Below are 288,358 nucleotides of genomic sequence, written 5' to 3'. Positions count from 1 at the left end.
TTAATTTTTTTAAATAAATAATTAATTAATTGATGGATTCGACCGTTACTTGATGGAAATTTATTTTATGTAACAATAAAACACTGAAAACTTTGTTTTCAAAACTTCCACTGTTTCAAAACTTTAAAACTTTCAGTGTTTTATTGTTAAATATTTAATTATTAAAAAATTAATGTTAAATATTGTAAAAGAGGTTTACAAAAGTACTGTGAGTTTAAGCGTTTAATCATTCAATTATTAAAATAACTCAAGCTCGTCAATATATAGGTAAATTCGAAATGTCAGCATTTTTACACGAATTTTAAAAAAAAATCAATGTCCTACGACGCTTAGAACCCGAATTAGCATTTTTTATTTCTCGATTATACTATTTCAATAGCTGAATTCAAAATAAAAGTCGCAATATGGCTGAACGAAAATTGATGTTTTATCTAAGTTGGAGTACCTCGTTGCATTCTTCTTCTTCTTGATGTGCCTATCCGTTACGAATGTTGGCGATCATCATGGCAATCTTTATCTTATCTACAGCAGCGCGGAAACGCTGATGATGAAGCACAGATGTTGTATAGAACCAGATTCTGAGGTTCTTTAACCAGGATGTTCTTCTTCTTCCTGGACTTCGTTTTCCAAATATTTTTCCTTGTAGGATGGCTTGAAGGAGAGCATCTCTGGATTCATTTCGCATAATATGTCCGAAGAACTGTAACTTTCGAGATTTGATGGTGGTCAGTACCTCTCGGTTCTTATTCATTCTTCTGAGGACCTCCTCATTTGTGACTCGGTCAGTCCACGGGATCTTAAGCATTCTCCGATATAGCCACATCTCAAATGCTTCCAATTTTCTGCACATATCTTTGTTCAAGGTCCACAATTCAACACCATAAAAAAAGACAGAGAAGATGTAGCATCGCAGCATTCTTACTTTTATATCAAGAGAGAGGTTGCGACTCTTGGAGAAGGACCCCATCCAATTGAAGCTGGATCTAGCTTTTCCGATGCATGCTCTAATCTCCTGGTTGTTGGTCCATTCTTCATTTATTATGGTACCGAGGTAGTTGTAGTTCGTCACTCTTTCTACAGGGGATTGGTTGACGTAGAGTTGACCTTCTGTTATTCCTTTCTTGCTAATTATCATAAGCTATGTCTTCTTAACGTTTATATTGAGTCCATATTGTTGACTGTAATACGTGATTTTGTTCATAAGAACTTATCGGTCTCCTAAGTTGTCCGCAAATACTATGGTTGTCCGAAAATACCTCGTTGCATAGATTATAAAAATTGGTTAGTTAATTTGTAAATTGTCTATTTAACCTAGTAATTTGTTTAAACAATTTAAAATAAATATTTATTATGCAAAAATTTTAATTTTCTCTTATTATTGATTGTAAAAAAGGTTATGAAATAATAGGTAAATATTTATGTATTATAATTATTATAAATAATATCATTTAAAAATAAAGTTTATAAAAATTTTTTTTTTTTATTTGAAAATTAAATCCATAAGTTTTAACTTTTCTTGAATTATTATGCTGATTATCTTACAATTACTTTTCTTGACTAAAAAACATTACAAATATGGTTTAAACAAATTAATTATTATAAACTTTACACTTATATTAAAATAGTAAAATTAAGTATGTAAATTGTAATATGTTAATTACATATACAGATTAATTCCATAATTATTATTTTATAATTATACAAAGTTTATAACAAATTATTTGTGGAAAATAAAGTTGTTATGTTTTTGAGAAAAAGTAATTGTAAAAATAAAGCATAATTAAAAAAAATAACAAAAGTATCGATTTGATTTTCAAATAAATATATAAAAATAAATATTCATATAAAATTTATTTTTGTAAAATTTATTTGTAAAAAATAGTATTTATTACTATAATACTTAAATGTTTAAGTTGCTAATTAGTTCATAAACTGTTCTACTAATATTCAGATATAAGTAAAATTTTGCAAAATAAATATTTATTTTAAATTTGTTAAACAAATTACTCGGTTAAATAAATAATTCACAAAATAAGTATTTGTTTATGATTATATACGCCACGGAGTACTTCATTAAAAAAAAAGAATAATTTTCATTGATTAAACCGGATATATGGCGACTTTTATAAACTCTTTGTCTTTGGCGCATCATGGACGTCTCATTTTTAAAGAAATCGTTTTTAATTTTTTTGTCTACACTTAACTTTTATTGTTTCAATAAGTTTTTTTTTGCTAAAAATACTAACATACCTTTCTGTATTTTATTGCGTCTGAATTATATTAATTTTTTATAAGCTTAAAATTGCAGATCGTTTGTAAACCAATTTTATAATATTTAACCTAAACTTTTTAATCGTTTAATTAATTAATTTGATAAAATACGCCTTTTTCTTTAAAAAGGTGCTTTTAGAATTCATGTCGACACAATAGTTTATGTATAATAACGTAGATAGAAGCTTGTTATGATAAACAATTTCAATTTTACAATAACTATTAAGTAAAACTTTTTACAATAACAAAAATTTTTAAAGCTGAACATTTGTGATATTGTTCTTCACAATCAAACTTTTTGTTTATTTTTGAAAAAGTTATTAATAATTTTCAAAAAATCGACTTTTGAAGCTATTTTTGCAAGAGTTAAGCAACATATTAATAAAAATAACTGGACCGATTCCCATTTCGAAAGATTTTCTATGATTTTTTAATAAAATTGTCTCACTTTTCCTTATATTTTATCGATCTTCACGTTTAGAATTTAAAATCAAATAGTAATCTTACATTGTTTATAATTGTCTATAAATAAAAATTACGTTTACTCTTTTTTATATTTTGTTTAATACATATTGTTATTGCCAAGTTAGTCAAAAGCAGTTGTTAAATACCTGTATCAACAACTGTCATCTAAAAACCTTAGTTCTATGGTCTACAATGTAACTCCGTTCCTTTCAATTTGCCGGTTTGTATTTATCGCCGATAAGAAAATATTCACTAAATAAATTCTCGATTTTATTTTAAAAAACGTTAGCGAAATGAAAGAACACTTATAAGTGATGAAAATAGTCAGGTAATTTAATTTTAAGCATCGTCATTCTCTTCGTGGAACGTTAACGGTTTCTTAATCAGAGAGGCTTGATGGAGTCTTTTAACCTTAATTTTAAAGCAGAGAAGAGGTATTACAAAAGAGAAATAATGCCGTCTTACAAAAACAGTCAGCTTTGTATTTTAACACTAACGAAATAACGAGTCGGAACAAACAAAGTAATAGTTTCTTAGCTTTTAAGATTTAAAAGAAAGTTGTTGCTGTTTTCGTACTGTTTAGTTAATTTAAATTGTAAATTGCAGTTAAATTGCATCATATTTTATATATTTGTAAAGGAAGTAGATGTTAATACTAACCAGGTTTTAAGTATTTAATAAAACAAACAAAAAAAAATTAAGCAAAACAATTTAGCTATTGGCCTTAAAAGGTAAAATTGAAAGAAATAATTTTTTATTAATAATTAACACCAAAGCTGTGTTTATATTACTGAAATCTGAACTTAAGTTACTTAATCGTACATAAATTCTAAGTGCTTAACCCTATGGTGTCTCATATTTTATCTAACAAGTATACACTATAGCTTACACACAACATAGCACTTTTACACTACACGTGACACTAACTCAAATGATTTTCTTCGTTTGAGTCTTCTTTCTATTATTATCGAGTTGTTGAATGGCCTCGACGTTTATATGACTATGGATGGAGCCGTTGTTTGTGACTAATTTCCATCTTCTTGATAATTTTATCTACCTTTCATCTCAAGATCCTTCTGGGTGTCAACATTTATAATGTACCAAGGAGCATCAAAGATATTTCTTAACACTTTTGTCTGAAATCCCTGAATAATCTGGATATTATTTGAATTGTCACAGCCCCAGAGTTGGCAACCAATCGTCCATACTAGTCCCCCAGTATCTGTTTGTATAGTAGCTGTTTATTATGTATGGACAATGTTGAGTTTCTTTCCAACAGCCAATACATTTGTTTGCAACGGGTACCTAGTTTTAATATGTACTTTCCAGCCAAGTCTCCCATCAAGTGTGATACCTAAAAATTTCGCGAAATATTTTGGATTTTTTATTTGTTAAATTAACGGGAATTAATTTAGATTCATTTAGTTTGATTATTTATTTTTTACTCCAATTATGAGTAATATTAATAATATTGTATGGCATTTTTGCCAAAAAGATCCTTTCAGATAGGTTCTGGCGCCATTTGCATCTTTAACCATGTTTCAAGTAGCTAGTGTCGATGCACAGACTAGACCAGGGGGACTGACGGCTTAACGTGCCCTCCAAAGCACAGTAAATGGCTCATATAACTTTAAGAAATAAAAAGGTCGTTGTTGGTGCAAGTCAAGCTACTGTTGCTCTTATTTCAGTATATCTTAAAGCATTTCTCATATCAATATATTTTAGGACTTCTGCAATCAATATATATATATATATATATATATATATATATATATATATATATATATGTATATATATATATATATATAATTTCTTTTAAGTTATATACTTTATGCACTGTTGTTTAAGAGCATTTCCTTTATTTTATGTTTTTATTTTCAAAGCTTAAAGAACTTACTTTAAATTACTTAAACACAAGAACTTACAGGAAGAAGATATCTTAACATAGTAGTAAGTATATCGAAGCCTACCCAAAATTTAACCCCATCGTCTTGGTGCAAGCATTAATCACTTAACACTTACAATATTGGCCGATGGTACTACTTTCCTAACCTTTAGTGGTAATTAAGTAACAACATCAAAAAGACTGTAATTGCATCTAAAGAAAACTCACAAATGGTTTAACCTCTGGAAAATTAATGTTAACCCCTCAAAATCTACACATATCATATTCACTCTAAGAAGAGTTTCATGTCCACAAGTTTAACCCGATGGAAATTCTTTATCCTATAAGTATAATGTAACATATCTAGAAACCATCAAGACACGAAAGCTGCAATACTTGGGGCATGTTATGCGTAATGAGAGATACAACCTACTTCAATTAATTATACAAGGGAAAATCCAGGGCAAGAAAAGTGTAGGAAGAAGAAGAATCTCATGGTTGCGTAACTTGAGGGAATGGTACGGATGCACATCGATTGGACTATTCAGAGTAGCAGCATCTAAGATCAGAATAGCCATGATGATTACCAACCTCCGTCGCGGAGATGGCACGTGAAGAAGAAGAACATATCTAGACACATCTACATGGAAAAGCGCTTAACATGGTCCAAACATGTATGACCCCAAAGACTATAGTGGCCATGTGTAGTCCTTAACAGTCTCTGAAGAATGCAAAAAAATATCTGAACAATATTTAAATAGGCTGCACCTACAGTTAGTAGTGGAAGCTACACCTTCTATGGTGTGAGCGGTTGTGTTTTGTGCCATTTTTAGTTTTCGTGCTCGCGTATCTCTGTATGTGCGTATCCGACGGGTAATTAAACCCATATATATTTCGATGTTATATACACTGGACCTTACATCTCTCTGACGTTTTAAAGACAACAAATTTTAATTATTGTTTTTAATATGAATAAATTGTAAAACTTTGTTAAGCTAAATGATGATGTTAATAAAATAACCGGTCAAAGCTGTTTTGTTGCATCAAAATCTTACTATTTTTCGAAACTGCTTCGCCTACACGGTTTTCGGGTCAAAAGTATTTTAGTTTTACTGTGTATTAGATTGTCTAACGACCTATCATCATTATCATCTTTGTCTCGACAATCCTCTGTGGATCCTGGCCTGCTCTAAGATTAGTCGCCATTCTGTTTGCTTTCTGGCAACGTTTTGCCGTCTTCTGATCTCTGGTTTCTAAGTCGGTCTCAACTCCATCTAAGCACCTATTTCGCGGTAGGCCTCTGCTTCTTCCTATAGGTGTTCCTGTCGGTAGCTTTTTAGCAATCATGTTGTTAGTCATTCGTATTATATGTCCGACCCATCTAAGTCGCTATGTTTTAATGAACGTTAGGACATCTGGTTCATTAAAGAGTTTGTATAATTCGAAATTAAATCTTTTGCGCCACTGCCCTTGATCGTTTATAGCTCCAAATATTTTACGGAATATCTTACGCTTGAATATTCCCAGAAGTCTCTCATCCTTCTGCATAGAGTCAATATCTCCGCTCCGTATGTGAGGACCGGCCTCAGCAGTGTTTGGATATAATAATTTTAGTTTTTCTTTGGATATTTCTTGAGTGAAATTGTTTTTGAAGACCATAATATGAACTTTAATTTCTTTGCTTGTTTTATTGTTCCTCATTTGTTATAGGATCCTTAGTATCCAACACGTACTTAGTTTTGTCTTCGTTGATGACTAAACCGACCTGTTTCGGCGCTGATTTTAATTCTAGGAAATATTGCTTAACATTTCGCTTGCTACGCCCTATTATGTCAATGACATCAGCGTATGAAAAGATTTGTATCCATTTGTAAAGAGTCCATCTTTTATATCAAAAGATCGAGAATTTTCTCCCTGTATCTTTAAATTAGACATTTTATTCTTGGTAGTCGGATAAGTTTTTCTGTTTAAACAAACTCACCCATTGATTGGCATATGTAGTACTGTTCTCTTGACACTGTCGTATGCGGCCTTGAAGTCGACGATTAAGTGATGGGTGTTCTAACGTTTTCTCAAGGATCTGTCCTACTGAAAATCTGATCAATTGTTGATTTTGTCTAGCGACCTGTGTTTTACTATATCTAGAGTTAAGGTGATTTTACTCTCGTAAATAGAAAAAAGGAGAAGAATTGCTATTGTTTTAAAGCTATTTTTGTGGCATGATAGTACAATTTACTATTTTTACTGGGAATAAGCCAGAATGTTAGTTTAAAATATATTTATTTAGATGTTTTGATATTCTCCTCGGAAGTCATTCCCAAAATACAAATTGTCAAAAATAAAAACATATTTCAAACTAAAATTGTGGCTTGTTGCTTGTAAAAATAGTAAATAAATAATATTAAATTTAATTAAATAATATCTAATTATATTTTTATAAATTCTAGAAACAATCTTAGCTAATAGTGCAGTAATATTTTTTCTTTACACATATTTATAAAATGTAATTTTTCAATGTCGTTTATTGTAGACAGAAAGCCTCTATTCGTTTTTAATTCCTGGACGAAGTTGTAAATTAAATCTCAGAAATCAGTTTTATTGACTGCAGCTATTTTACAATAAAAAAATACTTATATAATATTTTACAGTGTGTCCCGAACGTAACGCATAAAATCCATATTTCCCTTCCTGATAGAGTTTGGAAAAAACGGACAGACACGTCGATATTTATTTTCAAATTGTAAATTTTTAGTTGCATATTTAATTTTTTCTGTGATATTTGTTTATGTTATAAGGACATCGTCTTTTTTTCAATAGGGCACCCTATATTTAATTAAAGAAATGTATCGTCATTTAAAATACAAGGTTTTAGCTATCCTTCTCTAATTACTTTATGCAATATTGGAGGGAATCTTTAAGGATTCCCTCCAATATTGGAGGGATGTTAATGGATGATCCTATTAAGGATTAATAGGATCATCCATTAGGAGGAAAATTGAAAAAGATCAAAGAAAAATGATTTCGAAAAGAACTTTTAAATTAAATAAGATGTGTAAAATGACTACTAATAATTAAGTGACATTCCGATAATTATTAGTAGTCATTTTACACATGTAAAATGACTACTTTGCCATCGAATTGGCCACATTAGTGGCCAATTCGATGTTCGAATATTAGTGACTTTCTGAATGATATTAGAAGTAACGGTAAAAATCTATTCAAATCAATAAATCATTCTATAATGCATTTTTTCAACTCTTTTCGATGTTGTCTGGACTATTTATATAGAATTTGCCTTTTAAATATCCCCACAACCAAAAGTCTAAGAGAGTTAAATCCAGGGAATGAGGTGATCATTCAATAAATCTTCTTCTACCTATTCAACGATCTGGAAATATTTTTTGAAGATAATTCCGCACATTATTCCTAGAATAACCCGAAACACCATCTTGTTAAAACCAGATGTTATTATTCGATATTTCCGGATCGCAGTTATTAAGAAACGTGACTGCTAAGACTTGGATAATGTCAAAACTTAAGTGATCTAAGTAAACATCTGCATTAAAATTGCCATCAAAAAAATATAGAGCCACTATCCAATTTCCAAACATGACCTTTTTGTTGTACTTGTTATTACCTTTTTAAAAACGATGTTGACTTTGCGGATATTGTATTTACTATTTAAATGGGAATAAGCCACAATTAAAGGTTAAACTAAGTTTATTGACGTTTCAATCTCCACTTCGGAAATCGTTCTCAAAATACAAACATCAGTAAATTAAACAAATTTTGTTTTTTTGTTACTTGATGAAAAATTCTTCTAATAATTTAATTTTATCTGACTCGTTTATAATTACAATTGAGACATACATTATACATTTTAAAGTAGATGGCTTTAAAATGATATTACCAATATATTTGAGTTGCGTTCCTGGAACGACTTTACTTGTAAGATAGTTCATTCGATTACATGAAATCAACTTTAACTTGAGAATATCCGTCAGAAAAAATCATAGCATGTAATTGGTCTTTAAAAAGACAAACACATGCCATGATGACAGTAAATATCTCCTGTTAGTGATTCCATAGTAAATTATGAGGGAAATACAAGAAAAACACTGCATAATACTATCCCGACATGGTAAGTATTTGGTTGTGCATTTAATTTATCTTAAATAAACACTAAATTTAGATTATTCATGTTTGTTATTTAAAAAACATAAATGATGTATCCTCCATATGTTACTGACTTACTAATACTGGTATTTTCCTTTTAATAACTTCCTCTTTTAATATAAGTAACCAGATCATACTACATTCTGCCGAGGAATTTGCGACACCATTGGTCTCATTTAGCATAATTAGAGCCGCTTCTTTGATTTTTCTCTTTTTACTATCCGTTTATTTTAGGACTATATTTTAATCATTCTATTGAACCCTATGTTCATTATCCCATGCGTGTTTACATATTTGAGATCTATCAAATTCTCTATTTTTAATATAAGATTTATGTTCACCTATTCTAACATTTAATGGCCTTGATGTTTCACCTAAATAAAACTGATCGCATTTACAAGGTATTTTATAAATGCAATTCTTTGTCCTTTCTTGTTCATTGTTAGGTTTGGTTTTAGACAAAATAGATCTCAATGTGTTAGTTGTTTTGAATGTTGTTAAAATGTAAAATTTATTTCCTATCCTTTTTCTGATAATCCTTTTATGTATGGTATTGTTATTGTCCTCGTATTATTCCTTATGTATGCTGTAGGATCTCGTTAGAAGTTGTTCTGTTCTATTCGGTTGATTGTTGAAAATTCCTTATTTATAAACGATAAGGTATAATCATTTTTTATTAAAATAGATGTTATATATATACAATAGCACTAAAGGCCTTAGAGGCCCATGGCTTAAAAAGTTTGTTCTTTCTTCATTTTCGCTTTTCTTTATGTACTGAGATCTTCTCTGGCTCGATATGTGATTTTTCTCCATTCCTTCTTGTTATTCATTTTTCTTTTCTGGCCTTGTAGTCCAATTTCTTCCATATCTTTTTCTACCTCCTGATTCCATCTATTTTTTGGCCTTCCTTTTCTCTTTTTTAAAGTTATAGTGTAGTTCATTACCCTTTTTGAAGTCCTCGTGTTCGGCATCCTTTCTAGGTGACCTCGCCATCTTAGTCTCTGTGCCTTTATGACTCCTATTATGTTAGGTTGATTATATAATTTCTTTAACTCATCATTTGATCTTCTTATCCATAAACCGTCCCTTATTATTCCTCCATATATCTTCCTCAGGATTTTCCTTTCCCATATCTCCAGTAAATTTTGTTCATTTTTTGTCATTGTCCATGTCTCACTGCAGTACGTTACTATTGGTTGTATAGTTGTTTTGTATAACTGTATTTTTGCCTTTCTTGATAAAAACTTGCTTTTCAACATTCCACTAAGAGCATGTACACTTCTATTGCCTGCCATTATTCTAGCTTGTATTTCTTCTTTAATGTTAGGTTTGCGTGATATTATTGTACCTAGGTATGTAAATCTTTCTACCATTTCGAATTCGTATGATAATCTTTCTTCTACTTCTACTTTAAACTTTTGTCCATCCCTGAACTGATCATCTGTCCACTGCATACATTTTGTTTTAGTTTCATTTATGTAAAGTCCCATTTTCTTTGCTGCTTTTACTATTCTCTGTACTATCTCCTGTAGCTCTTTTTTTCCTCTTGCCAGCAACACTATATCATCCGCAAATGCCAAAACTTAGATGTTATATAATAGATGTTAACAAATGCTTTTTCTCCATGAACGAATTTTCGCTATAACAAGTAATTTTGGCTCTATCGTATAGGAATTTAATGATTCCCTTTTTAATAATAATATTGTGATTTGATTTGAAATTTAAATATCTGTTTATATGTGTTTTACACTAACAGGAGATTTTTACTGTCATCATGGCATGTGTTTGTCTTTTTAAAGACGAATTACATGCTATGTTTTTTTTCTGACGGATATTCTCAAGTTAAAGTTGATTTCATGTAATCGAATGAACTATCTTACAATTAAAGTCGTCCCAGGAACGTAACTCAAAAATATTGGCAATATCATTTTAAAGTCGTCTATTTTAAAATGTACAATATATTTCTGAATTGTCAATATAAATGAGTCAGATAAAATTAAATTATTAGACGAATTTTTCACCAAGTAACAAAAAAATAAAATTTGTTTAATGTACTAATGTTTGTATTTTGAGAACGATTTCCGAAGTGGAAATTGAAACGTCAATTAACTTACTTTAAACTTTAATTGTGGCTTATTCCCATTTAAATAGTAGTTAATTTAAAATGCCACAAGAAAATAGCTTCAGAACAATGTCATATTGTATATATCAGCCACTGTTTTGAATGTTTTTACCATATGTTATATATACTTAACGCAATCTTCCTGTCGGATTCCCGTGTTAATATCTACTTTTGATGATAGTCCATCTAGATTTATTTTTTTCTTTTGTTGTTAGTGTGAATGTATAGAATTACCTTTATTATTCTAGTGGACTAGTTTTTTCTCTTGGCAATTTTAACACATTGTTTAATTCAACGGTGTCAAAGGCTTTAGTCAGATTTACAAAGCATATATAGGCACGTTATTCATAATTCAAAGCTTTCTCATTTTTCTAAATTGATTTGTTTTATCGTAAGTCTTGTAGTTCTTTATTGATTATTTATGTTTCATTCATTTTATTAGCAATTTACCGTGTTAGCATATTACGGTTTGTGTAGAGGAAGGTGATTGTATGGGAATTGGTAGGATTTTTACTATTTTCTTTTTTTGTGTATTGGTATGGTAATAACTGCACTGGTCTAATACATGATTGGTACTTAAAATTTTATAAAAAAGCAGCTCTATGTTTTCAACTATCTTTTCTGTACCGTATTTTAGGAGTTTATTTGGTATATCATCGAGTCCTGGAACTTTTCTGTTAATTCAAGTTTATTATGAGACCAAATTATTAGATTATCAAATATACTAGTCTGAGTAAAATATTTTCTAGTTTTAGTGGGATGGATAGCAGTGATAAATATTATAAATGCTCTAAGATTTGAGCTAATTAATTACTATAATATATCTCATAATATTGAAAATTAACAAGCTGTATTTTATTGAAATTGTATCATTTTAGCTCCATCTGTTTGATATACTTTTATTATTAGAGGAGACATTTTAACGCTCGTACGTGTTTTATAAAGAATTTACTTTTAACCGCACTGCAGATTTAAACTTTCAAAGACATTAATTTCAAAGCACATTTTACGAAACATCGCCTGTCCCCGCATAATACGTTTATTTCCAAAACGCTGGACTTTTATTATTTGTTAGGAGATCTTATTTTGTGTTAAATTAACTTTCATTTTATAATTTTTGTCCGAAAAGATGAAAACAGGTCATGTCATTAACATGACAATAGTCATGTTAAAGGAACAATTTTTGTTTAGGTCGCGCCACCAAATTTCAATAACAAAACTACATTATCTTATTACGCATGTTAAATATTAAAACAATTTTAAATTTTTGTACCAAACTTCAACACTGGTTTTTAATTGACTTAAAGGAATAATATAAAAAAAGTTACTGAAGCTTACTACAGAACGAAAACGAACATTTTGCTAAATCCTTATGACTCAATCATTGAATTTGCATGTCACCTATTACCATCTAGTTTATGTTTGATTAACTGTCTGTATAGACAAAAAGCATATAATGTGATTATCTAGACATGTATTACTTATAATTTTAGTATATAAAATGGATAATTAATACAAAACTGGTGATAACTACGTCCAGGTGTCACGTCATCAAAAATATATCAATATTTGCTAGTACTAAGTGTTAGTATATTTCTACTCGTCTAATTGTTAGTAAATAATATGCATATTAAGACATATGTTCACTGCTGTAAACAGGGTTGTAGTTTTACACACGTAATTACTAGACCGCAAACTACATTATTTTTGATTACCCACTTAAAAGTAAATATGCAATACATATTATTATTGATAATGATATATACTGGTACTATGTTTTATATACTATATAAGCTTCGGCTTCAAAACACACGTAATAATTCCATTCTTAAATAGGACCAAACTACAGTAGTCTTGCGATTGCCGATTCCGACAGGTCCTTAATGAATTGCGCTGTAAAAAAAGAACATTCAACAATTCAAAAGTTGCAATATAAAAACAAATTTAAAAAAACTTACAAAGAAGTAGGAGGAATAATCAAATCAGCTGGAATACTTACAGCAGAGTGCATTAAGGTGCACTAGTCATTGACTGAAATGTTTTGAATTAACCACCGATATACGAATGAATATGTTCTTCATTTCGTCTAAACCAGCAAGTTCTATCTAACGGGCTAAAAATAGCAAAATGAAATAAAAAGCACCATAACAAAATTGTCACCATTGTTAATAAATTGTAAAAGCTAGTATTATCAAAAACTCAATATCTGGTGTGGTATAATGAACGAGCGATTTATTGGTCCTTTCTTCTTTGATGAAAACATGAACTTAAAGACGAGTTGAATTTTTGTATTTTTTGTATCTTTGTATTTTTGTATATGCTTTCCATTACGCCAGGACTGTGAAGCAATGGCAAAATAAAAAATTTCCAAACTGTTGGATAGGTGATGATAATCTGTTGATAGAGTAGCTACCCATATATCCAGATCTCATAATTTAAGAGATCTCCTCTGAAGAGTTATCAAACAAACTTTTGCCAAACCCATGAAAAAGACTTAGACGAACTTCGTCCAAGAATGGATGCGCAGAAATTATTCCCCTACAACTTAGAAATATAATTCGAAATATTCGTAAGCGCTACGACAAATCTATCACAACTACACACACAAAAAAAGAAAATTCTCGGAGTAAGGTATTCTCATGTCCAAAGATCAAAGAGTGGCTTTACTTTTTTTGTCTTGGATGCCTTGGGAAGGGTGATGCCGCTTTACCTTTCTTTTTGTGAATTCTCCACAATTGCTTCTTCTCCAAATATGTGCCCATCCAATGAGTCAGTGACCTTCGTTTTTTGGCCTTGGTCACTGGCTCTTCCCACTGGGGTTTTGTATGTCATGGACGATTTGGCAAACGGAATTTGCTAACCTCGCCAGCCGGACCACCCGACGGGACGGGCCTCCAGGCTCATGGCTAACGGTTCACGATTTCAATCCTCTGGAATCATGTTTGCTCCATCTGAGGTACAACTGCGGTCACTGAATAGTTTACACCTTTATTTTTACATTGTAATACTGTAAAATCGCAGCTTAGTACGGATTTGCTAAATGTCAAAATGCTTGTCAAAAATTTCGCATGTATTGAAAAATCTAATATAATAAAAAGCTATTAAACGTGTCTAAAACGCCTAGAATTGATGCGCAAAAGATCAAAGCAGTTGCCAAACTCAAAGAAAGTTGGTCATTAAGGCAAGTTGCTGCAGATTTGAAAGTCAACCAACCATCTGTGCATATGAAAAATCACACAAATATGGGATTATTTTCATTCTGTAGCACGAATAAGTGGTTAAAGAGGGCAAAAGATCTCCACAGAGTAACAAGATAAGGTGTTGATGATGGTGAAGATTTTTGTTGCTTTTGCACAGCTTGAAAAGCTAGCGAAAAGACAGCGTTTGCAGGAAACATTCGCACTACACACAGAAATATTTAAGCAAGTGATTTGATAAATTAAATTGATTAAAGTGAATTGATAAACTCTCTAAATTGCGCATTTGTGCGTTTGTGTATCTCAAGAGGAGACGAGTTGCATTTTGTAATGAATTCTAAACCGTGAAGACAACTTTTGGTCTAACGTTGCATTTTCCGATGAAAAAGTGTTTAAATCATATAGCAATGGTCAAATAAGAGTTTATAGGCCGAGAAATCATAGGTTTGATGTATGATATAGTCGCCATTTAAGAAATAGTATAGGATTCTCAGTCAACGTATGGGGATGGATAAGTGTAGAAAGGCCCGCGAGTTTGTTCTCATTCAGAAGAAAAATGAACAGGATTATATTACAAACATATTAGACAGAGGTTCTCTACTTAATACAGAGGTTCCCTAATAACAAGTTCGTCTTCCAACATGATAATTGCCCGGTGCATACGAGTAGAATTGTTCGAGAACGGTTGGAAAAAACTCATGTTAATGTTATTTCGTGGCCTTGCCGGAGTCCAGACCGTAACCTTATTGAAAATGTGTGGTCAGGGTTAACAAGAAATTAAATGAAAGAAATTTTAAGCTACGGAATAGAATTGAACTATGGGAAGAAACTGAGCAGTTATGGGAGGAGTTTGTTAAATACAACATGAGGAGATTGATGCTATCTATGAACAGAAGATTGCAAAGTTGTATTGGCAATAATGAGGCTTCGTCCAAATGATAATTGTATTACTGTTTTTTGTTATTTAATTTAAAATATATTTAAAATAAAATGGGTATTTTAACCCCAACTTTTTTATTTTCGTTATTAAGATCGTAATCCATTTTATTCAAAAAAACTTTTTTTATAAATTTCATTTTGTTACAATTTGTAAAATAGATTTAATTTATTTTGATTTTTGAGTTTAATCAACTTATTCTGGGTCCGCCACTGCAAATTATCGTCACTTTAGCGTAAAATTTGCGTCTAAACGAGATAAAACTTCAAAAAATCGGCTACTACATATGTAAGGGTGTAAACTATGCAACGGTCGCAGCTGAAGTGAAAAAAATTGCTCTCCTCTTTTCAATAAATTAAAACTCACAAAAAGTTGAATAAATGGTGTGAAACAGTACTTAACCTAGGGTATGAGGCATTTATTTTTATGTTTATAGTGTCGTTACATGCCTCGTTTTTTATTTTTCTGGATTTTTTATGTTTTGCCAGGTTCATTGCAATGCCAATCGATTGTGTTCTTTTTCCTACTCTGTTACTACTATTTCATGTTTCTCTCTTCACTCTTCGGGTTGATACCCTAGTAGTAAACATATGGGTTCTCTCTGACTTGCCAGTCTACTTCCATTGTAGTTCTTCAAATTTCTTAGACTTTCATTCGAATGATTTCTTACTTTGTTGAAGATTCCGTAAGCTTTTTTATTCATTTTATCTAGGATCCTTACCTCTTTGCTTTCTCTGTATACGGATAGTGAATTGGTAGAGACAACTAGGATTTAAACTAAAATTATGATTACCTGACAGTGCACAGTTGGCACAGGATGTTCTTTTTTAATACATAGCATGATCTGTTTTAAACTTTTCTTAAACTTATTTTAAGTTATTATAAGTTTGTTATTAACAAATATATTTTAATGAAATTTTTAATAAATCGATTTGAAGCTACTTTAAATCCAGTGGCGTAGAAGATTTTATAATTAAAAATTTGTATTAAAAATTATTCATTTTCGACTAAGAAAAAGTCTCGTAGTATGTTAGTATCGTAGTATCGTTACCAAATTTAAATTGTATAGGTGTGTCCAATATAAATGGGTCACACTGTATGTTGCTGATGAACTGTTCGCATTAGTCGTGACATGACATGACAACTTTGCAACTTATTTTTTCTTTTAAAAACTCTTGTAACAACAATCGCTTTGCAAAATGGGGATCAATACAAACACTACAAGATAAAATAGTTTAATGGATAAAACCTCGAAAAAAATTATTAAACAAAAAAATTAATCAAGGACATTAGTGGTGCTATCAAAAATTACGTGGTTTGCTAGTAATTTTTAATAGATGTACTTAACTTTTACTGTAAAACTTAACGCTCAAAGTCATTGTATATTTTTTCATGTCTGTTGTAGTTGCTCTTCGTATACTCATACTAAGAAGATCGTTTTAGAGATGCTTAGGTAAGGTAATATTAAAACTTTATTGTTATTTCTTTAAAATGTGTGTTTAAACGAGCAACAATGAACGATTTTGTAGTCTTATTTACAAATCTCTTTACCAGCTCTAATTTTGCGACGCGACGGGAGAACACCAGATATTTCTAAGCCAAAAATATAGGTCTCTACTTTTAATCCCTCTTGTCATACGTCGACAGATTCATTTGATCTCGATTTTCGCCAATATGTTTAGCTAGACAGTCCTTAGAGCTTTAGTTTATTGCAAAATTTGTTTACATTAAATATAAGGAACTGGACCAATGCGTTAAGATTTAATTTGGAAAACCTTATGAGAACATGTAAGACAGATTTTGGAGCTAAAATTTAGATTCTTGAAAATGTGTTTAAGTACGAAACGTTTTTATACACCGCACATAATTTTGTTTATTTAAAGTTCTATTATATTAATATTATATTATTATTAGAAAAAAGTTTATTTTAATATATAGGTTGCAGTTATTATGTTTAAGAAATTTAATTTATTAACAATTTCACCTTCCCATATTTTATACGGTGCACGAAAGTTTAGCCAAACATTAACTTTATCAAAAGTTAAATGCAAACTATATTATTAGCTAGCAAGTTTATTTAAATCAAACTTTTAAATTCATTTTACACATATTTATTTACGTTAAATAAAATTCAAGTTTTAGGTAAAGAGATTTAAAAAAGGTGAATTACTGAATTTTAGTAGATAATCAATCAGCAAATTGGCATAAAAAGAATTAGTTTCTTCATTAAGGAACTACTATTTTCGCAAATTTCATATTGTCTTTGAGATACGCAAACAAAAAACGACGACTATTAGTGAACGAGATGGCATAAACACATGTATCCTAAGCCTAGAAGTTTTAGTTATTCAAATATTTTCAAAATAAATAATTTAGTAGAATTCCGAATCGGACGTCTATAATCGACGTTTATATACATCTTTTGATATAAGGTGAAATTATTCTTCTTGTTTTTCCTCTTTATAAGCAATTCCGCTTGTTCGTTGGTGGATTGATACCTCTATGGAAATTTGTCACTCCACATTTTGCATGGTGGTCCGATACTTCTTCTACCGTTTGGTGGTTTGTCTCTTTTAATTTTGACCATACATACGTCTTCTATTCTGCCAATGGGGTTTTCCATTTTTTTTTTGTTTTGTGTCTATTCGTTTAGATACTGTCCGTTAGATTTTCTTTCAATTTCTTTGCTTCTCTTTTATTATCTTAGCGTATTTTCGTAGCGCATATTTTAGTTTGTCTGTTTCCCATTGCGTAACCCTCTTCTGCTATTTTAACTTGTTTTATGATCTCATTAATTTAAGAGAATTGGACTGAGATTGTTTGGCTGTATTATCCCTGTCGGTATAGGTATTTTTTGGTTGCCGGTTTTCCGCTCTTATAAATGTACTGTTGTTGGTGTTCATTTCTGTGATGATTGCATGGATCTTGGGGTCTATATTTCCAGATCTTAATGGTTTAAAGACATGTTAGCAGTTTTGTTTAATTCAATTGCCTTTTCCACTTTCTTGTAGATAATGAATATCGCATTGACTGTTGACCTATTTTGTCGGAAGCTTTGTTGTTTTTTACATATTCCGGTTTTTTCCACTTTGAGCGATATAATTTTTCAGTTTTATAACAACGCTTAAGAGGATTAGTCTGTGATAGTTTTTAGGAGCTTATTACAATAACTTTTTCAAAGAAAATAAGCAGTTCCTCAGTCAACTATTCTCTATCGTATTTTGTTTGTTATTTTGTCTAAGTCCGGCAATTTGTTTCAGGTTGTATAGCGTTATTTTAACTATTCTAGTTGATATTTGCCATTGATTACTATCCTTTAACTAATCTTCCGCTTGATTGTTTGATTTTCAAAAAGTTTTTAAAATATCCTGTCCATTCATTTGTAAGTATTTTGGTAAAGTGTATAAATTCATTGACTGGTTTCTTTCGATTTCTAAGCATATTCCGTAGTTTTTTGTATCTTCCATAGAAATCATGTTACATGTCTGCTAAAAATTTCTCAGTAGCTTTTTTTTATAGATTAAATGTTTGCATTTACTTTATTTTTTAGTATATTGTAGTTTTCGTATGTTGTAATATGGCTTCTGTACTCCAGGTATAATTTTCTCTTGTTTGCTGTCAAGTTGTTGACTTCATACATAAATCACGGTGTATGATTTGGTTTTATTGTTTTCTTTTCTTTTTCCGGGTGCTTCTTCAGCAGCTTTTATGATATTTTTTTGTAGTTTCTTAAATAAGGTCTCCACGTCATTTTCGGGTGAAATCGGTCATTCTTCTATTTTCTACGATAGTCTCTGTTGGTAAAGTTATTTTGTTATTTTTCCGGAAAGAACTTAAACTTATAATTTATCTACAGTTTCATTTTTGCATGTCTTCCTATTTTCGCCATTACCATGTGGTAATTTGTTGTTGTGTTTATCGAGCTAAGTCTTCTCACTTCGATCACTGTGAAAGGGTGGATATTTCTGTGCATTATAACGTTGTGTATTGTTGATTTTTGTCCACGGACATTTTCGATGGTTTACTTATGCGGGAATCTCGCCTCAAAGTTGTATGAGTTATTCACCACTATCGTTGTTAACTTTTTCATTGAATCTATTTTTTATGCCGTTTAGAACTTTATTTTCTATCCTTGCATTAAAATCCCCCAGCTGTAGTATCTGGTTCAGAGTGTATTGCAGATCGTAATAGAATTCATCCGACGAATAGAATTCGTCCTTTTATGCGTTTTGTTAGTGTAGCGAGCGCACACAGCAATATAGATTTTTATAGTTTTATCAAAACTGAAATGTGGTTTATGGTATTTCATCATTGCTGTATGGTATGCTCTTATTGTGGTTTTCGAATTTTTTGTGCAATAAGGGGACGTCTGCAGTCGCTGCTCAGACATTATCTTCTCTTTCGCTGTATATAAGTATATAGTGGTCTATTTTTATGTTCCCCTTGTTCTTCTTGTTTGTTTTTGAAAGTGAACATTGGCTAGTGTATATGATGCTCTTTAGTTTCCATTATTATTTCAGTATTTTTTTTGACAAAGGAGGTTACATTTGTCATTGCAACTCGCAATGATTTCATTTTTATCTGTTCCCGTTGGACTGCGTTCTCGTCGTGTCGGCATTGTATTCATCTAGGCTTCATTGTAATTTCTATGAGCAGGTATTACATAAGACCATAGGACTCTTACCACAGGATCATCTGTAATTTCACCCTCTTTACTTGGACTTGGGGACCTGCAGTGGCGGCTGATGGGTTACTCAATCCACCCATTAAGTGCCCCAGGTGTAGTTAAAAAATTTTTTATCAAATTTTCAACATCTGATAATAAAAAAGTGGTGTCCTTTCAGCGTATAGTTAAAGTGATGCATAAACAAGTACCATAAAATGTGGTACACATCGACTTTTAACATAATATCATCATCTGCAAATAACATGTTTTTGCTTCATAACTACTATTTCATTTCATATTTTTGATATTTGGACCTAAGAGGTTTTTTATGACACCATTTCTTCTAATTGGTAAAGTTCAGGCCATCATAATAACCACCTGAGTTCGTTCTAGACTCAAAAATAAGTAAATTCTATGTTATGAAACCATTTTTCTATAGCTTATTACTGCTATTAGACCAAGTTTTTTATGAGTATGAAGTGTAGAAATATACCTCTCGTTCGTATGGATAATTTGTCGATCATCCAGCACCGTGTTGTTTAATTCCCCTAAAAAATTACCCTTAACTCGCGAATATTTTAAGGAAAATCATACAAAATCAGAAAAGATAGAATAAGAAATGGTCAAACAAAAAACCAACTGGAGCAAGAATCCATATTAAGTAAAATAACCATAAAATCCAGAAAGCCATTGGAATGGTTTGGGAACTTACAACAGATGGGAGACGAAGGATGATCAAAGAGAATATTAGAGATTAAAATAGTAAAGAAACGAAAGAGAAGGAGAAGAACACCAACAAAAACTAGGTTTAACAGCATTGTTGATAGTGCGCCTCCCTGTCTAACTTTCACATTATTGTAAAATCTTCTTCTTCTCATTGCGCCGTCTCCTTTCGAAGGTTGGCGATCCAAATGGCAATTGTAGTTTTGGAAACTGCTGCGCGAAAGATCTCTGCGGATGAGCGGTCGAACCATCTCCTCAGGTCTTTCAGCCACGAGTTCTGGCGTCTTCCTACTGATCTTTTGCCCTGTACTTTTCCTTCCAGTATAACTTGAAGTAATTCATATCTTTCGCCTCTCAGCATTATTGTAAAATGGGAGAGTCAATTCTCCATGTACTCTAAAGCTTGGTTATGGTCTATATAGATATTTTATAGTTATGTGTCGTATTCATAAGCTTTTTTTTTAATCCGTCTTAGTATGAATATATTGTCTGTCAAAATAGATACAAACAAAACCAAAAATACAACACCCTAGCAAGTAACAGAAGAGAAGAAGATATTTGTGGTACTGAAATTGAATATTTCACTGATTGTCATTCCTAAATGAATTATTTATAAATATATAGTTTGTATATGTGTCAATACAACATTGTTGCTTATGTACTAGAAAACGTTTCGTATTTAAGAATGAATATCTAACATAATATAATACAGAATACGCAAATACAGCAATTCCAATGTCATTTCTCACAAAATATTTATGCACTGTAGGTACTTATTTTATAGAATACTGAAACTATGATTGCAATATATATACTTCTAGACGATATAAACTAAATATGTTGTACTATTAATTTTATGAACTTTTCATATAAATCGTTTTAGGTATATTCTACCATATTATAATAATATGACATATCAATGTGATATCTCTGAATCCTGTTTCTAAACAACCATCCAATTTTCCGTTTAAGTTCTTTTTTATTTTTTAAATGTCTTTTGTTTCTAAATATTTAATATTGCTTAATTTGGCTTCTCTTTTACAAAAATTCAGTTCAATTTTACATTAAAAACACAAAATAAGTTTTTTGCTCTGATTTCATTTTATATCGTTTTATGAAGATGTGCTTTTCCTCAGGTGTATAAATATGAGTAGGTAGATATTTCAAATTTTTGTTGAAATTTAAAATGAAAAAAAAATCATTTTTCGTATCGTTCCTACTATTTTTAGTTATATATTTTTTATATGTGACTAATATATAATATAAATATAATACTTTTAGTTTTTGCAATAAAATATTTTCTCCTAAGGAAATCATGACGAGAGATTATTGGCCCTGATTCCCTATTGCACTCCAATTACAGAATCTCTCAAATTAATTATTATGTAAACAGAATAAACAAATTCAGAAGTGTCGATGTCATAGACTTAGAATTTAGCATGTATTTATTTTATTGAGATCATAAGTGAGGTGAATGAAAATAAGGAGATTTTACTTCTACACCGTCAGAAATTGTGGAACTAGCTGCAGCAACAATATTTGCCTTAATATTGGAAACATTAAAGTCCATTTAATTTACATCATGGTTAAACAATGGTTGCAAAGTATGCAAAACTTAACGGCCTCCAGACTGTGGCAGGCCTTAAATGGTCAAGAGATACAAAGAATTCCTACGATTGAAAAGAATGAACATAAACATCCTAGGTGCTGGTGAGGTGAGACCTGAGTTCGCTGTGAACAAATACAATAAAAATAGATGGATATTGTATGTACTATACGAGCCCCAACAACTGTATGTTGGAACAAGCAGATATTTTGAAAATAAAATGCCAATTTACCGAAATTCTTTTCTTTAATTTTTTTAAAATTGTAAATATGAAATTAACAACACTTTTTATGATGTATGGAATTATGTTTAAAGTTTAATTATATAGTTTATGTTGATTATTATTTATTTCATTGTTTGATAATCGAAAAATAATGACAACTTTGCAACAAGAGGTTTTTAACAAAGTATTAGTTGTACCAACCAGGCATTCACAGAATTCAGTGGTGAAACTATCAGATATTTCTTGCCATTTATCACATAGTTTTGGCAAAGGCATTGATTCATTTTGTGCCACAGTCTTTCTATTGGATTAAGATCCGAGCTACTAGAAGCATGTGGCAAATCTTTAATGCCATGTTCTCCTATCCATTTTTTGGCAGATTAAGTCGTATGGCATAAGGCTCCGTCCTGTTAAAAGATAAAATCTGCGGATGTTCAAGGATATCCTGATATTTGGCTGCTTTTACTATGCCTTCTATAAAATGAAAAGTTCCCAACTCTGTAACCGACACAGAAACTCACACCATGATGCCCTGTGGAAACCTTACAGTTCTTATGAGACAATCCTTATATGGAATGCTTCTGTTTTTTCCCGAATCACATGCTATAGATAATCTCCTACACGGACATCTAATTTGCTTTTGTCGCATAGATAGATAACTTCCGTTAACGATAACGTCCCAGTTATGTTTGATCTACGAAAATTTTGATTTAGCCCAAATGTAACGATTCCTTTTTTGAGTTTCTGTCAACAATGGTTTTTCTTTGTCCTACTCAAATAAATCAAAAAGTAGAAATTTTATATCGCAAAATAAACCTATCAAACATACCTTTTAAAAACATCTTATAGGAATATTGTTCTGAAGCTATTTTCTTGTGGCATTTTAAATTAATTACTATTTAAATGGGAATAAGCCACAATTGAAGGTTAAAATACGTTTATTGACGTTTCAATTTCTACTTCGGAAATCATTCTCAAAATAAAATTTTGTATTTTGAGAACGATTTCCGAAGTGAAAATTGAAACGTCAATAAACGTATTTTAACCTTTAATTGTGGGTTAGTCCCATTTAAATAGTAATTAGTCTTATAGGAACATTCATCCCAGTTTCTCTATTCTATCTAGCAGTTAATTATCGTAATGTATTTCGTCTTTTCTACTTACATATTCTAATTAAATGCCATACACTTTTTTGAGAAACAGATTTTAGACGACCTGAGCTTTTGTCGCGACCATCAATTGAAAGTTTCGCCATATTTCTTAATTATATTAAATACAGTATTGTTAATACAGTCAATTTACTGGAAATTTCACGCATCGTTTCCTCTTTATAATACTAATAAATAATAATTTCTCGTAATTTTGAATCAGTAGGCTTTTCACGTGCTATTATTGTATTTTACTCGTAATTAAACTGACAGTTATTAATTATTCATACTAAAATGACGCGTAGCAATTATTATTGTCTACCTACTCGTATGTTTGATTTTAAAGCATTTGCGTCAGGCTTATAAAACTTAAGAAACTTTATGAAAGGCCAAAAATCTTCCGATATTTAGTTGCTAGCAGTTTTCGATTATCAAACAAATAATTAAATGGTAATCAAAATAAAATATATAATTAAACTATAATTAAACCGTAAAAATAACTCCATACATAAAAATGTTAATTTCAAATTTAAAATTTAAAAAAATTTATATAAAAGAATTTTAGTAAATTGGCATTTTATTCGCGTAGAAATAATTGTAGATGAAAACTGTACAGCACTTGTAAACAAATTAGTAAAGAATGTTGTGCTACGTACAGATAAAATTGCCATGATGCAGATTAACACAAACCTAAAGATATAAATTTTATTTAGGTTTATACACCTGAATTAACCTCCTTCTAAGGGGAAATCTAAGGATACTAAAAATTCCATGGACTAGCAGAACTAGAAACGATGAAGTTCTTCGAAGAATGGGACATCAACGAACTCTATTAAATATTATTAAGAGGCGTAAACTAGAATATCTTGGACATATAATCAGAGGACCAAGATATGAGTTCCTTCGGTTAATTCTCAACGGTAAAATCGAAGGAAAGAAATGGATAGGACGGAAGAAACTCTCTTGGTTGAGGAATTTGCGGCAGTGGACAGGTTTGACAGCGGACCAATTGCTACACGTAGCGCAAGACCGAGATCAGTATAAAAATAATATAAGCATGGTAGTCGCCAGATCAGTATAAAAATATTATAAGCATGGTAGTCGCCGACGTTCCGTAGGGATATGGCACTCTAAGAAGAAGAAGGTGAAATGGACTCGGATGTACTTCTTTACTGTGAATCCAACACATATCAGCGATCTTTAGAGATGGTTTAACCTGGTACAGTGTACAAACACTTCATTCCGGCTGCCGAACAGAAGACGATATACCTGGAGAACATAACAATATTAAAAGGAAATAAAGAGATTACATATTGATATACAAATTATGAATGACCACAACCAACGTAGAAATACGATTTAATAAAAAAACTAAGAAACAAATAAAACCAAACTAAACACTACTTAAAAATAATGAAATAAGTGAAGAGGTAGCAAATACATTAAATAATAGCCTACAGAATACAGTACCTACATTAACATTGGATACGTTTGAAACACACAGGGAAATCTATGAGAAACAGTATACAAGAAACACAGAAAACCAAACTTTATCCTGACAGAAATCATGTGAAAAATAAGTGGATTACATAAGAAAATTTTATCAATCATGGTCAAAAGAAAACTATATAAAACAAAGATGAAACGAAATACAGAACACATAAAATAGTTACAAGACTAATAAGATAGGACAAAGAGAAATAAATAAACAAAAGGTATAATAAACTAGATTAACTAATCAAATAGCATGATCATTTAAACATATACTAATCGATTACTGATAGATTAAAAAGACATAGAACAAGAATGTATAATATACATACAGGATTTCTTTATGAACAACAGAATAAAACTACAGTTAAGAGAACAAAAAGATCTGTCACTCAATAAATTAACGTCCGAAATATCTTATGCAATAAAACTAGCCTCAAAAAGTGGCAGGCCCTGATAACATTTATTGAAAAATGTTAAAACTCTTGGCAAAGAAAGTCTAAATATATATCAAATAGTTAACAAATTATATGAAACAGTAAACCGCCCGCAAGACTGGTTGGAATCAAAATTTATTCCAATATCCAATATGAATGAGTCATGTCGTCAAAATTAACTTGAATGTTAAGAAGTCAAAGAATACATATAAAATGTGAACAAAAAAATTCGGGTTCCGCCAAGGGTTGGGAATCAGAGGGGTCCTATTTAGTCTTACAGTGCTATTAAAAAAATGCAGATATCAGACAAAAGATGTTTATATGTATTTCATAGACTAGGAAAAGTCATTTGACTGAGTAAAACACACCAACTTTATTGATCTGCTCACTAGACAAATGTTAGAGGAACAAAATATACATTTTTATTAAAAATATGAATTAAAAATCGACAAAAACCTGTCCAACTGCGTTCCCATAACAAGAAGAGTGCACCAGAGTTGTGTTCTGTCACCTCTTCTCTTTAACCTTTATTCCGAAGATATATTCCAAAGCGCACTGGAAAATATCCAAGAAGTCATCAAAATTAACGAAAGTCTGATCAACAACATAAAATATGCCGATGATACTGTCATTGTGGCTAACACTTTGAAAGAGCGTCAACGACTCCTAGAGGCAGTAGCATAAGAACGTGAATGCTTGGTCGTAAACTCAACATCAGTAAAACAAAAGCAATGGTAGTAAGCGGAAATCCAAATCTACAAGCTTACATTTAAATTAAAAACACCCTTAGAGAAGACGACAGTAAATTTAAATACCTTGGCTCATGAATAACTACAAATATAGACTTGAAAATATAGGTTGAAATCTGGACTTTAATTGAATATTCAATATGCATACCCTGAAACACCTTTTGGCTAATACAACTCTTTCACTGAATACTAGGTATCGATTCTTTAAAATATACATATATTCTATTTTCTTCTATAAAACAGAATGGACAATGGACCTAAGTACTACGAGTTGGAGACCTTCGAGATGTGGGTGCTAAGTAGTCTCCAGAAAATACCATGGAGAGACCATGTCACTAATGAGACAGTATTGTATAAGATGGGCCATAGCTGAAAACTTCTTAACATTATTAAAAAGCGCAAAACCTATTATCTAGGATATTTGTACTAGGAAAGACATTACGAGCTCTTGAGGTTGTTGATAAAGGAGAAAACTGAAGGAAGCAATGGTCCAGTTAGGAGAAGATATTCGTGGTTGAAAACCATCAAAGAGTGGGCGGGTCTTCATATTCAATCCTTAATAAGAAACAGAGTAGAGAAAGATTTGTCAGAATTATTGCCGATCTTCAGAAATGAAGAAAGCACTCCAAAAAGAAAAATCTGCAGCAACAACATATGCCTTAATACCAGAAACTTTAAGCGCAAAATAAAAACTAGGTTTCTACTAGATTGGTTACTGGTCATTCTAATTAATGATTAAATATATCTTGAGAATATACCATGAAGCTGATCTGGAAAAATATGGCAAAGTACGAAAGTTTTTAAAAAGTAAATTCAAAGTATTTAAAACAAAGACATATTGCACACTGACCTCGAAATAAACGTACATTTATTGACAAAGCATCTGATGATTTTTTTTAATAAAGTAAATACATGAACATCTTAATCTGATTTATTTATATATCTTGCACTTGAACGAGCTTTATGAAATAAATGTAGATGTGAAGGATTTACAAAAAAGGGTATAAATAACAATACCCAAGACTAGGAGTAAGATTTTACGATTTTTTTTATAAGTTATTTATAATTATTTAAAGTATATCGATCTCCGTCTCTGCTGTGTAAAAATCAATTAATTCTCTTTAAATAACCAAAAATCGAAATTTACAATACAACGTATAGGAAAAAGCAAATTTTCACATATCAATAGACAAATGGTCAAATATTTCAACCTATTATCGCGGATCATCACCACGTTGTAGATTGATGGAAAAGCCGATATAACTAAATTAAAGCATCATGAAGGCTGGAGATCTACTCGTAGATAAATGACTAATATTCTCTCGTTGTTCGGTTTGTAAATTTTCTTAGGGAATAATCATTATTGACATGTGGTATAATCTAACATTAAGACATAATAAACGTCGTAGATTTTTGCAATCTTTTTTATTTTAATTGATTATATAATAGTATTTTAACTAGTATTATATTTCACAAGACGGAAAGGGAAGTTAAATAGAAAGACAGATTGTTGTTATATCTCTAGTTTTTTTTTCTAGATATCAAATAAAATCACATATTTATTTTTTTCACTATATTTTGTTGCAATCATAGAAAAAATAAAAGATAAAAGTATTGTAAGATGTAAATTTTGATACTTTTTTTAAATTAATAAGTATGTAATTATAAAAATTATAAAGTAAATTTAGTATATATACAACTCTGAAGCGCTTGTTAAGAGTGATATACATATATGTTGATTTATCCATTATTAATTGTTGTATAGTTTTGTAACAATTTAAATATATAAATGTTATACTAGAAATGTAATACTATTGGGTAACTAAATAAATTAATCGATATAAGTGTATTTTATTTTCATTATTTCTTGAAATTAACATCTAGAAGAGATATATATTTTAAAGAAAGGAAAAATAACAGCAAAAAAAGTACAACGTACTTTTAAAACTTATTCTTTACAATGAAACCACAATGAAAACGGACGTTAATTTATAAGCCTCACATAAGACCATTCAAAAAATGCAAGCCATAGTATTGAACATCACACCCCTAAGAATAATATTCGGGTTCTACAAATTCATTAAGGCGAGGGAGATTAGTGGCTATAGTGGCTTCAAATCAGCAGAATGATTGTCATGTGAAAGCCCTTGGTACAAGGATTGCCGCATTATAATTTACCCCGAACTATGCAGGACAGCTTGTATGAAGTCATGGATGAATTCCACATCCCCGATAAACTGATAAGATTGGTTAAGGCTACAATGCGTAAAGTTGTTTGCAAAGTCGAAATACACGGCGAACAATCACAGGTATTTGAAACGCATGTTGGGCTGCAACAGGGAGATACGCTGGCGTGTCTCCTTTTTACCATAGCTCTGGAAAAGGTGGTCAGGGATGCCCAAATAGACAACAGAGGAAACATTTTTAATAAATCATTACAAATTTTGGCATATGCAGATGATGTAGACCTAGTTGCCCACACAACACGCAAGCTAGAAGAAATGTATACCACCTTGTCAAACGCCTCAAAAAATATGGGCCTGCAAGTAAATGAAAATAAAACTAGGATAATGGCATCAACACCAATTCACGGTTGATAATTCTACCTTTGAAGTGGTGGACAAATTCACATACTTAGGCCCCCTGATCACCAAGGACAACGTCATGACGAAAGAAATCAAGCGAAGAATAATCCTAGCAAACAAATGCTATTTTGGACTGAGTAGACGTATGAGAAGCAGAAACTTAAGCCAAAAAACAAAAATAACCATATACAAAACCATTATACAACCAGTGTTGACATATGGGTCGGAGACATAGACCATTTCCAAGGCAGATGAAAATCTCCTGCTTATATTTAAACGAAGGATCCTGAGACGAATATTCGGTGGCATCTGTGAAAATGGTGTTTGGAGAAGGAGGCACAACTACAGGAGGTAAACATATATTTGGTGGTAAAGACGTAGTATCCTTTATAAAAATAGGAAGACTAAGATGGGCAGGACATCTGGCAAGATCACAGCAGAACAACCCTCCTAGAAGAATCCTTATGTCGCAACCTGTGGAAAGTAGACGTAGGGGTAGGCCAAAACTCAGATGGAGTGATGGTGTAGATGAGGATGGTAGACAAATAGGCGCAGCAACCTGGCAACAGTTGGCAATGGATAGAACTGACTGGCATAATAGACTTGGGAAGATCGAGGCTCTTTTATAGGGCTGTAGCACAAATGATGATAATGATGATGCAGGACAGCTTGAGTTACTTAAGTCCTACTATCTCTAATGACTTATCATCGAACTGTATTGCTTTCTTGGACGCCGATTCCCGCTTCGGGCGAGGATCAGTTCGGCAGCTCGGCGTTCAAGGGTGTAGGTTCCTCTTGCCCGTTTTTTAAATTTGTTTTTATTTTTTTTTTGTGGTGTTACCCCTTTTGCTTATGTTTTATTAATTTTTTGGTGGCCGAAGTAATTATTCGTGTTTTTTGTGGTTTATTTAGGGCTGTCTAAAACATATAAAATCAAGCGCGTTGTCTTCATTCAATGATCTGTCGATGCATGTCTGATTTTATGCAATACTCTGTCGATGGCTTTGCTTACATCCAGAAAGGCTTCTCCTGTGTATTGCTTGTCGTTGAAGCTATTATGTACTTTGTAAATCTGAGTACTTGTAGTTCGCTGAAATATGGGACTCTGAATCCGAATTGGGCTTCTGCGATTAATCCAAGTCTATCTGTCTCTGATATAGTCTGGTTTGATGACTCGCTCTACTATCTCGGTAACTGCTGGAAGTAGGCTAATCGGCCTGTAATTTTACGAAAATGTGTGGTTTTTCCTGGCTTCGTTATCATGATTACATGGACTTTGTTCCATTGGTTTAAGAAATGCCTATATTTAGGTATTGCGTTTGTTATGTTTGTTAAATATACAATTGCTTGCGAATGAAGATACTTCAGAGCTCTGTTAGTGATTTTATCTGGACCAGGTGCTTTTCTTGGTGATTTTTGTATCATTTCACTTATGTCACTGGGTGATGTGGGGTTTATCATTTCTTCTTGTTCTTCTGTAAAACTGTAGACAATACTTGTTTGTGCAGTGAGGGAATTGGTTTTTTATCGTTTCTTAAAGTACTTTAACCTTCATACTTCTTGGATGTTTTGGCCCCTTCATCCATTTCGTTTACGTAATTGTCCGACTTTTGGCTTATATTTTCTAATAATGTCTGTTTGACTTGACAGTTCAGTCCGTTTACCCTATTTTTGTCTTCCTGATTCCTTGTTCTTCTCGCCCCATTTTTGGCTCTTTTTGTTTCTTATAATTTCTTTTATTTCTTGATTAATATCTCTAAGTCTTCTCCGGTATATTTCATCTTCTTCTTCGATAGTGCTATGATTGTAGGAACATTTATATTTCCTATGCTTACTAGTCATTTGAAGTTTGACCACTTTGTTTTCTTTCTTTTACTTGTTATTTTATTATCTTTCCCATGTACTTATTTTTAAGAGTAATGGACTGCAGTCTCCTAATCCTTTGTTTAAGGTTCGGATCTCTGTTTGTAGTCCTAGATTTTTAGCCACTACCATATCTAAATAGGCTGGTAAAGCATTTTCTGAAAAATAGATTGATTCGATGGGCCAAGTTGCCATGTTGTCTTTTAGGTATCCTATTATTATGGACGGTTCTTCTATGTTCAGGAACGCATCCAGGTCGTCGTCATTTAAAGGATCTGTTTGGGCCTTACATATCCTGATGTGATCTTTATTTCACCTTGTCTCATCTGAACTTTTATTTTTTTTGCTTTCCATAGTTTTTATGCTGGCGTCTGCTGTAATGTATGATTTATTGCTTTTCTTACTAGAAAAGCAGTTCCTCCTGAATTGGCTCTGTGATCATTCCTGTAGATATCGTATCCTGCAACGTGCTATACCATCCATTTCACGTCATCTGTTCATTAGTTCGTCAAGCAGATTTGCATGTGTGCTTATGCCACCTGAGTTCCAGGAACCTATGTTCAGGAATCTCCTAGTTTCGTACCTTAGTTTAGTGCTTTTTTAACATTTTTGATCGCCTCATTTACCATTTTTATAAACTAATCTTCCATCATCATGGCCAGTATCTTTTGTTGTACTTTTAAGATTATTATGGTCAAATATATTTCTGAATTTGGCGTGGGTTTGGTGAGGTGAGCGTACGATTGGCCACTATTTCTTTTAGGTTGTTGTGTTCTGTTTTTTACTGTTGTTTTTCTCGGTTTCCCCTAGGTAGGTACCCTTGGGCATCCCATTTTTGATGATAGTTATATCCTGATATACCCTGATAGTTATTGCAATCTTCCTTATTTCCTTTTTTATGGATAGATGTATTTCATCCTTCTCTCCAACTTTGTGGCACTGGTTCTCCGTGCAAGTGCCTATTGAAAACTTCTGTTAGTATCTCGAATAGTTTGTTGGTTCCATTTTTTATTAACTCTGCAAGTATCCCCTTGGACCCGGAGCACGTCCATTTTTCAACAATGATATAGTTTTTTTAGTTTCTTCGATGATAATTGTTGGTGGCTGTCCTTGAATCAGGACTTCATGTTGTTCTATGTTTTTGTATTCCGGTCTTTCTTCTACTAACAGTGTTTTATAGTGTTTTTCCGATTTTTCGGGCTCTATGGAGTGTATGGCTATTTTTTCTGTTTTGTTGGATCTGATGTTTTTTATAAACCTCCAGGATTCTCTTGATTTGCGGCCGCCAATGTACGCATCTAATTCCTGGCATTTTCTCTCCCAGCTTTGACTTTTTGACTCTACTATCGTAAAAATAAATTTATTTACCATTTTCTTATATTCTTATACTCTATACTCTACACTCTTTTGTGTTCTTGATCCTTTGTTCCCAGCCATCTGTGATATAATTTTTGCTTTTGTTCTTTCATTTCCTGTAGTTCATCATTCCACCAATTATTTGTCTTGCTGACTTTGTTTACTCTTATACCTAATGTTTCTTTGACCGCTTGATGTATTCCTTTTCCTATTATTCTATATAAATCTTCTGTTGTTTTATGTTTGAATTCCTGTGGTAGTTGTTGCTCCAATCTTTTTTTATATAATTCTCTAGTACTATCGTTGTCCAAATTTGTTAGATTGTACTGCAGTTGTTCAACTTCTACTGAGTGATTTTTATTTTGTTGGTGTTTACCATTTCTGCTTAGAGGTAGTATCATTTTGGCTTTTACTAGATGGTGATCACTTCCACATTCGGCTCCTTGGAACACTCTTACGTCATGCACTTTTATTTTAGATTTTTGTTTCATTATTAGGTAATCAATTACTGATCTTAAGTTTCTTGTAGGCTGAGTCCATGTATATGTATGTATTTCCTTATGTTTGAAATACCCATTCATGATCCTTAGGGAGTTGTGTCTACAAATTTCTATTAAGTTATTGCCATTGTCGTTTATAGTGTTTTCTCCATATGTTCCTATTGTTTTATCGTTTATCCTTCTACCAGTTCTTGCATTGAGGTCACCTAGTATAATAGTTTCGCTTATTTGACCTATTCGAGAGATAGTTTCATCTAGGACTTCATAGTACTTTGTTTTTTCTTCTAGGCGTGCATCATCATTCGGACCGTATGTGCCTATTATTGTTATTTTTGATCCTTTTAGGTTGATGTTGATCTTTATGATTCTTTCGTTTATTGCTTGCCAGTTCGATATATTTTTTTGTATTTCTTCAATATAAGTATTAATGCTCCTATTTTGGCATGTTCTTCCTTATTAACTCCCGTTTGTATATGTATATATCTATCAAGATTTTGGGTTTCTTGTCCTTTTTTCTTTGTTTCTGAGAGTACAGCGAAGTCTATTTTGTGTTTTTTTACTTCTTCGATAACATCTTCGATTTTATTTCTAATTCCTTGTGTATTCCATGTACCACAAATCAGTGTCCGTTTTCTTTGCCATTGTCGTCGTCCTTTAGTTCCATCCATATCTCGAGGCTTGGTTTCGGTATTTTTAGCATTACCATTTTTTCCCAGAATAAGTTGCTGGCCCATTGCTAAACCCCCTTACTAGAAGAACCAGAATTTTCTGTCGGGGTTTATTCCCTTAGCCGATAAATAACTCACCACGCTGGCAGACGGGTTTGGCGAGTGGGGGTGGGGGATATAGGGAAGGAATTTGGAGTTTAGGTAGGATAATACTGGGGTTTGGGCCTGGTTTCACCTAAGTAGGGAATGGAGGAAAAACCAGGAGCTCGCGTTGGCAGGGACGCTACCTCCCTGAAGTAAGTCTACCCTCTATCGGGAACATAAAGGGGTCCCTATCCGCTACCATACATATTTTACTTAAAATAAAAATACTTAAAGAAATTGTATATAAAACAGAGGAGAGAGTGTATTGGACAACTTCCGAGATGTATGAAACACCCACTTTTTAAAACTATTTTCTCACATGATGCTACAAGATTTAATATAATTTTTATTTTTATACCAATAAAGAAATTATCTGAAATTAGAGGAACATTCGACAACGTCTCCTACAAAGCAATCACAAAGGCGATTCTTTTAAAATAAATGGATGAAACAAGCTGCAGATGGATAAATTGCATGCCGAGGAGCAGTATGGTATACGCAACGTTACTATATGGGATATAGTATCAAGACAAGTAGCCAGAGGCTGGCCATGGGAGGACGTTTATCTCCCCTCTTATGGAATCTGGTCATGGATGGGCTTCTAGCTAGACCCAGAAACGACAGATATTGTGGCCTGGGCAACTCGGTTATGACCTGGTTATCTTAGCTCACAGCAAATTGAACGGTGTATTCAAAGCTTTACAGACTTTGACTGTATTGACAGAATCAACTTTCAATTTAGGACTTAACAAAGATCCCCAGAAGTCCAAACTCATGTAATTTACCAGAAGGAGAAATTTAGAGGGATTGGTTTTCTTGGGGTAATATTAGACTAAAATTTCTTGAGATTTTTGGAGATACCTAGTTACTTCATATTTACATTATTTGCAAAATACCATCATCAAAATAACATCACAGGTTTTGTTGATTGTTTTTCTATGTCATAGACATATAATACAAGATAGACTAACTGGTGCAATACAGTGACGTTTCCTCAGTGCGACAGAGAAAATTGACTCAAAGCAGTCCCTGCACCTTTGTCTAATGGGCCAGATTTATCAACCTTCTGACCTTCTCATTGATCACTTAGGATACAAGGTCGATAAATCCAACAAATTAAAAGGAGATGCAAGGACTGCTTTGTGTCAGTCTTCTCTGTCGCACTTGGGGAACGGACTGGTATTGTAAGGATCGGTATATCTTGTATTATATTGGTTTATATTTTTCTTGGATGAATTTTTGGTGTTTTAATTAAATGGCACATTTGATTGTGTAAACAGCCTTAATTAATTTGTTGTCTTGTTTCCTAACCATACAATCGAAGTTAACTATGTAGTTACAACAATATGTTTTGTTTTTGTGCAGTTTTAAAATCCTAACCTATAATGCCAGGCACATGCATAGACATATAATACAAGATAGATCGACTGCTACAATACAGTCGCGTTCCCCCCGTGCGACAGAGAAAACTGACGCAAAGCAGTCCCTGCATGTCTTTTTAATCAGCCGAGTTTATTGACCACATGATCTCATTATTGGTATCATTGGTATTGGTATTGGATATCTTGTTTTATATGTCCATGGGTACATCTAATATATGCAATTAATCATGCATTTTTTAGGAACTGAAGTCTTACACCGATATATTTGGTTTTCATTGCGATTATTGCAACTTGGTAGTGTGCAGAAATTGTTTTAATGTAAGTTGAATGAGAGCATGAATGATGCCAAGTAGAATCATTCCATATGATCATCGATCATATCATGGTGGAAAATTAAAGATTTTTATTAATTCAGATCTCACCCCACGCTAAAGAACTGCATTAAACACTATCAAGAATGAACTTAAAAAAAAAGAAAAGCGAACCAAACGTATTTATCAGGTACTTAAATGGCACTCCTAGAATATAGTCAAAAATTCACAGTCTTCACCTGGACTGTGGGTTTATTTTCATAATATAGGATGTCTAAGAAATAAGCTTGATAGTTTATTTATGAATTTATTACACTATTATCCGGCTACTGAAAATTTATAAAATTATGAATAGTTTCAAAATGATATGTGCTCTACAACAATTCCTTTAAGTTGAAGGACTGAAGGTTGTGTCTAGTATATGTAAAATGTGCATACCACAATTTGTTTCAGTAATATTTTAAATGCAACTCTTAATATTCTCGACTTGGTGCTGGTTGATGATGCTGATGTAACTATGTCCAGAGCAGATGAAGCTCTTTTGAGGGAGGGTATCACCACCCATCTCTGGAATTTGAGATAAAGATGATCAAAAGGTATCCCAATGATAGTGGTTTGATTAGTGATGATTTCTATAGGGACTTTAAGACGGCTGACTACTTGAAAATAACTTATTTTTGTCACAGTTCTGTTAGGATTATTTATTTTAAGGAAAACCACTGAATCAAATTGTAAATATTTTTATGATATAGTTTACTTAGCTATAGAATTATTTATCCACCTAAAAAAGTATTTCAAACGTGGATTTCCTTTACCGAATTATAAACGAAATGAAATATATATGAGAAAAAAGGGATGATCAGTAAAATAAATGCCTTGTATAATAAAATAGTTATGTGCCGCAGAATGCCAGACGAAATAAGAGTGATAAAGGACAGCCATTATTACATTTATAAAAGAAAAATCTTATCAGCCGGCAAAATAGTATATTACTTTATGAGGCGGAGAAGCATGACTTTTCTTGACGCGCCCGATATTACGCGCCGAAGGAAGTAAGGTATAAGTCGCTTCTTTGCCGAATAAAGTATACTATTTTTTCTTCAAACGTAGCAATTTTCAACCATAAATAGTACAATCCATACGCTATTTTTACTCGAAATTATCTGTGACAACTATCAAAGTCGTCTAGATGTTAGAAATTAAAATAATTAAGTCGTCGGTGGGATTTGCGTCTCCCTGGTTACAGTTGTTTGACAGTTGTTTGCAATTATTAAAGACAGCTTATTGTTGTTCGCAAGCCGCCAACATCGGGAATGATTGCTGAAAGTTGTTCTCAACCATCAGTATCATCAACAATTACCAATGCGTATCAAGAGTCGGAAACATTTTTGCACGGTTTCAATTTTGAAAATGCCTCATTAACTAATTGTACTTTTAATATTACTATATATAAAAATGATGTTTAATTGTTGTTAATGACATTTGTATTGTGCTTTGTGACATGTTTCATATTGTTGCCATGACAACATTTTTCCCTCCGCCGTAAAGAAATGGGAAAAAAACTGCAGGCGGAGACATCAAACTTTGACAGGATCAAGTTAGATAAGTAATGTCATCATTATTTGACGTTTCAAGAAAAAAATATTAATCATAAAAAAATCAATAAGTAATGAAAAAAAAATATTGTTTTAAATAGAAATTGCGATAAATATATTCGATTGTTCTTTGCAAATATGTGACAATAATTATGAATTATTTTTTATATTTCATTTTTGTTTTCTACTCACAGAACCTTATTCATTAAGCCTTATTAATAAATATGATGAAGATAGATTTAAATATTTTAAATAAAAGCAAATCTACTACATTGATATAATCTGTCCCTCTAATTAAGAGGACACTGGATGGCGTCTGATATTTTTTATAAAATATTCAGAAGCACTGTTATGTAGAAATATTTAGCAACTTTCTACTTTAAATAAAGTATAAAGTGATGTGTAAATATTATCTTCTTCTTATAGTGCACGCAACATTCTTCGCAAGGTCCATATTTCGAAGGCCTCCAAATTGTTAATTCTTCTTCTTTAGGTATCGTCTCCTCTAAGAAGGTTGGTAATCATCACAGCTATTTTCACTTTTGAGATTGCAGCTCTGAACAAGTCGACGGAACTGCAATTATACCACTTTCTCAGATTGTTGAGCCAGGAGATGCGTCTTCTTCCAATACTTCGTTTTCCCTGTATTTTTCTCTGCATTATGGTTTGTAGCAACACATATTTATCCCCTCTCATAACGTGGCCGAGATACTGTAACTTTCTTATCTTAATCGTATTCATGATTTCCATTTCCTTTTTCATCTTTCTGAGGACCTCAACATTTATTATTCGGTCTACCCAACTTATTTTTAATATTCTTCAGTAGGTCCACATCTCGAATGCTTCAAGTCGATCGCTAACCTCTTTCTTTAAGGTCCAGGCCTCCATCCCATACAGCAGCACCGAAAACACATATGAACGTAGTATTCTTATTTTGAATTGCAAACTTAGGTCTCTACTGCATAATACTTTTCTCATCTTATTAAATGTTGCTCTAGCTTGTCCAATTCTTATTTTTATTTCTTCTGTATGCTCGTTATTTTCATTAATAATTGTACCAAGATATCTGTATTTTTTTACTTTTTCTATTGGAACCCCTCTTATGTTTAAAATGTGTTGTTGTTGTGTTTTAGAAATTGTCATAAATTTTGTTTTATTAGCATTAAGCGTTGGTCCGCTTTCCTCACTAGCATTTACTACATTATCTAAAAGTGTCTGTAGATCTTGTATATTCTCTGCAATTAGTATAGTATTATCGGCATATCTGATATTGTTGACTGTTATTCCAATTGTTACATTTTCGAGTGATTTTTTAATGGAAGGTATTTTAACTTGTTAATGGAAGGTATTTTTAACGTCCATATCTCCATGTCGTATAACAATATGGACCATGCATAGAATTTAAACATCCTGTAGCGGAGATTAAAGGAAAGATAGCGGTTACATAGCAGCGGTTTAAATTTAAGAAAAGCTTGTTTGGTACGGCATTTTATTTCTTGTTGAGGATCCCATTGTTCATTTACTATCATTACCAGGTATTTTAATGTTTTCACTTACTCGATTGCATTATTTAAGTGCAGATTTACTCTTAAAAGTTCATTTTTTTCTTATTCTCATGCATTTAGTTTTTTCAGCTTTTATCTTTAAACCATATATTTCCCCACGGTTTTTATTTTATTAAGCTCAACTTCATATCATGTTCGTTGTCTGTGATTATCGTGGTGTCGTCGGCATAACGAATGGTATTTATCGGATATCCGTTGACTTTTATACCACTTTCAAAGCCTTCGAGTGCCTCTGTAAAAATTACTCCACGTTGAATAGCAGTTGAATAGAGGTTCAAATTTCACTGTGTTCATTGTTTTGTTCAGCCTCACTTTTATTCCAATAGAGATTCTGGATTAGTCTTAAATCTTTCTTGTCAATGTTAGCGTTGTGTAACATTTTTATCGTCGCATTGTGTTTTAAGGTGTCAAACGCTTTTCATTATCGAGAAATGTAATAAATGTATCCTTTCATTGGTCCATGTAATTTTGTATAAAAGTATTCAAGCAGAACAGAAGACGCAATCGAAAAAATCGCGTCACTAAAATGAAATTGTGTAGGACATGTCGCCAGATTATCAGACAACCGATGAACAAAACGTATAATTAAGTCGAGATTACGAGAAGACGCACTACGTAGCAGAGAATACCCACTAAACAGATGGACTGACGTACTAAAGACCGTTAGCAGTAACTGGATGCAAGCCGCACAAGACAGAAACACATGGAAACAGCTGCGGCAGACCTATGTCCAGCGGTGGATGCATATAGGTTGATAATGATGATGATGATTCAAGCAGAAAACCGTTTTACGTGTACCCAGTCCGCACTTAAACCCAAATTGTGTCTTGCCGCTTAGCTCTTCTAGGTTTCTGAACATTTTTGTTTGGAGGATGCGAAAAAATACTTTAAACAAATGGCTCATGAAAGTGATCAATCTGTGATCTTTGTATTTTACCACTTTTTGTTATTTAGGGATCAATATAAAGGTTAAATAAATCTAATGCATTGGAATGTGGCCGGTGATATATATGGCATTGAAATTGTTACCAGCATGTCGATAATGTCATGTTTTAACATTTTTATAGCTTCCGTTGTAATGCTCTCCGGCCCAGGAGCCTTGCATAGTTTTGTTACTTTTATAACGTACTACACCTCGCCACAAATAATGGGAGGCAAGATAATTTTTCATAAATAATATACGAGACGGAATATTTTCATTCCGTCAAACCAGTCATTTTATGACTGTTTCGTTATTTTTAGCTCTTCAAATGTCCGGCTGGATAGAACGAAATAAAAAATATATCCCCTTCTATATAGGTGGTTAATACAAAACCTTTTTGTGATTTACTTATGTAATTTATTCTAAATAGAAGCAAACCTGCTACATTGACACATTCTGTCCCCGTAATCATATTATACTTTATTTAAAGTAAATTATAGTAAGTAATTATTTACACATCATATTATACTTTATTTAAAGTAGAAAAATGCGAATTTTTTCTACATGACGGTGATTCCTTAGATATTTTATAAAACAAATATCAGGTGGAACTTAGTGTCCTCTGAATTAAAGAGACAAAAGATGTTAATGTAGAAGATTTGCTGCTATTTAAACTAGCTTAAAAGTATTCAGTGAAAGGCAAAAGGTTATTGAGGATAGGGGATTGGCACTTAAAATATTCTAGTTTTTCGATGTTAATATGACAGTGTTAAGTACTTACAACTTATTTTCGAGTTTTAAAATTTATGTTGGTACCTTGACGATATAATTATTAACCATAAAGGGTTCTTAAAATGGTCAGTCAGTACCTTAGGGTTCTCTATTAAAATAACTATAAGTATAAACTAATAACAAGAATAATATTCCTAGAACAAATTAACTTGACGATACATACGTTTAATTTAAGTTTTAATTTAATTCATATAAATTAAATAATTGTGCGTATACCAAGACTGATTGTTAAAAAGGCAATTATGTTTTAGATAACTCTATTACAATGGATATGCCTATTCAATGTACACCTCCTGAAGAAAACTGTAAGAGTTTTTAATACACTTTTATTACGTAATTTTATACAAATTGGGAGCAAAGTGCAATTTTTTGCGCCAAAGCTTAGCTTCTACTTTAACGAGTAAAACCATAAAGCGCTCTAGTCAGTGGCGCGTATGTTGGAATACAAATACAAAATAAATATATTATAACTATGACAAATAAGTTTGAATGTCTTTCAAAATAATACAATAACTTTTATAGTACTTCTATAGTAATACAATAATACTCTTCAAGAATAAGATGAATTTTTTAATCTACCACCAACATGAAGTATTCGATTTGAATCGAGAAATGGTTGCAACGAAATGAGTTTGCTTATTGGCTTACAGGCCCCTTTTTTGACAAATTGCGAATTTCTTCTGAGAAAGATTTATTCTGAACTATCCTTACTAGGTAAAACATAGCGTTCGAAACCTCCTGAGAAGTTAAAGCACCTGAAGGGAAGACTTGAATATTTTGCAAAAATTAATGAAATTTCAAAATGTAAGCAGTACATCTCTTTAACTTAATCAAACTAGAGAATTGCTTTATTAATATAAAGTCTAATGTAGCAGACAAAGTAATGACCTGGGCAGTCTTTCACTCCGGAATGTCATCTGAAAGAGAAAATTGTGTAGGATAATCATTTGATTTCAGCCAGGAAGGTTCATGCTACCATAAGTCAGAAGACATGAGTAATTGGGAATAATTCCACGAGAAGCAAGATCAGCCGGATTGTCCTTCGAAACTACGTGCTGCCAACGTTTCCTTTGCGTTTTGGTCTGAATCTCAGCGACACGATTTCCTACAAACGTCTTTAATAGTTTTAACTGTGTGCGTATCCATGCCAAAGTGATAGTAGAATCAGACCAATGAAATACTTTATCGAAATTGATTACTCTTTCAGACAAACGAGCAAGTAACAATGCGCCGCAGAATTAAAAACGAGGTATGCTAATCACTTTTAGGGGTGCAACCTTGGATTTTGAGCATAAGAGACAAACCAAAACATGTCCATCAAAATCAACACTCTTAAAATAGATTGCAGCACCATATGCCTTGTTTCTGGTATCATCAAAACCATGTAGCTCATAAGAGATCGAATCCTTTAATTTTACGTACTTAGGTATTTCGACATTATTTAATCTAAGTAATTCCTCCTTGAAATGCTGCCACTGCGTAAAAATTATTTAGGGAACAGGTTCACCCTAGCCTTGCTATTCTTGCCAAAGAATTTGCATTATAATCTTGGCCGTAATTTACAAGCGCTAAGCAGCCCAAGAGGATCATAGATCTGAGCAATACAAGAATTGCTCTCTTCGTTACCTTATTAGGATTAGGTAAATCACCTATCTTATATGTTAGTGTATCCGAATCACACATCCAATTTAGACCAATTACCTTTATCTTTTCTTTTTTTTTTAATCTTCATCTGTCAGAAGATCATTGACATAGAAATCTCGCTTGACTATCTTGGAAGCAGTAGGGTAAAAATCTTTATTCTCGGATGCTAACTAAAATAAGCAACGAAAACCGAAAAGCAACCTGAAACGACGCTGAATGCACTCCATATGTGACCGTATTTAGCTGATATGTGCTTAGAGTATCAGAAGGAGAAGAACGCCAGAAAATGTACTAAAGTGTTCAATGTTTAGGATCCACGAGCAACTGACGATACAGATTTAATTTGCTTTGTACCGTTTCACCTGAAGATACTTTGCAAAGTGTAGAAAGCGAAACTGGTCATTTTGGTAGTAAAATTAAATTGATTGTAAGTTTTATTTTATTTCTTTCACCTCACTTCAATAGCTTTGCCTCCGTGTTTGTTACCTTCTCATAAGTTTTAGTTCTACAGTTGCCTATTGTGGAATATTGTAATATACAAGCCTATTGTGACTTGACTTGACTTTACCAGGATTTTGTTTGTTTGTTGCTTGTGGCGAATACATGGTGACTCCCGGCTAATACGACCAAGCATAAAGAGATCCCCCATCACGATAAGTTGTCAAGACTCTCGTAAGGGTTCTATCAAATTTAGTTTGCAAGTCTCCGATGATTTTCATAGTCATAAAAGTTTCCTTATTATAATTATATCTGTTAGGTAATAATAGTCTACAGATTTTTGTAATATCAGCAGATACAACAAATGTATGTTGTCGAAAACGCAATAAAATTAAGAATAAATCGTCCTGAATGGTAGGACCCAAAATTTGAATGTCATTTATTGATAGACCAGAAGAAGATGGAAATGAACTGTCGAACACCACACAACGCTTTAAGGTAAGACTGACAGCCTTTATGATACCGTGATAGGGAAGATAATACCAAAAGCTCTGTTGAGTTTTTTTGTTGTCCACTAGTATTTTAAAAGTAAAAGGTAAATTTGACAAGCTAATGTAGGTTAAAGAAAGTGTGACAGTTCTTCTTCTATTTCCTAGTGTTGTAACTAAAGTTAACTAGTTTTTGAAGCAAAAAGACCAAGCTAGTATGTATAATATTGGCATATTTTTAACAATCACTATTTGAATTACCTTTAAATTTAAATGTGACAATCGAAATAATTGAAATACTTTTTTATATAAGAAAAATTTTAAAAATTTTTTTAAAAAGTCAAAATTACAAAACAAGCTTTAGGTGAGTATTTAGTAACAAAATATTAATCCAAATATGTAATAAATGTACAAATTTTTAAAAAACTTCTGTAATGGTATATTTAAAAATTTTTTCATTTAAATTTTTTTTATATTAGATCGAGAAATCGATAAATTGTTTATAGCAACAAATTCTGATATTATTAAATATCAGTTATTTAGTTAAATTAAATTATTTATTAAATTAAATTAAATTTAATTATTAAATTAAATTATTAGTTATTAAATTATTAGTTATTAAATTAAATTTATAATGAGGTTGGCAATTCTGATATATGACAGTTGAGCGCCGGATATAGGTATAATTGCCGGTAACTGATGTACTATTTAAACGGTGTAACAGTAAATTTTATTCTTACTTTGAGTTTATAATGTACCAAGACAACATGTAACGTCCACGTCGACATTGGTAAGTCTGTCCAATAAATGTCTGCAACACTTTAACAAATTCAAACTAATAGTCACTTATGGTTATAAGTTTAGTATATCTATTCGACAACGTGAAATTTGTATATGAATTAAGATTAAAATAAATTGATTTAATTAGTAATACTAGTCTGAATGATTCTTTAATGTTGTCTTAGAATTTTAAACCACGTGTTGACTTAAATCAAATTCTATATAATGATTCATATATTCAAAGTCAGGTGGACTACATATATTAGAAAACTTGTGGCAAGTAAGTTGAGGTACCATACCAGTCAAATACTGATATTTAATTTAGTTTTAGGAAAAAAGAAAGTTTTTTGGAAACATATCAAGAAGAGTATTGGGGATGTGAGGATGTCGTCGGATGCAAATTTGAAATCTTTCGTTGAAGATTGGGATAATTAAGGTGTATTAAGTGTATTATAATTTGTGTTGACTATATATGAAGTTATAAAATATATATTGTGGATTTTACATAATGCTGAAGTTAATTTTTCAAAATACATTTAAAAGTTTAAATGTATTCCTGTATGTCATAAAACTTTCAACTATCTGAATACTTTAGTTTTGGAATAGGACCATTTTAAAAATTATTACCTTTTTTCAAAAAAGTTTGATTCCGCAGTTATTGTTCAAAAACTGGTAAATTGATTTTATTGAAATGTTGATTTAAATAATGATTTTTGTCGCAATGTATGAAGAGCCTACGTATAATATAAGTATAATAAATAAAATCACAATATCAAGCTTTTTATTAACTATTTTTTGCGATTTTTAGTACTTTTTCGTTATTAATATTTTTTAAAAAGCTGCGTTTATGTACTTCTCACCCAAATGTGCTCATTTTAAAAGATTTATCGCCTAGTGTATTATAAATGAAATTTATAATTAATTTTAAATTATTTTAAATTATTTAAAACACTGAAATACGTTTTTATGTCTTTTACCTCAATAAAATTATTTTCTGTCGATTTCTGATCTGTGATATTACTATACAATTCACTTAGCATTTATGTAGTAGATATAAAGTAAACCAGTTGCAAAGACCCTAATATTTTTAAATTATAGATATTTTATTCGCATTTCATATTCCAACTGCATATGTATTTTGTGTCAAGACCTGAATATTTTTACTTATTTATCACTACTGAAATAAAGCGTAACGAAAAATATACAGAAGGGACTTATAACTTCGAAAAATGAATTTTAGATTCGCTTGTGGTTAACAGAATAAAAATGAACCTTCTCTCTTGGCTTCTGAATATCCTTTTTTTTTTAGATGAGAAGCTTCCTTTGAAATGAGTCTCATATTCATATAATTGAAAACATCAATCACTTTTAAACGTCACTAACTATTTTGGACATGTTTCTTACTTTATTTTTTAAATTTTTACAAGTACACGGTTGGAATATATTCTATTTATTTTTTTTTATTTTGAACAATACTTATACTAATTGTATACTTTTGATAGATAGAAATAGATACATACAAATGGATATAAATCCTGACGTGAATTATGTTCTGTGGTTATTTATTTCTAATAATACAGTGTAATCTCTAGTTGATTTTTGCCTCTAATGTTTTCAAATATATATTTGTATTGGGACTTTTGTTCAAAGAATCTATTGTTGATTCTTGGAATATTGAATGAACGTAGATTTACCATAAGATCTCCACTATCATTCAATTAGTCTTCATTGAACTTTTTTTTGGTCCCTGGAATAATATCCTGTTAAATATTCTTCTTCTTCTTCTTGTAGTACCTATCCGTTTCGGATGTTGGCGACCATCATGGCAATCTGTATTTTACACACTGCTGCTCTAAAACGATTATTGGTTGTTGTGTTGAACCACGTACGTAGATTTTTAGCCAAGAAATCCTTCGCCTTCCTGTTCCTTGTTTTTTTTTCTACTTTTCTGTGTAGAATTAATTGCAGCAACCCATATCTTTCGCTGTTTTCCATGATGTAGCAAAGGTATTCGATTTTGGCTGTTTTTATTGTAGTTAACAACTCTTTTTCTTTTTGCATTCTTAAAATAACGTCCTGGTGAGTCACGTGGTCGGTATAAAGTATCTTCAAGATTCGAAGATAAGGCCACATTTCGAAAGCCTCAATTTTTTTGCTTGTAGCGTCTATGAGAATCCTCGACTCAACTCCGTACAACAGTAAAGGAAAGATTTAACATCGTAGTAACCTGATTTTTATAAATACTGATAAATCATGACATTTGGATAGCTTGGTTCCAATTTTCATTGACGTTCGTACCAAAGTCGGTGCATGTTTTCACTCTTTCTATTATTTGATCATTCACACTGATTATACATTTTGTTTTCTTAATGTTTAGTGAAAGTCCATATCTCTGACTTATTTCTGCGATTCTGTTTATTAACTCTTGGAGGGCTTCAAAACTGTCAACGAATACCACAGTGTCATCCTCGTATCTGATGTAATTGAAACATTCTCCGTTAATTCGAATTCCAGGTTCAACATCCTCTACTGCTTCTTAAAAGAGTTCCTCAAAGTAAGTGTTGCACAGCAGCGATAGTATACATCGCTGTCGGAGCACACGCTTGATTTTAATATCATCAGATTCTCCTGCCTTGTACGGATAGAGAATGTTTAATTCCAGTAAAGATTGCTAATAATTCTTAGATTACAGGTGTTTCTTCCAAGATTTGTTAATATATCCATCAGCTTATCGTGCTTTACGCTATCGATCGCTTTATGGTTATCATTGAAGCATGCATAAATATCACATCGTTGAAATAGCACTTGTATGCTAAAAAGAGCGTCTCTCGTACCCACTGCGTTCCGAAAACCAAACTGTGTACGGCTGATTTTTGCTTTGCATAGTCTATATATCCTTTGATATACGATTTTTAAAAATAACTTTAAAATGTGGCTCATTAACCTGATGATCCGGAAATCGTCATTGTCAGGTTCAGGAGCTTGGCGATCTTTTAGTTGTGATATTGCTTTTTCCACTTCATCTGATGTGCTTGATAAGGAGTAATTACATATGTAGGGTGGAGATTGTTTGAACGTATTATCATCAAAGAGTTCTTGTATGTATTTGGCCCATATGCATATTTCTTGATTTTTTTCTGTGATGATGTTTCCCTATTTATCTTGCAGTTTGCTAGCTGTGTTGTATTTTTTAAGACCAGCTGCTTGTTTTACCTTTTTATGCATATTAAGTGTATTGTATTGTTCCAACATCTCAATCTCTTCACACTGTGTTTTCAACCAATTTTCTTTGGCCTTTCGTGTTATGGTTCTTATTTGTCTCTAAATATTTTTGTGCATTCTTTTGTGGTACTTTGATTTTCATTTGTCTCACGAGTGCAGAATATTCACATTCATCCAATTTTTTCTCTTTTCGTTTTTTTGTATTAAATGTTCTTTTCTAATATTGTTAAAGGTTTTACATATATTTTAGAGTGATTCTTTTGGATTATATGTTTACGTGAACTCTCACAGACGCTACCTGTAAAAAAATGAGGCTTTTGAAATGTGGCTTTATCGTCGAATCCTGAAAATATACTGTACCGATAACGTTACTTACAAGGACGTTCTATTAAGAATGCAAACAGGAAAATAGTTGAAATAGCCAATATCGATTACCTCGGTCATATCATGAGGAACAGCGAAATATATGGGTTGTTGCAATTAATTATTCAAGGGAAAGTAGAAGGAAAATGAGGACCAGAAAGGCAAATGATTTTCTGGCTGAAAAATCTACGTAGGTGGTTAACACAACAACCACAAATATTTTCAGCGCAGCAGTTTGCAAAACACAGATTGTCATGATGGTCGCCAACACCCAAAACAGAAAGGCACTACAAGTAGAAGAAGAATATGTCTGTCTGAATATAATAGACTCCAGGTGGATATTTACACAGAAAGAAATAAATAGAAAGATTTTCAAAAAGGCTCGGTTAGTTACAAGTGGTTATAAACAAGAACTTGATCTAGATGAAGATATTTACACTCCAGTGACCAGAATCATAACATCACTATTGGTATTAGCTCTTAAAAAAGATTCAGAAATTCGTCAAATGGATGTGAAATCTGCTTTTCTAAATGGAGAATTGAAGGATCCTATTTATGTTCAACCACCTTCAGGACTTTCACAAGTTTAGCAAGGTTATGTGTGTCAACTTAGGAAAGTTTTATATGGAGTAAGACAAAGCCCTAAGTATTGGTATGATCGGTTACATTTATTCTTACGTGATAACAATTTCAAAAGATCTACTTTGATCCCTGTTTATATATAAAATGTAATACTTACTTGCTAATTTGGGTAGATGATTTGATGATAATATCTGATAATGTCATTAATGTAAATAACATAAAAGAGCAATTATCATGAGAATTTGAAATTGAAGATTTAACTAATAATTCTAATAAAAATGTATTTCTGGGTATTGAAATTAAAAAGAAAGGTGGTTTCAAAGAAGAATTTAATTGGAGAAGTTTTAAACCAATTTAATACGAATTATTGTAAACCCTTGGATCTGCCTATTCAACCAAAATAAATTTAATTAAAAATGATAATTATCTTTTTAATGTGTCTTATAAACAACTTATTGGATCACTTATGTACAATATATTAGAAACAAGACCAAATTTATGTTTTACGTTAATGTATTTTAGTCAATTTCAAAACGGTTTGGTGTCAACCATTGAAATCACTTTAAAAATGTTTACAGAAAACTGAAAATTTTGTTGTAAGATATGTAAAATCTAATAATACTGTCATAAATATTAATGCTTTTGAAGACTCTGATTTTGCTTACAATATTAATGATCGGAAATGTGTAAGTGGATTTGTTTTGAATTTTAATAGTAATATTATTTTCTGGAAATCAACGAAACAGTCAGTTGTAGCAATTTCTAGTACTGAGGCAGAATATGTTGCTTTGTATAACTGTATAACTGAGTGTCTCTTTCTTAAGCAGTTACTAGAGGATATGATTTGAAAAATTGTTGATCCAATAGTGATATTAGAAGACAATCAGTCATACATAAAGATTGCATGTACTATAGAAACAAAACGATCTAAACACATAGATGTTCGTCATCATTTTATTAGAATTCATTGTGTTTATGAGAATAAAATTAAACTGGTATATGTACCCAGCGAACATCAGTGTGCTGATATGATGACAAAAGCATTATCTTGTGTTAAGTTTAAAAATGTTAAAGACTGTATTGATACTTATATGATACTATTGTTTAATAATTAGTTTTAAGTTATTTTGGCGGAATTGAGGGGAGGTGTTAAAATACCTCAATTCCCGCTTGATTTTAAAACTGACATATGTCATGTCAGGTTGTAACTATAGAATAAGTCAGTTATAACGTTATAAACGTTACATCTTTATTAATTTATATTTAAATAATTATTTTAGTTTAATTTCTTTGTTAATTTATTAATTCCTTTACATTCAGTTTCGTTTTTACTATTTTTTCTTCAAAAAGTAGTTGGCGCCCTCTCTTTCTCTTTCTTTCAGGTAGAATAAATATTTGCCTTCTCTCTCTCTGTCCGGTAGATTAAATATTCTACTCTATGTTGACAAAAAAGCTAATTCCATCATAGACATACGTCCTATGTCATCTGTGCTAACTTCCATTTAGTCTCCCACTTATCTTCTGTTAATCAGCTTTTCTGACATGGTGGGATATGTTTTTTGTATGTTTCTGAGATTTATAAATGAAGGTAAGAATTATAATAAGGTTTATTTTATCGTCTGCAGAATTCAAAATGTGGCTATATAGGCGTATTCTTAAAATTCCTTGGACTGCAAAAGTCTCAATCAAAAAAGTGTTAAGACGAATTGGACATGGCAGAAAGCTAATGAACACAATTAAAATAAGAAAAACCTCGTGTCTGGGCCACATACTTCTAAACGATAAATTATCTCTTTTACACGTCATCATGCAAGGACAAGTAGAGGAAAGAAAATGCTGGGGAAGAAAGAGAAATTTTGGCTGAGGAATATTAGAGATTGGACTAATTTCAATGTAGAACAGATATTTCACGTTGCAAAAGATAGGGAAGCGTTTAAAGAAGTGATCGTCAACCTTCGTTAGAAGACGACACAATAAGAAGAAGAATGGTAAGCTGTTCTAATATATATGCAGTCTTCTCATGATCTATATATTTTAATTGATTAATTTTCAAATTCCTGCTTCTGCTCTTTTTTCTCTATACAGGGTGGCCCCGAAGTCTGGAAACGACCAATTATCTCGTAAATTGCTATTCATAAGTTTACAAAATTTGAGGTACACCTATTTTGGGATATGGAGATTCCATATTTTATATTTGCAATGTTGTCAGATTTGCCGTTTCTCTTATATTATTAGTAACGTTGGTTTTTCAAATGCATCACTCTGTATATTCAGTCATTATTGGAATCTCATATTCAATACGAGTTTAATCATATGTAACACTTATGATTTTATGTAGTGTGGAAGGTCTTAAATATATAAAACAATGCAAAAAAGTAGATTTTAATACATTTTAATATAATATTTAAATGTAGAATGCTGTGATTTTAACATTTGTTCACCATTTACATTATTAATTAAAACTGACAATAGTTGTGTTTCGAAAAGTTCTGCAAGATAAATTGCTTCTCTAAAATGGCTCTTATCGAAAAAGAACGACTTACTATTCTAATGATGAGAGTGTACGGTGACAGAAAAAGATCTTATTGTGAAGTAGCCATCTTGTTCAATGATACTTTCCCAAACCGTACTCCTATTCATAAGGCGACTTTACAAAAAACTTTAAAGCGATTTGAGGAATCTGGAGAAGTAAAAGATAGATACCGATCAGGTAGACCGAAAAGAGTTATGAATGACAACAAAACTTTAGATATAATACAAAGTTTTATTGAAGATCCACAACATCCTCAGGCAGGATTGCACAATGATGTAGGTCGTTCTTCAGTCTTACGTGTATTACGTAAGAATAAATTTAAACCATACAAAATTAACTTATTGCAAGAATTAAGTGAAGATGACTTTGATCGTAGATTAGAGTTTACTGAGGTAATGATGGATAAAATTGAAAATGATGAAAATTTCGTTAACAGAATATATTTTTCCGATGAAGATTTTTTTCCTATGTGAACCTACCAACTATGTGGAAGTGTAAATCGACACAACTTAAGGTACTGAAGTGACGTAAATCCACACTGGATGCGTGAAAACCATACTAAAGGACCACAAAAATTAAATGTATGGTCAGGTATAGTAGGTACTCAGTTAATTGGGCCATTTTTAATCAAAGAACATTATTTAACGTCAGATAGCTACGAAATGTTACTTAGAAATGAAATTGTACGTACACTGAGAAACTTGTTTGGGGCCAATTTTAATTTCAGCAAGATAGAGATCCAGCTCATTTTTGGTGTAAATGTTCGGCATTATTTAGATGAGATATTTCCCGGACGATGGATTGGTAGACGAGGTAGAATTGAATGGCCTCCACGTTCACCTGATTTTAATCCTAAAGATTATTTTTGATTTTTATCTTGATTATTTTCAGAAATGGAGCACATTTTAAACACTTGATAAAGTAAGCATCATGTTAAAAAATGATGTAATTTGTAATCTATCAATTGTTACGTTTTAATGTAGTTGAAAATAGTTAGTATTAAAATATTTATTGAGACAATTAGGCGTTGCCATACTTCTGTTTTATGTATTTAAGACCTTCCAAACTACATAAAATCATAAGTGTTGCATATGGTTGAACTCATATTGAATAGGAGATTCTAATAATGACTGAATATATAGGCTGATGAATTTGAAAAACCAGTTACTAATAATATAAGAGAAACGGCAAATCTGGCAACATTGCAAATATAAAATATTGAATTTCCGTATCCCAAAATAGGTGTGCCTCAAATTTTGTACAATTATGTCTTAAATTGCGCTAATATCTATGCGCTCATCATTTAGTTCTTCCATAAGTTTCTGATCTCTAGTATTAAGTAACTTTAGGTAACTCTTAACCGTAACATAATATGCTCCTTCTTTTACTTTATTGTCCTTTTCATAGTGAAAGTCGCCGTTGTGTAGACCGTCCTTATCTGAGACAGGTTGTTTGAATATATTGTTTTTACGCCTATAAGTAAGTTACTGGCTTGGAATAATGGCGGACTGGTGCTGGGATTGTCAGCTTTGGCCTTCACATATGTCAATATTTAGCTAAATGTTCCTTGGTAAATTCTTTGGCCTTTATCTTTCTTGGAGCCATTTGTCCACCATTTAACACACTACATATTTTGTATCCATATGTGAATGGCTACACTTTTCTGTATGTTTGCAATTCTGAAGGACTATGCCAAGCCAACTAGGAGTAGATCACAATCGTAGAATTTTCTACGTACTGTCTTATCAGATTCGCAGCTAAACAATGGGATTACTACTTGTAATAATTAAACGGCAAATGAAAAATAAACATGTACTTTATTAAATTTTATAAACATATTTTAATTTTATAGTATGCAACAAAGAGTATAAATATGTTCTAGTTAAGTAATATTTCAGTTTAACATGTTGAAGAATTTTAATAGAGAACAATATTTGTGAAAATCAAGGAAAACAGTATAAAGTTATGTACTTAAACTAAAGAATTTTTTTTATTTAAAATAAAAATTTATACCTACTGATGTGCAACACGTTTTATTATTGTTTTGAATATTTTTCGTTACATTACTTTATGCATTTATCTCCATACTGTTAAAATATTGAATTTTATAATTAATTTTATTTTATATCGAGTATATTTGAAATAGTCAATTAATATCGTCATCATTCTCTTTATCTTATTATGGAGTCATCTGTTCTCACCATTTCTCCACGTTTTGATCTGTGATAATCAGATAGGTAAGTATACACAAAGCATATTTTGCATATTTTATGTAACGGGTAAAACGTATGCTTTTTATAAAAATACATATTTTTATAAAAAGTAAGTTCCGTTTTTGGACATAGTACATTTAAATGTTCTTGGTATTTTACAATAGAAAAAAATCCCTATTAGGAAAAACACCCATTATTCGTGTGCCAAATCTTCTTGGTATTTCACACTACAATAATAACAATATAATTTCTTTAACTTCTTGATAAGATGGGGAAACACAAATCTGTTGGAAATTTTTGAAGATATAGACTGATAATGTTCGGCATTTTAGAAAAGTTAGACAGGAGGCGAAAAGGAGCTGTATCCAGAGGGAAGAAAACAGAATTACTATACGAGTAAAGAAGGGCATCTAATAGAAGATAAGCAGGGAAAGCTAGATAGGTGGCAAGAGATTTGTTTTATAAAGAACCGGATAAAAATGATGAGGAGCAAGTGGAAATGGTAGGAGAAGTCAACGACACGGCGGAAATAATGAAGACTCCCACAGTGAAAGGAATAAGATAAATCGTATATAGCATGAAAAAGAATAAAAGTGCAGGCAATTAAGAATGCGGGAGAAGCACTTATAACGCGGATATATAGTCTGCTAACGAAAATCTGAGAGCGAGAGGAAATGCCGGAAGTATGGAGAGAAGCAATAGTATGTCACATTCATAAAAAGGGAGATAAAGCAGTGTGCGAAAACTACAGGAGTATCACTCTTCTGGATGTAACATATAAGGTACTCGTCAGAGCCATAAGAAGTAAACTGGAACGACACTTAAAGGAGCATATTGGTGAATACTAGGGAGGATTCAAAAAGAGCATATCCACCATAGGTAAATATTTGTGTTAAAAATTATTCAGAGTAGTAGGTACGTACGAGCAACAGTTAAAGCTAAACCTCCTCTTTATAGATTTTAAACAAGCTTACGACTTTGTGATAAGCAGGCGTCTGTACCATGTCCTAAGAGTACTTGGAATTCCGGAAAAGATGATTAGACTAGTAAAAATGACCTTAAGGAAAACCGATAATAGAGTGAGGATAGAATAAATCAGGAAAATTTAAAGTAAGAAGGGGACTAAAGCAGCAAGATTAGCTGTCCACAATACTTTTCAATTACTTGCTGGACACAATAATGAGAGAAAGAGTGGAATACAAACGATAGTTATGATTTATGACAACAGAAGCCAGGTCCTGACCTTTGCGAACGATGTGGTGGTCATGGCAAGAACTAAAGGAGAAGTGCTGATGATTTCCAAACTCTATAAAACGAAGGCTAAACAGTAAGGACTGATTATTAAAGTGCAAAAAACAAAGTATATGAAAATGGGGTAGACAATATATGAAGGCACACAAATTAAGACTACCACAAACAACGAGAATCAATAGTATTGCTTCAAAAATGTGACAGAGTTTGAGTTTCCAGGAGTAACCCTAACAAGTAAAGGAAAAGAAAGCTTAGAAATTGAGAAACGGACTATACAGAGATGAACAAAAATCAAGAAAATATGCTGAACATCTGAAGACAGGGTATTTTAAGAAGGATATTCAGGGGAGTAAAAGACTATGAAGACATTCGGAAGAGACGAACAAATAAAGAGATCGGAGACCTGTCCGAGAAACCAGAAATTAGCCAGATCATCAGGACAAAGAGACTTAGATGGTTAGGCCATCTTGCGAGAATTACAGATGGAAAATGGGCAAAGGACTCGCTGTCAAGCGAAGAAGAAAAGAGGACGACCACGAAAAAAGTGGTCGACCTACAAACTATATATATATATATATATATATATATATATATATATATATATATATATATATGAAAAAGGATAATGCGAGTGAATAATAAAAGTAAAATTAATGTATATATATATATATATATATATATATATATATATATATATATATACATTGTTTTATTTCGTGATATAAATTACAGATTCATTTATTTTTTATCAGATAAAATGCATAATGCATAATCCAATGTTTATGGAAATAGAGAAAACATCTTTCTTATCAGAACATAAAACACAGAATTTTCACAATTTATGAAACGTTTACAATCAGGAAATTTTAATTTTATCTGACTCAATTACATTGACAATTCAGACATATATAATATTTTAAAGTAGACGATTTAAAAATGATATTACCAATATTGCTGTTGCATTCCTGAGGCGACTTTATTGTAAGATAGTTAATTCGATTACATAAAATCAACTTGAGAATAACCATAAGGAAAATGTCTCCTCAAAATAAACTATGAAATTACTAACAGTAGAATTTTACTGTTATCATAGCATGTGGTCTTTTTAAAGACGAAATACATGCTTTATTTTTTTTTCTGATGGATATTCTTAAGTTAAAGTTAATTTCATGTAAGAGAATGAACTATCTTACAATAAAGTCGTCCCAGGAACGCAACTCGACAATATTGGCAATATTTTAAAGTCGTCTACTTTAAAATGTATAATATATTTCTGAGTTGTATATGATAATAAAAAAGTTATAACGCCTAAAAAAAATTTTTATTTTCCATTTTATGATAAAAAATAATGGGAATAAAGTTGTAGACAATTAATTTGTTAAAAATAATCTCTGGTAAAATTTTTTGTATAGTTGCTAGTTTACTAGATATACCTCAAAAATCCGTTGCACTCTTTTTTCAAGGTGGCGGCCGGGGAAAAAGGGTAGTGACCTCACAAATTTATACTTAAGCTTATACTAAACCCCTACGCAACAAAAAAATAAAATTGCGTACTCTAAAAAATGCAACTTAAATGTAACTTTTCAATAGACTAAAGGATAATCGAAGAGGTTAGGAAAAAGCAATAGAGAAATTGACACAGACATTGCAGATTAAAAAAAAATTAAAGACAAAAGTTTTGGGTATCACAGAATATTAGGCAAAGTACCGATAGGGTTTAATTATTTATACAATACCAGAGAATTTACCCCATTTGCTAGCTTAACAGAATAATATATATCAGTACCACCGATGATCTAAATAAAAAAAGAGAGATGAAAATAACGGATATGAAGATGAACAGAGAGGGAACAGTCAAAAACAGTTATACATAACCTCTAGTAAAACAAGCAGAGGACAATAAGGTAAAGATATTACAGGAACAGAAAGAAGCAAGCAGGAAGGAATTTGAAGCCAACTATAAAAGCAGCAGATTGTAGCTTATACTAAAAATAAAAATAACTGCAATAAAAAAGAAATGAATGCTTAAATAAAAGTAAACATAATGCAAAAATAGTTTGTATGAGAAAAAGATAAGTCGCTAAGTCGTAACACAGAAAAAAGGGAAAAGACACCAAAGACTGGGCTAATAAAGAATATACCAAATTAGCCAAGTAAAAAGAAGACACGCTAATAGAAATTAAACTACTACTGGCGTTCAGTTATTATTCCATCTCGTTAATTTGCTCCTGTAATTTTCTCTCATCGGAATTTTCGCTTGTGAGTTTCACTTTCTGGTTCTGTTTAATTCTAAGCAACAACTACGCAAATCGATACTGGCTACATACATTGTATATATTCGGATATTATTACGTGATCATCTATTGTCTCAGCAGGCTCGAAAGGACAAGTCTTCTACATCTTAATTACCAGATACATATAAAGTACACTTTGGTAATTTATCGTTTTCGATTTATACTCATATATATTTTCTGTAGTATAAGATTAGTAATAAAATACTTATCTAGAAGTTAAAACTGAAAAAATCATAATCTAAAAATAGAAAATAATTGTTCACAGGATGTTCTAATTCGATACAAATCAACTTTTTTAAAAATCATTGTATAAACAAAGAAACTGTATTTGTAGGCTATTAAAGACTATTTAAAGTCTTCTAGAAAGAAACTTTCGACAATATTTGGTTACAATTTTTTATTATATTTTATTTTTTTAAGTAAAGAATAGTAATATGATTTAGTTCACCCCGATCTTTTTAGTAATTTTAGCAATAACAAATAAAGAAATATTTATACTACAAGCTTAGTCTATTTCATTGGCAATGATCAGCTGATGATAGCTCTAAATGAAAATATTAAGTATTAAGTCAGACACCTCCATTATACCAAGAAGGCATCCACCTTTGTTCTTTATATAAATTTTGCCTAATACTACTACGACTAGGAATTCGATCGTTAACGACAAAAAAAGCTGGATCAGTCTCGGTAGAATTCCAAATATTTGCTTCTACTGATGAAGATGGCTTCAGCTGATTTCTTCTCCAGTTGCCTGCTGATTTTGGTGGCAAAAATCCCAGACTTGGTGAGGACTCCCTACTTATTTTTCCTGTATTATTTCCTGGCACTGGTGAACGAGTTGATGATCTACGAAAAACACGCTTTTTACTTTCCGGCGATAATCTAACAGTTTCAGTTTTTATTCTTTTGGGACGCATTAACGTTTTAGCTTTTTCTCGAGACAATGGTCGGCTAGACTCCTTGGCAGAGGTTGTTTTCGGAGAAGAAGGCACACTGGACGGCTTTGGTACAGATGATTGTGGTCTTTTTACTTTTGGTGAGGTAGTTTTACTTTTTTCTGGATTGTCTGCAGAACTAAAATCGGAAATAAGTTTGAGTTTATTAATATTTAAACAAATAAATGCATATATTTAAGCATCTTGCTAGTATTAGTAATTGTTCTACAATAAATAAAGTGAAAATGTTAGTAAAAATCGATATAAATCGATATCTGTTATATTCTCCCAAATTTTAACGCATGGCTACTTATTGAAATTCAAACATTGTACAGCAATTCTTTTATATAAAGCCCGACGATTATGTATATTTCGGAAATTGTACAGTATTAGGTTTATTCCTTAACCAAACTTTCGTCATTCAATCTGGTCCCATCCTACTATTCTGTTGCTGCCCGTTCCGATTCGGAAAGCAACAAACCAGTACCGTATGACTCTTTAAGGTCCACTCACTTAATAGTTTCGCCATGATAGCCGCAAGTCAGAACTTGGGAACCCAATAAAACCTGGATCCCACACCCATCAAGGAATGCGTGTCAACAAAAATGGATAACAAAAATTCCCTCTCCGGGTGGTAAAGACCAAGGACCCACGGTCGTTGACAACCCAAGACGTGCACATTCAGATTGGGACTGATCTAATATGAACTGCAAAACCTCCTGCATGAAAGTTATGTGGAACGAAAGCAAAGTGGTCCCACGTCAGCTCGCCTCGAATACTAAGACACTAAGAACGCAACCCGTTGACCAGTGCAACTTATATACTTGTCCCGCTTCTAGTAGCTCAGTAGCCCCTTACTGACTACCGACACCACAAACAACGCCCATGTTACTGTTCCTATGTACGGAACGTAAGAACTGGCTGCGATCCCGACACCTTAAGCGACGGCTCACCAAATCTCGTTCCATCCTGTTGCTCGACTTTTACGATTGGTAGGGACCAGCACTCTGGTAGGAGCTACTTCGATACGACCGCTGCTAGACATACGGACATATCATTGGTCTCCTCCGTTCACTCTGCAGGAAGCTACTGGAATTAGGCCGCACGTTACTAAATGTTGTGAAAGTAAGTTTAAATTACATTGTTTCTGATAATATTATAGGGTGTTAAAGTTTTAAACAGAATTCAGTTCATGACAATGTAAGACTCCCATACTGGAGTTGCTGGACTTGAGTCGTAGTCTCTATAAAGACCTTTAGGTAGCAGCTGATCAATTTTTTTTGCAGATAGCAGTATACAAACACCTGTACGGTGTTTGTATACTGCTATCTGGTCACAAATGACCAATTATCAGTTATTTTCTGACCTAACTTAATAAACAGTAAATACTTAAATCTAAGGGCTTACCCTATGACTTACTCTTATTTTATCTATCAACTAATGCACTACAACTAACATGCAATAACTTCACAGCACTATACTCTGCTTTTTACTCTAAACTGTTACACATTTACACTAACTCACATGCATAGACATTCACATGACTATGCAGCCTCTGCTCGTGACTTGCTGCTGTTTTCTTGATTATTTCGATCACAGTTTCCATACCCAGGTCCTGGTGGAGGTTGCTGTTACGGATATACCACGGAGCATCAACAATGTTTCTCAGTACTTTGTTTTGAAATCTCTGGATAATATGTAGATTACTAGCTTTGGTACAGCCCCAGAGTTGGCAGCCATATACCCATACTGGCCTCAGTACTTGCTTGTAGATGGATAATTTATTATGAATTGATAATGTTGAATTTTTTCCAATCAGCCAATACAATTTCTTATATCTAATATGAAGCTCCCTTCTTTTCTTTTTGACATGGACTTTCCAGCGCAGCTTCGCGTCTAGGGTGATGCCCAAGTATTTTGCTGATTTTGCATAAGGAATTTGGGTATCATTTATTCTAACTGGGAAATTTTCTATTTTTTATTTGTAAAGTTAATGTGTGCAGATTTAGTCTCATTTAATTTTATTCGCCATTTTCTGGTCCAGTTATGTATTTTATTTACTGATAGTTGCAACTTATCAGTCGCTTCTTCACTAGTGTCTCCTATCGCTAGTATGGCTGTATCATCCGCGAAGGTGACAATAGTATTTTGTTCTAACTCTGGAATGTCACACGTATACAATAGGTACAGGACCGGACCTAAGACACTTCCTTGTGGCACGCCAGCTTTGATCTCCCTTAAGTCGGTGTACACTTCTTCTTGTTTTACTCTGAAATATCTTTTCGCAATGTATGATTTCAAGATTTCTGGATACTGTTTAGGCATGGACATTCTTAGTTTATGGTTTAAACCGTCATGCCAGACTTTATCAAACGCCTGTGCTATATCCAAGAAGATTGTGGATCAGACTTTCTTTTCTTCTAATGTTTTTTCTATTATATTCGTTATTCTGTGAACTTGATCTATGGTGGAATGTTGATTTCTGAAACCAAATTGATGATTTGGTATAAGATTTTTTTATTTCTATGATTGGTTTTAATCTTTTTGACATCACCGGAAGGAGTGATATTGGTCGATAGGATGTCACTTCATTATGAGATTTACTTGGTTTGGCAATCATAATTACTTCGGCTACTTTCCAGAGTCTGGGAACATATCTCAATCTAAAAGCAGCATTTATGAGGTGTGTCAGCTTAACTATGGCTTTTCTTGGTAGATTTTTTAATAGTTCTCCTGTTATGAGATCATATCCTGGAGCTTTCTTAGGATTTATATTCTCTTTTATCTCTGTTGATACTTCTCTAAGTGATGTCAACGTTATTCTTTCTTCAGTTTGGAATGGTTCTTCCCATCTTTGTTCTTCGCCATCATTGTCGTCGGGTTTAAACGTGCTTTCTAAATGATCTGCAAATCGTTCTGCTTTCTGTTCATTACTTCTAGCCCAGTTGCCGTTTTCCAACTTGATAGGAGGAGAAAAGATAATTGGTCTTTGCATTCTTTTTGTTGCCTTCCATAACGAATAATCTGTGTTCTGGTCAGCTGTTAAATTATTTAAAAAAGAGTTAATTGTTGAATTTTTTATATTCTGTATCTCCCTTTTTAGTTTTGGTGTAGCATTATTTAGACTAGTTTTGTCTCGTGGAGCTCTGTATTGCTGCCATTTTTTTCTTAACTTCCTTTTTTCTACTATGAGTTCTATGATTTCTTTTGGATAGTTGTTCCCTTCTGTTCTAGAAGTTATTGTGGGAGTATTTTTTCAAGCTGTCTGTTGGATATTTTTTATAAAAACTTCTAATTCGTCATTAATTTGCCTCGTGTTTCTTAATGGCACAGCAAGATTAATTTTGTGTTCAGGGTTTATTTTGAAGCTCTCCCAGTCAGTTTTTTCATTAGTCAATATCGGATTCATTGGCTGATCAAAATGACATTTTAAGATGTGTGCCTCAACAAAGCAGTCAATGTAACCGGAAGTATGTGTCTTAATTCGACTATAGCCAACAATGTGTATAATCGAATATTTTAACCATTTTAAATACTTGTAACAGTAGCAAACATCAATATGTTGCGGTTAAAGTGTAATCTACCCTAAAGGTTTATGTTAGAAAATTGTAGAAGTATTATATAGAAGGGATGAAGTTAGAAATTTTTTTGAATTATAGGTAGGCAAACATAAACGCACATTTCGGATTAATCGAGGATGAACTAAAAAATTAATTAATAAGGCTAAATGTGTGGGTTCATTAAATTTAGAAGGCCAGAAATAGAAAAGATGCAGTTGAATGCTGATGAATGTATGAGTATGATGAATAAATTCTGAAAAAATTAAATTCATCTAAATTTCAAATATTTAATATAACTTATATTCAGTTGATATACCATTACACTAACATTCAATTCAATCCATATATTCACTCATATATCCACCCGCATTACATTGCATCTTTTCTTTTGTTCGATTTTAAAATTTAATGAATCTACACATAAGCTGTTGATTATGTCCAAAAAAGAGGGCTATAAAGAACTTCAACGTTAAATGGGTTTTATTGTTTCATATGGTCTATGTACTAGCAAATATGAAAAGACCGGTGTGTTTTTGAGAAAGGGGTGAATTAATCAATATACACTAGGGTGCATTTGGGTAAATTCTATGCACTTTTCGTACATATACATCTACAGAAAAAGTGTTAAAACTTAAATTTTCTATCAAAGTGTCACCTTTTAAAGTCCAAAACAATTTTATTTAGCAAAAATTAATTCAAAAAAAGAATAAAAATACGAGAAAACGAGATTTTTCTTCTTCGCTTCATAACATTTTTGCACGAGGGTATAGGCATAGATATTAATTTAAAGAAAAACAAACTTCTATCCTTCTTCTTAAAAATAAATTTTGATAGAAGTGAAATGAAAAAGACAGAAAAGATTTGATTTCACGTTCAAAGCGTCTATGTATCTATTGATACGTATTTCGACTTAATAAGTCTCATCAGAATAGTTATTCATAGCCGTTCTCAACGTGAAAAATAATCTTCTTTGTCTTATTAGAAGCAACAATAACATGGCTTCGTTATCGACGCAATAGCGACATCTGATAGAAAAATCGGTAAGATAGTTTCGAAACAAATTCAGATTTCTGCTTTAATCTGGAGCCTTCTAAAAATTGCAAGGCATGACCAGACGATGATAAAGATGTTAAAAGAGACATGGGGAATCTAAAATTTGCATTCCACGACATGTCTATTCATCTAGGCAGAAATCCTAACGAATTTGTTTCTCGTACTCATACAGAGTAGATCCGAATAAAATGAAAAAGACAGAAAAGATTTGATTTCACGTTCAAAGCGTCTATGTATCTATTGATACGTATTTCGACTTAATAAGTCTCATCAGAATAGTTATTCATAGCCGTTCTCAACGTGAAAAATAATCTTACATATAATTGTATAACATATCATATTGGATCATCTGAAAATTGTACTTATTGCCACTCAAACAAGTTGGAAACTCTTGAAAAATTACTATTTGAATGTCCCATTTACAGTTCAATGAAGCCAGCTAATATGACCCCTCCTAACAATTATACCGACCTTATTGCTTTTCTTAATGATATCACTATTATATAACGTCTTTAAAAGCAATTTTAATATATATTTGGAATATCCTAAAACTAAGATCTTTTGTTTTAAATGAATAAACTTCAGTTTCTTATTTATTTAGCTGATATTTACTAATTCTGCTCTCCATTTTAGTTAGTGATAACACTTATCTTTTTGTTATATTTGTTAATACTTATATACTAGACTAGTAGTTCTAATTTGTACTTTCTAAACCCATTGTTATAAATCTGTAGTTTTTAAAAACAATAAATGTATATCTATCTATCTACATATACATCTCCAGAAACAGTGTTCAAAATTAAATTTTCTATCGAAGTCAATTTTAGTCAGTTTCTATATTTTAAAGTCAAAAACAATTTTTTTTGACAAAAATATATTCAAAAAACGAATAACACGTGAAAACGAGATTTTTCTTGTACGCCCCATAACTTTTTGCACGACGGTATAGGTATAGATATTGCTTCACAGAAAAAACGTCTATCCTTCTTTAAGATAAATTTTTGTAGAAGTATTCAGAATATGATTTTTCAAAGTTCGCCACTCACGCCATTTTTGTACTATTTTCCCTATTTTTCGCAAACATTGTTCTATATTTTTTCTCTACGCAGTTTTAGGTACATAATGGTATATTTGGTAGAAATACAAATCAATTACTTTAACATGATCTATTCCAATTTTAATCAAGATACGGTTCTTCAAAGTTTTCTACTTTTAACGATTTTTGCTAATTTTTACGGCAATTTTTTTTGTACATTTAGGTATATCCAGTACTAAATAAAAAAGCTTATTTTCTGTACTTTAAAATAGTCTATTGTAAAATATGTTTGGACTAGCGGTAACCAAGATATAATAAAACAAAAAATAATACTAAATAGGGAAATTCAAACTGAAGAAATAAAAAGAAGAAGAAAGTTAGCTTGGGCAGCATTCGGTAAACTGAACTATATACTCAGAAATCAACAAATTCAATTACATCTTAGATCTAAAGTTTTTGATGCATGCATTATTCCGATATTAACTTATGCGGCACAAATATGGACAATCACAAAAAAGAATATAAACATACTTAGAGTCACTCAACACGCGATGGAAAGAGCAATGCTAGGTATATCACTTAAGGACAAGAAAACAAACACATGGATAAGACAGAAAACCAAAGTCACCGATGTGGTGCAAAAATCATTAAAGTTGAAATGGGAATACGCTGGACATGTAGCTAGGAGCGATCTAAACAAATGGCACAGATCAATTTTAACCTGCACACAAATATACCAACACAATTATACCAACACAAAAGACCCAGAGGCAGACCTCCTATGAGATGGACAGATGATCTGAAAAGGACTGCGGGGAAAAATTGGCTAGAAGTGGCGTACAATAAAAAACAATGGAAAGGAAGACTCGAAGAGGCTTATGTTCAGATGTGGATGTGAATGGCTAGACGAAGAAGAAGAAGAAGAAGAAGAAGGGTTTTATTAATTAATTTTTGAATTCATCCTAGATTAATCAGATACATGTATAAATGTTTGCCTACCTATAATTGAAAAAATGTTCTAACTTCATCCCTTCTATACAATACTTGTACAATTTTCAAACATAAACCTTCGCGGCAGATTACATTTTAACCTCAACATATTTATGTTTGCTAGTAACTACAATTGTTAATATATTCAATTATACACATTATTGGCTATAGTCGAATTAAGACACATACTTCCGGTTACATCGACCGCTTTGATCAGGCATCTATCCTAGAATGTCATTTTAATCAGTTGCTATCTAAAGGTCCTTATGGAGACTACTTTTCAGGGTCAGTAACCCCAGTTTGATGTTGCCATAAAGTCAATTCTGTTTAAAACATCCTACAATATTATCAGCAACAATGTAATTCAAAACTAATTTAATAACATTTACAGGGTTTTATCTGTATATTTAGTGGCTTCACCCATGTATGCCTAGTAAGTATTAAACCACATTTGCTTTAACTTTAGTCAAAACAATTAAACTGGTAATACTTACTTGTTCCAGGTAAAAGCACTTATGATGGAATAGTCATTCCGAAAACGTTCTGTGATGTAGCCCGAAATCATCATCATCCAGCCTCAAGAGTCCACTGCTGAACATAGGCCTCTTCCTCATGTTTCCAACCCCGTCTATCTTGCGCCGCTCTCATCCAGTTTTTATTGAGTCTTATTAAATCGTCAGTCCATCTTGTAGGTGGTCGACCGACGCTTCTCTTGTCTTCCCTTGGCCTCCATTCCAATAACCTCTTTGTCCATCGCCCATCTGTCATTCTGGCTATGTGTCCTGCCCATCTCCATTTTAGTCTGGCTATCTTCTCGATGATGTCAGTCACTCCGGTTCTTCTCCTGATGTCTTCGTTGGTTATTCTGTCTCGCAGAGTTATTCCTAACATGGACCGCTCCATTCTTCTCTGCGTGACTCTCAGTTTGGCAGCTGCTGCTTTTGTTATGGTAAGTGTTTCTGCTCCGTACGACAAGACTGGGAGGATGCACTGATCAAATACCTTTCTCTTTAGGCATGTGGGCAGCTCACTTTTAAAAGTTTCTCTCAGTTTTCCAAATGCTGCCCACCCAAGGCCGATTCTTCTCTTCAGTTCATGAGTCTGGTTATTCCTGCCAATCATAATTTCATGTCCCAGGTATTTATATCTATCTACGAGTTCTATTTCTTTTCCACCAATACTGATGTTCTGGTTGGGTACCAAATTGGTCATGATTTTTGTTTTCGAGATATTTATATTTAAACCTACACTTTCTGTAGCCACAACGAGTTCCTGTACTATCTCTCTTGCCATAGCTGAACTGCCATCACAACTTATAATAGCTGAAGATCTAGGTATGGCAAGAGAGATGGTAGCCCGAAAGGTTTCCTTTAAATAAATATACCTTTTATAAAGGATTTTTTAATAATAATTTTTATTATTTATTAAAGTGTAAAATAACTACTAATAGTAATATTAAAATCGACTCACCTAGGAGTTTCGTCAACGTTGTGATCACTGTTTATAGTTATGTCCGGAATCTCTAAAATTCTCCTTCTCTGTCCTGGTGGAGGCTTCTCTCTGATTAAATAATCTATTAATGCTCTTCTATATTCTGGTTGGCATTCGAAGCGGCCGTCAAATGCTTGGTCTGAATCAACGTCTTCATCGGGGTAATCAAAAATTTGTTCCGATTTTCTTCTTAAAAGTTGTCGTTTTTGCATGTCTGGGTGGTGGACAAATTTGTCATGTTTTTCCGTTAAGTAGTTAACCTAAAAATTACGTGTTTTGCAATTTTCAAACAATAAAACATAAATCATTTTATTAATGCCTCCGTAGCGCACTGGATAGAGCGTTAAACTTATAAATATAAAATCAGTGAATCGCGAGTTTGCAATAAAACATTTCGATTAAAAATATCCATCAGATATTTCTTTTATCCGAAAGGGGTTACCTTTTAACGATATAGACATCTGATATTTGTCAACCCCCTCCCTTTTAGTACCACAAAGCTTTAATTTCGAATGGGGTATATACCATGTGTGTAGTACTTGATTATACAGGTGTTTCGTTGGAGAGTTCAGATGCCCATGAGTTTTTTTTATATTAACTCTATTCTTGTGAAATTCTAACTGTGAAATATTAACTCAAATTTATTGAAAGTGTTACCTTTTAGAAACTAAACGTAACGCCATGTATTGCTGGTGTCAATTAATTTTCCCGTCGCGTCTAAAAATACATTAAACCAAAATTTGTAACAGTAATAGAAAACTTTATTTCAAATTAATAAACTCATAATACATAAATTTTAAATTAATAAATTCAGAATTCAAAACATTTTAGTCATCTTACAGTTAATTGCATTTAATCCTTCGGTTACAGTCTTTGCAGTACACAAAATACCTGGAGGAACGCGCGATGCCCTGGGATCTTCGGAATAAGACATAATACTCATACTTTTGGCAACAATGGACCGCCGGAGTGATGACGTAAATCTTATTGACATTTGTCAGTTTCACTTTCCAAACAAACTTTGTTTAGTGTGGATAATTTGTATTTTTCGTTATTTTTTCATTTTTTTTACCGAATCTTTCTGCTTTTTGCAATATCTAAGTATTCTAATAGTTACTACAACCATTTTACAAGGTTGTTTAAATAATAAAGCATGTTGTTTTATATAAATAGCAATAAAATGCATGTATCAATAAAGTTAGGTTAGAATGTCTTAGAAATAGAAATAGAAATAGAACACTGAATTATAATGGTATTATCGTAAAAACACTATACTTAAAAGAACAAGCAGCAGAGGAAGCAAAAAGGTTAACTTTATATAAATTAAAAAGTCTTGAGATTGGGCATTTCAACTTTTGTTTGGAAAGTAATTGACAGTTGTGACGTCACACTCCGGCCGTCCATTTGCGACGTTAATAAAAAAATAGTATTATGCTCTATTTCAAGTAAAAATGACTTACTTTGACTACGTCAAATGTATAGCTTCGCCACAGAAAATACTCCTAATAAAACAATGTATTTTCCCAAAAAAATCTAATGTTTTATTATTCTTCTATTCTAGGAATTAAAAATATTTTTTTTTACCTGATCGTCCCAGAATTTTTATTTCTTTTAAATTTGTGTAAATATTATCAGCTTTTCGAATATGAAAAAAGATTTTTTCTGCAGCCGTTCCAAAAACTAAACTTTCGCTATGGATTATTAAATCGAAAGTTCGATTTTACGTAAATCGTACCAAATGCAACTATTTTCGGGACCATTTTTTTCACTTTTGGAACGATTTTTTCACATTTGGAACGATTTTGAGTATGTACGTAGCGGCCTTAATAATAACTATTTGGGATAGTTCATCCCAAACCCTTCTTTCAGTGCGTCACAGTTGATCGAATTCTCTCTAACACATTAACCCTTTCAGTTCCACTTATATTAAAAAAAATGAACCCTCGTAGTATATTTGTCCCTCCAGAGGGACAACTTTTTCTATAATATTAATTAATGAACGGATTGTGTTTCTTGAACGCTGAAAACACATTGTACCTTGCAACCGACAACCTTTCTAAATCATTTAAAATACTCCGTACGCCTATGGGCGTGGTTCAAACGATTTCCGATTGACATAAGTCAGCCGTTTCAATTATATTTGCTGTGCTGTGAAACTTGTGCATAAATAATTACGTAAAAATCTGGTTTTTTGACAAATAACAACTGTAATACTGTCAAGTTGGTAAGTATAAGAGTTATTTTTGCTACACCTATCAACAGTTTTGCATTTAAAGATAGTGTGGTGTTTATAGAGGTGGTATTTTTGTTATGTCCCTGTGCAGGGACAAACTGACTTTATGGTTAAGTAAATAATGCATCAGTGCTATTCTTTTTATGAAGTTTTTAAAACCTGTATGTAATTTTTATGATTTGGACCTTTTGACTTAGGTACTCGTTACTATACCTACTAAATTTACATTCAAGATGCAGTAGAAATAAACAAACCAAGACACGTTAAATGCTACTTGGAGCACTCACAAATCATAATTTACAATGTATATACATTGTAAATCCCAAATCATGATTTCCAAAGTTTATACATTGTAAATTATGATTCGGGATTGCTCCTAGTAGCATTTAATGTGTCTTTGTGTGTTTATTTCTACTGCATTTTGAATGCAAATTTAAACAGTTATGGTATCCTTTTTATTTTAGGAAATGTCGAAAAACAGAAAGCCCCTTACTGAACAGGAACTTTTGTACTATTTAGAAAATGATGACGACTCAGACATTCCGTTGTTGCCTGACGAGGAGTATGACAATGAAGAAGAAGACACAACTGTCAAAGATAACATGTTTTCAGTCCCGGTTGCAGATGATGTAGAAAATAGAGAAGTAAACAAAACGTGCTCAGAAGTACCAAATCAAAATGAAACGGAACTAGAAGAAAATGTTGATGATCTAAAACAAGAAATAGAAGACTTTCACAAAACATATGACCTCACTGAAAAATCTAAAATTAAATGGATGAATAATGTTACATATGAAACAAGACATGTTAAGTGGTATAAACCTATTCCAGACCCTGTTTATGAAATACCTCCTCCTATTGTTTTTTTCATGAGATATATTCCAGAAGAAATAATGCAGCAGATGGTGAATATGACTAATTTGTATATAACTCAAAAGAATATACCACGAATGTGTCCAACCACATTGGAAGAAATAAAAAAAGTTTATTGGTGTCCATATCGCAATAGGCAATTTGCAGTTTCCGAGAGTTCGGACGTATTGGAGTCCCCTCTATGGAATTTCTCTAATAAAAGATTCCATTAGCCTACACCGGTTTTTCAAGCTGAGACAAGCATTACATTTAGTGGATATTTCTAGCCGTCCCGAAAATAACACAGATCGAATTTGGAAAGTCCGGGACCTATATGATTGTATTAGAAGAAGATGTCAGGAGCTTCCTCTAGAAACTAATCTCTGTGTTGACGAACAAATAGTTCCATTTAAAGGCCAACTGAACATCAAACAGTACGTCAAAAATAAGCCGAAAAAGTGGGGAATTAAAATTTATGTTTTGGCAGGACAAAGTGGTATAATGTATGACTTTTTAATATATCAAGGTAGCACTACTGAAATAAAGCCGGTCTACAAAGATTTTGGCTGTGCCGCTGGGGTTGTCATGCAATTAACAGAAAGAATAAGTGAAGAAAATCATGGTCTTTACTTCGACAATTATTTCGGAAATTACCATCTCTTCCAATTTTTGCTATCAAAATCAATTTTTGCAGTGGGTACAATACGAGTAAACCGCTTTTTAAATCCCCAACTTCCCACTGATAAAGAATTAAAGAAAAAAGGACGTGGCTCCTCTTCTATTGCACTTAGTAAAGACGGAATTGTAATAACCAAATGGTACGATAACACATCGGTTATCACAGCGTCCAATTTCATTGGAATCGGAAAAGAGGACTATTGTACTAGATGGGACAAAAAAACAAGTAGTTACCTCCAAGTCCGAAGACCAGAAGAAATAAAAATATATAACGAAAATATGGGAGGGGTGGATAAGGTTGACTTTTTGTTGAGAATTTATAGGTCATTCGTCAGATCTAGAAAATGGACTATAAGAATGATATTTCATGCAATTGATCAGGCTTTAGTGAATTCATGGCTGGAATACAAATGTCAAGCTCTTGCTTTAGGAATCAACAAAAATAAGATAATTGATCTTCTGGCATTTCGCGAAAGTGTATCGGAGCATCTAATACTGTTTAAAAATCCTCCTAAGAGAGGAAGGCCAAGTGACACGGATTCGCCAGTTCAAGCGAAAAAAAAGTGTGAAGCAAGACCATTTGTAGAAATGAGATATGACGGCTACAATCATATGCCCAATGTAGACGAAAAAAAAGATAATTCTAGATGCAAATTGGAGGGGTGCAAAAATAATACATATTTTGTTCCAAATGTGAAGTCCATCTGTGTCTGATGAAGGGAAGGAACTGTTTTTCAAAATTTCATTCAAAATAATGTTTGTTTTAATATTTTTATGTGAATAAATATTTCTAGCGTAAATAGAATTTTTTATTATTTTAATTCACCAAGACACAATGTCCCTTCAGAGGGACATTACAAAAAACCAATAAAAAGTGTAAAAATGGTACTTTTACGAATAACAACCTTAGAACTATGACAAATAAAGCAAGTAAAATAAATAATATAATTTTTTCCTCAAAAAATAACGGATGTATACTTCAAGGGTACTTATCATTATGTCCCTCTGGAGGGACAAATTCACTGAAAGGGTTAAGCTTGAAATGACAGAAAAAACGTGAGTCTGTGATTATTATACATAGAACTTAGAAAATTATATATCGTTCACGGGTATTTGCATATTAAAGCGGATTCTACTTACGAATATATAATTGGTTGGAGTTTAGAATACGCTAAATAAATATCCAATCAATGATGCGCATACATATAATTTGACGCAGATGGTCTCGATCGTGACAGTACTTTGACAATGTCAACTGATAAAATGATAATTGTCATTTCAGGTTAGTATTTTCAGACATTTTACAGTGAAAATTTAATTTTTGTATTTATTGTCATAAAAATATTTTAAATATGCCGAGATATACCGAGAATGAACAAAGACTAATATTAAAATTATTAAATTATTTCCAATTAGAAAAAGAGGCTGGGACAACTTTATTATCAGTTTCTGCTGTTCGTGAAGTAAGTTTTAAATTATTCTAAAAAATATTCATATTAGTAGTTTAAATACTATACATTTTAGCCATAGTGTTTGTAATAAATAATAATAAATACATAAATAAATCTTAGCTAATTAAGCACCTTCCTTGGAATGTATAGAATAGGAATTATGACAAACTGCCGTTCCAATATAATGCGCAATAAAAATTTTTATACAGGACGGGACCTCTAATATGTAAATTAAAAAAAAAATTGAATTCTTAAGTTTTTACTCCACATTTTCAAAACATAACCTTTTCACATCTAGCCGATTACGATCCTTCAACTGTCAGATTTAACTAAAATGTCATGCAATAATTCTCGACATTCTTAAAATCCTATATGACGTCAAAATTAGTGACGCACTGAAAGAAGGGTTTGGGACAGACTGTAACTTGTATTTTTATTATGACAACACTTGCCATATAAGATTCGAAAATGGTTTCGCTTTTAATTTAAAAGAATATATACCTAAATCAGTAAGTAGTGAAAGTGGGGCCGAATTGATTCCGCATGAGATTAATTTTTATTATTTGACTTCCAATAACGTTTCCCTTTAACTAAACATTCAATAATGACAGAATATAAATTCAATTTTATTAATTATTAATTATTTTATTAACTAATGTTTAAAAATTACTTGTGTCTGTGTGTGTGTTTAGATTAATGACCTTGGTATAGACCAATTTGCCAGCTCGAATTTTTATTAAATTTATAATTTCCATAGATACAATTTCCTAGTTTTAGCTAAGATGCACTATATTTACATAAATACTAATAATAACTAATACTAAATGCTAAAACTAAATACTAATACTAACTATTAATAATGTAAATATATTTTTTTTTAAGAGCTAAGACCTAAACCCGATTCAACACCTCGGAGGTTTAGGCCCTCTTTGTGTTTTGTATTTCATATACAATGTATTTTTTTGTATTTTTTTTAATTTTTTTTTATTTATATAATTATTTTATTCTTATTCTTTTTTTATTTTTTTAGTTCATTTTTATTTTTTTTTTGTTTTTGTTTATATCAATTTTCATATTTTTTAGATGATTATAAACAATTTTGTAGAAATTTATATTACGTGTACATAGAATGGCATTTAAATTGGTGGGGAGAGTAGCTCCTACTGTTTGTAGATGTGTATAATGTTTGGTTTAGAATCTGAAAGCTTGCACAATCTAAAATCACATGTTCTAATGTACCCAACTCTCCGCAAGTGCAGTTTTGAGAATTGACCAACCCTAGTTTATTTTTGTGTGATGGATAAACGAATGAATATGCGTAAAATGCTCTGTAACCCCAAGCTATCAGTCTCAATAAGATTGAGAACACTAAAGTGTTATGTGTGGTCTCTATTACTATATGGCTGTGAGACCTGGACATTAAAACAGTATGACGTCAACAAATTAAATTCATTTAAAATCTGGATGTACCGACGAATGCTAAGAATAAGCTGGACCAGCAGAACTAGGAATGAAGAAGTACTAAGAGCAATGAACACACGCCCTCATCTGGTCAATACTATCAAAATTAGAAAGATGTCATATCTAGGACAAATAATGCGCCATAGGGAAATTAAGCAGCTCCAGGTATTTATTAGAAGGCAAGATTGAAGGTAAAAGGGGCATAGAACGAAAGAAAAAATCTTGGCTACGAAACATCAGCGATTGGACCCACACAAGAGGAAATGAATTAATTCATCAAGCCCAGAACAGAGAGAAATATGCCATATTGATCGCCAACCTCAACAAAGAAGGTACTTAGGAGGAGAAGGATATAAACCATGTTTGTTCATTGCTCTGTTTAAGGTCTTAATGAAATGCCGATTTTTAATACCGTAAAAGAACGGTTTTCTATGAATTTTTGGTTGGATATCATGAAATCTTATACCTTTCAATGAGTTGTCATATTCCTGTTGCCACTATTCCATTTGTTTTTTCTTAAACCATTGTCGTAGTTGAGTGACTGGCATTAAGGGTTCTTCTATCATTTCCTCTGGTGTAGTAGCATCTTTTTATATTTACTATTTCATTTCCGTTAATTCCTTAATGGGCCTTAATCCAAACCAAAGAAATTTGTTTACCTTTATTCGTAAGTGACCGAACCGCTACTAAGATTCTTATAATCACTACTGATGAAGAGGTTGATAATTTAGTTTGTATTATTGTGTTAATATCCTTTTGCTATCTGTTAATATAAGAAACTTACTCTTGTGATAAGCATTAATATACCTCAATGCCTGAAGAATTGCGATGAACTCTTCAGTGAAAATAGACATTTGACTTGAAAGTTTGAAATTTTTGGATATATTTTGATTTGAATAGTAAAAAGCGCATCCAGTAGATTTGTCAAATTTGGATCCATCTGTATAAATACAGTCTGATTTGTTTTACTAATATTTTCTCGATAAAATTCTTTACCTAAAAGACACTCATGTAACCTAGCAATTTCGATTGGTTTACTTATTTTGTTTACTTCTTCAATACAAGGATCCGGTGATTGAGGTCTGGGCCTTTTGGTTAGATTTTTGTGAATAGTGTACTTAAGAGAGTTCATGGGGTTAGGCTGCGAAAAGCCTAGAGAATACGGAAACGCTTAACTTGGAAGGTATGTAAAAGGCTTTTTGGGATGCTAAATCTATGGGTAATTGGGAATTTAATGTTTTGTTTATACTAATAGTTGAATTTGTATAGGATCTATCAGGAATTAATTTAATTACGTCATTATATATTGAATTCTTTTGGGACGTGATATTTTTAATAGTTTTTTGCCTCAGGTATTTAGGACATATTTGATAATTTGTGGTTGAATGATCTTCCCTACACTAAAGACATTTATTTATTGATTTTTCCGTGCATTTGGAGGATAAATGTTGACCGTGACATTTGAAGCATCTAGATTTACTGCAACATTGTCCACCTACATATCCGTAACGATAGCAATTATAACATAAAACCACTTTTTGTACAAATATTTCTACCTCTATTAATATTTTAATAATAACGACATAGTTTTGTAAATTTTGTGGCCTAAAAATCACAAGAACACTTTAAGTTGGAACACAAAGCGTAGTGTTATTTTCAACAATTATTATTCTTTTTAGTTTTTTGACTTCAACTACTGTGAATTTACAATGATAATCGTATGCTTTAATTTTATCTTTTATATCTTCGACTGAAATATCTTTATCAATATCTCTCAAAATCCCCTGACGATGAATCATAAATTTGAGTATATAAGCCTCAAGTTTATGTTCAATAAAACTTTTTGATTTATTTTGGTCCATTATAAAATTAGTCTACTTAAAATTACGTAATACCTATTTAAGTCTGATCTTAAAATCTAGTTATTAGGTTTGTTTATACCCCTTTAGTCTGCGGTACTTTACCACTAACGTCGCACAGCTCACTCACGAGCGTGTTGTGTTGCACACAGTCTCTCCTTGTATTTTCTACTGAGGTTGGAAATTTCTTTCACTTTTAGGTATCTTCCTATCACTTAATTAGACACATGTTAGGGAGCATTTACTATCATTCGTAGAACTTTATTTTTAAATCTTTGAAGAATTTACAAGTTAGAATTACTGGCTGTGCCCTATAATTTTTTAACTTCATACGGGTTTAAAGTTTGTAGATAAGTATCACACGTGTCATCAGCGTATGTGGCAGGTGTGGTTAATCTGGTAGTTGGTAAGCCAGCAGTAAATAATAAATATTAAAAGAGGCAATAACGCTGCCTTGAGATACACCAGACTTAACTTCGAAAAGCTCAGACCGGGCTTCGTGCTCTTTAACTACAGACAGTTATTAGGTCGTAATCAAGGGCTTTTCTGAGATGTTCCGAGGAATCTTTTTATTTCGTTATCTTCCTCTGCTTGTACGTAGTCGTGAAGTTTAAAAACCTTTTTTAAATAGTTTACAAATGCATTTGCCTTTTCCCTATTAGTTCTAGCCCAGAGTCCAGAGTTGTATCTTATCGAATGTATTTGTTTCGGAAGTTGCTTGATTTTTCATGTTTTATGCCAAAGAAAATAATCTGTTGTTGTTAAAGATATTAGACTTTCCAATTATGTTTATATATTTTGGTTCTTAATCGTATGTAAAAGCGTTTTTAGTTTTGATATGGTTTTATTAAAGTTTCTATTATTTGTTGCAGTTCTGCATTTCTGTCATTTTTACGAAGTCTTCTTGTTTCTGTTTTTTTTTTCTAACTGAAAATGAGTTTTCATCTTTATATGTATTATTATTCATAGATGGAGTTACATACCAAGAAGCAGTTTGGATACTGAATGTAACGTTTTCTAGTGCCATTTCTATATCATATTGTGATTTGAGGGAAACATTTAGTGCGATTGTTTGGTCTAGTTTTTCTCACATACAAACAATGTTTGTATTTTGAGTATTTTGATTTCCGAAGTGGAAATTGCAAGGTCAATAAACGTACTTTAACCTTTAGTTGTGGCTTATTCCCAATTAAATAGTAATTACTTTAACATGCCACAAGAAAATAGCTTCAGAACAATATATATGAAAATGTCACCATGCAGATAAAGCTGGACGAAAGCACAAAAACTAATCCCATAAGACTACAACGAGGAGTAAGACAAGGAGACACCATCTCTCCCAAACTATTTACCCTTACTCTAGAAGACATTTTTAAGAAACTAGAATGGAACAACAAGGGTATTAACGTCGACGGATCATACTAAAACCACTTGAGATTCGCAGATGACATAGTTTTAATACGTTACAACAATTTAATGCACTTTCAGGAGCGGTAGGCTAAAAAATAAACTACAACAAAACAAAAATACAACAAAACAAAATTGGAAACACGGAGATAAGACGTAGAACGAAGATTAGGGATATTGTGGAAGAAATTACAAAAATGAAATGGCGCTGGGCAGGTCACGTAGCCCGATATAATGACAACAGGTGGACCCGGAGAATTCTAGAATGGAGACCAAGGACGACAACAAGAAGCATGGGAAGACCTCAAAACAGATGGGTAGATGACATAGAGCAGTGGCAGGCAAACAGTGGATTAGATAGGCGCAAGATAGAGAAAGATGGAAGCAATTGGGAGAGACATTCCGGGGTGGATGGAAAATGGTTAACAAGGAGAGATGATGGTCCGACTGGTCCGAAGACGGTTTGAAGATTTGTAATCCTTTTCGATAAATTTTAAACATTTTAAATAAATTATGCTATCATACACTAGAAGTCTTTACTTCTCCGTAAGTTTTTTAAACTATGGTATACAGCTAACTGTTGGGCTTTTTTCTTTTTATTGTGTGATTTTACCCTTATTATTAAGCGTTCTAATGATAAGCAAAAGAACGAAAAAAATATTTTTTACAATAAATTGTTAATATTTAAAAAAAGACGCTAAAATTTCTGCAAAAAACGTATAGGTTTTCTTCGTATATGCCTAATAACTAACTAATAACTAAAAAAAATCAGATACCTGGACTGTCACAGACCCAAGAGAAATCTTATTTACCCGAGCTAATTAAATTATTTTGAATATTAATTTAAATTATAAATAAGTATAATCAAGAAAAGTATGTCTTTACACATGTCGATATTGACAAGGACAATTTACTTAAATGTGAAATAAATAAGCAGAATGCACTTTTACGAGAACCCTTACTTGAGCATTTTTCGATTATAATCACAGTACGTAATTTTTAAGTAAAGCGTATATCTAAAACTAGCCGTCAAATAAATGCATACAATAAACTTACCTCACCTTCATTGATAAAGTTATCTTGAGGTTTTCTTACATGGGAACGTCCTACAGAAGATTCCCCAAAACGTTTAGAATTTTCAGGATCGAGATATTTTCCACTGGAATAGCGAGTATTACTTAACCCTAATGTTCCGTATTTTTCCATGGTATTTAAATGTATATCTCTTCGACTCATCCTTCTTTCTGTACTTCTATTTTTATTTAAATCCAAATATGCATTTTTCTGGGGACTCTGAACCTTAAAGTTCTTCTTTGGACTGTTTTCTTCAATTACAGATGGTTTGGATAAATTTGGATGGGAGGATGTACGGTTCAACGATACATTACTTTGATATCTACTAGAACAAACATTTGTTCTTGACTTTTTGTCATTTTCAAAGTCATGATAACTATACGATTCGCGTAAAAATGGAATTAATGGACTGCTTCTGCCTAAATTGGTTGGTTGGTCGGATGAATTTTCAAATAGACCTGCTGATTTGAAATTGTGGGCCGGCAGTACTGGGCCAGCCCTTGTGACATTTTCATATTGAATATACTGATGCCTAAAAAGTATTTACTATTATTTGATACGTCCAAAAATTATAACAATTTTGGCGATTAGTTACAATATTTTATAACGATGTATAGTTGTGTTAAGTATAATAGAGTAGGATTAGTTTATATGCCTAGAACTAGTGATGGGTTGTTTCCCAAATTTAGAATTAAGAGCATTTGTATTAGTAATCATATAAATAGCAATAATAGGCTTTAAAATATTTTATCTTTTTATTAATTCATTTAGGTATAATTCATAAGGGTACAAATATTCATAATTTGATGGTGTTTAAAAAGACTTCCCTTTAAACATTGCTGGGAGTAACATATTAGTGAGACCTGACCTACCTGTAAGTACAAGGATTGTGTTACATCTTTGTCAAAATTTATTGGACAATAACCCATGATGTAAAGGATTCCATTTTTACACCGATAGATACTATGCCAATTTTAGAAGAGTTGTTAAAACTAAATTTTGACTTCGTCTTCTTTTTCTTTTTCTTAATATTATTAATACTTCTATGGAAGGTTGTCACTCTATCTTTTGCGCAGCCGTCCGATACTTCTTCTGCCGATCTCTTGCTATTTTGACGATACGAGTCTTCCCCATTCTGCTTATGTGGTTATTCCATTCTTTTTTTCTATTTAGTGCCCATTCGTTTATACACTTTATGTTACATTTTCTTCTAACGTCTTAACTTCTCCTTCGATCTATCAGCATCTTTCCTGTACTCTCTCATCTCTGCCGTTTCTAGAACTCTTTGTGTTGTGGCTGTGTCGGGTCTTGTTTCTGAGGCATGTGTCATTATGGATCTTACACTGGCTTTATAAACTCTTGACTTCATCTCAGGGTTAATATGTCTCCTTCACCATATAGTGTTATTAAGGCAAACTGCCAGTCTATTTGCTTTTTGTATTTGACCTCTGATTTTTTTGTCCAGGTCTCCATAGCTTGACAGTGTAAGTCCAAGGTATTTTATTTTCATTACTTGTTTAATACTGATGCCATTAATTTTTATTTTACTGGTTAGTTCTTTGTTGATTACTATTGAGGGGCGTCAGGTAGGGCTGTGTCCTGTCTCCTACTTTGTTTAATTTGTATTCAGACGAAATAATCCAGGAAGCACTAGAAGAACTAACTATGGGAATAAAAGTAAATGGCCGACCAATCAATAATATACGGTTTGCCGACGACACTATTTTATTAGCGGAATGTCTTGAGTCTCTACAAAAAATGGTTGACAGAGTGGTAGAAGTCAGTGAAGAAAACGGACTGTCCCTAAACACAAAAAATACACAATTTATGGTAATTACAAAAACCCAAGAGCGCCAAGAAAACATAACAATACATTTAGAACAAATTAAAAAAGTTGAAAAATATAAATATCTGGGTACAATAATTAACGAAAATAATGAGTACACAGAAGAGATTAGGGCAAGAATAGGACAGGCAAGAAATTCTTTCAACAAACTGAAAAAAGTACTCTGCAGCAGGGATATTTCAATTTCTTTAAAGATAAGACTTCTGAGATGCTACGTGTTCTCCGTATTATTTTATGGGTTAGAGGCTTGGACTTTAAAGAAAGATATTTCGGACAGATTGGAAGCCTTCGAGTAATGGGTCTACAGAAGGATATTAAGAATAAGTTGGGTGGATAGAGTCACGAATGTCGAGGTGTTGAGAAGAATGGGAAAAGATAAAGAGGTTTTAAATACAATTAAAGTCAGAAAATTGCAATATCTGGGACATGTCATGAGGGACGAGCATTATAACTTGTTGCAATTAATAATGCAAGGAAGAATACAGGGTAGAAGAGTCGGGGAAGAAGACGCATCTCCTGGTTAAATAATTTGAGAGCTTGGTTTAACTGCACTTCTGCTGACCTCTTTAGAGCAGCGGCGTCGAAAGTGCGAATTGCCATGATGGTTGCCAACCTTCTTAGAGGAGATGGCACGTGAAGAAGAAGAAGATTGTTTTAATTTTCTGAGAAAAGATTGTCATATTAAATTCTTTTGTTCTTATGTTAAATCTGTGACCAGTATTTGCTGACTATCTTTATCTTGGGATATCAATATTGCATCGTCTGCTTAACAAAGTATTTTACTTCTTTGTTTCCCATTCTGTATCCTTCATTTTGATGATTTTATCCATGATTAAATTGAAGAGCATAGGGCTCAATGAGTTCCCCTGTCTTATTCCGCTACCTATTTCTATAGATTCTAAAAGTTATCCATCTATTCTAACTTTCATTTTTTTGTTTTGGTAGATGTTTTCAATAGTTTTTATAATATTTAGGAGAACTTTTCTATCATACAGAAGATAGATTACATCTTTGAGTCTTATGTCAAATGCTATCTTTAAGTCAATCAGACACAGAAATGTTGGCCTATTCTAGTGATTTCTCAATAATTTGCTTTATGACGAATTTTGTATCTGTACATGATCTTTCACCATGAAAACCCCGTTGTTCATCTGCTAAACTAATTGTTCACTTTACAGGCAGTATTCAAATTAACCGCAAATTGATACCTAATTTAATTAAACAGCCAACATTTGCTAAAGATAACACCATTGCATGGAGATTAGGTAATTTGATGTTATTGGCATGAAAAGATGAAAAAATCGTTACTACACTTAATTCGTGGCAACACATAAATACAGCCTATCAACAGAAGAAGACGTAGAGGTAACTTACAAGTTGTAAATAAGTCAAATGTAGTATCAATTATTACAATAAATTAATGGGAGGTCTAGACCGTGCAGACTCTTATTCAGCGTCATAATGTTTCCTGAGGAAGCCATTGAAATGGTGACAAAAGTTTTTGTCGGATGACTCGAAATGTCCAGTTCTAATGCTTAATGTTTGTATAAAATTTTAAAAAGGGACCAAAACAATGAAACATTTAAAGTTTGTTCGGGAATTGGTTAACTATCTAACACAAGCGACGGGCGGGAAACTAAGTACATTTGTGATTTTTATATATATTTGGGTATCACATGCAGCAGCTTAAACTTATTCGTAAACTAGTTCGTAAGGTTTTATTATGCAATTTGCAATTTAGTGAAATTTTGCAATAGATTGTATATTTTATTGTGTTTTATTTTGTGATATTGACGATTTATTTAATTTTAGTGAATTTTAATTCTATTCCATTATAAACTTGCAGCTATAACCCTGGACTACATATTGGTGTATTTTTTTTAACTTGTGTATATATGTTTAATTAATAATAATGATAGTAATTATGATCATTTAATTCAAATTAAGAAATAATAATAACGATATAATTATAGGTATAAAAGACTGGTATATATAGGTATAAAAAAGGTATAAAAGAGATAAAAAGAATACATTTAGACACTTTTTGACGATGATAGACCTTGTTCTCCACCATCAACGGATGATCGAATAAATGAAAAAGTACGGAAAAGCCACCGGTCCAGACAATATCATCAGATACAGTTAGACTGGCTAAAATCGACATTGGTAACATTACCAAAAAATCCAATGTGTCACACTGCGATGACTATCGAATATTAAGCATGATGTCTCATGTCCTTAAAACTTTTCTCAGAATCGTTCATACACGAATTTATAAGAAGTGTGAATTTCAGATTCAGATAAGTGATACTTAATTCGGATATCGAAATGAATTGGGAACATTAGAAGCTCTTTTTGCTTTAAATATGTTAACACAACGATAAAGAAACATGAATGCAGATGTATCTGTATGTTTTATTGATTATCGAAAAGCATTTTACTGCGTTTACCATTAAAAAATGATTCTGAGAACAACTGGAATTGACGAACAAGACTTGCGAATTATCTCAGAACTATATTGGTCCCAAATGGCAATAATTGAAATAAACAAACAATATCCGAAGATATACGAATATAAGGAGTGAGACAAGGTTGCGTGTTATCACCGCTATTATTTAATCTGTATTCGGAATCTATATTCAGAAAAGCATTAGACGAGGTTCAAGGTGAAATCAAGATTAACGGAACCAACATAAACAACATCAGGTATGCTGATGAAGTCTATGCTTCAAAGATACCAACAAACGTGCATTTGTATGCCAAGGAACAAATAATAGAACAGGTAACTTCCATAAAATATTTGGGAGCAAATATCAACAGCTAGTGTAACCTAAAAAAGAAATCCTAATAGAATCGAACAAGCGAGGAAAACATAAACATGAAAACATCTTTTACAAGATCAGCCCTTAGTCTAGAGCTCAGAATTCGAATGATCAGATGTTACGTTTTCTCTGTTTTGCTCTATGACTTTTGCTCTATGACTGTGATAGTTGGATTATGAACACTGAAACAGAAAAAAGAATAGATGCCTTTGAAATGTATATATACAGACGGATGCTGAGAATTCCATGGATACAAAAAGTTAGCAATGGTGAGGTACTTAAGCGCATGAGTAAACAAAAAGAATTACTTAGCATAATCAAAGAGAGGAAAATACAATACTTGGGTTATGTGTTGAGAGGTAAAAGATATCAATTACTCCAAAGCATATTAGAAGGTAAGGTTCAGAGCAAAAGATCAGTTGGAAGATGCCAGAACTCATGACTGAAAGACCTGAGGAGATGGTTTGACCGCTCATCCACAGAAATCTTTCGTGCAGCAGTTTCCAAAGCTACAATTTCTATTTGGATCGCCAACCTTCAAAAGAAGACAGCGCAATAAGAAGAAGTGATTATGATAATATACAACAATAATCTGCGTGTTAAATATAATAAAAAGGTCACTTTTTAATAAATGCTATACAGTTTAATACATAATTTTGTATTCGAATATTTTCATTGATCCAGTGGACTGTAATATTTTTAAATCTTTCGTGATTGATGATTCTTATGTTACTTTAAGGTTATGGCGACAATTAATATAAACTTGAAAAGCATGCAAACAAAAGTTTTGAATTTCGTGTTTTGCGAATGAAAACGCAGAGTATTGGATCTTGTACATTCTTTGAAACCATTTTCTAGCGTAGACGACCCCCGGACTGCTGTTTCTTCTGCAATCGTGTCTCTATTCTTCTTTACTTATAAAATATTTTAATATTTACTACGTATAATATTTACTTTTTTGTAAGGTGCAAGCTCTGAATAAAATTATAAAATTTATATTAACCTGGATGTTTTATACGTAAGTGTCCAGCTAAATTTTCTTTAAAACTGGCTGAAATGCTAAATAACTGTGAACAATAATTGCATTTGTCTTTATTACCTTGCTCTTTAAAGTGTTTCAAATTTCAATATACTTTTTAGTCATTATAAAATTTAATTATTGTTTATTTGTTTTAAATATAACATTAAAGGATATGCCTTATTTCTTGGCCGCCATTCCAGAATATTTCTAATCCATCTATCCATCCATCCATCCATCCATCCAATTGTTTTTGATGCTTTATAGAGCGTTTCAAGCATTTTTGTAGCTATATCAACTCTATTAGATATTATAAGGATGTCATCGGCAAATCTTAGGTGTTTTAGTTTCTCTTCATTTATATTAATTCCCATATTATCCTCTCGTACATTTTGCTTAAACATATAGTCCAGTACAGCTATAAAAAATTTTGGGGGGAAAGTATCGCCCGGTCTAATTCCACGTTCTAGTCGGAACTTTTTGGTGTCTGGAAAAATGCTGTAGCAGTTACGTAGATACTCATAATCAAGACAACATATCGGTAGTCGATGCGGCAGTTAGCCAATACTCGAAGCATTCTATGATGATCTAAAGTATTAAACGCCTTTTCATAGTATACGAATATAAGAAAGATAGGCTTGTATTCTATGTACTTTTCTATTAACGTTTTAATACCTTGTAGATAATCATTTGTTTCGTATCTGGATCCAAACCCAGCCTATTCGCAAGGTAGGTTACTATCTAGTTTGTTCTAATCTTTATGAATAGGTTATACGTATAAGAGAGCAAACTAATAGGTCTATAGTTCTTTAGGTCGGAAATGTCACATTTTTTGTGCATTGTGGTTTATGGTTATTATTGCAATATGCCATTGGGAAGGAGTAACGCCTCTTGTCAAATAAACAATGAACATCATAATTTACGAATAAATATGTTTTTCTAGTTTTCTCGGAACCGGAGGTAAAAATTGTGAATTGGTAATTTTTTCCACATGTCGCTGAGATTGCCAAGCGGACCAATCGCATTCACGTCACTGTGAATGACCTAGTGGTCAAACTCTGGCCAGAAAACGAAAAGGCTAACGTAGTAGTATAAGATTCCGTAGTAGTATAAAATATACTGGTGTATCGGATCCATCTGGCTTAGCTCTACTGCAAGAAATCAGGACTTGCCGTTCGGTGTTAGTCACTCCATAGTCCCTACCCGAAGATAGCGAGTAGGTAGGTACACTTAAAAACCGAAATATATAATTTTCTCCATATAACTATTATTGCTAAATTCGAATCCGTAGTTAGTTTTTCTGTATCTTAACATTTTTTGCACTAATCCAGGGATAGACGGACAGCACCCAATCGATTTTTTTTAACTTTTATATTTTGGTTTAATCTAGAATACAAGCTAAAATATACACAAGGAGTTCAATAAAATAGCTACATTAACAAAATTGAAGAGTTGATACAACGATTATTAGAGCGACCATTAGAGAAAATTTTGTTAATTATATAATAAATAATTATTTAATAATAGTTGAGTAAATTTATATTTACCTGTATTCCGGAACTAAATAAAAATCCCCTTCTAAATGCAGATTAGTACTTTTTTTAACAAGAGGAGGGCGCGAATGTATTTCATATTGCATAAATTTTTCTTGTTGTTCAGTTTTAACATCTAACCCGCTTTCCAGTTGTAAGTTGGTAAACTTTCTAATTAAACTTGGCCGTTCAGAATTCTCATATTTTCTGAATTGGTCAGTGGTTTCAGTCTTTGACTCCATTTCTCCTGTTCCTAATTTTAAAGTTGTTGGGGTTCTGCATAATTCGGCTCTTTTAGCCAACAGATATTCGATGAATTTATCCGCATGTTCGGTGATATGCGAGCAATCTCCTTCAATTTTTAAATTTGTGGGCCTTTTTAATAAAGGAGGGCGTTTTGAAGGTTTAAAATCAGCGAGTTCATTGCCGAATGGATGCGGTCTAGAAAAAAATCTAAATTAGTAAATATTTGTAAATACAATTTTCTCTATATATTACTTATACATAAGACGCTTAGAAAGAGTTTTAGTATATTAATAGAACAAAAATTTAGTGTTGTGTAATCAATAGAACAATAAACAATAAAGTAGCGGGTAAGATAGCTAAGCAGGCAAGGTGGCATTCGCTATACATATACGCAAATTGCTTTATCGGACGATGGTTCGGGCCCTGCTCAGGACAGAAAACAAAAAGGATAACGTATTAGTTTAAAATTATAATTGAATCGGATACTTAGACTGGAATACGCTATAGGCACGACTTAACATGTATCTACTGAGATGGTACTCCAAAACGCACTCGAAGGCGCAAGAGATGGCATAGAAATAAAATTAAAATTGATAAATAATTTAATGTGTGCCGTTATATGTGTACATGACAGTTAGGAGGGCTTGCAATGTTTCCTTATCAGAACATCAACTGAAGAAAATATATGGGATTTAAAAAATGAACAACGAACAAATAAATATATTGGTGGTAAATTAGAATCCCAATCAACCAGTGCACGTAATGTATACGAAAAACAAATAACTTAAGTTTCCAAGTTCAAGTATCGGTGCATCTCGATCAATAAGAATTATAATCTTGATTTAGAAATGATTTAGAAATTTAGAAAAATACGTAGCCTCCTAAGCGATGGATTGCTCGATATCCAAATAAGATATATATTTTTTTTAAATATATTTTTTACATTTTTACATTTTGGTATGGGGTTAAAGCATGGATGCTAGAAGTTAGCAGCCTAAATAGACCCGAGCCATTTGAAATGTGGGTATATCGACGAATATTGCGAATACCATGGGCTGCCTACACCACTAATTTGGAAGTTTTGCGTTGAATGGGTAGAAGAAAACGTGAGCTGATCAAAATCATTTTTAAGTGTAAAACTACATATCCTGACCATAAAATGAGACATAATTGATTCCGCTTCCTTGAACTCACAATAAAGGGCAAGATCAAAGGAAGACGCGGACCAGGATGCAGACAGTGCTCCTGGTTTAGGGAAGTTGTTAAGAAATACCGAAAACTGAGTAAAATTTGCCAAAATTATTGTTGCCGAACGTCATTGTTGAAGAACAAGAAGAAGAAGAAGAAAACGGTCAAGTCTGCTTTTAAACGAGTTGATAGAGGGGACAGAAACAATGTTACTTCGACGATTGCTTGAACCGTCAAAACTCTATTTGGTAGGGAGTTCTGTTTAAATATTAAAGAAAAGTTATGTGATTTAAGTTTAAACTGTGGCATTAATCCTGATTTATAGTAAATATTTTGTTTATATTTCCAAAACTAAACTTTAATATTCTAAATATGGTAATAATTCTGTATGTTAGCTGAGCAAGAAAATTTAAGTTAGCCAAGAAGGCTTTCTTTATAAGAGGGTCTTCTCAATCTTAAGGAGATTCTAGTGACTTTCCTTTAAACATTTAACGCTACTGTTTACGATAACTTGTACGTCGTCTTACGACAACACAAAATGTAATGGTTATCCGTTAAGAGAGTAAGGTATACGTGGTGTATTTTTACCAATTCGGAGGATAGCACATTTTTTGGCGTTGTAGGGTATCTAGCCACTAGAGACTAGCCACAAAATCTAAGTTTATTTTGATTGTTTGAGTGCTTTGAGTGTTGGATTAGTATCTATTTTTATGCATTATATTTTACTTAAAAAATATATAATAAGTAGCATCGGTGTAAGCCTTGAGATGAATCAAGAAGCCGTGTGGCATTCTACTTCCTACTGATTTTTCCTGTGCAAATATTCTACAACCCTACCTTTACAATGTTTATCTGTTAGGAAATCATCGAACCTACGATGTAAAGTACCGCGAAGGCAGAAATTTTCTAGCTTTTGTAAAAGTCTATGCTTAGAAGCACGGTCAAAGACTTTCATCAATTATCCTATATTTGTCTACTGCTGAACGTAGGCCTCGCGTAAAATTTTCAACCTATTTCTATCTTCAGCTTTATGCATCCAATTTGTGGTGATATGCTTTATATATCGCTATTCGGTGGTCGTCCTCTGGTTCGATATGCTTCGTATCTTTGTCGCCATTCCAGAATATTTCTGGTCCATCCATCGGTCAATCTGGCAGCTTATTGGTTAAAAACCTTTCTTTTTAAACAAACTGGAATATTAGACTGAAAAATATTGTTCAATCTGCCAAAAGCAGCCATGTGAGTCTATCCTTCTTTGTATTTCAGTTGTCTGATTACCTCGGTATAAGCGAATCTCATGGCCTAGATATTTGTAAGCTATTACTTGGTCGATGGCTTTCTATCTTAATTTTATCGCTGACTAGAAACTTGGTTAAAATTTTTGTCTTTGAAGTTTTAATTTTAAGGTCAATTTTTTTTAACGCTTCATAGAGGATTTCCACCCATTTTGTATCTTTATCAACTCTATCAGATATTAAAACGATATCATCGGCAAATATTAGGTGGTTCGGATCCTCTCCATTTATATTAATTCATATATTATTCTCTTGTTCCATTCGCTTGAACATACAGTGTGTCCGTAAAGTATGGAATAAATTCAATATTTCCTAAATGAAAAATCTAAAACACGTCGATTTTTTAATTTAATGTTCTACATCTTACAATAAAATTTCATTATACAAGGTGATACACATTACAGTGATAACGTCGTCGTCATCATTCATCATTTATCATAGTAATATTAAGTACTATTAAATCGTACATGCGCAAATTAAAGAAAAAACAACAAAACATTTTACATCATTATTTATTGTATATTTATTGTATAAAATCTGTGTAGAATCTTCTGTTGTCTATGTTATCCTCATACAGTCACGTCTTCATATTTAGGTCACCATTCCATCTATTTTGAGGATGGTCCACTCTTCGCTATCCTTTAGGTGATTTATCTGAAGCCTCACCACTATTCCTTCTTCAATGACCTATTTGTTCAGCTCTTTTTCTTTTTCTTTTTAATACCTAACTACTGTGTTTGTACTTTTTTTCTATTTAGGAGTTTCTTTGAAAAAGAAATAACTGCAAGATTAAGTGCAATTCTTTGTTTGGATATGGATTATAGAGATTAAGCAAACACATTAATAAGAAGAAGTTTTGAACAACTTCACTCAAAAACTGCTTTTTTGCTTTTCTATTGCTTAATTCATACTAACTGATAAAACACCATGGCAACACCACATTTCCTACTAACAAAACTCCTTCCTGCCCGTGATTTCTCAACGACAAAATTATGACAGATCCGTCACGAAGGTGTCTGGTAATTCTATCGTGGTCAGTTTGATAAACTTCATTGAGGCGTAATCAATTTTGAATAGATATAATTAATCCAGACAAATAATCAAGAATTGGATGCCAGTCAGATGAAATCAAAAAATTTGTTTCGAAAAAGGTCCCATTGAACACACAGAGATCCAGAAGCTCTATTTGGACCCAATTTTCGGAGTTACTATGGGTGAGAAATTTTACGCTTGAAAGATGCACTACCATAACAAAACTAGCAAAAATTCTCGAGGATTATGCCGTTAACCTGAAAAAAGGTAATGGCGAAAACTATAAAGAGTTGTGTGTAAAGTCAATATAGAATAAGCAATACAGCAATATTGGTACAAGAAAAATATTTTATGGAGTACGGCATAAACATCGACCCTTTCATAGATATATCTTTAAAATGTGCAAAATTGGCCAAAGATTCCAAGCGGAGGCGGTTTCAAAGTGTTTAAGAAAAAGAAAACTCAGTTCAAAAGCATTATCCACAGAAATACTATTAAAAATCATTTAAATCTACGAAGAGGAAAACCCCGATGGAGCACAAAAAAATTGTTTTAATCTTTGCTCATTTACTTGGAGAAGCAATGAGGCCATAAATTGCAAGATTCACTTTTTCCAGAAGGAATTTTATGTTATGGGGGAATTTACGGGTCGAATTGAATACAACAACATTTTCTCCAAAACAAATCAAGGCGATTCGAAAAGTTTGGCAAGCAGCAAATTGTTGATAAGAAATTCATCAAACGAAAGTTTATGCAGAGTTAGATTATTTTTGAAATTAATGCACAGAGGGGGACCAAAGATTTTATCCGACAGATTGTTTTTTACCGTTCACCCCAACTGGAAGGATGGATCTTGATTCAAAAACTGTGTACTGGGAATCAACACCGTATCTAAGTGGACAAAAATTTCAGCTAAAAAAATTGAAATAGACACAAAAAACATAAAATAACAAACCATCCCATCGATCTTCAGCTGTGTCAGCCTTGTTCTAGCAAGGTGTTTCTGAACAGGAGTTCAAAACCATATCTGCAGCTGGATTCCAGTCACCACCAGAAGTTGATCGAAAATCTCAGAACAACAAATAAAGATTGAACCTTTAATATTGTTAACAAATAAATAAAGATTATGTTTCATTTATATGTTGCATTAATTGTCTCGTGAAATAGTCTTGACGAATATCGTTCGAGAGAAAATTATTTACCGGCAAAATTTTCTTCTGGTTTTTTCAAGTTTGTTGCCTTTTGGCAATTTTAGCTTATGAAATTTTGACAAAATCACTTGACTGATGTCTCGTGATTTAACTGTCATAATTTAATTCGCGAAAATTGCCAGGCAACAAACTTTCATACCAGTCGAAAATATTGCCGGCAAAATTTTCTCTCTTACGATATTATACACGAAAATATTTTGTTAATATGTTTTAATAACCATTGTTCATAATCATTTTGTTAATACTATTTTTAGCAATATTTAATACCATATAATATAGTATAAAAATAAAATTAATATGTTCCATTCTTATACATTTATTTTAGTGTCATTTAAATATTCTTAAAAATCTTGCCGTGTAGAATCAACTATAAGTCGGTATTTATTATTACCCATAATTTGGCCAAAAAGTCAATTTTATGTTCTTTACGGTATTAATAATTTTGTCTTAGCCTCTAGAGAAAAGTTATTTTAGTTGTTCACTATGTATGCGACCCTTAACATACGTCGCATCGGGAGCACCTCATTTCAAATGCCTCTAGCCATTACATGGCATCTTCTGTAATCAGATACTACTACGTAGAGGAAAGCACTAATTCTCATGACGATTTATAGTAATGAATTTGTATTGCTAAACGGTAATTATCATAAAGCCTCAAAAGTCCACTGCTGAACATAGGCCTCTTCATAGTGTTTTCAACTCATCCAGTTTTAAATTTTATTTTATAAATCGTCAGCCCATCGTGTGAGTGATCGACCGACGCTTCTCTTGTCTTCCCTTGGTCTCCATTCCAATTATCTCTTTGTCCATAGCCCATTTGTCATTCTAGCTATGTGTCCCGCCCATCTCTATTTTAGTTTGGCTATCCTTTCGATGACGTCAGTCCCCTTGGTTCTTCTCTGGTTAAACAGTAAAGTAGTTACTTTATATTTTAATTAGATTATTTTTTTTAATATTTCGTATATGGCATATTTTATTTTATTTGTCTTATTCATTAAAAATAATTGTCACAATATAGTAACTTACCATTTGTGTTTAATAAGCTATTGATTATTCATGTTGACATGTTGACATTCCCTTGAAGTTTTGTGTGAGTACATTTAATTTACATAATGTATTTACTAAAAAGCCGTGGGGTCAACAAGTTTCTAGAAAACGGTTTACTTTCGGTTAAATAATATTTATGTTATAGTGATCTTTGGATAAAACTATAAACCACAACGGAAATATTATTTTTTACAAATTTAATCGTATTTTAAATTTTAAAATCGTTGCAAAAATAATATTTTACAAACCTACTTAAACTTTGACTTAAAAAAAAAGAGAAAATTATTTAATATACAAAGTCGAAAATTTATACTGTGAAACTTATGCATAAATAAGTTAATTTAATACCATTAGAGGCAAATAGTAAAATAAAGATCTCAAAATAAGAATAGGATAAATTGTAGATTCCGAAAAATATTGAAAAATATAAAACCGTCCGATCAATAGTCCAGAAAACAAAGCTTCTTCTTCTTCTTTAAGTGCCATCTCCGCGACGAAGGTTGGCAATCATCATGGCTATTCTGACCTTCGATGCAGCTGCTCTGAACAATTGCCTTGAGCTACAACCAAATCACTCTCTCAGGTTCTTCAATCAGGAAACGCGTTGTTCCAGAAATGAACATATTGTTTTTAAAATAAAGAATAAAAATGTAATTCTTTACACTTTTCTTAGTGTAGAATAAATAAAATAGTCATTTCATCAAGTTTGCTCGGGATACCCAACTCATTGGCGCCACAGCCTCTTAAATAGTTTTCACACCTAAATACAAGAGGGGTAATCTTCACTTTTACACATCAAGTAGTAGTAGATAGTATATGTATATCTGAGCGCAACCCCTAAATCGCATCCCCTAAAATCGCAACCCCAGGTCGTAAGTTCCAAACGGCTTAACGTAGGATGACGTACGAGGGCTCGTTGGAAAGGGGATGAAAAATGGGGTTGAACGCAGTATGTGCCGTGCGCATCGGAGCATGTCAAAAGGTCATTACGTCATATCTTTGTTTCTATTGGTCCAATCGGGGCGTACGAGGGCTCGTTGGAACGGGGAGAAGGCAGGGAGACAAAAAACAAAGATGGCAGCAGTGCCAAATGGGCGCTAGAACGTATCTTCGTTGCTATTGGCATGATTTTGACGTATGAGGTGTCAAATGAAAGCGTTGACACAGAAGCCATGTCAACGATCAGTATGAACATTATTCTTCTTCTTCTTCTTCTTGTCCATACAGTGCCTAATAGAACGTGACATCCGACGTAGAACGTGACATTCGACACAGAACGTAAAATGTCGCGTGAAATGACGTGACATTCGACGCAGGACGTGACATTCGACGCAGAACGTGAAATGTCACGTGACATTCGACGCAGGACGTGACATTCGACGCAGAACGTGAAATGTCACGTGACATTCGACGCAGGACGTGACATTCGACGCAGAACGTGAAATGTCACGTGACATTCGACGTAGAACGTGACATTCGACGTAGAACGTGACAGCTATGTGACATTCAACGCAGAACGTGACATTCGACGTAGAACGTGACATTTGACGCAGGACGTGACATTCGACGCAGAACGTGAAATGTCACGTGACATTCGACGCAGGACGTGACATTCGACGCAGAACGTGAAATGTCACGCGACATTCGACGTAGAACGTGACAGTTATGTGACATTCAACGCAGGACGTGACATTCGATGCAGAACGTGAAATGTCACGTGACATTCGACGTAGAACGTGACAGTTATGTGACATTCAACGCAGGACGTGACATTCGACGCAGAACGTGGCAGTTATGTGTTAGTCAAGATGTTGCTAGACATAAAATGTGACATTCTACATAGGATATAGTTAGTAGTAGTATGAATCCCATCGAGTACATACATAGAGTAATAGAATTTCAAAGAAAACTTGATCGGTTAAAGATCGACATTAAATCATATGAGGATTTTAAACATATTACAAGACAATTAGATAACCTGCATTTTGACAACAAAACGTGGAAACCCGAAGAGTTGAATCTACAGCAGCAGCAGCAAGACACCTGGGCCTGTAGAAAACTGCCACCAGCTACATATCCATTAAGACGTATTCAACCAATACCATGTTTGTCAGCAACAACAACACCACGGGTGTCAGCAGCAACAACAACAACACAACCAGCGAGTATATGAAAAGTGAAATAGATAATGTCTTTACAATGTCCTGTGTAATATTAGCATCTGTATTTATCTTAATTTTAAAAATTATTTTTGAAATTGTAAGAAGAAAATTTGAATCTTCATGTAATATAAGACTCAATCAATAAAGATGTTTTAAATAAAAAAAAGCGTTTAATTTCTAATATATTTATTTATACATATACAAAAATTACAATGGTATTATGTTATTGGCAAACCAGTGACGTAGACGATCCACATTTCTTTCGGTGCATGAAAATAATCCAGCGGCATGACATGGGTTTGCAGTAGGGCCAACGTTTCCAGTAGCACGAGGCGTACGATCAAACTTGCAAACATCAATAATAATGGGAAAAACTCCAAAAACGTGACGTTTCTTATCCAAATATTCTGCTTTTTGTTCTCCTCGAACGTAGATGTAATCTGCTGCATACAACAACTTGGTTTCTAGTATTTCATTGATTTTGGACAATTCTACTTGCCCATCAGAGTATCGAATTCCAAGCAGTTTTTTCTCCACGTATGAGGCAGTCTTCTTATCCCCATTACTTAGCGCATTAAATGGTTTCTGAGGCAAAAAGATGTAATGACTTCGTTTAAAACCTATTTCAATGGTAAGTTCTTTGGGAACAAACCATCCGTCCACATCGAATCCCTGAATGTCTACGAATGCTACTCTCATGATGACTGCTCGTTCACTACTGACAATTTATGCATCTAATTTAGACTTTTTACAATTTCGGTGAGAGGGAAGTACTCCATTACACAATCATGAATTATAATGCAATAAGCCTTGGTATTTTCGGGAAAACCATTATTCGCTTCAATATCGAGTTTTACGTCAACAGTGGATGCTTTCATGCTTTCTTCTTGTTTCGAACAATCGATGACAAACAATGCGTGATTCTTGAAAGCAGAGAAATCGAGTAGAGGTCGCTTTTGTTGGGAATGTATGTAGCTAGGATAAAATTCGGTATAGTTGAAATAGGCCTCATTGTAGTCAGTTTTGCTAAAATCCAACTGCATTCTCTCGTTTGGCCAATATTCACCATTTAAAGATAATCTGATACTATGAATATCGACATTGTCAAATAAGGTGGGATCAGCTGAATTCTTGTCACGTTTGTTGGTTTGAAAGAAAACAATGACATAACGGGGTCTTTCCACTGCATTGCTAGTTTTTACAGCCCAAACTTCACGTCTAGCGCCTTTGGTAAGTGCTGGTAATTCATGCAATTCCCACTTTCTAAACGGAATAACTATAGGTTGATCTTGTTGAATGGATTTCATAAGTTCCAATTTAATATCATCATTGGGAAATATGTGCTTGACTCTGAGCTCAATATTGGTAATGTTAATCTTAACAGGTGTAACTTGGCCTTGAGTTTTTTCTTTGACAATTATGCAATCGTTGTCGTTTCGAGCTCGAACTAGTCTTATTGTTTGACGACCACACGTAATCAAAGGATAATCATTGAAAATGTTGAACACATGCTTAAGAGGCATCTGTATGTTGAATGAATGATCAGCAGCGTGTAGAATTGGATCCCTAGGGTAATTCCAGCCTGCCATTGCCATATGACCGGAATCTTCTTGAGTATAACATGTCATAGCACGTACAGCGCTTACGATACCAGGATCCCGCACTGTTTCCATCTCCCTTGCGCTTTCGCTGTACGTACACGAATCGAAAAGAAAAGCACCAACATTATTTGCTAGTTTAACGTCACCAGTTCCGTTAATTGCGAGCGATCCTTTAATGCATAACAAGGTTTCGCTCATTGCAAAGAACGAGTCGACTTGATTGATGCTAAATTCCACAATGTCATTGCAATTGAATGATTTGATGAATGGTGCATATGTTCGGTATTCGGCCTTTCGAATCGACTCGTCAAACATCGGCTTACGATAAATATCAAATATTGGTGGCATTATGCTGTTTGAACGTGATCGTTTTCCATACATAGTTGTCATGTTTTCAGTTTAAAACCAAGTGATTGCAAAAATAATTTGTTTGCAAACGTAAGATGTGGCCGCTTAGATGAAGACGTAAGATGTTGCCGCTTAGACGGTTGCTCAACTAATGGTGTACTATGGGCAGTAGATTGCCTTATTAATAATCCCATTTCCCTCTTGATCTAAGTTCCAGCACCAATGTGCTCTGTTCTCCTCTAAAGTTTACAGGTCGTCCTTCTTGATCGACAGCCAACACTGTGATATTGGTAATTTCTCGTTGCGGTACAACAGGTAAATACAACAAATTGTGTGGAGTTTCGTCAATTACGTACCCAGGATTTGATTGTATGACAAATTCGTAGATCGTGTGAGCAGGTCTGTTACCATCGAAGGCTCCGGTACTAATGTTGCATTCAAAGCGTATGCTAGATACTTTAATAATCCTAACAGGTCGATCTGAAGAATGCGTCTGTCCTGGATTTAGTATTGCAGGAGAAAATCCCAATACTGTACCAAGACTGTCAGGTTGCTTAAACGAAATCTTATATTTGCTGAAAATTTGACACTGTAACGTGTTATGGTTAGGTTTTAGACTAAATATCGTTTCGGGTTTAAGCACATTATCAGCACCCAATTTCTGTTGTATGTATTCTTCAATATCGGCAATTTCATAACATCCATCGGGGATATCAAATTGTTGCAATTTGTTTTTGTCATTGTAGTAATAAAACTTGGTATTTTCAATGTTTGGTATACTGTTGTAGGAATGGAAAAATCGAAGAGCTATCTCATAATCTTTGTTCGGATCCAACACGATCGGTGTGGGAGGTTGAAATGAGAATATGTAATTGGTGCTGTCTACTCTCAACAACTGCGACATGATGACTGACTCACGTCAATGTATTAATAGGTTATTATATTAGAAAAAAAAAACAACAATATTTACTTTAATAGTTTTATTTGTTCCAAAGCAAGTTTACAAAAATAACATGAAGCTTGAGAATTAGGTGGGCCATCCCAGTGAGTCCTCCAATCCGGTCTGTTATAATGTACGAAGCAGGGAAGTAGTATCTGTAGGTTAAATTCTCCTCGATATTCTTCAGGCAATTTATGCCATATGTTTAACAATTCGTAAGGTCGTACAGTTCGTGTAATATAATCTAGCGGTATGTATTTTAGTTCTTCTTCACTGAATTCTGTAAAACATTTTTTGTAAAACATATGTTCCATAAGCAGTTCTGTACTTTTAGTAGGCTCCATTATATAAAAACTTTAAGCATAAATGTCCACAAATAATTTGATTGTATGTTTGATACTGATGGTTATTATAGGAAATGTTGGCACGTGCACCACACAGATACTTAACAAGTTCTTTGGTCGGCTTCAAATTACCAAATGAATCGAAATACTCTACGTTGTTGTTTATCTTTCTGTATGCTACCCAATGTGTTCCGTTATGTGTGGACACATCCAAGTTTACTATTGCACATTCTCGTTGTCGAGGACCGTCTCTAGGCAGAGCGTCATTCATGAAAACACCTCGAAAATGTGGTATTTTAAGGATCTTCGTATAATGTGCAATCTCCACATCATATAGCGGACGATTGGGTAGCTTTATTGGAAGTTTTTTCTTCAAATATAAGCCGAATCCACCGCTCGGTTTCTTACGTAGGTACAGACCCGAACCGATGTGTTCCATTGCCCTGTTATGGCGAATATCCTCCTCCAATTTCTTTTGAGCATTCTTAGCGTCGACTACTGTCTTCGCCACCCCAGCTGCACCCCCCGCTAAAGCCCCCAAAGCGGAAAGGCCCGCAAATAGAGGTATGAGGGGTAGAAAACCTCCGGATTTTAGTGGTAGCACTCGTGGAACATCAACTTCTTTACGACCGCCAAGTCTTTTGATTATGGATTTTGCTATTCGTACAGCAGTCAAAGCAGTATCTGTTAACGATGCTCCTCTTTTCATGGACTTTGCAATTTTTGAGACAACATCTCGATTGAAAGAGTAACGTCCCCGTCTTCCACGACGACGAGAGCATCCCATCCCCAACTTTCTTTTCGTTTTCATTCCGCCAGTTACAATTAAAGCAGCACTTTTTTCACCAATGCTAGCGTCTTTCGACTTGAAGCGCTCCCAAGCTCTATCTTCCAATTCTTTATCGGCCTTGTGGCGTTCTTCGAGAGATGAATGCTGCGAATAAGCGATATCGTGTCGTTTGCAAGCTGCGTCTAATGGATTAATTCCTGGATCTCCACGTGCAAGACGTTTTTTTAGTTTTGTTCCGGGTCCACAATACTGATAACCAGGAATATGTAGTTCAACTGGAAGTTTATTAATTAGAGAGTTCACGAGACCTCCTCCTTCAACAACCAACATTGGACTGATGCCATGCAAGTGGTGACATCTATAATATATATATATTACCGTACTTATGTACTACACTTGCCACATGATGAAGGTCGTTCAACAAGAGCAGACGCTACCAATTGATAATTTGGACATTGTCCAAAAAACAACCAACAGTAAACATGGTAAATTACTACCGAATTCATTCAGAGCGATTATTTGCGGTCCAAGTGGGTGCGGCAAAACGAATGTTATGCTATCTCTTCTATTCAATCCGAATGGCGTCAAGTTTAAAAATGTCTATGTTTATTCGAAATCCCTCTTTCAACCGAAATACCAACTACTGCAAGATGTAATGGCGCAAGTTAAAGGTGTAGGATATTACCCATTTAAAGACAACGAAGAAATTATTAGTCCCAGCGAAGCTAAACCTCACTCTGTGTTTTTATTTGACGATGTTGCATGCGATGGTCAGCAAAAGATTCGCGAGTATTATTCCATGTGCAGACATAAAGATATCGATGCCGCTTATTTATGCCAAACATATTCAAAAATACCGAAGCAGTTAATTAGAGACAACTGTAACATGATTGTACTATTCAAGCAAGATGAGATAAATTTAAAGCATGTATTTGATGAGCATGTATCACCCGACATGTCATTTGATGAATTTAAAAAAATTTGTTCTGAATGTTGGTGTGATAGGTATGGTACTCTGGTAATTATAAAAGATTTTGCTCTCAATAATGGCCGATATCGCAAAGGATTTGATAAATATATAAAATTGTAAGATAATTGTTTAGTTGTCAACACAATGTCAGATGATACGGTTGCCATTGCGCTTCGCAAGAAGAAAGTCGCCGAATTGGCTAGATCAATTCGCAAAAAATATTTGGCATTGAAATTAGGCCGAACAGAACAAGATGAGTCCCTAAATAAACTGTTTAAACCACTCTCGAAACCTCTCAAAGATATTGCACAATCATCAAAAACGTTACATCATACTATCACTAACAAGTTTGAACAAGTTAAAAAAGAAGAAGAAGTGAAAAAGGAAGAGGAGGAGGAGGAGGAGAATGGTGATGATGATGATGTATTTCTTGATGCGCCCGATCTAGCGGTACCTAATGAAAACATTATTCAAGAACCAATCGAGATTCCGATGGATGCCACAGACGAATATATCGATCAATATCCTTCAATAAGTCACAAGTACATAAAAGAATATTTAATAAAAGACGATAAAATTGATAAAAACTATGGACCATTTTACGATTCTATTAGTGGCTGGATAATGGGAAAACGTCGAATAAACTTTGACAAACGCAATGGAGACATAATAATAATTCGAGAACGTGATTTAGAAGAACGTAGGTTAGGTGGTACGCCAGGTCTATATCAACTTTTATTTTATGCCAACCCTGAACAGTATAATGATGAGGATTTACAAAAGTATAAAACACTGTTGAAAAACACAGAGATTCATCTGGATACCTTAGGACGTCTTAAAGGTTCTAGTGGAGAAAAATACCATTCTATTATTAAACCTCTATTCAAACCATCTGATGCAGCAATGAAAAAGCATGCAACTCGATCCAAAAAAGAACTCGAACACAGAACGAAAACAACAGCAACAAAAACACGATCATCTTCATCTACGGCCAAAGGAACGGGATTGGATGACTCTCGTTTAACATACAACACTGCTCCCATGGAGTATATTTATTGGGATGATCCAAATGAGTTAGTTGAACGTCCTTAAACTATTGGTGGCTTCGAAAGACGCCGGCAACACATCTCTCGACAACGAAATCGTAGCAATCATCAATGAACTAAAAGAAGCTAATATAATAGAGTAACTGGGAATGTCAGTATCATTTCCACTATGAGTGTCGACAAATTCGGTCATCACTCTCGTAACAGTAGTAGTAATGCCCAAAAGGTGGCACGAGTTACATTTCCACATACGTCTGACGGAAATATTAATGCCGAAAATGTGAAAATTTGCAATGTCAAGGATCCATCAGACAATGACGATGCTGCAACGAAAAAATACGTTGATAAACAAATCAATGAGTTGCGTAACCTGCACTATCCATTAATTCAAACACATGGTGTGATATTGCAGCAAAAAACTAATGACATACAAGATATAGCAATCGGACTAAACGATGTGAGAAAGGAGCTTCATAAAACTACAGTTCCACTTCTCGAGCAAAAAACTAATGACATACAGGATTTAGCAATCGGACTAAACGATGTGAGAAAGGAGCTTCATAAAACTACAGTTCCACTGCTCGAGCAAAAGTTACAAAAAATAATCAAAGATGATTTGAATACACTGAAAAAGGATATGGAGAACAATCTAAAATCTGCTGCAGAAACAGTTGCAAAGCATACGATGTACGATATAAAGATGGAACAGAGGATAAAACAAGTGGAACAATCATTAAAAAGCATAGTAGATAGCGTTCATTCATGGGATATAGACAAACGTCTTAAGGTAGTGGAAGGTGCGATGAAAAAATAATGTCTAAAGAAAAGAAAGAGGTGGTGAACGAATTGCATAAACCAGCACGAAAAAACTATCCTCGTCGTCGAACAATAATCAAAGGAATCGATGACTTGTGGCAAATGGATTTGGCTGAAATGCGTCCTTATGCACATCAAAATAAAAATTACAAACTAATACTAGTTGTAATTGATTGTTTTTCAAAATTTGTGTGGACACGTCCTCTAAAAACGAAGACTGGTGAGGAAATTACTCGGGCATTTTCGGATATTCTCGCTCATACTCGACGAGTCCCAAAAAACTTACAATCTGATCAGGGAACCGAATTTTACAACAGAAAATTTCAAAATTTAATGAAAAACCATGAAATTAATCATTACAGCACCTACACGATCACAAAAGCTGCTATTTGCGAAAGAGTTATTAGAACGTTGAAAGCAAAGTTGTACAAGTATTTCAGTTTACATGGATCGTACAAATGGTTAGATGCTCTACCCATAATCACCGAGGAATACAACAACACAAAACACAGTAAAACAGGATACAAACCGTCTCAGGTTAACAAATCCAACGAAAAAGCCATTTTAAACAAAAGTTATACTCATTTAAAGATTGCCGGTCCACGTAAGTTTAAAGTTGGCGACATTGTACGTGTATCAAAGGCAAAACATTTCTTCGAAAAGGCATACACGCCCAATTGGACTACTGAATTATTTAAAATTGTACAAGTTAAGATAACAAATCCTATAACGTATTTGCTCGAAGACATGCAAGGTGCGCCGATTAGTGGCGGTTTTTACGAAGAAGAATTGCAGAAAACATCAAGCCCTGACATATACCTGGTCGAAAAAGTACTCAGACGAAAAGGCAATAAGATGTATGTGAAATGGTTAGGAATGGATAGCAAACACAACAGCTGGATAAATAAATCGAATATAGTTTGAGGATCTATATTTCGATTCGCCGCGTAGACATACACTTTTCTAAAAAAGGCTTACAATTAACCACAAGGAGTGGGGAATGACAAAAGTATAAATTTAAGACAAACTACGATGTTCAGTTTACACCCATTTCGTCAACGGTATTCGAAACAAGAAGATGATGATGAGCTCTCAAGATAGTGGTTATGACAGTCAGCCTGTTAATTTCGATGATGATAGCAGTGAATTTAGTATAGAATTTGGCTACGATGAAGATGGTCAACCGCCTAGTCCTGGCGCCGAATTAGATCGAGTATTGGCAAAATTTGAAGCAGCAGCCACAAATGAAGTATATTGTTTATTGGAAACTACATATCCAATGAGCTCTCTCCATATAAAAATTGGTCTATCTCCAGCTCGAGATTTTTCACCATCCATCATTCTGTGTAAACATGGTAATTTTAACAGAATCAGTTTAAGCACATTCGAGTGGGAAGCCATAATTGAGTGGTTTAAAGAAAAAATGAGTGATTTTTTCCAAGCAGATCTACCGACTTATGCAGATGAGTATGATCCCATCGAATTTATGTGTGGTGATTTTTGCAAACTAAGACAATTGGTGATGGAAAATGTAAAGTTGCTGACAATCGAGAAATTTGGAGCCGCATTTTATTTGTGGGAAGATGACGTCAACCAAATTATAGAAGCAGACCAGAGCATGATGTCGCATAGAGTGGTGCTGTTAAAGAGTTTACAATTTCACGAATACTATATAAACATTTTAACTTTCATCAAGAACAATTTTGGTGCTATAGACTCTTTACATGGACCAGTTGAAGCCTTCGCAGCATATTGCAATATTTGTCCAAACACTTTGTTAAGTTTAGCTTTAAAGGAATTTGTATATTATTATAAAATTAAAGTTGTAAATGATTTAACTGAATAAATAATATTAATATAAATATGTTGTCTTTTATTTGTAATCTAACATAAATAAATAAAACCAAAAAATGTAAGATTACACAAATTTATTATTAAAACTTACATTATAAAATTAATACTATTTTTTATATTTACAAAAACTACAATTTACAAAAACTTTGCGATAAGTGATCTTTTCTTTTTTTTGTGATCTTATGAGTAGCCATATACTAAAAGAAGATAATTATTTATGCATAGTGCATCTACATTGAAAAAACCAAGTAGTATCAAACAAGACATGATAAAACGAATTGTGACACCAATTATCTGTTTTTCTGCAACAACAAATACATGTTATTCAACAAGATAATGTCCCCACGGAAGCGTATTAAATGATTTTGGTATTAAGTACCTCTTATCGTCATAAGGACTTAGAGCCGTTTTGGATTGCTCGATGCTGAATACTGAGTGTTGGTACGACCGAATACATCTTTGGCTCGCGGTTTGAATTTTAAATTCTTTAAGACATTTTTCATAGTCTTCGTACGTAATTTTATTTCGAACGACGTTATATTTCACTCCTTTTGCTTTTTTCGTTATTCCCAAATTTCCCAAGTCACATTCAATTCTCTCTTTGTTTAGTTGTTTTCTTTCTAGACGCTGTCTCTCTTTTTCCCTCTCCTCGTCAGTTATTTGCAGTTTAAATGTGTACATTTTTGATCGTAATCCAATAAAATGTGTAATTATTTTCCCATTTGCCTCATCCTTCATTAATCCGGGGATTTTTTTATTTAACCTTTCTATTTCGTATGGGTTGTTTTCGGCATAGTCTGAGGTATCGAATTTACTTGGATGCGCCTTTAAAACCTCTCTATATGCATCTGAACATTGCAATTCATAAATAAAGCTATCTGTATCCATGTACAGCAATGAACAGTTTTCCTCTCTCATCGTTGGAAGCATAAAGTTGTAGTGAAAATCATACATACATAATTTGGATATATCTAGAATTGCTGCGCCTATATACAGGGGTTTATTAAAACATACTTCTGATTTTTTAAGTTCGATAGCTACCAAATTTTCGCTAAAGATTGTACTACTATGAAACCGAATACTTGCAATCAAATTTTTGGCTCCGTACCTTCCATGCCACTTTTTACATAATTTTACAATACGATGACGTCTTTGATTCTGTAAAGTCTTGCCGAACACCGCATTGTTCATTAGCTTGTAAAGATTTCTCTCGAAGCTACTTGTTGCTTTAGCTCTAAGTTGAGTATTCAAGTTAATGTACGGTCGCAGCCACGCAGATTGATTAAATTTCAAAACTTTATGTATCTTTGTTAAAATTAACCCGTTGGCTAATGCCTGTTTAAGATTTTTATAATGCATAATATATTTGGTTTTGTGATATAAGGTTGGTATTAACTTTGGCAATTTTGAACCGGGCGGAATGCGGTGTTCGGCAGCAAATGGAAAATCTTTATGTTTGTCGTGTAATTCACGTGGATACTCCAAGTCAACTTGGAAAAAATAGCCCTCCTTTGCATCATCCCGTATTGACATAATATCTATATGGCCTTCGGGAAGATTACCAACACCAAATTTGGTTACGTCTTCGATCCACTTGAATCCTCCTATTGGTAAAGCTTCACTCATGGCCCAGCCATACAGATTGTTTACATCTAAATAGAGGATGTACTTAGAGGGCCGTGTGGGATCATACGACGAAATGTATTTGTTGTTGGCCTCCGAATATCTGTTGCTACAAACAGATATCCCACCTCTTATGGCTTTTTCCATAAACAAGATCATATCCACATCTTTTAGCAATTCTAATTTACATTGTGTGTATCTCAACATACAATCCCAAGTGTATCCTGGCATAGTATAATACCATGCTGGATCTAATTTATATGTGTCTCGACATTTTTGTCGAAACTGCTCAAACACATCAGCCAACAGCAGAATATCTGTTTTTAAATACAAATCGCTATATTCTCCCAAATTTTTACAATTAAATGTCTGCCAAACATTTTGCGCATGAGCATACTTCTCTTCACTAATGTATTCATTATTTAACTTACTATAAAAATGGTTAATTTTGGGTAAAGAAGTTTCATCCAATTTTTCCAAACTATCAATATAATCGTAACAAAATACTCCTTTACAAGTTAACAAATTAAATGTATCATTATCTAATTGACTAAATTCTCGTTTTAAAATCTTCTTTTCTGATATATCTAAAAGAGATGCCAATTCATCGAGTGAAGCTCCCATAAATCTAAGTGAATCAATAAATCGTAATTTAATTTGATGTTCGTCAGATTGTAATGTAAATGAAATATATTTTTCTTTATTAATGGGAAGTAAGCTCAAGTGCCCATGCTTGCAAAGATCTATAATCATAAAATGCGAGTCGTAGCCACTAAAATTATGAAATACGATTGGGACGACAAACAATTTTTTAAAGTTCAAATTACATGCTTGGTGCGCAAATCCCCGTACTTGTCCCGTAAAATGATCGTGATCTACAACAATTGTATCTGTAGCCAAAAAGCGTTTGCCACAAATATGGCAAACAGTTGCTCCATTTGTGTTTGGCTTTTCGACCATAGGTACAATTGTCTTTATTATGGAATTTACAAATTTGGAAATTTCGGTCATTTCTTTTGCGAACCACTCCATGCAATTTTCACCTCTATAGCTACTAAAATAAGATAAACTATCATCGTAAGCACATTTCAAATAATAACCTGCACTAAAAGGTACATGTTTCTGATATTTTGCTGTTTTACTCACTGTGACATTGGAATCTGTAAAATTATGTAATTGGCATTCAAAATCGCCATAAACTATAAACGGAGTTGTTTGTTTGTATGTAAAATTGCGAAAAGCCACATGATCATATTTAGGAACAGTCATTTTGCATTTATTCACATCTGAACACATTTCTTCGTGCTCTGCTAGTTTGCTTTCGCTGTGAAAATAGTTTAAACAACGATCGCAAATATATTTTTTACGTGTGTTTTTGTTCAATTGTGATCTTACTAATTTTCCTAAATCTTTAATCCAACAATAATGAAGGCGTATTTCAGTCTGATCATCATCATCTTCTGGAGGAGCATCGTAATCGTTTAATTTTGGAAAATATTTATCTTGTACTAGCAGCAAATTAACATGCTTTTCCATCTTTTGCGGTGTCAGTCTGGCCGGTACTACTTCGTAAAATTGTTTGTCCTTCACTACGTTTAATTCTAATGCAAACACATTGACAGATATGGCGTTTGATTTTTTAAATTTTGAAATTTGGCTTAATGACATTGAGCTTTCTAATTTGTCTGTTTGCAAAACAGTAGAATAATGTGGATATTTCGAAACTCTCTGTGGATCCTTAGTAACAGGACACAAAGCGCTAACAATCGACCAATAAAAACAAGCCTGATCAACGTTATGCACATTAATGCACGCTCGTTTTTTCTGAATCTCTATTGGCAAGTCAATGAACGATGAACCGTTTCCTATTTCTACTTTATTAATATTAACTTCTAATGAAATTACTTTAGACAGAGCAGCACCCGAATCTTTTTCTGCAAATTCAGACAGCTTTGTAAAAATTTTATCCTTAACATTTTCACTAAACCAAAGATGTAAATCGGTCGATGTGTCTATAATAGCATTTTTAGTGTTAAAATATTTTAAATCTAAACTTTCGGTATCACTTGATTTTTTAATGAATTCGCCGCAAAATGTAGTATTAACTTTAAGAATTCTATTTGTTTTTAAAATAATTTTAATTTTTCTGCTAAAAATAATATAACAATCATTTAGGAACTGTGTTAAGTCCTTATGCACTAAATTAACTATAACTCCAGTTTTAATTCGACTAGCAAAACACGAAATAACATTTTCCCATTTAACTCTATTGCGTAATTTTGAATTAAGCCCCAACCCAACGTACTTATTATTAAAATTTAAAATAATTTGCCTAAAATGCTTAAAATGTCCTATGTAAGTTTGCAATTTTCTAACTGTTCCTACGGATAGTCTATTGTTTTTAATTACTTTACTACATCTAAAAATTTGACTATTTAACCGTCTTGTCCAAACTTTACGATCTCTTTCAGTGAATTTATCGAAAATTATTTTACTAAGCTTTTTAATAATGTGCATCAAATCATCAGACTGTTTAATCACTTGTTTTATATGCATGGCTACTCACAGACAAACAATAAGAAAAAATCACTTACCTTATTCAACTATCTTAAAGGATGCTAGGAGTCTGCTTTTTCCAATATCAACTTCCCCTTCGTATATCAGCGAATAGTTTCCGCTGATGAGGTCCGTTATTGCTGCTTGGTAGGCTTTGGTTACCCGCTGTGGTAAGAAAACAACTTCAGCGCCCAAATCCAGCAGAACTGTATCCCCAAATTGTGTTGTTACCACCTTTGCACTGTGAATGGTAAATTTTTCTCCAATTTGCAGATCTTTAAGTTTTTTTATTGGCTTACGTTCTGCAACCAAGGATGAATTATTTAGTTTTGATAGATCCATCTACAACAACAATAGAACAAACTATAGTTTTTCCGCTTAACGTGAATGGAGAGATGCATTACATACTCGGCAATAGAGAAGAACCATATACTACAAGAAATCGAACTACGAACAGCGGAGAATACTTCTTATAAAAAATAGCAGACGTGAAATGTTTTACAACACCCAAATAGATAAAAAGGACATAATAAATACAAAAACAGTATACATTTTTCATAAAATACTGCATGAAATACGAACAGAGAGATGTACAATTCTCATAAAATACAATGATAAAAAGGACATAATAAATACATAGAAATATACAAAAGACAAAAACCGCTTACCTTTATCAGATATATGTAAGTCACTGCACACCGTATTGACTACTGCGAACTTGTTGTTGTTGTATGTTTGCGATGCGAACTGTGACACCGTATGCGCTCCTCGGTCTTTTAAAGAACAGAGCAGCATATCGCCCCACGCGAGCCCAAGTTGCGCCAACCTAATGCGCCTACGGTACCATCAACTGATTCGTTTCATTGATAAGCAACACCTTGTGTTCTAGAAATGCTCATATTTATATATTTATTTTTATTTCTTCAACTAATTTTTATGGTATACAATAAATAGATATTGCGGTAAGCGAATCGTTGTTATCAATTTAGAATTTTGTTAATGTGGTTGCTGATATCATCATATATTTTACAAAATGTAGCAACTGCGGTTTTCTTTCCTGTGTACTTGTTTTTCCAATGATTAAAATAAAATTTGATATCACACTTGTTTACGTGTTTTGAATTATGCGGTACCGCGTTATCACGAGGTTTCATCCTGTTTGCTAACAAATGCACTATCTTTTAACATATTTAATATATTTCTGTATATAATTTCAATTCTTTGATTAATACTAATTTTATCCATATAATACATGCTTTATAAAAATACGGTTAATATTACACAAAAACTTATTCAGTCTGAAGATATGTGTGTTTGAATATTTGTATAAATAACTGTATTAACAATTTTTGGAAATTAGTATAAATCAAGGTGCTTGTCTGTTTTTTACATGCCTTATTTTTGCTCTCTGTATCTGTGTGTGTGTGTGTGTGTGTGTGTGCAGAGAATAGCACTCTGGAGTATGCTAGTTCTTTTCTTCAACGTTTCGGATACCTCTTCAGAAGTCTCTTACATTTATTCCTCTGGTTAGGATACACAATGCCTTATGAGACAATAAGTGAAACTATAAAACCTTGCGGTTGTATAGAAATATTCAAAATGAACGATTGGATTGATACTAGGACTGAGTACATATTATGTGAAACATGTAAAGAACAATTGACAAACATGCAAATTGAAGATCAACGGAGATTGGAAGCAGAACGAATACTTAGAGAAGAACGACTTTTACACATAAAAACGCAAATTGAGGCATTAACGGACGACGTTCAAATTAAATTACATCACATAATTAAAAATACTGATCGACGAAATACCCTTATCCGATATTTGAATAGAGGTTACCTGAGTAAAACGCTACTTGAACTACTAGGTTTTGTGAAAAAGGGATGATTTTGGCTGGCATATCCCAATCGCTTACTAAAGATGGAGGAAGATTATAAAGAAGTGCTTTTTTGGTACTAATGTAATGTAAATAAACAATACTTGTACATGTCTATGTCTTTTTTTTAATATAAAAGTTTCAGTGTTGTATATATAACTTGTATCTATATGTAACTCAATAATAAAAGATATTTTAATGAAAGATATGTATATTTCTCCTACGCATTACTACTGACTATATTCTACGTAGAATGTCACGTTTTATATTGCAAGTTTCTAGATAAATTTTATAAAGATATAATTTGTATTAGTACAAGAGAATTTTGAATTTGACGTTGGTTCGTTTTATGATGTTTTTAGCCATAAATAATGATCGTATCGCACTTGGTCGGTAATTTTCGTAATATACATGAAAATACCTTTCTAATGGTATACTGCACGGAGCACTTGGTGCAAAATTGAGCGAGTTAGGGTTTGCTTGAGATCAAACTGCGATAAGAGATTTTTCTATGCCAATGGTTTTGATTTACCGTCAATAACAATAAATAAGCATTTATAGTTCGACCAAGTTATTACAACGGCCGTTATGACACCTTACCATATATCTTTTGAACGGATAAGCGGAAATCGACGTATGACCCATCAAATTAAAGGATTTTGAATGATGAATTACATTGTGATGTCTAATTTTATGTATAAGATCTCTTTAATACCCTGTTACATTCTATATCGAATGTCACGTCATTTCACGTTCTATGTCGAATGTCACGTCCTGCGTCGAATGTCACGTGACATTTCACGTTATACGTCGAATGTCACGTCCTGCGTCGAATGTCACGCGACATTTCACGTTCTGCGTCGAATGTCACGTCCTGCGTCGCATGTCACGTGACATTTCACGTTCTGCGTCGAATGTCACGTCCTGCGTCGAATGTCACGTGACATTTCACGTTCTGCGTCGAATGTCACGTCCTGCGTCGAATGTCACGTGACATTTCACGTTCTGCGTGGAATGTCACGTCCTGCGTCGAATGTCACGTCATTTCACGCGACATTTTACGTTCTGTGTCGAATGTCACGTTCTACGTCGGATGTCACGTTCTATTAGGCACTGTATGGACAAGAAGAAGAAGAAGAAGAATAATGTTCATACTGATCGTTGACATGGCTTCTGTGTCAACGCTTTCATTTGACACCTCATACGTCAAAATCATGCCAATAGCAACGAAGATACGTTCTAGCGCCCATTTGGCACTGCTGCCATCTTTGTTTTTTGTCTCCCTGCCTTCTCCCCGTTCCAACGAGCCCTCGTACGCCCCGATTGGACCAATAGAAACAAAGATATGACGTAATGACCTTTTGACATGCTCCGATGCGCACGGCACATACTGCGTTCAACCCCATTTTTCATCCCCTTTCCAACGAGCCCTCGTACGTCATCCTACGTTAAGCCGTTTGGAACTTACGACCGGGGGTTGCGATTTTAGGGGATGCGATTTAGGGGTTGCGCTCAGATATACATATACTATCTACTAGTAGTATTTTATCAGTTCGTTCTCACACACCGCCCTTCAGGCATGTGCATTTTAAAACACTCTCAATTCATGTATAAAATATTTCTCTACGCCGAAATCGGGCACTTTTCTCATAAATACCTTTTTTCTCTTTTACGTGTGATAAAGAAAGAATTATTTGATATTGTACAGTCAGCTACGGCCGTGTTGAGGCTTCTTTACTCTAAAAATAGTTAATTATAAGTCGATAAACTTAAGTGAATGTTATTTCTCTGGAGCTATATTTGCTCACATTAACAATCCTTATCCTTCAACGGTCACTGAAGAACCAAACATATGTAGATACATCCAATCAAAAGTCCTTTGAAGTAAGGCTTGGAATCAAAAGATTTTCAACCCTCTTATGTAGGGAGCCAGACCATGGCTCCCCATATTCGTGGTCCTATCGAGCACAGATTATTTGATGAAACAGGACTGAAGAAAGAAAAGGATTACACATGCCGGAGAGCAACAGGAAGAAAGAATAATGGTTTCTCGTCCCTAGAAGAAAGATTGCACAAGTTGACCTTCGTTCAAGATTAGACACGTGTGTTTTGTGAAAAGTGCGTTATGTGTTGGTAAGCGACAGCAGTAATTAAATTGGATACTTGAAAAACATTTGGTGAGGTTAAAATTTTTTCTATATTTTCTATAGTTAATGCATTTACATAATTTATATTGGTAGATATTTGTCTCGACTTTTATTTGTTTATTAATATTTATATTAACTAATGGCTTTGATTTGACAACAGATCTTTCTTTTCAATATCGCTAAAGATAGCTGACAATTATTTATTATACAGATTGTCTCACAGCCCGCTCTCAAGAAAAATATTTGTTTTATCACTCTAGTAAAAATACTCTATTAAAATTAAAATCGCATCTTAGTTGAAAAAGCCATTTACACTAACAACAAATCATTCACTCTTATTTCTCGCTCAGCATATATTTGCAAATAAATTCACTTTTAAATAAAAATGGAAGCTTTAAAGAAAAAGCGCAAATCACTTAAAGCAACAATTACACGTATCTCAGAATGGTTTATAGCCAATAAGACACAGAAAACGAAATACTTGATTGAAATAGGAAAGAACAACTTTTAATTTTTCACACAATATGAACAATTCAATTAGAAATCGAACAGACTGATGACAGCGACCAACAATCAGCTGATCGAGCAAATGTTGAAGAAAAAATACTTCAACACACTCAAGGTTTGCAAAAAAAAAAATAATAGAATTAAATTTAACAGAAAATAAAGCACCTAGCTCAAATAATGCTGTTTCCAGTGCGAGGCTGCCTGAAATTAGCATGAAAACCTTACCGGAAATTTCTCAGAATTCAATGAATTCTTTTAACTATTTGAAACTCTGATCTTACAAACAATTCAAGTTTAAATAATGTACAAAAGTTTATATATTTAAAATCCTTCCTCAAAGAAGAACCTTTAAACTTAATTAGCAGTAGCAAAGTAGTAGATGCAAAATTTTGCTATCGCTTAGAAAAACCCTAAAGAAAGATATGATGACAAATCACGAGTGATTAGTACTCTTATAAAAAAGCTGTTAAAGTCTCAATCTCTAGTTAAATGCACTCCTCAGGTACTAAGAGATTTTCTTGTACACACGAAGCAAACGCTTCCAGCTCTTTGTAATCTCGAAGTTCCAATTGAACATTGGGACCTACTTTTAATAGAATATTTTTAGAAAAAATAGATTTCGCTTCTTACAAGGCTTTTGAATATGAAGTAGGTTCTAAGAATGTTCCAACACTCAAACAATTTTTTGAATTTCTAGAAAAAAGATGTGATGTTTTAGAGAAACTTAATTACACTGAAACTCAGTCAAAGTTAATAATAAAGTCACTCAAAAAAACTGCTCATATTTCCACTATAAATAATAATAAATCTAGCTATAAAAATTGCATATTTGTAAACAAACTGGTCATAAAATATATCAGTGTAACTTATTTAAAGACACAAATTCTCGAGAAAGGTTAATTTTGTAAAGCAAGCACAGCTTTGCAGAAACTGTTTTGGCACTAAGCATTTTACTGATAAATGCATCTCTAAATACACATGTAAAATTTGCAATAAAAAGCACAATACACTTCTACATGAAGAAAATAATTTTTCTCACACTCATGAAAGTAATTTATTCTCTCCAACTCGAAGCAATCAAAGTGCTTCAAATTCACATGATGGTAATCAAGTCACGCCAATAGGCAACAATCACGCTTTAATGCACCACAAACCTCTCAATCGTCCGCAAGTATACAGGGTGATTCACAAACTCGAAATAGTGCACCACATATCTCTCAAAGTCATTTTCATGCTCCTCAAAGGAGTAATAATGCCCAAGTTACTCAAAGAATTAGTTCTCCACATTCATATAATGAATCACCAAACACTTCTACTCACTTAAGCACTCAGACAAATGAATATTGTCTACTCTCAGACACACAAAGTCAAAATTCATCTTGCATCTCTTCTGTCTCAACTTTCAATCCAAAAAACGAAGTTTTGCTAGCCACAGCGCTGGTAACAATTTACTCTGAAAGTGGACAACCTGTACACGCAAGATGTCTTCTCGATAATGGATCTCAATCGAGCTTTGCAACAAAAGATTTAGTAAATAAACTAAATTACTCTACCACTAATAAAAGATTACAAATTTCCACAATCTCTCAAAATTGTTCCATCTCAAATGAAATTTTAAACATTGAATTTTTCCCGTATAAAAACAATAATATGAAATTTCAAAAATCATGTACAGTTTTGGATAATATTACGTGTAAAATATCTTATATACCTCTAGATCGTAGCAAAATAAAGATACCAGCTGGCATAAAGCTCAGTGATCCCTCTTACTCCTCCCCAGGGAGAATCAAACTGTAACTATTCACACTCGAATCATATTTCTTTATTTGTTCAATCTCACACTGAAGAAGAAAATATAAATAATCTTCTCCAAAGGTTTTGGGACATTGAAGAAGTTCCCGAAATAAAGCATTTAAGTCCTGATGATGAAAAGGCTGAGAAAATATTTAAAGCCACAACACAAATCCTACCGAATGGACAGTTCCAAGTAGATTTACCCCTATAAACGCCTAATGAAAATAATAAATTGGGCGACTCTTTCCAAATGGCGCGAAGGCGATTTCTAAATTTGGAGAACAAATTCTCAAAAAATGATCCTCTTTACAAACAATATAAATCTTTTATATATGAGTATATTGAATTAGGACATGCAAAATATGTTGTTGTCTCTGCAGAATGTACACTCAGAAAACAAATATTTATTGCCTCACCACAGTGTAGAAACACTTCTCTCACAACTCGTTTGCGCGTAGTTTTTGACGCATCGATCAAAACCACTTCTGGTTTTAGCCTTAATGATATTATGTTAAAGGGTTATACCACACAATCAGAACTATTTGACACTTTAGTCAATTTTAGACTCTTTAAGTATGTATTCACATCTGATATAAAAAAGATGTTTAGACAAATCAGAATTAACCCCAACCAAACTTTCTTATTAAATATTTTGTGGCGCAACTCTCCCTCGGAGCCGTTAAAATGTATACAATTGGAAACGGTTACCTATGGAACGAAACCAGCTACCTTCCTTAGCACACGATGTTTAATTGAACTCACAAACATGCATAAGGAAGAATATCCTCTCGCTCATGATATGCTCATTAATTTTTGCTATATTGATGACATATTATATGGTACAAATAGTATTGAAACACTCACACTTGCGCATGAGCAAATCACTGCACTGCTACAAAAGTCAGGCATATCTCTTCACAAATGGTGTTCAAATTCACCACAATTTTTAGAAAATATTTCACAATTTTCAACTGACTCTACGTATGTCATATCTCCACAAAATCATTCCAATAAAATATTAGGTCTTTGTTGGGACTCTAAATTAGATAGTTTCTCTATTTCAGTACCAGAAATCGAAATAAAAAATTCCTACACTAAGAGACAAGTGCTCTCGATAATCGCAAGTTTTTTCGACCCCAAGGGATTAATTAATCCAGTAATAGTAACTGCAAAAATAATAATGCAAAAATATGGTTTTCAAAATTCAGTGGAATGAAAGTTTAGACTCTACACTCTTAAATGAATGGGTAAATTTTCTGAAACATATTTCATCACTAAAACATTTAAAAATTCACAGACCTTTTTTTATTGAAAATTATATATGTAGTATGCAAATACACGCATTTTCCGACGCTAGTGAAAAGGCATACGCCAGCTGCATATATATTAGAGTTACTTATAGCTCAAGAAATGTCTCTTCCACACTCATCACCTCTAAAAGTAGGGTAGCTCCAATAAAAACATTAACTTTACCTAGGTTAGAACTTATGGGTGTTGTTTTATGCAGCAAACTCACTAAAAGAATAGTTGAAATTCTAAATATTAAATTAACTCAAATAGACTCAATAAACTGCTGGACTGACTCAGAAATCGTACTTGTTTGGTTAGGCTCACATAGCTCGAGATGGTCGCAGTTTGTTGCAAATACAAGGAAACCCACAATTTAAGTTGCGATATATAAAGTCAAAACAAAACCCCGCAGATATTGCGTCAAGAGGCATGTCTGCTCCTGAACTTCTAAACTCATAATTTTGGTTTTAAGGTCCCTCATTTCTACTTAATTATGACTTAGATTTAACTTCTTATGATTCAAAACCAAATGTAAGTAAAATACCCGAGGAAAAGAAAATAGTTCATCTAGCACAAGAAAGCCCAATAAGTTTCATTGAAAATTTATCTCTCAAATTTTCAAACTTCTCAAAACTACAACGCAGTATCGCACTTATTCTCAGGTACATTCACAATTTCAAGTTTCTAAATGAAAAATATGTTGGACCCTTCTCTGTTTCAGAATTAAAAAATGATGAAAATTTAATAATAAAACTTTTGCAAACGGCACACTTTTTTTGAGTATTTTCTTGTCTTGAAAATAAGGAAGATAAATTTCCACCCCTACAATGGCCATTGGCAAGAATTGTTGAATTGCTTACTGGTAAGGACTATAAGGTCCGTAGTGTTAAAATAAAGACTAGATATGGATATTTTAACAGACCCATTACAAAACTCTGTCCTCTTCCTGTGTACAAAGTAGAAAATTAAAATTTTAAATTTTGTCACATTTGACTGTATTACTCTAGTTTAGGAATAGTTATTTCTTAAATTACATTTAAGTTAAGTTTGCTTACTTTCTCAAATCACTCTTTCTTTCGTTTTGAAGTAAATACTTCAACGCGGGCAGTCTATGTTCCAGAAATGAACATATTGTTTTTAAAATAAATAATAAAAATGTAATTCTTTACACTTTTCTTAGTGTAGAATAAGTAAAATAGTCATTTCATCAAGTTTGCTCGGGATACCCGACTCATTGGCGCCACAGCCTCTTAAATAGTTTTCACACTTAAATACAAGAGGGGTAATCTTCACTTTTACACATCAAGTAGTATTTTATCAGTTCGTTCTCACACACCGCCCTTGAGGCATGTGCATTTTAAAACACTCTCAATTCATGTATAAAATATTTCTCTACGCCGAAATCGGGCATTTTTCTCATAAATACGGTTTTCTCTTTTACGTGTGATAAAGAAAGAATTATTTGATATTGTACAGTCAGCTACGGCCGTGTTGAGGCTTCTTTACTCTAAAAATAGTTAATTATAAGTCGATAAATTTAAAGTGAATTTTATTTCTCTGGAGCTATATTTGCTCACATTAACAATCCTTATCCTTCAACGGTCACTGAAGAACCAAACCTATGGAGATACATCCAATCAAAAGTCCTTTGAAGTAAGGATTGGAATCAAAAGATTTTCAACCCTCTTATGTAGGGAGCCAGTTACAAGGCTCCCCACACGCGTCTTCTTCCTAAGCTTCTCCTACCCTCTACTTTTCCTTGAATTATCGAATTTCCTTTGAATTTCCTTTCTTTTATTGTATTTTCCATTTCCCTCTCTCTGCATATTTTCCTTAACACTTCTGTATTCGTGATTCTATCTACCCATGGAATCATTAACAATCTTCTAAATGTCCACATTTCAAACGCGTTAAGTCGATTTATTGTATTCCGGTTTAATGTCCATGATTCAGCTCCATAGTAGAGTACACTGTGTACATAACCCGCATTTAATTAGCCTTATTCTGAGGGCCAATGTCTAATCTTTGCTGCATAAAATCGTTTTCATTTTCACGAAGTTGGCACGTGCTTTTTCAATTTTGTCTCTTATTTCTGCAGTAAAAACAAAGCTTAAAATAGGTCAAATCCTCCGCAATTTGATCAGCAAAAGACCGATTTGCATAAAAATTTCGGATTAAATTCAATTTACCCTCTCTTTTAAAGTCTATATGGTGCTGACGGGTGCTTTTTACTTTTTAAGGGTGAAAACCACCCATTATTGCCAAAATCTATAAAAAAAAAGCACAAAATGGGTGAAATTTGGTACATATGAATTAAATAATGATAATTGCTCAAATTTATACAAAAAAAGCTAAAGTAGGATGAAATTTGGATCGGATGATTTAGGTAATAGTAGTTTGATGTTGTTGATATAATTTCTTAGGTAATAGTAGTTTGATGTTGTTGATATAATTTCTTAGTATTTCAACCCTTCAAAATTTATTATTTAAGGGTGAAAACTACCACTTCTTCCGAACTCTAAAAAAAGTTTATAACCAGTGAAAATTGATTAAGATGAATTAAATAATGATTTTTTGGTGCTCTAAGTATACATTTTAAATATTTCAACCCTTTAAAAATTCATTTTGAAGAATTAAATTAGCTCCTCATTGCCAAAATGTATAAAAAATCTTAAAATAACAATCATTTTCGCCATTCGTGTCGCTTCTTTCATCATTTTCTTCCTTATCTTCTATTATTGAAGTACTATTACTGCAGTTATTACCAGAACCATCTGAGTAAATTGGGTTACAAAATAAACCCAGTTTTCTGCAGCTACATGAGGCACCGCAACCTTTCTTGTACTGACAAAATATAATTTTTAAAAGTTCTTCGGGAGCAGGCGACTCTTTTATTTTTAATGGGTGCAACGATCCATCTTTTGAAACCCACCCCCAGTCAATTAGCTGAATATTATAGTTTCCCAGCCACTGCTGGATCTAAAATAAGTCCTTTTTGAGTATTCATCTAAACTATCTACAGTAGACATGAGTGATGACAACTTGACGGCACTATTTTTCGTAGTAGCTGTGATGAATGACTCGTAGCGCATTCCCTCAAGTAAAACTTGAAAAAGTCTTCCTTTTTTCAATTTATTTTACTCTTTAGGAGTTTTGTACAATAAAATTGCACACTAACTATTGGACTCGCTCTCCACCAACCAACTGGCTGCCGTCCGCAGTGTCTCCACTGGTGATCTTTCTAGCACCATCCAAAAAAGGTTTCCAAGGTTACAGAATATAAAAAAAACACCGCTAACTTACATTCGTATGCTTCAAATTAGATATCTCCAGTTTTGCCAAACACATTTATTGGTTTTTAACCATAACTTTTTTATTTTTCACCTTAGAAAATTCTGTTACAAAACATTTTGTAGGTTTTTACAAGTGCTACAAGGTTATTAGTATTAAATTTTTTAAAAACCCTCAGTTTTAAGAAGGGGTGACTTTAAAAGGTTTGGTAAAATTAGTTTTTTCAAACTATAAAAATTCGTTATTCGCATTTAACTTAATTTCTTCTAAAATGTACATGAAAAACATAATTAAAGAGGACTAAACAAGACAAATGACTAATTTTATTTAGGGAGGTAATTAGGGGTTGCTTCCGCTCACTTTCTCGTTGAAAACAATACGGAGACTTCCTTTTTATCATAAGTCACTGAATTTTTGTGCTAGAGCTAGAGACTTTTTTAAGATAGATCTTTAAATACTTTAAATCATTTTCTATAATTTATTCTTAAAAATACATAGCTTTTCCGTCATTTGACCATGAAATTATAGAATATAGCATTCGATTAAGAATAGCTAACCTAGAATAAAGTAGAGCTCGGTTAATATTAGCATTAAAGAAAATTTAAAAAGACCAATTTGTTTAGGTATTTTTAAATTTCTCCTCTTTCTTTATAGAATAATTAAGTTATTAGCAGAAAACTGATTAAACACATTAATTTTTTGATATGGCACTAACACTTTCGATAACGAATATATCAAAAACTATGAATTTTATCAAAAAAATATAGGGAAAAATGTTTTTTTAGAATTAATTTTTCTACGAAATTTTGCAATCAAAATATAATAAAAAATTTTCACCCCGAGATGAGATGGCAACTACCCCCATGGTAAAAGCACCTTTCAGCATCATATAGATTTTGATCTTTGGACTATCCACTAATTATTCTTAAATTTTCCAAAAATCGATATATTCCGAAAAAATTGCGAGGTGAAAACCTTCGGTTCCTGGACTACAAAAGCCATTTCAACTTTAGGAATATAATCTAAAGTGCCAGAGGGTAAAACGGTGCCCAAAAATATCTAAATTTTGGTTTTAACCTCATAATGTAGTTCAATGAGATCTGTATCGACCGCTAAACAGAAAAAACACTACCAGTTCTATGTAATTGAAGAAACAAAAATCACCTTAGGAGAAACATTTCAGTCACAGCTCACAGAAGGAAAAATGTTCAGGGTCCAATTTATGGAGAGGGGAGGTCTAGAGTCATAGTGAGAGTAGTTTATTAGTTAAAGTAGTTCGTGGTTAAGATTGTTGTGTTCTTGGTCAAAATAACTTTGTATCTTCTTCTTATGGTGCCTATCCGTTACGGATGTTGGACACTAACATGGCTATTCTGACTTTGTTGACTTGGTATAATGAATAGTAATTCAGACAACGAGTTAGTGCTTATTTATATTCGGATATATGTACTTCAGAAAGAACTAAGAAAAAAATGCATGGCTTACGAGCAGTGTGATTGAAAAATAAGAGTAAGTAGTCACATCATTAAAGAGGTAGGTGCACAAGACAAACGTTTTGAAAAGTGTCTCTAGTAGGAAGCCAAAAAAATATAAAGTGCTCTTAAAAGAATTTAGCAGCTACGATGAGAAAAATATCTAACTGGATAAGTTTATCTCTGCGTTTCCTGTATAAAGATAAATCTAGGATTAACTTGTCTTCTCCTTCGTACAGAGTTAGAGTACAAAGCGATGACAATTTAAATTATGTTCTCGTCTGTACAAAGGCCTTTATTTCTATTCATAGGGTTACTTCACGTCAAATTCAAATAATCAGCGAATCATTGTCTATCACTGGTACTATAGAACTTGATAACCTGATAGAAGAGGTAAACGTATATCACACAAATTAACTGATGTTGTTAAGGTGGGCGTTCAAAGATTTCTTGATTCTTCAGAAGAGAGAAAACATTATTCCCTAAAAAATAGTGACAACATTTTTATTTGCTTGACGAATTAAATATATTTAACTTATGGTCGAGTTATGCTTACTATGTTAGATGCCACCTGTAATGAGAAGTTGGTTTAGACATAAATTTTGAAAAGACACAATACATGACAAATCTGGTACAAAACAAAAATCCAGAAGTCGACTGCAAAGAAATAGGATTAGTCTATAAATATAAATACTTAGGTCACGAAATCCAAATTTCTACGGATAACCAAATTGCTGAACTGTAAAGAAGAATCACTTTAGCATGGGCCGCTTATAGAACTCTATCAGAAATCTTCAAGTGCAACACGTTAAATTATTTGAAAACAAAAAAAAGTTTGACAAATGTGTGCTTCCAGTCATCACTTACGGTGCCGAAACACCTTCCTTAACCCAGATTACAACGTCCAAATCAGAGTAGCCCAAAGACGAATAGAACGCTTGCTACTTGGACTGATTCACAGAGTTAGAAACGAAAAAATAAGAAGCACGGGCGTCACAGATTTTATAGAGCGTAAAGCATAGCTGAAGTGAAACTGGGCAGACCATGTGGCCAGACTGAATGACAGGGGGTGGACCTAAAAAATTACACGACAGACCACAAGCTGACTGAAAAAGAAGAGGTAGTCCACCTACACGATGGACAGACGACGTCAAAAGCATCGCTGGGTGTTGGCTGCAAAAAGCTCAAGAACGACAGAACTGGAAGAAATTAAGGGAGGCCTATGTCCAACTTTGGACGTAGAAGGCTGTATGATGATGATTGTCGATGTCGAAGTGTCAAATATGTCAAACAATATTCTATGACTCTTCTAAGAAAATATTTAATTGGGATTAAAATTTTTTGTTCGGGTTTCCTCGTAAAGATACTTGAAGCACGTATATGGCACTACTATCACAAAAGCTGCATTTGAAAAATCGATTGCAACCGCTAGTGAGGAGAAAAAAGTAGTGTTACAAAATAACTTGACATAGTGTTAGTTAAAGAAAAACTCCATTTAAGAAAAAGTGCCAAGTTCTATTAATTGAAGTCTTTGTACAAAAAAAAATATCCTGGCATTAAATTAAGTTATCACCATGGACTACCAAAAAACATTCCAGTCCTAATATGAAGTTTATAAATGAAGTTTAGTGCAAAAGATAGTTAATTTTTTGTTTGTTTTAGTATTCATGTTCTTTCTGACCAAACGCCTGTCTTTAAAATTCTTGATAAAAGCATTGCTAAGAAAGATGCGAATGATGTTTGCTCAATGATCGATCATTTTGTGTCTTTCAATCTGTCGGCAACTGTACATAAACTATTTATGTTTTGCGATATTAATGCAGGGCAAAGCAAAAACTATACGGTGATTTGTTACTTGCATTATTTATTCACTAAAACAGATTTGACAGGGTAAATGGATAACCATTATATAAGCCTTATCAACTAAAAGTTCTATGTAAAAATACCAGAAGAATGTAAAATGACATTAGAAGCAGCCATTTAAAACCATCTCTCTTTGCCCTAATTGACTGCAAACAGGAAATGTTTAATGTATGAAACAACTTTTTGAAGCCTATGTACAAAGAGACGTGTTTATGACGATAAAGCCATTAAGATGCGTTAATCACTTTAAACCTAAATGTACGGAAAGGGAAAAAGGGCGGAGTTGGCAAATAGAACTTTGCCACATTGTCGTAAACGACAATTATGGTTAAAGGTAATAAACAACAGTATTTTAAGGTACTAATTATTGAATTAGTTTTAGTTGGGTTGCAGAATCCTAAGAGAAACAGAGGCGAACGATTTAATAAACAATTGGACAAATAAACTTTAAATGAAACTAACAAACAAATACAAATTTTACAAATAAGAATAATTTTAGTTTTTTACATACATATTTAATAAAAAGGAAAAGACAGTTAAGATTTGATTTTACATGCGCACGATTTTCAGTGCGTCTGTGTATCCGCTTATACGTATTTCGCCCTAATAGCTCACAAGCTATTCACAGTCGCTCTGAACGTGAAAATAAATATTTTCTGTCTTAAGAAGCAACTCTAACATGGCTTCGTATAAACGCAAATACCGACATCTGATAGTAAAATCCGTAAACTAATTTTCGAAACCAAATTCAGATTTTTGCTTTAATCTGTACCTTCTAAGAATTGCAACGTGAAACAGACGTTGATGAAGATGTCATTAGAGACAGAAAAGATTTATTTTCACGTTCAGGGCGACTGTGAATAGCTCTCTCTGAAAAGTCCTATTAGGGCGAAATACATATAAGCGGATACACAGACGAACTGTACGTCAAATCAAATCTTAACTGTCTTTTCCTTTTTATTCCGATATACTCTGTACGAGTACTAGAAACAAATTTGCTAAGTATTTTTGCTTAGTTGAGGAGATATGTTGTGGAATGCAATTTTTAGATTCCCCATGTCTCTAATAACATATTTATCAACGTCTGTTTTGCCTTGCAATTCTTAGAAGGCACAGATTAAAACAAAAATCTGAATTTGGTTTCGAAAATTAGTTTACGGATTTTAATATCAGATGTCGCTATTTGCGTCTATACGAAGCCATGTTATAGTTGCTTCCTAAGACAGAAAAGATTTATTTTCACGTTCAGAACGACTGTGAATAACCGTCTCTGAAGAGCCCTATTATGGCGAAATACGTATAAGGGGATACACAGACGCATTGTACGTGAAATCAAATCCTAACTGTCTTTTCCTTTTTATTCCGATATACTCTGTACAAGTACTGGAAACCAATTTGCTAAGGAATTTTTGCTTAGTTCAGAAGATATGTTGTGGAATGCAATTTTTAGATTTCCCATGTCTCTCTTAACATCTTTATCAACGTCTGTTTTGCCTTGCAATTCTTAGAAGGCACAGATTAAAGCAAAAATCTGAATTTGGTTTCGAAAATTAGTTTACGGATTTTACATATTTAAAATTAAATTAAAAATTTAAGTAAATAATCATTTAATAAAAATTTGCGTAACGAGTTCCGACATGATATTTACGAGTTGAGTAGGAATTTGGAATCCTGCGAATCCCGTAAAATCACTTATGGATCCTGTTTATTACGTTAAAAAGAATCTGAATGGAAACATTACTTATAAAATTTTTATTATAAATTTATTAGAACATAACAATTGCTCTCACGAATACATTACATATAAATATTAATTACTCGATTATAACAATTATTATATTAATATTATTAGGGAAGTGGCAGTATTGAAATCGGTATTATTAGATGTTTCAGAATTTGTACTAGTTTTGAAAATATTAATTTCATTATATGGATGGTATACATGGAAGGCACTAGCAGATAAACCCCATAACGTAATTAGAAACCAGATAGATTATATATTGGTAAATAGAAGATTCAGAAACAGTTTTAAATCTGTCAAAACATATCCAGGAGCGGACATTGAATCTGACCACATACCTTTAGTGGGAGTCATGGATGTGAGACTGAAGACAATAAAGAAAAAGTCTAGACCTAACTACGACATGACAGCCCTGCAACATCTGGAAGTTAAAAAGCAAGTGGGGGAATATATTAACAACCAAGTTAAACAACTAAAAGAAGAAAATAACATCCAACGAGAAATCAATCAATTCGAAGAAATAATTAAGAAAACTAAACAAGATCTGCTAAAACCAAACAAAGAAACAAAGAAGAAATCGTAGATGACTCCAGAAATCCTTCACTTAATGGAACGTAGAAGGTTAATTAAAGGAAATAAAGATGAATATAAAAAAATGCAGGCTTACATCAGAAGATAAATAAGAGAAGCTAAAGAAAAAGAAGCTGTAGAGAAATGTAAAGAAATAGAAAGACTACAAGCCAAGCATGACAATTTTAATGTACACAAGAAGGTAAAAGAAATAACGGGTAATTTTAAAAAGCGAACACAAATGAAACTCATAGACACCAATGGAAAATTAATCATTGGCACCCAAGAGATGAAAGACAAATGGAGAATATATTTGGAGACACTTTTTCAAGATCAAAGAACGGATTATAGGCATCCATTTTCAGAGAGGATGACGGGCCCGGACATACTTAAATCCGAGGTAGAAGAAGCAATAAAACGGATGAAAAGCAAGAAAGCCTGATAATATCGAAGCTGAATTTTTAAAACTCTTGGAGGAAGAAGGAATAAATTGGATCACGGCTGTCTTCAATAAAATATACAATACAGGAATCCTCCCTGATAAATGGCTAGAATCAGAATTCATAGCGATACCTAAAAAACAGGGGGCTAAAAAGGCAATCAGCCTAATGAGCCACATGTTGAAACTGTTTCAGAGAGGCACTTTTCGGAGTACAGGTACTGATTCAAAGATGCAGGGACGTTAACTGCGACGTATACGCGTGCTTGATCGACTATGAAAAGGCATTTGACAGAGTTCAACATAAAAAGATGATAAACATTTTAAAAGAAGCAGACCTGGATGACAAAGACCTCAGAATAATTTCAGAACTATACTGGAATCAGACCGCATACATGAAAATTAACGGAGAAGAAACAGATCACGTAAAAATACTACATGGAGTTAGACAGGGATGTATCCTATCGCCGTTGATATTTAATATGTACTCAGAGAAAATTTTTAACGAGGCTCTTTACGGAATAGACGAAGGCATCCTTCTAAATGGTGAAAGAGTAAACAATGTTAGATATGCCGACGACACCATGGTGATAGCAGATAGTTTAGAGGGACTTCAGAGGCTAATGGACAGAATAAACGAGTACAGTCAACAGTACGGACTAAACATTAATACCCACAAAACGAAACAAATGATTATCAGCAAGGAGAATATAAATGGGGCTCATCTATACATTAATGGGAGGCAGAAAGAGCGAGTAAAACAGTATTGCTACCTGGGAACTATTATAAACGAACAGTGGAGCAATGTACAGGAAATAAAGTGCCGCATAGGAAAGGCAAGAACGGTCTTTAACAAAATGAGCGCCATCTTCAAAAGTCACAACATATCCCTAGATACAAAAATGAGACATTTCAGATGCTATGTTTTCTCTGTGTTGTTGTACAAGGCGGAGGCATGGACGCTCACAGACACTACTATTAAAAAACTTGAAGCATTTGAGATGTGGCTTTATAGAAGAATGCTGAGAATATCATGGACAGCAAGGATCACGAACAAGGAAGTTCTAGAAAAAATGAAGAAGGAACCAGAGATTGTGTTTACGATCAAACGCATAAAATTGCAATATCTGGGACACGTTATGAGAAATCAGCACCGTTACTCCCTGCTGCAGTCTATATTGCAAGGTAAAGTCAAAGGTAAGCGAGGACCCGGTAGAAGGAGAATATCATGGCTGCGGAATTTAAGAACATGGTTTAAGAAAACCTCAACGGAGCTGTTTCGAGCCGCAGCGAGCAAGGCCATGATTGCCAATATGATTTCCAACATCCGAAACGGATAGGAACCAGAAGAAGAAGAAATTTCATTAATTCATTCAATTCATACCTCTCTTAATTTATGTGGCAATATCCGTTTTAGTAGCGTCGGCGTCACTTTTACTACTGATTATATTTATTTTTTTTTTTTTTTTTTTCGAAAACTCGTTCTAATCTTATATTACAAGCGCTGTCATAATAAACATACAAGTTCATATTTAGTCTAGTCGACAGAGATTTGCACTCTAATTATACGAATAAGCTAAATTTTGCTGAGAATGTAAATTTTGGGACTCCAAAAAATATGCAAAAAAGTTTACTACTCCTATCTCCCGGCGTTCCCTTAAAACCCCTTCACGGAGATAAAAAATCTATTTACCAAGAATTTATACGCCGTAGAAAAAAATATTTTAAATAAAAAATTTAGCTGAGGTGATTTTAAAAAAAAATATTTATTAGCACTTTTTTCGTAGAATAAACCGTTCTCTTAGAAACAACGGTTGAAGCGACCGGCAATGTTGAAAGTCAATGTTTAAAGGTGAAGAGTGTAGCTTTTGTACGCAATCTTTGTATTTTTGTATTTTGCTGCAAATAAAGTTAGTTTTTATAAATCTGTTCAATAAATAAACGTTGCACAATTTTTGCCAATTTTTACGATTCTTATGAAATCAATAAAATTAATTTATTCCATTGACAGGTCGAAGTGAAATTTCTATTGTTGGAGCCTAATCTTTAAAACATATAACATGAAATTTTGATTTTAAGTTTTGGCAACAACTATGAGGAATTTGAAATATGTCTAAAAATGCAGATTTTAAACTTTCACATTACAAACGATCGCACGTCACGGTAAATGCGGCGATTTTTAAGCATATTTCAAATGCCTCAAATTTGTTGCCAAAACTCAAAACCAAAAGTTTCAAAGATTAGACTCTAAAAATGAAAATTCCATAGCGGCCGGTAAATAACAGTGATACATTTTTTTATTGTTCTGAAGCTATTTTCTTGTGGCATTTTAAATTAGATACTTTTTAATGGGAATAAGCCACAATTTAAGGCTAAAATAAGTATATTGACGTTGCAATTTCCACTTCGGAAATCGTTCTCAAAATACAAACATTTATTTAAAACAATTTATTAATGTTTGCACCCTGCGGTGTAATATATTATTTATGTTTGCGGTTGAAGGTTGGAATGGGTTTGTTGACGTTTCAATTTCCACTTCGTAAATCGTTCTCAAAGTTCTCAAACATTACCAAATTATTTTAAATAAATGTTTGTATTTTGAGACCGATTTCCGAAGTGGAAATTGAAACGTCAATAAACTTATTGACTTTCAATTGTAAACCTACCTACCTACCTACTTATAAACCTTCAATTGTGGCTTATTGCCATTAAAATAGTATCAACTATAATTTTTTTTGATATCATGAGAATCGTAGAAAAATAGCAAAAATCATGCAACGTTTATTTATTTAACACCTTTATAAAAACTAATCTTATTTGCGGCAAAATACAAAAATTATATATGGAATCTGCACTCTTCACTTTTAAAATGCAATTTGATTTTTTTCAATGTGACAATCTAATTAAACAATAACTAATTTTTAAAGTCGAGTTAATACAACTTTCATTTTAGATAGATTTCGTCCGCGTAACTGACAGTCAAAACCGCCGGTCGCTTCAAGCATTGTTTCTGATTGAACAGTTTATTCTACACAAAAAGTGCTTATAAACATTTTTGTCCAAAATTATCTCAGTTACATTTTTTATTTAAAAAATATTTTTTTATACGGTGTACACATTCTTGGTAAATAGATTTTTTCCATTTTTTCCCATACAAGGGGCGTTTTAGGGGGAAGCCCAGGGGTAGGGGTGGTAAACTTTATTGCATCTTTTTTGGGGTCCTAAAATTGATATTCTCAGCAAAATTCAGCTTGTTCGTATGATTTTAGAAGTACAGTGGCATTTTCGTCTCTGGCGACCGAAGTAATTATGGCTAAGACCGAATAAGTAGATACCATTAAAATCATTTCAAATTAAAAAAAAATGTTACAAAAGTGAAAAAAAAATGACCCGAAAATATTTGCTTTGGGTACGATTTGTGTAAAGTGAAACTTTCGATTTAATAAATCATACCGAAAGTTTAGTTATTGGGACGGCTGCAGAAAAAGTACATTTTTTTTATTTCTGAGAGATATAGTCGAAAATTAACTTTTTCTCCTGTGGACTGCGAATTTAAAATAGTCAAAAAACAATATCTTGTTCAAATAATAATCTGAAATTATATTAATCTCAAATTTGATATAACTGTAATGTCCGTGATCTATGTTATTATTTTTAAAGATTCAGAGAGAGAAACTTTGTTTTTTTGAAGTTATTGAAGTTATACTTCTATACGCACGGTCGGCGTTGGAAATTTGCATGAGAGTGAATCTGTGAAACCATTACATATGTAAGATAATGAATAAGAGAGAGACAGAAGATATATTTTCTCTCTCTTCCTCTCTCGAGAATAAAAATGTTCCTTTTGTATATATATTTAATATTACGTATTATATGTATTACGTATTACTTTTGTATATATATTTAATACGTATATAATATAATATAATATAATATTTATTAATATTATTATTTATGTGATATGTTTTGTATTATTTAAAATTAAACGTTTATAATTATTTTAGGCTTTTGTATTTCAAAATAATCACTGTTTTACCGAGAACTGTCAATTTTGAAATCCATTAGTGTCATGTCTAATTGGCAAATCCTTTACGTGTTTGGTTCATACGCTGGTGGTTGTGAGTTCGAATCCCAATTATGAATTTCCTTTTTTATTTTTGAAATATTTAAAAACCTTACGTTAATCTTATTAAATATATGTAATATACGCAAAAAACATAAATTTTAAAATAAAATGAAAATTTACAACATAATCCGAGTTGTTGGTTTTTTATTTTTATCTTCGTAAAGGAAGTTATATATTGGCAGTTTTAAATACTTATGAATATTACATTTTAATATATATTGTATTATTATATTAAATTATGTTGCAGTGTATTTATTGTATTGTAATTTTTATATTAATAACAAGATAAACAATGAATTTTACTGCAGAGTATGTGTAATTTTTTTTGCATTGAACTCCTTTTATACATATATAAAAATAAAAATATATATTTTCATTAAAATATTGATACAATCCTTCATTTACTATACTCCTATTACAGGTCAAATGTTTATATACAGCAAACGATGCATCATATACCTATATAACTAATTCTTTTTCTCTTTCTGCTCTCTCTTACCTATAGCATTACATATGTAATGTTGTTCTGAAGCTAATTTCTTGTGGCATTTTAAATTAATTACTATTTAAATGGGAATAAGCCAGAATTTTAATGATTGTGCAGATTGACTCCTATATAAATTTTTAATGGCGAACACGTGTATAGAAGTATAACTTCTACCGGCAGTCCCACTGGATTGCCACACCCGTTTTTTTTTGTTCCTCTGAAACATTTTGCAATTTTTCCCCGGTTTTTTATTTAGTTTCAGACTTGTAATGAGCAATAACATTCAAAATGATGCCCAATACATTTTTGAAATCAATATCCTGAATTCTATGAAAACATACAATATGGCGTTATATTCACACAAAGGTAACTACTTAGATACTATTTGAACTAATTATAAATAAAGAAATAATACAATAGAAGATGAAGTTTTAATACGTAAGTATTAATTTTCTACTAGGTATAACTTAATATGATTAAGGGGACCACGTTATAAAAGCCTCATTAAAATTTATCCAAACAACGTGTGCAAAATTATGCCCGAATATAAAAAATTAGCAGTAAAATATATCCATACAACGTAGTATCGAAGGACTTATCAAAATTCATGAGCCTAACAAATTTTATTTAATTAATTCGAAATGCAGTTCGAAATTTTTCAGTTTTTCTTGTAAATTTTACTGTTTTTAATTGTACATAAATTTAGTTCCCTCTAACCGATTCACTCCTAATTTAATTTAAATTATAATTTGATTCATCCTCATGCCATAAGTATTACATCGAATAATTTTCAAGACTCACACTTTTTCTTTATGAGTTATAGCACGCAGTGAAGGACAGATCGACAAACAATGACACGATGATTTCAAGGACCCTCGGGCCTTTAATAAGTGGAAAAGTTGTACTGACAACTAAATTAATTGTTTAATATATTAGAAGAGGTAAAATATATTCATTGCTCTTACTTACATTGCAAACAAAAGTAACTAGAAGAATGTCAATAAAAAGGAGAATATGCCTTAATTTAAACAATTTGTAAGGATGATTGTTACCACATATCTAATATCACTGGTGTGCAACCAAATCCTACTTTGACAAATTGTATCATAAATATGAAGATATCAATGTTTTAAATCACGTCTAGATTTTCTGTTATTAATTTTGTTTTCAAAGTATATAAAATTTATGATTTTTTTAATTTGTTTTTTGCATCATCACCATCACTTAAAAATGGTTTAGGTACATACATACAAGATGGGTTTTAGCGAATAGTATAAAAAATATAGAGTGGAAAGTAAGTTTTATAATAGTATATATATTTCGAATTTCGGGTTTTTACGGCATTACTGCAGACCATGGTTTTCCTTTCCAATATTATTAAAAATATACAGGTTATCCATGGTAAATAATAAAACAATGAACAAAACGATAAATCCAATAGAGATAAAGTAGCTGAAAAAAACAACATAAAACGAAAATTAAACTAATATAAACGACTATAAAAAATATCTAAAATGGTAAAAGATATCGAAAATAACCAATTTTAAAAAGGGAATTAAAACAAATAGGTATAGAATGTACCAATGAAATAAACCAAGGGATTATAAAACAGCCAATGGAATCAAAACGTATGATAAAAAAAGAAAAAAGCAGAAAAAAATGGATCGACCAGATACATGGATCAGATATAGAGAGAGTGAAAGAGAAAGAATATTATTTAAACAGACGAACTAATTGTCGAAAGGTCGAAACAACTAGAAGAGACGAGTAGAAGAGAATATATATATATATATATATATATATATATATATATATATATATATATATATATATATATATATATATATATATATATATATATGTGTGTGTGTGTGTGTGTGTGTGTGTGTGTCTAGTTTAGAGGACAACAAAAATAATAAAATATTTATATAATAAATTAATAAACAAAACTCTGCAAAATTGCATAATTGCCACAAAAAATAAAAATAAAAATAAAATGTTTTAACTTACTTAAACAAACTGTTATTGTTTTGACACTATTACTTCCCTCGTGTACACTACAACCGTAAGAAGTATGTCGTGACGGTAGTAGAGTCGATTCGCTTCTGAAATTGGCATTCGCTTTGTAAAAACAAATATCGTTAAACTTCATTTGAATTTACGAGAAATCGATTTATATATTATAGACAGTCTTTTAGATGATTTGTGGTGGGAGAATTATAATGGTCGATTTCGATTTGGAAACAGTCATTATTGAGGGTGTGTAAGGCTAAATAGAGGCTTCCGTATACATAGTCAGTATCGGTTTAGCACTATATATTATGAATAAAGTAATATATTGGAAAAATGTATATTTTTTCCAAATACTACGATTTGCAAGCTTACACTGCTTGATTAAATGTTTGATTATTTTCCTTGTTTTCAAAATATAATATACAATATTAAACTCCTACCACCTCTTTTCTGTGATTATATTTTGTATATTATTTTTAGTTAGACGTGTGTCTCTTACACCTACATTTGAGTGTACCTTTTTGATCTTTCTTTTTCTTATTGTGCCTATGCATTATGAATGTTGGGCAATAACGGCTATTTTTGACTTTATTGACTGTTGCCCTAAAAAGTCAGGTAGTGGTCAAATTAAACCATTTTCATAGGTTATGTAACCAACATATTCTTCTTCTTCCTGGAACTATTTTTTCATACAATGTACCTTGAAGTATTATCCGAAGTAAATCATATCGTTGTTAACTACGCATTGTATGCCCCAATTATTGCAGTTTTCGATGTTTTATGTCATTGCTAGTTCGTGCTCTTTACCCATTATGTGGAGATCTTCTTCGTTGGTAACTTTGTCAATCAAGGAAATCCTCAACGTGCATCCATAGGAGCACATTTCAAATGTTGTTATGTTAAGGTCCATGAGTCCACTTCTTATAGAAGAACCGAAAATACATAGCTTTTTAGTAAACGACTTTTATTTCCAATTTTATATCGTAACTGTTGAAGATTTTTTTTTTTCATCTTGATAATCTCAATTAATATTGATGGAAAATCTATTTCTAGTACAGGAAACCGACAGGGGGCTAAAATTCCCCAAACCTAATACAACTGATACGTAACTGCTAATTTAAAAACCACATAAGAATATGAAAGCACTATTTTTGTCTAATCTGGTTTGAATGCATCATCATACGGTCGATAATAGCAGACAGCTAATTCTGTTTGAAGATCAAGGATAATTACAGCTAATATACAACAACATACTTTCCTTCTCTTTCAAGAGAGTCAGATGGAGGACAAGAAACAAACCAGACAATATTTTGTATCAAGCAGTATAAAAAATATAGCACACACGTGTTCCAAGGTTTACCTTGCATGAGAAAGAATTGTCAAAGGACTGGACTGGACTGAATCTAAACGCTCGGATGTCATTTTGTAAAATTACTTTAAATGTAATCATACGCAAAGTAATACCTCATTACCGAGGACATGGTAAAACGTATATTGAACGGGCATGCTCTAATATGATTTAAAAAATTGCAAAAAACAAGCAGAAATCAACTCAGAATTATACTTTCTTACTGGATATGTACAATTAAGGAAGTTTTAACTAAATTACTTGTTCATAGTTTTAAATGAGATTTAGCGACGTAACCGTCTTGGTGCTTTGAACAAAGTATTGTTACTTAGTTTTAATGTAGTAAACAAAATTTGGGCAGCATTTATCTGGTGCTACACTTCTGTAATCTTTACAGTTTAATTACTCGTTTTATGTATATATAAACCTACTAAGCTAATTGTTTTTAATAATTTTATTAAAACTTCATTAACTTACTTTATTCGTGGCACTTAAATTACTTTTAAATGTCTGTTTTGTTTTTCTATAAACTTATATTTTGCCTTGATCTTGTAGGTAACAGATAGATTCCATTTTACGTTCCCGGTAGAAGATAGATCCATTTCCTGCAAGCTGGCCCACCTGTCCCGCCTAGAACTAATCGCCCACCTAATTATAAAAGTTTCTTTTCCTATATCCTAGGCTCTGGTAGCTCGCAGCAGCCACATCGGTACCAAAATGGAGCGTAAGGGAAATGATCCTGAATCGATGTAAAACAAACTACTCCATTACTATTTCCTAGTGTAATCATCAGTTTATTTTGACGTTTTGTTTTCCACTTCGGAAATTGTTCTCAAAATACAAAACATTAATGAAAATAAAATAAACTTGTTTTAAAGTAAAATTGTAGCTTATTCGCAATAAAAGTAGTAAATTACATAATTTATAAAAAGAAATGAAAAGAAATGTCGATCGGATAGCCAAGCGGGCTGGGCGGCTGGCTTCTCCTTCGCTTCAATGCGAGAGATGTCAGTTCAAATCCCCGTCTCGGTGAACAGAAACCAAAAAGGCTAACGCAGTAGTTTAAAATTCTAAAATGAATCTGCGGCTTAGTCTAGAATATGCTGGTATCTGATCGGCCTATGGTGGAGCAGTACGGCAAGAGATAAGGGCTTGCGGCTAGGTGATACTCCTCCATAGATCCCTACCGGAAGGGCGTGGAACGCCTAAATACCGGGTATATATATATAAAAAGAAATGACCAGACTGAAATTCGATATTCTCGGAATTAGTGCGGTTAAATGGCTGGGTAGCTGTAAATACCCCACACGCAATGATGTGCTGTACTATTCTGGAAGCAACAATAAGCAGACCCATCCAAATGGAATCGGAATTTTGGTAGATGATGTTACCAATAGATCAATTACTGGCTTTATTACTCTATCAAAAAGAGTAGTAATCTCACAACTTCACACTCCAAAAGGTAAAATAAATGTAGTACAAGTCTATGCAGCTATACACGCAACAGAGCGAAGACATATATCGAAGAATTTTACGGTCATATCAACAAATATCAAAAATTGTAAAAAAACATGAAACACTTATTACACTGAGTGAAAAAAAAGGGATACACCTACGTATGTTTATTAGAATTCATTAGTTTTTTATATATTGACTTATCTTGCCATGAACAACAAGTGATAAATGTTTCAGGTTTATCTGTTAAGTTTTTGTGGTAGCTGTGTGAGTGTTTGTTAATAAAATATCATTTAGTTTTCGTGAGTTTACGGTGTTAGTTACATTTTAAATCTCGTGTAGCTGATTATGGAGTTTAAATATCTAGACATCACATTACCTAGCTGGGGAATGATTGAAACTGAAGTGAAAGATCAAGTGAATAGAGTAAACCGAGCCGCAGGCTGCCAGAATGAGATAATATATAGAAATAAAAATATCGGAAAAGAAATGAAAAGCAGAATAATTTACAAATCACTCATCAGATCAATAATGACATACGCGGCAGAAACACGACCTGACACAGAGAGGACAAAAAGGATGTTAGAAACAGTAGAGTTGAAAACACTTAGAAAAATTAATGAAGTACAGATATACGACGTAGATGCAAGGTGGAGAACATTAAGAACTGGGTAAGAAATAAAAGAATAGAATGGAACGATCATATAAGCCGAATGATAACAAAAAGAATAGTAAAGACGGCAAGAGACGGTTCCTCAATAGGAAGAGTCATGTCTACATAAAAAAAAAGAAATGTAGCTGATTGAGAAGCCTTTTGTATTACTCAAAATGTCTATAGTGCGTCAAATTTGCCATGTGTAACAGCTAAGTGAATTTGAGAGGGGTCAAATAGGCGGGTTGTGGGAAGCCGATCAATAGATAAAAGAAGTTTCTAGGAGCACCAAGAGATCCTTACGCAGTATGCTGCAGTGTGAACGAGCGTGAACTCAGAAAGGCTGAGGATACCGAGCGAAGCGATTCTGCACCTCATAGAAGGACCACAGAGCGACAATATCGCATATTCCAATGGATCAACTTCACATCAACCATTTACCTTAGCTACCACGATCTCCTGATCTGTCTTCAATTAAACATGTCTAGGATACGATACGTCGCAGATCCTTGAATTGGACACCCTTCACAGACTTTACAGTAGGGGGTACAGTAGACTAGCGCAAAGCTTTATACTATATTTTCTATATTTTTAAAATTTAAAGAATGTTTTTAAAATGGAATAAACTAATTTTATTATTGATTTATTATTTATTTTAAAACAAATTATATTATATTCCAATAATTAATTGAAATTTTATTTTTACACCACCGCTGACGTATTAACAGAGCATACGTTGTTTACTTTTGACAGACCCTTTCAAACTCAAACTAAATATTAAATTAAGATAAGATATAAATAAATATCATTTAATAGTAAGTTTAATTGTTATATAACCTAAAATATAATGTGTTTAAAATATTAATTATAATTATATGAAAAAAATTTAAAACGAAAAGTGTGTTAAAAATTTAAACAGATGACTTGACTATGACTTTTAAATTTTAACAATCGTTGCGAATCGAATCTTTTATTGAAAAATAATTTTTTACTTCTTATTTAATGTCTGTATTTTGTTAATCTTCATGAAGTTTTTAATTTCAACCTGTTAAGAATAAATATAAGGTGACTAGAAACTAATTGATCGAGAGTAGTAAATCGATGTGAAAAACCGCTATTTGATGACGCTACCCGTGACGACGTCATCTTGTGGCGCTAATTCCGTGACACTCGCCTCAGCATTTTACTATAGAGAGAAAAGTAATACAACGCCAATATAGAAGCTTTGCTTTAAAAATTTATGGTAAGACACTATGGGACAGACCTAGAAGTGCATATACGACGTATATGCAATGTGGAGAACATCAAAGACTACGTAAGAAATAGAATAGTAAAATGGAACGATCAGATAAGCAGAATGACAACAAATAGAAGAAGTTCCTTGCTGCGATATATTACTTTTATAATGATCTGCTGTCTTGATGTAATTTTAAAACTGCATAAAAATTGCACACGTGTCGGCAAAGCTCCTTTAAAATATGAATGAAACTGGTTTTCTATAAATGTTCAACTAATTGTTAGAAACTGTTTAAATATCCCAATAAAAAATAAAATACTGGTTGTAAAATGGCCACCACCCGATCATAAATATGAAAACTGTTTTAAAATTTTCAGAACATTTCGAAATTAGGTTGATAGACCGATTCTGGGCTTAAGTAAAATAAAACCATATATTCAAACAATTCGTGTAAAAGCGTCATTACCTAAACTTACCCCAAAAATTTAGGTATTAACCGGTTTTCATCAGGATAAAAGGTTTATCCAAGAAAATCGCAAAACGCCTGAGAAATTAGATTTAATCTTAATCTTGTCGACGGTTCCGGCCACTATAGTAATGAGTTTTTTAATAAAGCATTTTCATTTTAATATACTTACCCGAGAAGCAGTTAATATTTCGATGTTATTAAAAAATGAGAATAAAATTTGTTACTATTAAAATTTATTTAAAAGTAATCTAAGCTTAAAATAATTGTTTTATATATGTATTTTCTTAAAAATAACCGATCGCATATATGAAAAAACTAGAATACGTATAGCTAGAGGTGAATAAAGGTTTGTTAAGCTAATAAAAATATATTAATAATACAAATAACGAAACATTCAGTCAAAGGAAAAGGATTTGAAAATTGCAAATATACCTGTTATTTTTTTGCTTTGGACTACTCAAAAAAAATTTGAAAAATATTATATGTATAATATAGCAGCTGACCCGACAAACGTTGTTTTGTCATGTAAATTAAGTCTAGTAAATTATTAGGTATATAAATAAAAGGAGAAGAAGAAGAAAATTATTTTATCGGCCTTTAACAATCATCAAACACTTTTTTTAATTGAAGAGTGGAAGTTTCAAATGAGCTAAGTGCCAAAACCAACATTTTGAGATATTTAGTAAAAACGTTAAGAAAACGTAAGGATTAATTTTGTTCGTTTATTTATACAAAAAATTTGTATATCATAAAACGGAAAACTTAATCTAAAAGTATAACAATGTTATAAAGAAACGAAACGAAGAAAATTCTTTTTTTCTTCCTTTTTTAAATAGGAAGGTGCTAAGTAGCTATCTACCTTTCTTCAGTAACGGGACGGAATATATCATTGTTTTGCATGTTAGTGTTTTTAACAGGGTCTTCTTGTGCAGTTTCAACTACTCCTATTAATTTTTTGTAAAACTGGTGGTGTTTGGGATTATTGAGGTATAGTATCATTGATTGAAAGCTCTTCTTCTTCTTCGCTGATACTTTGATTTCGGGTTCCATTATCACTAATCTAATTTTTTTCGAATTTAGCATCTTGTTCTTTTTTTTACGACATGTTTCAAATTCTGAAAATAAATGGGTGGTTTTGATTTTTGTAGGATTCTCTTTTTCAACACGTATCGTAACTGATTTCTTGTTCTTTTTCGCTTATACTTTGATTTCGGGTTCCATTATCACTAATCTAATTTTGTTCGAATTTAGCAACTTGTTTTTTTTTTCACGCCATGTTTCAAATTCTGAAAATAAATGGGTGGTTTTGATGTTTTTAGGATTCTCTTTTTCAACATGTATTTTGCAACTTATTTGCTAATTTTTAGCTTAGTGGTATTTAACATTTTCTCAGCAGCCTCTTTGATGTTCCAAAAACCAAAGCTATTCATGTCGATGACATCAAAAGGTGGAGTGTATCTAACTGTTGGTATTGAGAATTGTTGAGGTATGGTATCATTGATTGGAAGCTCTTCTTCTTGTTCGCTGATACTTTGATTTCGGGTTCCATTATCACTAATCTAATTTTTTTCGAATTTAGCATCTTGTTTTTTTTTTCACGCCATTTTTCAAATTCTGAAAATAAATGGGTGGTTTTGATGTTTGTAGGTTTCTCTTTTTTAACATGTATTTTGCAAGTTATTTGCTAACTTGTAGCTTAGTGGTATTTAACATTTTCTCAGTAGACTCTTTGATGTTCCAAAAGCCAAAGCTATTTATGTCGATGACATTAAACGGTGTGGGGTTTATCTTGCGGACATAATAACGTTGATCAAACACTCCGGCACAGATGCTTTTAAAGTTTTTTTCCGTTTTTCTGTATATATTCACGGATTCTACAGTATTCACTGCCTTCCCTCTCTCAACCGTTTCCATCTTTCTCTGTTGTCCCATTATCCATCGTTTAGGCCTCTCTTACTTATGGCGTCGTCTACTTCGATCCTCCAGGATTTTCGGGATCGTCCACTTTTCCTCCTTCCTATAAGGCTCCATTCGGTTATTCTCTTTATCCATCTGCTGTCGCTAGTTCTTCTTACATGTCCATACTACTTTAGTCTTTTTTGTTCTACATATGTTAGTATGTCTGCTTCTATTGATGTTCTTTGCTTTAATTAAAATCCTTTGTAAAAGGTATATATTTAAAAACCCAAACGGGCTGTGTTAGACAAAACGTTTTCGGAATCCATCATTCCATCATCGGTGTCTAGGAGTACATGAATGTAGCCACTAAATATATGGGTAAAAACCCGTTAACAAATAATTAGTTATATTTGTTTGACATTATATCTTATAAATAATTAGGATGGTAAAGTTACCGTTGGATTAGGTAACATGGCGGCATGTTACCTAAATCAACGGTAATTGCCATAATCTGCCACCACAGTTGTCGCGCCAAATAATGATGTCATTCTTGTTGTCACTGATGTCACTACAGTGCTTTGATTTTAATTTTATTTGCAGAGGTAAATAATTCATGCATTGGATTGTAAATATATATAAGAATATATAAAAAATCAGTACAAATCCTTGCCTATGCTTGTCATATCAATATTCACAAATATCGAATCATTTAACGAATTTGTATAGTTAAGAGCGCTCGTTAACACTGAAAATAATACTACCGCAGAGATAAACCGCAGAATTTACACGGCCACCAGATGCCATTTTGGGCTAATCTTCTTAAATCCTCAATTATATCGAGAAATACAAAGGTTAAACTCTAAAAAACAATAATACGCCCAGAGACCTGGACTCTAACAAAAAGTAATGAAAACATGTTAGCATATTTCGAAAGAAAAGTACTAAGGCGAATTTATGGAGCGATGAATGACAATTAAGTGTAGAGAAGACGATACAACTTTGAACTTTGTAGAATATACCAGAAACCAGATATTGTAAAATATATTTCATATAAGATAGGACGTCTGAGGTGTATAGGGCATGTAATGCGGATGAAACAAAATCACTCAGCTAGACAAACACTCCCTGGTAGACCCATTGGTTAAAGAAGAAGAGGAAGGTCTAGAATAAGATTACTTGACATTGACAATTAAAAAATAAGAAACATGGAAATACGTGCTTGATGGAGGAAGGCGATGAATAGAGACGACTGGAGAGAAATTCTTAAAAAGGCTAGAACCCACGCAGTGTTGTTAACCCTGAATGATGATGTAGTGATTTGTCAAGTACAGAAACGTGGTGCTAGGGTCCAAGTAGAAAATAAACTAAAGTCCAATATTTTTAAAAACTATGTATATAAAGGTCCTGTTTGAGTCAGTTTAAATGCATTTACTATATTAGTGTATACTGTTAGTATAAATCGAATCAGAAGATCTTGCTGTAATCGGGCAATCGCCAAGAGATTTGCGTGGCCTTAATCCAACTACCAGTAAATTAGGAAATAACGTTCAGATAGAGAAAGACAAAAGAGCACAAGCAGGGGTATCAATATTGATAAAAAAAGACTTAAAAGAAAACCTGAAAAGCTGGGAGCAGATCAATGAGAGAATTATTAGAGTATCTATTACGTGGAAAGGATACCACCTCGAGATCATTGGAATATATGCTCCGTCAGAAAATGCATCAAAAGCAGCTAAACAAATATTCTACGAAACTTTATCGGAACTCATTGAAAATATAAATAGCCGCAAAGAAATTGTGTTGTTGGGAGATTTTAGCGCTTAGACAGGAATAAAAACAAATGACAAAGTCTTAGGAAAATATGGTGACGCTAAAACAAATGAAAATGGGGAACACTTAATCAAATTCTGTAAACAGCACTCTCTGAAAATCCTAAACGGATTCTACCAACATAAAAACATACATAAGTACACCTGAGTTCAACCAACGAGAAACACAAAGTCAATTATAGATTATGTCATCACAAAACAAGAAACACACATACAAGTTGAAGACATAAGAGTATTAAGAGGACCGGAGTGCGGAACTGACCATTATATGGTAAAATCAAAATGTTACCTACAATATCGACCTTGGCTACTAAATCAAAATGACAACCAATTAGCTCAATCAAAACCCCTGGAATCGAATCTACCTAAATACAATACTGATGCACTGCAAAACGACTCGACATCATTCTTATATAAGCTGAGACTCAGCCAAAAATTGGCAAACCTGATCTACTCCTCAGCCCAAAATACCTATAAAGAGAAAATCAATAAAATCAATGAAGCAGCTTACGAAGCGCTCGGCACAATCCAAAAGAACAAAAAGAATACTCCATTGTGGTGGACAAATGACATTGCCAATGCAGTACACAACAAGAAACAATCATATCAAAAGTGGCTACAAACAAATGATCCAGATGATAGACGAACATATGCAAGATCAAACAGAGAAGTAAAAAATTTAGTAACTAAAGCAAAAAATATTTCCTGGGAAAGTAAATGAGAAGAACTTAATAAATATAAAGGGTCAACAAGATCAAAAGAAGCATGGAAAACGGTGAAAAATCTGAGAACAAACAGAAAAGAAACGAGTAGAATAGATTTAATAGAAGAAAGATCTTGGATCGAACTTTAATCACAATTAATATACAAAAAACTGAGTACTTAGTTGTAGGAGAAAAACCAGAAAGCCTACAAATCGAAACGGGAACTATAAAACCAAAAGACAATTTTAAATATTTGGGAGTCCAAATAACATCAAAAGCAGGAAGTAGCGAAGATATACACTCCAGGATTGGCCAAGCAAGATCAGCCACCAGACAGCTACACGGACTATTATGGAATAAAAAAATAACAAAAGAAAATAAAAGAAGAATTTATAAAAGAATAATAGAAAGTATTGGGCTGTACGACGCCGAACTCTTGGAAATAAACAAAGAAACAAATCAAAAATTAAGGCCATGGAAATGAACTACTAGAGACGATGTTGCCAGCTCACTAAACTTGAGAGGGTGAGAAACGAAGATATTCGGAGAGAAATGGAAATCGATCTAGACATAATAGACACAATCGAAGTCAAAAGACTAAACTGGTATGGTCACCTTCAGAGAATGCCTGAAAATAGATGGCCAAAAAAAATAGAAGAATGGACTCCGCCAACTAGAAGAAAACGAGGTAGACCAAGACGATCCTGGAGAGACGATGTCGACGATGCAATGACCTCCAGAGATCTAACAACTGAAGATTGCTTCTACAGAAAACGCTGGAAATTAGCTGTAGAAGCTGTAGAAAGCAGCTGAAGAAATCAGCTGTAGGAGACTCGCTTGTTATATATATATATATATATATATATATATATATATATATATATATACGTTCAGGTGGGTGTTCGTCAGCATATTGAGTCATTTCCGATTAAATTAAGTCATTATTCGAATAATAAAATTAAATTCCTTGATTGTTTCTAGATAGATAGTGTATGGTTTCTTCATAACTAAATATTAAGACTACGTTTGACTTACTTAAGAAGAAACATCTTATGTTAAAACTAAGTTACACTTATTATACGAGATTTTTTTGAGAACATTTTTGATTAAGATTTGGTCGTTCCAAAAATGTTATGCCTGTTCAACATGCGAGGCATTGAATAATAAGATTACCGACCTCCAATTTAAATAAAACTAAAAAACGAAAATGGATATTCCAATATTAATAATGCACTAAAGTAGAATATCACTATTTGGGAGAGTGATTCATCGTTTAAACGCTCAATATCCTCAAATTTAAATGTAAACAGCGGTCCTCGAAAACTGCCCGTTTTCTCAATTGCAATTTGCGTTTTCTAATAAGCAATTACACAATATATAAGTAGTATATTTATTTGTGCTTCTCTATAGAAAAACTGACCAGAAGTTGTCGTACAGTGTAGCCAATTCTTGTTCACAAGTAGTAATTATGGTCATACAAAACCTGTATTCTTCCACGCAGCGATTATTACCGTCATAAAAATATCAAAAAACATGATTTTTTCAATAGTAAAAATTAAGCACAAAATTGTAATTAAATAAACTTTATTTATATGTTCCGTTTCGTTGCATTTTTAAATTAATAAAATAAAAATCGATATTTTAAAACAATATTTTTCAATCGTTTGGCAACTTTGGAATTAGCGACGAAACTCCATTTCAATTCCGACCCACAGAAAGCCGTAAAACTAGTTTTTGTCGATCAAGTGTCCATCAACAATAGTTCATTTACATTGGCGTTTCTGAGGGTAGGGCATGTGTTGCATTTTGTGAATATATTTTATGCGATAAGTTTGTGTTATTGATAAAACGTGTTATTGATAATACGATGCACGATAGTTTGTCGTTTTATAGTAAATTTTTAGTTATATTCTGTGATTATTTGGTTTGAGTTTTATTGGAGTTGGACGAAAAACCGAGTTGTTCCAAGAAAAGACAGCAAAATTCTGATGTTGATTCCAAAAATGAAAAACCGCAAAAGAGACGGAAAATGTTAACGTCCGAAGAGAAGGTAATAATACGAAACTTTTATGAAGGAATTGTTGGCAGAAAAATGGCATTAAATGTTAGCCAAGCGGTCGCCATTTGTAGCAGTTCAACAAAAGTATCGGTTAGCTGTATTTATCGTGTACTTAAAAATACATCGGAGAATAAAGAGCAAGAAAAAGGAAAACTAGAGGTAGGGAAAGCATTGTTTTGGATGACGAGACAAGGAATATTATACGTCGAAAAATTCATTCATTTTATTTTCGGAGTAAAATTCCAACACTGAAAAATATTTCTCAAGAGCTCGAAAACGATGACTCCTTACCCAAGATATCTCGTAGAGTCTTAATAAGTATGCTATTAGAAAAAAACAAAATTATGGTGTGGATAAGAAAATATTTAGAAGAAATACGCAAAATTCGCAGCACTGGACGCAAAATATGATATTTGGATGAAACCTGGATTAACGAAGGTCATACAGTTGGAAAAATTTGGCAAGATTTAAATGTCAAAAGCAAACGCGAAGCATTTATAGAAGGCTGATCTACAGGATTAAAAGCTCCATCAGGAAAGGGACGGCGTTTAATCATAACCTATATAAGAAGTGATACAGGGTTTCTTGATGATGGTTTTCTTCAATTTGAGTCGAAAAAAACAGGTGATTATGAAAGAAATTGAAAGGGAGGATTCAAGAATGGATTACAGAAAAGGGGATTGCATACAAAAAACCAATGCTCAAAATTTAGCTACTTGACATTGCATGGATAAGGAAAAGTCAATATCTTAAATATGCTGTAGATGAAACTGCAAAAGATTATGGTGTCAAAGTTCTGCGTCTACCACCTTATCATTGCGAACTTATCCCATTGAACTTATCTGGGCTCAAGTGAAAGAAGAAGTAGCACGCAATAACAAAACGTTCATATTAAACGAAATTAAGAAACTTTTGATTCAAGCAATCCTCCATGTAACTCCAGAGAAATGGGCTAAATGTATAGGCCACATAATTAAAGAAGAACATCGTATGTGGGAACTTGACACTCATATCGAAGTTTTACTAGAGCCAATTATAATTACACCAGGTGGTGAAGATAATGACAGCGATAGCAGCACTGCATCTTCAGATTTAGACAGCGAACAATATTTTCTAATAGTTTAATAAGAACATCAGCATAAAAAAAACCAAAAACAAAAAAAAACGAGAAGAACATAGTAAGTGTATATAGTGTTTGTGTTTAAATAGACTGGTACAATGTTTTGTTACATCAAACATTATTTTTATTTTGTTTTTATAGAATTTTATTTTGTTTTATAGGATTTTATTTTGTTTTGTTTTATACTGTTTAAGTGTTTTGTTCATTTTATTTAATAAGGCAATATGGCTCTTGGCGAACACCCATTTAAAAAAAGTAGACATACCTCTTGGGTGGTGTGGAAACTGTCTTAAAATTTGTTTTAAAAAAATTTCATTGTGTAACTCTTTAAGGACGGGTCACGTCAAAAGACGTTTTAGCGTAACTTCCGCGACAGCCGGTTGGTATCAGTAAACTTTCTGCAAAATTACTTGGTTTTTATAGCTTTTTGTTTGTGGCATTCTGTATTTTTAGGGGAATGTAGGAAATGAGCCACAAAATATTTATTCATATGTTTATTTATTGATGTTTCGATCTCTATATCCAGAGACCGTTTTCAATTATACAAATTATAGTAATATTTATTTTCTATGGCTTTTCGCTTGTCGTTCTGTATTTTTAGAAATAATGTTGGGGATAGGCCACAATATATTTATTCAAATGTATAATCTACGGAAGTTTCCATCTCTATAAAGAGACCGTTTTTAAACATACAAATGACAGATATATTTATTTTTCTATAGCTTCTTGTTTGTGGCATTCTATATTTTTAGGGAGAAGGTTGGAAATAAGCCACAATATATCTATTTACATGTTTAATACACTGACGTTTCGATCTCTATTCCGTTTTTAAAGATAGAAAAAAAAAAGAAAGATAGAAATAAAATAAATATAACTATCATTTATATTTTTAAAAGCGGTCTTTGGATATAGAGATTGAAACGTCAGTAAAAACTTGTAAATAAATATATTGTGGCCTATTTCGAACATTAATATTTGAAAAATACAATATAATTAACGTTAAAATAAAAGTGAGTGTACGTCACTGGATTTTCATACGCCTTTCCGCATTTCTGCGCCTTTAAACGATGAATCACTCTCTCAAATAGTAAAATTATACCATAGCACTAGCATTTGACTTTTTGCAGAATGTTCAGTTGCCAAACACACCTATAGATGAAGTGTTTTACTACTAAAAATTAAAAGTCTGTATTTTGTATTTATAATCTATATCAAAAATAACACAGCTAGAATTATAATTTATTATCAAGAAGAGGTTAAACAACTGCAAATAATTTGGTTTCAATTTTTTTTTGTTTTTTTTTTTAACGATTTTTCAGAAAATATACACGAAATTTATTTGCACAGCGACAATTGCTGGAGACAGAAAAAAATTACAGTCTAATGTGCACACTTCTTTTTCTAACAGATAGTGGTATATTATTTTCAAATCTTATCTACTATTTTTATAAACAAGAACACTCGTTTCTATCATTTGACAGGGATTTTGAATACGTAAAGAGAAAAATGCACAAACGTGATAATTTTTACGGTTCACTAAATAACCTAAATGATTGTAACTAGTTGTACCACGCTAAAATTTTCCATAAAAAAATAAAAGCTAAAAGGTGGGATTCATTTTAACTAGTGGTGGCCAGCGTTTTACAAGGAAAACTGTATATTAGAAGAAACTGCTTCCAAAACTACGCCGAGCAGTGCAAAAATACCCTTCAATATCAGCAAATTTTTAAAATTTGTTTACAGTACTAAAAAAAGATTGTTATAGCTTGGAGATTTATAGATAGTCATTATAATTATAAAACATTATAAAGAATTTTACAATTATTTATTTCTTCTTTAGCCAAGTACTACTTATTAAACGTAGAAAGTTTTTTATAAGATTTTTTCAATGAAAGTGTGCAAAAAGCTAAACCTAAAACAGAAAGCCTACTTTCTTTCCAAGAAAGAAAGTTGAAGAAGTTTGCAGAGTTAATATGTCAGTTTCAACTGATAAAACAATTAAATATGTCGTTTTTTAGCCATTTAATTTTTTTAATTAGACTTAAATGGTACCAAGGCTACAGTAAAAAGTAAAAGGCAGTACGTTATTATAGATACAAAGACCTTCAAGCAGAGGCAAAATTTATAAAAGAGACTACTCGAAAGCCAACAACAACAGAAATTATACCATAGTATGCCCAAGAATTTGGTATTCGACAGCGAATAACAAATGCGCTACTCTACACTTGGCCAGAGCGCAAACATGCCAAATATTTGGGTCGCGTGTGTTTGGCAGAACCAAAATGGACGTGGGCATATTGACGGTCGCTGCAACTTTGTCTTATTACCTTTTCATTTGTCTACTCCATTTCACAGTAAATACGCAGTAAACACACAAATTTATTAAATTAATAATATTATTTCAATAATACCTAGAATTACAATAAAGTTAGGTTAAGATAAACAGCAAGATAACTACTGGTGCGAGCGAAGTGTGGGCAATCGACACATACATTCGGCGTGCATTCGACTTATCGTGTCGTTCGAAGTGTATCAAAAAACTGACAATTGAACGGATAAGCGTATTTTTTATTCGGGTATTTAGTTATGCGTGCGAATAAAGCAAATAATTGACGAATGTACCCTCTACACTTCTTCTTATGCGGCCGAGTATGGCGCATAACGGGTCGAGGGTTTAGTGTCAAACAACGTTAACTACAAAAACATGAAGTTGCAGAAAATGAGAAAAACTGTTTTAAAACGTAATATCTGCCAAAAAATTTGTAATTATGGAGGCAAGATACATTACAATAAAAATCTGTAAATTTATATATTATTATTATAGTTCCGTTGACATATTGTAATAGTTATTGCAGGTTATTGTTATGCTTGTAACATTTTTTTAATTAATATATTAAATTAATTTTAATTCCTTTTACCCATGTGGATGATACGCTGATGGTCGTGTTTACGATCAGGAATTTTTATTGGAAAACTACCGGAATATGACTGAAGAATCTACCTAAGTATTTATTTAAAGACGCCGGTCTGGCGAATCCTTAGCTAATCCTCTTTTTCATAAAAGCGGTAATTGTCGTTGAACGCCCGTTATAATGTTTTTCGGGAAAAACCTAATCTAGGAGATTTGATGTTTTATCACGTTTGTAGGTAGAAGTATACTGTTATGTTCAATGTGAATTAGAACTTTTTACCTTCTCAGAAATACATACAGCTGGCCTATCATTTTTGGGGGGAAGATACCCTCACATTTTCTTGGGTAACTTGGTAAAATTTGAGAGGAACCAAGTTACTTATCGGTGGGCATCCGTCGAGTTAAGACGCTTAGTTCACATTATCGTATCTGCTACCTTACCGTCTTTGCGCATACACTTGCTTATTAGAGTTTTTTTATCTTACACTATATTAGTTTAAGTATAGTTGTAAAGCACCTTTAAGGGTAATTAAATTCAGTGTTTAATACCAGTACAGTATTAACTTCAGTGACTTAAAGCAGCAGTCGTCAGGAATAATTACTGTAAGTTGACATAATCTTAATATCTCCACCTATCTGGGCAAGTAACATGGTATAGCATCATATCATCTTCCATTATCTGGGCGTATCCAACGATCATACATGTCATCAAATGTAGTTGAGAGTAGCTACTGAATTTTGCAGTCAATTAAAGAACATTCTATATTTTTTTTTTGTTACGAACCAAATAATCGACTTAACCAAATTTTATTAATTTTTGTTATCTTTGGTGTTTGTTATAATTTTTTATTCATTTTTTTTTGCTGTAATATCTCGAGATACGCCAAAACTTTATTTATGCATGATTGTGTTATACTTATATCTTTGTAAAGGTATTTTCTAATTCTATTTCTGCTATTTTTTTATATGTATACCTACCACTATTTCATAGTTGTTTGTGTATTTTTATTACTTGTGTTGCATTCAGCAGCGTCGTAATTTTGTGTTGTTTAATATATTGTTATTGTTTTATGTATGTATTTTATTTGTCGACTCCTAACAAAGTTCCCTGATATATTTGCTTTTTACCTTTAAATATAACTATACCTTTGACCAGTAGAAAGATCAGGCTTAAGTTTCGTAGGTAAGTAAGTGTAATACCTTATATATTTATTTTTTGTTTATGTAGAGTGTTGACCAAATTGATTCAATAATTAACTGTGATATCTTTTCTTGGGTTTGATCTCTGAACCTAAATATCTTTCCTTATCTCTTTTCTTTTCTAAGGTTTCTTAATTTTCTCCTTAAACCCCAAAAAATTAGGTGGCGCCCTGTTCCCTATCTTATCTTATCTTTGGTAATTTTACCCATCTATCTTTTTGTTCATTTCTGTGTCTTTTCCATTGTCGTATTTTCTTCGTGGCACAAGTTTGTTAATTAAAAATGTTCGAAGTTGCCCTGCCCCCCTGTATTTTAAATTTCATAAAGTTGTCTGATTTAAAATCATATTTGAAATAAATATGATCAGTGTCTTCTTTTCTATATTGTAGCCAAACTATATTCAACCATTTATTTCCTTCAGTATCAGTTTTTTTATTTTTAATCATTTGAATTTGAATTTCTTTAAAATCCAGAATTACTTTCTGATCTATTTCAACTACTTCATATTTTGATTTCTTTGAAGCTATTTTAATCATGGTATACCAATCCGATGAATCATAAATTTCCAAACCTTCACTTGCGTTTTCGATTTGGGCATGGACCGTATCACATTCCATTTGGGAACGTCCGGGTTCAAAAAATAACTGGTCGATTTTTGAAATATTTAGGGTTTCAACAGCAAACAGAAACATTGCGAAAACGATTGAATTTCTGTTTTGGCCCGAACAAGTATCAGACATAAAGGCAAAGTCTTTCCCAGTAAATTCACTTTTTATGTATTTGTAAAGGCAAGAGGCTATCTCAGAAGAACCACGACCTGCTAGTGCTTCGTGCCATTCAAAGTTTTGTGCTACGCGTGAAGCAACAGTATATACCGTTAAATGGTATACTGCTAAACGGGGATAAAAAGATGAGATAAAAAAAATCGTGTTTTCTGACGTTTAGATATTTCTGCAGCTTTTCGAATAGACCCTTTTAGTATTTCCTCAATTAAGCCGCTAAAATATTGCTTTTTTTGTTCATAAGTTGAAAGTTTCCAATACTTTTCGTTTATGGATTCACGTTCGGCTTCACTGGAAATTTTTATTACAATGCCTGGGACATTTTGAACAATCTTTAGGATTAACCGTTTTAGCTGGTAATATCCTTTCACTACTTATTGCTTTATGCTTTTTGCCACTTTGGATGTCAGACTTCTGTTGATACAGTCACTCACTTTTAACAGCAATTTTCTTCCTTTTTCTTTTTTCTTTTACGTTAGGTAACTCAGTACATTCCGGTTCCACGGTGTACTCCTCATTTTCAGTTTCATCTTCGCTTAACTTGGATAATTTAACATTAGTTAGCTTAATATATTTTTTCCTTTTTTTCCTTTTTGATTCAGAGTCATCTGAATCAGCATGTATATTTTTCTCGGATTGATAATGATATATATATATATATATATATATATATATATATATATATATATATATATATATATATATATATATATATGTGTGTGTGTTACAGGCTTGATAGTCAAAATTGCACGACGGCTCTGGTGGTTATATTTCGAAATACGTAGTATTTGCCTAAAATATTGCAAAATTTATATTATTTATGAAAGTATGGAAAAAAAAACTTTACCTTTCTTTCATCATGCGTAAGATTGTTTTGAGTAGTGTTCGGTTGTATTTGATCTGTTTGTTTTTCTTTATTTGCATTTCCGGTTCCCCTTTGTTTTTTTACTATCCGGATTTACATCAATCTAGAATATCAATATATGGTTTAGCTAAGTGAGAAAGAGCCAAGTAGGATTTTCTCTATGTTAAATTTAATTAATTGATTAAATAGATAATCTGTACAAAGTAGGTTCATATATAAATATGTACCTATGTCCTTAATGGTTTATTGTTTATTTAATAAATCAATATTAAAGACACACATAGCATTTATTTACCTTTAATGAGAAAGTTATTCCTGTATGAGGAGTTTCGTCTGGGCTATTATCTGTTTCACTGCCATTATTAAAATTCTTTGTACACGACTGGACATTTTTTTGTTAAAAACTGACGAAAATCAAAATATTAAATAATTACGACAAACAGATCCGTGACCGGCAATAAGAAAATAACATACACTCGCGATTATAAAATCCGGGTCACCTTGAAAATTTCAAGTTTCTTGAATATTTTTGCATCTGGTGCAGTAATAACCTTTTTTTAAGCTAATATATTTTTTATTTGTCATCAATGTTTGTTTTGAAAGAAAAAAAAAACGGTTTTTTTATTGTTTTTATTGAAAAAGCAGAAAACCAACCAAATTGTAGAAACAGACATACGAAAGAAAAAATGAAAAATACAGAACTTGGTAAATTCCATCAGTGGACTTTCAATGACTAATATCGTGTATTGCCTCCCCTTACTCTAGTAACCTCTTGCAGACGACGGGGCATATTCTCAATTTTTCTCCGGATTACATGTTGTGGTATGTTATTCCACTCTTTCACTATCAGATCCTTAAGCTCCTGTGCGTTGTTAGAAGGAGGTGTATGGGTTTGAATACGTTTTTTCAAATCGTCCCAGAGATGTTTAATGGGATTCAGGTCCGGAGACCTAGCTGGCCAGGGTAACCTCGTAATTCTAACCCCGTCCAAGTATTGCATACTGATCCTGGCAACAGAGGTCGCGCGTTGTCCTGCATAAAAACGGCGTCTTCTCCAAGCCCTGTCATGGTGGACATAACATGTTCTTCCAGAATCTCCGTAATGTACCTTCGTGCAGTTAAGGGCCCATTTTCGATTAAGGGTAATTCTGTGCGGAAGTCGGAAGATACACCTCCCCAAGCCATGACCGAGCCTCCTCCAAATGAAATTATTGGAGCAATGCAAGCTTGTGAAAATCGTTTACCGGTTCTCCTCGAAACTCTTACACGTCCATTGGATCCAGTTAGGATGAAACGGGATTCATCTGAGAATAACTCTTTGCTCCAATCGTTAATTATCCAATGCGCGTATTGTCGAGCAAAAGCTAGTCGTGCAACTCGATGACCCGACCAATGACTGTTGCAACGCTAACATTGCAATTTCGAACTTCCTGTAGGCAATTTCGATGCATAACCGCAGTTGAGGTCCGGTTTCGTAAAGCCTGAAACACAAGAAAACGGTCATCTCGTGCCGTGGTCGTTCTTCTTCGTCCAAAGCCAGGTCGTCTGGTTAGCAAACTCGTCTTCCGAAAGCGTTGAAGCACTTGTTGAACCGTAAAAAGGCTTACGCCAACAGTTCTTGCGACTTGCCGTTGAGTGTGACCGCCTTCCACAAACGCAACAATGCGTGCGGTTTCAACAACAGTCAAGCCATTTTTGGCAAAAAATAAACAATAATAAATACTAATAAAGGCACTAATAAACACTAATGGCGGCAATAATAAACGTTTGTTTGTTGCGTTTCAACAGAATGTCGAAGCACAAATGAGACATTTAAAACAAGCGACAGTTACAGGTACCGTTCATTTTGGGAAGTGTACAGTTTTCCGCGCAATCGGCATTATTGGAATTCTTTGTTACAAAGGAAACCGCTAAGATGACAACAATTCTCAGAAACATGCATTAGTTTGTATTTGTGTTTATTTGTATTATTATTTACAATAAAGCTCGTTAGAAATGAAATAACGGCGATTTTCAAGGTGACCCGGATTTTATGATCGCGAGTGTATGTTCTCTTTTAACTTCAGCAAAACTAGGAACCATAAACTGTAATGAGTAATCAGATATTCTACCATATAAATTATGGTAGAATCGTAAACAATAAATAAACTATATTTTAACACCATCAGCATTTTAAAAGGTTGTATGTACATATTTTATTTAGGTATCAAGTACCAAAATAACATTTTTCAAACTAATACGAATTATAAATTACGCCATCTACAATAACCGCTTAAAATATTAGCGTCAATAAACGTGTTTTTGACATTAACAAATTTTTCACAAGTTAACGTTTAATGTATTTTTTGATCTAGTTCAGATAGAGATACAGTTTTTTGACACTAAAAGAAGTCGAAAACGGTTAATTCGATTATAGTAATATCTCAATTTCACAAAAAATGTAGATAACGTTGTTTGACGCTAAACCCTCGGGATAACAGATAGCGAAGTGTAGTGCCACCATTAAAAATAATTTTAATAGATACTGTGAAGGCAGTATAGACGTTTCCTTTCAGCGAAGTAAAAGATTTCAATGAAACAATGACAATATGGTGAAACATTGATTTATGCTCTTTCACTTATCCCTATAGATGTTTTTAATACTTTTATAGGTTTTAGTTTTTTAGTAAACAGCATTAGTGTACTCAATCGATACGATTAAAAAAGATTGTGAGGAAAAAATATTTGTGAATGAATCGTTTACATTTATTTTTAAATAATTTATTGTAATATTGATTTTGATATTGTCGATTTGTTTGTAAATTTCGCAGAATAATACAATACCATTTTTAAGGTTTTGATTTGTATTTATTGTAAGTAAATGAGAAGGAAAAAATAGACTAAATATAAGAAACATAAAGAAATAAAGGGAAAGCTATTAAAGAATTAAAGTCGATTTCCAAAAATAGAAATTCATGAAGGAAATGGGTATGAAGTATGAGATTTGTATTTATCATTTAAATACTAAGTTTCACGCTTTATATAAAATAGAAGCTTGTGGTTATTGCACTATTAATATTGTTCTGAAGCTATTTTCTTGTGGCATTTTAAAGTAATTACTATTTAATAGGGAATAAGCCACAATTAAAGCTTAAAATACGTTTATTGACGTTTCAATTTCCACTTCGGAAATCGTTCTCAAAATACAAACATTAGTAAATTAAACAAATTTTTGTTTTTTTGTCACTTAGTTAAAAATTCTTCTAATAATTTAATTTTATCTGACTTATTTATATTGACAATTCAGACATGCATTATACATTTTAAATTGCCAATATTGTTGAGTTGCGCTCCTGGGACGACTTTACTTATAAGATAGTTCATTCGATTACATGAAATCAACTTTAACTTGAGAATATCCATCAAAAAAGATCATAGCATGTAATTCGTCTTTAAAAAGACAAATACATGCCATGATGACAGTAAAATTCTCCTGTTAGTGATTCCATAGTAAATTATGAGGGAAAACCAGATAAAAAACCGCATAATACTATCCCGACATGGTAAGTATTTGGTCGTGCATTTAGTTTACCTTACATAAACAACAAACTCTGATTTTATATGTTTGTTATTTAAAAAACATAAATGATGTATGCTCTATATGTTACTGACTTACTAATAACGGTAGTAGGTAAGGAGTAGATAAGGATATTAACAGGGGATTAGGATGCATTCGACAATATGGGGAAGAAACATGAAATAGAAATGGAATTAAAATGCTGGAAGTCTGCCAAACCAATTACCTGATAATAGGAAACACATTCAGGGAACAAACCATTAACGACAAATATACATTTGTGGCTGAAGAGAGAAATGCGAAAAGCTTAATCGACTATAGTCTATACGAGAAACCTAGAACAAAATATAAAAAGCATCTTAACGGAAAAGGAACCCGAACTGTCTACACAACACAGGATGGTCACTGCAAAACTGGAGGATGAAAAAATGGAGGAAGTGGAAAGAAAAGAGTACAAGAAAGTAAATGTAAACAAACTAAAGATAAAAAGTGTGCGAGAATTTTACACGGAGGAAACTAACAAAAGACTGAGACAAATAGAGTGCCAAAAAGAAACATGGGCAATGGAAGAAAGATGGAATACATACAGTGAAGTATTTAAGACAACAGCAACTGAAGTGTGTGGAATCAAAAAATATAATAAACAGTTGAAAAGGACAAGATGGTGAAATAAAGAAGTGAAGACAGAAATAAAAAAGAAGAAAATAGCATGGAAAAAATACATCGAAACGGGATTAGAAGAAGATAAAGAAAAATACTATAGGCAGAGACGATTGGCAAAAAAGACAGTCACACAAGCAAAAGCAAAAACATGGAAAGAATTTGGAGAAGAACTTTAGGAAGAATATATAACAAATAATAGAAACTTTTGGACGACAATACGACACATAAGGCAGAGAAAACGAAAGGAAATAAACGTAGTAAGAGATACTTCAAACCAAATACAAATAAGCCCAGAACAAATAGCTAGGGTATGGAAAGAATATTATGAGAAAAAATTTGATACCGAAGTGATAAAGGAAGACAATATAATCAATGAAGGCGAAGAAAACACAGCCAGAGCAAATAAGTAGAGAAGAAGTAATAGAAGGATTATCAAATATAAAAATAGGCAAGGCAGGTGGAGATGATAAAATTGAACCGGAAATGGTAAAATACATGGGAGAAGAAGGAATAAACTGGCTATGGAAAATATATAAAGAGGCGAGGAAAAAACAAACAATCCCTAAAAACTGGCAGAACAATATCATCGTGCCAATATACAAAAGGAGAACATGTAAACTGCGACAACTATAGAGCAATATGTCTGTCATCGGTATGCTTTAAAATATATACGAAAATAATAGAGAAGACAGACAAATAACAACATATATATCATTAGAAACCTAATAGAAAGAAGCATAGATACGGGGGAAAAACTAGTATTAGCATTCATAGACCTAAGAGCAGCATTTGACGTGATAGAAAGACATATTATAGGGAAATGCTTGAGGAAAATAAACGTACCTAATGCATTGATAAAAATTATAGAAATTACTTATAAAGAGGTAAAGGGAAGGGTACAAATAACAGGGGAAAGATCGGAAGCATTTAATTGGAAGAGAGGTATTAAACAAGGAGATAGTCTCAGCCCTTTGCTATTCATAATAGTAATAAACTAATTGATAATAAACACTAGAGTCAGAAGTAATCAACTACAGACAATAATAGGTTACCGCATATTACAACCGGTAACAATAGAGTCCTTAATGTATGCAGACGACATAGTACTAATAGCAGATTCCGAGAATAAAATGCAGAAACTAATGGATATATGGGTAGAACAAATAAAAGAACTTAAAATGGAGATAAACGAGGAAAAAAGTAAGATAATGATAATCAGCGGCAAAAGAGATAAGGAAGATAGTCAAATAAAAATAAAATGTAAAAACTCAGAATTGGAAATATTAACAACTTACGAATACCTGGGAAGTATAATAACTAATGACGGAAAAATAGACTGGGAAATAACAAATAGAGCAAAGAAATCAAACAAGTTATATTATGCGTTAGCCCCAATAATGAGAAAAAGAAAACTTGCACGAGAAACAGGAATAAAAATATATAACACAATAGTGATACCGACTGTGCTCTATGCAAGTGAAAACTGGACAATTCTGGAAAAACATAAGAGCAGGTTAAACGCAATGGAGATGAGACATCTAAGAAGGATAGTTGGAAAGACAAAATGGGATAGATTAAGCAACGAGACTATTAGGAGAATGGCCAACCAGGAACCGATAATGAACAAAATAGCAAAGAGACAAATGAACTGGTATGGACATCTGATGAGAATGCAATCCAATAGAATAACAAGAAAAATTTATGAAGCAAAAAACATCGGAAAAAGAAAAAGAGGCAGACCAAGAAAAAAATGGATACAGCAAGTAGTACAGGCGGGAAAACTTAAACAAAAATCACTCGAGGAATTGAAAATAATGGCAGGAAACAGAAAAGAATGGAAGAGGTGGGTTAATGGAAATTAAAATAGCTAGCCCAAATCCGACACCCTGATAGGGTAAAAGGAAGGGGAAAAAGAAAGAAAGAAAGAAAGTTATTTAAAAAACAAAAATGATGTATGCTCTATATGTTACTGACTTACTAATAATGGTATTTTCCTTTTAATAACTTCCTCTTTCAATATGTGTAACCAGATCCTACTACATTCTGCCGAGGAATTTGCGACACAATTGATCTCATTTAGCATAATTAGAGCTGCTTCTTTGATTTTTCTCTTTTTACCATCCGTTTCTTTTAGGGCTATATTTGAATCATTCCATTGAATTTTATGTTCATTATCTTATGCGTGTTTACATATTTAAGATCTATCAAATTAAAATTTTTAATATAAGAATAAATAAATACAGAATTAATCTTATATTTAAAATAGAAAATTTGATAGATCTAAAATATGTAGTAAACACGCATGGGATAATAAACATAGAATTCAATGGAATGATTCAAACATAGTAGTAAAAGAAACGGATGGTATAAAGAGAAAAATCAAAGAAGCGGCTCTAATCATGCTGAATGAAACCAATTGTGTCGCAAATTCCTCGGCAGAACGTAGTGGGATCTGGTTACCCATATTGAAAGAGGAAGTTATTAAAAGGAAAATACCATTATTAGTAAATCAGTAAAATATAGAGCATACATCATTTATGTTTTTTAAATAACAAACATATAAAAAATCAGAGTTTTTTGTTTATTTAAGGTAAACTAAATGCACGACCAAATACTTACCATGTTGGGATAGTATTATGAGGTTTTTTTCCTGGTTTTTCCCTCATAATTTACTATGGAATCACTAACAGGAGAATTTTACTGTCAGCGTGGCATGTATTTGTCTTTTTAAAGACGAATTACATGCTATGATCTTTCCTTATATATATTAAGTTAAGGTTGATTTCATGTAATCGAATGAACTATCATATAAGTAAAGTCGTCCCAGGAGCGCAACTCAACAATGTTTGTCTGAATTGTTAATATAAATGGGTCAGATAAAATTAAATTATTAAAAGAATTTTTGACTAAGTAACAAAAAAACAAAACTTTGTTTAATTTACTAATGTTTGTATTTTGAGAACGATTTCCGAAGTGGAAATTAAGACGTCAATAAACGTACTTTAAGCTTTAATTGTGGCTTATTCCCATTTAAATAGTAATTATTGCACTATTAATATTCCAGACTTAAGCCATATGGCTCTTAGTTCTACTAAGAGAAAAATTCACTCATGCTAGATACCTACAGTATCAAATGGATTGAGCTTCTTCCATGTTATCGAGTCGTAAATAACCTGATACGCAAAAGTATCTTTCAAAAATGTTCTTATGCATTTAAATGTTGAGAGCAGCACTGCTTTTTGTATGATTTTTAGAAATGTGTACTAAGACCTGGTTGTTTTATGTTTTCTATGATGTTTTTCCGAATAACTTTAGTAGTAGAAAGGATAAAATAGCTATCGTTTGGTTACTTTTTATTCTCTCTCTCTCTCTCTCTCTCTCTCTCTCTCTCTCTCTCTCTTTCTCCCAGAAACTGTAGCCTGCTACACTTATGAAGTCATTTACTTAATGACAATATTCATGCTACAGACTTATTAGACATATTCATGATACTGTTGCGATGTTTTTTTTAGTTTTATTTTTCAAATTATAATTAATAGAGTTACCAAAAAGATTTAAGCAAAAACTAGCTACTGAAAGCTACTAGCTAATAAAACATCTAAAGTAATTACATATTCTAAAAGTTCACTCAACACTTTCTTAAAATAAAATGCAAATTAATCATATGCAAATAAGCTACATGGTCTATTTTTAACTAAAACTATTTCTCTATATAATACCTGTTGGAAGTTTGATTGTCGGAAACCTCATTCATTATTCCATAAGTATCGCTTGGCCTTTGTAAAAGATTTCTATTAAAAGATTCATTATATTCTGATTTCCGTTCCACTGCTCCAGCTAAATTTAACAAAACTTCTTGTTTAGTCGGTTCGACATCCAAAAGGTCTTTCTGAAAACAATTAAGTTTAATTGATTTTATATTAAATTGACATTTAATTTGAGAGATACAAAAAAAAACTTTCATTAATTTACTTTGACCTTGCTAGTATTTTTCTTTTAGAGGACACTAGTACAATTTGTAGCAAATAATTGAAAAGAGTGATTTACAGTGCAAACAACTACACCTCTTTTTATGTTAACTGCTTCTGCGCTAGGAGTTGGTCCTTCTTGGACAGAAATAAATTTGGCGATTTCTTTTGTCTGTGTTTTACACTTACGTGTGAGATTATTATAACTTAAATCTAATTTTGCCCAATGGAAACGAACATAAATGTACGCTTATTTTCTTCTTCTTTTTCTTTCACATAAAAAATGTGACTTCTTCATTGGGGGTTGTTGGCTCTCGTGAAGATTGTGGCTCCATCTCTTCCGTGATCAGCCGATAGTTCTTCTACAAGTTGGTGATTTGTCCCTTGATATTTTATTGGCTTCTGTGTCTGCCATTCTACTAATGTGATTGTTCCATTCTTTTTTCTGTTGAATATCCACACGTTTATATTATGTACATTACATTTTGTTTTGATCCCGTCACTTCTTATTCGGTCACAGCGTGTTTCCTGTAATTTTTCTGAGTATTCTTATTTCTACTACTTCCAGCATCATCTGTCTTTTAACTATGTAGAGTCTTGTTTCTGATACGTACGTCATTATTGGTCTTATATTGACCTTATAGATTATTTATTTCATCATTTCATAAATGCTTATACAAAATGTTTTTCTCTTAAATCCGTCTGTTATACACTGATAGTACTGCGCTAATTTACTTGTTACATATCTTTTATTAACTATTATACAAGTCATCGGGAGATTGTCAGATCTGCTATAAATAAGCTTTCCGAGAACACCAGATATACTTTCTATTAGCTATTTTATCAAAACTTTGAAACTAATAATAACGGTAAGTTCTGACGAAACTACCTTACTGTGCTGACTGTTCGCCCATATGATCCTAATTGGAATCATTAAGACCTATTTGGACAGAGACCGAGTCCGAGATAGATTGTGAAGTGCAGTAATAGCAGCGCAATTCTTACTATAATAATGAGTCATTTGTAGTGCGACTATCTGGTAATTTACCGATTGGGCATAATTAAGGTATGCATATGTGTATGAGTACTTGAACGTGTATGTAAGCGTGTGTGTACGTATCATGTTCAAACAACAAATCTATAGTTAATGACACAACTATATTATGTTATTCTATACCTATGTTGTGTTCCCAATTAAGTCGCAGGTGTTGAGTTGGTTTAAAAAAAACTATTTTCCCATCGCCCGCCTCCCCAGATGGTGAATAGGAGAATATCTTCCAGGTATACCGATGGTGAATTAAGAAATATTAAGGTATACCACAGAAATTAAGGCGAGAATAGAACGAGCTAGAGCAGCATTTAACAATATGAAAAAGCTCCTCATAAGCAAGGGTTTGTCTCTTCCCCTAAAACTACGTCTAGTTAAATGCTACATTTTTCCGATCTTACTATATGGTATGGAAGCCTGGACGCTGACAGAGACGCTCACGAGAAAACTAGAAGCATTCGAAATGTGGGTGTACCGACGCATTCTTCGTATATCCTGGACCGAACATGTCAACAACATAGAGGTACTCCAAAGAATCGGAAAGGAGAAAGAAATCGTGAGCACAATCAAACAAAGAAAGCTTGAATATCTAGGCCACATATTGAGACACGATAAGTACTGTCTACTGCAATTGATTGCCCAGGGGAAAGTAGACAGTAAGCGAGGGCCAGGCAGGAGAAGACACTCGTGGCTCCAAAATCTGCGGAAGTGGTTCGGGCTCACATCGGTCGAACTATTCAGAAGCGCCGCAAACAAGATCAGAATTGCCATGTTGATAGCCAACGTTCGCAACGGACAGGGCACTTGACGAAGATGGTGAATACCGGGAAAATAAAATACCGGGGGTGGATTAAAAACCCATGCAGCGACTTGGACACCTCTACAATGGACCGTTGCAAACAGTGTCTGAAGGAGAATAGCAAACGAGATGTTTTAACTGTCAAAAAGCCCTTAATAGTGAATTTTAAAATATATTGATGTATATCCAAGGTGGGTAGATTAATATTTGACAAATCCCACACCTCGAAAGAGGTCAACCTCACCTATCTCTTTGGAAGTAGCAGCATATAAAGTCAGAAGCCTCTTATCAGAAGAAAGATATACAGAAATAGAAACTGGAACATTAACTGTCACATAATAGGAGTAAGTGGAGTGAGAAGAAAAGGAGAAAGTTTGCGAAGAAATATAAAAAATATAAAAGAGAATATAAACAGAAATAAAGACGAAACTATAAAGATTAATCAAAAACGATGCACAGCAATCACAGAAGATTTGTGAAAATATAATAACGAAAAAATTAAACAAGCGATGCAGGCAAATAAAAGCTTAAAGATACTTCAAAGAAAATTAAAAACTAGAAAAAGTCAAATAATCAAATTAAAACACAAACAGGATAAAATAATAACCAACAGTTCTTAGTTATTAAAAACTGTGGAAGATTTATTTCAAGAATTTTACAGTAGTAGACGGGACATCGAAATACAAATAAAAAAGGCAACTAAAAAACGATATTAAATCAAAGTTCTGAATTAATCCCAGAGAGAATGCTTAGTGAAATCAGACAAGCAATGGAAAAAATGAAAGGAAATAAATAACCAGAAGATGATGGACCACTAGGGCGGTACGATAAGTACTTAGCCTGCAAAAGAAAAACAAAAATTTTGGAAAAGTGGCGATTTATTTCTCAACTTAGTCTACATTTAGATTGATAGACTTAACCCAGAAATGCTCTAATTTCTTTAACCCGTCTGAAAAATAAGTTTTCTCGAGGTCTGCAAAGTAAGCTTCCGTGGCGGCGATAATTTCCTCCCTCGACTTAAATTTCTGTCCGACAAGTGCATTTTTCAAGTTTGAAAACAAAAAGAAGTCACACGGGACCAAATATAGAGAATATGGTGGATGGGATAACAGTTCGTTGCCTAATTTGACCAATTTCGTCATGGCCACGATGGAGGTATGAGCCGGTCCTTTTTCTTTGCTAAATGGTGTCGTTTTTTCTACAATTCAACGTTGAATAGGTGCAATAATTCGGTGTAGTAGAGCCCTGTGACCATTTTACTATTCTTCAGGTAGTCGAGGTAGATCACTCCTTGTGAATACCAGAAAATTGTTGTTATCACTTTTCCGCCGATAGGACAGTCTTCGGTCTTTGCCTACTTCGGAACACGTTTCCCGAATACCGCCACTATTTAGAATGCTTCGTGGTCCCTGGTGTATACCAGTGGATTCATGTTTTTTCAATGGTTACAAAACGACGTACAAACTCCTTTGGATTACGTTTAAATAGTGTCAAACACTGCTCTGAAGTGGTCTCATGGTTACGCTTGTTGTCCGAAGTGAGTAAATGCGGCAATTATCGCGCCGACAGCTTTTTCATGCCCAAAATTTTACGCAGGATATGTCATACTCGATCTTTTGAGATGCCTACTGTCTCAACTATCTCGCGTACCTTCAGTCGGCGGTCTGACAATATGAGATCGTTAATTTTTATCACGTTTTTCTCCATAGTAGCTGATTTCGGGGCGTCTGGGCGTAGCTGATCAAAAACCGACAAGAGACCACGTTGAAACTCGTTAAACTAATTTTTGATGGTTCTCGTCAAAGGAGAAGAGTCGTACAGCACAGTACACAGCATCCAAGCGCTCTTTGATTTTGCTGGGCAATTTCCCTTTCAAAAATAAGAATCGGATCACCGACCAATATCGCTTTTTTTCCATTTTTCTAAAATACGCAGACACGCCCGCTTTTATACGCGATCGAAACAAAACCATGAGTCCGATTCCGCTAGAATTTTGTAATTAGCCGTCTACGGGGATATATTACACGATAATAAATATCTCTTGAGATAGTGACGCCATCGGGTGGTCTGATCCTCGAAATACAAGAACTTTTTAAGTTATACTCACGAGGAAAATCGATACCGTGTGAGCGAAATTAGACTGTAACTATTATGCTACCTATACCAGAGAGCAAGCGGGATTTCGAACAAAGTTTGGTACCGACAACTACCTGCAATCGATAAAACAACTTATTGAAAAATCTATAGAATACAACAGAACTCTGGTATTAGTTTTTATAGATTTCCACAAAGCGTTTGACTTGATAACACCAGATAGTGTAATTGAAGCGTTAAATGAAAGTCGCATCGATAGCGGTTATTCCAGATTAGTATATGTATATTTTTTATAGAAATGCGACAAGCGTAATAAGGTTACACGAAAGCAGTAACAAAATATAAAATTTAAAGAGGTGACAGACAGGGTGACACACTATCACCAAAGCTTTTTATAACTGCCTTAGAAGGTGCTTGTGAGGAGACGACGAAAGACTGCACCATATGAGTTATGCTGATGACATAGTTGTTATAAGAGGTGACCTAAGCAAAATCGACTCCATGTTAGAAGAACTGGAAAGAGCCTGCAGAGAAATCGATTGAAAAATAAATATTCCTAAAACAAAATACATGACGAACCTCGTGCCCAGTATTAATTTAAAAATTTAGAAAGACGAAGCAGAACTTGTTGATAAGTACATATACCTGGGACAAAAAATTGTAATATGCCAGAAAAACCAAACACGTGAGGTATCAAGAAGAATAGCGCATTAATGGGCAGCATATGGAGCTTTTAAAACGTATTTAAAGACGACAACATACCGATAAACCTGAAGCGGAATATCTTCGATCAGGGTGTTCTACCAATAATGACCTACGGTGCGGAAACACTATTCCTAACAAAAAAAAAATGCTTTAAAACTAAAAATAGGACAAACAAGGATGAAGTGTTCAATGATAGGAGTAAGAATAAAAGACATGGTCACAAACGATGACCTACGAAACCGAACCAGAGATGTTGTGGGGAGAGCTTGCAGATTGGAATGGAGATGGGCTGGCCACGTGGCAAGGATAAAGGGTGGACGCTGATCACGCAAATTAACCGAATAGAGACCGAAAACATATAAACGAAACAGAGGAAGATCACCTACACGATGGCAAGATGATCTGTTAAATATGACGAAAAATTGAATACATATTGAACAATACCGTGCATTCTGAATACAAAAAATGGACGCCTATGTCCTTAAGTGGACTTAAAACAGGCTAATGATTATAATAATGATTATGATGATTTGGTTATACATTTGGCTAAAAGCCCATTCGGAGGTGAGAACTTCCCTGTCCAGTTTGTCCTGCTTGGGGTTCACAGCACATATCTTAATGGTACGCCATTACTTTATGTATTAATAATGGGTATAAAATTTAATTGTTTTGGATCTATTTTATGTAAATCATTCAGAACGTATAAAATTTTAGATTTTTCTACACATTAGTACTTAAATCTGATTTATGCATGACAACGTGCTACATTTACGGTTTTTCTTTGTTCCAAAGTTAAAAATGAATATTAATTGTAAGGCTTTGATTTATAATAAAGTACGGTCTTTGTTACTTGAAAATATCAAAGTGTTAATTTATTATAAATTGTGAGTTTAATTATAGTGTTTTTGTTTGCAAGTCCAATAAAACATTGTCGTGTAGCTGCAGTTGAATTATATTTACATCGCATTGTGTGTTTCTGAGATTTTATTTTCTGGAGTTTTTTACGTAAGGTCGGAAAAATTATAATAAAGAAATGTTTACGATATCTGTCCCTGATGTCTAACCCTGTCCCATGTTAAGTAAACACCTATACATTAAAGAAAATTATGTTTACGATGACCTTCCATTAGCGTTTAAATGTATAAAAATAACAGAAATTATAGTAAAAAATTTTGAATCTGTTCCAGTTAAATTTAATACGGGAGTGTATTCTCTAAGAAAAAACTATTGTTCTGAATATTAATTACATATGATACACACAACCAAACTTACATGAAATCACCATTTATTTCAAAACTATATTTATTTCTTTTGAAAAAAACTTGATATTTTTGCGAAGAATAAAGGTTTTTATTGAAAATAAACAAACTGATAAAACAATCAGATTACACAGTTCATACGTTATAGATTATTTACTTAAATTTTAAATTTAACGAAAATAAATAAACTAAAAAACGAAAATATGGTTTATGTGTGGTTGACAGACGTGCAAAAGGAAAGAATATTAGTATTGTGGAGCAAGGAATGCCTCAGAGGAACACAACTCCAGTGGTAGGTGTAACACAGGAGGTTGTGTCAGAAACCTATGCTAGGTATTAGGAACGCTTAAGAATGGACAAAGACAAAATCGCCAAAAAGTAACAAAAGGCCCGTTATGATCGTTTCATTGTTTAAATCTCTAGAAGAGACCCAAAAAATTCTCACCCGCAGCGCCAATGGCAGCTTTTTGAAGGTAGAGGTGTAATAAACCAGTCTATCTGGGAAAAAATTGATTTCCGTAAAAATCTTATAAAGATATTTAAAGGTTCTAAAAGGTATATGAGGGGTAGCCGATGAAAAAATCGTGAAGATTTAGAGCTAAATTTTGCTTTGTTTTTGTTTCAAATAATCTTAAAAAGTGGAAAAGTTACTTTCTTGTCTATAAAACGTTTCTTGTGAAGTTTAAAGAAAAATATTTTAATTAAAAAGTATAGATCTTAAAATGTTCTTTAATCTGCGAGTTTTTAAATTAAAATAACTAAAGAATTCACCAAGATAGATATAACTACTTAAAATTGGGGCAGTTAATGAGTTATTAAAGTGTGTTAAATTTCAAATAGATGGACCAAATAGTTTATAAATCCATTCTATAAGGGTACACTTTTAAAGTTTATTGAATAAAACGTTTTATTAAAGTTGTTATTATAAACAGTAAAAAAGGGCTAACTTTTTAGCTTATAAACAAAATCTTCTATGACCAATAAGAAACAAGATAGCATTTTTTTTCTAAAAATCATATTTCTGTTGAGATGAGTATGATATGTATGAGAACAGATTATAAATGAAGACCCAAATTTTATTATCCATTTTATAGATGATATTTGTCGAGAAGAAATATAAAGTTATAACTGGTTAACATGATGGTACTCGTAAAATACGGCCACGTAAAAGTGAAGGGGTGAACTACAAAAATATTATTTATACTTATTAGCTACTTATCTTTATTTAATGCAATTATAATAAAACAAATTATTTTGTCGAAAGAAAAAACTATAAAATTAAATAAAAGAAATAAATGTATTTTAATAATTTATAATTATTTTTATATGTTTATATAAATAATATACACTTATAATAAAATTAAAATATGTCTTACGAAATAATAGTAAAATAAATTTTTTTACTTTAAAAAAACTTTTTCATGAAAAAAATTTAATTATTTATTTTCCGGGATTTTCCAAAAAGTGCAAATAGCACAATTCTTATTATTTTGTTAAACTATCCCAGTTTAAAAACAATGAAAGTTCTACTTACGATAGAAACCAATATATTGCAAGTAATTTTGCCAACGTACTTTAATTTGAAGCTCCAATTTAAAAAAAAAAACGAAGCTCGACAGTTCTCCACTCCACTTTTTCGTTACGGTAGGCTCTTAATGTTAATAAAAATTTAAAGTACGATTTTAAGAATAAATTGCTATTTCGGTCCTTGTTTGTTTTGTTCTTTTTCTTAGATATGATCTGATGATTTATCTATTCGTAATGTGAAAAATTCTTATGATAAAATTATACAAAATGAATTTCAAGGTCTGACTTTTTTATTCTCCCTTGACACACACAGAGATGATACAGATTAATTATTAGTTGCTATTGGCAACCTTGACATTTCCCCTTTTTAATAATTATGCAGCCACTATCTTGAACATGCCCGCCACCTTGAAAGGATCGCTTTCAATTTAACAGGTAAGCAAGTAAATGAGGAAATGCATTACATGCAATAAAAAATAAACAAATACATCTTCAATAATTATTATAAACTTTTAAGTTTAAAAATCAAACAAATGTTCTTTAACTAAGACGCATTAACAGTTCTAGAACTGAAGACGTGATTGCACCTTCACTTTGATCACTAGGAACCGGAAGTGGACAAATGTTTGTAACAGCTCGCTTTATAAGTCCTTTTGAAGTTCTTATGGTAACCACTCGTGTAACTCCATCAGCGCCGGGATGCAAAACTTCTACGCGCCCAAGACACCAGTTTAAAGGAGGTAAATTTCTTTCTTTGATGAGGACGAGTGTGCCAGTCTGAATTTTAGATTGGTTGACTTTCCATTTTTTCCGTTCTTGCAATTCGGAGATGTATTCCAGAGACCAACGTTTCCAAAAATGATGGCGAAGTTGCTGCAACTGCTGGAATCTAGACAAACTGGTAATGGATGAGTTTGATAGATTTATTTCTGGAACGGAATCCATGGGTCTTCCAATGAGGAAGTGAGCTGGTGTCAAAGGCAAAAGATCAGAAGAGTTAGAAGACAAGGCACTCAAAGGACGAGAATTTAATACTCCTTCAATCTGAGTTAGTAATGTAACAAATCTTTCATAATCTAATTTCGTATCTGTCATAACTCGTTTGAGGTTAGCCTTCACCGATTTGACTCCAGCCTCCCAGAGACCGCCAAAATGAGGAGAATGAGCCGGTATGAACTTCCAATTTATATCAGATTTAGCACACATATCAGGGAATTTATTACCATTGGTTTTCAAAAATTTACCCAATTCCAACAAAGAATTGTTGGCACCCACAAATGTGGTTCCGTTATCACTCATCATCTGACATGGTTTGCCCCTTCTAGCTATAAATCGTTTTATTGCCGCCATAAAGGCTTCGGTGGAAAGATCCGTTACCACCTCTAAATGAATGGCCTTTGTCGATAGGCAAACAAATAAACTAATATAACCTTTATATGAAGAAGCACCCCTATGACGACTAGTTCTGAGGGCAAATGGACCAGCATAATCAACTCCTGTAACAGCAAATGGAAATGAGGGGGTGACTCTTGATTGGGGAAGATCTCCCATGATGGGATTAACTTGATCGGGATTGAAGCGAAAGCAACGCAAGCATTCGCGAACCGTTCTCCTAGCCAATGATTTTCCATGTAAAGGCCAATATTTCTCACGCACGTGAGCTAGGAGATGTTGAGGTCCTGCATGGCACAGCTTGAAATGCTCTTGACGGAAAAATAGAATAGTAAACTTATGATTAGATTGAATTAGAATAGGATGTTTCTTTTGATAAGAAAAGTTTGAATTACTTAATCTACCACCGACCCTGAGTAATCCTTCTGGATCTAAAAAGGGATTAAGTGATAAGATTCTGCTTTTAGAAGAAACTGCATTACCTCTTCTTAAGCACTGAATCTCAGATGGGAAACCTTCAGCTTGTACCAACTTAACTAGAGTAAGGGTAGAATTGTTAATCTCCTGTGTGGTTAAATGCCCCAAAACACGAGTGGCCTTGTTCTTTCGTTGAGAATTGTAGTAGAAACGCAAAGAGTAAGCCACTGACCTTACCAAGGTTGAAAAACTCGAATATTTTTCAAAATCAAATAATGGAGTAGACGAAACTATCATAAATTGGTTGCTAATAGTTTTAAACTCTGGAAGTTTTTCTTTATCAAAAGATACTTGAACTGGCCAAGTTTCAGGAGAATCTAGCAAGAATGACGGGCCGTGCCACCAAAATGAACAAGAGCTTAGAACCTGAGGTTCAATTCCTCGAGAGAGTAAATCAGCAGGGTTACAATCCGTAGGTACATGTCTCCAATTTTCGGGATCTGTGTTGGACTGAATTTCTGAAACACGATTACCAACGAAAGTTTTTAGTACATGTGACGAAGTTTTTATCCAGCCCAAGGTAATGGTTGAGTCAGACCACAGAAAAATCTTATTGAACTGAATATTCAAAGAAGTAATAACCATTTTAGAAAGACGTGATAAGATCAAAGCTCCGCTAAGTTCCAGGCGAGGTACGCTCAGCTTCTTTACAGGTGCTACTTTGCTTTTAGCACAAAGTAAATTTATAAGAATGTTACCCTTTTTATCAACACTGCGAATATATATGGCTGCGCCATAAGCAACTTCGCTTGCGTCACAGAATCCGTGCATTTCAATAAGAACAGAATTAGGGAGAACTACATTTCTTTGAATTTGCAATTTATTCAACTCATGCAACTGATCTCTGAAAGATAACCACTCAGACTGAATATGCAATGGCACTCCTTCATCCCAGTCTAACTTCTCTAACCAAAGGAGTTGCATAAGGATTTTGACTTTAATGATTGATGGACTTAAGAGACCTAAAGGGTCAAATATTTGAGCAATACCAGAAAGTATTGATCTTTTAGTGATAATTTTGGGAGTAACATTTGAATCAATAGAATAGGACAATGAATCTAAACTAGGGCACCATTGTAACCCAAGTGTCTTTGTGTTTTCATTGGCACCAAAAAGGAAGGGAGTGTCTAATGAAATAGATTCCTGGATGGACTTAAGAAATGAAGAATTGTTTGACGTCCACTTTCTAAGTGGGAAGCAACCTTTTGAAAGAATTTCAGAGACTTGTTTACAATTAAGGATTAAGTCCTCTAACGAATCAGAACCAGTTAACAAGTCGTCAACATAGAAGTCTTCAGCTATGATTTTAGAAGCTTGAGGGAATGTATCAGAATGCTCTAATGATAGCTGATAGAGACATCTAGTGGCTAGATAACTACTTGACGTAGAGCCATAAGTAACTGTATTTAATTCATATGAATGAAGAGGATCTTTCGGATGATTTCTCCATAAGATTCTTTGGAGACACCGTTGAGTATCATCAATAAGAATTTGGCGGTACATTTTGGCAATGTCCGCAGATGCAACAAATGGATACCTTCTAAATCTCAACAGGATAGATATCAAATCATTCTGCATGACGGGACCTACCATCTGAAGATCGTTGAGCGAATGACCAGATGATGACGGACAGGAACCATCGAACACTACTCTGAGTTTTGTAGTGAGACTGTCCTGCTTCATCACCCCGTGATGAGGAAAGTAATAACTATGTACTGGCAAAGTACAATCAGTAACTCTTGACATGTAGCCTAAAGACAAGTATTCCTCCATAAATGCAACATACTGCTCCTTCATGATAGGATCATTAAGAAGCCTTTTTTCTAAGCTATAGAACCTTCTTTGAGCTATTGATCTGGATTCTCCCAAAGAGTCAACCTGTGACCTAAAAGGAATGGACACAATGAACCGACCATCCAAATTTCTCCTAAAGGTTGATTTGAAGTGCTCCTCGCACAATAACTCTTCTGGAGACTGAAGTTTAGTACCTGAGCACTCCTCAATCTCCCAAAACCTAGAAAGGCCGTCAGTTTCGATATTGTGTGATAATCCACATATGGTAGATTGCTGACTATTCACCCTGGTATTTATTAAAGGACCAGAAATGATCCACCCTAATCTAGTTTTCTGAATTATGGGTTTTTCAGGACCTAACTTGACCTGACCCACACATAGCAGGTCTCAAAAAATACTAGCACTGATCAGAATATTTACTTCCGAAGGAGTATGAAAATTTGGGTCTGATAAACGAATATTTGCAGGTATGGGCAACGAAGATGCATCAATTTGACAAACTGGAAGTTGTCCACATATTTGTGGAATGATTAAACACTCTAGGGGGAAAGAATATATAGATTGTAAAGAGTTAATAACAATATTACATTTGTGATTTATTTTAGAAGAAACATGAGCGATACCCACTACAGAAATGTTAACCTGCTCCCTTGAAGTACCCAGCAAATCAACTAAACTTGATGTGATAAAATTAGATTGAGCTCCACTATCTAAAAGAGCTCTACAATTATGAGCAACCCCTAAATGGTCACGAACTTGGACAACAACCGTTGATAGAAGGATTTGTTGATTTTGAGAAGTATTAGAAAGTGTCTGAGGGCTACTCTGAGAAGCAACTACTTGATCATTAAACTGAGACAATGGATTTAGTGGATTTTCAATAAATTCATGGAGAAGAGTATGATGTTTCTGGTTACATTTCTTACATTCGCCATATATGCACGTAGCTTGTTGATGTCCAGAATGCAGACAATTCAAGCATAATTTAAATCTACGTACTTTATTGATACGGGCAGGAATGTCTAATGAATGAAATTGAGTACAGTGAACCAGTTTGTGTTGCTGGTTGCATAAAGGACAAGAAAGAAAAGAAGATTTTGTACTTACAAGAGCCTTAGTACTGTTGTGTCTGAATTTGACATGATTATTGACAGAAGTCCCTTGAATATTGGGTTTATTTAGATTATATCTTTCTAGAGTATCTGCCTTCGTTTTTAGGAAATATATGAGGTCCGAAACTTGACTGACTTTACCATTGTTGGCCTTCTCCCATTCTTTCACAGATTCAGAATCTAATTTTTCCAAAAGAATATATTTGAGAAGGGCATCCCAATGTTCGACTGGTTGTTTTAATGCCTCCAAAGCTCTAAGATTGCTACAAAATTTATCAATTAAATTTCTGATTGAAAATGAACCTTCTTTATTGATTGCCTTTAAATTGAAGATGGCTTTAATATGGTTATGCAACAACAATTCCTTGTTAGAATATCTCTCAACCAAAAGATTCCATGTAACAGTAAATTTAGAAGCAGAGAGAGGTATAGAAGCAATGACTCTTTCAGCAGAACCTGTTATGCATGCTCTTAAATAATGTAATTTTTGTATTTCAGATATACTATTATTTTTTATAACTAACGAATCAAATAAGTCATGAAAATCTAACCATTCTTCTATGTTGCCACTGAATTTTGGCAATTCAATAGAAGGAAGTTTTATATTGGAGGTTGTATATGTATGATTGGATGCAAAATGTTCACTAGTAGGACTAGATGTACTGGAGGCACTAGCTGAGGTTGTTGTCAACAGTTGTTTTGCCTTAATTATAACTGAATAAAATGATGTTTCGAACGTTTCTCTGTAATTTATTTCTTCCTCAGTTATTGCGTCCAGTAAACTTTCTATTTTTAATTGGGTTTCTTGGTATTGAGTATGAATACTATTCGCGTTTTCGATGCGCAATTCAATTTCAGCGCGAGTTGGCTCATTCATCTCACCGTGGGTTGAGTCCCTATCAATGAATTTAATAAATGAGGTTAATCGCGCTTTAAGAGATGCTCTTATCTTTTTTAACGTAGGCAAATCCCCCATTTTAATTCAAATTTAAATGTTTTAACTATTATGTGTCAAAGTAAACTAACAATGAACAATAAATTTCAAGAATGAAGAAGTATAAGTTAGGAAATTGAAATGAAAGGCAGATAAGTAAGGAACAAAAGCTCACTTCCCTGATTTTTGATGATTCGATGTCCCGTCCAGTGAAATCGTCAGTATGTATTCAATCGGATTGTATACTTGACTTGAAGCCTGGGGCAAAGGAGCACTCGATGTATTTCTGCGACTGTCTCGTTCAACGTTGTCGGCTGATCTTGTAGATTGTATGGCGTGGAATAGCACAAATATCCGAAGCTCTAAGGACCAATGTTTGTTTTGTTCTTTTTCTTAGATATGATCTGATGATTTATCTATTCGTAATGTGAAAAATTCTTATGATAAAATTATACAAAATGAATTTCAAGGTCTGACTTTTTTATTCTCCCTTGACACACACAGAGATGATACAGATTAATTATTAGTTGCTATTGGCAACCTTGACATTTCCCCTTTTTAATAATTATGCAGCCACTATCTTGAACAGTCCTTTTGATCATAGAAGGTTTTGTTTTTTTTTGGAACGTGTGTTTTTTACCAGATTTTGGTTAAGCCTATATATAAGCATGTGGCATAAACAATATCAAAGTTATTATAAATGTTTATAAGTTAAAAAGTCGGCCCTTTTTCAAATTGTTTTTTAATAAAAAAATTAAAAAATTATTAAAATGTTAACTTGTCGTTAATATAGGTACCCTGAAACTGAAACGTCAAAGAATTGATTGCAATTTACAAAATACCTATTAACTCAATGTCTGGGCAAGTACAGCTGTTTAAATAATCTCGCTCCATAATAAACAAATTGAATAACTTATAAACTATTTGCTCTTCTTCTTCTTAACATGCCATACACCAAAGTGCATAGGTGACTATCTCATTACTAGACTTCTGTTCTTGGCGGCGTGACACAGCTCGCCTGTATTGTGTATTCCTGTCCATTCTTTAATATTCCCTAACCAGGATAATTGTTTGCGACCGGCTTCTCTCCTACCTTCGATCTTCCCTTGTAGGATTAACTGTGGTATTTCATATTTTGCTCCTCTCAATATGTGCCCAAGGTAACCAATCTTGCGTTTTTTAATTAATTCAAAGAGTTCTCTTTACACGCCGGCTCTCTTAAGGACGTCATCGTTTCGAACTCTATCCACCCAAGGTATGCGCATCATTCTTCTCAATGACCACATTTCAAATGCTTTAAGTTTGTTGATAGATGTTTTTTTCAAAGTCCACGTTTTCATGCCATAAAGCAAGATGGACCATATGTAGCACTTGACCATTCTGTAGCGTATTTCGAAATTTAGGTTTTCATTACATAGAAGCGGTCTGAATTTCACAAAAGCTTGTCTTGCCATTTGTATTCGGGTTTTTATCTCTTGTTGTGGATCCGATCGGTCATTGATTGTGGTGCCAAGGTATTTAAAAGTTTTCACGCGTTTTATGCGATCGTCACCTATGCATATTATCAGGTTTTCTGGAGGGTTTCTGCTAATGACCATATATTTCGTTTTCAAAATGTTGATTTTGAGGCCATATTTTTTACCTATGCTATTCACCCTATCAATTAATAACTGCTGATCTTCCAAATTATCAGTTATAATAACTGTGTCGTCCGCATAGCGTAGGTTGTTAATTGGTATGCCGTTCACCTTAATGCCTAATTCCGTGTCTTCTAATGCTTCCGCAAATATATTTTCAACATATAAATTAAAAAGCATCAGAGAGAGTATGCAGCCTTGGCGGACACCTTTCCGGATTTTAAATTCATCCGTATATTGGTCTTGATCAATCCTCACCTTTGCCATTTGGTTCCAGTATAGATTCTGAATAATTCTGATCTCCTTCTGGTCAATGTTGGCCCTATGTAGTAGTTCCATCATTATATCATGTTTAACATTGTCAAATGCCTTCTCGTAGTCGATGAAGGTGAGGTAGACATATTTTCGTTGATCTAAACAGTTTTGTATTAAGGTGTTCAAACATAAAATTGCCTCTATTGTTCCTAGTCCTTCCTTAAAACCGAATTGTGTTGACCCGCTAAGTTCTTCTAGTATCTTGTACATTCTTGAGTGTAATATCCTAAGGAAGAGTTTCAGCAAGTGACTCATTAAACTGATTAAGCGGTGTTCATTGCATTTTGTGGCATTAGCTGTTTTTGGGATCATCACAAGGGATGACTGCAGCCATTCTCGCGGAATTTAACCAGTATCATAAATTCTATTGAACAGCTTTACCAAGATTTCGATATTCTCCTCGTCTAGTAGTTTTATTGCTTCTATATTAATTTCATCTGAACCTGTTGCTTTATGCATCTTTGTGGTTCTAACTGCATATTCTATTTCACTTCGCATTATTGATGGCCCTGATAAGTTTTCGGAAGAAGTTTGCGCGTTGGTTGTGTTGGTCTTTCGTCATTAAAAAGTCTTTCTGCGTATTCTTTTCACGCCATTGCTATCTCCTCTTCTGACTCTATGTATTCGTTTCTGTCGTTGCGTATTCTTGTTCTGTGGTGGCTTTTGTGTAAATTCGATATTTCTTTGATCTTCTTATGTAGTCCAAAACTATCTCCTTTTTCCTGCAATTGTTCTATTTCGTCGCACCTTTCCACCATCCAACGTTCTTTTGCTTTCTTAATTTTCTGGCGAATTTCTTTGTGTATCTGTTTGTATTTGTCTTCATTACGTTGTTGTTTATGTTGCCTTCGCTTTTCCATTAGATGGATAATATCGTCCGTCATCCATTCGTTATGCTTTCTCTTTCTTTCTGCTCTGTGTTTTAACTTCCCTGTTTACTGCCAGAATCGTTCCTTTAATATCATTGACCATCTCTTCGATATCATCATTTTGTTCTATTATTCGCATTCTTTCATTAATTTGATTCGCATAACTCTTCTTCAGATTTTCGTCTCTCATCAGTTTTCTTGTATTTATAGGCGTGCTGGTGTTTGTATTTGTTCTCTTAATTTTTGCTAGTTTTAACCTCACATTTGCTATTAGCGGATTATGATCGGATGCAATATCAGCACCTGGATATGCTGCGATTCTTTTGATAGCGTTACGAAATCTTCTGTTTATTAAAACGTAGTCAATTTGGTTTCTAATTATTCGATTTGGACGGTCTCCTGGTGATTTCCAAGTATATAACTTACGAGGTGGGAGCTGAAACCATGTGTTCATGACGACAAAGCCGTTCTCCTGGCAGAATTCACACAGCAGGTCGCCTCTTTCATTTCTAATTCCAAGGCCGTACTCTCCAATTATGTCTTCATATCTTCCTTTATCCACCTTGGCGTTAAAGTCGCCCATTATTATGTTTATGTCCTTTTTCTTTGTTAGTCTTATTGCTTTTTCCAGATCTTTATAGAACTTAGTTATTTCTTCTTCTGACTTATCTGCTGTTGGTGCATATGCTTGTGTCACATTTATGTTTACTGGTTTGCCTGTCATTTTGATCAACATGACTCGTTCGGAAATTGGAACAAAATCTGTCACCGATTTACTGGTCTTCTTGTCAAGAGCAATAGCCACTCCATGTCGGTGATGTCTATCTGTTGGGTCACTACACGAGTAATACATAGTAATCTTATCTATCGTAAACTGTCCAGATGCAGTCCATCGGACTTCACTGCCTCCCATTATATTTATTTTCAGCCGATTTATTTCCTTTATAAGGTTGTGTAGTTTTCCTAGTTCGTAAAGACTATTAACATTCCATGTTGAAATTCGTTGGATATCATCTATTTGGCACCGGGAGATTCTTCGCACCCTCTGACCATCTAAGGCCTGCCCGGGACTGAGGGCCATTGTCATGTTTTGTTCTGCCATAATGAGATAAGTTATCCTGGGGAAAAGGTAGTGTTGTGGTATCCGTTACTTTCAACACCGCAGTACCACAGCCATTCAAACTGTCCTAGTCATGCCTGTGGAATTCCAATAACAAACCGGTCCAAGATAATTTCTTTTGCGCCTTGCGTTGGTACTGGTGATCGCTGCTGCCCTTCACCCGGGTTGAGGACTAGGAGGGATAAATATGGAGGGTGTAGGATAAAGGTTATGGGACATGAAATTCCACGGTGTGGGATGGTGGAATATCATGAGCTAGCGTGGGGCAGGGTCGCTAATCCCTGAAGTAGGTCTTTTTCCACCGGGATCGTGAAAAGTACCCACTTGCTACCCATTTACTACTACTATTTGCTCTATCTGGGTGATATTTATCACATTTTACTAACTCATTAGTTTCCATAATTTTAAGTAAAAATATTACATGTCGGTATGAAAGAAACAAAGATATTAAAATTTATAAATTACTGCAAAAATATTGGTCATTTGCAATTATCTCGGTAAACTAGTTATGTATTTTAATGTAGATACTCTCAAAATTACATATCTTTTTATGGTCTACAACTTTTATTTCAACCATTTTACTCTAAAATGTATAAGAAACGTTTTAAAGGCAAAAAATATTTTTTTCACTTTTAAGTTTTATAAAAAAAAAGCAAAGCAAAACAGGATTTCTGATCGCATACACTGCATGTAGCTTTTAGAACCTTCAAATATCTGTATAAGATTTTTACGTGATTTTTTCAGTTTTTTACATTAGATTGGTCTACGTCAGTCAAGTAAAAAACCTAAAAAAATCGTATACAGGTATTTAAAGCTTTTAAAAAACCTATGAGGGGTAGCTAATGACAATTATTTGGAGACGTCCTGCTAATTTTGCTTTATTTTTTATTTAACAATGGTAAAAAACGAAAAAAAAACAAAAAAGTTTTTGCCTAAAAAACGTTTCTTATGCATTTTAGAGAAAAATTGTTCAAATAAAATTATAGATCATAAAAAGTTCTTTAAGGTTGAGAGGTTTATAATTAAAATAAATAAAAAATTTATAAATGTTATAGCTTTGTTTTTGGCATAACAACATGTAATAGAATTATTGAAAATTGTGGCATTTAATGAGTTATTAAAGTGTGCTCAATTTCAAACGGATTGTCCAAATAACTTATACTTTATTCAATTTGTTTTTCCCGAAGAGCGATTATTTAAACAACTGTACTTAATTAAACAGTCTCTCTAGAGATATTTTGTAAATCTCAGTCGATTTATAAAATAAAAAACATCAAGATTCTAATAAGTTTCTTATTAAATAACAGTTTGAAAAAGGGATTACTTTTTAGCTTATAAACATTTATAATAACTTTGAGATTTTGTATGCCATACACTTGTATATAGGCTCAATGAAAAGCTGGTAAAAAACAAACTTTTTAAAAAACAGAACCTTCTATGGACAATACAAAACCAGGTAGATTGTTTTTCCTAAAACGATATTTCTATTGTTTATCAACATGAAACATTAGTAAATTTACTAATGTTTCTATTTTGAGAACGATTTCCGAAGTGGAAATTAAAACGTCAATATACGTACTTCAACCTTTATTTGTGGTTCATTCCCATTTAAATAGTAATTAAATAAATCGTAAAAGACCATATAAATTTTATGATTCAACTAATAGATGTCATACACAGTGAAGAAGTAAAAAGTTATAACCCGTTAAGGTTTTATTTATTTATTTATTTATTTTTTTGGAAGTGTGCTTTTTACCAGAATTTCATTCAGCCCACTAAAAACCGTGTGACATAAAAAAGTATCAAATTTATTATAAATGTTTAGAAGCTAATAAGTCAGCCCTTTTTGAAACTGTTTTTTATTATTATATTATAAAGTGTTAAAGTTTTTTTAATAAAATTTATAAACAAATCCTTGCAATTTATAAAATACTTCTAGAGTGATTTTGGGGAAACCACAGTTGTTGAAATAATCGTTTTTTGGGATAAACAAATTGAATAACTTATAAACTATTTAGTCGATCTGTTATAAATTAGAGATACTTTAATAATTCATTAACTGCCATAATTTTGAGTAGTTATATTACATGTGTATATGCAAAAAACAAAGATAATAACATTTATAAATTACTACAAAAATAAGTACTTTTTATAATTATCTCGGTCAATTGTTTATGTATTTTATTTTGGAAATTGACTGGAGTATAAGTGTTTCAGTTGAAACGATAAGAAGAAGACTTCATGCCCACAGACTATACAGTACTACATAGTTACGGTTTCCCAAGTTATCCAGGCAGCACAAGATTGATCGCCTAAATTGAAAGATTTACGCAATAACGGAAACTTCCAGATCTGTTTACAGATATAAAAGAGGAAGAGTCATGTTGTGGACAGGCATTATGATCGGTGGAAAAACTCATTTAATTTCCATCCAACTGACTGTGAGTACAGACTTCCTTGAAGCAGAAGATATCACTGTTCTGGAGCGGCCTGCTTGCTCACCCGACCTTAACCCTATAGAGCATTTGTAAGATATGCTTAAACGAAGAATTAGAGCTCGCCAGGATAATCCACAAAATTCCGCACAGCTAGTACCAGCTGTTTTTGAAGAATGAAACAACCTACCACAAAAAAATGCTGAAAATTTAATTAGGAGCATGCCCATGCCAATTTAAATCTTGGATGGAGTGGTAGCGCTGTCTACTAAAAAAACATAAATAAATAAAAACAATTTAAACAATATTCGTTTTACATTGATATTTTTTATGTTATTGACTTTAAAACAAATAGTTTAAATTTTTTATTTCAAGAATGTATTGTTTTTTTTTTTTTTAATTACTATGTGTTAGTGATTAAATTACTTTAAAATAGACTTTGTATGTTGGTGTCTTTTAAATTCGCTTTGTGGCATGTTAATTTTCGTTTAATTTAAAACTTGACGAGACTATATTTTTAGTTAACACTGTCTATAGAGCGTTCCACGTTAAGAAAATAACATTGTGCTTATGCAGATCAGTGTTGCCAAAACTCTCAGGCAAGTGTTGCTATTAGATTGTCCATATATGATTCATTCTAATCAGAGCCGTATTCAGCACTGTGTAGTTGTAGTTAATTTCACTAATAAAAGGATATGTATATTGAATACAAAATAATGCATTATAAATACTTGTTTCTTTAATTGAAAGATATAGGTATGTAATTATTATAGGACTAATAAAAATAGTTAAATTTTGCTATTGTTTAACATTAAATATTTATAAACGCTTTAGATAAGATGTAACTAAAAAACACAAGTGCAGCTTTAACTTTATTTTCATGTAAGTAATAACAACAATTACATACATAAAAATTTTTCCTTGTATACAAGGTGAATCACCACTAACGAAATGGAAGGTTATAGCGAAAGAGTAAAAAAATTTTAAAAATTTTAAATTATTAGTTTGTAAGTTGATAAAAGCTATATTTTAAAATTATTTTGAAATATACATGGTGTCCCAATAAATTTCGGCGTATCAAAGTTATATTTTTTTATCTTCTTATACTTCTTCCTCTTTATAAGCAATCATGCTTGTTCATTGGCGGATTGATACCTCTATGGAAGGTTGTCACTCTATCTTAGTGACGTTAAATATTGGGTTTGCACCAATAAAAAATGAAACGTGTACTCTTGTAAATTTTTAATCCAAGCTTTCGGACATTGGTTATGTCCTTCATCAGGGAGCTACAAATGTGATGAATAGTTTGTTAACGTTTGTATAATTAATTAAAAAATTCACTACTTACAAACTTAATGAAGTTGTATCATCAATGATGTTATATAATGTTGATAAAATTTATCACAGTCTGTCATCTTTGTTCAATATAAAACCTATTTCTATATTGAAAATTAAAAAAATTACTTTACATTCACAACACTTAATTATTATATACACATTCATGAAAGTGTTATTATTAATTTTATTCTATCGCCATTAGTTTTTTTCAAGACAATCCAGTGGTTTTTATTATTGGTTTTTCAAATTGGATATATATGGACTATATATATATATATATATATATATATATATATATATATATATATATATATATATATATATATATATATATATATATAGTCCAAAGTTCGGTCGCCTACTTGCGAGTTCAATGTCAGAGTTATATTATATGAAATTCTTCTCACTACTACCTAATTTTCACAGACTATTATTTACAGACTTTTCAGATTTGGCACTTTGTGTCTTCCGATTTGCATACTATCACATAATTTACTCACTTAACATCATTCTCATCTTCTCTATCATTGCTATTACTTTCATTACTGTCACTGTCATCCGTCACATTTATTACCGCAGGATCAATATCGTCCATCAACCCGTCAATAACCCAAAATTTTTGCTCTTGCTTAATAGAAAGTTTACAATAGTTTGCATTTCTTATTAATTGTTCCATAGCAGCGGTTTTAAACTCTGTGTTGTGTGAGGCAATATGTCTTTTTATGTATTTTTCTTTGTATGTGTTTACAACTTCTAATCTTCTTCAAAAAAGATATCTTTCTTTAGCAACCATGTCTTAATCTGATCTTTATTGAAGGCTTGTACCGGAATCATTTCTTCTCTCCTCGAATGGTATGAAGCGTTGTCTATCAGCAGCTCCATGAAGCAGCTTTTCCTTAAACCATTGTTCAAATATAGGACCATCCATCTCATCATGATAGTCCGCTGAGTTTTTTAGCTAAAAACCAAAAAGCAGCACGTTCTACAAAGGCCAATTCGCTACCCGCATGCACTATAACAAATTGGGAGCCTCGTTGTGTCGGCTGTTTTAGGCTTGTTGACAACCCGTTAACAAACGCATCTCTGGTTGAAGTCACTGAGAGGTATACTGATGCCTCCATTTTAGAATATCGGGCCGTTCAATCATGCTTGACTTTACTCCTCGTTTGCAAAAAAAAAGTTCATTTCATGGGGTATTATTCTCCACATTGTTGTGCGTGGCATGTTTGCTAAATCTTATGTCTTTTTTAACAAGTGCAAAAACTTTGTTTAATCTCGGCGGTACATTTTTAAAGAAAAAACTATGAACGAAGGCACGTAGCTGCGTACGAACTACTGCATCGTAAGTGAACTTTCTGCTGTTCACTCTACTTTTGGTATGTTTTCTATGGGCCTTAGTTCTCCTTCCGCAGTTTTTTTGCTTATTTTAGAAATAGTACTAAAACTTAATCCCGTCATAACACTTATTTTATCGGTTAAACTTCTAATTTTTTTGAACGGATGTCCAAGATATTCCCTTGGCTTAATTTTTGAATTTTCATTTTCAATTAACATTTAATTGTAAAGTCACAATAACTACTGAAGAACCGCAAAGCCTTATTATCATTATGTAGTCAGAGAACGACATAAAATCGCTGACATACGCACACCGTATTATTTTAAGTTACAATTAGTAATTAGATCTATGCAAAGCGGTCCGTTTAATTGCTTATCTTTCAATAGCCGGCAAAATGCATGATTTAGCTAAGAAATATTTTCTACCGATTTCCATGATCAATGGCATATGGTATTCTCACCGAAAAATAAATAAACTGTCGTTACTATAATTAAAATAATATAAAATAAACTTATCTTTTGTAAATACTATTTATTTAATTAAAATCATTTTCCCTACTTTTCATCTATTTTTTCAAATGGGCATTTTTGATCAATTACGTTAAAAAACATTAATTTTAATTCATGTCTGTGGAAACCAAAATACAAATAATACAACCCTGAATCGGGCTTATGTTCATCCTGGCATCGCTGCGCTTCTATTGTCCATAAGAAATACATGGTCCTATCTCCGCAATGTTATTTCCTTAACGTGGAACGCTCTATAGAAGTTATTTTTATCGCTTCGAATACATCAAGTGTGCGTATAGTATTAGTATTTTATATCCAATGCCCACTTGCACGGTTCTCTCTTAATTTAGTCCACTTAAGAGCGATTTTACATAATCACTCACAAAATTTAATTTGTTTTGGCCATGATTAAATTAAAGTGGTAAAATATTCCCATGTCAAGGAAAAGCACCCCCCTTTTAATTAGTTTCGGCGCGAACTTATTAAAAGAAATAATACAACTTTTCTTGGCTCAGTCCGTTTTTAATCTCCGAGTACAATGTATTCAGACGTGTATCTATGTAGTTCAGTTATGATCAAGAAACTCACTTATTTTGTGTTAAGTTGAAAGTTGATCATTCTCGGTTTCTAATTAATTGCAATATTAAAATATCCTTTTTTTGTATCTCGATAGCAATTCATATCTCAGATCATCCCTTTTAAATACCACCGAAATCCATCGGTTTTGTTCGTATCAGATATTTTCCTCGAGTGTCATCAACCTGTTAGAGCGAGTGCGTAAATATTTTTTGTTTTATTTTGACTATTTATGATAAAGTTCTTTTGATTCATATTATTCATATTTATTTTAGTTTCATTATTAAAAGTAATGTGTTTTTCTGTGTTAAAAAAATATTACGTGTCATTCTTTTATGTACCATATTTTAGGCAGAAACGAAATTCTTTACGTTTTTACGTGATTATAGCTCATATTTTATTAATTTTCATTGATTAATTTTTGAGACCAAAAATATTTATATCGTCTCTACAATATTATTTAAATAAAATAATACGTCATAATAAAAAATTATGTTTATTAAGCTTTTAAATTTAAACAAACATGAATTTATTAAGTACTCAATAAAAATAAACAATAAACATTGTTATCAAAAATCTTATAATTTTACAAATTATTTATTTCAGAGCTGTAATCTGTTTAATTATAAGATTTTTGATAACAATGTTTATTGTTTATTTTTATTGAGTACTTAATAAATTCATGTTTGTTTAAATTTGAAAGCTTAATAAACATAATTTTTTATTATGACGTATTATTTATTTAAATAATATTGTAGAGACGATATAAATCTTTTTGAAATATCTTTTTCCAGTAACCATTTTCTACAGCTTATGAGTAAATATGTCAATTTTTGTTGATCAATTTTGATACAAAATCCACAAGGAAAATAATTCCTGTAGCTGGCTGTATACCACGTATAACAAAAGAGGTTAGTCTTTGTATGTGGGTATATTTTATTTTATAAAAACCCTTAAAAGGGCAACATTACAAGCACGAACGTTTTCGGAACAACTGTTCCATCATCAGGTTAAAAATGCCTAAAATAAGTATAAACCATTTAATTACAGCAAACGTGGTTTAAAATTTTGACTAAGGTTAAAAACAATAAAATGGTTATACTTACAGGTTAACATGCCTGAGCCACCAAAATATTTGGGTAAAAACCCTTTAAAATGAAAAATGTTACCAAAGATTGTACATGATGTTTATAATATTATATGATGTTTAATATTTTAATTAGATTTTACTTCAGGTAACATACACCCATGCTTAAGTGAGTTCCAGTGTCCGGAGAGTAAACCTCTTCAAACGGACTACGGTTGGCAACTGATTGATGAAATACTCACGAACGGTGTCAAAAACAAAATGTCAATGAACCATGAAACAGTGTTAGTTAAACATTATATTACTACAGCCAAAAGATTAAAAAAAACTTTGATGATGTTAAAATGATAACAGTAATCCAGGTGTTGGGATTTAAAAATTTTTCTATAATTATTTAATATTGGATGTAAAAGATGTAAATTACTGGTGTTGTTGAAGGTCATGTTTAAGAGGATGACGTATGCATTAGGCAGCTTATGTTACTCTTTATCGTATGGAGTGTGGTCTAAAAGGTGTAATTTGTGAAGAATTAGCTGAAATATATGGAAATGTCCTTTTATGTTGCTAACATCTAGGGCAAGGAAAAATAAATAGTATATATTTGTAGCTAATGTAAGACTTTTTAAGTAGATGAAATTGTTTAATACTGCTAGTATCGTAAAAATTTTTTTTAATATAAGTGAGTCCAATAGATTGAGAAAAAGTGATTGAAAATCTTCCGGCTGAAGGAATTAAAGTTATAATATATGTGATTAAATTTAAAATTTTTTTTTTTTTTTTTGGAAAGACTGAGATCCTCAGAGACCTGGCAGGAATAAAAGTAAATGGAATGACTAAAGAATAAAGGAGAGTGGGTTAAAGGGAAATGAATGAGTTAATCAACAAAATTAGAGATGATAGAGGTCCTTCATGCTAAAGCATCTAGCACCCTGAACAAAATATATTTTGGTTATATTAAAATCTGATACATAAAAGCCTGAAATTTTATTTGTGAGTATGGTGTACTAAGTTGTTGACTAAGAGAGGGGGGAGCAATGGTTGATTAAAGGTTTAGGTAAAGAGGGAGAAAGTGAATTCTGATGAATTGCTGGATTGTGTTTAAATGTTTACTGAGTTTAGAACTAATGGGTGGATGGTAGATATATGAAAAGACAGAGAACTAGCAAAAGAAAAAAGAATGGACAAGAATATGGTGAAAACGTGAAGATTGTAAAATAATGAAATAGTGAGGTATAAAAGATATGATGTTAACAATAGGGGGCTGAAAAATTCTTTTGGAGGGAGTGTTGTGACAGTAGTGTAGAGAGAATGGTTGTTTTAAAAAACAACAATTGTTGAGAAGGATTAAGGTGTTGATATTTATAGAGGAAGGACAGATGAAGAAGATGGGGTAAATTTGAGAAGTGTGGGTTATGAGAAGAGTTGTCGGTGTAAGGGTTGAAAGTCACGGTTGAAAGATACATGGCGATTAACGCAGTTGGGGCTTCTTTGCTTTTCCTTGACTATTTCCAAGTCTTCATATAGATCTAATTTTAGAAAATTTTTTTGGGGTATATTATGTAACAAAGAGACGTCTTCTGGTATGTTGAGGGTATGTTTATGTTGTGCAAGATGTTGTGAGAAGGTGGAAGTGTTCTCTTTTTTAGTGTGTTCTTGGGAACGGGAACGTTCTTGTTCCGAAAACGTTTGTGCTTGTAATGTTGCCCTTTTAAGGGTTTTTATAAAATAAAATATACCCACATACAAAGACTAACCTCCTTTTAATTTTGATACGTTTTCTGGCGTGTTTTTCTAATGCCTTTGAGAGAAATACTTGTTTAATTTATTTAATCCAGAATTCCTTCATGGGTTTCATGGTTAAAACTCATTGGCGCCTATTTTTGTTTTGTAGATTAGTTTTATTACGGGTTTCTTGTTTTTTTCTTTTGTCAGAATTTTGTTATCTAATTATTATCTTGCGTTTATCTATCTATCTATATTCTGTACTTTTCTATCATTTATATCCTTACCCTCTCCCATGAAGCTCATGATTTGGGTAACGTGGTCTTCGTTAAGTTTTGCTGAACGAGAAGTTTTTTATTACTATTTACTTTTTTCAGCATTTTTTTCCACAGCTTGAAATAATAAGAAACATCAGATGATTCCATATTAGTTTGGTTGTGTATGTATACATTGATCTCCCACAACAATTATTGTTTAAAAATCTTTTAGGAACCTCTATTTTGATTTGAATTCCTTATGAACAAATAAGTAACTTTTATAAGAAACATTTTTTTCTAAATTAGGATATATGGCGTTATAATCGGAAAAAACGATATATGTGTGATACCTTTGGAAAATTGTGAAAATGGTTGAATTTGAATATCTCGACAAATACACTTTCAAATTAAAAATTAAAAAAGACGTGTTTAATATTCTTTTAAAAATTTATGAGTGGCATCAAACACGACGTTGCACCCCCATCTCCTTGGGCTGTGGGGGTGCAACTTTGAAACCTTAAACAGAAACCCCAAATTTTGTTGCAGATTAGGATTCTACCTGAAAAACTTATCAAATTTTACCTAAATTTTTTTTTGTTTCGCGATAGATGGCGCTGTAATTACAGAAATATTTATACAGATCTGCAAAGTCTACAAATTAATTGAAGCGAAGCTTCTATACTGACGTTATATTACTTTTTTTCTCTGCAGTAAAATCCTGATCTGAGTGTCATTTCTAGTCATTATATATTTAATCTAAGCAGGTTTAAATTAAAAACTGCAGGAAAAATAACTAAAAAAATATAGACATTACATGAGAAGTAAAAAATTAAAAGAATATCTGTTACTAAAAGATTCGAAGCCCTTGAAGAAAAAGAACATATAACAAATAAACAGCACTAATATGAAATAAATGAAACAACAAAACGAATAATTGAAGAAAAAAAGCAACTATACAGAAAATGGCTGACTACAAACAACGATGAAGTTTATAAAGAATATAAAGAAAAAGATGGAGAAGTGAAAAAACAAATAACACAACAAAAGAATGAAGAATGGGAAAGAACCTGTTTAAATATTAAAACATACATAGGAGGTACAAGGACTTCGGAGTCATGGAAAGTGCTGAGAGGATTGAAACAAAACTCAAAAGAAAAAATTAAATTGGGAAATATACAGGACAAAGAATGGAAGGACTATTACAAGGAAATGTTAACAGAACAAAGTCCACAATCCATTGGAAAAGAAAAGAGAGGAAGACAAAGCAGATCCCCACAACAAGAAATAGAAATAACAGATAGGGAAATGAGAATGGCCATAAAAGCAATCAAAAATAAGAAAGCACCGGGATCTGAAGACATCTTACCTGAGCTTATAAAATACGGATCAAAAAAATTACACCGGATGATACAACGGATATTTCAGAAAGCCATAAATGGAGAACAGCTCCCAAAGGAATAGACGGAGGCATATATGACATCTATATTTAAGAAAGGAGATAGAAAACGATGCGAAAACTACAGAGGAATAAGCGTAATATCATCAATATGAAGATTATATGGGAAGATACTGCGAGAAAAGATAGAACAAGCGATAAAAGGCAAAATCGGGGAGGATCAGGCAGGCTTCACGGCAGGAAGATCATGCATAGACCACAAATACACACTGGAACAACTGTTAGAAAAGAAAAAAGCAAAAAATAGAGATATAAAGTTGGCATTTGTGGACCTGAGAAAGGCGTATGACTCTGTACCAAGGTCAGAACTATGGGAGGCAATGTACAAATTAGAAATACAGACGGAACTGGTAGAAGCTACAAAAGCTCTGTATAAAGAAAATAAAGTATCCATTAAAATGGGAACAATAATCATAGGAGACTTCACCACAACAAAAGGGCTCGTGCAGGGTTGTTCCACATCTTCAACCCTATTCAAAATATACTTAGAGAAAGCCTTGACTACATGGAAAAGAAAATGCGAAGGCATGGGAGTACCGGTACGGAACGAATACCTATAAATGTTAAGCTTTGCAGACGATCAGGTAGTGATTGCATAAGACCAAGACGACCTCAGCTACATGATTAAGAAACTACAAGAAAAATATACGAAGGCTGGCCTAGATATTAATCTCGCGAAAACAGAGTACCTATCTACAAGTGAAGAACATCTATAGATTGATGACAATGTAACAATCAGAGGAAAGGATAAATTCAAATACTTGGGGTTTATAATCACGAAAAAGGCAACAACATAGGAAGAAATTACATAAGGATTAGGACAAAACAGAACAGCAATCCGACAACTTAACTCAGTATGGTGGGATAGACACCTAAATATGAAGACAAAAACACAGATTTATAAAACATTAATGCGAAGTATTATGACATATGGGGCTGAAAATTGGATCATAAACAAGAAAAACAGCAGTAAGATAGTAGCAACAGAGATGGAATGCCTGCGAAGATGCTGCAGAGTAACAAGAATGGATAGGAGAAGTTATGACGAAATAAAGCAAAGAACATCAATAGAAACAGATATACATACTAACATATATAGAACAAAAAAGACTAATGTGGTATGGACATGTAAGAAGAACTAGCGACAGCAGATGGATAAAGAGAATAAGCGAATGGAGACCCATAGGAAGGAGGAAAAGAGGACGACCTCGAAAATAACGATTGTCAAAATTTAATAAAAGTCATCCGATTAATAACAACATTAAATCATCTGTTTAAATTTTTATAATAACTCTCGTTATAACATAATTTTATACAAATACAATTATTATTTTGGAACATATTATTTAGTTTATATAATATTTAAACTTGTAGCGAATATTTTGCCTAAACTTTTTTTCACAAATTTGTCGGTTTTTTCCGTTTAAACTAAACGGCGTCTGTTCTCCTTGACCAAATCTACAAACCTCACTTAAAACTGTACAACTAACTGCCACAATACTACTAATTTTCCATAAAAAAGGACGAGAAACAAAAAAAACTTCGAATTTGAAGCTAAATTCGGACTCCAATAAAACTAAACACGCCTTTAACAGCGGCCGGCCTTACCGATAGTGAGTAAATTCTTATTTGCTTAACTTGGTATAAACAAAACATATAAACGGGAATATTTATTTGAAACGCATAATAATAGTAAGCGGCTTTGATTAAAGAAAAATACCAGAGAATATGCGTCTGTGATATATTTAAATAAACTGTAAAATGTGCTTATATTAACTTGTCGACGCAAAAAGGATTGAAAATACTTTTTCGGTATTTTAACACATACGAGGGGATTTCAATATATACCAAGGCATTTTAAAATGCTACAAACTTGCTATCAAATGATATTTATTTATATTTGATTTTTAATATTGTTTCTGAATTTGATAGGTTTGTCATAACTAAACAACGCATGCTTTGTTAATACGTTAACAGGTGGAGTTAGAAGCAAAAATAAGAATTTGTTTAAAATATAAAAAATAAATAAATAATAAAATTACTTTAGTTAATTTTAAATATGTATTATTTTATAAATAATTAATTAATCCATTTTAAAAATACAGAAAACCTATGAAGCTCCGCGCTAGTCGACAGTACCGCCTACTCTCCCACTTTTTTAAGAATGTTTTGTAGAATCAGCATCTGCAATAAAAAAATAGGGGTTCCTATTTAATATTTTAAAGTTCTACCCAAACCCACCCCAGGTGATGGAGGTGAGGGGTCGTGTTCGTTGCCATTTAATAGATTTTAAAAAAATAATAAACACCTGTTTTTGGTTTTTCATTTTTAAGTGTTTCCATTTAAGATTTTTTTAAATTTCTCGCCTCCTCCTCTCTCCCTTCTCGCTCTAGAGGGTGTGGCTGGGGAATCGTGTTTGTTGTCGTTCGATTTTAAAAAATATTTACCAATTTTTAGTATTTCGATCCGATGTTTAATTTCTGAAACACTCGTCCGTCCAGCTTTTTTTAAGACACCCTATATAACAATTTTTATACTGAAACTATTTCAGTGATTACAGAAGTACATACTTATATTAGTGAATATCCAAAATAAAGACTGTTAAAAAGAACTATCAAAAGTGTATGTAAACAAAGATCTATTATAAGAAGTGCGGTATTTTAAATAGGAAATAAAGTAAATGTACAGCTAGCGATAAGTATAGGTCACATTATAATGAACGGCGGTGTTGCCAAACTATAGTAGAACTTAAGGAAATATTAACGCTGAATGTTTATTAAATAAAATGAATTTGGGTTTAATGATTAAATAAAATAAATAAAATAATTAAATGACTAAAGTATCTAAATGAAAACTAAAAAGAGGAAATTAGCTTTCAAAGAGCCGATCGATACAAAGTTTATAACCTTGAGTTACTAACTTAGGGAAGATAGTGAACTAAGGACAAACTTGGATGATTTGAAAAAAGCAAGAATTGAGAAAAAAGTCGGTCACGACAAAAAAAGAACAAGGGAAAATGAGAGATTCGTACCTAATCCAGGTACCGAAAACTAGAGACACAAAAAAAGTAAAGATAAAGCATGCTTACACAGCGTAAATGATGCGTACAGAAAACTGACAAGAATACGCAGTACGCAGTACTATAACTGCCAGTCGTTCGGACACAATACCAGAAATTGTTTTAAAAGCCCAAGCTGCATGAAATGCGTCAAAAATCAGATAATGAAAAACATCTTCTTCTTTCTTGGCTTTACAACTTTAAGTGAGTATTGACCGCGTTTACTATTTTCCTCCACTCTTGCCGGTCTTGTGCAGCAATCTTTCATTGTTTTCCCCCTACCTTACATTGATCACTAGTTACTGCATCATTCCATCTCTTTCTTGGACAACCAACTGAACTTCTGCCATCGGGCCTTTTCCAAAAGGTTGTATTAAGTAGTCTTTTATCATTCAATTTCAGTATATCTCCTGCCCATCTTATCTGATTTGCCCTAATGTATCGTACTCTTCTTTCTTCTCAATGGAGTGCTTGGAGTTCCTGATTATGTCTTCGTGCCCACTCTCCTATTATCTTGTCTCTACAAAGCCCAACAATCATCCGAAAGATCTTCCGTTCTAAGACTAATAATTTTGTTGTTTTCCGTTGGTTCAGTTTCTACGTCTCACTTTCATGCATTAATCGGGCGAGTTAAAGTTTTATATTCCCTTGTTTTAGCTGTCCTTGGGAGCAATTTTTAATAAAGAAGCGTCGCTACGGACTAATACGCTCTATTTCCTGCTATGATTCTAGCGGCTACATCATTTTCACACCTACTTTCAGCTGTTAACACTGTTACCATGTATTTAAATTCACTTACAACTTCGAAATTGTATTCATTTAAACGAAAAACTCCTTCCAAAAAGGTGTTTAAAAATAAAGTAAAATACTGAATCTTCGTCGACCACACATCTAATTACACTATGTGAAGGAAACACATAGAATACTTAGACAACCAAGCAGCCAACAAAAACAGAAATAAACAAACGCCAAAAGCAACACTTCCGCCGCATCCATCTGTCTTTAGGACTACCAATACAAGAATTTTGGATGCTTAATTAACAAGAGCATATAATCCACAGAAGACAAGGGCACAATCAAGAATTTCGGGAAAAATAACAAACGCATGAGCAAAAATAAACAACACCGTCAATGTCGAGAAGTTGCAGCTTCTACAATGGATGAATAAAGAACTTTTACGTGCCAACGAATTTGCGGAGAGAGCTATGCCAACTAAAAGGCTAAAAATAATGCGATTAACATGGCTTTACACAGACTAAGAATCTACGAATTAAGAGAGGTGGTTTCATAAAGCAAAATCTGAATATTATTTGGATTTCAGAAACTTTCAGAATTTTAGATTTTAGTTATACAGGGTGTCCAGAAACTCTCCTGACAAACGAAGACCGAACATTCCTCAGTTAATTTAACCCAATTTACATAGTCCGAAAATGCGTCCTAAGCGAGCTAGAGCTCTTTGAAGATAACTGCTTGTAATGAGTTTTTTTAATACCTCCTGAACGCTTCTATTTAGAAAAATAAAAAATTGTACGATTATTAATTTTCCAGAGTTAAATCGATTTCACTAATTGCGAATTTCTCGTACCGTTCATAGGCGTCCCTATTTTGTAGGCTCTTTAACTCTTAAGCATTTGTGATACTAGATTATTAAATTTTCAGATATTCTTGTACTAAAAGGTACTTCTACTTTAAGTCGGTAGGATACACCATTTTCGAGAAAAATCGATTTGAAAATTTTTCGCTTTTTCGTCATGAAAGTTAAATTAATATTTTTTGCATTAGTAGGCTTTGAACTGTTAACAGAACTATAACCTACGTTTTTCATTGCCAAACTCTTGTCAGTTCGTGAAGTTTCTCTTTTAATTTTTACTTTGTGTCATTTAAATGCAATAATTTCAATTCAACAAAAATGGTTTTACTTTGTGGCATTTAAACACAATAATTTCAATTCAACAAAAACGGTTTTTACTAATGAGGAATACGCTGATATTATAATTTAGTTTATTGCGAAATGGGGTATAACGCTTGAGCAGTAAAGTAGATACGCTGAAAAATTTCTTGATTAAGAGAAACAAGTTTAGTGTTTCAAAAAAATAATTAAACAGAGCGACATAATGATGTAACAGTACATCAAAATGTCACTTTAATGGAAGTTTAGGAAAATTTAGAAATTAGTGTTCAAAGACTATCTGTCATGTATCCCACAATGTCAAAATCTTCCGCAAGAAATATCTTACACAACAAAAATGTATATCCTTTCATTTTACAAAGGTACAAGCACGGCTACAAGGAGATTTTCCTGCTTAAAAAATTTTCAAATCGATTTTTCTAGAAAACGGTGTATCCTACAGACTTAAAGTAAGAGTACCTTTTGGTACTAGAATATCTGATAATTTAATAATCTAGTATCACAAATGCTTAAAAGTTGCACATAAAAAAGATATGCGGTAAAATACCCGTTGACCTACCCAAAACGGACGCCTATGAACGGTACTAAAAATTCGCAATTAATTCAATCGATTCAACTCTGGAGGATAAATAATCGTACATGTTTTCATTTTCCTAAATAGATGAATTTAGTTAAATCGTCTTTAAATTATCTGAGGAATCTGCGGCTTTCGTTTGTCAGCAGAGTTTCTGGACACCTCTATATGACGAACACCTAGCTGCCAAGGATAACAAACTTTGAATCAATAGCAAGACAAAAGATACACCAGAACATAGAGGAATGGCAATAAACATCAAAAACAACCTAGATTGGAATAAGGTAGAAATAATTACTCAAAGAATTGAAAATATAGGTATCAAAATAGGTAATACAAATATTTTTTCTATATATAGAAGAAGAAGGAGACTTTAATTTCGCACAAACTTCGCACCGGATAAAGTTAGAAGAATCAGTCAGAAGAATAAAGGGAAATAATTAAGGAAGCTATAGGACGTATTACGAAATCAGCTCTTACCACAAACCAGTGACAGAAATTATGGCATTAAAAGTAGACGTGCCTATAATTAAACCAGTCAAAAGATGGAAATAGAAAGAAGAAAACTGACAAAACTACAGAAAACAACTAAATGAAATGGAAATAAAAAGATCCAAGTACGGAAAACAGCATCCCAAAACAATACACGAATAACAAAGGACTAATAATTCCTAACGAGCTGAAAGAAATCATAAAAGAAAGAAACATAACCAGAAAAGCGTACCAAAGAACAAGAAGAGTATAATTCAAAATGTATGAATTAATAGAAGAAATAAGAACAATACTTATTACACGCCACAAAAGCAGTTACAGCGGCGTCTGATATCAGGAACACCTTATGAAAAAGCTCTAGGAGAGGTGCTAAAAATAAGAAAAAACTTATGAAGTAAAAACTTCTTGTGAAAGATGGTACTGTTACGATAAATATTATGGCGCACAAAACTGTAAACATGTTTTTCTAATAAGTATTTTTTTAGTAGGCAATATCCAAGGGACCCCTACGCTAATACCAGTTCCAGCCGTCGACCGAATTCTAGTAAATTCGCCGAAAGACCAGTCCTTGAGTGACCTTCTCGTCTATTTGATGGAATTCCGTTCTAATGGAGAAGGTCATCGATCCTTCTAGATAACGGCATTTTATATATATATATATATATATATATATATATATATATATATGGGACATTTTATTTAGAGGAACAGTTAGTTTTTGAACATCGCGTCGAGTTTTTAAAATGTAACGTACGTAGATAAATTATATAATTATTAGTGTATATAGTGTATAGTGTATATGTAAATTAGTTATATTGTACAAATAAAGACTTTAAATAAACTTGTGTTATAAGTGTAGAACCGTTGATAATAAATAAAAACAATAAATTAGATTAATAAAAATACTACAGTACAAATTTCTTAAAAATTTTAAAAATATCCAAAATGGATTTATAAGTTTTCAGAACGTTTGCGATTTTTTTTTTTTTTAGAAAGCTATGACCTATTATTGTTTCGTCTTGGGACATACAAATTATCATACCTTAGCAACAAATAAACCAATATGAATTAATCAAATTTTATTTTGTTGAGTAATAAAAGGGCTTCAATCTAATGGATTAAAAATTAATATTCCATCATTAAAAAACAATGTGAATATTTTGATAAAGTACTGTTTTTTATCTTTGAGTGCTAATTATGTAATAACTTAATCGAAATTAAACTAATAAACGCTTATATTAAATCTTATATTATTTAATTTTGTAGTACTACGATGCAATGAAATGTAAATAATTGTAATGTCAGTGGTCTTCTAATAAACCTGATTTAAAACGTGAAAACTATGGAAATATGACGTGTTGTTACATTGTTTTTATTTAAGTATATTATTACACCAAAATTATTTTTGCATTTTTAAAAGTAAAACTAAATTAATTTCGACATTAATGATGAAAGTCACTTATTTTTTAAAAAGCATACTTTTGTAACTTTTATTTATATATCTTACCTCATTTTCATTAAGGGATTTTAGAATTTCGTAAAAGTTTTTAAATCTTCTTCGGTATTCGGATTTTAAATTTTTAAATGATCCTTCTTCTATTTGAATATTATCTTTTAACCAATCAAAAGCTAAAACAAATTATGAATTTAAGTGTCGATTAAAATATGTTCTTAGTAAAAATAAATATCAGCTGTTTATCATCAAGAAAAGCAAAATATTGTTACATACATAGTGTATTTAAGCAACGATTATCTCCCAAAAAAATTAGCTGTGAGTATATTACCAATCTAATACTAGTTAATCAAGAATTTCTTAAAATATTAAGCAAATATGGTAGCTGTTTCAAAGTTTACACCGATGCCTCCAAAACCGAAGACGAAACTGGGGCAGCAATCAATCATACAGATTATACAGAAACTTACAAATTACCTTCATATACAATAACGTTCTCTGCAGAACTGTATGCGATACTAAAAGGACTAGTTCTGATAGTTAAGAAAAATAAAAAGAGAAATATCATTATTACAGATTTTCTCAGCTCAATAATGGCATTAAACCAACTCTACTGTAATGATCCACTACTCCTTCTCATTAAAAACGAACTAAAACATGCAGAAAACATGAACATTAAAGTTAATCTTATATGGGTACCGTCACATACTGGAATCGAAGGAAACGAGATTGTAGACAAAATAGCAAAAAATGCACCTACTAACCCAAATGCAGAAGTGAATACGAAATCTCTTTACACCGACCTAAAAGCAATCTTTAAAGAAAATATTAATTAAATATGACAGGATACATGAAAGAACTCCTCAACCAAGCTGTATGAAGTTGATATTAATCATCAAAAATTCTCAAAATTTAACAATAGAAGAGAACAAGTAACGTTCACTCGCCTCCAGATTGGTCATACCCGGTTAACCTACTAAAACGTGCTAATAAACCTGTGTGTGACATGTGTAAAAGTGTCTTAACGGTAAAACATTGTTTATTGCAGTGCCCCAAGTATGATGTGCAACGCAAAATGTATAACATACCATCAACATTAAATAGTTCTCTTAGTATTTTACTTTGTATAGATTTAGGTTTATTTCTATTTATGTATTGCTATGGTTAAGTTCTAACTTTGTATCACAATACATACACGCTTATAACCCTGCGTGGTTGATGCATCATGTGAGGAAAAAACGCATATAATGGCACATTTGGCTGCATAGACTTATCCATCAATGATCAACTTAAGCTCCATTTCTACAATGGAATACATTAGACCACCTATATGACGGTGATCATTTTCCAATAATTACTCATGACAAAGTAACCTGCATAACACCATATGAAAGGTGGAAATTAAAGTCAGCTGATTGGGAACATACTCGAACGTAATAAGCTCATTTGGCTCATATCAGGGAAAATCGGGAAGAATTGGATGAAAGAGAAAAGCAAAGGGCTGAACAAGAAGAATATTTTAAGAGGGTCGATGGTAAAGAACTATATGTAATCACGGAGCAGATGGCAAAAGAAGTTTTTTTAAAGTTACACTGTGACAACGGACATATTGGAAGCAGGAAGGTGTGGCTTATGTTCAGGGAGAACTACATTTGTCGACATAACTATACAATAGCAAAAGAGGTGACTCGAAATTGTGTGACATGTCAGAAGTGTAAAAGTAGGAACTTCAAAAACGAAAACGTCACAAAAAACGTCGTAGCGCGGAAGAAATTGGATATTGTCGCCATTGATATGTTGAGCGATTTGATACCAACAACACAGAGGAATAAAAACATACTAGTTATGGTGGATCTTTTCTCAAAATATGTTAAATTGTACGCATGTCGAACCACGAAAGGAATTGAAATACTTCGGAAGATAGACGATTTTACAGAAACAGTGGGAAGACCAGACAACATTTTATTGGGCAATGCGACATACTTTAGGAACGAACGCTTTAAAGGGGAGTTAAGAGAGAGAGGTATCAATACAAAATTTATAAGCATCCGCCATCCACAGAGCAACCCTTCGGAGCGTTTTATACAAGAAGTCACAAAATTTCTACGAATTGTTGCTGAAGAACATCATCGACATTGGGACAGAAAAGTGTCTGAGATCGAGACGTATTTGAACTGTGCACCAAATACGGTTACCAAAGAGACACCTTTATATATAATGAAAGGAACAATGCCTACAAGACCGTGGGAAGACGCCGCCCCCAGACAATACGAAGAAGTGATCGAGATGGTTCAAAGAAGATTGAGACGAAGTGGAGAGAAATATCTCCAAAGGCAAGAGAGAAACCGAAGAAGAAGGCCGATCACATTCCAGAAAGGAGATAAAGTCCTAGTGAGGGCACTGAGGGATGATATCAATATTGTTGGGAGAACGGAAAGCGGCTACAAAAATGGGTTTAATAATAAACACCAACAAAACAAAATACATGAAAATAGGTACGCAACCACAAACACTACGGCCACTTGTTATAGAAAATGACGTCATCGAAGCAGTTAACGAATTTGTATACCTGGGAACGCTCGTCAATACTGAAAATGACACTACCGCAGAGATAAACCGCAGAATTTGCACGGCTAATAGATGCTATTTTGGGCTTAATCTCCTTTTTAAATCTACAGTTATATCAAGAAATACAAAAGTAAAACTCTACAAAACAATAATACGCCCAGTCCTAACATATGGTTCAGAAACCTGGACTTTAACAAAAAGTAATGAAAACATGTTAGGATGTTTCGAAAGAAAAATACTAAGGCGCATCTATGGAGCGGTAAATGAAAATGGTGTCTGGAGAAGACGATACAACTTCGAACTCTATAGGATATACCAGGAACCAGATATCGTAAAACACATAAAGATAGGACGTCTAAGGTGGGTAGGCCATGTTATGCGGATGGAGCAAACCGACCCAGCTAGAAAAACGCTCCTTGATAGACCTATTGGTCAAAGAAGAAGAGGAAGACCCAGAACAAGATTCCTAGATAACATCGATGAAGACATGAGAAATATGGAAATACGTGCTTGGCGGAGGAAGGCGATGGATAGGGACGACTGGAGAAAAATTCTTGGGGAGGCTAGGACCCACACAGGGTTGTAAAGCCAAAATGATGATGATGAGGGCACTGAGGGTGTCGAATTTACAAAATGGTATTTGTGCTAAATTGATGCCGGTATTTGAAGGTCCATATAGGGTCAATACGGAAAATGAGGTAAATAGTTATGAATTAGCGCACATAGAGACAGGCAATATACGGGGTATTTTTAACATTCAAGACATATATCAATATCATGAGTAGATTTTAATAACCTTGGGAAATAATTTGATCCTGGAAAACTTATGTCATTAAAAAAATTAACAAAGAGTTTTCGGCAAATCAAATGGCGGGGAGTTGTTATGCTATGTAAAATTAAAAATAATATTGGTTTGCTCGTAATATATTTCAAATTATAAAATATAATAATTCAAAATATTTCGACTGATAAACTATAAACGATATTTCAAAGAAATGAAAGTCCATTATCTTTGGATTACCTGTAGTAAACAAAATTTAAGGTATGCATAAATTATTTTCTTTGTAAAATATATTCGAGGGACATAGCTTAAGTGAAGAGAACGTAGTGAAATAATAGAACAATGCGAGAGTGGTTTTTCCAAATAGACTTGTACGCCGATACGGTGAATAAGACAATAGAATCGAAATATTTAAAATGTATAATTATCCGTTAGTTTTTAAGAATTTGTAGAAACGATTAGCATGTTAGTAGTTTTTAGGAAAGTTATAATTGTAGTTAAGGTTGTTGTTTGTTATCTAAATGGGGATAAATATGACAAACTTTCTACCTTCTTCCTTCAGTGCATCTGAAGGAGATTATTGAAGACGAGAGGCTCGCAATAATTTATTGTAAGATTGCGGATTACCTAGGGAACTGCTAAGAATCGATAGTGTAGGCTACAAGGAACAAGGATTTGGACAACTCATCTTCGGAGAGATAGTTTTTTTTATTCGTCAGGTTTTTCTTTAGCAACAAAGTTTTTTCTTTTAATTGCTTTAGAAAAGATAGAAATTTTTATCAGGAGATTTAGAACAACAATTTTGATTTGAAATTTTAATTTATATAGTGCATAACATTAAATTTTGAAGGTTCGCGTACGTAGAACAAAATTTTGATAATCATTATATGAGATATTGTTGTTTAAGATATTTGAGTGTGAATTTTATTTCAATATATAATTTTGTATCATATATGACTATTATTCCGATATTCCTTAGACCTTACCTATCATATGTAAAGCATAGATATTGAAGCACGAATATAACCCTGAGATAAGAGAATTAAATAGTGTGATAAAATCATTAATTAATTAGCTAATTAATTTCTTGGCGCACCTTTGACTTTTAATATTACATTAACTGGCGCCCAACGTGGGGCTTGAACAGTAGGGAAGTAGGGAGTATGATGGTAGGGAAAGATATCAGGAATAAGTACAGGTGATCTAGAGATAAAAAATAACATTGAAGGAATTTGAATTTGAAAGTATTGTGACAATTTTTCCAGTGGATAAAAATTTGATTTATTGATTGATCGTAGTTAGTTGATATTTAGTGCTATTGAATTATTTGATTTTTATTTTCTTTACCAATCGTACATTGGATATTTATTTTGAATTATTTGAATTTTACTGATTGCATATTTGATATTTGTCATGAAAATTTATTAAATTTGGGGAGAAATATTTGTCGTGTTCTGGAACATATAGAGTGTGGTAAAATTTCACATTTGGCGGGGACAAAAAGAGTAACAAAAAGAAACAACATGTCTGTCACGAGGAGACAAAGTAAAATGCAGAAAAGGAAGGAGGATAACAGAGAAAATAAAACAATTTTGGAAGAAGGATCGGATAACAAAGGAAATGTTACAATAGTTGAGGAGAGAAAAGAACCATCAGGAATAGATAAAATATTACAACTAATGCAACTCCAGTCACAAAAAATGAATAAAATGGATAGAAATCAACAAGAAACAAAACAATCAATAGAACTAAACAACAGGAATATAGAGCAGCGTCTGGAAAACTATGAACAAAAATTAGAAGAAAATGATAGGAAAATGGAAAAGCGTTTGGACAAATATGAAAATGATGTAAAAGTCTGTTTAGAAAAAGTCAGAGAACAAACAGAGAGGAAACTAGAGATGCAGAGAGAAGAAATAGAAACTAAAATGAAAGATATTAAGACTGTACAGAAAAAGGCATTAGAACAGTTAGAAGAAAAATTTGAAATGGCGCTACAAGAAGACAGGAAAGAAGTAGAAAGAAGATTAAAGCAAAATGAAAAACATATTGCAGAAATAAAACAACAAACAGGAGGAGAGAGAAAAAAAATTATCGTCCATAGCACAAGCGAGGCGAAAGTACAATTTGGCGGGGACATTAGAAGGACACACCCAGTACCATTTGTTAAAAATTTAAAAACTAAATTGCAACATGTTAGATATTTTGACGATTGCAAAGAAATAATTAGAAACCATCTGAAAGAAGAAGCAGCGTTATGGTATGAAAGCAAAGAAGATGAGTTTGAAAATTGGACTGATTTCGAAAATAAATTTCTCAATTATTTCTGGGGGAAAAATAAACAGAGGGAAATCAACCAAGAGCTACAGAATGGAAAATATCACGAGAAAATGGGAATATCTGAAGAAAGATGCTTTGCAGATATATAACAATTCAAAATATCTAGATTACAAGTACTCTACCGAACAACTGGTAGAAATGATAAGCAGACATTTCGAAGAAACATTGGAGGATCACGTGATTTTGAGAAACTATCAAGATATTGATAGTTTGTGCCAATTCCTTCAATTAAAAGAAGCGAAAAGAAGAGAAATGAGAAACAGAAGACAACATGACCAATACAATGAACCGGAAAGAAGGTACCAAGCAAATTATGACCAGAGAAAACGACATCCCCGATCAACAAATGAATATAGGCCAAGAGAATACCACAATTACACTAGACAACAAAATTATGATAACCGAAATGACACACAAAATAGAACATATGAAAATCACAACAGGAACAGAGCTGCGCAAAATCCTCCGAATAGGAATACGAACGAACAAAGGGACGGTAGAAATAATCAGAGCCTCCAGCGACAAAATAGGAGGGAGATAAATCATGTAGCAATAGAAAACGAGGAAGAAGATGTATGCAATGAATCCAGACAGGATTTTCAATAAAGCATCCACTAAACAAAAGTAAAAAACTCTCCGGTATATTTTGTCACCCGAGAGAGTTTATACAGTTGGCGGGAAACGAACGACAAAATTCTAATTCCAATCTAATATTTTTAGATGCCTTAAAAAACATAAAGCGATTAAAATTTTGATTGATTCTGGGTTGGAGATATCTTTAATCAATAAAAAACGAGTAAAAGAATTAAATTTATACAGATTTGTGTATAAGATTCCTAGGGTTGCTTTAGTGGGTGCAAACAATAAAAAATTGACGACAGTAAACGAAGGTTTGGGAGTACGGATCAGAGTGGGAGACCAATTCTATATTATGCAATGTGTGGTGATCGAAGATTTATATCATGATATGATAGCGGGAATTGATGAATTAAGTGAAAAACATATCACCATTAATTTTTCGGAAAATAAACTGGAAATCAGAGCAGAACCAGACAACACAGAAGAAGAGAAGGAAACAGATAAAATAAAAAAATTTGAAAGGATAAATGAACAGGAAAAACATAAAGAAATCAATATGACTGTAGAGGATAAAACGAAAGTACAAGAAAAAAATCAATCAGAAGAGAAAAAAAGAAGGAAGAAAAAGAAGAAAAGTTCGAAAAGAAAGCAGGAAAACAAGGTGGAGACAAGAGAAAAACTAGGAATAGAAGGTACAAAAGAATTGTTGGCAACCGACGATAAAACAGAAAGGAAGCCGGAAGAAAAGGAAGTTATCATAAGAGAAATGAAAGGAGTAGAAACGTGGTGCTCGGAATACCAAATGGAAATTGAAGATAAAGAAAAAACAGAAGAAGAAATAAAGGATGAGGACAGAGAAGAAATGGCAATTATGGACGAGAATCCAGAATTTTGTGAAGAAATAATATGGACAGTGAACACATGTGAACAAAATGAGGATGAAAGAAAAATAAAATGTGGAGAAAACATGGAAAAGGAAATAGAGAAGATTTTAGAGCATTATGGAGATCTTATTAATGAAGAAAGCCGAGTGGCTAAAAATTATGAACATTCCTTTAAAGTTAAAAACTTGGAAAATTTTAAATCGAAAACATATCCAATCCCGTATAAATACAGGCAAAGCGTCGGACAGAAAATTGAAAATGTGATCAAAGACAAGGTGATTGAAAGATGTGACTCTCCATATATCAACCCGATAGTATGCGTAAAAAAATCAAGTGGTGATTTGCGATTATGTTTAGATGCAAGAAACATTAATTCGCACACAGTCGCACAATACGAAGCGCCTTTGAACATCGAAGACATATTTGGACGAATCACAGGATCACACATTTTCTCCAAAATCGACTTAAAGCACAGTTTTTGGTTAATACCTTTGGCAGAAAAGTGTCGAAATTATACCGCTTTTTCTATCGACGGAGTAGTGTACCGATTTAGGGTGGTACCATTTGGACTACAGAGTGCATGCTCTGCTTTGGTTCGCGCATTACACACAATCCTAAATAGGCATGGAGAATTTGTTGTACATTACATAGATGATTTATTAATTTTCTCACCAGATTTAACAAGCCATCTACAACATATTCATACTGTTCTCGAAGAACTTGATCAAGCGGGATTAAAATTAAATATTCAAAAGTGTCAGTTTTTCCAAAAAGAAATACTGTATTTAGGGTTCAAATTAGACACAAAAGGGATTAGTCTTGCAGAAGATAGAATCGAAGTCATAAATAACTACCCTAGGCCAACCAATTTAAAAACTTTGCGGGGATTTTTAGGAATGGTAAACTATTTCAAAAAGCTGATACTAGACATCAGCACAAAAGAAATACCGTAAATAGCATTACTTAAGAAAAATGTCAGATGGAAATGGGGAACTGAACAAGAAATGGCTTTCAAAAATTTAAAAGGAGCGTTTTCCACAGCTGTAAGAGTACACCATCCAAGATATGATCAACTTTTCATTCTCAGGACCGACGCTTCCATAAAAAAATTCGCAGGGGTGTTATCACAGATCCAAGATGATATAGAGGTGCCAATCTGTTTTGTCTCCCGTGTAACCAAAACGTATGAGAGAAAATACAGCGTTACTGAATTAGAGTTTGCCAGTGTATTATTTTGTGTAAATAAATTACGTTTTTACCTACTTGGGGCAAAATTCACCATTGAAACAGACCCTGCAGCGTTGGTACACATAATGAAAAATAGGCTGGTAAATAATAGAATTCATAGGGGCATTCTTTTACTTCAAGAGTATGATTTTGAATTTAAATATATCAAAGGAACTGACAATATCTTGGCAGATGCGTTCACGAGAGATGAACAATTCCGCAAAGAGGATCACAAAACTCTCCACGTCGGCATGAACATAATGAGAGAAGAAGCAGGCTTATTTTCTTTGGCTCAGATCAGGGAAAATCGGGAAGAATTGGATGAAAGAGAAAAGCAAAGGGCTGAACAAGAAGATAACTTATATTTTAAGAGGGTCGATGGTAAAGAACTATATGTAATCACGGAGCAGATGGCAAAAGAAGTTTTTTTTAAGTTACACTGTAACAACGGACATATTGGAAGCAGGAAGGTGTGGCTTATGTTCAGGGAGAACTACATTTGTCGACATGACTATACAATAGCAAAAGAGGTGACTCGAAATTGTGTGACATGTCAGAAGTGTAAAAGTAGGAACTTCAAAAACGAAAACGTCACAAAAAACGTCGTAGCGCGGAAGAAACTGGATATTGTGGCCATTGATATGTTGAGCGATTTGATACCAATAACACAAAGGAATAAAAACATACTAGTTATGGTGGATCTTTTCTCAAAATATGTTAAATTGTACGCATGTCGAACCACGAAAGGAATTGAAATACTTCGGAAGATAGACGATTTTACAGAAACAGTGGGAAGACCAGACAACATTTTATTGGACAATGCGACATACTTTAGGAACGAACGCTTTAAAGGGAAGTTAAGAGAGAGAGGCATCAATACAAAATTTATAAGCATCCGCCATCCACAGAGCAACCCTTCGGAGCGTTTTATACAAGAAGTCACAAAATTTCTACGAATTGTTGCTGAAGAACATCATCGACATTAGGACAGAAAAGTGTCTGAGATCGAGACGTATTTGAACTGTGCACCAAATACGGTTACCAAAGAGACACCTTTATATATAATGAAAGGAACAATGCCTACAAGACCGTGGGAAGACACCGCCCCCAGACAATACGAAGAAGTGATCGAGATGGTTCAAAGAAGATTGAGACGAAGTGGAGAGAAATATCTCCAAAGGCAAGAGAGAAACCGAAGAAGAAGGCCGATTACATTCCAGAAAGGAGATAAAGTCCTAGTGAGGGCACTGAGGGTGTCGAATTTACAAAATGGTATTTGTGCTAAATTGATGCCGGTATTTAAAGGTCCATATAGGGTCAATACGGAAAATGGGGTAAATAGTTATGAATTAGCGCACATAGAGACAGGCAATATACGGGGTATTTTTAACATTCACGACATATATCAATATCATGAGTAGATTTTAATAACCTTGGGAAATAATTTGATCCTGGAAAACTTATGTCATTAAAAAAAATTAACAAAGAGTTTTCGGCAAATCAAATGGCGGGGAGTTGTTAAGCTATGTAAAATTAAAAATAATATTGGTTTGCTCGTAATATATTTCAAATTATAAAATATAATAATTCAAAATATTTCGACTGATAAACTATAAACGATATTTCAAAGAAATAAAAGTCCATTATCTTTGGATTACCTGTAGTAAACAAAATTTAAGGTGTGCATAAATCATTTTCTTTGTAAAATATATTCGAGGGACATAGCTTAAGTGGGCTTAAGGGGCTTAAGTAAAGAGAACGTGAAATAATAGAACAATGCGAGAGTGGTTTTTCCAAATAGACTTGTACGCCGATACGGTGAATAAGACAATAGAATCGAAATATTTAAAACGTATAATTCTCCGTTAGTTTTTAAGAATTTGTAGAAACGATTAGCATGTTAGTAGTTTTTAGGAAAGTTATAATTGTAGTTAAGGTTGTTGTTTGTTATCTAAATGGGGATAAATATGACGAACTTTGATTGGCAAAGAGTGAAAAAAAGTGGGAGAGATGGAGGAATGAGAGTTTAGCTAGAATTTAGAGGAAAAAAAGATCATCAGTTGTTTTCCAAGGGTGCAAGGCGATCAGTCGTTGTTCTTTGGTGGTTCCCAAGAGATAGTAAGCATTAGAAGTGAATGTTTGTGAGTTTTCGTGGACTAAGTGTATCCTGACGGAAGCTGATCCAGTAAAATATTGTAAGTCATATTTTTCTACTTATATATTCCAAGAGTCACTGTTCAGGCCGGAACGAGAGATTCAGTTTATCGAGAGGAGAAGAGGCTAGCATCCTTTGAACGATACGTGCATCTGAAGGAGATTATTGAAGACGAGAGGCTCGCAATAATTTATTGTAAGATTGCGGATTACCTAGGGAACTGCTAAGAATCGATAGTGTAGGCTACAAGGAACAAGGATTTGGACAACTCATCTTCGGAGAGATAGTTTTTTTTTATTCGTCAGGTTTTTCTTTAGCGACAAAGTTTTTTTTTTAATTGATTCAGAAAAGATAGAAATATTTATCAGGAGATATAGAACAACAATTTTGATTTGAAATTTTAATTTATATAGTGTATAACATTAAATTTTGAAGGTTCACGTACGTAGAACAAAATTTTGATAATCATTATATGAGATATTTTTGTTTAAGATATTTGAGTGTGAATTTTATTTCAATATATAATTTTGTATCATATATGACTATTATTCCGATATTCCTTAGACCTTACCTATCATATATAAAGCATAGATATTGAAGCACGAATATAACCCTGAGATAAGAGAATTAAATAGTGTGATAAAATCATTAATTAATTAGCTAATTGATTTCTTGGCGCACCTTTGACTTTTAATATCACATTAATATATATATATATATATATATATATATATATATATATATAATTGATGGATTCGACCGTTACTTGATGGAAATTCATTTTATGTAACAATAAAACACTGAAGTGTAAACCCAAGCCAAAAACAGATCACTTGAGAAAGGCAATCAGCCGAAACAGCTGTAGTGATAAGAATTTAAAATAAATTTTGTGGAAGTTTTGAAAACAAAGTTTTCAGTGTTTTATTGTTACATTTATATATATATATATATATATATATATATATATATATATATATATATATATATATATATATATATATATATATATATATATATATATATATATATATATATATATATATATATATATATATATATATATATATATATATATATATATATATATATATGTTGGACATTACAACATGGGTATTGGCGTAATTACGTATTCAACGATATTGTAAATACAAACCGAGGTCCCGGATTACCTCATTTGAAAGGTCAATTAATCCTATTTATTTTGACAGTGTGAACCAAAATATTGTACTTAGTTAAGTATGACACAAAAGTATGGAATAAATTTATTTTTTCAGAAACAGATGACATTTATAAAATTATAAAACTCGTTATTTTAGTTTTTGAAAGGCTATCAATTGCGATATATGTATTGAAAATTACGTCATAAGTGTTGGCGTAATGACGTAATCGATGATTTTTTTAAATAGAAGCCTAGGTCACAGGACATTCATGTGAAAGGTGCTTTAGTCGTTTTTTCTGTAGCGATGTATTATTCGAGTATTTATTTCTACAGGGTTAACCAAATTTTTGTATTTAGGTGCGTGAAATGGAATTACAATAAATACTCATTCACTAAAATTAATTACATTAAGGACCGCCACTGCGAATAAGACAAAGTTGTAACTTTTGATTTTTCCAAAGAAATGCTTTATTCTAATCTGAAACTAATTATGGTAGTATCCTCCAAGTATTCAATGATATTTTCACAAAAAAATAAATCGGTAATTCACTGATCGGTATTGTCATTTATCTATGAATCTGTAAACTAATAGACGTAAATTTTTCCTGTCGAGTTTTTTGCCGACCTTAATAATTATTTAAATTGAAAAAAACGTTTCAACAAACAGGCCATGTTAAAGATCTCCCAAGAAGTGGTAGCAAATCAATACCCGAAGCCAGGAAAATGGACGCTGTATTGACATTTCAAGAAAATCCCCATACCAGTAAGAGGCAAGTCGCACTAGATAATAATGTCCACCAAAGAACTGTTGCTTAAGTGCTAAAAAAGGAGAAGTGACATCTGTACAAAGTACATTTGGTCCAGGAGCTGTTAGAAGATGACTTTGATAGAAGAGTCGAATTCTGCGATACTATTATGGTCACGAATGGATGCAAAAAACAACAAACAGAAATGAATGGTCACATCTAAGGGAGGCTTATATCCGACGATGGATGGAATAGCCGTTGATGATGATGATTATGGAACGATATAACAGAGATCTGAGTTTTATAGAAATAGATCTTTTTTCAGATGAAGAGCCTTGTATGCTCAACGGTCACGTAAACCGCCAGACATATCGATACTGGGTAAGTGAAAATTCACAATAGATGGAAGAATATAGGACGCAATATCCTGAGAAGGTGAATGTTTGTACCGGCCTTATAAACATTCCTTACAAACAAAAACAAAAATGCTTAAAACTGAACTGACATAACTTAACTGCTCCTCGTTATCTGAAATTGCTTTAGTATTATCTGATGACTCAAATAAATCAAGTATTTTTAAATAGAAATGATTTGTGGTTCAAACAGGATGGTGCTTTTCCACACTACGGCGCTGAGTTGAGGTACAAAATTGCTTAAATAACGTTTTCCCATGTAGGTGGATACGTAGAAGGGGATCGGTCTAATGGCCACCACGGTCTCCAGATTTTACTTTATTAGGCTATATTATGGGAAATTTTAAAAGCAACGTTTAAATGCCTAGTCATCACACTATCTAGTTAGGTACGAAAAGCTTGAGAAACAGTAGTGGAAGAGCAACAGGTTGTCTGAACGAAATAAAAGGTGAAGAAATAAAAATATCAGAAAACAAATGAAAGGTAAAATTTACAAAACAGTTATCAGAGTTATAATAACATATGCGGCAGAAACAAGACCTGGCACAGAGAGGATAAAAAGAAAACTAGAAACAGCATAGAGGAAAACCCTTAGAAAAATCGATGTTAAGACATTATAAGACAGAGTTAGAAATCTGAGATGGAAGGTAGAGAACATCAAGAAATGGAAGACGATCAGTGGGAAGACATGTCTACACAAAAAGAAAAATAAGAATATTATTAGAAAGTAATCTTTTTTCTTTATCAAATGAACATTTTATTATAAATACGAAAAAAACGTTTCGATTTCCTTCTTGGAATTTTCGCGAAATTCAAAATTCTGCATTTGTTCTGCGTGGTAGTTATGTTAAAAAGTGCTCTTATGTATACAAATTACTTTTTATCTAACTTCTAAGGTGTAAAGGGTATATTTCTTATTCTAAAGTATAAAAAGATAAATTTACTTACTGTGTTTCTTTTTTCTATAGAGATAAAGTTCGTCTACTGTAACGTTTACAGGAAATGCTGGCTTCCAACCCGTCCCAGAGTCTCCTTCTGGAGCATGTTTTACACTAGAACAAAAATAAGGATTGGTTAATATTTTAAAAACAAAATGAATTTCCCTTATAACATAAAATTTAAAGAGTTACTTACATTAATAAATTTCTTAAATTCTGTCTCAGAATGAAAATGTTTTTTCAATCCACTGTCTTAAAAAATAATAAGTTATTATGTAATTAATCAAAATTAGAAAAGACCTTTCCATAATAAAGAATCTATTATATCAAGATATTGTTCCCAGGTGTATTATATCTAACCTTCAAAATATATGGTAAATATGTTAAAGGATTTGAAAAGAAAACTAGAAATTGCTATTGGGGATATACAAACTGACTTTAAATTATAAAAATCACAAAAGACCATATTTTATAATAACTTAAATTTCAAAAAATAGTAATTTAAAATTGCCCAAGATTTGAAAAAAATTATATCAATGATAAAATAACTAGTACTAGCAATAATGAATGCAGTAATGATTGTCGAAGACCTAATCTTAATATCAAATAAACAAGTAGTGGAACTATATTTCATAATTTATTACAATACTTACAATATTTGCAATCTTTAATTTACAATAAATTTACTATCTTATCTCGTGCCAAACGTCTGACTTCGTTTCAAGGTATTCCTCGTTTATAATTGCCTCTCACTTATAATCATTTGGTTTTCTATCTGAATCTGCTATTACCGTGCTGTTTCGCATTTTATCCGTTATTGTGATCTTCAATCTTTCGTAAAATTCTAAATTGGGAAGCAATAATGTTTCTTTTATTGTTGTTTGATAATATCCCAGACTCACTTTCATGAATAATATGAAGGGTCTTACTACTTTCTGACATATTTTAGTTTTTAATTTCTTAGTTATCTTTTTCTTTTCAAAATAGGTTATTTTTAATGCATTGAAAAATTTTGCAGTTTTCCAAATTGTTTTTTTATTTGTTACTTCGTCTACCTTATCATTTATTTCTGTAATTGAACCTCGATAGTTTTAATTGCTGATCTGTTCTCCTTATTTGCCTTTCCTCCATGGTTATTTTGTTTCTTTTTTATAATCTTGTTTGCCAGGTATTTGTGTACACATTCAACCGGAGAGCTATTTTTTTTTAACATTAGATCGATTTTTGGCTATAAATAGATATATCTCGTTAAAATAGAGTATCCATTTTACCTGCTTTGATATTTTTAATGGAATGCCAAAGTGCAAAAATGCCGAAGTGCGCTTTCTAGTAGGCAAGTAGATAAACTTGTCAAAAATAGTTTTTATCAAACGTTAAGTTTAAATCGGTGAAGGGTAATATAGGTTACATTTGTTAACTGTACATTTACTATAACTAAGCGGGGATTAAATTGGGTTCTACATAAAATATGTTGTATTAGTACCTTTTTTCTTTTTGTTTTTATAAAATAATTAAAACAACCCTTACAGCTATGTAACATCCTTGAAAAGTAACACTGATACTTTCCTGGCGCCCACACCTTTTTTTAGTTGGTTCCTTATTTCAGCACTCTTTTCTTGTTCAATTATCCTCGATTCTATCAGTTTTTCATATTCATTTCTAAGTAACTGTCTTTTACGGGCATGTAAATTGGCCAAATCCTTTCTGTGTTAAATTTGGTCATTATTCGGCATATCCTGCTAGCCAAGCTGCAATAAGTCTAACAAATTTGGAGTTGTGAGCACATTTCTTCCATTTTTGTTACACTGGTCACTACATCAGCAAATTCAATATTCTTGTTAAACTAGTGTTTACCACAAAAGCCCACATCAATGTTTGTTACAATACGTTGGGGCTTCATGGGGCTAATATAATAAATAATAATAAATATGGAAAATACAAATAGTGTTTTTTAGAGGTATAGAACTTTGAAATGAAATAAAACAAAGATGATTTTTTATAAATTGACATAAAAATGACTTTGTTCGAAAGATTATCTTTTGGCATTATAATTTAAATATGATTTCTGGCATATGACCGCCATGACTGGCTCTGACGTAGTCTTATCTGGGGGTCCAATTTTCGATCACTTTTTCCAATATTTGTCGCCGTATATCGGCAAAACACGTCGAAGGTTGTCTTTCAAATGGTTAATCGTTTTATGCTTATCGGCGTAGACTAGCATCTTCACATATCCCCACACAAAATAGTCTAGCAGTGTTAAATCGTAAGATGTTGGAGGCTAATTTACAGTTCGAAACTATGCGGTTATCAAACGTTTCTTTCAATAAATCAAACGTGGCACGAGCTGTATGACATGTTGCACCGTCTTATTGAAACGACAGCTCCCTTTATATTTTGCTTGTTCAATTGTGGAAAAAGGCAGTAATCATGGCTCTATGGCGGTTACCATTGACTGAAATGTTCTGGCCAGCATCGTTTTTGAAGATGTACGGTCCAATAATTCCACAAGAACTTAAAATACATCAAACAGTCAGTTTTTCTAGATATAATGGTTTCTCAACATACATTTAAGGATTATCTTAACTCTAAATAGGACAGTTTTATTTGTAGCCGTAGCCATTTAACCAAAAGTGAGCTTCATCGCTAAAAAAAATTCGCTTATGAAAATCGGAATCAACGGCAATCCCGTTTTGGACCCACTCACCGAATCTACGCGTTTCTAGGTGATGATGTACCTTCAATTTTTGTACGAGTTTGATTTTGTAAGTACGCAAAGCACGATCTTTACGCAAAATCTTTTATAAAGTGTATGTATGCTACGCTCTACAGCAGCAACAACTTCTTCTGTACGCACTGTACGACTTGTCTGTGAAAGCATATTATCATTTAGAGTAAACGTGGTGCGAAAACATTCCATGTTTAATCGAATTTCTTGCTCTGATGGACTATTATGTTGACTATAAAATGGACGTAGTGCGCGATACGTATTTAGAACAGAACCACAATTTTCAAAATAAATTTGTACAATTTTTAAGAGTTGTTCAGACGGCAAGTCTATTCATGCCGAAATGCCAAACCAAACTTAACATAAATCACTTGACAGCTGTCAAAATGTCCGACAGTTAAAAAAGTGTTCCCAACTTACATTTCTATACCTCTAAAAAAACACACTTTAATATATTTCGTAACGTCAAGCATACTTTGTCTATAAGATGTTCGCGGCAAAAATGTTGAAAGGTGAATTTGTGTGGTAACAAATAAATCAATATTTAGCAGCTATCTACTAAATTTTTAGGAACAGAAAATGTGTCACTAAAAATTCTGTTAAATTTAGAGTAGGTAGACTTTGTATCCCTATGGTTACTTAAGATCCAACGAACCATAACTTTTAGTATATGCTTATGCGAGATTGAACATATGCTTGCCGTTCGAACTTAAGTGACAAGTAATTCTGATCCCATATGCTAAACTTGCAATAGAAATTATTTCAGTAAAAGCTAGAATTTGTAGTTCTTAGTGTAATGTGTAATATTAACTACTAATTTTAGATATGGCATACTACTACTGCTCCGAGCTCCCATATATGCTATAATCAGCAGTGGTTACAAATATGAGCATCTAATCCTTTAGTAAACTTGTTGCCTCACAAAAAGCCACAAGTCTCTTTAAGGGTAACTCCCTCATTTGACTGGTTACATAAAGGCCGAGAATCTGCCACCACTGCTAGGCCAGTGCCGGGCACTTTCAGATGCCATGTGAGGAGGTTTCCTTCTTTTCATTATACAGACGGCACCGTTGGTCATTTGCCAATCCAAGCACCTGAAGGTGCCGCCTGGCTTAAACGCCTTGAAATAAACCAAGGAGGAGGATAAGAACTCAAATTAGGGAGCCATGCTGTCCTGTACAATCGACGGCCAGTCTCCAAATGTCACAATGGCCCATCCGCCCATTCATTCCCAACCAGTGTTCAAAGCAGTTGAGACGATAGTCTGCCATCATGGTTTTGTGCTCTACAATAAGATGTAGAGTCCGCAGAACCGCTAGAGGTGAGTCAACTGGGCCTTAGCTGAAACCAGTCTAGCTCCGGGCCACCACACAATGACCGAATACATACATACGTATAGGCTTTACTGACGTATTCCTGACGCTGTTACTTCCGTAAAAATTTAGAACCCAGAATCAGTCCTATTAACTGAACTGACTTCCTAAAACCGATTAAGCTTTACCATAGAAAGTAAACTCTCTGGTAGGTCCGATGGCCCTTCTCTGAGTGAATGGAACCACAGCAGTCTTCTCAGGAATAACCCCAAGTAACTGCTTCCAGCAACATTCCTTAACAAGCCCGAGGCTCACCAGTCGCTGAAAAAGGTCATCAACCTCCAGACACCACAGCGAGGGGAGAAAACTTCTCACTAAGAATAACCACGAGATGCCGACATCCCAACGCAATAACAATGCGTACAATAAATAAATAAATAAAGATTCAAATATTTTAACTCTAAATGTTCTTTGTGTCATCTTACTATAACTTTAAATCGTTATTTTTTATTTGGAATTTCTGCATAATATTTTCCCTTGTACTACAAAAATAGCACATTTCAAATAAAAAAGAGTAGTTATAATCATAAGCATTTTAACCTTTTCCGATTTTTACATACCTTTGTAATAACTACGTCAGGGTTATGTAAAAACCGTGTCTATCTAAATTCCAAATCGCATTTTCTTATATTTACGTAATTCTAGGTTAGTAGATTAATCACGAATTGTAAAAGAATTAATTTTGTACCACCAAAAAACTTCCGCTCAAGCTACAATATTTTTGCCATTCCTTATGTAGGTCAAGGGACAGCAATTAAAGAACAATTTATATAGCTTGTGTGATTGTAAAATATTTATATCCCTGATTTTAGTATTTTTTATACTTAATACAATATTCCCAACCTAATATTATTAGTAATATTGTTTTATATTTTAAAAATAATGAATTTAATAAAATTGTGAAAATGCTTAATATGATTTTAATAGTTGGTCTTTAAATTATAAAAGATTAAACATACAAATACAGAACCAAAGCACAAAACATAACAAGTCTATTTAGTAAAAAAGTAATAATATTGACAATATTGTAACCAATTGTGAGTATCTTTAGGATTTTTGAATGTTGTAAAGATGGGTGTGTGTTGGAAAGAAGCGTTTGATGGGTGATATTCTAAACAAACTATCATACCTTGATCGGATTCAGCCATTCGGGTTGGACTGGTGTGAAAATAAGAGCCTGTACTAATTTTTCCTAGATTTGAAGCACCATGTTATTGCTGGTATTATTACTATGTATAGATATAAAGAAGGAACCGTGCTCACAAAACAAACCCACCCTTGATAGCCGAAGTGAAAGCAGCTGTCAAAAAACTAAAAAACAGTGAGTCGCCTTAATCGGACAATATTTGTGTAGAACAGATAAAAGAAGGCATTAACTTACTATTAAGCGCAATGCAAGAAGTAATACTGATCATATAGAATAATTAATAAATTTGACTGTAATGGAACATCCGAAAAATCGTACCATTACACAAAAATGAGACCATCTTCAATGTGGAACTTATTGAGCAATTACGTTGCTAAATATAGCAAGTATATGGGCGACTAAAACGTATGGGGTACAAACAGTTGGGCCATACCAATGCGGTTTCTGCAGACAAAATCGACAATAGATTAAATTTTTACACTGAGACAAATCCTAAAAAAACGGGAATTTGATATAGACATGCATCACCTCTTTATTGACTTTAAGAGTACCTATAATATTATTATTTGAAAATTACTGATTCAAACACTAAAAGAGTTTAAGATACCAACGCAATTAATTACGATTATCAACAGTGAAGAAGAAACTAATAGAACCAAAACACATACAAAAGGATACGTAGATTGACTACCTAAAAAAGCTATATGCAGAGGAAGAACAAACGACACTAGAACCAGAAACACCAGAAACTACCACAAATGAAGAACTTAATATAAATGTACAGTAAGATCGTAAAATACTTGAAAACCTGAAGAACAGAAAAGCAGCAGGTAAAGACGGGATAACAAACGAGTTACTAAAATATTGTAGAGCAGCAATGACAGAACAATTAACAACATTAATTAATAAAATTATAAAACACAATAAAATACCGGAAGAATGGAGAACGAGCGAACTAATTCTACTATTCAAAAAGGAGATAAAACCAGCCAGAAAACTACAGAGGTATAAACTTGTTAAATATACGCTAAAACTTACAACTAAAATTTTACAAGTGCTAATAAATCAGAGGATAAGTTTAGCAGATGAACAACAGGGTTTTTATAGTGGAAGATCGTGTATAGATGCAATATTACTAAGAAATCACTAGAGTATAATAGACCAGCATTTCTGTGACTGATTGACCTAAAGAAAGCGTTTAACAGAGTAAGACTCAAAGATGTAATCCATTGTTTGTATAATAGAGAAGTTCCCCTAGATATTATAAAAACTATCGATAACATCTACCAAAACAACAAAATGGAAGTCAGAATAGATGGACAACTTGCAGAACCTATAAAAATAGGCAGTGGAATAACACAAAGGGATTCATTTAGCCCCATGTTCTTCAATTTGATCATGGATGAAATCATCAAAACCGTTAACAAAGGAAGAGGATACAGAATAGGAAACAAATATATCAAAATACTCTGTTACGCAGACGACGCAATATTGATAGCCCAAGATAAAGATAGTCTGCAAAGACTGGTCCACAGATTTAACATAAGAGCAACAAAATTTAATATGACTATCTCATTTTAGAAAACTAAAACAATAGTAGTCAGCAAAGAACCATCCAGATGTAAAATAGAAATTGATGGCATCAGTATTGAACAAGTAATGGAAATAAAATACCTGGAAATTACACTTTCTAGCTATGGAGACCTGGACAAATAAGTAAGAGATTAAGTACAAAAAGCAAATAGACTGGCAGGATGCCTTAATAACACTATACAGCAAAACAGACACATTGACACTGAGATGAAGTCAAGAATTTATAAAGCCAGTGTAAGACCAATAATTACATACGCCTCAGAAACAAGACCCGACACAGCCACAACGCAAAGGCTACTGGAAACGGCAGAGATGAGAGTACTGAGAAGAATTACAGGAAATACGCTGAGAGATCGAAAGAGAAGTGAAGACATTAGAAGAAAATGTAACGTACAGTGTATAAATGAATGGATACAAAATAGAAAAAAAAATGAAATAATCACATAAGCAGAATGGAGTAGACCCGTGTATACAGTTATAGAGGTATTAATCCACCAATTAAGAAGCAGAATTGCTTATAAAGAGGAACAAGAAGAAGAACAGTGAAGAAAACAGTGGTCTAAAAATCAATACAGCCAAAATAAAATATATGAACGAAGGACTACGGAACCCCCGATTAAAACTGTAGCCAACTACAAATTCGATAACCTAAAATTTTATTAGTGAATAATATTGAGAATGATATTGGTGAACAGGTCAAAAATATAAATCGCAAATAAAAGATATGAACAGTTTGACAGGCTTGTCAAACAGTTAAGATCTGATAGCATAACAAGAAAAATAAATGAGAATGAAAAATTATAAGATATATTATATACAAGGTACAAGAAAATAACGTGCGGCAAAGACACAACTTTGAATTGTACAATACATACTAACAACCAGACATCGGCAAGTTTATGAAAATTAGAAGGCTGCGCTAGATGGGTCACGTAGAACGGATGCAGAAAAATGTAGCCCGCAAGAAAATCACAAGCCAGGCACGGGAAGAGGTCCAAAAGAAAGACACAGAGTTAAATATATGGAGCAGGTAGAACAAGAACTAAAAACCTTAAAAATTACCAACTGGAAGCGTAAAGCCCATATAAACGAGAATAGCAGAAAATCTTACAACAGGCCAAGACCCACATAGGATTGTCGTGCTACTGATGATAATGATAAATCGTTCCACCTAAATATTTTGTGAATACAAATTTTGAAAAATTAGAGGTAGGATAATTTGTAAAAATAATATTTATTGATTAGGCAAGGCTATATAGACCAGGGCGGATCTCTAAACAAACGACTAAATTTGGATATGAGAAGTGGCATTCGGATTTTGCAGAAAACGTTGTGTGATGTAATAATAATCCCTCTCAACTAGGTCGGTAACATTAATTAAAAAAAACGGGTGTGGCAGTCCAGTGGGACTGGCGGTAGAAGTTATACTTCTATACACGCGTTCGCCGTTACAAATTTATATGAAAGTCAATCTTCACAATGCAATATTCATAAGTATTTACAAATGACAATATACGTAACTTACTTACGCATATGTTTAATTTACCATGATAATAATATTTATAAAAAAATAGTAATATTAATAAATATTAAATATATTTACAAAAGGAATATTTTTATTCTCGAGAGAGAAAGAGAGAGAAAATATATCTTCTGTATCTCTCTTACCTATATCTTACATATATAATGATTTTGCCGATTCACTCTCGTACAAATTTCCAAAGTCGAAAGCGCCTACAGAAGTATAACTTCAAAAAATGTGTGTGGAAGATAAAAATAAAAAAACCAACAACTCGGATTATGTTGTAAATTTCCATTTTATTTTAAAATTCAGCATTTTTACGTATATTACATATATTTAATAAGATTAACGTGAGGTTTTTATATTTCAAAAATAAAAAAGGAAATTCATATTGCGATTCGAACTCACATATACCAGCGTATGAACCAAACACGTAAAAAATTTGCCAATTAAACATGACACTAGCGTATTTCAAAAATGACAGTTCTCGGTCATACAGTGATTTATTGTAATTATTATTTTGAAATCTAATAATAAAATAATTATGAACATTTAATAAATAATACAAAACATCACATAAATAATAATATTAATATATATTATATTATATATATATATATATATATATATATATATATATATATATATATATATATATATATATAATATATATATAATATATATATATACAATATATATAATATATATATATAATATATATAATATATATATATAATATATATAATATTAAATATATATATACAAAAGGAACATTTTTATTCTCGAGAGAAAATATATCTTCTGTCTCTCTTACTCATATCTTACATTATGTAATGATTTCACCTATTCACTCCCGTGCAAATTTCCCACGTCGGGCGCGCGTATAGAAGTATAACTTCAAAAATTAAAATTATAAGATAGGGCTGATTAAAAATCTTCTTATTTATTACTGTGGTTGCAAAATGACAAGTAATACAAAAAAAAAATAGGGAAAACAAGCCTTTTCTTATTCGATATTTTTCAACCACTTAGATTAAACTAAGACCTTCATAATTCGCCTATAAAATCTTTATAACATAGTAAACAGTCTATCAAATTTCAATAAAATCTATTTAACAGATTTTGCATAATAATTCTGCAATCTAAATTTAAAAAAAATTGTATTTTTTTTTTAATCTTGAGCAACAAAAACTTAGACCATATAGAAATTTGTCAATTTTTTTGCTTATAGAAACGTACTTAACCTATCTAACGCACTTTGGACGATTATTTGGACGGCCTCGGGTATGTTTTCAAATTATAAACAAATTTTTGGGTTATAAACAAATAGAATCTCTCGGTAGATATTAGCTTAAATTAAGTTTAGGAAACAGCGTTGGAAAAGACTAGGCAATATGTTTTTTATAAAAGTAAAAAAGGTAAATTACGAGTACTGGTTCTTGAGATACAACCGGTCAAAGCTGACCGACATTTGCGACGAAGTTATACACAATAGGATGATTACCTTTACCTTTTTTGTAGGCCTTTCTCGATAAAAAATTTTATGTCTTCAAAATAATTATAACATATATTATAATAACAAAAACCATCGGTATTATACGTGAAAACTACCAAAAAAATTAGGTTGAAAAAAATTTTATTTTCAAAGTTCAAAATCGTTATACGTAAACAAATGTATTTTCTTGGCTTATAATGAAGCAATTTTCTTAATTTTTTTGTTAATTCGATGTAACTTGAATTAGTTTTGTTATAAGTAAATTAATTTATTTATACTCCAGTCGTCAGGCACGATAATGCCCCTGAACCTCTAAAAATCATACTTTGTTGCTGAACTTTGTTAAAAATGGTAATTTTGGGACCCAAAAAATATGCAAAAACTTTACTACTTTTACCTCCTGGCTTTCTCCTTAAACCATCCTCCCTCCTAGGAGAGAAAATCGAAAAAATTCGATTTACCAATAATCTGTACGTCGTAAAAAGAAGCAAAGTATATAGCTGAGATAATTTTGAATATAATTATCGATTAGCACTTTTTTTGTAAAATGAACCGTTCTCTCAAAAACAACGCCTGAAGCGACCCGCGAATGTCAGCTACGCGCAAAATCAATTTTAAATAAAATTTGTATTAATTCGACGGTAAAACTTGGATATCTGTTGCGTCGATAAAGGAGAGTGCTGCATATATTCAGATATTTTTGCATTTTGAAGCAAAACTAATGTGTAAATTCGTTACTATATATAAAATATTTATATATATATATACATATATATATATATATATATATATATATATACATATATATATATATATATATATATATATATATATATATATATATATATATAAGAGAATTAAATATAATAATGGAACACATTCTATATTTTTACACTTTTGGACTGTCGATGTTGTTTTTTTTTGCTATATAAGGTTTTGCAAAGTAGTGTGTCATTTGTCTCTTCCCCCTGAGTGAAAAACATGTTTTTTATTCTACATTGCACTTTACACGTGATTATTTTTTCAGCTAGTAGCGCATCGTGCTGGACCTCTAGGTACTCTATAAGTTCATTCACGTGGACACAAGGCTGCTTCTTGGATCACTCGTCTACCAGGTACAAGCTCCTCTTCTTCATCACTTTCCTCGTTTTCTCCTCGGCATTTTCTTATGATGTCTTCATCCGTTAAATGCTCAAATCCCGGTTCGGTAGCGTCGCAGTCTAACCACTCTTGCAGGTTTGCTGTGTCTACATTCTCTCCCCAAGGACTGACTTCATTAAACTTATAAGGACATGCAGTTTATTTTCATCTTCTCTAACTGCTAGTTCGACACAATTTTCGATGTTTGGTAACAGTTTTTTTCATGACTTCACAATTGTTGAAGACTTTACAGAGTTTCACGCAAAAGCGATTTCGTAAATAGTGTCGAGAATTGTGAATGGCCAAAAATTTTGTCATATCCTTCTTCAATTATAAGTAAAGTAACTTTATCAGTAGACTTAATCATATACGTTTCAGAATATAAAAGGACGTTGTCAATCAAAACACAGCATTTTGTCTTTTTGTGGCCAATTGTTAGCTTTTAAATGTTTTTTTTATTCTGGTACAAATTTAACTTCGAACCAGTCTTGAAATATTTTTTTATTCATCCATCCTTTCCTTTGGTTGAAGTAATCAACACGTAGTTTTTCTGCACTAGTGCCCTTTAAAGATCTAGGTCTTTTTGCCTTGCCAATCACCGTTAACTTCAGTTTGTGATTTCCTGTAGCGTTGCTATAAGACATAATCGTGATCCGTTCTTTGCTGGATTTATGGCCCCCTGCTTTACCTTTACTTGCAAAAGCTAGCGTTCGAGTTGGAAGGCATTTCCACAAGAGGCCCGATTCGTCTGCGTTATAAATTTGTTCGTATCTCAGATCATTTGAAGAAAGAAACTCTTCGAAATCATTTTTAAATTCCTCACCTCCCTGTTGGACACCTCTTTACATAAAGTCATGAGGTTGCTTAAAGCGAGTCAGCTAATCAGATGATGCATCAAAATCCCCTTCTAAGCTTAACACGTCAAAAAACTATTTTATATGTGGGCGGAGGAAATTTTAAGTACAAATGTAAATTTTTTGGAAAATATTTTTTTTTCTGACGAATCGACATTTCATCGCAATGGGATTGTTAATAGACATAATTATCATTAGTATTTCGATTAAAATCTTCTCCTATTTCGAGATACATTCCAGAACAGGTGATCGTTGAATGTTTGGGGAGACATTGTTAGATTTATGTTACCGGTACTTATTTCTTTGACCGAACGGTTACTGACAATAAGTATTATAGGTTTTTACCAGATGAGTTGCTGGCTTGTTAGGGGATGTTCCCTTGGGAAGTAGATGAAACGTGTGGTTTCAACATAACGGAGCACCACCGCATCGTACAATAAATGTTAGGCGTATGCTAAATGATAAGGTAAAAATGTACGTACAGATTGAAAACTGTAAATTAAAGCTTTAAGTGAAACTACATTTTTATTTTTTGCATTTATGTATTTGACTTTTAGTTACGGCTTATCCGCGATTTTCGTTATCTGCGACAACCGTTCCACTCAACCCCACGGATAAACGGGAGTTGACTGTATATACACCAAAATAAATATTTCGCTGTTTTAATGTTTTTTAATATTTTGAATAATAATAGACTATATTAAAAATCGTTTGAGCATAAATAGATTTTTTAAAGTCAACTCTCTACAATTCTTATATTGCAAAAAAAAGAACGTAAAGAAGTATCCAAAAATTAAAAAATATACAGAGGGTTCCATTAAAAAAAGATAAGTTTGTTTTACCATGTCAATATGGGTATCTCCGTATATTTGAAAATATTTGCAAAGGAATGTTCTATCTATGACCTAACTTTTACCTAAAGTAATTTTTTTTTATATTGCTTGCAATAAATCAGTAATTGGAATTCCTCACACTAATGCCTAACCTAGTATATTTGTATACAGGATGCGTCTAACCTGTGGTTTTTTTTTGTTATGGCTAAACTATGAAGTATATATAAACTGTTTATAAGAACAATTGTGTGTATTAAGTAGGTTAGTTAATTTAAAATTATTTTCAGTTATACAGGGTCAGCCGGAATAACAGAATGAACTAAAGTTTTCTTTTTTTAATGGAATACCCTATATATTAAAGCATTTATTGATATATTTTTAAAAAATATGAATTATTTGTAAAAGTTTTAAATAGTTTATAATTTTCGAAATATTTACACTCTTATTGAGAAAAATCGTAATATTTAAAATGCTGTGTATTAAGTTTCCAAAGTAATAAAACGTTAAATGATATATCAAAGTTTTTTTAGTGCAGTGTTATTTTTAAATAATTTAATATTTTTGACATCTAGTCATACAATATACAGTGTGATCACTATTTTCAAATACAAAGTTTTATACTTTTTTATATGGAACACCCTGTATATTAGTATTTAATTTTGTAGAGAATATTACATGTCTTTTATTTAATATCAGGTTGTATATAACTAGCATGTTTCGTTTTGTAGAAATTTAGAAAAGTTAACTTAATTAAATATGTTAATACATAGCAAAGGCGTTTTGTATACGAATTTTCATATTATTCCGTGCTGTGGAGTCGTCGTGATATATTATATTTTTGATACACCCAAAAAAAATAGTCCAGTTGAGTAAGTCCTGAGTATCTTGTGGGCCATTCCCAAGGCAACAATATTTCCCTAATAAGCCACTGTTAAAACAACTCGTCTGTTAAAAACCTATGATACTCATTGCCAGTAACCGTTCGGTCGAAGAAATAAGTACCAGTAACATATAATATCTCCAAAATAATATCTCCACAAACATTCAACGATCGCCTGTTCTGGAACGTATCTTTAAATTCTTTCTTCTTGATGTGCCTATCCGTTACAAATATTGGCGATTATCATGGCAATCTTTATCTTATCTGCAGCAGCGCGGAAAAGCTGCACATATGTTGTATTGAACCAGATTCTGAAGTTCTTTAACCAAGATGTTCTTCTTCTTCCTGAACCTTGTTTTTCAAATATTTTTCCTTGCAGGATGGTTTAAAGGAGAGTATATCTGGATTTATTTCGCATAATATGTCCGAAGAATTGTAACTTTCGAGATTTGATAGTGGTCAGTACCTCTCAGTTCTTATTCATTCTTCTGAGGACCTCCTCATTTGTGACTCGGTCAGTCCACGGGATCTTAAGTATTCTCCGATATAGCCACATCTCAAATGCTTCCAGTTTTCTGCACATATCTTCGTTCAAGTTCCACGATTTAACACCATAAAAAAGGACAGAGAAGACGTAACATCGCAGCATTCTTACTTTTGTATCAAGAGAAAGGTGACCCATCCGATTGAAGGTGAATCTAGCTTTTCCGATGCGTGCTCTAATCTCCTGGTTATTGGTCCATTCTTCATTTATTATGGTGCCGAGGTAGTTGTAGTGCATCACTCTTTCTACAGGGGATTGGTTGACTTAAAGTTGACCTTCTTTTATCCTTTTCTTGCTAATTACCATAAGCTTTGTCGTCTTAATGTTTATATTGAGTCCATATTGTTGACTGTAATATGTGATTTTGTTCATAAAAACTTGTAGGTCTTCTAAGTTGTCCGCAAATACTATGGTGCCATCTGCTATATCTGATGTTGTTTAGCCGATAACCATTTAGTAAAATACCTTTTTCAGTTTCGTGCAAAGCTTCAATAAATATTCTTTCAAAGTACAGAATGAAGATTAGTGGAGACAAAATACAGCCTTGCCTCACTACACGCATGATTTTCACATAGTCAGTGTGTTCACCTTCAACTCTGAGATTTATTGTCTGATTCCAGTAAAGATTTCTAATTATTTTTAGATCTTGGTTGTTAATTCCTGCTTCTTTTAGTATTTGCATCACCTTGGCATGCTGTACTCGATCAAACGCTTTCTCGTAATCAACCAGACATGCGTATACGTCGCAGTTGACGTCTCTGCATCTCTGGAATAAGACTTGTACTGAGAACAACGCCTCTCTAGTACCAACAGCATTTGTGAACCCGAACTGGTTGAAGGAAATTTGACTTTCACAGAGCTTGTAGATTTTCTTATGAATTATCTTTGGAACAATTTTAGGAGATGGATTGTTTTGGCTCCTGGTTTTTTGGAAGTGCAATATACTCAGATTTCAGCCATTCTGATGGTATTTCTCCAGAGTTGTATATGTTGTTGAATATCTTTGCGATTATTGCTATTGATTCTACTGTTCGACTGAAGCCATTTTCTAGGCATGTTAAAGTAATTACTGTTTAAATGGGAATATATTATATATAAATATTTCACTAATATTTGTATTTTGAGATCGATTTCCGAAGTGGAAATTGAAATGTCAATAAACTTACTTTAACCTTGGATTGTGGCTTATTCCCATTTAAATAGTAATTAGTTTGAGTAGTTCTGCTCGTATATTATCAGGGCCTGCCGCTTTGCCATCCATTACTGTGTTATTCATTCTTATTTTACTTTGTTTGTCCAAGATGGTATTCCGTCAGAATCAGTTATATTTCCTTTCTGCCTTCGTCTTAGTCCCCTTGTGAGTTCTTTAACTTTCCTATCTACATTATGACTATCGTACTTTGACTGCAGAGTCTCAATTTCTTCGCATCTTTCCCTTGCTTCTTTTTTTTTGCTTCTCTGATTTTCGTTTTTATTATTATATTTATGGTTTTATATTTGTCCGGGTCATTTTTGGCTTCTCTTCTCTCGTTAATTAACTGCAGGATTTCATCTGTTATACATGATTTCTTCTTCAATATTCTATCTGTCTTTAAGTGTTTATCCTTTACATTTTGCCTATTTCTGTAATATGTTTGATCGTTTGTTCTTCGTTCGATTCGTCTCTATTGCAGTCACTTGCTCGTTTAACGTGGCTTGGACTCTCATTCTCGTATCAAGGTATTTCAGCATACGTAGGTCGTATGACTGTGCTCTCCTTTTTTACACTGTTTTCAGTTTGACTCGAAATACTCACACCCGTGGAACGTGGTCTGTCTCAGAATAAGTCTTGACAGATGTAAAGCTGTTTCGGAATCTTTTATTTACTAAAATGTAATCTATTTAATTCCTAATAATTCTCCCGGGTCTGTCTTGAGGGGATTTCCACGTGTACAGCTTGCGAGGTGGTAATTGGAAGAATGTGTTGGTGATAACTAGTTCTGAGTCTTCTGCGAATTTTTCTAGGAGGCCTCCTTTCTCGTTTCTGACTCCAAGTCCATGTACTCCAATGTACCTCTAAATGGGAGAAGATTTTCATTGGAATAATAATGATAATTATATATGTTATCGGAATAATAATGATAATTATTTATTTTTTATTTATTTTACAATAAATTTGAGCAGGGGTCGCAAAACATAGTATGCAATTAAATGGTTACGTTACAATAGTTACGTATCAAGCATAACTAACTAAATAAATATACAAAAAGATAGGTAATAGCAAGTGTTTAGTACAAATTAAATGTTCAACTATGGAGCAGATGGTCATCCAGTTTATTTTTGAAAATATTGACAGATGGAGCATTTATGATCTCAGCCGGAAGGCTATTCCATATCGAGAACACTCAATTACAAAGAAAAAATTGTCTAATTGTTGTTAAAAAAGTTTCCTTCATAAACTTAAGTTTGTGGCCACGAAGACGATTGTCATTGTCTAGTATAAATATATCCCTCACATTTCCAAAGTTATATTTTACTATCCGAAGAGAATATTACGATCGCGCACTAATACCGGACACCAAACAGTTCGGCAGTATTCCAGAACTGGACGAATGTACAGTTTATACAGATGAACTGAGCTCATAAATGACACTTTCGCAAACGTTTTATTTAGTAGATATAATTTACTGTTAGCTTTTTTAGAAATATGCAAAATATGTTCCGACCAACTTAGAGTGTTATTAATTATAACACCTAGATCATTATATGATTTCACTGTTTTTAACAAGCGTCCATTAATAGGGTAAAAAAGACACGGATTATTTTTACCCATGTGAAGAACTACACATTTGTCCACATTAAGAGGCAGCATCCAAGTAGAGCACCATTCCGATATGCAATCAAGGTCATCTTGTAGTAACTGGAAATTTACGGAGGGATCGGAAAATAGCTTTGCGTCATCTGCATAGAAAGCTTTGCTACATTTAATGTGAAATTGTAGATCACTTGAGTATGCTATGAATAAAAGTGGGCCCAAAACTGATCCTTGCGGTACCCCACTTAAAACCGTTCTCTCAACTGAGAAAAAGTCCCCAACTCTAACAAAAAATTTTCTATCTGTTATATACGCGTCGATCCATCTCAGTAATTGACCATTGATACCAAGGTGTTCCAATTAAGGATATAGTCTTTGCTTTGGAACGCGATCAAAAGCTTTAGCAAAATCGAGGTAAATAAGGTCTACCGGGGCTTTTCTCTCTAATGCTTTTGACACACCAGAGAAAATTTGTCATTGTAGAACGTTCTTTGACAAAACTATGCTACTGTTCTGGTATAACCAGTTCATTTTGCAGGAAATCAGAAATTGTCTCGGCAATAATAGATTCCATTATCTTAGATATTATAGGTGTTAAGCTGATAGGACGATAGTTATTAGGATTCAATTTGTTCCCCTTTTTAAAAATCGGTGTTACAGATGTGGTTTTCCATATAGGAGGCAAAATATTTGTGGTGAATGATAAGGACATAATCACATATAGTGGGTAAGTTAAATCATCAGAACATTTCTTTAAAAATAAAGAAGATATTAAGTCGAGACCAGGAGACGAATTATTTTTTAGGCTTTGAAGATGATGTTTAACTTTTTCAGGAGTAATGATTATATTTTCAAGGGAAGAAGAAACTCGTGACGAAGTAATATTAGACAACTGATGATTAGTGGGTTCGACGGAGAAAACCTTAGAGAAAGTACTGGCGAGGACTTCGGCATTTTCATAGTTACTTTGGGATATATCCCCATTATCATTTTTCAGTAAAGGTATAGACACTTTTGTTGTCAACGAAGATCTAATATAATTGTACAATATTTTACAATTATTACTAATAGCTATACTCTCTTTGTAGGCAACACGAGCTTCATGTAGAGATATCTTTAAATATTTGGCAAAGTCTCGATGAATTAGTAAATCCTCTATGCGATTTGTACGTCTATATTTGTTTGACAACTTTCTTTTATACTTGATCAGATATATTAATTCCCCATTAATCCAAGGTTTTATGTTACTTTTGTATATGGTTTTTTTGAAGGTATTTTGGTTTTTGACTGAATATGAAACGTTATGACTGCATGATCTGAGTTACCTACTGGAGAGCTTATTATGGGATGTATTAATAAATGGGGATCATTAGAGAATACCAAGTCCAAAATAGATGGTAAATTATTGATTCTGAAACGAGTCGGCTCCGTTATGAATTTAATACAAAATCTGTGAATACATTTTTGAAAGTTGTTAAGCCACTAGGTTATAGGCCACGAAATGTCTCTAAAATTAAAATCTCCAATAACAATCAGATTCTTTTGCCTAGACAGTTCATTAAATGGTGCGATAAGGGACTCATCATCTGCTAATCTAAAATCACCAGGCCGATAAACACATACTAGGAAAAAACAGAAGAGTTTTGATGACATATTTTTAAGCCAAGAAGTTCCATATTAGGGAAAGTAACAGAGAAATTATTAGTAATTTCTGAAGACAAGTAGATACAAGTTCCTCCTCCAGTACCGATTCGAACTTCATACAATTAGGACGTTAATAATTTGCTCCGTTGTACACAGAACCAACCGGTTTTCGACTTATTTGGGTTTTTAGTTTAGGTGTTTGTAAATAAACATATACATTTAAAGTATTACAGTTTGTTTTAAAAGACTCCCCTAATGGGGGAGTCTAGTGACCCTAGAACTTGTGCGGGTGTGTTTTTGATAAACAAAGAGATCAGTGCAGTTGAAAATTAAATTCATATTAATAACGTAGAAATGGACACGGATATAAACTCATTAAAAGGCAATCAAAACATGGGAGAAAAAACTTCTGATAAATCACACACAAACGAAACTCGTCTATTCAATGTTTTGTCGGATAAGTATAATTTTAATATTATTCATGTTTATATAGAAAGTATTAACAATGACAATCTAGGACGTTTACATCCCTTATCAATTGGCCATATCCTACATAAAAAATTAAAAGTGCCAAATATAATTGAAATAAAGAGTATTGGTAGAAATAGGATTAAAGTTATATTAAAAAATTTAAAGGATGCAAACGACTTAGTACAAAATTGTAATTTAAAAAAGGATAATCTAAGAGCTTATATACCAAATCATCTTTTGGAAGTAAAGGGTGTTGTACGAGGTGTAGATACACAGTTTGATATGGATTACTTGTGTGAAAACATTGAATCGACAGCAAAAGTACTACAAATTAGGAGAATGCACCACAGAGTAGAAGAAAATAATGAGATAAAATATAAACCCAAACAAAATGATTATTGTCACATTCGAAGGAAATATTTTACCTAAACAAATATCTATTAACAGAGTCTTTTTTCCAGTTGAACAGTTTGTTGGTCGTGTAACACAATGTTACAATTGTTTGAAGTTTGGGCATGTATCCAAACAATGTAAAAGCACTTCTTCCGCATGCATTAACTGTGGTTGAGAAAAAAATCAAAATCACAAATGTGAACAAAAAGATAAATTCTGCATACATTTTAAAACCAGTGGACATGTATCTATAGATAAAAAATGCCCTTATTATGACAACCAAAAGAAAATTAAAAACATTATGTTTAATTATAAAGTTTCATACACTGAAGAACAATCTTCTTCATCCGAACCTATTTGGCCAAGAAAACATCGTTTACAAAATAATATGTCTCTAAGTCAATCTAGTACATCTAGGAATATAGATTATTTTGAAAGCACTAGAAAGAAACGTAAAGCAGTATCTCCTATCATGTTATCTCCCACTCAACCTCCTTTATTTCCTTTTCAATTTGGTCCATCTAAATCACTGTCATCCAATCCACATAAAACAAATACTAATGATATCAAATTTATTAAAAATATCTTGTTTAAATCTGTATTTACATATTTTGATAATTTTTTTAATAAAATACAAACTATCGATGATATAAAAAATATAAATAACGAAACTCTTAAGCATGATATTAGTCTAGTATTGGAGGATACTTTTACAAATAAATAATTTTCTTGAAGATTATGCAATGGAATGCACGTTCTGTAATATCTAATAAAAATTCTTTTATCCAATTTTTATCCGAAGAAAATGTAGATATTGTTTTATTGAGCGAAACTTGGTTTAAAAAAAATGTAGCGTACAGCTTTAAAGGTTATAATCTCATCCGGAAAGATCGTGATGATGGCTATAGTGGAGTAGCCATTTTAGTTAAAAATACTCTCAATTTTAAAGAAATAAATATCATTAGCAATTTTAATGATGAAATTCTAGTTTGTGGATGCACGGTAAATTGTGGAAAAAATTCGATTAATTTTTTATCAATTTATCGAGCACCAAAAACTAAAACTAAAACAGATGATTGGGTTAAAGTTTTTTCTCAAGTAAAAGCTCCCCTTATAATAGGTGGAGACATGAATGCACATAATGTATTGTGGGGATCTAAAATAAAATTATAATATTGGAAAGCAAATAGAGATGGTTGCAGATGATCTAGAGTTAGTAATATTAAATACTGGTGGACCTACATATTTAAATCGGCCTGGTGTTAATGATTCTATGTTAGATGTTACTTTCAGTTCTTCAGATATTGCAAAAAAAATTACATGGTCTGTTTTCTTAGATACACTTGGTTCGAACCATCACCCTATTTTAATAACAGTTGCCAACGCCTCCCATTCAAATGAAAAAATTTTACCTAAAAGTAAATGGAATATTAAAAAAGCAAACTGGAAACTGTATACAGATGTTGTAGACTCTCTCTTTGAGAATAATATGGAATTTGAAATCACTGGCGAAAAGTATTGCTTTCTTATTAATAGCATAAATGAGGCTGCAGAAAAGGCAATACCTGCTTTTAAACCTTTCACTAGCAAAAATCATCTTCCGCCTCCTTGGTGGGATAATGAATGTAGTAATGTTGTGAATAACAGAAAACAAGCTATTAAATTATATAAGAAATCTCCTACAATGGCCAATTACATACAATGCCAAAAACTTGTATCAGAAGCCAAAATATTTCTAAAAAATAAAGCCAAAAAGAGCTTCATTGATTGGTGCTCAAAGTTGAATAAAAATATACCATCTGCAAGCTTATGGAATCAAGCTAGAAAATTAAACAGAAAACCAATTTCTTCTATAAAATGTTTTGACGATTCCTTAGAAGAACAATTTTTCGATCAAATTGCTCCACCGTCTGTAAAAAATTGCAAAACTTTTGACTATTCTTTCAATAAGCAATATCATTTTTTGTTGGAATCTTTTAATATATTAGAATTGGAATTTGCCTTAAAAAATCGAAATAGTACTAGTCCAGGTTTAAATAATATTAAATATCCAACATTACTATATCTTCTCAAAAGTGCCAAAATTTTACTATTGGAAATATTTAATGATATAATCATGAATAATTCAGTAATAGCTTAATTTCAAGATGTAATCATTATCCCCATACTTAAACAAGGGAAAGATCCTAATTCCGTTCACTCATATAGACCTATCTCACTTCTGTCTTGTGTACTGAAAACTTTGGAACGGATGATTAAACATAGATTGGAATGGTGGTTGGATAAAAAGAAGTTACTTCCAGATTTGCAGTTTGGGTACAGAAAGGGCTGTGGTACCATAGATACACTTGCCACATTGGTAACGGACATTCAGAACTCCTTCTCAAGTAATATTTATTTACCGACAATAGTATTAGATATAGAAGGAGCATATGATAGTGTTTGTCTCGATATTTTAATGGAAAAATTAATAAAAAATTTTCATATACCACCACAATTGGTAAACACTATTCTTAACTTTTATTCGTGCAGAAAAATTTACCTAAGAACAAACAATAATAAACTTATAGGTCCTCGTTATAATAAACAGGGACAACCGCAGGGATCAGTTTTAAGCCCTCTATTGTTTAATATCTATACTGCAGATTTACATAACATTTCCATTAAAAATCTCAGCTTTAAAATAATACAGTATGCTGATGACTTTCTTATGTTTTCTTCTACCAAAAAATACGATAACTGCATTCAAACTTTAGAAAAAATACATGATAGATCTAAAAATTGGTTCAAACAAAATGGGTTTGAAATTGCATCAAGTAAATCAAGTATTAGTATTTTCACTCGACACAATATCCCAAAACTAAATCAAATAAAATTGAATGGGTATGATTTTAATTTCAGTTCTTCAATTAAATATTTGGGAATGATTCTCGATCGCAAGTTAACTTGGAAACTTCACGTTAATTTTATGTTGGATAGATGTAAGAAGGGTCTAAATTTCCTCAAATCAATTACAAAAACATGGTGGGGTGCAGATGTGGAAACTTCTTTGCTTTTCTTCCGATCTTATATTAGATCAATTATCGATTATGGATGCATATTATATGGTTCAGCAAGTAAACATATTCTGAAAACAATAGATGTGTTTCAAAACGCAGCATTGCGTATTTGTTTGGGTGCCATGAAATCGACGCCTATTAATGCTCTACATGTGGAAGCTCTAGAAAATCCCTTGGGCTATAGAAGATAATACCTCAGTCAAAAGTTTGTTATTAATATACAAAATCGTAACACTACTCTCTACTCAAATATCAGAAAACTGAACAAAGAAGATTTAACTAATCGATATTGGAGACTTAAGAACTCACCTTCACTTTGTGAGGCTTTTAGAAGCATGACAAATTTTGATTATGACTTTAAATCAGAGGAAAATCTTAACATCGAACATTTTTATTCGTGCTTGCAACCCATTACTGTGATACAACCGAATTACCATGTAAATTCTTCTGTTAGCTCGAATATTTTGAGGTCCTGTTTATCTAGTCTGTCAGACTCTTTAGTTATTTATACGGATGCCTCAAAGACTATTGTTGGTACTGGGTGTGCTTTCTACATTCCATCAACTAATACAGAAAAACTTTGTCGACTAAATCCTAGTTTTTCAATCTTTAGTGCTGAAGCTGTAGCAATATATGAAGCATTAAGATACTTTGAAAACACAATTTGACTCATTTTCTGTTATGTTAGCCATTGAAACTTTAAATTTTCCTAGTAATAACTCAAATATATATGTCTTTCAAATTAAAAAACTTGTTTATGACATTTATAAAAACCGAAGAGTTGTTCATTTTTTGTGGGTTAAAGCACATATAGGTCTTAAATACAACGAACATGTTGACCTATTAGCTAACAAGGCCATTGATACCGGAACGCAAGCTGATCACCAAATCTGTAGACAAGACGCCTTAACAATAATTAAAAATAATATCAATAGTAAATGAAAACAATCTTGGCACATATATAGCACGCAGTCTTCCTCGCGATATGCTTCTATACAGACTTTAATCCCAAGTGATTATTTGTTTAAAAATTATTCTGTTCCACGAAGGTATATAACATCCATAATAAGAATAAAATTTGGACACGCCTGCTATCCTAGTCATCTGTCCAAACTAAAAATCGTAAATTCAAATTTATGTCCAGACTGTCAAAAAGAAGGTGATCTAGATCACATTTTCTTCGAATGTGAAAAATACACAAAACAAACTGAAGATCTAATAAAAAATTTAGTCAACATCAAAATTTTTCCTCCGTACAATATGTGCTATCTGCTATCTCTATATATAAGAGTTGTAAATGAATGTTTGATGGAATTTATTTGCAAAAGTAAGCTTAATATTTAACTGTAATTAGAATCCTAACCTCTGTTTTACCCCATTTGTTATTACCTTTTATCCGTGAACCAATCTAGTTTGTCTTAAAAGCAATGTCTTGATGGGTCCCTAGACGAGAAACGAGTGTCCATGTTTTATCTCTATCCTATCCTTAATAATAATTTTAATGCTTAAAAATTTGTAATGCTACTTAAGTTTGAAATTTATATTATCTTTTTATATTGTACTACACAATCTTTCTTTCTGGGTAGAAAATTTTGTGACTGGCTGTATGGCACTTGCCTATGCCATTAAAACAAACAAAAAAAAAGTTCCTCCTCTACGTCGATTACGACGATATAAAGGAAATAATTAGCAATGTTATAAAGAGAGTCAGGATCATTTGGTGTTAACCATGTTTCAGTGATAAGAATTATTTGAGGATTTAGGTTCTGAATGTTGCATAAAAATTCAATAATTGTTGCATTTGAAATTTAAAGTAGCTAGATTAGTATAGAAACAGAGCCAATTATGAAAACCTGAAATATCAGAATTAGTGACGAAAGTTTACAATTTTCGGAACACCTTGTATATATTTTATGGTTAAATTTTCTTCTCCATTTGATTTTTTTTGTTCCAGTTCCACTCGAAGTTCTTTTAGGCATTCTATTTGATTCGAAGTCTTATCGTCGATAATGGAAACGTTTTTTAAAGAGACGTTTTGTAAAAGTTCCTTTCTGTTTTTCAAAATATGTTTGGCTTCATGTTCATTTTGCATAATGACCTTTATCATCCTAGGGAAGCGATTGTTTGGTTTTCCAATCCTGAAAAATGTGACAGGAGTGGAGTTACACATTACAGTATCTAAAATATTTTTTAATATTCCACCATCGTGACTTTTCTTTGTTTCAATGTCTCCTGTAATTTCTGGTACACCCCTAACAAAAATATTCTAAGCCCGGTTAATGCGATCAACTGCTTAATTTGCTATGGTATCTGTAAATTTTTGAGATGAAGAATGATCCTCAATAGATAACTTGTTTTCGATCTGTAAAAATCTTTCACTGATATCTTTAGCTTTTTGATCTATTAGATCAATTTTTGTTTGAAGATCCTCTTTTAGATCGCTCATAATAATTGAGAATTGAGAAAATAAAGAGCGTTTTAAATTAGCAAAACTTTCGATATTAGAGCAGCAATTGTTGCAAAGAATTCAAATTCCACGTAGCTTCTGCCTTGTAGCGCGATCTTCGACTCGTAGATCAGTGCAAGCTAGGTGTATGTTCTGTTTACAGGCTTCACATTGAAGTTGTTTTGATGAATCTCGATCATCGATTGACTTTGAACAGTTAGCGCAGGTCGACATGGTGGGAGCAGCAGTGGGAGTGAATCGCCGTAAATAGATATAAACAAAATAAAAAGACTGACTTTGCAATCCGTAAATATCCAAAATACGGGGTCTCTGATGCACTTTATGACGACATAAAAACACCACTGGCAATAGAAAATTTTTCTGTTTAAGCTGATAACCAACTGTAATTTATAATAATTCACTGGGAAACGTAAATGCTGCCACACACACTACGATGCTTCGGATTGATAATTAGACGGAATAACAATGATAATTATGTCTGACCCATTGCGATGAAATGTCGATTCATCAGAAGAAAAAAATATTTTTCAAAAAAATTTACATTTGAACTTAACCGCCGACATACAAATATTCAATCTTGTTTGAAAATCATTTTCATTTAATTCCTGACGCAACTAGATGTTAAATGGGTGAAATTTGTTTTTCTTTATAATTATTCGAACTGTCGTTGTATTTAACTCTGTATTATAGCTCAATTTGCGCGTACTTATTGGTGGATTCTCTATCACATGCACCATAACTTAAAATTCATTTTTATTCGCATTTTTTGTATTACTGGTTTTAAATATTGGACATTATGCAAAGGAACGAAGCAGTTTCTCGAAACTTTTTTTTGTATGAAATTATGAGGATACCTCTAATTATAGATACGTTTAAAGCTCTATGGCATTCGTCCAACATAAACGTCATATATCAATTATTCTTCAAGTGAAAAATTCATGTTTAAAATGTAAAATTTGTTAAAAAAAAATACAACTACAACAATAATTCTAGCTTTTGTGGCACAATGAGATTACGTTTTTTGGTTAAAGCATACGTTATAAGTTCTCAAAATGTAGGTACTTACATTAAAAAGTTATGTAACTGATCTTACTAAAAATTACTACAGTAGATTTTAAAATTGGTTATTTATTTAATTTAATAATTAATTGAGGGATATTGATTACATGTATTAGTATGGTAAATATTATTTTGAAACATGATAATTTATTAACTTCAACTATTTTTACTAGCATCTATTTTTATTTTAATCTTTAATATTTTAATGTATGTTTCTAAAATTAAAATCCGATTATAATTTTAATTTTTGCAAAAAAAATTAATAGAAAATCTGCAAAAACATAGTTTTTTAAATATCTACAATACTAAATATGCTAGGTATGTACAACCTCAGTTACAGCCTTGTTAGGAGATGTTCGCTTGAGAATTAATCGAAACATGTAGTTTCAACATGACGAAACCCTACCGCATCGTACAATAAATAAGTGTGTGACAATTAATAACTACAGCGAGAGTTTGATCAGATATGGTACAGTGAAATCACTCTCAAAATATACATTACTTGCTCCACTAAACTATCATTTTGTGGTACATCAAAAATATAGTATATAACGACAAATCCACAACACACAACACAATAACCCACTACTTTGCCAGCTTTGGACCTGAAATGAAAAAAGTTCGACAATCCTTTATCAACCGTATAATAATACACAAAATTTATTAATCAAAAATCTGCAACAACATAAAATCTATAGTTCTCTTCGAAATATTTACAAAACGAAAAGAATAGAAATATGCTTTATCGTCACTGAAAATTGTACAATTTTATGGACAAAGCTTACAAAAAGTCAAAAAAATATCAATAACAATTAAAATTCACTAAAATTACTTAAATCCTCAATATCACAAAACAAAACATAATAAAATATACAATCCATTGCAAAATTTCACTAAATTGCAAATTGCCTAATAAAACCTTACGAACTAGTTTACAAATAAGTTTAAGCTGCTGCATGTGATACCCAAATATATATAAAAATTCTTTGTTGCTTATACCTAAACGTACTGTAATTTCTTAGTTATTCGTTAAGATACTCTTCCACTGAATAATATGATCTTTCAGAGAAATAGGATTTTGTCAATTTACGGAACTGAAGAAAAGAAGTTGTAAATTTAAGTTGCAAAGAAAGATGGTTGTATAATTGTTTTGCCGAATATATGTTTCTTTACTAACTCAGTGGACGGGATCAGTAATTATACATCAAAGCTTGAATTTCTGCTCGAGTAATCATGATTAGGTCTTGCTGAAAAAATATGTAGGTGTTTACGAATTAAGCAAACAGTTTCTAGAATATATAGAGAGGGAAGAGTTAAAATCCCGTGATTTTTGAAGTAGCTTCTGCAATATGTTGTTATACTAAGGCCAAAAAGCTACCGTATTGCTCTTTTTTGTAATTTAAAAATAACATCAGATTGGGCAGCTATACTAGAACCCCAGAAAGGAAGGCCCTATCAAAAATGAGACTCGAACAAAGAAAAGTATGTTATTTTGGAAGATGCTAAATTGATTTCCTTCGAAATATATCTTATTGCATAGCAGGCTGAGGTTAGTTTTTTACTTAACAAATCGATATGAAGGGGCCATTTAAGGTTGCTGTCTTTAAAAATTATACAGAATAAACGATACCCATCTGACTGTTATTAAGAAGCAAGGGTTGAAGAGCTCTTTTATAGGATAACGCCACTGTCTTATTCACGTTAAAAGAGAGTAAATTAGAGTCAGACCAGGTTTTCTTTATTTTAAGTAGATTAAAAGTTATAATTGCATGAAGACTTGCAATATTTGAGTTCCTCCAGGTAATACTGGTATCATCAACAAAAAGAAAAATTTTTCCATCGATTTTTAAGTTAGTGATGTCATTTATAAAGATAAGGAAAAGTAGAGGACACAGTACTGAACCTTGTGGTGTTCTACATACAATACTTTTGTGACTAGAGTCAGTATTATTAGCTCTAACTAGTTGTTTCCTAAGTGAAAGATTTGGACTACAAGTAAACACATTAAAAACTAAATTTATGGTCACCAGAAAAAATAAAATTAGAGGCGTTCAACTGCTTACCAAGAATACACCAGTAGACCGAGTAAAACAGTTTACCTATCTTAAAACAATAGTAAACGAACAATGGGATCACTCACAAGAAGTAAAATGTAGAATAAAGAAGGCTAGGAGTGCATTCAACAACATGGCCAAACTCTTTAAAAGACACAACCTTAATCTGGAGATAAAAGTAAGGCTCCTACGATGTTATATTTTCTCTATATTATACTACGGAGTTGAATCCTGGACACTCACTGAAGCGATTAAGAAAAAACTTGAAGCCTTCGAGATGTGTCTATACTCAAGAATCCTAAGGATGTCATGGACGGACAAGATAACCAACGAGACTGTACTACGAAGAATGGGAAAAGAAAAGAGAAGTGAGGTATACGATTAAAAGGAGAAAGTTAGAATATCTCGGATACATAATGAAAAACGACACTAAATACAGATTACTAAAAATAATCCTTTAAGGCAAAGTATTTGGAAAGCAAGGGATTGGGAGAAGAAGAATATTATGGTTAAAAAACCTGAGGAAATGGTTCTCCACAACAACAACTAATCTATTTAAAGCATCAGTTAATACAATAATTATTATAGCCAGAATGATCGCCAATATTCGAAACGAATAGGCACCAAAAGAAGAAGTTGTTTCCTATTCCTTAAGTAAGATTGGAACCAATTCAAAGAATTACCTCGAATTCCGTAGAAATTTAGTTTTTTTTATCAAAATGACGTAATTTACAGAATGAAAAGCTTTGGCATAGTCACAAAAAACAGTGGCAGTATAAAGATTATTGTTTAGTGCTTAATAGACCTCATGTGATACAGAAACATAGCATCCCTGGTACATTTATTAGATAAAAAGCCGAACTCACTTTGTGATAAAATGTTGTTTTTAACGAGAAAGAACAGTAGTCGGGCTTTTATAAGTCTCTCAATAATTTTGGATAGGACCGGTAGTAAGGCAATAGGTCTATAGTTGCAGATATTAGATTTGTCACCACCCTTATAAAGAGGAATAATAATGGCTGTCTTTAGGCCCTCTGGAAATATACCTTTTTCAAAGGAATGGTTAATTAGTGAGACCAGGACTTTAAACAAATTATTTGGGAGATTTAAAAAACTTTCTATAAATAGTCCATCAGTACTACAGGAAGATTTGCTTTTGATACTACTGATTGTTTGGATTAGTTTAGATTTATCAACTGGTCTTATAAAGAATAAATTCGAGACCTTTTTTCAATGGGGAGATAGGAAATTAGATCTTGTAGCAAAATAGCTGATGTTATATTTTTACTCACATTAAAAAAGTATTCATTTAGATTTTCAGGGTTTGGAAGAAAAAATGTTTGAGATGTGTTAGTTTTATTTCGAAGATCGTTTATTATGGACCAAGTTTCCCTTGCACCACTTTTTTGAGCTTCCCAGACGATTCTCATAGTACTTTTTTTAGCTGTTTTGATAAGTTTTAGATAGGTTTCTCTGTACTTGGAGGTATATTCAGTGACAAAGACATTATAAGTAAATTTCTTTATATACAGTAGTGAACGCATATTCTTGACTGATATGCGGATACCTTTGGTAGTCCAGGGTTTGTGATGCTTTGATTTAATTGCAATTAAAGGAAATGCCTTATTGAAAATAGAAACAAGCTTATCTAAAAAATTACTGAAATTATAGTTCACGTCTACAGAGGGAAAGTTCCACACAGAAGTCAAGAGCAAATTTTGGAATTTATGAAAGTTCTGAGAGGAAAAAATCCTACCTAAACGTTGAGATTTCAAGGATTGTTTGTTAAGAGTATTAAACTTAATATAAAATATAATCAACTATGGTAGATGTTGTTTTAGTAATTCTTGTAGGAGAATTAAGGATACCAAGGATAATTGGCTAGCACAAGCAACAGCGTAATTATTATTCAAGTCATTACATAGAATCTTTCTGCTTTTATTGGGCAGGTAATCTAACACATTTACCAGGTTCTGAAAAAACAGTTCCGTGGAAGAATCAGGTAATCTATAAATGCAAAGAATGTAGGTATAGATTAAGATTCTTGTTATAAACTAATGAAAACTCAAAAAAGGATTCATTCAACAGAAAGTCATTATTTGTTATAGGAGAGAAATCATTATTTGTAGAAAGAATTAGGGTGCCACCATGAGCTGAACTTGGGCGATTATACCTAGCAATTGTAGTATATATTTCTACAAAAAAAAGGCTCGTTAACTTAAAGCCAGTGCTCGGTAACCGCAACTGTCGGAGGAAATCCTAATTCCTCTAGAAACAAAAATAATTCATCTGTTTATCTTGTCTATCTTATAGAACTAATATTAATCAAAACCATTCTAAAGTTGTCATCACTATAATAATTTGAGGTTTCTAGTTCCACAGAACACGTCATATTATTTAAAAACGAAACGAAACATGATAGTTATATACAAGGTAGTATCAAAAGAAAGGCTGTAATATAATCTACAAAAGGAATACAATATATAGAGTGTTCATCTTAAAAAAAAAAGAAAAAATTGTATATTTGAAAATAGTGATCACACCGTATATTGTATAGGTAGATCTTAAAGATATCAAGTTATTTAAAAATGACACTATACTAGAAAAACTTTGACATGACATTTACATTTTTATTGGCATTCTTTAAATATACTCGGTTCGCTATTCCCAGTCCGAACTGTCTAGTGAATTTAGTAATTATTTTTTTGCGAAGTTAGTTACTTTTTGACAGACTTAAACTGGCTGGAAATTTCTATACAACCAAGCACACGTACTCATAGCCAATATTAATAGTAAACAAACTAAATAGTAAATAAAATAGAACTTTGCGAATTACCGACAATAAATATTTATTTATCTGCACCATATAATAAATATTTATGTTAAATTATAACAACTAAAATATATTTTTTAAATATATACCACCCAAAATTTGATGTGTTTAGTATACACTTCCACTATTTAGAATAATTCTTCTTTTTTTTAAACAAAGTAGTGTGCAATAGTAGGATACTTTAACTATTAATACTGAGAAGTAGGAATTGTGTTGTAGGTTTCCGACAATGAATCTGTCAAAATATGCCCGATCTAAGCGAATGGAGTTTATTACCATTTTTCTCAATAAAAGTATAAATATGTCGAAAATTATTAACTTTAGACCTATAAAACTGTATAGAAATATTTCATATTTTCCAAAAATATATTCAAAAATGCTTTAATGTACATTTTTTAAAAATAACTTATTATAATTATTGTTCCAGTTATTTTCTTGGCCCGACTGGTATAAACAAAAATAATTTTAAATTATAGACCAATTTAATAAACATAATTTTTGTATAATCATCATTTTAATAATATTTGGTTAGTGTAGTTTAAATATTATATTATGTTTAATTGATATGCTTTTTAAACTCCTTTATCTTCATCAAAGTGAATTAATTAATTTGTAACCATCAGCAAATGTCTTGAAAGAGGAAACAAAATAACCGAAAGCTCGACTAAGCTCAGAGTTTTACTTGTATCAGCCCAAATCAATTGACTGCAGTCCCCAAGAATCTTAGAAAATGCAACAACAGATATGAAAAAGCGCATCAGATTTTTATGGGTAACGTTCGGCAAATTAGTTGTATTATTTATTAAGTGTATACTCACAACTTCTAATTATAATTACAATTAATAGACACTTACAAAGGAAAATATTGCTATAATAGCAAAACCATAGCATTTAATGGAACGGCAAGTGTATTTAAACCTTTAAGATCGAAAAAGAAATTAATGTACTGAACAAATGACAATAGTGAGGAGACATAATTATTAGAATTCAAGTGGTAAAATTGAAATTAAATTTGCAGATAATTTATTCTACAAGATATTGAGAAATTGAATATGCAGATAATATTTTGGAAACTATTCGAATAAAAATGACTAAAAATGTATGGAATAATGCTAGGTGAATAAAAATATATCTAACACATACCCGTAAAAGGTCATATTTCACTCAAGAAAGACGTATTAGCACCAAAACAACTGTTGTGAATTTAATAAGTATATAAAATATAATTCTACACTTCACGTCACCCACTTTAACATTCTCACTCAGAAAAACGTAAAATTGACTGATTTGAACCGCTTTCTTTGTAGACATTAAAATCGACAGTACCATAAGTAGTATATAGTAGTAAAATGACCAAACTCATGCCAGAACAATAAAACTATTATAAATCCCTCCAGAGAGTTCACACATTTCGTTTTGAGTATCTTATTGATTATAAAACAGAAGTAATAATTTATTGAGAAATGAAGGTTAAGTCCTTCAACGTTCAAACTTCTAATAATTTTAATATTTCCATGTGATTATGAACTTGACATTTAGCATTTGGGTTTAATATTATATCTATTACAGTATAACACAAAACTGTAAGTTTAATGAGTATAAAAAATTTAGGTATGTATGTTTCAAAGGTAAAAATGATATTTAATACGTATTGTGTTTTTCCTTTGAAGATCGTATTATATCTTGTATTATATATATATATATATATATATATATATATATATATATGTATATATATATATATATATATATGTATATATATATATATATATATATATATATATATATATATATATATTGTTATGTGATGTTTGGTTTGTGTATAGTTTTATGAGCAATGAGTGTTTTTAAATAACATATATATAGGGTTTTTATCGCGGTTCTCAAAGAATTAGTTTGTAAGCACTTTTTGAAATTATCTTTATTATAATTATTATGAAACATACATATATAACTAATATAGACAATGTAAATTTAAAACAAACTATCTTTAAAGTGAAATTCTTATGACACTAATTAAATTATATTAACAAAATTTGGTACATTTCTATCACTGAATGCCTAAATGAAACTGTTTTTCAAAATAAAGATTTTAATCACCACTCAATGTCTTCGTTGTCTGCCTCGGTTATCCTTCTTTTTGTGAACTTGCATTGCCAAATACACCACAACGTTTTAATTATCAGCTTCCACCATTTTAAAATATTTTTCTTCTTAATAGCATTTATGAATCGGTAAAATATTCTTCCTTTTTTATTGCTTTATTGTTTATTCTTCTTTCTAATAATCTTTTTTTTTTCTCTCTTACAATCTCCAATCACCATATACATAATATAATTTTTAATCTCCAACTAATACTCTCTTAATACTATTTTTTAATCTTCATCTAATATACTTTCCAATTACTGAATCACTGATTACTGACTATCTTGAATACTGCCTTAATGACTATTGAATACTGTACTAAAGTTGGTTCGCGATATTTACGCGGGTTTCGGATTAAAAATTTTATTGTAAGTTCCCAGTTTTAATTACCTGCTCTTTGGGGAAATATCAACTGGTCAAATGAAATGAAAAATAATCCATAACTTTTTTTAATTAAATAATAATGGAAAATCTTTTATATAATTGACAGTATAATAAGGAGAATTACTTCATTAATGGAGTCTAATGTGGCTAATATAAACCTAATAATAATTTTATATTACACTTCACACAGAAAATATGGTCTATGTATATTTGTTCCATGGAGAGAATTTCTAATGAAAAATAAAAAAATTTAACTTGCCTACAAAAATGAAAATCAGTCATTATCATCAAAAATATCATAATCGTCATGATCATCACTGTCATCACCATTAATTGTTATTATGATTGAACTTATTTCCCAATAAGTTAGGCCCAATATGGTTGTCATAATATTGTTTTGCTATTCCCCATATATATTCGATGGGATTAAACTGGCAATGATACGGTGGCAGACGTAAAACTTGATGACCGTAACTTTCAATAATCTGATCCACAACAAAGGTTTTTGGTTTTGCGTGGATATTTGCCAAGCGTAATAATTCTGATTTTAAAATATGTTGTGTAAATGGTATATGTTCCTTTGTCAACCATTCTTTAATTTTATTAACAGTCCAAGAATTCGTTGGACTTTTGTTTAATACTTCAGAATGGTGAGGTGCATTGTCTAAAATAATTACGCTGGCTCACTTAAACCTGGGAGAAGTTTTTCATGTAACCATTTTACAAACATTTCTGTGTTCATATTATCGTGATAGTCACTTGATTTTGATTTAGATGAAAATATTAAATCAGCACCGTCTATAAAACCCGATTTCCCTCCTGCATGTAAAATTATGTGTCGCTTCCCTTCTCCATCAGTATGTTTGATAGACTTTACGTTATCATCTTGCCATATTCTCTTGGTTGCACCCCTGGAAAATATCCATCTAAATATATAAAATTTGCCCTTTCTTCTTTTAATTTAGAATATTTTCTTAGAAAGTTAATTCTTTTATGCACAACAGAACTTCTTTCACAAAGGGCTTTTCTGTTATCCTCCTTTTGAAATTTGAAACCCAAATTATGTATCACTTGCCATAGACTTGTTCTGCCAATTTCGTCAAATTTTCTATCTTTTAATTCCGAGAGAATTATATTTAAGGTCACATGTTCCTTGTTGGCTCGCATTCGATAAATGGTATCACGAATTTCAAATTTTTTTCCATCTGGAATATCTTTCGTTTTCGAGTTTTTCGGTGATCTTCTTTCGGCCGTTCATTATTGCGATTTTGCAATACTCCTCTTAGTTTGGTTTCACTAATTCCTAGAGCATCACATACGCGTTGTTGAACATTGCCAATTTTAAAGGACCGCCATTTTCTTTTTCATCCGTAAAATACTTATGTACACTACGAATTAGACTATCTACATCTTACACACGTCTAGGCATTTTTAAATATTTCCAACAAACATACAATGACAACACTGGCAAAGAATCAATTCAACTGCAATATTGTAACAAATTTATACCTACCCTAATGTTATTTTAATGTATTTTAAAGTATGACCATTAATGCAGTTTTTACCTAATTTTCTGGGAAGTCGTTTACTGCAACTGGTTATCAATAAGTCATTAGCATAATTTTGTTATTTCGAAACCCGCGTAAATATAGCGAACCGACTATAATACCCTGACCGTCTGCATACTGTCTTTTCAATACTAATACCCTAATACTGACCATACTGACTGACCATCTTGAATCCAAATCACATCGAATTTATATAATTTCAATGTTCACGAATATTCTTGAAAGAAAATATATTCGAATCCTTCTATTTCATAGACACTACAATGTTCGCGAACATTCTACTGCGAAAAAAGGTTAAATTCTTTCTATTGACGTCTTATTTTAGAATTCTAGATAATTATTTACTCTTCTATCGAGAATTTTATGGAAATTTAGGCTTTTCAGATCAGAATGTAAACTTATATATAAATTAACATCTTAAATTAATAAATAAGAATATTTTAAATCCATAATTACTCAAAAAAGTTCCCACAACCAAATTTACTTCAGTGTATATTTGGTTGCCTATAAAGATGGCGTACTCAAATATATTTATAATATCATAATTATTAAAATAACCAAATACATTGCAAAATAAAAAACTTTTTAAACTTATTATTATGCTAATTTCTTAAGAATGCCCTCATATAAATATTTTTTATAATATTCTCTAGTATATAACTTATAAATTATTTCTTTAATCACTATTTAAGTTCTTTCTAGATTACCTTCGTTTCTCCTATCCCAACCAGTCTTCCGGGTTAAACCGCGTCGATATCCATTGGGCCGAGCTTTCGACATCCTCTCTGATGTCTTTTTCAGGGCTTCCGAGGTCTCAATCTCCCGAGCCCCCAGACACTACTACACTCACTAGTCACTTCACTACTACGACTGGGACCAGGGGACGGTTCATTTATACCGTCGATGGTGACGTGGCCTAGGTGGGGGTTAGCGTGGAGATTGGCGCGAGAGTTCGCGCGAACATTTCCGACAGTGGGATTTTGATTCGAGGATGGAGGGGGCGATATTTTCTTTGTGTAACTAACCGTATGGCGTCATCTCTTTTATTAAGGCAATTTGGTCTTTTTTTATTTCTATGGCTTCTCGGATAATTCTTGGTTTACAGAAGCGGACGGGGGCTATGGTTCTGGAGTTTTCAAAATCAATTTTGTGACCTGTATGAAGATGGTGTTGACCGAGAGCTGAAATTGGGTCGGAATTGCGAACAGAAATGGAATGTTCATAAATCCTATTTTGAATTCTACGATTTGTTTGTCCTATATAGGATCGGGGACAGTCTGCACAAGGAATTTCATAAACTCCGTGCTGTTCATTTGGAATATTGTCTTTGATTGATCGGACAAGAGATGAAAGTTTTTGTTGGGGGGTAAATATTGTTTTTATTCCTCTTGGTTTAAGAATTTGGTCGATTTTGTCAGTGACACTTTTGATGTAAGGAAGAAAAGCTTTCGTATGATAAGGGTTTGAGTCTTTGGATTGAGATTGAGTAGAAGATTGATGTCTGTGGATGCTCCTATTGATATGATTTTCGTGCTAACCGTTTTGGATGAGGGCTTGTTTTAAACAAGAGAGCTCAGCGGATCTACTTGCATCATCGGAAAGTCGTATTAATCTGGAGACAAGGGTATTAATAACTGAATTAATTTGTGAAGGTGGATGGTGAGAGTTGGCATGCAAGTAACGATTGGTATGTGTGGGTTTTCGAGAGACAGAGTAATGAAACCTTGGGATTGGTTCTTCTTTATAAAAACATCGAGAAACGGTAGGGATGAATCAGTTTCCATCTCAATCGTGAACTGGATACTAGGATGTATACCATTCAGATTAGTTTGAAAAGACACCAAAGCATCCCTGCCATGGGGCCAAATGACGAATGTATCATCAACATATCGTAGCCAACATGTGGGCTTGAGCATTGATGTGGATAGTGTTCGGTTCTCGAAGTCTTCCATAAAGATATTGGCAATTACTGGAGATAGACGGGAGCCCATTGGGGCGCCATTTATTTGTCTGTAGAATTGATTTTGGAAGATGAAATAGGTGTTGGACATACAATGTTTAATGAGAGATAAGTGGTCTTGTTGGATACTGTATTTAGTGTTCAGAATGTTTAGAGTTTCATCTATAGAAATGTTTGTAAAGAGTGAGACAATATCGAAACTTACTAGAATGTCTGACGGTAATCTAGGGTATTGTTTAAGAAGTTCGATGAAATGAAAAGAGTTTTTGACGAAGGATGAAGCATTTTCGGCGAAAGGTTGTAGAGTTTTTGGCCACATACTTGGCCACTGGTTGTGTAGGGCAGTTGTATGCACTGACAATGGGACGTAGAGGAATATCGGGTTTGTGAATTTTGGGAAGGCCATATATTCGAGGTGTTATTGAATACTTTTCACGAGAAATTAGAGATTGTTTGACGTCAACAGGAAGAGAGGTTTTATTGATAATGGCTTTTGTTGTTTTCTCCAGATAGGTTGTTGGATTATTAGGAATTGATTTGTAGTCTGCAGTATTAACGAGATTTGGGAGTTTATTGATGTAAGAAGAAGTGTTTAGGATGACGGTGGCGTTTCCTTTATCGGCGGGAAAAATGACTAGATTTGGATTTGACCGAAGTTCTTTCAGGGTTTTTTCTAGGATTGGCTAATGTTCTGAGTCGGAGGCTTTGAGTTTTTAAGAACTCTAGAGATGTCTTGTCTGGTTATTTCAACATCTTCGGAAGATAAACTCGAGATGGCTTCTTCAGTTTGACAGATGATTGTCTCAATTGGACTTGGGGTAACAAAGTAATTGAAACTTTTTGCTAAAGCTTGAGTGGCAATGGTAGAAATAGGGGTATCAAAAAAGTTATGGACAACTGTAGTGGGTTCCAACGTTGAGGTTTTTGGAATTTGCTCGGAAATGAGATGAAATAATTTGCGCTTCTGAGTTTCACTCTTAGATTCTATATATATATATATATATATATATATATATATATAAATATAACTTCGAGTGTTAAATTTATACACATCATTAGTTCATACATCAGATACAAAACAATTAGCTTAAAAGTAAAAAAATTTATATCCAATATGGATGACAGACAAAGTTCCAAACTTAGCACTAATATTACTTATCAATAATAGACATTATATTAGTTTATATTTAACTTTAGGTGACATTATTTGTTCGGCTGGTCCTAAGAAATAAGTGACAAAGTAAAATTACCGGCCAAGGTACAATGCGATTTAAAGGTTGTATCGGAAGAGATCCACAAATTTAACAGGTATTCCTTTGAAAGTGTGTTAATTGCTATGAGTGGAATCGTACAAATACGAGTATACCTGAAAAATTAGAGTGACATTTTATACCTAACAAAGAGGTAATTTCAAATCTGTTAGCATACCAGGGTATTGCCAAAGTTAGTGTAAGTTAACATTATTGAACAAGGATTTAAAAAAAAAACACCTCTATCTTAATAATATCTTTGGATCTCAACTTTGCATTAATCTGTGACTACATAACTCTATTAATAGCTTTAATAAAAGGATGAAGTAGCTATCTTTTAATAAAAGCGACTAATATTTGCAAATTTTCGGCAAGCCAGAAGATAGAAAACAATTATTTATTTAATTATTGTTTATTTCTTCGCCACTAGAGCAGGTAACACCTCTGTGCTCGAACCACTGAAAGTGGGAAGATTTTGGAGACATTAGTTAGACTTTTTGATTTGAATCGGAATCTGCTAGAACGGCTGACGAATTAGAGATACTGAAATAACTGTTCGATCTTCCGCAATATCTTCAAAATGATTGTTTCTAACTGATGACGTAAATACCTATTTTTAATTGCAGTCAGAAGCTGCAGAAGCTGAGCGTTTAAGAGGGTTATTGGATAGTATTATTCATTACCTTTTTGTCTTCCAAAACTTCAGTCTTTTGACATAAAATTAAACAATCATGTTATTATGCATATCAGTTCTATAATTTGTTAATTGCATTTCTAAAATTGTTTTAATTTAACCTGACTGATGTACACATTCGTTTGAATAAAACTGGCATCGCTGCGCTTAAAGCTCCCATAAGGATTGCATTGCCCTTTGAGCCGTGGACTGAAAAGTCAAGGTGAGACGTACTATAGTAAAGCGACGCAATATATTTAAGGGGAAAAACGGAGAGACAAGTTTAAAATATACGCCTTTACACAACAATACTGAACGAAACATAAGGTCAATGAAATAATTCTTATTTGAATGGAAAAAATAGGAATCTTATTTAGAAAAAATACATAATAATAGCCATATATATATATATATATATATATATATATATATATATATATATATATATATATATATATATATATATATATGTATATATATTGTGACAATTGGGGTTTATAGAAAATAATTTATAAGTTATATACTACATAATATTAGATATAAAAAAGTATTTGATTATTTTAAGAAGTTAAATACTAGAGAATTTAATAAAAATATATTTATGTGAGGGCATTTTAAGAAATTAGCATATAATAAGTGTAAAAAGTTGTATTTTAATGTTGTAAATATGTTTAAGTGAGCCATGTGCCTAGGCAACCAACTATACAGTAAGTAATTGACAGATAGAAATTAATCATAAGGGAATATAAAGTGGGGTTATAATAATATATTGTTTGAAATGTGTATTTTATTAAATTAGAGTGTTAGTTACTAATTTGAATGTTTATTCTGATCTGAAAAGCCTAAATGTCAACAAAATTATTAATGGAACATTAACGAATTCTCCAGAGTGCAGAGTGTGACCATTGTTTACGGTCGAACATTCTGGAATAATGATTATGGCGGTGGATCGAACAGATATTTTTTTCGAGAACATCTATATAGAAGTTAATAGAACGAATGGAACATGATCTCTTACCAGATGATTCTAGAGGATCCAAAAAGATATAAATACCCGTGATTTGGATTCAAGATGGCAGTTTTTAGTCAGAAGTCAAGCAGTTTATTATGAAAGTTAGTAGATTAGTTAGTGAAGTCAATTGTTCACAGTTTTAGTAAGTCAGTCAAGCAGTTTAATAAGAAATATGAAAGTTAGTTGGAGATAGTCCAATTGTTTAATATAGTGAGTTAAATGAAGATTAAAAATTATGCATATAATTTAATGCACATTTATAATTATACACAAATAATTATTGAAGATTAAAAAAAGTATATTGGAAGAAATTAAATTATATTATGGTTGGAGATTAGTATAAATCAACTTATAATAATTGGATATTGGTATATTCAAAAGAAGAATAAATATAAATGGTGTTTGCTGGTTTGGTTGGTGATTTATAAATGCTGGTGAAGAAAAATATATCTTAAATTGGTAGAAGCTGATAATTGGAAAAAGTAATTTCACAAAAACAAGGATAACCGAAGTACGAAGACATTCAGTGGTGATTAGAATCTATATAGTGGAAAGCAGTTCATTTAGGCATTCAGTGAAAGAAAGGTACAAAATTTTGTTAATATAATTTAGTTAGTGTCATAACAATTTCAATTTTGAAGATAGTTTGTTTAAATTGTACATTGTCTATAGAATTTAATTAGTTTTATAAGAATATCAATTTAAAGATAGTTTATTTTAAATTTACATTGGCTAGGTTAGATATATATGTGTGTTTCATAATAGTTATAATAAAGATAATTTAAAAAAGTACTTACAAGCTAATTCTTTGAGAACCGCGATAAAAACCCTATATTATTAAAAATACTCATTGCTCATCATTCAAACAAAAAACACATCATAACAATATATATATATATATATATATATATATATATATATATATATATATATATATATATGTATATATATATATATATATATATATGTATATAAATATATATATATATATATATATATATATATGTATATATATATATATATTAATAAGAAGATAATAAAAGGAGTAGAAATAGTGATGTAGAAAGAGTAATAGAAGATTAATTAGTTAACAAGGAAAAGGACAATAAAGGACATAATTTTTTTCTTTGTTTTTAAAATTTCATATAAGTCACTGTCGACTACATAATTTTTATTTCTATAGCTTTCTGAGTAAACTTTTCTTCTGATTTCAACTGAAGTTGAACTATACCGAAACATAGTATGAATAAAGATCTACTTTTGGAAAGAAAAGACAGGCATTCGTGACTTTTGGTACATGAGCCTTTCTGGTTCATAATACGTTGCCCCCTGTAAAGCTTATTACAGAAATTTATTTTTGGAAGATAGCAGTATTTTTCAAATATTTCAGCGGTTGCTACATTTATTTAATTCATACGCACAGTGGTATCTATTTTCTGCCTTCTAACGTAGACTGCGTTACAGAACGTGGCTACTCTGTTAAGTAGGAAGCTTGATTAGGAATCATACCTTCCTCTTTCCAAGTTTTTCTTCGTCTGACATATGTCCTTCGATTTGCATCGTTGTTAATTTAGGGTAGTTTCCTATTAAAATTCCTCACTATCTCCAGACTATTTTGTCTTGAACGCCAATATGACAACCGTTAAAACTTATTTGACAGCCATTTCTGTATCCATTGTTTACCCTATTGTCCTGTTAACCGTTCCATAGTGATCTTCCAAGTAGGCTTGATATGCTTTCCAGTATATTTTACGAGGGTTACGAGAAGTTTTCTTGATAATCCCATTATCTTTTATTTCAAAACAGAGGTATCCATGGTCTAAACAAGATACTGATAGTGGTAGATTTATTATAAGTTCTAGTTCTAATTACGTCAGGTGCGGCCCCCATAAATTACCTGCTTTCGTTGTATAGTTACTAAAGTTAGCTTATTTTCTACTTTCAGTATATCTAAACTATATTTCATAACACACTGTAATAATGGCTTATCTCTTGGACTGGCGTTTGTGCTTTCTCAAAGGTCAGATAGGGCGCATTTGCTTAATAGCCGGTGATCAGTTGCTGTTCATTTGCCCTGTAATCTCGTACTATATTTTTTATTTCCTTTACTGTAAGGTCTTAGGAACAACGTATAGATAAGGTTATGCTGATCCGAGAATTATCTACTTCATATTTCTTCTGTCTGTGATCTTCGTCTTTCTTCTCTTCTTAAAGTAACTATCCTCTATGGATGTTGGCCATAACATTGGATCACATTAATCTACCTACTGCAACTCAATAAATGTGTTGAGATCATGTCCGTCAATGCTCGTAGATTCTGCAGCCATGATTATTTGTGATAGTAAACAACCCTCGCGTACTCATCTTTTGTCGTAGTACCGGTATTTTTATCTCCAAATAGTTTCCCCATGTATTGTTTTCATCTTGTAAGTTTTTTGTCAGTTTCGGAAATGATGTCGTAGTCCAAAATTGCTCAAGGGCTTTATCTTTGGCATCTTATTTATTATATTTTCTTAGGGTGGTTAAAGCTGTCATGTTTTACCTATAGTATCTTTATTTCACGCATTTTGCAGTATCCATTGCTCTTTAGTCTTCTTAATTACTCTGATTATTTTTTTTATGTAATTTTTGTGTGACACTTCACTTTTATTCCTGTGTTGTCTTTTTTCTTTAATAAGCTCTAGAATATCATCTCTCGTACCTTCCTACCTTTTTGTTTTCCCATCGGGTTTCAACTCTTATCGTGTTACTGTGGTTATGGATATTTTTATTTTGTTCCAAAGCTCTTTTATTTTTGTATTATGGTAATTACTTTCCGATAAATTTTTGAGTTCTTTGTTTATCTTTTCTCTAGTTTGTTACACAATGTTTGAGTTTCCGAATAACAATACCTCTTAGAGGCATTTTCTTTAACTAAAGTTTAGTAAGAGCCAGCGATAGGTTGTGGTTTAATGAGAGTCTGCCCTTGAATAAGCTTTATAGGATACAACCGTATTACAATAGTTTCTATTTATTTTAACGAAGTCAATCTTGTTCCTACCAATTCATTATCAGCTAGAGATTTCCAAGTGTACAGTTTTCTGGGAGGTGATTTAAAAAAGGTATTTATGCTTTACCACATACATTTTTACCGTCTTTAAATCTCTAGAGCACAGACTCATGAACGGCAGTATTTTAGTGTGTTGTTTGACTGTTACGCAAGTGCTCGGGATTTTGGTAGATCGGATAATATGTATAAACTCTTTACCAATGCTCGATAGACCTCTTATTTGTACACGCTTATAACACGCCTTGTAATCTAATGCATCAATAGAAAAAACTATTATGGGGCAAACACCCTAAAAGGGTTTTTCCTCGCGATCTTCAGATTTTTTAATAACCATTCTTTCGCCTTAAGGATTAAGTTTTGTTTTTCTATTGTAGTTGACTACAGTCAAGTCTGCTTCCTTTCACAATCTCTACATAGTCTTCACCACATCCACAGTCCATCTCCATGCAGTGCTCATTATACAGTATGTTATCGTTATGTAGTATTTTAAGATATTTTTTAAGAGTTTACTAATTTCACCGCTCTGATTTTGTACAGTTTTTCTTTAGTCCGCATCCCAGTAACTATTTCATCTTGTTTCTTAATACGGGTCCCACCTTATGGCTCAATATTTGTGACAGAAATAGAGTCTTCGATCAGAGTCACCTCCCTACTTGTTTCCGTTATGTTATTACTTTTACACTTAGAAGAGTCACTCATTTTTTGAGCGCTCCTCAAGGCTATTTCTTTTTATTTTGTCTCATCATTCATTTCTGATCCTACGAATGAGGACAAAATGATATCAGACACGCTTAGGCAATACTGTTTCCCCAGTATCATGCATTTCTTGAGCACGATAGTGTTACACCTCGCGATTGGGTAGCGCAGTAGTTGCAGTACAAAATTCACCGTATGATGAGTCAGATGTGACGCTTCTGTCTATGATTTGTTCACGTCTATATGCGTATGTATGTATACGTATCAGTGTGTGTAACTCATGTTGAAGTATCAGACATATAGTAATGACTTAGCTACAGGCCATATTCAGTTGATCCGCAGATGTTTATTTGGTTATACCTTATTTACACTTATGCTATATTATGTTCATAGGACTTTCCACATCAGCCACTGAGCAGAGCCGTGTTTGGGTTAACAACTTTCCCCGGAGTTATGGGCAAATCACACTATACTCGCCACATAAGTCAATATAGAGGAACATAAGCCTAGCAATGGCGATAGTACATATGTATGTTTTGTAGTATTTATTGAATATCATCCACCCATCGTAACTTAATGTCTTTAATCTGACATCTTTGATAAATAACTGACTATATTTTTATTAACGTTCATCTGTACATATGTCGTCAAAGATCTTATATAATTTCATTTATATTTTTTTGTTTAATTCTAAGACTTTCAGCATTTTCTGATTATTACCTTGACACTTTTTAACTACAATTTTTTAGTATTTTTTTTTTAAATCGGCAAAATATTGTAAATTAAAAATAAATTCTTACTCCTATTAAAGTAGTTTAATAAATATAAAATATTCCATAATATTTTCCATGTATATAGAACTTAACAGGCGTTTCAAATTGTGTGTCGTACAATATTCAAATAAGTGTCACTGTATCTTTAATATTGCAAGAGCTGGCGTCGAGACGGCAAGTCGATAATCATGAGGGAAAGCTGCACTTTTGGCGGTCGTCGACGCGTCTCAGATTGTTACGATGACCTGGTGCCCCAATTCCTTTTTGATACTGTTTTCCGAATTTAATTTACTCTTATAATCTCTTGATCTCTTAATTGTCGAATGGAAATGAGAACCTGATAAGAACAAACTTTGACAATAAAATATTACTTCTAATGTATTTATTTAGGATTTTGTGAAGTTTTAACGTTGTACCGTTACTATTTATTTACGCTGTAGAAGCAAAATTGTAACACCAGATTTACTTCAAACATCAATTAGGTGGATCTGCATACATATGATTATGTAAATAGTTGAATTAAATTATATTAAAATACTTGTAAATACATCAGTTCTTTCCACTGAAGTTATTTAACCATAACTATGCCCCAACTTATAGGGGCGATCATGACATGACATGGACGTTTTTACCTTGTTTAGGCCTGGGCCTCTTCAAGGAAACAACATTACTATTACATTAGAATGGAATTACGATTTTAATAAGAATAAGCCACAATCGAAGGTTAAAGTAAGTTTATTGACGTTTCAATTTCCACTTCGGAAATCGTTCTCAAAATACAAACACTAATAAATTATACAAATTTTGTTTTTTTGTTACTGGTGAAAAATTCTTCTAATAATTTACTTTTATCTGTTTCATTTATACTGACAATTCAGACATATATTATACATTTTAAAGTAGACGACTTTAAAATGTTATTGCCAATATTGGTGAGTTGCGTTCCTGTGGCGGCTTTATTGTAAGATAATTGATTAGATTACACGAAATCCACTTTAACTTGAGAATATCCGTCAGAAAAAAATCATAGCATGTAATTCGTCTTTAAAAAGACAACCATATGCCACGATGACAGTAAAATTCTCCTGTTAGTGATTCCATACTGGTATTTTCCTTTTATTAACTTAAACTTTTAATATGGGTAACCAGATCCTACTGCATTCTGCCGAGGAATTTGCGACACAATTGGTCTCATTTAGCATAATTAGAGCCGCTTTTTTGACTTTTCTCTTTTTACCATCCGTGTCTTTTAGGACTATACTTGAATCATTCCATTGAACCCTATGTTCATTATCCCATGCATGTTTACATATTTGAGGTCTATCAAATTCTATATTTTTAATTTAAGATTGATGTTCACTTATTCTAATATTTAATGGCCTTGATTTTTCTTCTTCTTCTTTATGTGCCGTCTTCTACCGAAGGTTGGCGACCATCAAACGATAGGTTTCTCTGTTTTGTGCCGCATGTATTATGTTCGCAGCTTCTGGTATTTGAAACCATTCTCTCAAGTTTCTCAGCCAGGATTTCTTCTTTCTGCCCAAACCTCTTCTACCTTCAATCTTGCCTTCCACGATAAGCTGTAGCAGACTGTACTTATTATTACGGAACACATGGCCCAGGTATGACGCTTTCCTCCTTTTAACAGTTGTTAACAATTTCACCTCTTTACTCATTTGTCTTAATACCTCTGCGTTGGTCACTCTGTCTGTCCAAGGTATTCTCAGTATGCGTCGATACAGCCACATTTCTAGAGCCGTTAACTTCTTTATAGTTGCTGCTGTTAACGTCCACCCTTCATCTACGTAAAGTAGAGTAGAGATTACGTAGCATTTCGTGGCGCGCCATCGGAGGTTAACGCTTAGGTGGCGGTTGCTTAAGAGCTTTCTCATTTTGATGAATTTGGATCTTGTTATTTTAATTCGGATCTTAATCTCTACGTCTGAGTCCCACTTATCATTTACTGTATATCCCAGATATTTAAATCGGTGTACTCTTTCACTACGTTCGGCTTCAATATTCAGGTCGATATGTTGAATGTTCTTTTTACTAATCACCATAAATTTAGTCTTCAGTCCAAATTGGTTGCCAGTTGTATTTACTCTATTTAGCATCATCTGTAAATCTTCGATGTTATCGGCCAGTATCATCTGCATATCGAAAATTACTTATTGGTACGCCATTAATCTTGATGCCCTCGTTGTACTTTTCCAGTGTCTCTAGAAATATTTGTTCCGTGTACAAGTTGAAAAGCATTGGCGAAAGAATACAGCCCCTAACCCCTCTCGAAATGGTTACATTTTTACTCACCATATGTCCATTCTTCATGTGGGCTGTTTGATTCCAATATAGATTTTTTATAATCTGATTGTCCTTAGTGTCAAGTCCTGTAAGATGTAATAGTTCTATGAGTTTGTCATGTTTGATAGTATCGAATGCTTTCTCATGGTCGATAAAACAGGCGTAAACATATTTCTGTTGATCCAGACATTTTTGAATCAAGACTTGTATTGCAAAGAGCGGCTCTCGAGTTCCAAAACCGCATCTAAAACCGAACTGTGTTTTACTTATGCTGTGTTCTAATTTTGCTCGTATTCTGGAATGGATAATACGCAAGAATACTTTAAGGGTGTGACTCATTAAACTTAAAAGGCGATATTCACTACACGTTGTAGAATTTGATTTCTTGGGAAGGGGCACAAATGTAGATTTCAATCAGTCCGATGGAATTTGACCAGTATCGTTTATCTTATTAAACAGTTCCAATACTACATTCAGGTTGTTATGTTGATATGTTTAGTCTATAAGAACTTTAAAAAATGACGACAGAAGATGATGATATAAGAATGTACCTCAAAACTCCATGTCAACTAACTCTTCCTCTGAGATTTACTCCGACAGAGGTTCGACAACAAATAAAAATGCTAAATTCTAAGAAATCTCCTGGCTATGATTTGATAACAGGAGAATTACTTCAGAAGCTACCAATAAAAGCAGTGGTGTTATTAACAATAATAAACAACAACATACTACGTCTTCGATACTTTCCAATACAATGAAAATTTGCTCAAGTTACTATGATTCCGAAACCTGGTAAGCCCGCAAGGCAAGCAAATTCATATCGCCCTATAAGCCTACTCCCAATAATGTCGAAAGTGTTAGAAAGGCTATTTATTACATAAAATCGAGCAAGTTATTCCCATAAACGAAATTATACCACAACACCAACTCTCTCAGAGGAAAAGTTTTGCACTGGAGTGTTTCTAGATATACAATAGGCATTTGATACAGTATGACATAAAGGTCTCCTCTACAATCTGAAATTACACCTGACAGACCAACTATACTTTATACTAAAATATTAAAAACTTAATTAATGATATACAGCCAAATACAGGAACGTAGATTCCTTGTGGATTATACTAAAATAGTATCTTACTGACCATTACTTCCAAGTCAAAATTGAAGACAGCTACTCAAATTACCACATCATACAATCTGGCGTACCTCAGGGTAGCGTTTTGGGCCCATTTATGTATCTGATATTTACAGCAGACGTTCCAACCAGCAATGATACCTTCTTAGCTACTTTTGCTGATGACAAGAGAATCTTGGCAGTGGATATCGACCCTAATGTAGCATCACAAAAAGTACAAAATCATTTAGACCAATTACAAAAAAGGATTAGGCGATGGAAGATCAGTGTTAGTGCTAGCAAATCAGTACAGATTACTTTTACAACAAGAAAATCTACATGTCCACAAGTTTATATTAATAGTACTCTCATTCCTATAAAACCAGTTGTTAAATACTTGGGATTGCATCTCGATGAAAAACTTACATGGACAAGGCATATTAAAACTAAACGGAAACAACTAGATCTTAAACTAAAAAATATGCACTGGCTATTAAACAAAAGGTCTCAGTTATCTCTTGTAAATAAACTGCTTTTGTACAAAGCTATACTTATACCAGTTTGGGCATATGGAGCTGTAGTAAACCTTCAAATATGAAGATACTTCAAACATTCCAATCCAAAATACTCCGTATGATAAGTAAAGCTCCATGGTATGTATCTAGCCAAACACTTCACAATAATTTTTACATTCCATTACTTAAAGACAATAAAAAATCACTCAATAAAATATAAAAATCGCACCACTGATGACAAAAACGAACTGATAAATAATTTATTCACCGAACCACTTGCCGAAAGAAGGTTGAAGACAGTATGGCCAGAAGACCTACCGCAATAATACTTAAAAAACCGTCCCTGGACGGTACCTAACTCACGTTAATTTGCTTACAGACTATTTACTCATTACTTTGTATACAGGGTGGTCCTTAAGTAATTGTAGAAAAAGAAACACTAGATTCTACACTTTAAAATATTAATGTTGATAATAAAAAAGATACAGGGTGTTAAAATGGAAATTTAAAATTGTATTTTTCGCTATATCTTTTAGGCTTGTAAACATGGACGTATAAAAATTTACAACTCAGTACTCTTGAGTATAAGAACTTATAATTTGATGCAAATTTTGATGTAGCTTATAGAGGGCGCCACATATGCCACATATGTGGCATAAATTTGCGCCTAACTTAGTTGCTCTTTAAGTTAGCGCTATTTTTGTTAAAAAATATTAAAGATATATTATTTTAACATAAAAAAGATATAATTGTTAATAACTTTAAAACTTAATAGTTTTCGAGATAATCGCATTTTATAAATTAATTGCATAATAATTCTTAGTTCTAATATTTGTGCGATAAAGCACTGAATACCTATAGATAAGCATAAGTAATAGATTATACTTATAAAAATAACTCAAAAATAGTAATGTCACATTACAAAATGCTTTGTTATGGCTGCTAAATGCCTTGCTAAAGCGAAGCTTCTATCTTCTTCTATAAGCTGCTATACTGGCGTTGTATAAGTTTTTATCTATAGTAAAATTTTGAGGCAAGCGTCACGGAAGAAGCGCCACGAGTAGCGTCACGAAATAACGGTCTTCACATCGTTACTAGCTATTACATATTTCTTAACGTTACTTGTTAATAAATTGCTTTCAAATTGTAATCAAATTTTATTTTTAATCATCCTATTTATTTTATATATTAATTTAATTTACTATCAAAGTAATAATCAAATATCAAATTTATATTTTATTGATAATTTAACCGGTCTGTCGGAACTAAAGCACGTATGCTTTGTTGATATGGAAGCAGTTGGCGCTACTAGCAAACATAATAATTTATTGAATTATTTTAATATAATATATTTTGTTTTAAATATAAATAATAAATAAATAATAAAATTACTTTATTAAATTTAAAAAATAATATTTAAATTTTAAAAATATAGAAAACATAGTATGATGTTTCGCGCCAGTCTACAGTACCAGCTACTGTACCCACCATCTTTTTTTAAGCCAGTTTTAATATCATCATTAGAGAACCCCAATGCATTACGGGACATTTTAACATAGTAGGCTGATGTCACGAATGCTTTTGATAACTAAAAATAAGTTGTTTTGATTTATCAGTGAATTTTGAAAAGCAGAAAATGCCGAGGCATAATATATTTTTTAATATGAACATGAGAGATTGATTGTTATTTATTGTCAGCATTACTTTAACTTGCGTTCAACGAAAAGGGAATATTTAAAAAGTTACCCTGGCTGCAAAACAGGCTGCAACCTAATTACCAAACATTTAAACATATATTTAGGAATTTAGGCCAAAGTGGTTTATTTTGTCCTAAACGTGACAACTTATGTCGACCGAAAATCATTACGTCTGATCAAGATCTCCAGCGTTAGGAATCAGCAGAACTTTAGTTTTGAAAATCCTATACCATAAGCATTTTGACCCCTACCATTTTATACCAGTGAAAAGTCTATTACCAGCAGATTTAACTTTAAGATGCAGATTTGCAAATGATATCCGAAAGAGACAAAATCTTGACCACTCTTTCATTGATAGAATATTATTTACGGACGAAGCTACATTTACACGCCATGGTGTTTTTAATTTAAGGAACAATTATTTTAGGAATACTAAATATTCTCATGTTAAGAGAGAAAGGCATTTCCAACATGAATTTAAAATAAACCGTGTGGAATAATTGGTAATCATTTTTTAGGGCCATGTGAGTTACCTCGTAATTTGAATGGTCAGAACTATTTACATTTTTTACAAAATGATTTTACTGATTTTTTGTAAGAATTGCCATTTAACTTAGAGCAAAATATTTGGTTTATGCAAGATGGTACACCACCACAATATACGAGGGCAGTGAGAACATACTTTTAAATACCAACTTTCCTGAACATTGGATTTCTCGTGGTAGTAATTTTCCTTGGCCACTACGTAGCCCGGAATTTAATCCTTTCGATTTTGGTCTATAAAACACAATGAAACACCATGTCTATAAGAACCCCATAACATTCGCAACCAACTTTGGAAAGAAATGAATACTGCAGCAGTTTCTTTTGAACCAACCATGCTCTTTAATATGAGACGATCTTTTATGGAACCTATTGATAATTGCATTGAAAAAAATGGTTAAACATATCGAACACTTAATTTGACAAAAAGTTTAATGTTATTTGGTTTAACTATTTCTTAATATGGTTTGTAAATAAAACGTTTTGATTATGACTTCAATTTACTATAGTAAAATGTTTGATGTAAAATCCTATTATCCTATTATTTTGTCAATTCCTATGATTATTTATTCAACTGATATATTTACTTTCTTTAATATTTCGTTAACTATTAACTTTAGTTAAAGGTATTTTATACCAAAATTTAGAAGTATTGATGTTTTTGTCTATTTTTCGTTCGTTACCTGTACTAATTGCGTTAAATCAGAATTATACAGCTGATTGGTAAAATGCGATTACCTTAAACAGTTTTAAAATTAATAAACGGTATACATTTTTTGGTTAAAATAATGTATCTTTAATATTTTTTAACACAAATAGCGCTTAAAGAAGAGACTTAAACTTAAAGACCAAAAAAGTTAAGCGCAAATTTATGTCATATAGGTAGCGTATGTGCTCTATAAAAATACATCAATGTTTGCATTAAATTATAATTCCTCATACATAGTAGCACACAGTTTTTTATACAAAAATGTTCACAGACATGAAAGTTATAGCCAAAAATAAAATTTTAAATTTTCACTTTAACACCCTGTATCTTTCTTAATATCAACATTTTATTAAAGCAAGTCAGCTTAAATTGTAATATTTCAAAGTGTTTATTCTACAGTTTCTTTTTGTCCAATTACTTAGGGACCACCCTGTATAGAGTAGATTGTAACCATGCAATGTAACAATAAAAAAAAATAAATTTATATCAACTTGATGGTAAAAATTCCATGTCTTTTGATCAGAATGTCCTATCGACAATAATCAAAAAGCGTTCTAAAGCTGAAGAGTAGAGCTTTCTTATGCAACTTTTGTATTTTGTCATAAATGAAGTCAGTTTTTATAAAAGTGTTAAATGTAAAATAAATAAACGTTGCGCGATTTTTGCCCTTTTTTGTGATTCTCATGAGATCAGAAAAGTATTTCTATTAACCAGTCACTATTTAATTTTCATTATTAAAGCCTCTTTAAAACTTATAACATGAAATTTCGAGTTTTGTCAACAAATATGAGGCATTTAAGGCAGAATTTAAACTTTTACATTAGAAACGATCGCACGTCACGCGAAATGCCTTTACGTAGACGGCATTGGGTGTAGTTTTTAGCTGAAGTTGTGTAAATTGTTCGAAAACCGTACTTGTATAATATAAAAGAAGCAGTTTTAAATGTTTTAGATTGTTTGGAATGTGAAAGTTTAAATTCAACAATTTCTAGGAACGTTTCAAATGCCTCACATTTGCTGCCAAATATCAAAAGCGAAATTTCATGCATGTGGTCTATCGCTTACACTTTTTAACATATATATATATATATATATATATATATATATATATATATATATATATATATATATATATATATATATATATATAGATATATATATATAGATATATATATATATATATATATATATATATATATATATATATATATATATAGATCAGGCTTTGAAGAGATGGTATAAAGAAATGCAGGATAATGGGCATGGGCATATCAGTACAAGAGAATATATTACATTCACTACTTTTCACAAATGACCAAGTCATTTTTGCAAAAGACATGGAGGATGTGGAATATGTGTGAAAGAAATTAAAGAAAGACTATGAGCTATAGCCTGGAGAAAAAAAAGCCACGAAAACACTCCATGGTATGATATGGAACAATACTCTAACCAAAGAAAAAAAAGAAACAGAATGGAAGTAGAATGCTCAATTACAAAAAAGCTGGAAAGCAGAGCCCTGCAGTGGTACGTGCATGTACAAAGAATTCAAGAGCACAGGTGGCCGAAAAGAATATTGGATTGGAACCTACCGGGAAGAAGATGGAGAGAAAGACCTACTACAAGATGAAAAATATACATAGGAAATGCCATGATAGAAAGAGACCTCAGAGAAGTTGACTGGAAAAATAGAGTGCTATGGAGGATGAAAACGGCGAACTCATAATGGGAAAAGCCGAAGAAGAAAAAGAAGACGAAATGACATGCTATAGCTTTTAAAGATTAGTCTCTAGAAAATTTCATAGTGAGCTGTTAATCAAAGTGATAAATTTTATTGCTGTTATAAGAATCATACAAAATGACAAAAATCGCGCAACGTTTGTTTATTTAAAATCTTTATAAAAACTAACTTCATTTACGCCAAAATACAAAAATTCCATACGAAAACTGTTCTCTTCACCTACAAAATGCATTTAGATTCTTGTCGATCGGATATCTCTAATCAAAAGATATCGAATTTTTATCATCGAGTAGATATAACTTTATTTAAAATTGATTTCACGCGCGTAACTGACATTCAAAATCGCAGGTCGTTTTAAGCGTTGTTTCTAAGAGGTTCATTCTACATAAAAATATCTGGCGACTGGACTATAAAAAAGTGAAAATTAATGCGTCTTTTTGGTTTAATACCATTAGATTAAAAAGAAACGATTGTTTAAATCCACGGTTAAGTATTTAATATTTAACTATATAGAAACATTTGCCAACAGACTGTATACACAGTTATTATGCAATTTTCTGTGATATTGCGTGTTATTTAATGTTTGTGTTTGTAAACACAAACATGTGATGGAAAATTTCTGGGATAATGTACTGAACGATGGAAATTTATAGAATTCTGAAAAATTTATCATATTTGCATGTTTACTAGCCATAAAACGTAAACCGATTAATAATGAATACTTCTACGAATACATGACAAAACGGGCTAACGTGTTAAATATTAAAAAAAAACTTAAAAAAAAATAACAGATATACATATACATTGTACGTATTTATATTTATAAACATCTATAAATAAGGAATATAGTTACAAAAAAAACAGTTATTTACTTTTATTATTTTTAAATTTACTCATACAGAGTGACTTATTTAGATTGAAAACACCTCTATCAAATTTGAAGTTGGTAACCGATTTTAACCAATTTTTCTATCTTCAATATAATATTCAAATTTCTATCTTGAACTTCCACTTAATGAACAATTAAATTTGTGTATCCATTAAGATGAGTTTTTTGTACATTACGTTAAAACAATGAAGTAATAGGCGATGCGGTTCCAATTTCCAGGACATACTACGATACTTTTTCTTAGTTATAAATGGAGAATTTTTATTAGCGATTTTTTTATTAAAAAACTCCTAGGCCAATGGATTTAGAGTGGTTTCAAAGAGCTATGAAATCAATTTCGTTAAAATATTTGTATTAATAACGTAGTTATGACAACTGAAAATTTAAAAATTCATCAAGCTACAAGACAAAATAGATCAGCCTGTATCAACAATGTAATAGAAACATAATTTTAGTTTAAATCCTGGTTGTCTCTACCAATTCACCATCTAAATGGATACATTTATCGTAGGGCTTACGAATATTTCCAATTAAATTTCTTAGTTATTCTAAGTAGAGTAATTTCTGCAAATGCCTATCGAAATCTTGGACGAAGTTCGTCTACGTCTCTTGGGCGGGTTTGGTAAACTTTTTTTTGATTATTACTCAGAAGAAAAAAACTAAAATTGTGAGATCGAGATATTTGGATATCAAATCTAGTAACAGAATACCACGGCCTATACAATGATTAGGAATATTTTCATTTAGCTATTATGGTCCTAAATAAAAATTCCAAGTGTCTGTTCTAAAATATCCTTACTTGGCTAAATCGTATATGATCTTTTTTTTTGCTCTAATCACTTCGAAATATTATTAGAATTGATAATTTTACTATGCTTACACTTTAAAAGGTAAGCTAATTTTTTCATTAAACAATATGTGAAAAACATTCAAAAAATTAAACAATTAAAAACAAATTTTCTCTTTTGTTGCTATATTTCGACAGCTATGCATTTTAAAAAAAAATTGTGAATGCAAAAAGTTTTGCAATTAAATTTCCTTTATGATTAAATTAATTGCGAATTGAAAAAATAATAAGTAATATTGCAAAATTTACAAAAATCATTAAAAAAAAGGGTAAAAATCGGTTGCCTGTAAAGTCGGTTTTACGGGCGAAGATTTTACGTGACAACGTCTTTTTCTCGGTAGAATATTTATTGATATGAATATTATTAAATTGCGCAATAGGAACAAGGAATTGAATGAAAATAAGAATTGCACAAATTTTAACTATAGAAATATATTTTCTTTACTAAAACATTGTACATGTAAACTTAAACTTAACTAATTTCTATTTGAGTGATTTTGTTGAGGATAGGACGATGATAGGAGAAATATGAAATGAAAGGAAGTGTTTCTGCTGTAATGTGTCTTGAACGCCAAGAACGCTAGAGAAAGACAGAGACACAAGCACGCACCGATTAAACGCGCCTAATTCTCTAGTGCTGCGCGCGCAGCGGACCGATCATGTTTGAGTGGGAGAGAGACGCAAGGCATTCGCCGGTCCGGCGGGCCTCTCTCTCGTTCGGTGACTCATCGTAACAGACGTGAGCGGGCGTTACACTTTTTCATGAATGACTCCGAGCCACAACCTAATTTAAGACGTTGTCACGTCAAAAATCAAAATCAATGTTAAATTAAATTAAAAAAAAATATTTAATTTCAACATTGCAAAGCCAACAAAAAAATATTTAGATACATGAAATTCTTTTTAAAATATAAAAGGGCATTCCAATAAAATTCGAATCATGAAATCCGTTTAATAAGAGAGCATAGGGAATTTTTTAAACAACTGTACAATTTTTAAGCTAATTAACAAATAAAATAACTTTTTCAATTATCAATTAACATTTTTTAAAAACATATCGAAAGATTAACGAAAGACCTGCTTATTTAAAAAAAATATATTACGATTGGTCAATTGGTTTCGAAGTTATGATCTATCAAAGTTGACCGGCATTTATAACAATAGTACAAATGTTTGAGCTCTGTTTTTTAAACAAATACTTTTAGTCCATTCGTCGGAGATTTGACCTACAAAAATCATACGAACAAGCTAAATTTTGCTGAGAATGTTAATTTTGTTACCCTTAAAAAGAAGGAAATAAGTTTACCACTTTTACCCCCTCTTTTAAACCCTCCTTCGTAGGGAGGGAAAACAGGAAAAAATCGATTTACCAAGAATCTGTTTCAAATAAAAAATGAGCTGAGATAATTTTTAACAAAAATGTTTATAAGCACTTTTTCTCTAGAATAAACTGTTCTCTTAGAAACAATGCCTGAAGCGACCGGTGATTTTTAAGGTCAGGTACGCGCGCGAAATCAAGTTTAAATAAAATTTATATCAACTCTACTGTAAAAATTCGATATCTTTTGATCCAAGTGTCCAATTGACAAAAATCAAAATGAGTTTTAAAGATGAAAGTGCAGCTTTCTTATAAAATTTTTGTATATTGCCGTAAATGAAATAAGTTTCTATTAAGGTACGTTTAGCGATTTTTACGATTCTTATAAGATCAATAAAATTTATCACTTCTATTGACGGATCACTATGAAATTTTCATTAGTAGAGCCCAATCGTTAAAAAATACAGCCTAAAATTTCGGTTTTGAGTTTTAGTAACAAATGTTAATATATATCATATTAGCGTATAGTTATTTATGTTCCAAGTTTTTAGGTAAAAGTAAATATTCACTTTTAAAATTACGACATTTTTTTCCTTTTTTCGTTCATTAAAGTTACAATATCAATGTTAACTGTAGTATTTTTTATCAAGAAATCTAAATACATTCACTGGTAAATATTAATTTTAATTAAATAATAATTTTATCAATTAACTTTTTTAAAAATTTAGATTGCAATATTGTACCAACTAGGCATAGAAAAATCTCTCATTTCATTTTGATCTCTAGCAAATCCTAACTCGCTCAATTTTGCACCAAGTGCTCAGTACAATATGCCATTAGAAAGGTTTTTTCATGTATATTACGAGAATCACATTCTTAATACTATTGTCCTTATGAAAAATTTGGTACCCTACACATGGGTAGGGTATATTTGTATAAAATTTATTTATAACTGTGAAACCAATATTACATCATATCATATATAGATCAACATCATATGGAAGTGCTAAAATTATCAAAATCGAAGGATTAAAATTATTTCCCACAAAATTACGGCATTTTAACGCTATCCTAACGCTCCGGCGAAGAATTTCCTGGTTGAAAAATCTACGTACGTGGTTTAACACAACAACCACAAATCTTTTCGGAGCAGCAGTTTGCAAAATACAGATTGCCATGGTGGTCGCCAATATCCAAAATGGATAGGCAGTAGAAGAAGAAGAAAAACGCTATTCTAATGTACACAGACGAACTACATATAAAATTGATAAAATTATTGAAATTGATAACCTCGGTGATCGTCACGGGGATCATGACCCCCCCAAACAAAATTAAATATCAATCAAATAATCCTAAAAAAAAATTATTTAAAACCCATCAACCCTATAAGCAGAAAGTCAAGAGTTGAAATGATTCAGACTCATTTATTCTAGGGGTAAGTGTAGAATTATGCGGAAGTCTGTATACATTGCTCTTTAAAAAAATCAACAATTCTGAATACAGTAATACCTCGATTAACGCTACCCCGACTTCAGCGAATTCAGAGTTACGCGATTTTAAAATTTTGTCAATTCGTCATTTGAGTGCCAGAGAATCGTTCGATTATCGATGAAATAGAATTACCGCCCACACATTATTGCTCATTCAATGTACATGACATGACTTTTCGCATGAAAACAGCACATTTTTATTTTGTATTAAGTATTTCTCATCTTCAGTTTTGTCTATTTATTGGTTGTTTGTAATTTGAATATGTAATATAATTGTTGAGAGTGTGTGCTACATTTTATAATTTATCTATAATAAATATCAAAGTAAATATTGTTGTTGCATTAGCTCTGTCTGATACGTTAGTGAATACAAATAAAGGAACTGGGAGCTGCTGTCCAAGGTATTTGTGCAACTCGTTGGGTTGAAAGGCATGAAGCTCATCTTCAGTTCCAGGGCGAATCAATCATCAAAATATACAACGCTCTTGAAACAATTTCTACGTGGAAGGGTCAGCTGATGCATTTACATTAATGAAAACTATTAGGAGACCAGAATCTCTCATTTCAGTAGTTTGTCTTAGTAATGTTTTAGGTACAACTGTATCACTTAGTCGTTCTTCAGTCACCAAAATTAGGTTTGAAGAAGGCTACTGAGGCCATATGGGACACTAAACGCATTCTTCAAAATAAAAGATCAAATGCTGAATCTGTTTTTAGCAAACTTTACTATGAAGTAAAGGAAATAGCTGAACAACTAGACATTGAACGGAAGATGCCTCGTATAGTTTCTCGTTAAACCTGTCGTCAAAACCAACCTGCTAACTCTTGCGAAGAATATTTCCAAAGATCTATTTATTTACCCCTTTTAGACAATATCTTAACTGATTGAGAAGAACGACTTTCACCGAAAGTTATGAATCTATTTAACCTAAAACTGATAACACACCAGAAGATAAAGTTGCAATAAACAAAATTGTTGACACCTTCCAGGATATTATTGGACCATCTACTGCATATTCCACAGTAGAACAAGAGTTTTCACTGTGGATTCAAAAGTGGAAAAGAGTCTTGCAAAATAATGGAAAACTACCTGATTCTATTTTAGAAGTATTAGAAAACTGCGATATTCATATGTATCCAAATATCAGAATATTTCTGCAAGTATTAATTACACTGCCAGTCAGTGCAGCAACAGCAGAGCGTAGTTTTTCTACGCTTAAGCGTCCAAAGACTGGGCTTAGAAATAGAACTTTGAAGGAAAGATTAACTGGTTTAGCACTCATCAATGTGCATCCTGAAATTTCTCTAGATGTTGATGCAATCATAAAGCGATTTGCTAAATCGGATAGGCGAGAAGAATACATTTTATAAATTGCTGATCTTATTCTTATAGCATTTTTAATCACTGAACTTTTATTTACCACTCCTTACCGGCTGTTGCTGACAATTCGTGAGAAAAATTTAAATACCTAGTAAAAAACTATTTCACTCACTTGTAGCCTAATCTGCCTAATTAAAAAATACCTCTTCTTAAATTCTATTAGGTTTTGTGTTGAATAAACTAATTTTAATAAAATGCTGTTTACACTTCGTCTTAAGGTCCCTTCTTCATTTCGGAAGGGTCGCTATAACAACAGCAAATTGCTCTCTATCTTGAGCTGTTCTTAGTATCGAATGTGTGTCCATGCCTGTCCAGTCTCTTACATTATTTAGGAGCATTTTCTTCTTCCTGGACCTATTTTTCCTTCTACTTTGCCTTCAATTATGAGTCGTGGAAAGTTATATTTTTCTCTTCTGTAAATATGTCCTCTGCGCCACTGAAAGGTGCAAAAATCTAAATCCTATATCAAAATCACCCTCAAGACTCATGACTCCCCCCGAAAAAAATTTCTGGATCCGCCACTGACCTGAAAGTATTTCCAGTAAAATACCATCATTTGAAAATAAAGTAATAGCATAGACCAAATTATCGATAAATGTTTAATATATTACAAAGCTATTTTAATCATTTTTGTAAATTATATATTGGATGGACATCTTTTAGTAGGGGTAAATAAATATTTTTAATTTTTGTCGAATCCAGGAGCAAAAACTAACGATTTCGTAATGTTCTCCCAGATAACTTTGAATGCTAAATCCAAGACCGTCGTCAACTTTTTTATATTTATTGTAGTTTTGGCAGCAGTAATTCCTGGACAGGCATACAGATATACAAATGGACCGTACAACGGTTAAGGGAATTGTTTTTACTAACCTTTATTTCAATTCAAAAGAGAGATACAAATATGAGTCGTGAAAGAGTGCCGTGTCAACTTGGCTAAAATTTTACCCACACATAAAAATTAAAAATATGAATATAAAGTTGGTAATGAACAAAATGTATCAATGATAAATAAGATATGCACCATTACCGGTAGAAAAGTACCAAAGATTGAAACCGGTACCGGTATAATTTTCATTTATTTCTAGGCTTCGTACGATACTTTTACAGATAAAGTAATTAACTTTAAATTAAAATAGTAGAGAGTATTAAATAATTAGAATATTATTATTTGAATATATATTTATACTCAGTGACATTAGAAGTGTTTCACTCAGAAGGAATAATTTCTTGAACTTAATCTTTTGCCAAAAAAATGACTATATTTAAAACATGCTATGATATTTTTAGTTATTATTCCTCAGTCTAATTGTATTCAGTGTAAGAAAATGCCTCGAGTTCGAAGACACCAAAATTACCACCATGTTAGCGATTTTGACAGGGGTAGAAAAAGGGTTTTTTTATTGCGGTTGGAGATGAGATATGAGATATGGGTAATTGTACGGCAATGACGGTTATGCGTATCTGTCGTGTGTGGACAAACGAAGGTAGAGGAACACGAAGAAGACCAGCTGGTCAACCGAGGCGTACCACAGAGCGTCAAGATTGCTGACCAATGATTTGGAGTAGTAGGTAGACCTGTTAGTATGCGTACACTATACCGTTGTATTCGAGCCTTTGCACTGGTTTTATTTCGTCCATGACTAGTGCTTCCTTTGACTGCGGACCACTGTCATCAACGTTTGAATGGGTGCAGATAACGGAAGCATTGGGTGGCAGAATGGCGTAATGTAGCATTCAGCGATGAATCACGATTCTGTTTAGGAATGCATGATGGTCGTAGGATGGTAAGACGCCGCCATGGAGAGCGACGAGATATCGGGTTTCCTGTTGAGAGGCATGTACACAGGACAGTTGAAGTAATGGTTTGGGGGGGGGCTATTGCCTATGGTAGCCATCTTATAAACCAAAGGAGAACGTTTTTTGTATTTTACATAGTCGCATCAAACTCTGAGGTTATTAGCAACATATACATGAGATACTTTACTTATGTTATAAATTTATAAATAATAAATTTTGTTACGAATATTAATGTCGTTTAAGGAATTTTACCAAATATTCAATTTTAAAATCCGTAAACTAATTTTCGAAACCAAATTCAGTGTTCAAATTTTTGCTTTAATCTATACCTTTTAAGAATTGCAAGGCAAAACAGACGTTAATAAAGATGTTATTAGAGACATCGGGAATTAGACATTCCACAACATATCTCCTCAACTAAGCAAAAATCCTTAACGAATTGGTTTCTAATACTCGTACAGAGTATATCGGAATAAAAGGAAAAACACAGTTAAGATTTGATTTCACGTACAATTCAATTCAATTTTATTCAATTTTATATTTTTCTCCTAAGATTTCACTTGTTGAACCGATGATGTGGTTGGTATGTGTCTGCAACTAGTGTCTTGGAAACTCTGCAAAGACATGCTTAACAGTAGTGGAACGTTACAGTTGTCACATAAAGTGAAATTGGTGTGACCAATTATATGCCCGTGAGTATGTCCCAGCCGAAGTCGAGTAACAACGACTTAATAAGCTCTTATTGGGAATTTGTTATTTCTACGGTTTTACATATGTTTTCGCTTCGCGAAGTTTTGAAGTTGAACTGTTAAATTTGGTTTTGCTATAAATTTTCGATCTTCACTTAAACAAATGATTTTAACTCATTTAGTACTTCTTACTTCATTTCTTACTTCATTTATATTTCTTACTTCATGCGCTCGTCTGCATTTCATTGAAGGCCAATGTGTGAAGAAACCCATAGAAATTGTACAGTTTGGTTGCTGTTTTGTATAATAGCTAGTTCTTTTTAATAAGGAGAGCAATTAGATGTGTTCGTAGTAGGGAGTATCGTTCCTTCTAAAGATATTTAAGGATGTGTCGTGATGAGAAATGCTTATTGTCCAAGGAAGAGAAATTCTTATGAAGTTGGAATAGGCATATGGTATCGGAATCTGTAAAGCCATGAGAGTTTGCCTTTCTTAGAATGATGGTTTCACATTCCTGTTGTCAGTATATAAGTTTTTAAAACAATCAGTGATATGTTATTTCTAGTTGGATTGTTTGGATTAGAATTAGCGGCAAATGCATATGTTAGAGTTAAGTGCATCCTTCTATATTTAAGTGGTGGCACTCCAGTTTCTGCTCATTGGCTCTTCTTAATGCCATGTAATAAGGATTCTTTGGCAGATGCATATACTATGGAACCGTAATCTATTTTATATCTAATTAGGGTTTTAACATGCAGTAAGCAGTTAAAGTCGGCTCCATAGTTTTTATTAGAGTGAAATCCATTATCCAATAATTTGCTGAGTGAAAACTGATATTCGGTTGAAAATTAAAAAAAAAACACATTTAGCGTTGTCTCCCAAATTTTTCCAAGAATACTAAAGGTATATTATCAGGTCCTGGAGCAGAGTTTTTAGTAGTATTTGGGTCAAAATTAAGTTCATCTAAGGTTAATGGGATAATAAAACGACCAGTATCTTTATCTTCACAATCGAGCTGTTGTTTTTCCGTGATCGTTTTGTGTTGTATAAACTATTCAGAGCAGTTGCTATTGCTGGGGTGTGTTTCGAAATATGTAGCAAAAGCATTAGCTATTTCATTGGGTTTTGTTATTATATTACTATTATGAGTAATAAAAGGAAATTTTGTTTTTTCCTTATAGTTTACTAATATTATATCAGACTGTAGAACAAGGTAATTATATATTAATGATATATATGCTCTCATCTGATGATGCCAATGAAAATTGGCGAAATATAATGAACTGTTGAACAGAGTACACTTGGCTTTCAATCAGCTGTATACCCAATTAACCTCAACCCCTTGTATATATATATATATATATATATATATATATATGATGAGACCGACGGAACACATTTTTTGTAAGTTGGAGACCGTGGGAATATAAACGAAGCAGAGGAAGGCCCCAAATGAGATGGGTAGATGATATCAAGAAGTACGTGGGCACTAGGTGGATGACTGTGGTGACAGCCAGAGAAGAATGGAAAAGGATTGGGGAGGCCTATGTCCAAAGATGGACCGAAGAAGGCTAATTAGATAGTTAGATATATATATATATATATATATATATATATATATATATATATAAGATTTCTTCCAGTTCCAGTTATTATATTTTTTCATTTTTTAGAAAGATGATATATTTTGCGTTCGTTGCGTTTTGACATTCTGTGTTTAACCGTAGTAGAGGTCTGTGTTTTCTTAATATTTTAGTTTTTCCTATATGTTTCTGCCGCGTACTTTATAATATTAGTAAAAATGTTTAGAGTTTCATTTATATCAGTATTTTCAAAAATTCTTTCTAATGAGTCTATGTCGTCAGCGTATTTATTCCAATTAGCATCTTTTAGGTTCCATTTATGGATTGGTTGGTATTTAGAGGTGTTATCAGAAAGTGGAAACTTTTATTGAGTAATGATCGCTTTCATATAAAAAGGGTAGAGGATCCCAGTTAAGCGCGATTGAAAGAATTGGGTCACAAATCGATAGATCGATTGCCAAGGTTGTACAAGTATGTACATTAATCTGGTTGGTCGTCCATCAATGAGAAAATTTAAATTTTCTGTTGTTAACAATTCTTCGATTAGTCTGCCTTTGGTATTAAAATTTGTTGAACCCCACAAAGGTTTCTTGTGTTCCGCCACTATCTAGGAAATTTCAAAAGAAGCGATTGGTGCAGCTACTGATTGTTTGGCTGGCCTAGAGAAGATAGATTGCTTTCCCTTTAAACTACTTTACAACTCTTGCCATTTTTGACTTCTTAGCTCACTCTTTGCCGAAAAATCATCTTCATACTTTTATGTAAAGTTTCATAATGCCTTTCTTAATTCCCATGTTTGAGCAGTGCCACTGAAGAACGACAAATGAGAAAACGCACTTATCCTTAAACATAACTTACAAAAGTTCTTCCTTCTAATCTAATATTCTTCTAATCGCTATTAAACACTTATTTTCCATGGAACTTCTACTTATCACAACTTAATAAAGACTGACGACTGGCATAATGCTCCATCGCCTCAGTATATTATATATCAAACAGACATTTGAGCAAAACCGGTAAAATTCACCGAACATCGAGCGATCGCATTGCCTCCTAAGTCTAGAATGTTTCCGTCATGGCCTAATTAATTTTGAATTATTTCGCAATCGACTTCACAAGCAGTAGCGATCGACTGGTCGATCGCTACAGCTGTATAATGAACTGTATAATAAACTTTTTATAGGCAAAACACTATGTTTTTCACTTTTTGGGATTGTTTAAAAAAACAAAATCAGCTGTATATATTTACGAATTTTTTATTAGTTACCCCTTGTCTTGACCCACGATTAGTTTACCGTGAGATATATTTGCTATAAAATATTATTTTATTAAATTAAAATAATATACGACGACAATTTTCATAGAAATATTTATTGCTTACTATACATGTTTAGAGAACTGAATTTTGTTCGATACTACTAAAAATACATTACAAAATGCCTAACAGAAACCCCTAGTAGAGAAGAGGGAGTTACTAAGAACTATATAATTTTACCTTGGGGAAAGGTCTTAGCCAGGCCTTAGCCAGAAGGTTACACGAACTTTACTTTTTACCTTGGGGAAAAATCGTAAATTACAAAGCTATTCATATTATCTTTATCAGAACCATCTACAGACGCAGTGGATGCGACAACAATAGCCGACGGATGTGCCGGGTACATACTTTCTAATGGGAGAGATTATGATGGACTGATTTTCCCCAGAAATATGTAACACTAATAAATATTTTAATCTTTTAATAGATTTCTGGAAACTAAAATTTACCCAAAACTTTAAAAATTACAACTATGAATCTAAATAAAATAAAATCGAAAAATAATATGAACTAAATTATAATGAGACGGAACACCCTTCATATATACCTTGTAGAAGCTGCAAATATCTGTAAACGATTTTTTCAGCTTTTTTCTTCACTGACTGGGTTCATAGAACATTTACATAAATAATCTTCCGGCAGTTTTGTAGAACATCATACGTACCAAATTTACGAAGACGAGACCTGACAAACGAAACGACTGCTAGAAACGACAGATATGAGAATAACTCCTAAGAATATCAGAGAGAAGCCTACCGGATGGAAAAGGAAGCGGGAACAAAAGAAGAGTATGTAATGTAAAATATGACATAAATACATTGGTAACAAGACAAAAATAGCACGAGACAAATCGTATTGGTCTTGGTCTTTCAGTATTGAAAGACCAAGGAAGGTATGATAATTAATGTGATAACAATGTAGGAGGCTAATATCAAAGAATAAACACACCTTAGGACTCGATATATAAGAATGAAGAAGGAAAAGGAGAAGAATAAATCCAAATAAGTTGATCTAATGACTAAATCACTAACAATGGCATTGGTACAACAACAAGCATAAGATCCAGAAAAGAGGACGATTGCAAGAGAAATAGTTTATATGATATATAAAAGAAAAAACGTTAGAGGATAACAATATTTAAAAATATCTAGAATAAATGAAATAAACTATACCTATAACATTTGAAAATTATTGATATAACAGTTTTTATGATATTTTTATTGTATTTGTATATTATATAAGTTGATTGTGGTGGTTATATTATTTATACATATAAATTCTTGCACAAAATAACAAAGAAGAAGTTATTGATAACGGTTAATCCAGTCGTCAGAGGTTTAACCTCTAAAAATCATACGATTAAGCTAAATTTTGCTAATAAGGTCAGTTTGGGACCCCAAAAAATATACCAAAAAGTTTACCACTCATATAATGATTTTAAACAAAAATGTTTTAGCACTTTTTGTGTTAAATGAAGTGCTCTCAGAATGCTGCTGAATTTCAGTTATGCACGCGAGATCCATTTTAAATAAAATTTGTATTAACTTGGCGGTAAAAATTCGATATCTTTTGATCACGGTATTTTATCGATAAAAATTTTAATACGTTTTAAAAGTGAGGCAGCTTTTGTATACAATTTTTGCATTGGTCAATAAAAGTAATAAATTTTATTGAAAATCATAAAAAATGGTAAAAATCGCGCAAAGTATATTTATTAAACACCCTTATAAAAATTGACTTTATTTGGGACAAACTACAAAAATTGCTTACGAAAGCTTCACTCTTCATCTTTAATACACATTTTCATTTTTGTCGTTAGGACACTCCGATCAAAAGCTATCCAATTTTTACCATCGAATTAATACAAATTTTATTTAAAATTGATTTTGCGTGCGTAACTGACATTTAAAACCGCCGTTCGCTTCAAGCGTTGTTTCTGAGAGAACGGTATGTTCTACATAAAAAGTAATAATAATTATTTTGATTAATATTATCTCAGCTACATTTTTATTTGATACTAGGTAACTAGGTAAACTAAGTGTGGTATACTTTTTTGCAACTTTTTTGGAAGTTTAAATTGACATTTTCAGCAAAATTCAGTTTGTTCGTATTATTTTTTTGAGGTTTAGTGGCATTTTCGTCTCTTGTGATTGGAATCGTCAGTAGAAACCGTTGTAATATTTCGTTGAAATGCATTTCCAGACCGAGTTTTTTGTTAGAAGAAATATCCTAAAGAAAAATAAATGATAAAATAACCCAAGAAAGGAGTACAAAGATTATTGTTGGTAAAATTAGAGAAGTAAAAAAAATCTTAAGAAAAATAAAGTTACCTATATTGATAAAATGCAAGAATAAAAATATAATAGATTAATCGAAGACACTGATAATGTCGTATACTAGAAAATTATTATAAGCAATTTGAAATTACTCTTGAAGTTAAAATTGAACATCCATTGGCAAAAGAAAGTACGAATAGAAGAAATTTCACAGAAATGAAAAAAAGATAGTACCTACAGTGGGCAGTACAGTAGACCAGCGCGAAGCTTCATAATATTATGTTTTCTGCATTTTTAAGATTTAAATAATATTTTTAAAATTAAATAAAGTAATTTTATTAGTTATTTATTATTTTATATTTTAAGAAAATTATATTATTGTAACGAAATAGCCCATCTCCGATACGTCATAATTCTTAGAAGGACGAATCTAGAAAACGTAAGAAACGGCATGTCAATAGCGCCCGTCCTTCGGACGGGAGACAATTAGAGGTGGGACAACGCCAGAATGTTCTCGAAAAGTAACTTTATTATATATATGTAACGTTGTTAGGAGTGAGTTGAGTTGATAAGAGAGTACCGAACTGTAAACTTATAAATAAATATATGTATATAAATTCGAACCGCTCGTTTTATTTAATCTCGCTACAGTTGGTGTCCGGTGTGAGATTTGCAAATAAATTCAGCAGTGATTTTTGAAAAAAAACTTTTGAACTTTTGAAAAGTATTATTCGTCGGGAACATCCGCGTAGTTCGGTTGTGATCTTCGTATAAAAGAACATTTAAAAAGTACGTGTGTACCTGACCAAAGATGCTGCTAGTAGAACTTTCAGTAAAACAGTTGCGTGAGCAGCTAGAAGAACGCGATGAAGACTGCAGTGGGTCCAAGAAGATACTCCAAGAACGACTGAAGACTGTGCTTAACAAGAATGGAGAAGACCCAGAGACATTTCAGTTTCAATCAGCAGAAGAAGCAGTTTTAACGAAAATAATTGATGGAAAATTTGAGAATGTCTCGCAAATGATTGAAGAGAGTTCTAGAAAGAATGATGAGAATGTTTCCAAAAGATTCGACGAGACTTCACAAATTATTAAAGAAGTAGCTAGACAAAACGACGAGAAATTCGAAAATATGTCTAGAAGATTCGACGAAGTATGTAATGAAAACAATGAGAAATTTGAAGAAGTCTCAAGAACATTCGATAAAGTAGAAGAGAAGATCAAAGAATTAGAGACCATGATAACTAACACAAAAGCGCTACCACCAGTTAATACAATAGCCTTAGATCCGGTAGTGAAAGAAGAATCACCTAGAGACGAAACGACACATAATATGAGATTCAAATTGCCACCATTTGATGGAAAGTCTTCTTGGTCCATATACCTTAGACAATTTGAAGCTATTGCGACAGCCAATCATTGGACAGAACAAGAAAAAGCTGTTTCCTTGACTGCTGCTTTACGAGGTGATGCTGCAGATATCCTAAGATCGATTCCTAAGGGTCAAGAAAAATGTTACCAGACCTTGTTTACCCGACTAGACAAACGTTATGGAGATGCCCATCTACAACAAGTCTACAAGGCGCAACTAAGAAGTAGAATTCAACGAGCAAGTGAAAATTTGCAAGAGTTTGAAGCAGATGTTGCTCGTATAGTGCGGTTGGCTTATCCGGAGGTACCAGACAACATTTTAGAAGAGATTGCTGTAGATACTTTCGTCAATGGGATAAAAGAAAGTGAATTACAGAAAGCTTTACGACTAGCAAGACCGAAAGTTCTAGATGAAGCGCTCGCTATTGCCTTGGAACATGAAACAGCTAGTCAAACTTCACGGAGTCATCGAGTAAGAACCATTGAAGAAGGCGACGAACCAAACGATGAACGTTTGGAAGAAATGGTACGAAAAGTAGTTCGTGCCACGATGCCGAAGAGACGCGAGCCCAGATGTTGGAATTGCGGTGACGTAGGTCATATTCGCCGTAATTGCAAGAAAATGATACAACAGTCGGAAAACTAGAACGGGTCGACAACAAGGGGCAACTGCCGACCTCGAGAAACACAGCCCCCATAGTAACTGTGAACATTACGTCCTCAGGTGGAATTCATAGCTTGTACATAGAGGGTCGTATCAATAATAAATGTAGATCGTTTTTGGTAGATACAGGTGCAACGAGAACTATTGCACGGCCAGAAGTAATACGAGACCATCTTAAATTATTGCCTGCAACAGTAAAGCTTAGAACAGCAACTGGTGAGATAATTAATACATATGGCGAGGCTAATATGTCAGTATCCATTGGCCAGACCACAGTGAAACATACAGTATTAATTGCAGAGATCTCCGATGAGTTCATATTGGGGATGGATTTACTAAGGAAAGTTGGGGCTGTATTGAATGTCAAAGATGGAGTTCTCGAGATCAGTGGTGAAGAGTTGCCGTTTCATGAAGACAAAGAAGATGTTATCAGCTTAATAACTACTTGTGACGTAACAATACCCGGTAATAGTGAGAAAATTTTGATGACCAGACCTGATGGTTACTGCCGAGAGGGAAGTTTAAGGATGGTCGAAGATGAGAATAATGCCGAGTTCCTAACAGCAAAAGCTTTGGTGAGAATTCGAGATGTCGTTCCTGTAAGAGTTATGAATTTAAAGGGAACTGCTATTAAGTTAAGTAAAAGAACTTTGATTGGACAGTGTGTTCCCGTGGCTTCGATTTGTTCCATGAATACTAATGAGAAACCGTCGAAATCTAAGTATCCAAAGGAGCTTGTTGAGACGATGATTAAAACGTGCCAAGATCTTGATGATGAACGAACTAAAAAAGTGAAGTCTATGCTGATAGAATTTCAAGATGTTTTTGCCATGGATAAGAAGGATAATGGCAAAACAAGCATAGTAAAGCATAAAATTAATACCGGAGACGCTCAGCCAATCAGACAACAACCTAGACGACTTCCATTTGCGAAAAGAGATGAAGCCGAAGACATCATCAAAGATATGAACAAACAAGGGGTAATTGAACCATCAAACAGTCCATGGACATCACCAGTAGTCCTAGTAAAAAAGAAAGATGGTTCAACACGTTTTTGTATTGACTACCGACAGCTCAATGCAGTAACTAAAAAAGATAGTTATCCTTTGCCCAGAATAGACGATACTTTGGATACACTTTCTGGTTCTCGTTGGTTCTCCACACTCGATCTGAAAAGTGGATATTGGCAAGTAGACATGGAGCCAGCCGATCGTGAAAAAACCGCATTCTCGATAGGATCAGGGCTTTGGCAGTTTACAGTTATGCCCTTTGGTTTATGTAATGCCCCGGCCACATTTGAAAGATTAATGGATGCAGTTTTAAGAGGTCTAACATGGAAAACATGCCTGGTTTATTTGGATGATGTAATTGTAGTTGGAAGATCCTTCGATGAACATGCCAATAACCTAACAGAAGTCTTCCAACGATTGCGGGCAGCGAATCTGAAGTTGAGTCCGAAGAAATGTCACTTGTTTCGACGAGAAGTGAAGTACTTGGGACATATTGTAGCAGGTAATGGTGTAACAGCTGATCCTGAAAAACTTGCAGCAATTAAGGATTGGCCAGTACCAAGAGATAAACACGAAATTAGAAGTTTTCTTGGCCTATGTACATATTACCGACGTTTTGTCAAAGGATTTGCCAACATCTCCAAGCCATTAACAAAGTTGACAGAAGAAGGCAAAGAATATACATGGAGCGAAGAGTGTCAAAGAGCTTTCGAACACTTACAAATGGCTCTGATCAGCGCACCGATTTTAAGCTACCCTAGACAGGCAGGAAAATTTGTGTTGGACACAGATGCAAGCAACAGTGCAATAGGAGCTGTTCTTTCCCAAATCCAAGATGGGCAGGAGAAGGTCATCGCTTACTTTAGCAAAGTCTTGTCAAAACCAGAAAGAAACTATTGCGTTACCAGGAGAGAATTGCTAGGCGTAGTGAAGGCTTGTGAGCATTTCCATAAATACTTGTATGGCAGAAAGTTTCTTCTTCGCACGGATCACGCTGCTCTAAAATGGCTCCTACAATTTCGTAATCCAGAGGGCCAGATGGCAAGATGGTTAGAACGATTACAAGAATATGATTACGAGATCGAACACAGGGCTGGCAGAGTTCATTCAAATGCTGATGCCCTTTCGAGACGGCCGTGCAGTGCAAATTGTAATCACTGTCTTAAATTAGAAGAACGACTTTGCCCCGTGAGACGAACCACCGTCATTAATGATCAATGGCAGCCTCAACAGCTACAAGACGCTCAAGCAGATGATCCATGTATAAAAAGAGTATTGGATTGGATGCGTCGAAGTGAAAGACCTTCTTGGCAAGACATTAGTGCATGTAGTCCAGAAGTCAAGTGTTACTGGAGCCAATGGAATTGCCTAATGCTGAAAGATGATCTTCTGTATAGAACCTTTGAGAACGATGATGGTACAGATACTAAGCTTCAGTTGATTGTACCTAAAAGTAAAGTGTCAGAAGTTTTGCGTCAGTTGCATGACGGTGCATCAGGTGGACACTTTGGTATCACGAAGACTCTGCAAAAGGTTCGAGAACGGTTCTATTGGGTGAACTGTAAAGATGATGTAAGAAGATGGTGCCGGAAATGTGAACTGTGTGCAACCAGTAATGGTCCAGCTGGTAAAAAGAGGGCACACATGAGACAGTACAATGTTGGTAGTCCTGTGGAAAGAGTAGCAATCGACATTGCAGGTCCACTTCCAGAGACAAATGATGGAAATAAATATATCCTGGTAGTCATGGATTATTTTACGAAATGGACTGAGGCTTATGCGATACCAAATCAAGAAGCTGCTACCGTTGCAGAGGTACTTGTTAAAGAATTCTTTAGCCGATTTGGTGTTCCCTTGGAGATCCACTCCGACCAAGGGCGAAACTTCGAGTCAACTCTTTTCCAAAACGTTTGTAAATTGATTGGTGTCAATAAGACCAGAACGACACCCCTGCATCCTCAATCAGATGGAATGGTCGAGAGAATGAACCGAACAATGGGTAAACACCTATCCAAGGTTGTATCAGAACATCAAAGAGATTGGGACCAGCATATTCATTTATTCCTAATGGCCTACCGCTCGGCCGTGAATGAAACTACAGGCCAGACTCCAACCTGCCTGATGTTAGGTCGTGAAGTTCGTTTACCCTGCGACCTAGAGTTTGGCTGCAGACCTTCCGAAGAACATGTTGCCAGCGAAGATTATGTCGACCGCCTGAAGTTAAGAATGAACAACATTCATGAACTTGCCCGACAACACATCCAGATAGCCAGTGACAGAATGAAAGATCAATATGATTCTCGATGCAAGAGTGAAAGCTATGAAGTAGGTGATCTTGTTTGGCTTTATAATCCACAACGTCGTCGAGGCTTGTCTCCCAAACTACAAAGACAATGGGAAGGTCCGTATGAAATTAAAAAGAAAATAAATGACGTAATATACCGAATTAAGAAGTTGCCGAAAAGTAAACCAAAAGTAGTTCACATAAATCGTCTTGCACCATATGCTGGCTCAAATGAAACAGAAGAAGCACGAACCCTTCAACATGAGATCAAAGATGACCGGCGACCAAGTTTTAATGAGTTTATGTCAAATTACGCAGAGAGAAAGAGTGCTAGATTCGGCGTGACCACAGAAGTTCAGCAGGATCTTTTTAGTGTTCCGCATAACGTCTCTCTAGCCCACTGTGTTGCTCAAGATCTTGAGATGACTAAAGGAATCTCATCCGTATTTTATAAGAAATTCGGTCGTTTGGACGAGTTAAAAAAACAGCAGCCTAAAGTTGGAAGAGTAATGAGATTAGAAGATGGTTCTCGATCTTTGCTGTATATGGTGACCAGGAAGTCGTATACAGACAGGGCAAGCTACGAGGACATATGGCGTGCTCTAACTAATTTGAAGAAAATTGTGTGCAATTACGACATCAAGAATTTGGCCTTACCCAAGATAGGCCATGCACTAGATAATCTGGACTGGAAGATTGTCAGAAGCATGCTTGAAGTGATCTTCCGAGAAACCGGTGTAAGAATTACTGTGTGTTGCATTAACCCGATGAAATCGTATCCTTCAAAGTCAGTAGACTGTTATTTCTTTCTAAAGGGTTCATGCAGAGCTGGAGAGTCCTGTAGATTCCGCCATCCTGTGCCTACATATAGAGTTGCTGATCGGGACGATCAGATTTAAGAGGGGAGCAGTGTAACGAAATAGCCCATCTCCGATACGTCATAATTCTTAGAAGGACGAATCTAGAAAACGTAAGAAACGGCATGTCAATAGCGCCCGTCCTTCGGACGGGAGACAATTAGAGGTGGGACAACGCCAGAATGTTCTCGAAAAGTAACTTTATTATATATATGTAACGTTGTTAGGAGTGAGTTGAGTTGATAAGAGAGTACCGAACTGTAAACTTATAAATAAATATATGTATATAAATTCGAACCGCTCGTTTTATTTAATCTCGCTACATTATATTAAAATTATTTAATAAATTATTATGTTTGCTCCTAATGCCACCTGTTAACGTATTAACAAAGCACACGTTGTTTACCTCTGACAGACTTTATATTGATTGACTGATTAATTATAAAATATAAATAAATACCTTTGATAGTAAATTTAATTATTATGCCTATAAACTAAATAAAATGTTTAAAAATAATAATTGTATTTATATGAAATTTTAAAAATCGTTACGAACCGAATGTTTTATTGACAAATATTCTTTAAATTTTTTACTTCTCATTGAATGTCTCTATTTTGTTAGTTACTTTTCAAGCAGTTTTTAATTTAAACCTACTTAGAATAAATATATGATGACTAAAAACAAATTTATCGAGAGTAGTGAATCGATGTGAAGAATCTTGACGCTACCCGTGACGCCTTCTTGTGGCGCCAGTTCCGTGACGCTTGCCTTAGCATTTTACTATGGAGAAAAAAGTAATACAACGCCAGTATAGAAGCCTCGTTGAAAAAAGTATTAAAAGACAAAAGAAAATTCTGTCAATGTGAATGTTAAAGTAATCGTTGACTATCTTTAAAAATAGGTAAGAAATGTTCTTATTAAAATGTGCTGAAACGATATAATTTAAACATCCTTTTGTCACAGGTCAAAAAATGCACATACATTTGTCAAAATGGTACATCAAGCTAATCTTTAAATTGGTGCAAAAGGGATACCTAATACTGAATAATACGAAAATAATTTATTAAGTCCTATAGATAATAAATAATAGGTAAATAAAAAATGTACTTGCGTTGATTCTCTAAGAGCCATCAGAATCAGGGACCATTTAACCTACTAGAGAATTAAAAGATGACACAAGAAAAATGTAATATAGAAATCATCAATTTAATAAAAACTTTGAAGTTTTATATAAATAAAAATAAGGGTCTTATGAAACAGAAACATCATTCTTAGTGACCAAATGTAAACAAATAAGACTTAAATATTGAAATTATTCAGTTGAGGAATATGTATTGACTAACACAACTTGCCTGAGTTTTTGTTTTTAAGTTTTGTTGCAAATTTAAAACGATTATATCAGTGGTCCAATAAAATGAATGATGAGAATTAATGAATAAATACATTTCGTATAATAATTCTAGCCAAGCAGACATTAGATATAATTTTACATACATTTTTCACTAAAAAAATTATGTAAAGATGTACTTACTGTCTTCTTCTCCGTCCCTTAAAATCTTCCTTTTCGTCAACAGCCATCCACCCACTGTCCTCAAATAAACACTATTAGAGTTGTGGTGATAGAGAAACACGTGCCAAACTATAATTATGTTCCACCAAAGGTGCGTGACTGCACTCTGCTTGAAAACAATCCGACTGAAAACAGTGAAAACTGAATTTTCGATTATACTGACACACATTTGCGCAAAACGAGAACCTTGAACCGTTAAACCCTTGAACACATGAGGGTAAGAGTGACCCATTTATTTCGCTCACTAATTGAATAGGGTTATTGCTAAAATAGTGTTTCGGAGATGGAGATATAGATTAAAGAAAGGATATCAAGGTTAAACGTCCGTAAAATTTGTTGTGGGAGTTACCGTGTCGAAAACTTATTTACCTACTTATAAAAGTAGGGGAAAACTGTGCAATTTCGCAGATTTAATAGATAGATACAAAATGATTTAGGTATCTAAAACGTATATGCGTGGTCGTACCGAAGAATATTAAAAATCGAAAGATAGATGGGATTTGATCAACAAAAGTTGAATGATTTAGTACGAGATTAAAATCTATATAAATAAAGCTTCAGAGCTCTTAGTATCAAGATTGCTTGAGAGAAACTGCCGTGTTTTAATGAAAGAGTTGGAAATTTCAGTCTATAATGCCACTGAATGGCGACTGTTTATCGATAGCTCAAAGTGAAGCTTGAAGTGTTTTCTGCTTTACATTTGTATCGATTTTTAAATGATCTGCTTCCTCCTTGGACAGCAACGTGGATATAAAAAATATCCCTGCTTTTTGTGTATGTGAGATAACAGAGCGCGTAAGAAACATTGGGTACAGTTGATTATTGTTAGAGCATCAAGTGAGAATATCTTCAGATTCAACACTCCAGAAAAAGTTTTTTTGTTTTTTGTTTTACTTAATACGTCATTAAAGTTCGCTACGAAACAATTATTTGTATAAACAAGATTTAATTTGCAGTAAATTCTATTAAAAACAGTATGTTTGGTAAGTTTTTACTTTATTTTCTTTTATATGCACTATTTGCAAGACATTTGGAGTATCCTGTATCTTAAAAAGTTGGCGTAATGGACAAAATCTACGATTATTTTTAGATTCAGACGTCAAAAGTTAGTTGAAAACAGGTCACAGATTTAAGGCAACGAAACTGTTGTTCCTTTGTGTAATTTTTGTGACCAAAAAACTAGTAACAGGAAGGAACCCATTGGAAAAGAAAGAACACATAATAAAAATAAAAGGAAAAATAATTTACGGTTGATTTGAGGTCGGGAATTGGACGGAGGTAAGTTTTTAAAAACTATCAAAATAAACCGCCTAAGATGGGTGGGCCACGTTATGAGGATGAATGAAAGTAATCCTTCTAAAATAGAAAGAACGTGGCGACCTTAACTCAGGTATCTGGACGATGTGCAGGATGATTTAAGGGAGATTGCAGTAAGGAGATTTGGAAGATAGACATTCGACAGGGAAGGATGGAAGAATGTTTTGAAGAAGGCCAGAGCTCACAAAGGATTGTATAGCCAACTGATGATGGGGAGTTTTTAAGAGTTAAACGGTTTAAAAAGATTACAACAGAAGTTGCGGTGGAAGCAATCGTGATAAGAACAGAATGAGCATACGACACGTGGCCTCAAATGATATCCTTGGGGCATCCTATTAACAATTACCCTGTTATTGCATGCGGGGTTATGCAAAAATTGATAAATATTCTTCTAGCTACTTGTGAGAACTACCAACAATATTAGAAGAAATACAAATAAGCTATCAAAGATAAAAAGGAATATTGTAGGTATCAGTGAAAGGACAAGGGAAAAAAATCTAACCACACTCCAATGAGGCCACTTGTGGTATTATAAAGAAAAAGAAGAATCATCTATCGCAGGAACAACAAAACCTTATCGATAAATCAAGTCTTAACAAGAGTAGTCGACTTAAATATAAAATTAAGCTCCAAGCGCATTTTAAAGATAATACAGGATTACGTTTCCTATTTGGAACATATAATGAGAGGTATAAGTATAAGGTTTTGAGATTGATTTTAATGGTCAAGTGCCAGATATAAAAGTTTGGTGTGGGATTCAAAATGCAGGAAAAATTTTTACGACGGTCAGAGATAGACAGTCAACTTGAAGAAAATGAATAAAAACGTTTGAGTGGACCTTTGAGGGTGGAAACGGTGTATTTAGTATTTCAAATTGTATTTCTTTGTAAAATTAAATTAGGCCCTTTCTCATTACGAATTATTAGTCCCAAATTTCCTAGTAAGTTATCTTCTTTGCCTTTGATGACTTTCGCAGTAAAGTCTTCTTTTGTCTATTCCTTTTTACGTAAACATTTTCTGTCTGTTTTTCAATGTGCCCCCAGAAAATTGTACTTCCATCGTTTTTGTGATCTTCTTACTGATCGTCCTCATATCGGGGAACCATCTCTCGACCCTATTTTTTACTATTCTTCTTATATGATCGTTCCATTCTACTCTTTCTTAGTCAACCCTTTATCCTATCAATTCTCCTTAGAGTTTTAATCTATGCTGTTTCTAGCATATTATTTTTGTTGCCTGCGGCTCTGTTTGTTCTATTTACTTGATCTTCCACTTCTGTTTCGAGTTTCCCGAAGCTAGGCAGTGTGATACTCAGATATTTAAACTCCATCACTTGTTTTATTATTTGTACCTCCAGCTCCAATTAACATCTTTGTAGATTTTAGTTAGTTTCCTTCTGAATATGTCTCGTTTTTATTAGTTCTTTCATCTCTTTGTCTTTGATTTTCTTGTCCTCTGATCATTGTCCATATTTCTCTTTGTGTTTCATTTGTTTTGAGAGAAGCTCCCACAGCATTTCGTTTATATTTTTCTGACCAAAGTATTTGTTTGTGTAAGCTAGTTTGTGGCAGCGAATGTGTTAATATTTCATTCTCACTAATATCTGATATTCTTTTTCTGTATAAGTATTCCATGGATTCCGTATTTAGTCCTTCGACTCTGATTTTTGTTTGTGTTAGTGCCGCTCTCTTGAGTATGCTATATTTGTTGATGATTCTTATTTTACATCGTATTAGGATATGGTCGCTACCTACATCTGCGGAGTTGAGACATGTTACGATGATTAATTTTGATGGATCTATACCTCTGTTGATTATAACATCATCTATCATGGTTTTTGGCCACAGGTGTTATTCAATATATATTTGTGTTGGTCTTTATGGTCAAAAAATATATTGTTCATTCTATGTTAGTTCGTTATTCGTACAGAAATTTATCATCAGTTGCCTATTTTCGTTTTGAACATTCTTGTTATGTTTTTCTTGATTCCGGGTAACATTTGGTTGCCCATTCAAGCATTAAAATCCCCCAGTATTATTATCTTCCCTCTGACCTGCATAAAATGTTTCCCTTATTGTTTGAGGCTTCTTATTTTCTGAGCTGTATACTTCGATGATGTTTAGGTCTTCCTTTTCCATTCTTATCTTTGTTGTTATAATCCTTAGCAGTAAATTCCCAAGTGCAAATTAACATTTGCTTGTAATTAAATAATCTACTACTTTTTTACTTATTGAGTTGATTATCCCACTGTTTAAAAAATTGTTTAACAGTTAAACTTTCAATTTAAGCGTATTCTCTACGTGCATCTTTATGCTTTTTTGCATACACCTACATGAATATTAAAATGTCCTTCATTAGTATATGTCATGAATTAATGGGTACAACTATATTTCTGTAAATCAATAGGAAAACAAAAGAAAAAACTAGATGTCACAAATTGATATTTATTTCAAGTTAACAATACAAACTTGTAAATATCAGTTAGGTATCACATTTCGACATATCAATACCAATATAAATATTTGTCTTGAATGTCCCTTGTTTAAAAAAAATATAGATATAAAGTTCCTCATTTCATTTTGTATTGGAATATCAGAATTATATTAATGTAATTTTACTAAACAACTGTGATAACCTAGAAAGAAACACAAACGGGTGCAAAATGTTTAAAAGTTTATATATTGAAATAAATATATTCTTTTAATTAGACATTTTATTATAATAATGATGCATGAGTCAAAGTCAATAGGATAGATGTATTGTTAATCAAAAAAAATGTTACATCTGTCCTATTCTATGCAATATTAAAAGGAAATTATAAAACAACTTTGAGTTAATTGTTTTTTAACAGATATGATCTGATAAAAATATTAAGTTTGGCACCTCTTGTTGTAAACAGAATCATGATTTGTTGGAACTTTGTATCAACATTTAGTACTATTGTTGCCATATTGGAATGTATGCTTTACAAAAAAAATATGTCTACAAAATCATCTCTCGTCTCAATTTCTCATTTGAAATAGTAACGGTATTAAAATATTTTTTTCAGTTATAGCAAAAGCTTCTGCTGGATTAATGTAATGACGGATATAAAGAATAGAAATGTTGTGTCAAATCGCATCAGTGGAATATTAATGATGTAAAACAAAAGGATTTTGAGAATACATTGAAAGAAAAAAGTGACTGAAAAGGTAGTAAAAACTAAAATTTAAAAATTATATTTTAAAAATGATTCTCAATTTGAATGATAAAAGATTAAGAAATAAAGAATGTATTTTACAATTCATTGTTTATTTCAAAAACTATATTTAAAAAAACTCAGATGCCACAAAGCTTTAGAACAGTATATAATGAACATAATAAACAACTAGAACAAATTGCTGTTAGCACATGAGACAACTAACAAAAGATAAAATTACCACCTAGACAACTATTAGTTACCCAACAATAAATATTAAGCATGCGGAGTGGACTGGTACCTTTGGGTATTTTTGAAAATATTGAAATACTTTTGTAGCTAGGCCAGACAAAATCCCTATATATGACAATTGGCATGTTAATATTTTTCAAATGTCCTTTCCTATAGAAAAATCTGCAAAAATTTATTAATATTCCATTTACTTCTATGCCATCTTCTGAACCTTTAGATTTCAGGACAGGTTAATTTACAATCATTACAAGTTGGATTACTGGCTAAGGGTAGTGGATCCTTTTACCTATCTACTGTTTTCTGCTGAACTTGTAAGAATCCTACTTACAATAACTTTATTTGCAGATAATATGGCCATCCTAGCTTCATGCTTACTTAGCTCCTTAAAGTTTTGTTATTAGGTGGGCAGATTTTAACACAATTTTTAAAACAAATCAATAAATGTGGATTAAAACCAAAAAATGTCCATCACGATATATAAACAACATAGGAAGACTCGGGTTGCCTATTTTGTTCTTTACGTTAATGAAAAACCATGAACAATGTAAAAACATTAAAAACACATACTGGCTATTTAACAAAAAGCCATTTCTTCCTCTCTTCTCCATCCATCTTATAGGGATATACCTAATTTTTTTGATCATATCCCATTTATCTATCATATCCCTTAGCAGTTTGTACCATACGTGGTACACTGATATGGGAGACCTACAATTTAAAGTTGATTCCGAATGACGAAGTGTCAAAGCTCTGTCAGAGTTCTACTTGTCAAATTACTATTTTGTAGTTTTTTATTACCTTCAAATAGGCGACTTACCAATACTTTTTGTTTTCCTGTTTGAAGTGGGATTCTTACCACATCATTAGGTAACACAAGCGGATACACTCACCTAAGAGCTACCTAGGCTGCACTACCTCCTTGTATTTTTGGTCTAAAATCAGACATCAAAAACGAATTTTTTTTAATTCTAGTTCAAAACATGTACTAAGATGTAAGCTTCACATGTAACCAACCCAACTTCACAAGAGAATCTAAAAACGGTTTTGGAATAAAAGATAGGTGGATTTGTCTAGAAAATTTTCTGGATAATAAGTGATAGCACTATGCATGAATGGTGCCTAATACAAATCCTGTTAGATATTTAATATTTGCTTATCAATTACAAGTACGAAAATAATATAAACACTAGTATATTGTGATGTCAGAAAACATACCATATAATACCTTATTGGTTTAATATATAATGTACGATGTCACTATACATTACTCTAAACAGTTTTACACTGTTAAGTATTTCAAATGAGAATTAGGTTCATTCCTACTAAAATATTGGCTAAGATAACTTGCAACTTAAATATACTTAAAAAATGCTTAAAGATATTTAGCAGCCTAATTGGTGCTGATATAATAGAAGCACCTTGTATACTGGGTGGCATAACAATATAAAATCTTCACATAGACTTTTTTTGATTTGCTATATTTGCAGGAACGTGAACTAAATTTACATATATCAATAAATTCAACATCAGATTAAGAACACTTAGTACACGTGATAGTTACAATAATAATTAATTATTATCAGCATATTTGCACTAACATTAAGTACGTATATTTCCATCAAAAAATTGATACTCTGTGGTAAATGTAATAAGTTTTTTTAACATTTCTAGAAGCTTTTTGAAAATTATTCATAAAATCATGATTATTAAATGCTGTTATATAGCTGTATATTTTTCTGTTTTGGGATAGAATTATTAGACTTGTTATATGGATATATTTAGATATTTTAAACCAGGATAGTGAGTTTAGGGCGCCTATTATTTTTCCCTATTATGATTCGTTCTTTAATTTGTGTTTCAGTTCGTCCATCTCTTACCATCTTTGACCCCAAATAGATATATTCGGAACATGACGAAATTCCATTTCCTTCTGCTAAGTTTATTAAGCGTATTCCTGTATTAATCGCTTCGTCATGAATTGCAGATCTTCCTGGTCCTATGCAATAACTAATTATTGATCGTCCGTGAAGGCGTGAAGTGTATATCGTGTATAGAGTTGTTTTGTCGTTTAATGGTATACCCATTCCAGAACATGATCTCCATTTCTTCAGTGCCTCACTCAGATACATTTTGAAGAGTGTTGGAGATAGACTGCAGCTTTGCTTTAGTCCTTTATTTACCCTAAAATTCTTGGAGAACTGAACATTTCCTTCTATAACTCTAAAATTAATTAAAATATTGTTTAAGAAATAATCTGATATGTTATATGGCAAAGACAAATAAATAAATACGGTCAAAATAAGTTTTTTTTTTCAAAAATACGAGGTACTAAATGAAATTAAAACATAATCTAGCAAAGAAAGAAGACAGATAATTTCTTTTGTTCAATATTAATAGTAAATAATAAATACTAATAAAACAGTTCAAATGTAAATTCAATAAAAATCATCGGTAATAATTTACCACAGGTTATCTTTCTATGTTCACGTATGATTAAAAAGCTGCCAATAGGGCAATGAATCATAGAGGAACAGTAAACGTGCAAACCCATACTCGAAATGAGCTCACATTTATACAAAATGGCTAGAAAGTTTACATAAACCTTTAGTTAAGAGTTTTATTAACGAATATTAGGCTTCATATCCTGTTACAACCGCTGCCTCATCATTTTTCTAACAGAACAACAACTAATTGATATTTGGTCAAAATAAAAAAATTGAACGAGAAAAAATAATATTTAGCAAAGATATTCGAGATTTAAAATGTAGCTATTTATTTAATGTAACAAACATGTTCAATCATTATTGCATAGTTGAAAAGCAATTATATCTGTCCATACCATACTTTAAGGTTACTTTAGGTTAGGGTAGTTTAGGTTTCATTGTTTCTTAAAACATGGATTTATTTTAAGTAGTAAATAGAAAGAAAACCATAAATATGTACATCTTGTACGTTAACAAAGTTGGTTAATCATTTGTATAATGTATGGAGAGAAATAATACAACTAAAACACCAAATTTTATTTTTAAAGATACTGATGGACCTAACAAGTTTTTACTCAAAGTAAAAAACAATCCAACGGTTTTTCAGTGCTCCAATATTGAAAAAAAAAAAAGAAAATAACTGGTTTCTAAAAAAAAAACAAAATATGGACATTAATCTTGATTAAAACTATTTAATAATGACAATGACATATATTGTCCCACTTACTGCGAGAACTAGATATGACACAAAATAATCAACGTGGTTGGAAACTTTAAGAAAACAGCATTGATTCAACAAATCACCAACAATTTTTCCTCCCACCTTCTGTTGGACGGAAAACATCAGGAAAACCAGAGTAACTAGAGCTACAACGTGAAATAGACAATGAACTGAATATCTAAGTTCAGCCTTTTACTTAGGAAGAACTTATAGCAGCAATTAATATAATGAAGGATAGTAAAGCAGCAGGATTAGAGGTTATTAGAAAAAAATTAAGATTTTTTGAAAAGACACAGTACATTTGCTCCTGCTAATGATAAAATCATATGTAAAATTCTTAAAAATACCTATGCTGTATTTAACAAGATACAGTGACAACCGAAGCCAAAAATTTCCGATCAGTTTCCTTATTCTGTTATCTTTTTAAACTTTTTGAACGAATGATACTTAACAGAATTTCTATCATTATTGATGAAAAACTGATACTAATCTGGTACAGTATATCTAGAATGACTTTGAAGATAGAAAAATAACTGGCGTGGCTTACATTGACTTGATTGCTGCAGATGACACCGTTAACCACTAAAAATTGTTAGTAAAACTATACAATGTTACCAAAATTTTGTGATTGATGTGCTTGATAAAATGCATCGTTCAGAATAGACTGTTATATGGTACACTACAATTCAAGAAAAGCCGTTGGAGAAACAATAAAAATGGCCTATCTCAAGGAAGTATGCTTGCATCTCTCCTTTACTTGAGACGTGCCACATCATACCGGAACAAGACGTTTTTATTTATGCTGACAATACAACGCTAGTTCCTCAAGGGTTAAATTTTGCAAATGTAGCTAGTAAATTGTTGGCCTCACTAGAGGAAACAAAATACTACAACAAAAATTTGCCAAAGTCAAACCCTAACAAAATTCAAATGTGCGCTCATCATCTGAACCAACTAACTAGGAGAAAATTCAATATAACGTGACGAAGAGTAGTTTTAGAAAACTGCACGTAAAGATCATTACAACAAAACCATGGTAAAAAATTCCCTCAAGAAATAATATCATTCGTAACTTATCCAAAACAATTAGGGAGCTCAGCCAAGTGTGCTAAGATCGGCCCTGGCTTTGTATTTCTCTGTTAGTTCCAGTTTCCAAAAGGCACCCATCCAGATAAAAATCTAGTATTAAAAGTTTCATGAGTAGCATGGCTACTCCAATTAAAATAACTGCTGAACGACGCGGTTTGCAGCTTTAGTTGCATTAAGTGACCTTCACATTGAGGTACGACAAATGGACAAATCCTGTAAAAAAAATAGTTACAAAAGAGAACAGAAGGATAAAGCACGTAGATCTCACACTGCACAGTATTCAGGTTCTAAAGAGTTTACAATTCAATTCAAAATACTTGAAGAGACGAGAGGCTTATGTAAGATGACAGGGATGTTGCTGGTTAAACTGATGCTTCTTAGCAACAAAGAGGGATTGGAAGGAAGCGGAAGAACACATCGAGAATGTTGTAGTTTTAGATTGGAGTAGAGTATAGCAAGTTTATAACATATTGTAGAGTACTACCATATAGATTTTCCATTATGCCCTCCTCAACGGATGGATGTTTTTACTGGAAAGAAATCCCACACATTCCTCTCAATCGTTAACGCATCTTGGTACATATCCTATCAAACTATACACTGGTCTAAAAATTTCACATCATTGAGCTCGTCCATAAAAACGACACAAAGTAGCATAACATAGAAGACTATCCTAAACCATTATTACAGTCTGTGCTCATACAGCAGATTCAGAAGAAGCTGATTACAAGATCTAAGAGGCAAGTAAAACATTGTGGCCTTTTTCTTTTTAATTATTATATGTTTGAAATTAACCACAGATGTATTTAGAAATATTTTATTTGACCTTTCATCTTCCAGATCGCAAATCGTTTTCAACATGACAAATACAAACGAGACAAAAAACAAGCGATACGCATATTAAATTTTGGGAATTCATAAACTACCTACATTATTTTCAACCCTTGTTGAAAATTGTCAAGTCTCTTAATAGAGGTACCATACCATATCTTCTAATGCATTTAATAACAACTAGTCAATGATCTTGAAATTTGGTATATATGTATGTAATGGTATATTCAACAAACGAAGAAAGATTTATAATAATGAACGAAGCTTATTAAAAATAAAGATAATGGTAGGTATCCTCAACACCAATCTACTTTTTATGAAAAAGCGTAGTACCTCTTAAAATTATGTCTCTTGCTCATAAAATATAAAAAAAAGTAAAATTACAGTTAAAATATATTACAGAAAGTTAACTACTATAATTTATTCCATTCTTCTCTGTTTCTTTTCTATATTCATCCAGTTCGGGTTTAAACTTTTTTGGTCTGTCCATCGAATTTGTGATCATCCTTGCCCCCTCTTGTTTTTCCAAGGTCTCCCGCTATGATTCAATTATTCCAAGTTTCATCTTGATATCTGAGGTGTCACGCAAATTGTCATTTTAGTTTGGCTATATATCTTATATATCGCCATATATCACATACTCAAACTCTATTTCTTTATAATGTAGGTACGGCAGTAGATATATACATTCAGAATGATTTATCAAAATTTTATGTTTTTTTCTTAAATGTATGTTATTCTGTTAGAAAAATGATTATATGTATT

At 32.6% G+C, this 288,358-nt stretch overlaps 2 protein-coding genes across 2 annotated transcripts; both read right to left on the bottom strand.

The window, feature by feature from the left end:
* Positions 1–54,158: 54,158 nt before the first annotated feature.
* LOC140443458 (uncharacterized) lies at positions 54,159–277,827 on the bottom strand. The gene is made up of 8 exons (XM_072534732.1): positions 277,684–277,827; positions 203,378–203,481; positions 189,632–189,753; positions 154,045–154,214; positions 82,901–83,326; positions 75,650–76,199; positions 64,632–64,912; positions 54,159–56,661 (listed from the first exon to the last, which is right to left on the bottom strand). The coding sequence occupies exons 1-8, from the start codon at positions 277,728–277,730 to the stop codon at positions 56,157–56,159; spliced, it is 2,205 nt and encodes a 734-aa protein (XP_072390833.1). The 5' UTR covers positions 277,731–277,827; the 3' UTR covers positions 54,159–56,156.
* LOC140443117 (uncharacterized) lies at positions 100,066–104,910 on the bottom strand. The gene is made up of 3 exons (XM_072534200.1): positions 104,623–104,910; positions 100,502–104,256; positions 100,066–100,077 (listed from the first exon to the last, which is right to left on the bottom strand). Exons 2-3 carry the CDS (start codon positions 103,952–103,954, stop codon positions 100,066–100,068), a joined length of 3,465 nt encoding a protein of 1,154 aa, XP_072390301.1. The 5' UTR covers positions 103,955–104,256; positions 104,623–104,910.
* Positions 277,828–288,358: the final 10,531 nt, after the last annotated feature.

The sequence above is a fragment of the Diabrotica undecimpunctata genome, chromosome 6 (genome assembly GCF_040954645.1).
Source record: "Diabrotica undecimpunctata isolate CICGRU chromosome 6, icDiaUnde3, whole genome shotgun sequence".
Taxonomy (NCBI): domain Eukaryota; kingdom Metazoa; phylum Arthropoda; class Insecta; order Coleoptera; family Chrysomelidae; genus Diabrotica; species Diabrotica undecimpunctata.
Note: the sequence above shows the minus strand (reverse complement) of the source record. Positions and strands in the feature narration are given on the sequence as shown.

Coding starts and splice junctions, on each gene's coding strand:
- LOC140443117 (XM_072534200.1), bottom strand. CDS start 103,954: ATGCATATAAAACAAGTGATTAAACAGTCTGATGATTTGATGCACATT.
- LOC140443458 (XM_072534732.1), bottom strand. CDS start 277,730: ATGGCTGTTGACGAAAAGGAAGATTTTAAGGGACGGAGAAGAAGACA. Junction 189,754..203,377: donor CTATAGAAAAAAGAAACACA/GTAAGTAAATTT, acceptor AATTTGTTTTAG/CTTTTGATTGGTTAAAAGAT. Junction 64,913..75,649: donor ACTTTATCAATGAAGGTGAG/GTAAGTTTATTG, acceptor CGTAATTTTTAG/GTTAACTACTTAACGGAAAA.